This window comes from Schistocerca cancellata, chromosome 5, assembly GCF_023864275.1.
Source record: "Schistocerca cancellata isolate TAMUIC-IGC-003103 chromosome 5, iqSchCanc2.1, whole genome shotgun sequence".
NCBI lineage: Eukaryota > Metazoa > Arthropoda > Insecta > Orthoptera > Acrididae > Schistocerca > Schistocerca cancellata.
Genome location: NC_064630.1, coordinates 81725142 through 82013499, shown reverse-complemented (window position 1 = coordinate 82013499; position 288358 = coordinate 81725142). Strand labels below are relative to the sequence as shown.

At 40.4% G+C, this 288358-nt stretch overlaps 1 protein-coding gene across 1 annotated transcript; it reads right to left on the bottom strand.

The window, feature by feature from the left end:
- Window positions 1-88780: 88780 nt before the first annotated feature.
- Window positions 88781-268912, bottom strand: LOC126188371 (putative leucine-rich repeat-containing protein DDB_G0290503). The gene is made up of 11 exons (XM_049929970.1): window positions 268400-268912; window positions 266778-266891; window positions 244306-244647; window positions 227179-228108; window positions 214192-214283; window positions 214023-214109; window positions 141280-141526; window positions 117203-117412; window positions 95483-95629; window positions 89442-89552; window positions 88781-88801 (listed from the first exon to the last, which is right to left on the bottom strand). The coding sequence occupies exons 1-11, from the start codon at window positions 268910-268912 to the stop codon at window positions 88781-88783; spliced, it is 2814 nt and encodes a 937-aa protein (XP_049785927.1).
- Window positions 268913-288358: the final 19446 nt, after the last annotated feature.

Sequence of the window (288358 nt, the reverse complement as noted above, 5' to 3'; positions counted from 1 at the left end):
CCGTTGTTGCTGTACATCTGCAAGGACAAGGCAAGGAAGGTAATGGTTGTTGAGCATCTAGAATCAGGTGTGATGTTCTTGAGAAATTTGTTACTAGTCATAAATTGATGCTAAAAACAATAATGGAAATCTGGGAGATTAGGAATGAGGTGAATAGGTTGGAGGATGCCTTTCCACAATTATATAAGGAGGCACAGGGAATAATTTATTTAGGGAGATAAAGGGAGAGCATCAGGAGCCCCATTTCACTTACAATAAGGTAAGGGCACAGTCATCACAGTTGGTAGATGTAGTTCATTAAGCTAAGAGTCAGCAGAAGAGGGGCTGGATAATGCTGAAGAAAAATTGTTAACGACAATATGCAGAACAGCAGACAAAAAGGACGTGCAGGAGCTAAATAGCACAGCTGCTCAGGTTCAGCAGATGGCAAGTCCTATGAAGGATACTGTAGAGTGGTACACAATGCTGTTATCAAATTTAGAACAAGGGGCATGGAATAACACAAGACTGAATGGGAATTAACACCAGAGCTAACCCAGTGTGCTAGTGAAATTAGGGAGGCACTGAACAGTGATGTGGAGAAAATACAGAAGCAACTGAGTGTGTTGGACAACAAATTGAATGTAACGAGGTTGTTGCATGGACTACTGGACCAACTTGGGGAGGCTAGGAGTGATGTGGCAATATTGCAGGAGGCTATGTTTCGCGCACTGAATGGGTAACTTAATCCTGTATTGTTTACACCGAGGAAATACATCATGGAATTGTGGTGGGCAGAGAGGCAGTTTCCTGCAGAGTTACAACACATGGCCAAAGTGTCACAGGAGAATCTGTCACTACTCTTCCATATAGATAAGTGGAACCAGGGTGCAATAGGGATCCAAGAACCTGTAGTGCAGAGAAATTTGAAGTTTTACTGCTACAGCATTCATCCTAAACCAGTGAAATGGGTGATAATGGGAAAGTGGATGTATGTGAGACCATAGGAAGTATTGCTAATTTCAAAGGACAGGCAGGCTCAGTGGTTAAGTCACAGATAGAGTTGGATAAGTGTGTGCAGGGGAAGGTTGTGATCTGTCCGGGTGGCCGAGTACAGACTGATATGCAGACATGTGAAGCTTGTTTGTTTCTGGGGGAAGTAAATGAGATGAATTGTGGAAAGGAGCATCTGCCAGCCCAAATGTGCTTCCAGAGGATGGGAACACATTGGTTATACTCTGTATTCACAGCAGAAACTATGTAGCTGAATTGCTATGGAGGAGGCAGACCAGTTGGGATGAAAAAACTTGAGCTTCAGGAAAGCAGAAAGATCACTGATGGCATGACTTGTGAGATAGTCAGGACAAATTTTTGTCTTCTGTTTACAGGCTCAACTGTTATGATATTGTCACAGAATATGTTGTATTGGCCAGAAGGTTCTCTGAAAGTAACACCCATTCAAAATTTAATGTATTTAAATGACACACTCAATCCAAGTCTTTTGCAGTCCTTGAACAGATTAAGAGAGTCCCAGCAAGGGGGAATTTTGATGGAACAAATGTGTCAGCATGTACCCCATTTTTGGAAAGAACAGGAGCATGAATTATTAGTGGTGAGCATAAATGGGCACCAGATGTGGTGTGTTTCTAGCAGACATCTGTGTACTGTATTTCTGGGTAAGACACAAGAGGACACAGACTGCAGATGTGCCAACACACCAATTACCAGTAGAATGGCTGACCAGCATGGGTCGGGGAAGAAATTAGTTTTAAGTTCTTAATTAATGTATAAGGGTGTGATAAGGGGTACATGGTAGTAGTAAAATGTGAGGATAAGTCCTGTATGGTGCATTTGGGAGTTTGTCCTTAATATGTAAATCATTAGAGTTAAGGTTGGAACATGATTGTAAATATTCAGGATGAATCTTCTCAGAAGGGAGGAGGTATGCTGCCACGAATAAGTATAGGGTTGGATCTAGGGACTTCTCAAAAATTTCCCACAGCTATGGCTGGAAGGTAGTAGTCAAGGGACCAATTGGCACATCGGATGGCAGGTGCAGGCAATGTTGATATTTTGCAAACAATTCTGTGAGGCAGGGTTTATGACACCACTCACAGGTGGGAAGCCACAGCCCAGCAGGCACTTATACAAGTATGAAGTAATCATGGCAGCACAGGGAACTGACAATCCATGAGGAACCCATTTATTGCAGTTACAACAGTGTCTTGTGACCTTTGTACAGGGGCCAAAGTGAGCTGAGAAAAGCTGATCTTATAATTATTAAAGAACACTCCACTTGTTCTCTCCAGAGGAACTATGTCAGAGGCATAGGGAGAAGATTTATAAATAAGCAAGCCCAGAGGCTCAAATGAGGGCAGTTGTGTCACAATTCCGTCCACTTCTTGAACTGAAGAGAATGATGATTGTCTAAGTTGCAGGCAAACCATTATGATCTTCTGTTGATGAATATTGGTGGCCAACCAGCCCACTGAAACTACCAAGCTCTGTTGCACAGACGTCTCATAGTTGTGGTATGGAAAGCCACCCCTTGGAGCTGCACCAGCTCAAGGAGTGAGAGGGCTGCTAGTCTCTGCTCTCTGGGTAACATTGTCCAGCAGACTGCATGCTGCCATCTGCAGGGGTGGGTCTGGAGTGCAACCTCACAGCCTCCTGGGTGCAGAGTTGTCTACGGTCACCTCCGAGCTGCGCTGGGTAGATCATCAGAGCTGCTACGGCTCACTGCTATGATGGCAGTCAGCTGTTTCCCTACAGCACTCTATATCGCATTCACGAGTTGCACTTGAGGAAGCAGCCAGCTGTGTACCAGTCTACACATGCAGGAGTCACTTAGATGTAGCATGAGTAGGAGTGCGCTGTCTGCAAGGCTGGGTGGCCTGATGCTGACACAGCAGATTCTGGCATGCCATGCATGCCATGTGGTGCCATCCATGGAATCAGCAGAAGGCCCACTGTGTACCTTTGATGCAATAAAGTCAACAACATACTTGCTGGTGTTTCTCTGCATGCTTTGGTGTGTGTCACTGCTCTCTTCCCAAATCATACCTCTTGGCTGTTCTGATATACTGTAACCCCTGAGCTCGAGGGGTTGTAATAATTGTTTTTACACTTATCTTTTCTGCTAGCTTGAGAATCATGTGGATGATATTTTTTTGGAAGTCTGATGATATGTCACCAGTCTCATAGATTCTGCACACCAGATTGAATAGTTGTCTGGTTTCCACTTCCCCAATGATTTTTGAAGTTCCAATGAAATTTGATCTTAAGTCTCCCAAAGCTCTTTTAAATGCTGACTCTTATACTGAATCCCCTAGGCCTCTGATACTGACTCCAGTTCCTTCTGTCACATCATCAGACAGTATGTCCCACTAGTAAAGGACTTCAGTGAAATCTTTCCACCTCTCTGCTCTCTTCTTTGCATATAACAGTGGAATTCCAATTGCAGTCTTAATTTTTCACATCTCTCCTCTCTCCTCTGCATATAACAATGGACTTCCAATCACAGTCTTAATGTTTCCTCCCCTTCTTTTGACTTCACCAAAGGTAGCTTTTACTTTTTTATGTGTTGAGTCAGTCCTTCTGACAATCATTTATTTTTCCATTTCTTCATATTTTTCCTGTAGCCATTTCACCTTGGCTTCTGTGCACTTCCTACAACTAGGGTCAGACTGAATGCCTAAAAATGGTAACTCTCATGTAACACTACGCGATGTAACCAGGGCACCATGCCAACTGTCTGTCAGAACAGATGACTAAATCATCCCACACAATATAACAATATGGACAGCCTAAGAGATTGAGCTAATATTTTTTTAGGGATGAAGAATATGATCATTTAATGTTAAACTGTCTCTGTCACTTTTTGCTCATGTAGAAATGAATGAACGTGTTTTATTTGCTTTTAGAGAGAGTTCATGTGAATCAAAGAACTTTAGAACTTCAGTAACAGCAATATTTGCAGTTTCCTCACCTTTATTGTTGGCTACTTTGTCATTTCTGTCATCAGATGGATGAATTTTTGCATGTGGGGGAAGAAAAAGAAATACTAAATGAGATATTTTACTTTCCCTATTAATCTTTCTTTTTATGACATAAAAGTAAACAATACAAACAAACTGCCTTTAGTCATGTCAGTCAAGTAGTTAAAACTGCATCAGGGATAGGATTTCCTTAGTCAGGCTATAATATGTAGCTTTGCCTGTATAGAATCCTTTATCAAAAATAAACTGAAAGTTAGTTAACAAGTTCTGCTCAAAAATTTAAGTACAATTGCACTGTAGATGGCAAAGCATAATGATACCTCAAAATATAGCAACATATTATTCCTTATCCATGATCAAATTAATATACAAGGCGAGTCAGGAGAAATACATGCTTTGAGTGGTGATAGTATTAGCGATACTGAACAAAAGACTTCATATGGACATATGCACTATTCTGAATGGTTTCCGAGACAGAACACATTGAGTACGTTTTTCTTGAATAACTCGAAAACCACACCCTCCAGTGAAAGCTTGTCACAATACAAAATTAAACTATATTAAATTTCCTACAAAAAAGGTCATATTCATTTTTTTCTCTAGAGCTAATGGTTGTGCGAAGAGAGCACGAGAATGTTGAAAAACTCACTCGACGTGCATGAGCTGTAACTTAAGTAGTTTTTTAAGGCCAATTTGAGGTAGCATATTGAGATAGCAAGCTGAGATGAACAGTTTGATATGGGACATAAGCTACAGCACATCCGTGTTGAGCGAGTTTTTCAACATTCTCGCGCCCTCTTCGCACAAATCATTAGTTCTAGAGAAAAAAATGAATAGGACCTTTTTTGTAATAAATTTAATATAGTTTAATTTTGTACTGTGACAAGTTTTTGATGACGGTGTAGTGCCCCCAGAATCTTACGAAAGTCTGGAGACACTTGTGTTCCAGCCATTTCGAACACGCATTATTTTAAATCAGGGCATAAGGATGGGCACAGGATACTGCACCTATTTATTGATTGTGCAGGCGAAACTGGAAGGGAGATAATTCGTTGGCACTGGCAAGTGTTCAGCAAGACCTGCCAAGAATAAGCAAATATAGCCCGGAAGCTCCGTGGCCGGCTGCAAAGAGTAATGTAGCATTGTATTGTTAAAAAACAAATGGAGAGACTCAAAATAGTGACTGTTTATTAGATGTTGCACTGCTGTTGAGAGTACAAGGACTGGACATGGATAGTCAGCCATGATAAAAGCTTATGTATTAATTGTGTTCAAAAATGTGGGATTAACTGATTATGGGTGCCCGGTAATGTGTGGGCTTACATCATAAAGTTTAGTTGTTTTTTTGTACAAAGTGGAAATAAATATGTTCTGGTGCATTGAATGATTTTCCAAGAGTAACATATTTTTTAAATAAGAAGAGAGAGAGAGAGCGCGAGAGAGTGAAAATTTCCCCTTACTAGCAGTGAAATCTTCAGAGAAGCGTCCAGTGCTAGCAGAAGACATTGACACTGCAAGAAAGCAGAACCAGCATTCTTCAACAAGTAAGTCCATGAAAACGCTTAAGCTGTATAGAGAGAGCTTAACATTACACCGGGCCACCGCAGCGGGTGTGGTTTTCAAGTTATTCAAGAAAAACGTACAAAAGTGATATTAAATGTGTTCTATCTCAGAAACCATCCAGAATAGGACGTATGTCCATATGATGTTTTCTGTTCAGAATCACTAAACTGTCATCCCTCAAAGCGGGATGACTGACTCACCCTGACTCACTCTGTATAATTATGACATGTCAACAACAAAACAATAAGCGATTGACACATGACATTTGCAGTCTTCAGTTAGCATACCAGAATACACCAATTTCATCTTTGAGCTCACTATTTCTTCTAGTCACATCTTTCAGTAATTCTTTCAAACTTTCTTTATGTCTTTCATTTTGTTGGAGATTATTCTTTTGTAAATCTAGCTCCTTAGCAGAGTGGCATATCTGGAAACAAAATTACTTTATCATAAAACTTATATTCATTTGTTTTTGAAATATTTATTAATTCAATAGCTGCAATACAAATACTTCTGCTTCTGAAAAGGCCTAATTAGAATATACCATACAATTCATCAAGTGGTCAGTAATTTGGTTTCACATTTTAAAGTTTTAATTTTTTTTTTACTAAGAATTTGCTCTATCAGTTATACATAAACTTGCAGCTAACAATGGAACTGCAACTGTTATAGCAAGGTGAACCTACATTATTGTAATGCTATAGATGGTGCAACACTACTAAAATTATAGATGGTGTAACATCACTAAAAGTATGAGTTGCAAAGATTGGAATGAAGAAAACATAAACATAAAATAATTCTAACTAAACACTCCCATAGCAGCTGAAGCACAAATTACTGGATAAGTACTGAACACTGAGCATAACTATGGATTTTCCCATTACTGTTACGTCATCTGTCTTTGACAGAGCCTGAACCATTTCTTCCAGTCATGCAGAACAGCTTTACTAGATACAGGTCTTCTCAAAGAGATCTCTAAATACTCTCATAATCTTTGCTATTGTTGGTCCTGTCTGTGGATGTTCATGAACCCCCTTCCCACACCAAAACACACACACACACACACACACACACGCACACACACACACACACACACACACACACACACACACACACACACACATACAGCCGGCCGGTGTGGCCATGCGGTTCTAGAACTGGTCTGGAACCGCATGACCGCTACGGTCACAGATTCTAATCCTGCCTCGGGCAGGGATGTGTGTGATGTCCTTAGGTTAGTTAGGTTTAAGTAGTTCTAAGTTCTAGGGGACTGATGACCACAGATGTTAAGTCCCATAGTGCTCAGAGCCATTTGAACCATTTTGAACACACACACACACACACACACACACACACACACACACACTTACACACTACTATCGCTCCTCACCCATGAAACTTTGCTCACATCAGAAATGGCTTCACAACTGAAACCATACAATTCTGAAACAAAAGAAATTACAATACTGACAATAACAATTTTCAAAAGCTTCAAAGCAGGGAGGTCAATAAAATAACTGCGTATATCCGTAACTGTACAAAGTCATGAGGCCTGTGGGAACTTCTCAGATATCCTGTACACAAGTAGGCAATGAAAACATAAAACATGTTTTGCCAAAAAGCTCTATAAGAAGGATATAATAGCAATGGAGGAAAATGATAGACTACAGTATCAGCTCTCCCACATAATAAACATTGGAGTCTGACAGAAACATCTTGAAGTAATGCTAAAAAAAATGCTGACCATCCATAGCAGATAAAAAAACTGCCCTCTCAAAGTTGCTTTGGCTATTCTTCAGGATTTTTTCACTGTGAACCTCATTAGCTCACCAAAACACTTTCATTATGAGTGCTACAGGAAACCAAATACATCCCACAAATGATAAATCTGTTATTGGGCCACCTGGGTGCAGTCCTCAATTCTCACAAACTGGGTACATGATCTGAGAAGTTCCCCTCATTTGAAAGTTACTATTTTGTAAGAAATAAAGTCATACAATCTCCAGTGAAATTAAAAGCACAGTGTCATCTTTAAGAGTGCAACAGTAATTCCACTGTTAAACACAGAGAATAGAATGGATATGTGGGAAGAGTACATTGAAGGCTTGTACAAAGACAAGGACTTGTCTGAAGACACGACAGAAGTAGCAATGGAAGTTAGTATGGAAGGTGTATGGGATCCAAGGTTAAAGTCTGAGTTTAACCAAGCTCTGGAAGACATGTGATCAAATAATGCATAATGGATAGATAACATTGCTTTGGAATTTATAAAATCAGCGAGGGAAGTGGCATCCAAATGATTATTGAAGTTGGAATGTACACTCAATGAGACTGGAGATGTACAATGAGACTATTGCAAAAATATGATCCGTTTAATTCTGAAGATAACAAGGACAGATAAGGATGAGAACTAATGCAGAATCAGCTCAGCAACTCACGCATTCAACTCTGTGACATAAATAATATACAGAAAGATGGAAAATAAAACTGAGGATCAGGTAAATGATATTTGGCTTTTGGAAAGGTAAAGTCACCAGAGAAGCAGCTCTCACATTTCACTTCATAACTGAAGAAAGACTTCAGAAAAATCAAGTCATGTTCATACAATTTATCAACCTAGAGAAAGTGTCCAGCAATGTAAAATGCCACACGATGCTCAAAATTCAGAGAAAAACAAGAGTCAACTACTAGTAAAGACAGCTAATATATAACATTTATACAAACCAAGATGGAGCAAGAAGAATGGCAAGCAAGAACGAAGCATCCCAATTAAAAAGACAAGCCTGTAAGACAGGGATGCAGTCCTTTGTTCTTATTGTTAAACTGACACATCAAAGAAGCAATAATGAAAATAAAAGAAAGGTTCAAGTGGGGGTGTTACAATTCAGGGTGAAAGGATATCAATTATCAGATTGGCTGATGACACTGCCATCCTCAGTGAGAGTGTAGAATAATTATGGGGGCTGATTAATGGAACCTGATTTAACAATGATAAAATTATAGTAAAAAGTGCAATTGCTACAATGATCACATACGAATGTTTGTGACAGTGGCAACTGATAATGTAAGTTACATTGTAACATGATAAAAGAAGCAAAAGAATTTTCCAGTAATGCAGGGTAATCCCCTACTGAATAAGGTCTTAAATTTAGTGTTTATGCACTTCTAGTTGTGTAGAGAGGTGAGGACGTAGACTGTCGTAGTGGCCCCTTATCAGTTAGAAGGGCCATGCAATAGACAAGCAAGGTGGGCTGCCAACCTCCCTTCTAGAGCTCAGATCAAAACATTGCCAATGGATATAAACATCAACAGACTTTCCGCATAAACATGACACTACTTCATGAAAATCCATGTGACACAGATCCACCAATTGGAACTAATGGGACTACATGTAGCACTTCACCAAATCAGTGTTGTAAGCATGCCAGCAAAGTCAGACTGGCAGAGTGTACCTACAGCTAGGACAGTTCTGGCCAATACCTATGCCAACTTTAGCCTAGTGGACACTCGCTGTAGTCTTTCTGTAGAAATTTGTATCTTGTTGGGCATAATGCCACCTTGTAATTGTGTAGCGTAGTATTTTGCTTATTAATTCTTTTCATTGTACTCTTATCTGGCTTTTGCCACCACAAGAATCATTGTGTTTCTTGTTGTTCCTGTATTTGGAAAATAGTGCTCGCCAAGAAGGCATTTTAGTTAAATAAAGTGTATTCAAACTTGACTGTTAGTTCTTTCCTGCTTACCGCAGGACACCACAGTTATTGGTAATGAGGATAAAACTTTCATTTTCGAACAAAATTGCCTCCTTAGAGGAATTTATTCAGTCCTTGACAGAAACTATACGGGAGATTCAGGCAGCACCTACAAGGTCAGAATATTGCACTCACTCCCCAGCAGTGCAAGAGGTAGCTTGTAGAGTTAATTCCATCATGGGTAAATTGAACACTTTGCATGTGGCTCCACCAACGTTTTTGGCTTTCAATAGGTCTGCCAAACCATCGCCAAACTATGTCAAGTAGTTGGAACAACATTTACTGGCACATGGGATCCATGACAAAAATCGAAGTCAGGCTTTTTTTTAGCAACAGTCAGTTCACAGGTACATTATTTGAATAAACAGTTGAACCCTGAGCATTCCCATCGAGATCTTTCATTTACCCTTATTAAGGGCTGCTTTTTTGAGTACTCTGACACACAAATACATGTCATCTCCATCCATCAGACTTCCTTTTCTTGTCTAAAGTCCCCAGGTCATACATATCGGGAAAGGATTACGATGCTCCAGGGTCTCTTCAGTGATTGCAAATTCTCGTGTGCCAATGTTGCTTGCAAGCAGTCTTATGCTTCTTCAGTGATTCGCAATATGGTGGTGTTTCACACACCAGATGAGGATCTTCAGGTTGATATTTTGATGTTACAGGACCCGTCCCTCAATGCCTTTCTGCTGATCAATCGTGCATTTGAACAGCCTCACGGGGTACAACCACCGCATCTTGATCTGGTTGTTTTGTGGCTTGCCAGTTGCCTAGCGCTGAGTGGGAGTCTTGTCGGTCCACTGGTACATCTTGTGACAGGAAGCCTTTTACCTGTTTTCCTTCATGTCTGGACTGTTCCAGACTCACCAACGGTTGGAGTGCCACCACCAGTGAGCAAGGTGCGTGGCTTGCAGCCAAACAGGCCATATGGCCATTGTGTGTCAGGCTTCGCAGAAACATCATGTCAATGCCACGTTTCCCATGGACACACAAGCTCATCACGAATCATCAGTGCCAGACCTGGAAGCCTCGCATTCCATTGACAGACAAGTATTCTCCATCATTCCCCAGTTGGGAGCTCGTTTCCTCCTTACCTTGGAGGTTGCTCATATTCCTGTGGCCTTCCAAACTGACACAGCATCCTCCATTTCTATTGTAGATGGTGCCACATACCAAGGCTTGGGCTCACCAGCTTTGTCTCTGTATACTCATACCTCGCAAAGTTTCAGTGATCACCATGTACCAGTCAAAGGTGTTTTTTCAACACAAATCCTGTACGACAGTCATTCCTTTACCACTCAGCTTTTGGCGGTCGGCTCCCCTGGCGCAACTAACCTTCTGGGTGAGGACATTTTTGGTCGTCTGGGTTTGCCAGTGCAGGACAAGTTACAGGTGGTTTCGATCTCCTCCTCAGATACCCTCCTTGTCATGTTGCTCAGCAAACACGAAACGTTGTTCTCATCCTCCACACCAGGGGTGAAGGGTTTCACCGCACATGTACAGCTTCTTCCGTCTGCTGTCCCTCAAGGCCTGCCCGGTCCCCTTTGCTCTCCAAGACAGGCTCCAGGTGGAACTTTTGAACTTCAGCATTTACAAGATGAAGGCATCCTTTCTCCTGTCACACACAGTCACTTGGCAATGCCTACCATTTTAGTCACGAAGCCAAATGGTGCTTCATGCATCTGTGGCAGTTTTAAGGTCACAGTAAAGTCTCAGTCCGTCATCAATGCATATCCTGTCCCATCAGTGGATGACATACTCACACATCTTGTAGGCTCCACTGTTTTCGCCAAAATTGATTTGTGTGATGCTTATTTGCAGCTGCCCCATGGTATGAGGAATCATCAATACACCGTGTGGCCTTTTCTGGTACAACCGCCTCCCGTTTGACATTGCCAGAGCCCCCGTCATTTTCCAACATTATTTATAACAATTCACAAGTCAGCTGCCCGGTGCAGAAAATTATCTGGATGATGTCATTGTTGGTGGCTCATCCACGATGGACCTAACGGACAACTGGATAGGCTGTTTCAGGTTTTTTCTGAGGATAACCTGCATTGGCGGAAAGAAAAATGTGACTTTTTTGTGCACAAGGTCAGTTATCTCGGGTTCACGATTGATGCCTGTGGCCTACATGCCTCTAAGGAGTGTGTTGAAGTGATTCAGAACCTCCATTCTCCCACCAACATAAAGCACTGCAATCTGTCCTTGGTCAAATTAACTATTATTGGCATTTTATACTCCACACCATCGAGATTTCAGCGCCCCTGACCAGGTTGTTGTACAAGTGTGTGTATTGGGTTTGGGACGTGCCATGTTAGCATGCTTTCTCAAGTCTCAAGTCAGCTCTCTCCTGCCTTCCTTGACTGGCCACTTACGACCCTTCCCTGCACCTCATCGTCACTGCCAATACATCGGACTATGGCCTGGGTGTGGTTCTCTTGCAAGTGGTCTACAGTGTTGAGAGGCCAGTGGCTTTCACATCCAAAAAATTGACTGATGCTCAAATCAAATTTAGTCAAATTGAAAAGGAAGCTTTGGTGATGGTTCTCGCCCTGACGAAATTCTACAATTTTGTGTATGGTCGTCATTTCACTCTGCAGACCGACCACAAACCTATGTTTTCCTTGTTTCACCCAGGTGCCACAGTGCTCACCTGGACAGCATGCTGCCTCCAGCGTTGGGCACTCTTCCTGGTGATGTTTAACTTTGATACTGTCCATTGCACCTCTGAATGGCACACAAACACTGATTTCCTTTGCTGGCTGCCTGCTAGAGAGGACCATGTGTTTGACACCTCCCCGTTGGTTTGTTTCCATGTGGAACTGAATGTGGACACAGCACTGGATGCGCTCCTGTTGGATGGTGATGCGGTTTGTCGGGCCACCTCTCAGGATCAGACACTGCAAACTCTCCACTGCCAAATCGCTGTGGGTTGGTTGCTCAGCCATCATTGCAATGCGGAAGTCCAGCATTTTTGGGATAATTAGCACAGTTTCTTTTTCCACAGTAGCATCATCCTTTTGCATAGTGATTCAGATGTTCCTCAGGTCGGCATACTGCATGCGTTGTGCTGTCATATCCTTGACCTCCTCCACTGGCCATTGGGGAATCATCCTTATCAACAGCTGGCTGGCCATCACCTTTATTGGCACGGATGGGATAAAGACATTGCCTCCCTTGTGTTGGCCTGCACCGAATGCCAAACTCGTCAGGCAGCACCCTGCACCAGTATTTTTTGTGGCCAGCTGCAGCTGCTCCGTGGGACATCTCCACTTGGATTTCACAGTGCCATTTCGTGGTTCCCAGTGGCTCATCCTGATCGACTTCAGGTCAGGATACCCTTACATATCCCGCATGATGAACACTACTTCTGCTGAGACTATCTAAAATCTTGGTGCCTCTTTGCTGTTGAGGGACTCCCCAAAACGATTTTTACGGATAATGGTGCACAGTTTACTTTGACCGAGTTTAACCAATTCTGTGCTGCCAATGGGATTTCCCTCATCCACACCACCCCATTTCACCCTGCGTCAAATGGCCAGGCAGAACGTTTTATATGGACTTTCAAGACCCAGCTCGATAAACTGCTGAGGCATCACCCACTGGAGGAGGCCATGCTTCATTTTTGGCTACATACCGCACCATCCTGCATGTCAATAAAAGTCCAGCAGAGATACTTCACAGTTGACCATTCTGCTCTCCCTTATCTGTCCTTGTTCCTGAGACTTCTTACCCTCCCACCCAAACTTCAGCGCACTCCTTCTGTCTCACAGGAGGTCTGGGTGTGGATCTTCTCTCATCCATAGGCGCAATGCGTGCCTGCCATCATCACCAACCTATGCGGCCAGGCGATGGTGTCTCTCTGGTGGGCTGACAGTTCTGCCATCCATCAGCACCTCAACCAGCTCCACCCCATCTGGCGGACCAGGATACCTCAGGGGAGCTGCCAGTGCCTGTCACTGTCCGCCCTGTGATGGAATCTCCACTTCCGCCTCCACCTCAGTTGTTGCCTCCACTGCCAGCTACCTCTGCCGCATCGCCACCTCCGGCTCCTGCCGGCCTAGAACCTATGGACATTGACCAGAACGCCCCTGCTCCTATCGATGTTTGTGGCGCTGTGCATTCTTTTTTCCAGAGGGAGAAACATCATAGCGGCCTCTTATCAGTTAGAGGGCCTGCACAACAGACAAGCAAGATCAGCTGCTGACCTCCCTTCAAGAGCTCATATCAAAACATTGCCAGTGGACGTTAACATCAACAGACTTTCCGTATAAACAAGGCACTACTTCTTGAAAAGCCATGTGACAGGGATCTGAACTAATGTGACTACGTGTAGCACTCCACCAAATTGGTGTTGTAAGCATGCCAACAGAGTGAGACTGGTAGTGTGTACCTACAGATAGGACAGCTCCAGCCAATACCTACACCAGCTCTAGCCAAGTAGACAATCTCCAAAGTCTTTCTGTAGAAATTTGTATCTTGTTGGGTGTAATGCCACTTTGTAATCCTGTAGCATAGTATTTTGGTTATTATTTCTTTTCATTGTCTTGTACTCTTATCTGGCTTTTGCCACCATAATAATTGTTGTGTTTCTTGTTGTTCTTGTGTTTGAAAATTAGTGTACGCCAAGAAGGCATTTTAGTTAAATAAAGAGTGATCAGACTTGATTGTTAGTTCTTTCCTGCCGACTGCAGTACACTACACAGATGATATAATGACTGTAAGCACATATACAGTGTGTGTACACTTTATTGCTTGGTAGCAATGCATAAAAATGCAAATACAACTGAATCTCAGAATGAACTGGCTGTAACAACAGTCCTGCAGTGGAGCTGCACCGCTAACCAGACAGTTTCTTATACCAGGTGATGTAAACCTTCCTTGGTCACCACAGAGCACAGATGATATAATGACTGTAAGCACATATACAGTGTGTGTACACTTTATTGCTTGGTAGCAATGCATAAAAATGCAAATACAACTGAATCTCAGAATGAACTGGCTGTAACAACAGTCCTGCAGTGGAGCTGCACCGCTAACCAGACAGTTTCTTATACCAGGTGATGTAAACCTTCCTTGGTCACCAGAGAGCACAGATGATATAATGATTGTAAGCACATATACAGTGTGTGTATACTTTATTGCTTGGTAGCAATGCATAAAAATGCAAATACAACTGAATCTCAGAATGAACTGGCTGTAACAACAGTCCTGCAGTGGAGCTGCACCGCTAACCAGACAGTTTCTTATACCAGGTGATGTAAACCTTCCTTGGTCACCACAGAGCCCCACCTGGTAATGTGGAGCACTGGGTATGATGGACAAAGCTGCTGTTGACCTCCTATTCATGCAGGCATGCATGACCAGCTGTGCTGTGACTGGCTTCCCAAGCAGATGACAGCTGGACCATTTCTTGGCACACTGAATGGATGGACTGACACACGATTGCTGCTGGTCGAAGAGAAAATATTGTGTTACGTGAGGGGGAAGGCAATGTATCATCCATAGTGAAACTGATGATCAGCATTGAAGGGAGGTGGAACCTTAAATGGTGGAGGCAGCAAAGTCACACTGTAGAAGTTTCTTTGTGTCAGTGAGCATTCCTTCCACAGAGAACCAAGAAAAGACAGTCTCTGGGTCAGTGTCCTGCAAAAGTCTGTAGTGGCGAGAGAACATTCTAAGTGATGTCCCTTCATTGCCTTGCTGTTTCCCATTCTGTCCTCCTATAATGAGTAGGTCATCAATGAAGTTAACTGAGATCTCTTCAAGTTGAAATTGTTGCATCTCTACTCACACTACAGCTACGCTGTCATCCAGATTGATGTAAGTACTGTCGTCCATGTGGTTGGTGCTATTTATAGGGGCACCAGAGGTATCATGTAGTATCAACACAGGCTTGAGTCTATTGGCTACCAGTTGTCAGTTTCCCATTTAGTAAGATCTCACACTAATAACCTCACTGTTGAATGCACGTAAGCTCCAGTAAGATGTCAAACATGTTATTATCACTCCATGTCAGCCTCAGTATGGCAGTTGCAATACCAGATGGACAGTGTCATCTCTCAGCATTTCATAATCGCAGTCCTTTAGAGCTTGATGAATGAAGATTTTGTGTAAACCACGTGCTTACAGGGGATGTATTTTGAGATGAGCATTGTGCTGCTTCTCCATGTCGATGAGCAGAAAGAGCTCTTTCTCTGTTGGTGGTTGAGATGGCTCTACTAGGTCCAGTGGAAGAGTTAGTGAGTCTCTGTAAAGGATTTCCACCAGAAACACGTGAAGGTCTTCGTTATATGCAGAATGTAAACCTAAAAGAACCCAGGCAGCACATGCTTGCATCCAAGTTTTACAGTCTCTTTTGACACTTAACTACACAAAGGTCTGTGACAAGTTTTGTTGTTGGACAAATCCCTACATGGGACAGCTGGTGTAGTTTATTGAAGATGATTCTCCTCATGCTAAGAGGTACCAGTGGTTGAAGATGATTCTGTGAATCATCACACCATGTTTGGGTTGAAAAGCCATGAACAGTGTGGCGTTCTACACACATACTGGCTGTAGTGTTGTGGGGCGGCGAGTGAGTTGTAAAAATATTTAAATTTGCTGTATAAATGCTTGCAATTCAAAATGTTTGAATCAGTTTCAGGCTTTTAAAATGTTGTTAATGCTGTCTTTCGCCGTTCTCAACACTTCTCTCTATTTACCTTTTAGCACCCAGAAAGTGATTTAATAAAACGTGGAGCCTGTAAAAAGAGTTCCTAGTGCCCACTTCATCTGAGAATACCATTATAGCTGCAGCTTATAGCTCTGAGGAATTAGGAGATTGTTCGGGATTTCTAATCAAAACGATTTTCCAAAATAGTTGAGTATATTCTGAAATTCACTGATAACAAACACAAGTATCCCTACAACCTAACTAACAGAGCAGTTCAGAGTCTAATGCGCTGATGCAACTATAAATGTTCGAATTAAATGTTAAAAGAATGCTCGCCAAGATTTGATGAGAATATTTCATCAAACGCCACGCTATAATAATTGGTAGAATGTCTGTCCCGCGACGGCACGTGAAAATACGACAATACGCAAACTGAAGCTAGATAATGCAAATCATCTCAGAATTAATCCTTTACTTGAAATGCTTTCACGGTTCCGCGTATCTCTAGTAACTTAATACGGCACCCGAGGCTGTTTGTAGCAGTGCTTCCGAGCGAAGCGACTCCCGACACAGCTGACGTGCTATTCAGCGTCTGGAGAGAACTGGGGCCTGCCTTCCTCGCGCAGCGCTCTTATATATATAGCCGCGGTGCGGACGGCTAAGAGAACGCCTGCTCAAATCGGCTCTCCCGACTAGCCGCTGGGCTAGTTACGCACCACTTCAAGTTACATAATAATTTATAGCTTCTTTTGCTGATGGCCGATGAAGCTCTTTTTTTAAACGCAGGTAAGTATTGATAATAAAATTTTGACTTGGCTAAGTTAAATATTTTGGGCGAGAGAATTAATTAAATTACGCTGCACGCAGCAGATGAGCTCTGAACTGGCCCTTTTGAGATCCGCTATCGCTATAATTTTATAGGTATTCAAAAGAAACTTTTCACATCTTCACAGTCATAGCGGACCTCCAACCTATTTAAATCTAAACATCCTAGCCTTATTTATTAGCCTACTTAATCTATCTTGCTTCCTTCAGTTTTGAGACGAAAACCAGAAAATCATGAATTTCCACTAAATTCTTAATTTGTGAAATCCAAAGTACTGTTTTTATTAAATCATTATGAAAGATGAATCGAAATATAAATTTTGAAGTCTCTAGCTCTTTTCTGTTGCGCCAATGATTTTTTCAGAAAAACGTCCAAATTTCAAAAATGGCTGAAGTTATCGAACTGATATTTAACACACATTAATTTAGTATTATTCCTCACATGCTAGAAAAGTTTTAAGTCATTTGCTTGATTTTTAAGGTATTGCGCAACATTTATGACGTCAGAGCTAGTTACAGCAGACTAGCTGGCACACAATGGAAACTGATGTGAATTTATTACAGCGTGAGTAGGCTGCTTCCCTACATCACCCTCTACTTAAATTTCTTGTTTATGAATGTTAATGAATGAAAAAAATATGTAATTACAAAAAGGGAAGCAAGAGTACAGTTTAACTCCCTATAAAAAAAATCAAAATTGAAATATAAGCATGTAGAAACATTAAAGAAAACTGATTACCTACATTAATTATTTAAATTGTGGGCATGTTCACTGCCTTTTAAACAATGTCATTACTCAAAATTTTAAGCAAAGTCAATGAAATATTTTGGCATACATATTGCCTTAGACAAACAAACACATACGAATTGAAAAATTATAAAATCTTAGATCCATTAAATACATTTTTACATACACAAATTCAAAGACAATAACATGATGCATAAACAGATGATTATCTCTTAGCAGTCTTTTCTAAACCTGAAAGAAAAGTTCACAAATAATTTTTACACACGTGGTTGTAGCCGCTTCGGCTGGCGTCCTACACTTCCATTCACAAGGGTAGAGGAGGGGAAGTTGCTATGGTGTGCGTCCTTCACGTTCTCTCTAAATTACATGGGGGAAAGGGGAGGGGTCACTGTGAGTTGTGTCCAAGTCACTCCACGCTTTCACGCAGCTACCAGGCTGCCATTATCTGGTTTGTCCTGTAGAACAAACAAAAAGAGTGCCTCAGACTCTGTTCACTTAACATCTAAGGGTGGGTCACAATGAAATGGGGATATATACATTTTATCCTTCAGTATTTTGCTGGAACAAAGTTAGCAGAACTTTTTCAATTTTACTCTCGTGGTTACTTAGTTGTCATAAAATCAGTAAACAAATGGCTCAAAACGCCGTTAGTCATGTACTAGAGAAAATCTATGCTCAAGGCATACAATCATGAATCCTCTTTAACATCAATTTATTATTTCTGGGCCGGAACACTGAACCAATGCTCGGTACATTCCTGACACATTTGTATATTAAGCACTTAACTGACTCATCTTTGATTACCTTATTCTTAGAGATAGTATGAGTATATTTGATTAGTGGTTGTTTTCTCAGCTTCTTTGTACATGTGAGTAACTTTTGGTAATAGTACAGTTCTGAGTGTTCAAAACACACTACGTTTAGTTGACTACAAGATCCACTTATTGGTCCTCTGCTGTTTTGTTAGTTCCACATCTGCAATTAGGTACTTACTTTGAAGTGTATTTATGTTGAGCTAAAATTAATGTTTCATGTCTGTCAGTATGTTACTTACTTATTTTGCTAGTGTATGTACTTATTTAACACTCACTCTATTAATATTTAAAGCATAGGATAGCACATTTATTTCATATTCATAGTGTATTGCAGCTGATTAGTTTGCTCACGTGGCAATCCATTTCCACTCGATCGGACGCTGAAACCTCAGGTAGTCTCTCTCAGACCTACCACTAAAGTGCATCAAGTAATTATGGACGAGCGTAATGCTAAATTCCTTAAACCTATAGGACACCATGAGCTGCTCTGTCTCATCTAACATAAGGGTACCTATGGTCGCATTCACGCCTCCAACTCATAACCTCAATACGTGTAGGTGTATCCTGTCACACACTACACTAAAATAATGGCCAGCTCCAACCTTATAAATACTTCAGGGACGTGTCCTTCACGTCTCAACCACAAACACTGCTCAATTCTATTACACTGCCTTTCCTTGCTACACCAGGTGAGTTTAATATTAAAACTTATCTGCATATTTTTCCTAACACTAAGCAATTTCTTTTACTATTTCTTAGTTAGCTCTAATGCATACATTACGTTTCACTACCACTTCAGATCCTGCTTGTATATGAATTCATATATCATTTTAAATTACTGTTGGTGGACCATTTCCAATAAAACAACACTTTGTACTTACCATATTACCAGGGTTCTATACATACTTGTTACTCAAATACATCGTATCTTAATTACATCATACTTCTCTATTGTTTGTCACTATTATGTTTGTCACATTAGGTATTTTTCTTCACTAATCGGTGGATAGAATGGTTACAGAACTCATGGCCTGATAGCCATGACAGAAAAATTTCATGTCTGGAAAGAAGAGGTCGAAATTTTTGTGGATAGGAAAGATGAAGAATGAGTGAGACCTGAAAGGGAAAGAAGATCTCACACAGCTGGGACTGCACAGCTGCCACACTGTGTAGAGGTTACAGAACAACCTCCTCCCTACAGCATTCATTGGCTTAATGCTGTATTGATAACCATACCGGAAAATTTAATGTATGAAAGAAGAGGTGGAAATTGTTGAGGACAGGAAAGAGGAAGAATGAGTGAGACCTGAAAGGGAAAGAAGATCTCACACAGCTGGGACTGCACAGCTGCCACACTGTGTAGAGGTTACAGAACAACCTCCTCCCTACAGCATTCATTGGTTTAATGCTGTACGATAGTCATGACAGAAAATTTTAGTATTTGGAAAGAAAAGGTCGAAATTTTTGTGGATAGGAAAGATGAAGAATGAGTGAGACCTGAAATGGAAAGAAGATCTCACACAGCTGGGACTGCACAGCTGCCACACTGTGTAGAGGTTACGAACATGAATTTCTTTGTTTCTGCATTTACTTTCTTTGATTTTTCTTTGGTTTTAACAAGGACTAATTGACCTATTTCAAAGCTAGTAGGTACAGCTTTTGCGTCATGACGCTTCTTCCTTTCCAACGCTCTTTTTCTCATATTAGCCCTAGCCTTTAGTTTCTTCTCGTCTGTGGATATTTGCGTTAGAATAGGGAATTCTACCATATCTGCAATCACATTGTGCGGTTCTTGGCCAAACATCAATTCGCAAGGTGCAAAACCAGTTGCATCATGTCTTAAGTTGTTAATTACATTCTCAAAATACTTAATGTGCTCAGCCCAACTTGAATGTCTCCGAGCACAGTAAGTTCTGCAGAGCCGATTCAATTCCCTCATAATACGTTCACTCATATTTCCTTGGGGAAAATACGCAGATATTTTCAGATGTTTCACGCCGGCCTTATCTAGACATTTCTTAAATCTATCAGAAGTAAATTGAGGCCCATTGTCTGACAGCAAATTCTTCGGAACGCCAACGTTCATGAAGAAATCTTTTTCCAACTTTTCAACCAATGTTTTTGCATTTGCTCTTTTAATTGGGTATAGTTTAACATATTTACTGAATCCATCCACAACAACAAAAACATGGGTACAACCACCTCTTGAAACAGGAAGAGGGCCAAACAAATCACAAGCCAGTAATTCTAGGGTTTCAGTTGGCTCTACTGAATGCATATCTCCTTGTATTCTGGTGTTAGCAGCACGGACTTTCTGGCACACTACGCAAGATGCTAGACGCTTGGCCACACGGCGGTACATGTTGTCAAACACCACCTTCTCTTTCAATTTTGCAATGCACTTCTTTGCACCGTAGTGCCCATACCTCAGGTGTACATAGTCGATTAGTAAGTCTACATGTTGTGAGGCAAAGCACAGCTTCCACTCAGAAACACCTATCTTTTTCCTCCTAAACAGAATACCTTTATGCAAACAATAGTATTGTGAAACCTTAGGATAGTTCGCATTTCCTAAATAGCTCTTCACTAATTTCAGTTGGTCATCTTCATTCTGCTCACGTCTCAAGTTCTTAATCACTCTCTTTAATGCACTTTCTTCCTTTACTTCGTGCAATGCAAACATTCGAACTTCATTTAGGTCTGTTGCTGTAATTCCCTCGTCATCACAGAGCTCCGCACTTCTAGATAACCCATCAGCTACCAGATTGTCTTTCCCTTGAATATATCTAACCTCAAGGTCAAACTGCTGGAGATACAATGACCATCTTACCAAACGAGAATTCCTCAACTTACAGGTCTTTAAAAAGGTCAACGCCTTATGGTCACTGTAAACAATTATCTTGTGACCTAATAAATACTGCTCAAACTTCTGTACCCCAAATACAATTGCTAATGCTTCCAGTTCTGAGATGCCATAATTTCTCTCTGCTGCCTGTAAAGATCGACTTGCGAAAGCTATAGTCTTGTGCACCTCTTGTTCGTTCTCTATTTCTACCTGGAATATTTCCACAGCTATACCATAGCCACTAGCATCAACAGACATACAGAATGGTTTTTCAAAATCAGGATGATGTAAAATTGGACTATTAATTAAAGATTGTTTAAGCACCTCAAACGCCTGTTGACATTCTGCTGTCCAAACCCAAGGGGTATTCTTTTTCAGCAGGAGGTGAAGACAGGGAGCATTAAAAGCCTGGTCACTAACAAAACGCCTATAGAAGCCGAACAGACCGAACATTGATCACAACTGCTTCCTGTTTCTGGGAGCCTCAAATTTTTCAATGACTGCTAGCTTGCCTGGGTCAGGCAGAATATCTTTTCCACTTATCCTATATCCCAAGAAACCTATTTCCTCTTTAACGCACTCTGTCTTTTCAATCTTTAGTTTCATGCCACCTCTCTCAATAGCCTCTAACACTTCCTCTAATAAAGCTATGTGTTCTTCCCAGGTAGGAGTTGCTATTAACAGATCATCTATGTAGACTGTTATTTTATTACTTAAAGCTGGTCCTAAAACATGGCACATCACACGTACGAAGGCACAAACAGAGATATTAAGTCCGAAAGGTACCACACGGTATTGGTAACAAACTCCTTCGTACAAGAAAGCTGTGTACTTCCTCGAACTTTCCGCCAGTGGCAAATTCCAATATCCACACGTGATGTCCATAGAAGTTAAGAATTTTACTCCCCGGAATTTTTGCAATAACTCGTTCATATTCTGTGGTCTATCACTTTCCCTAACCACTATTTCATTTAACCAACGAGCGTCCAAGACCAATCTGACACTCCCGTCTCTTTTTGGTACAACAACAAGAGGATTATTGTACTCACTGACCGCTTTCTCAATCACACCCCACTCCAGCATTCTCTGTATTTCCTTTCGAACCGCCTCCTTCCTAGCTACATGTATTTGGTATGGCTTCCTGAAGAACACTTGGCCGGGTTTCACCTCTAATTGACATTCATAACCTTTGACTATGCCAGGTCGATCTGAAAATACCTTATGATGCCTTTTTAGAACCTGTCTCAGTTCTTCCTTTTGATTGGCGGAAATTTTATCGATTTCCTGCAATTTAGTTTCTATTTTGTCTAAAATAATTGCTTCTTCTTTTTCTTCTTCTTCTGTGTTCAGCTTACTGTTACTAAGATTAACACCTTCGTCCCAATACCTCCTATTTTTCGTATAGGCAGCTCCCAAGTTTCATCCTCAGTTACTACATGTTTATCATTAAAAGGTACTATAATTACTCCGGTTATTGGCAAGACCATTTTTAACTGGCTTCTTTCAAAGTCAACAACACTCTGATATTTTGACAAGAAATCTATGGCAATTAAAACCTCAATACTGAGATTGTTTACAATTAAACATGGATGATCAATTAAATTACCATTAATGTTGAAGGGTAGTAAAGCTTCTTGCTTTACCGTTTTTGATACCTTGCCAGTAGCACCAATTATTCTTAGTCCTGATACCCTCATTACTGTGAGCTTGTCTTTACCAGGTAATGCATCAAAGAAGGACTGAGATATTGCACTCACCTCACTTCCACTGTCTAAGAGACAACGTACATTGATACCCAACATATTCACTATTATTATAGGGTGGCTTATTCTAGGTAGTACAGGTGGTTTCTCAAATTCATCTAGTAGTTCCTTTTGGATTTGTCTCCAACTAAAGTGATTGACATCTGTCTTCATTACATTTAGGTCACAGTGTGTAGGGGTTTCCTGAATTACATTTTCAGCTGCCTTTTCCAGTCAGTCTATTAATTTTAAATCGAAACACCGCACGACTTCATTACATTTCGTTTGCTGAACATAACCCAAATTACTGTAGTCTGAGCGATTCTGCGTCTCCAGACCGGGCATAACACTAGTTACAGCTAAACCACTTTCACCATTATCGTCGGTTTCCTTCTCAAGTGACAACTGGTCACAGCTACTGGGTTCATCGACCCTCAACAGCCTACCCTCTACATTCTCACTTATCTCCTGTCCTAAATTTTTTAGTACATTATCAACATCCTGCACAGGCACTTTAGATAAGAGCACATCATCTTCATCGTAAATATAAGCATGAATTTCTTCTGCTTCTTCACCTGCCAATTCAGTATTTTGTAGCTCTTCCCTATCGTTACACTGCTGCGCTTTCTCTTTTTCTTCCCACTTAGAAAGCGTCTCTAACACGGTATCTATCAAATACTGTGAGTGATCTAGTATTTCTGTTGTATCCTTAGATGCTACCGACTCTTCATCCACATGTTCAGTTTGAGTATTCTGATCTGTCTTACCAATCCCCGTAACTACTGGCTTAGGAAAAGTAACCGCCTGGTGAGCGCCAGTGTCCTCATAGACGGGAACTAGTTTTCCTGCCTCGGCCTACTACTGTTTCCTTTAGTTTCATTATAGTTAGCTGGCATAGCATTGCTTTCCGTACTGTTGATTACATGCATATTTCTGTTTGGAACAAAATTATTATCCCTTGGACTCCATTGTTGGTTCTGATAATTATTTCCCCAATTCCTACCTCTCTTAGGATGGCGAATACCTACTGTTCTGATGTTTACATTGCCATTTTGCTCGTTCCTAAAATTACTATTATTGTTATTGGCATTTCTGTTATTACGTGCCTGCTCCTCATTGGCAGCAACAAGTTCTACACGTTCCAGATACTCAATGAAACGATCCAGATTGTCTCTAGGGGCAGATATAATTCTAGTTTGCCAATACCATGGCAGTTTGGCTTCAAGACCCAGTATTATCATTTCTGGCTTTAGCTTTTCCGGAAAATGTGACAAACGTGAAATCCATGACCTAGCAAACTCTTTAATAGATTCCTTGCCTGCATTGAAGCGTTTTCCACTCCAAAATTCTCTCAACACTTCATTTTGCTTATTGCTAGACCAATACTCATTAATAAAAGCTGTTTTAAACTCCGCTAATGTTTTACACTTCAACATAACATCAGCTGACCAACGCATGGCGTCACCTGCTAAATGGCTTCTAATAAATGAGATTTTCTCTTGTTCAGACCACGTTGGTGGAATCACATCTTCAAAATCGTTCCAGAAATCGAGCGGGTGGATATTTTTATCTGGATCGAACTGCAAGAACTGCCGACACCTGATAAAAGCGGCGTTTGCAGCTACAACTTGTTGTATACTACCATTACCAGAAGTTACTGAAGCTACTTTACTCTCAATGTTAGCAATGTTAGTACTGATATTTTCTACTCTCAATTCAACATTATCTACTCTTTGTACAATATGAGTAGTATCAGTTTTAATTGCATCTACGTCTGCTTGACATATGTTTACTTTAATATTAACATCTTTAAATCTATCTGAGCACAGTTCAGATTCCGCCTCGATCTTTTCTGTTAACTTATGCTCCAGCTTCGCATCTTCCATTTGGAAGTCTTTGCGAACCTCAGCAACTTCGGATTTAACTGTTTTATACATTTCAGAAAACTGTTGAGCAACCTTTTTCTTAATATCCTCATGATTGTAATCAATTTTACAATTCAAACTGTCTAGATCCTCTTTCAACTTATTGCAACCAGCCTTGAAGGTATCGTCCATTACCTCCAATCGTTTATTAAAATTAGTTTGACTGGCCACAATCCTGTTATTTACCTCAATTATATCATATTTTAATTCAGCATTACTGTTTTTGACCTTTTCACTTATTTCAGATTTTAATTCAGCGTTACTGTTTTTGACCTGTTCACTTATTTCAGACTTTAACTCAGCATTATTAGATTCTAATTTATTGTCCATTGCCTCAAACCGCATATTAAAATTTGTTTGACTGGCAGCTATTGCTTGTAATATAACATTTAAATCAACAGCCCCAGCATCTTTGGGTTGCTCACTAGCTGGCTTTTTATCACACTCAGGTGACGAAAAACTAGCTCCAACACCAGACTCATCAAAACTAAATGAAACTTCTGATTGATTAGTCATATCTAACTTCTCCTTCTTAAACTCTACCCTCCCTGATGACTGTTTCATTTTTAATTCATCAGAGAAACTATCATCCAATAAATTTACAATTTCTACTTTCTGCTTTACTACAGGGGTCTCTATTATTGAATCATTGCCCCTTCCCACACTACTGTCAGGAGACAATACTTCATATTTCACATTAACATTACTACTTTCATGCATATTTACACTTGAACCGTTGTCTGGATTTACAGTTCCTTCAACAGACATAGGTTCTGATTTAAGTTTAACCTTAGTTTCTTTTGGCGGTTCCATCGCAGACAGTCTTTTAGTGCAGGTTAGTAAGATTTTTAACAGCTTTTCACTTAACTTAGTTCCTTCTGCATGACGTATGGTGTTGCCGGCGCGGCGTACCAGGATTACTGCTGCGACGCAGCTCGCTGCATTGCAGACGGCACTCCGACGGCTGTTGTGTGTTTGCGTGGCCCGCAACTGCAGGCGCGGCTCCGGCTGCTGCGGCGGACGACTGCGGTACGGCGAAACTGGCTTCTCGCGATGCCGGCAGCACCGCTAGACTCAGTGCCAGCTCTGTCAATCCAGATGCGTTGTTAATCCAACTGTGTTGTCCACATGCCCACATAACACTTTCACTGTTCTATTACTCAGCTGCGTGTCGCATTCCACTCGCGAATCCGAATAGTTAAAAATCACTTTCACTTAGTTAGTTTCCCGGCCGATGCACCATATGTGGGGCGGCGAGTGAGTTGTAAAAATATTTAAATTTGCTGTATAAATGCTTGCAATTCAAAATGTTTGAATCAGTTTCAGGCTTTTAAAATGTTGTTAATGCTGTCTTTCGCCGTTCTCAACACTTCTCTCTATTTACCTTTTAGCACCCAGAAAGTGATTTAATAAAACGTGGAGCCTGTAAAAAGAGTTCCTAGTGCCCACTTCATCTGAGAATACCATTATAGCTGCAGCTTATAGCTCTGAGGAATTAGGAGATTGTTCGGGATTTCTAATCAAAACGATTTTCCAAAATAGTTGAGTATATTCTGAAATTCACTGATAACAAACACAAGTATCCCTACAACCTAACTAACAGAGCAGTTCAGAGTCTAATGTGCTGATGCAACTATAAATGTCCGAATTAAATGTTAAAAGAATGCTCGCCAAGATTTGATGAGAATATTTCATCAAACGCCACGCTATAATAATTGGTAGAATGTCTGTCCCGCGACAGCACGTGAAAATACGACAATACGCAAACTGAAGCTAGATAATGCAAATCATCTCAGAATTAATCCTTTACTTGAAATGCTTTCACGGTTCCGCGTATCTCTAGTAACTTAATACGGCACCCGAGGCTGTTTGTAGCAGTGCTTCCGAGCGAAGCGACTCCCGACACAGCTGACGTGCTATTCAGCGTCTGGAGAGAACTGGGGCCTGCCTTCCTCGCGCAGCGCTCTTATATATATAGCCGCGGTGCAGACGGCTAAGAGAACGCCTGCTCAAATCGGCTCTCCCGACTAGCCGCTGGGCTAGTTACGCACCACTTCAAGTTACATAATAATTTATAGCTTCTTTTGCTGATGGCCGATGAAGCTCTTTTTTTAAACGCAGGTAAGTATTGATAATAAAATTTTGACTTGGCTAAGTTAAATATTTTGGGCGAGAGAATTAATTAAATTACGCTGCACGCAGCAGATGAGCTCTGAACTGGCCCTTTTGAGATCCGCTATCGCTATAATTTTATAGGTATTCAAAAGAAACTTTTCACATCTTCACAGTCATAGCGGACCTCCAACCTATTTAAATCTAAACATCCTAGCCTTATTTATTAGCCTACTTAATCTATCTTGCTTCCTTCAGTTTTGAGACGAAAACCAGAAAATCATGAATTTCCACTAAATTCTTAATTTGTGAAATCCAAAGTACTGTTTTTATTAAATCATTATGAAAGATGAATCTAAATATAAATTTTGAAGTCTCTAGCTCTTTTCTGTTGCGCCAATGATTTTTTCAGAAAAACGTCCAAATTTCAAAAATGGCTGAAGTTATCGAACTGATATTTAACACACATTAATTTAGTATTATTCCTCACATGCTAGAAAAGTTTTAAGTCATTTGCTTGATTTTTAAGGTATTGCGCAACATTTATGACGTCAGAGCTAGTTACAGCAGACTAGCTGGCACACAATGGAAACTGATGTGAATTTATTACAGCGTGAGTAGGCTGCTTCCCTACAGTGTCATGTGGGAGTTCAAGTAATTGTGTGTCATTAAGTCATGCTTCTGTTAACTTCTCATAATCAGTATCCACTGGGAGTGTATTGATTCTAGAGAGATAATTTGCCATGACATTGTCTGCATCATGAAGATGTCAAATATCTGTAGTGAAATATAGAATATAATCTAAATTGTGAAAATGTTGTGGGTAATAATCTTTGATGGACTCAAAAAGGAATCTGCCAGAAGCTAATGATTAGAGCAAATGGTCAAATGTCTGCCCTCCCCATTGTCATTAAAGTGTCATACTGCTTCATGCACTGCCAACAATTCTCTGCTGGGACTCGGTCAGGTTTTTTGAAAGGAAGCATAGCGGTTATTTTATTTCTGATACAAACTGCTGGAGAATCACTCCAACTGCAGAATGTGACAGACAGGTAGTGGGTGTGTCAACTTTGTATCTTGAGAAAGTCAGTCTTTAACTTGCTAAAATGTTTGCTGGATCTGTGGCAGCCACTGCATATTTCTTTTGCCCATCAAGTATCTGCCTGATACTGTATTTGTCAGTTGTGTCTGGATGGCAGGTGTGTGAGGTAGGTGTCTACGATAAAAATTTACCATGCCAAGCAATCAGCATAATTCTCTAAAGTCCCATGACTAATGAGCACAGTATGTTGTGTAGCAGACCACATCCCATCACAGCTAACTGAATGTTCAATCAACCTCTGGTTGTTGCAGTTGGCATTTATTACCACTGACTACGACGCTGAGCTATGTGTAAGGCATCAAAAACTTCATATTGTGATGAAGCAAGCTGGGATATTTTTACTTCCCCCTCTTGTTTTCCCATTTGCCTCCTTAAAGTTAATTTTTTCATGTCTGACTAATTACCATTAACATACATGAGTATAGTCTGCATTTTCATAAAAGAGAAAGGTTGGCCCTCAGTTTTAAAGAATGTAAAATCAGATCTAATTTTGTGCTAAATTTTATGTATGTAATTGATTTTCTAATTTGTTTTGACTAATCCTAGTTAATATCTTTCATTATAGGGTGAAATTGGCAATTGTTTTGTGACTTGAATTCTGGTGTTGACTTACAAATAAATATAAATTCTGTACTAATTATAAACATTTGGAGGAACAACTAATAGTAATCTTAAAGTATTTATTTGGCTCTATTCAAAAACATGTTAATTAACATCTGAATTAGTTCCAAAGTAATTACCAGTTCTGTCAAAAGTATTATTTGTATAACTATGTCTGTTAATTTCATGATTTAAACAAATAATACAGCTTTGCCCTTTTAGTAGAAGCAACTGTTAAAAAGATGGAATTTTTCTACATTTTCAGTTCATTGAATGAAGTATGTTTCAATTGTAATTTCTGTAACTTAAAACATCAAACAATGTATAGTTTCACTGCCTATTATTGTGATGATACATAAAAGAAAGACCCAATTTTTGGTCCTGAGACAGTCAGTCCATGGTCGAGTTTCAGACGAGGAACCCATATTGATTAGATCAACAACAATGCATCCACTAAACTGTGAAATAAGTGTAATAGGCCATGTGCTAAAACAATGACAGTGTCTGTTCAATGCATACTGTATTATGTGGCAAGAACCATATGGTTAGGTTTTTACTGCCATTAGATGTTCAGCAGTAAACTATTGTAGTAGTATGTTGATGTTTGCCTGCAAACTATTAATGAGGGTTATCAAAAGTTAAACAATATTGCACTGGCCATATAATTGTGTAATATTGGGTGGGGGGTGGGAGGGGGGGGGGGGGGGGTGCGAACAGTGAAAGTAAAGAACTGTGAAAAGCAAATGTGCACCTGGACTCGCGGACTTCGAACAGTGCCCTCAAGAACAGTTTGCAGTATAGTGATGCAACAGCCAATCAGTGCTTGGGTTTCCTGGCCACAGTAGGACAGCAGCCAATCAGTGAGTGGGTTCTATGGAAGCAGCAATTGAGTACAGGAGCAGCCAATCAGCAGGCAGGTAGACACAGCTGACCGGGATAAAAAAGACACATTGCCGAGAGAATTACAACTTGCATCAGCCGTGCAGATGACAAATGGAGAAGAGAACTGCAGCAGCAGAGCAGCAGTACATGAGTGAACAAGGTTAAGGTAATTTCATGGCAAAAGCCATTTTATATTAAATGATACATAAAGAGTGGCCTTAATGAACATGACAGCGAGATGGAGGAGACTGGACAACAGGGAAGTGATGTGAAAATTGATAACGAAGCTGCAGAGGTTAAGTTTTTAAATGAGCAAAAAGACTTAATGAGGACTGGTTCTGTAGATGATAGTGGCTATCAATCAGGCATGAATGTAACTTTGAATGATGGGGACGCAAGTCCTACTGTAGATGGAATGATAAAAGCTCATATATATTGTATGGTGATGTGAGCGAAATGGATGAAAACAGTAGTGAAGTGGATGAGATCATTAAGGAGAAGGAATCTAGTAGCAAAAATCAGCAAGGGCAAAAGTTTATGACAGACGGAAAAGTGGAAATTATGAGAAGTATGTGTCAGAAAGAAGACATTAGTAATCTGGAAAATAGTATGAAACAAGACATTAGTAGTATTAAAACTGTCATGCCTAGCTTAAAAGATGAACTGAAGAGAGACATTAAAAAGGAAATTAAGGTAGTTAGCTCTAGTCTTCCAGAATTAAATAAGAAGGTTGAGGCAGTAGGGAAACATTGTGATGAAACGATAAAGAAAGTAGTACAGAATACTAATGAGAAATTAACATTAATCAATAGTAAAAGAGTAGAAGAGAGAAAGAAACTTTGTGATGACTATAGTAGGAGGGTGGAGGCTTCCAAAAAACAGTGTAAAGTTGAAGTCAAAGCTGCCAGGAAATTTTGTGCTGAAAACAAGTTTAAACTTGAGAACCAAATCAATCAGATTAAAAATGATTTAGAAACGGAGGTAGAAACAAAGTGCGCTGTAGTGGTATAAGAAAAACTTGTAAAAATAAATAAAAATGTAGATTATAAATTGGCTGAAATGGAGAAAAAGATGGAAGGGATAAAAAATCTAAAGCATAGAGTATGTAGTGTCCCAAACAGTCCTTCATTTGTTAGTTGTAATAAATTTAATAATTTTGAACCATATGAGGAAGTGCATCCACTGGATTTCATTAGGGCATTTAATGATTTGCCTGAAACAAGGAATGACAAATAGAAAATCTCATTTGTTCAAAAAATGGCTCTAAGCACTGTGGGACTTAGCCTCTGAGGCCTTCAGTCCCCTAGACTTAGAACTACTTAAACGTAACAAACCTCAGGACATCACACACATCCATGCCTGAGGCAGATTTCAAACCTGCGACCGTATCAGCCGCGTGGTTCCAGACTTAAGTGCCTAGAACCAACCATTTGTGAGAGGTTTTTTTTTTTTAAAGGGGATGATTATGGATGGGTAGCTCAGGTAGCTGATAGTTGTACTTCATGGAATAGCTTTGAGAAAGAATTTGTAGCAGAAAATTTTGAGTGAATTTTGGGGAGGAGAGAGATTTGACTCTAGGACAGGTACTGTGAAAGGTTTCTGTCAGCTTTGGATAAACAAACTGAAATATTTGGACAAAGAGCTAATTATGGGTTTAGAAACTAAGTTGCCTAAGAAAGTTAGACAATTGCTTGTACCTGCCCCTAGGGTAATATTGGTGATTTCTTGGATAGGTTGACAAAGTGGGGAGGGTGAAGCCCTCAATGAAAGACTATGGGAGGAATTTTGATGACAATAATCAGTCAGGGAGAGAATTTCAGGTAAATAGGATGAACAGGACTAATTAGAGCAGAATTCAAGGAATGGTTGGGTGGGAGATAGCCAGAATGGGCATGGAAATGGTAAGAGAAATTCAAATAAAGCAAATGGAGGAGATGACTTTAATTCTGGATCAAACCATTTAAACTAGATATGCTCCAGTTTTGGCTTGCACTCCATTAGGTAGTGATGAAGAGCCTCGTGTAAATAAATGTGCTGTAATCACAGGTAAGGGCAATGTAAATGATAGTAGTAAGACAAGTGAAAGTTCTAATTCTAGAGAGATGTTGAGTGATGGTGTGGGTAACAATGTTTATCCCATAAAAGGAGAGGTGGAACTTACTATTATGTGCATTGAACTGGAAATAAGACCTATAAACAAGTAGGGGGCTCAACCTTGATTTACTCCATAGATGTACATCATAAGCTGCCAAATAAAGAAAGAAATAAATAAACATTCTGTGTTGGATTCATTATGTGGCGATAATGCTTACCCAACCTATCTGTTTCATTTTTTGCATTTACTGAGGCAGTTAAACTCTTCTTCTATCCTATCTGTAGCTTATAAGTGAATCAGAGACATTCTGTCTTTGATTTTCATGTGATTTTGTACAATAGAATACTTTAGTACAGAAATATTTTAGAAAAGGCTTCTCCAATGTATCTATGTATGTATTATGTTGTGTTAGTCATAAATAATGAAATCACAAGAGGATGGAAGAAAGTAAATTGGTACCATGGTTAAAGAATTTCTGTCAAATAAAGAGACAACAGACGACGAAAGGTGGCAGCATATGTGGACTATAATTAACATCTGAAGTAATCACTTCATTGGTGCTGCAGCAGAGGCAATATGCAGTATAAACCATCTTGAATACTAGATATTAAAACATTAATTGTGGTACAACAGGAGTGTTTGTGTTGAATGCCATCAGTATATGGAGAAAACTATGTACCTACAGAAGTGTGTCATGGTACAGCCTTTTCTAACATTAAGTAATTACAACTTTAAATATAGCTGCCTGGAGTAACGTGTATGGAAAAAAAAAGCCAGATTAATATGAACATCACCCTTCAGGCTAGAATCTCAAGCAATTTGATGGAATACAGTGAAATAATAGTTTTTCTAAGTGATAGTTTTGTCTGGTTGGTAATGAGAGTTAAGTTTGCCTTAGCATAAGGATCTGTTACTGTGGAGTATTTTTCAGTAGAATCAATTTTGCATTAGATAAGCAGAGCAGGTGCTTATTTATTAGATAATGAAGCAATAATGAAATAATAAAATAATGAATAGTGTTAGGATCTTAATAGTTAGGGAACCTGTCTCTGCAGTAGGGATATTTTTTGAGAATGCACTCCAGTAGCTAACAAGATAAGAAAGATGGAGCTGTCAGACATGATTGAGTTAATGAAAAAGATAACTGTATACAAACAAATGTGGTGTAACTCTACTGATGATCTATTTTTGAACTAGGCAATATTGGGTACTGTTTATGTTATAACTTCAAGTTGAACAAATATATTTCAAGGACGACGCAATACATGAAAGTCACAGATCAAGTAAACAGAGTAAGATGTGTGTCACTTTAACAGTCAAATCATAGCTGAGTCCAAGTCTAGCGGCCGCTGGCTGGCTGGCCGCTTAGGTGGCACTGCTGTGGCATGGCTGGCAGACAGCGCTGCATGTAGAGGACACACATAACTGCGCAGCGGCACTTTGAAAGATCGGCGAGTCACAACACTTTTCCTCCCTTTGAAGTTTTTCACAGGTCTTGATGGAGGTGGCCTGTAGATTGCTAACGTCCATAGGTATTGTTTGACTGGTTGTAAACTCTCGAGGAGGAGGCTTCCCGTATGGACGGAAGTGTCCCCGATAATAACGAGTCAAGATGACAGGAGACGTGGGGGTCAAATCTGCTGGGGCCCCGTGCACCAACCTGCCTGTTGCAGCAAGTCTGGTTGTTATAACAGGAGACATGGGCAATGTTTCTGTGTCCGTAGGAGAAGGAGGCGAGTAGAGTTGCTCCGACAGATGATGGTCATCTGGTTCCTGCATGGGCACGTCTCCTGTTGGCGTCAGTTCTTGTGCTGGCACCAACATGATGGTGAGAGGACTGCACTGTGAGTAAGGAGAGATTCCAGGATCCTGAGTGTCAGGTAGAGCTGAAGGTGGTGTAGCGGCATCCGGAACAGGCGTTGCCGGCACACGAGGCCGAAGCTGGTCCAAATGATGCACTGCAACACCCGTGTCCATCTCAATTTCATACAGGCGTTGGCCACAGTGTCGTAAGATGTGGCCAGGACTTCATTATGGCTGCCTGCCATATCTCCGTACCCATACAAAGTCTGCAAAATCGGAAGAGGCAAATTGCGGACGATTATCAGTAACAAGAGTAGAGGGAAGGCCTTCCAAAGAGAAAATGCGAGCTAGAGCATTGGTGGCTGCCGCGGTGGTAGGCGACGTGCAACGGATGATGAAAGGAAAGTTAGAGTAGGAGTCAATAATGAGAAGCCAATAAGTACCTAAAAAAGGTCCCGCAGAGTTAGCATTAATACGCTCACAGGGCTTCTCAGGCGAAGGCCACGGTGACAAAGATGACTTCGGGGTGGTGGCCTGTGACACACAAGGGCCGCAGGCAGCGACCATGTGTGCGATTTCAGAGTTGATGCCGGGCCAGTACACATGACGGCGCGTCAGAGATTTTGTGCGAGAGACACCCCAGTGCCCTTGGTGAAGGAGGTGCAAGACCAAAGCACACAAAGATGCAGGTACCACAACACACGGCGAAGCATTTTTGGTGGAAAGGAGGATAACACCATCCCTAGCCGTGAGGCGGTAACGCAAAGCGTAGTAGTTCCGCAATGGATCAGAAGTCTTAGCAGATGGACGATCTGGCCAACCCTTCTGAATACAGCGTAAAACCCAGGAGAGGGTAGGGTCAGAACCCGTAGCAGCCGCCAGCCTGTCCCCAGTGATGGGGAACCCGTCCACAACCCGCTGCTCACCAACATCCAGGTGGAAACACAAAAGTTCGTCCCTATTGAATGCCAGATCAGGACCCATGGGAAGGCGAGACAGTGCATCAGCATTCTCATGTTGAGCCGTTGGCCGAAAATGAATCTCATAATTGAAATGAAACAAGTAAAGAGCCCAAAGCTGGAGGCAGTGTGCAGCCTTGTCGGGAAGTGACGTTGATGGATGAAACAAGGAAACAAGTGGTTTGTGATCCGTAACAAGATGAAATTTGGATCCAGAGGGAAAAACACCAAACTAATGAAGAGCATAAATAATGGCCAAAGCATCTTTTTCAATTTGAGAATACTTGTGTTGGGCATCCGTGAGCGTTTTGGAGACATGAGCAATGGGTTGTTCAGAACCGTCAGAAAAATGGTGCGCAAGGACTGCACCGACCCCATATTGAGAGGCATCCGTGGCAAGAACAAGATGTTGGATAGGTCGATAAGTAGCCAGGCATGGGGCCTGTTTCAGCATAGTCTTCAATTTCTGGAAAGCCACATCGCATGATGCAGACCAGTGAAAAGGCATGTTTTTATGCAACAAACGATGCAACATCTGAGCCACCGAAGCAGCAGACGACAAAAACTTGTAATAGTATGCTATTTTCCCCAAGAAGGCCTGCAGTTCCTTAACAGATGCAGGGCGAGGAAGGGCATTGATCACAGCGACAGTTTACTGAAGTGGACGAATACCATCCCAAGAGAGTTGAAACCCCAAATACGTGATAAATGCCTGAAAAAATTTTGATTTCTGAAGATTACACTTAAGACCAGCAGTCTGTAAGACATGAAAAAGTGTGCGGAGATTTTGGAGATGTTCTTCAGTGGTGGAGCCAGTGACAACAATGTCGTCCATGTAATTAATACACCCAGGGACAGTGAGCAATAATTGTTCTAAGAATCGCTGAAAGAGAGCAAGGGCGCTGGCAACCCCGAATGGCAATCGTTGGTATTGATAGAGGCCAAAAGGCATGTTAAGGACCAGAAACTGCCAGGAAGCAGCGTCGAGAGGAAGTTGATGATAAGCTTCTGACAGGCCAAGTTTAGAAAAATACTAGCCTCCAGCAAGTTTAGTGAACAATTCTTCAGGTCAAGGCATAGGGTAAGTGTCGATAAGGCATTGAGCATTTACAGTGGCTTTTAAATCGCCACAGAGATGAATATCACCATTTGGCTTAGCAACAACAATGACAGGAGAGGACCACTCACTGGAAGTGACGGGAAGCAAGATCCCCGAAGCAGTGAGACAATCCAGCTCCCATTTGATCTGATCACGAAGGGCCACAGGAATGGGCCGAGCCCGAAAAAACTTAAGCCGAGCAGTAGGTTTGAGCGTGATATGAGCTTCAAAGTTGTTTGCATGGCCTAACCCAGGAGAAAAAAGGGACGAAAATGTCATCAACAAGGAATCCCATTGAGCATAAGCAATAGCATCAGGGACGATATTGACAGAGTCATCTATGGAGAACCCAAAAACGCAAAAGGCATCGAAATGAAAAAGATTCTCTGCGTTACTATGGTCGACCACAAATATGGGAACAGTGTGAACGACAGATCTGTAAGGTACCTCAGCATCAAATTGTTCCAAGACAGAAATCTTCTGTTTATTGTAAGTCCATAATTGCCTAGTGTCAGGTGACAGGATTGGAGAACCCAACTGAAGATATGTCTGATAGTGACAGCAGAACCAGTATCCACCTGCACGTGAACATCTCGACGAAGTATTTGGACAGTGAGGAATAACGTCCCGGAAAGGGAAGAAGTAGAATTGACAGACGACACAGAATCAGAATCAGCGCCATGTTCATGAACATCATGTATGCGGTCGGATTTGCAAACGGATGACACATGACTATTTCTTTTGCATTTGTGACACATGGCCCAACATTGTGGACAATCCTCTCATGAATGTTTCGTAAACCACTGCGGACATGAAGGAAGTTGCCGTATGTTTTGCCGCAGTTTCTTAGAGGGTTGTTTTCGGTTAGGCTGAGGCTGCGCTTCGGAGCGCACTGCGGCCATGTTGGCTGGCGGGGACACGCCACACAGTTCGTCAACAGTGCACAGAGGTTGTATTTTCCTGATGTCACCCCATGCCTCTATTTGCGCTCCAGTGGCGCGAGAAATTTCAGAAGACTAAGCAATGGATAGGACTTCATCTAGAGTCGGATTTTCCAACTGAAGGGCATGTTACCTAACTTCTTTGTTGGGCGCCGACCAGATAATAGCATCCCATACCATGGAAAAGGTGTAGGATTCTTTGTGAACTTCAGTAACAAATTCACACTTTTGACTGAGGCCGTGAAGTTCAGCAGCCCAAGCGTGATAGGATTGATTCAGTTGTTTTTGACAACGATAAAAGGCAACACGAGAGGCTACCACATGCGTAAGCTTTTGAAAATAGACGGACAGAAGTGAGCACATTTCAGCAAAGGACAAAGATGCAGGATCTTTCAAAGGATCCAATTGCGACAACAACCGATACATTTGAGGTGAAATCCATGAAAGGAACAGAGACTTACATGTTTGGTCGTCCGCGACATGAAATGCCAAGAATTGCTGTCAAAGACGTTTTTTGTAATCAGACCAGTCTTCCGTCGTCTCGTTGTAAGGAGGAAAAGGAGGTAGAGACAATGACGAGAATTTGATGCCGCGACGAAATCATGAATCGCATTTGTGAGAAGCGTTTGCTGTTCTATGAGACCTTGCAATAGTTGCTCTAAAGCAGCCGTGGAAACATGTGGGTCAACGATGAAAAAGAAAAATTCACTACCTCATTGCCAATTGTTATAACTTCAAGTTGAACAAATATATTTCAAGGATGACGCAATACATGAAAGTCACAGATCAAGTAAACAGAGTAAGAAGTGTGTCACTTTAACAGTCAAATCATAACTAAGTCCGAGTCTAGCGGCCACTGGCTGGCTGGCCACTTAGGTGGCACTGCTGCGGCATGGCTGGCAGACAGCGCCGCATCTAGAGGACGTGCGTAACTGCGCGGCGGCACTTTGAAAGATCGGTGAGTCACAACAGTTTATATTGTGCAATTCATGACACTACAGCTTGGAATGAGAGTTTAACAGAAAGAGCAAACTTTTAGTGTGGTACAAGTCATGTAATGCTGTATCACTGGATCTATAGGTTATCTGAAAACTTCGATTTGTGTTCTGAGGAATTATGAGCTTAAAGTGCTAATACTGGAAAAAGGGAGAGTAATTTTGCTGATTAACTGATAACTGTGCTGCTAGACTGATGTATTTCTGACAGGTCAACTATTTGGTAACATTTTGTGATTTTGTGAGAATAATTTTCTGGTTGAATGAGAGTAGTGCTCAGAGTTGAGTAGAGAATTAGAACAATGATTTTGTACAACTTCCATCCCCTTAATTTGGATTTGTGTAGTAATTAAAGGGAGTTAGAACAGAATTTTTCTCACATTTCCGGATTTTTATCTCATTATAAAATTTGCAATTTTCTGAGTTATGTGATGGTGACACTATTCTTTTTTCATAATGTAATGATTAGTAAATCTATGCTACTGCACATCTTGAGTTTTTGCAAGTGGTAATGTACACATATTAGACACTAAGGTGATGTTTTGCAAATGGGAAAGAGATCCAAATCTTTCAAGTTTAACTTGTTTCAGGCAGTTATAACTTAGAGTAATGTTCTATAGTGTAATGTGCACTTGATTTTAAATTTTTGCGTCAACACCTTTTGTACTATAGTCAGTTTTAGTGCTAATTATTGTGATGTTATGAGAACTGTGTAATGTATCTATTTATGAAGTAATGACTATATTGTTTAGTGTGAAACTTTTTTCCTTATACTAAGTTAGAAATAAAAGTAAGTGTACTAAAGTAGGTTTTGTTTGTAATTTTTTCATGTACTGTGGTGGAGGAGAACCACCTCCAAGGAAACTGATAACAGTGCATTTCCTTACTAACTGACATTTGGACCTGTTGGAGGCATGGGAAACTTGGTGAGAAAATGTGCAAAAGCTCATTAAAAGTGTGAAAGTGCTTGTGAAAAATACTAAACATTCTAAACATTGAGCGAGTGAAATTTTCTGTCCAAAAATTGAACTGCAATGGACATCGTATTTTAACTTTTTGCAACCCACGAGGATTTATTATTTTTTTAAGCAAGACAGGACTTGTATAAAGTGATATGTATCTTAAAACATAATCTTTGCTTACCCAAAAAGAACATCACTTATGACGAAGATGCCCAAGTTTTATTAAAAGTATAACTTGTGGATATTTTGTGCAATTGTACTATACACTGTGTGTAAATATTTTGTGTGGGGATTTTCATATGGCCAATTCATACAAATTTGAAAAAGCATATGTACTGTAGTTTTGATAAGATGTTGTATGTAATATTTTTTGTGTGTAGATTGCTAAACGCAATTTCTGGAGTCACTTGTGGTCACTGAAATGCCCTACCTATTTGCAATATCTATCTGGTCAATCCAATGAGGGGGTGATGTGGCAAAGCAAGGTGGGATATTTTTACTTCCCCCTCTTGTTTTGCCATCTGCCTCCTTAAAATTCATTTTTTCATGTCTGACTAATTACCATTAACATACCTGAGTAAACTTGCATTTTCATGAAAGAGAAAGGTTGGGCCTCAATTTTAAAGAACATAACACCAGATCTAATTTTGTGCATACCTTTATGCATTTAATTGATTTTCTAATTTGTTCTGACTAATCCTAGTTAATATCTTTCATTGCAGGACAGAATCGGTAAATGTTTCGGGACTTGAATTCTATTGTTGACTTACAAAAAAATATAAATTCTGTACTAATTATAAACATTTGGAGGAACAACTAATAGTGATCTTAAAGTGTTTATTGGGTATACAACTTTGCTTACACCGTCCGGGTTATCTGGATACTTCCCACTAACACCAACCTATCCGAACTCCGGTGATGGGAACTTGCTCTTCAATATATCCTCTCTTCCCGTTATCCACCAGGCCTCAATCTCCGCTAATTTCAAGTTGCCGCCACTCATACCTCACCTACATTCAACAACATCTTTGCCTCTGCACTTCTGCCTCGACTGACATCTCTGCCCAAACTCTTTGTCTTTAAATATGTCTGCTTGTGTCTGTATATGTGTGGATGGATATGTGTGTGTGTGCGAGTGTATACCCATCCCTTTTTCCCCCTAAGGTAAGTCTTTCCGCTCCCGGGACTGGAATGACTCCTTACCCTCTCCCTTAAAACCCACATCCTTTGGTCTTTCCCTCTCCTACCCTCTTTCCTGATGAGGCAACAGTTTGTTGTGAAAGCTTGAATTTTGTGTGTATGTTTGTGTTCGTTTGTGTGTCTGTCGACCTGCCAGCACTTTCATTTGGTAAGTCACATCATCTTTGTTTTTAGGTATATTTTTCCTACGTGGAATGTTTCCTTATATTATTCTATTATAACAATAACAAAATTAATATTTAAACTGTAATGAATATTGATGGCCAAGTGGACCTGGTTTGCATGATTGGATATTTGAAAACAATTAATTAATTAGTCTCAACACTTAGAGAACATCAGAGGATAGCCAAAATGCATTGAAGAATCCATATCACTGCAAGACATTCTGGTGAAATCTATATGTTGCTGATGATTTGTACAGGATAATAACTACTATTTTATCATTTAGATATTGCATAAGTCATGGTCCTTCATGAAATCATATCAAATTACATTGTATTTATTTAGGGCAGTGAGCAAGACAAAAGTTACTGACAAAGCATTGGCATGAGTTAAGAAGAGTGGAAACGAATGTGCATTATATGGGGTGTGGTAGTAGCTGAAAAAAAAAATGTTGAAACCAAAGAAATTAATGTAGGTTAAAGCCAGGTGGGCAGCGAGAAACTGGTGTCACCTGGGTGGAGAGGGGGGGGGGGGGGAGTACAGATGGCACATGTCATGAACCAGGTGCTGACTGAGGTCAAAGTGTCTTACTGTAGGGTGAGCTCCGCAACAGGATACTGTGTGTTGCCAGCATACACCCTCTGTCTATGCCCATTCAATCTAACTAATAACTTGCTGGCAGCCACACTAATGTAGAAGATCAAACAGAATTACATAACAGGTGGTACACAACATGTGTCATTTCGCAGCTGGCTCTCCCTTTAATAGTATATGTTTTGTCAGTTGGTGCCAGTAAGAGGGTGCATAGGGCAAGACTTACAATGGGATGGTCACAGGGCCAAGAGCCCCAGAGTAGTGAAATGAGTGCAAATGGAATATTTTTGTTGTTGTTGTTGTTGTGGTCTTCAGTCCTGAGACTGGTTTGATGCAGCTCTCCATGTTACTCTATCCTGTGCAAGCTTCTTCATCCCCCAGTACCTACTGCAGCCTACATCCTTCTGAATCTGCTTAGTGTATTCATCTCTTGGTCTCCCTCTACGATTTTTACCCTCCACGCTGCCCTCCAGTACTAAATTGGTGATCCCTTGATGCCTCAGAACATGTCCTACCAACCGATCCCTTCTTCTAGTCAAGTTGTGTCACAAACCCCTCTTTTCCCCAATTCTGTTCAATACCTCCTCATTAGTTATGTGATCTACCCATCTAATCTTCAGCATTCTTCTGTAGCACCACATTTCGAAAGCTTCTATTCTCTTCTTGTCTAAACTATTTATTGTCCATGTTTCACTTCCATACATGGCTACACTCTATACAAATACTTTCAGAAATGACTTCCTGACACTTAAATCTATACTCGATGTTAACAAATTTCTCTTCTTCAGAAACGCTTTTGTTGCCATTGCCAGTCTACATTTTATATCCTCTCTACTTCGACCATCATCAGTTATTCTGCTCCCCAAATAGCAAAACTCCTTTACTACTTTAAGTGTCTCATTCCCTAATCTAATTCCCTCAGCATCAACCAACTTAATTCAACTACATTCCATTATCCTCGTTTTGCTTTTGATGATATTCATCTTATATCCTCCTTTCAAGACACTGTCCATTCTGTTCAACTGCTCTTGCAAGTCCTTTGCTGTCTCTGATAGAATTACAATGTCATCGGCGAACCTCAAAGTTTTTATTTCTACTCCATGGATTTTAATATCTACTCTGAATTTTTCTTTTGTTTCCTTTACTGCTTGCTCAATATACAGATTGAATAACATCGGGGATAGGCTACAACCCTGTCTCACTCCCTTCCCAACCACTGCTTCCCTTCATGCCCCTCGACTCTTATAACTGCTATCTGGTTCTGGTTTCTGTACGAATTGTAAATAGCCTTTCGCTCCCTGTATTTTACCCCTGCCACCTTCAGAATTTGAAAGAGAGTATTCCAGTCAACATTGTCAAAAGCTTTCTCTAAGTCTACCAGGGTGTCTACGTGGACAAGGAAAAAAAATTCCCGGATTTTTCCCGGATTTCCCGGTTAAAAACACACTTTCTCCCAGATGACAGTATATTTTCCCCTATCACTCCTTTGAATGGTTATGGTTTTGTACACGGGCGTACAATTTCCCGGCACTTTAGAAAACGAAACTCAGAGAAAAAGACACATTTTGGAAATATCTTTGATGTGCAGCAACATGTACGCTGAATATTTTCGTATTACGAAAACATACATTGGAAATCCACCGAACACTGCATGTTACTTTCCGAACCATTGAAACCGAGATTTCGATGCGCTTTTGTAAGCCGTTCGTAACTTATGTCACGTGATCTCGCCAGCCGATGACAGAGGATATTCAGAGCATAGGACACGTGATGTAGTCAGCCAATAGCAACATCAGTGTTAAGTAGCACGCCAAACAGGGAAAGTTAATAGTTTAAATTAATATACATAGTGTTGTTACAAGAAAAGAAAAGCTTTCACATAAAATATTGGTCTCAAGCTGCAAGAGAAGCTAAGCTTTCGCATATACTGTTGATCCTTTTTGCGCGTGTTACACTTTAAGAGATATCATACAAATGTGCCTGTAAAATTTTTAATAATGACATAAATGTCTGACCTTCAGGGTTCGAGGGTTCGAAATGCTTCTAAATGGCTCATCATCAGACACCTGATTTTTAAATGAGAGTCAAACGCTTTGTGATTTAATAAATTCACGGTCCATTCTTGTACGTAGTTCAGCTTATGTAAAAGGATATTTACTTTGAAAGTAACGCTTTTCAAACCACCAATCGTAATATTTTCCCGCGACCTGTTACAAATAGGTTCGTTTCAGCAGTTGCCAGAGAGCTCAGGTAACAGGCGACTCCGCGCTTGGGTAGATATCATGACGTAGGAAGCCCGTACGTACATACGTGTAAAAGATCATTAATGAAAGATGATACTGCAAGAGCATCGGAATTTCGTGAACCATATTAAAATGTGCACATTTAAAGTGCATACTTAAAGGCACACTCGTATGTCCAGATTCTCAATGAAGTACCGTAGACCCCGACCTGATATTAAGCTTTTAAGTGTGGTTTTCAGGATCTAAATTTTCTTGGAGCACCAGTACTGTGTGTGGTGCCACCGCCAGACACCACACTTGCTAGGTGGTAGCTTTAAATCGGCCGCGGTCCATTAGTACATGTCGGATCCGCGTGTCGCCACTGTCAGTACTTGCAGACCTAGCGCCACCACATGGCAGGTCTAGAAAGACGGACTAGCACTCGCCCCAGTTGTACGACGACTTTGCTAGCGACTACACTGACGAAGCCTTTCTCTCATTTGCCGAGAGACAGTTAGAATAGCCTTCAGCTCAGTCCATGACTACGACCTGGCAAGGCGCCATTAACCATATCTGGAGAGAGTCTAATTTGTATAGTCAAGAGCGATGTACCAGAAGGATGCATTAAAGTTGAGTATTAACCGACGAAACGTACTTTTCTTTAGTGCCTTCTAAAGTATCCTGTTCCAGACTTCACGCCAGCCGGCGTGTGTGTACACGTGCCCTTCGGTAACCTCACCCTGTGTGTAGACTGTCTTGTCTAGACACAACACTGTGTTATATCATGTTTGGTTCTTTATTATGGCATAATGCCATACGTACTAGAAAATGAAAATGTGCACTTGAAATGCAGCGAACAGTTGAAACTACCCAGTACTGTGGAATTAAACATTTCGTTTCAGATACATTGACTGCCTCTGCCGAAAAGATTAGCAAAAGTCAAATTTCTTTAGCAAACAGACAAAAATAACTTCATTGTTCCGCAAGGCGATTAATGCTTGACTGTCAGAAAGGTGGAAATAAAATAAAATCTGAAACTAATGACATATTTCAGCCTTTAGTAATTATGTGAATGTGTTTTAATTCACTTGATAGCTCCCGGCCACGGATATCCGTTTTGCTTTCATTTGACGTGAGAGTAAACGAAGGGGAAACAGCAAAATCACTGAACGTAAACACGGGTCACGTGGCGACTACCCACTATAGCTCAGATTGCTCTGCGCATCAGCCCCGGATCTATGACATTTGCGAACCGGGTCAATACTAAAAAAAAAATCGAATTTTCAAAATATGTTCATCTTGTAGTGCACATCTTTCTGAAAAGTCTGAAACATAAAACGTATGTATTCGAGGAAATGTAAGACATATTATTTGGCCTTAAGTACGCCCAAGTGCAGTTCCATGCCTCTTCATAAAGCATTTTTCTACTGCACGTCCAAACTATATTCAGGAGAGTGGAAATTGAAATGTCCTGTAGTGCCTCTCCTGCTCCCAGTCGGCAGGTTTGACAGCCTGCCCCTCTTAAAAAAAATATCGCAATTAATAGCAGATGGGATTATTTGTAATCGAGAGAACAAGAACTCTTCGGAAAATCTGAACTCTTCATTGCCCATTAGTTAATAACTTGCTGTTTTGTGTGACATAAAATTAAATATAGGATATATAAAACCAGTACTGACAAGAGATAAGCAAGAAATTACACATTTCTTCAAACCTTAGCTCCTAGCATTTTTTTTCTCTCTAATCTTGCTACAGCTTTACATGGCGTGTTTTCCTTTCTGTGAAAGAATCTTTTACCTCAAAGTTTTTTCAAACGTTTTGCTATATGGAAAATCTAAATGTACTTATCTAATACTGAAAAAGCTGTTAATACAAATAATACCCAAGACTGGTGTGGTTTCTCGATCTGATTACATCTATTTTGTCACTGTATGCTAGATAAAACAAAACAGCCTTTCTAATATGGCAGCAATTTTACAACACACCAAAGAAACGAGACTGTTTTGGCACAAATGGTCATTTTTATAACACGACAGAATATAATCCAATAAGTATCAATATTAAATGCCTATTAGGCCTACTAAAAGCAAAAAGCTTTATGTTAGGAAATAGTTTCACGTTTCATTCATATGCACCAGCTTCTCTAGCATGAGATCGAAAACTAGTATTACGAAATTTTTATATAAATTTGGAATCGTCTTATTCTTCTATAATTTGTGTGATGTCCTCATTTCTTCTCCGTCCTCGTTCTAACAAACAATCCTGTCATCACCAATTCTGTAGCTATTGCTGCCATTGTCAAAATTTGTTTGCCGATTAACTTCACTAACCCTGCCAGAATCACTGGTTTAGTTGTCCCGTAATTATTCTCCGGTTAGGCGTTGTTACGTGTTCGTACAACACGTTTTCCGCGTTACTTCCATAATAGAACTTAAGCGGCTGGTAGCCGGGGACTGTACTACTGGTCCTTACTAGTGTAGCCATCTGGCCAAACATTTTCTATCAAAACTTCATTTTCTTGGAAACACCGAGAAGATAATACATAATCTTTCTCACCTGTTATTCCTGTCAGTTGTTTATTTCCATTCTGATATAGTATGAATCTATGGATTTCGCTAGTAATTATAACAACGCGATCATTCGCACACCCAATCAGCCACATAATCAGACAGCGATTGCCATTCATCCATTCGGCTTTACTCCACTCAGCTCGTATAGCCCCGTCCCCTTTTGTCTGTGGAAAGTTTATTTCTAGATGCGACGAGGATTCTCCTGACAGAGACATCATGTACACTATGCTTGCATTCAAAAGTCAGCTTATGATTCATTCAGAAATCAACTTAAAATGTGTTCAAAAACCAACAGAGAAGCATTTCAAAATCATATGACTAATTGATAGGCAAACGTGCGCTGGATGCTAGGTGCTTTGTGAAATAAAGTTTTTTTTCCCCTCAAGAATACGAATTAGGCGCCCCCTTTTCCCGGAAGTATCTAGCTCCTTGCTGCGACTGCTTGCACAGCCAACAGCCACATTCCTGTTGACAGAAGCGGGAGAATCTATTACTCAAACGTGACTCTACTGAGCATGCGCATTAGTCCGCACGTTAACTGCTACAACAAATCGAATGTAAACAGTTGCGACTTCACGCTCATTGGAGGCAATTTGTTGTTATGCATAGTCTTCCTAAAGCCTTTGACACATTTTCAATCGGCAGACGCTTGCATGAGCACTTGTGTCGTCGTTGTATATGGCGCATTTCCTTTGCAATTTAAGTTATTTTCGTTTTTTTCTCTCGTTTATGTTTTATTGTTGAAGTATTATTCTGCAGTAGCGGGATACAGTAATATCCTTTGTTAGTGTGTCGGTTCTTACTAGTCAAAATTACAAAACTTTAACTGAAAACTAAAACAATGAAAAATTCCCGGAATTCTAAAAATATCCCGGGTTTTTCCCGGTTTTCTCCCGGATGAAAAAAATCCCGGGTTTTTCCCGGATCTCCCGGTTGTCCCGGGTCATAGACATCCTGTCTTCAAATGCTAGAAATGTAGGTTTGCCTTTCCTTAACCTTTCTTCTAAGATAAGTCGTAGGGTCAGTATTACCTCACGTGTTCCAACATTTCTACGAAATCCAAAATGATCTTCCCCGAGGTTGGCTTCTACCAGTTTTTCCATTCATCAGTAAAGAATTCGCATTAGTATTTTGCAGCTGTGACTTATTAAACTGATAGTTTGGTAATTTTCACATCTGTCAACACCTGCTTTCTTTGGGATTGGAATTATTATATTCTTCTTGAAGTCTGAGGAAATTTTGCCTGTCTCATACATCTTGCTCACCAGATGGTAGAGTTTTGTGGGGACTGGCTCTCCCAAGGCTGTCAGTAGTTCTAATGGAATGTTGTCTACTCCCGAGGCCTTGTTTCGGCTCAGGTCTTTCAGTGCTCTGTCAAACTCTTCACGCAGTATCATATCTCCCATTTCATCTTCATCTACCTCCTCTTCCATTTCCATAATATTGTCCTCAAGAACATCGCCCCTGTATAGACGCTCTATATACTCCTTCCACCTTTCTGCTTTCCCTTCTTTGCTTAGAACTGGGTTTCCATCTGAGCTCTTGATATTGATGCAAGTGGTTCTCTTTTCTCCAAAGGTCTCTTTAATTTTCCTGTAGGCATTATCTATCTTACCCCTCATGAGATAAGCCTCTACATCCTTACATTTGTCCTCTAGCCATCCCTGCTTAGCCATTTTGCACTTCCTGTTGATCCCATTTTTGAGATGTTTGTATTCTTTTTTGCCTGCTTAACTTACTACATTTTTGTATTTTCTCCTTTCATCAATTAAATTCAGTATCTCTTCTGTTACCCAAGGATTTCTACTAGCCCTCGTCTTTTTACCTACTTCATCCTCTGCTGCCTTCATTATTTCATTCCTCAAAGCTACCCATTCTTTTTCTACTGTATTTTTTCCCCCCATTCCTGTCAATTGTTCCATTATGCTCTCCCTGAAACTTTGTACAACCTCTGGTTCTTTCAGTTTATCCAGGTCCCATCTCCTTAAATTCCCACCTTTTTGCAGTTTCTTCAGTTTTAATCTACAGTTCATAACCAATAGATTGTGGTCAGAGTCCACATCTGCCCCTGGAAATGTCTTACAATTTAAAATCTGGTTCCTAAATCTCTGTCTTACCATTATATAATCTATCTGAAACTTTATAGTATCTCCAGGGTTCTTCCATGTATACAACCTTCTTTCATGATTCTTGAACCAAGGGTTAGCTATGTTTAAGTTATGCTCTGTGCAAAATTCTACCAGGCGGCTTCCTCTTTCATTTCTTTGCGACAATCCATATTCACCTACTATGTTTCCTTCTCTCCCTTTTCCTACTCTCGAATTCCAGTCACCCATGACTATTAAATTTTCGTCTCCCTTCACTACCTGAATAATTTCTTTTATCTCATCATACATTTCATCAATTTCTTCATCATCTGCAGAGCTAGTTGGCATATAAACTTGTACTACTGTAGTAGGCATGGGCTTCATGTCTATCTTGGCCACAATAATGCGTTCACTATGCTGTTTGTAGTAGCTTACCTGCACTCCAATTTTTTATTCATTATTAAACCTACTCCTGCATTACCCCTATTTGATTTTGTATTTATAACCCTGTATTCACCTGACCAAAAGTCTTGTTCCTCCTGCCACCGAACTTCACTAATTGCCACTATATCTAACTTTAACCTATCCATTTCCCTTTTTAAATTTTGTAACCTACCTGCCCGATCAAGGGATGTGACATTCCATGCTCCGATCCGTAGAACGCCAGTTTTCTTTCTCCTGATAACGACGTCCTCCTGAGTAGTCCCAGCCCAGAGATCCGAATGGGGTACTATTTTACCTCCGGAATATTTTACCCAAAGAAGATGCTATCATCATTTAATCACACAGTAAAGCTGCATGCCCTCGGGAAAAATTACGGCTGTAGTTCCCCCTTGCTTTCAGCCGTTCGCAGTACCACAACAGCAAGTACCACAACAACGAGATGGAATATAGGTTCTGACAAAGATATTGCAGAGATTGGGAGAGGGATGGAGAGAGGGAGGGGTAGGAGGGGGGGGGGGAGATATGGTGCAGGTGGCAGGGTGTGTTTGGGAAGGAGGTGCCAAATAGTTAAAAAAATGGGCCAAATGTCAGAACAGGCCTCATGCCCTAAAATTATGCCCTGGAACAAAGGCCATTCTGTCTGACATTTTGCCCACAGAATCTAGAACAGCTTTCCATCATCATCTCACTCTCTGCAGTATCTTGCTGAGACGCTAAGCTATGACCTTCTGCACCCATTTCCCTACCATGTGGCTCCTTCCCCTGTGACAGTCCTTATTATAAGACAAGCCCTATGCTCCCTCCTACCACCACCACCTATACGAGCCCTGCAACTGACAAAACTACTAAAGGGAGCACCACTTGTGAAATGAAACATCATGTACCAGCTGTTTTGTAAACACTGTACAGCCTTCTACATTGGTATGACAACCACCAATTATAAGTTAGGATGAATGGGCATAGATAGAGGGTTATACTGGCAACACACAATATCCTGTAGAAGAGTATGCTCTACTGCAGCATGTCTTTGGTTCTTGCCACCCACCTAGTCTTATTTTACATTAATTTCTTTGGTCTTGGCATTTTTTAATAAGTGTTCCTTTCTTTGTTCTATTTTAGTTTTCTATATTTTTTATTTTCTGAGCTGTCTATTTTTCTCTGACTCCGACCTCCACCTGTGCAATGCACTTAGCTTCCTGCTCTTATTAACTCTTGCAAGATGTTTCATCAGTAATCTCTGCCTTATTACCCTATTTTCACGTTTAAGCTCTCACGTTTTCAAATCTCATCCAGTGGAGCCCCCAACAACAAATTTTTTCGTCTCATCATGTCTAGTACATCTCTCCTGTCCTGGGTTTCTGGGTGACTCTTCTGAAATTCTCTTCATTTCCTAAACCCTGACAGTCCTTTTCCTTCATCCCTCTTCCTTCCCTTTCAACCCTTTTGCCTGATAAAGAAGTTTCTGCTTCCAAAAGCTCGTACATTTCGTTTACTTTTATGAGTTTTCTCCTGCCATTCTTGGTGAGTAGATTTTTTAAAAATATATTGTGCAGGCAGAAATGTACATAGCTGACCCATCCTTTATACAGTAGAAATAAAATGACTTTAATATGTTAAGTCCTGTACTTAAAACAAAGATGATGTAACTTACCAGACGAAAGTGTTGGTAGGTTGATAGAGATACTAACAAACACAAACACACACACACAAAATTCAAGCTTTCACAACCCACGGTTGCTTCATCAGGAAAGAGGGAAGGAGAGGGAAAGATGAAAGGACAGGTATACACTCGCACACACACACATATCCATCCACACATATACAGACACAAGCAGTCATATGTAAAGGCAAAGAGTTTGGGGCTGTCTGCTTGTGTCTGTATATGTGCGGATGGATATGTGTGTGTGTGTGTGTGTGTGTGTGTGTGTGTGTGTGTGTGTGTGTGTGTGTGTGTGCGCGCGCGCGCGAGTGTATACCTGTCCCTTTTTCCCCCCTAAGGTAAGTCTTTCCGCTCCCGGGATTGGAATGACTCCTTACCCTCTCCCGTAAAACCCACATCCTTTCGTCTTTCCCTCTCCTTCCCTCTTTCCTGATGAAGCAACCGTAGGTTGCGAAAGCCTGAATTTTGTGTGTGTGTTTGTGGTTGTTAGTGTCTCTATCAACCTACCAACGCTTTCATCTGGTAAGTTACATCATCTTTGTTTTTAGATATATTTTTCCCACGTGGAATGTTTCCCTCTATTATATTCCAGTCCTCTACTTACATTGACACATGTTCATTATGATACAGACACTCTATTAAAGACTGCACTACAAAAAAGTACAGCTTGCAGAGATTTGGTCACATTATGTAATATGATGGAGGTAACCAGTAACTTGTCAAATCTGATGCTAAACCACAGTCCTTCATAACTTATGTTTTTTCTGAAGCCCCTAAAAAGTCAAAAGACAAACAGGAGTATGCAAGGAAGCAATGAAGATTGTAAATAGAAGGTGTGTCATTGACTGTGTTACACTAAACTTGAGAAGTACAAAGTTCCTGGTCCCACCAATCTAAATTGTCACATAAGGTATATAAAAATTTATAATCCATTATTTAATCATTACATAATAAAATAAATATGAACAATCAAATCTAGTTCTTCAGAGCATTGAAATAGGTGTCATAACAGATAGTAATTACTGCAAAGATTTGTAACTATTTCACTAAATTTTGATACCTCCTCATTAATCTCCTGAACTTGTTTCAGAAGTTCTTCACATTGCTGCTCTGTCAAATAACGTTTTTGAGATTCTTCTTGTAATTTAGTCTGTGCTTCTTCCATTTCTTCTGTTAAGGAATTCAGATTCTGAAGCTCTTCTTGAATCTTGTCCTGAAGAAAGTACACACATTATGTAACATATTGTTGTCATATTTTCTCACATTTAGATTCTCAGCATAATCCATTACCAAAAAGGAAATGCAATAAGATGAATGTAACAATTCTTATAAGATGAAATAATGAAGGCAGCAGAGGTTCACATATGTAAAAGACAAGGCCCAATATTAATCACAGTACAAAGCACATGATATTGAGTTTAATTGTTGGAAGGAGAAAATATAAAAATCCAATGAAAGAAGCAGATGAAAGGGAATAGAAACATCTAAAAAAGTGTGACTGATGGGAAGTTCAAAACTGCTAATTGTCAATGACTGGACGAAAGTGCGAGGCTGTAGGAGCTTGCATGACTAGGTAAAAGGTAAGTGCCACCTATAGAAAAATTAAAGAGAACCTCGGAAAAAAAGAAAAGCAGCTGCATGAGAGTCAAAAGTTCAGCTGGCAAGCCAGTACTAAGTAAAGAAGGGAAGGGTGAAAGGCGGGAGGAATAAATAGATGGTCTATATAAGGAAAACAAATTTGAGGACAATATTATGAAAGAGAAGAGGAAGCACGTGAAGATGAGATGGGAGATATGATAATGGAAGAAGAATTTGATAGAGTACTGGAAAACCTATGTGTAGTAGACGACATTCCCTCGGAACTGTTGACATCCACAGGAGAGACAACCCTGACTAAACTACTCCACATGGTGTGCAAGATATGTGAGACAGGAGACATACCCTCAGAGTTTAAGAACAATGTAATAATTCCAACTCCAAAGAAAGCAGATGCTGACTGGTATTAACAGTACCAAACCATCAGTTCAATGAATCATGATTGCAAAATGACATGAGTTATTTACAGAAGAGTGAAAACAACTATTAGAAGCCAAACTCAAGAAAGATCACTTTGGGTTTCAAAGAAATGCAGGAACAACTGAGGCCACACTATCCATATAAGTTATCCTACAGGACAGGCTGAAGATATGCAAACCTATGTTTATAGTATTTGTAGATTTGAATAAAGATTTTGACAGTGTTGACTATGTTGCACTCTTTGATACTGTAGCAGGACTACCGTTTGGGACAGGAAAAGCCAGTTTTGGTGCAATATTTCTGAGTGTGCAAGTTACAGCCAGGCGTGGGCCTGTTTACAGATGAGTTACGCTCACCAGAAGTTGCAAAGCAAAATAGAGGCCACAGGGGCGTAGAACCGCTGGAAAAAGTACATGCAGTAGTTTGAATGGTGCAAGTCACAGGTAGAAGGGGCCCACTGGCAAACCTAAGTCTTATGAGTATGTGACATGGAATGTTGCGTTTAGCAAAACAGAGGTGCACAGCTGCATATAAATAGGTGCCGGTTCACTAACAAAGCATTCAAGTGTGACAGCTCTCCTAGACAGCGAGCCGTGTCACACCTCCGGCTACACACAGCAGCAGATGGGGCACCAGTGTTCCAGTCCACAGCAGGTTACTGGTTCAACCCTCTGAGGCTAACGCAGGGTCCACAGCCAGCCAGCAGCGGGCCACACCATGGCTCACTACTGTGGGCAGTCTTGTTGGCTCCCAACACATGCCGGAGCTGAGGGCTGCAGATTTGGATGCCGGATCGTGGGCGCTTGATGTCGCCATGATCTTAACCACGACGGCAAAGAAGCACGCAACGGGCCCCAGCGAGCGGCATTGAGAAGGCAGGAGTGAAGACCACTGAGTCAGCTGCTGGCGCAGTCCTGACATCACCACAACTCTGCAGCTGTACAAGGCTGACACACAGCTGTGTGTTACACGGGTTGCTGAGGCAGCCATTCCGCGCCAAACCATTTCGCCGACAGCGAATAGATGTCCTCAACATTGTGGGACCCAGTGATGCAGACTGAGGGGAATGCGGCACTGTAGTTGGAAACAATAAATCACTTGGCAAGCTCGGACGAGTCTTAATATGGTGCCTTCTACCTCTTCCCACTACATTTGTTGTTCCTTTTACATTCTGTGTCAGATGTTCCCACTACATTTGGTGTCAGAATAGCGGACGTCGTCTGTACAGTATGACATTTGAGCCAACCGCCTGCATTACAGTCACAAAATGTGGTGAGTTTTTACCAGTTTGCTTTTGAGTATTGGACGTTTTCTTTCTTTTTTGTGTTTTTGAGTATGGCTCCTGGCAGGTCATTTTAGATGTTTTGCGTAGGTATATATTTTTTTTTTTGGTCAGAATAAGTGTTAGTGTGTTTCGGGCAGTAAGATGTTGTTTTTCGTGGCATTTGGTTACTTTTGTATTGCTGTATGATGTTACTGAGTATGATGATACTAAGGTGTATGGAGTTGGGTTATTTTTGTACATAATTGTTTTGTTTTGGGATTAACGGGGAACGAAAGCAACACAATGGCAAAGTCAGGAACGTGAGATGTGTCGGAACCAGAAGCGGTACGGAATTTTGTTGGAAAAGGTGGCACAGTGACAGTGGACAATATGCAGTTGAGGAGTGAATTAACGTCTAGAAGCGAGCAGGAAGCCACATCGGATCAGTCGTTATTGCCTAGGATGCCCCAGCAGGAGATGGATCCAGCTGCTACAAGTTTGATTATTCCATTTTCTGGCAAGGCATATGAGGATGTGCATTCATTTGTGGAGGACTTGGAAACTTCAGCTGTGATGAATGGTTGGTCTGATGAACAGTTGTTACATGTAGCCAAGATTAGATTAACAGGTGAAGTGAAGACATATGTAAGGTGTTCTGAGGCCTTAAGGAAGGCAGGACAGTTTAAGCAGTTGAAGAATGAACTTTTGCGAAGGTACAAGAAACAGACTAGCGCTCAGTACTTCAGGGAGAGGTTGAGTACAATGACGAAGAGGCAGGGGAGACATAGAGAAACTTGTGGACAGAATAAGAGAAATTAACAAGTACACTTACGAGTTGGATCAGAGTGCTGAAGCAAATGGTGTTGTGTTGCAGAAGGCTGAGAAAAGGGCACATGATGTATTTTTGAGGGGGTTACCAGTGCATATATCATGGAAAGTGCGTGAAGGGACTCCGAAAGATTTGTATTTGGCCATTCAGCAGGCAATCCAATGTGAGGAAATAGACATGGCAATGGGGGTACGTGATAGACAAACAGTGTTTACAGTGGATGTAAAATGTTATAAGTGTGGTCATATGGGACATGTGCAGAGGCAATGTACTCAGTCACTGAGGAATAGAGGAAGGGGTGGAAATCAGCAGCGCGGACGATGGTGAAGTGGAGTTAGTAGATGTAGACAATTGTTTAACAGTAGAGGGTCCCTAGACCCACCTAAGGGGGCTCCTGTTTAATTTCAATGCTACAAATATGTATGCAGAGGTGGAATGTTCAGTGGTAGGATCCATAGGAACTAAAACATTTAAGATTTTGTTGGACACAGGGGAGCAAATGTCAGTAGGTACTAAGAGTTAAATAGGACGAAGGAAGTTAGACCATGTTATAGGTTGCGTGGAGTGGGGGATAAGGAGGTCACACCTTTGGGGTCAGTGACAGTTGACTTTCGCATAGGGAAAGTCCAATTTGATGCATGCATGGAGGTAGTAACATGGGTAAGCGAGAGCTATGACATGATCCTAGGAGTAGATTTCTTGCATCAACATCATGCCAGAATTCACCTTGGACAATGAACTGTGGAACTTGGTGGAATGTTATTTCAGCTAGGGGAAACTGTTGTCAATGCAGATCTGTCACAAGGGGCATTCAACGTAATGAACAAACCAACTGAACCGCGTACATCAGCATTAAGACTTAATTCGCATGAGTGTGTGTGTGGTCGCACCAGGAAGTCGCTTTGGGTAAGTGTGGAGTCAAATCTACCTGTGGGTACAGTATGTGTTCTTGAACCTTTGGGGGATAATGAAGTTTTGGGTCCACATTGGGGAATAATGAAGTTTTGGGTCCATTGGGTTGTTTTGCAAAACGTAGTATTGTACGTATACAGGAGGGGAACGAAGGCCGAGTAGTTCCTGTGAACATGGATAATTTTAGCACTGTAGTCGCAAAGTTGAAAAAAGGAGTTATAGTAGCAAATCTGGATGTGCCAGATGACAAAAGACTGGTGTTCGAGAGGTAGGTGAAGCGTTCAACCACTAACTGCCAACAGAACTGCATTGCATGACAAAATTAAGTATTTGCAAGGAGGAGAAAGAGAGCATATGGAAGAATTATTGTGGGAATTTAAGGATTTGTTTTTCCCACAAGGGCCATTGCCAGCAACTCTATTAGTCCAACGTAGGATACCAACAGGGAATAAAGCACCTGTTTACACAAACCATACAGAATAACGAGGTAATTATAGCCAATTGTGGAACATTTCATTGATCAACATCTTGCGAATGGTATTATAGAGCATAGTAATAGTTGCTGGGGAGCAGGCATTGTTGTTGTGCCTAAAAAATCTATGGATGGAACTAAGAAATACGGGTTCTGCTGTGACTACTGATACCTCAGTAATAATAGAGTAATGGACGCATACCCCATTCCAAACATATCAGAGACTTTGGATCACTTAGGACAGTGCCAGTACTTTTTTACAATGGATTTGACAAGTGGTTATCATCAGTTACAGGTGGCGCCAGAGGATCATCCAAAAACTGCATTCTCTACTCCTGGAGGCCATTACCAGTACATCATAATGCCATTCGGTTTGAAAAACGCTCTGGCAACATTTCAGAGGTTGCTAGACAGTGTCTTGAGGGGTTTGAAACCACGGCAGTGTCTTGTCTATTTGGATGACATTATAGTGTTCTCAAGTAGTGTGGAGTAACATAGATAATGGTCAAGGGAAGTCTTTATGAGGTTAAGGGCAGCTTGTTTGATGTTGAGCCTGGAGAAGTGTCATTTTGCATTAGAAGAAGTAAAATATTTGGGCCATATTATCAGTAAGGACGGAATGCGAACAGATCCAAGGGTGGTACACACTGTAGGGGATTTTTGAGAACTGAAAACAGGTAAGGAAGTGCAGTCATTCATCAGAATTTGAAATTTCTATTGAAAGTTCATGAAGGATTTTGCACATTTAGCACAGCCATTGACATGATTGTTACGGAACGGTGCGAAATTTTAGTGGACACAAGAGTGTCAGGAAGCGTTTGACAAACTGATAAAAGTGTTAACATCAAGTTTCCATATTTTGAAAAGGAGTTTATACTAGCATGCAATGCATCAAATCAAGCATTAGAGTGTGTTTTTAGTCTGGAAATTGATGGGAAAGAACATCCTGTAGCCTAAGCATTTATGCAGCTGAATGCAGCAGAGAGGAATTACTCAACAACAGAGGGGGAGATGCTTAGTATAATCTATGGAATCACATATTTTAAATGCTATTTATATGGGAGAAGATTTCAGGTAGTGACAGATCATGCTGCGTTGAAGTGGTTGTTGGGGCTGAAGGATCCATCCACTAGACTTGCTAGATGGGCTTTGAGGCTTAGTGAATTCAACTACGAGGTGGTGCAGCGCATGCACTAAGTAGGATGGTAGCAGTATGGAAATAATTACAGGACACAGACAACGATTGTAAATTGTATCAGGCACAGCCACAATTTAATTATGTACGACAGTCTTCTGTGCAGGGAAACAAAGTTAGGGCCAAGGTTAGTAGTGCCAGCGAAGCTGGGGGATGAGGTTTTAAAGGAGGCACATGATCACGTGTTATCTGGTCATGGAGGGTGTAGAGCAACGAATAGGAGAGTGGTGGAGAGGTAGGAAAGTAGATGTGAATCAGAATGTCAAGAATTGTATACAATGTGTGCAGAGAGCAGATTTGAGTCGAAAACAGATACAGCTTCAACGATTGCAGGAAGTGACATGTCCATTCTCTATGTTGGGGATTGATGTCTTAGGACATTTCAGGTGAACACCATCAGGGAACAGATTTGTTCTGACAATAATAGACCATTTTTTGAGGTATATGGAGATGGTGGCTATGCCAAATCGACAGGCAGCAATGGTCGTACAAGCGTTAGTAAACAATTAGATTTTTAAGTTTGGTGTACTGGACAATAATAACTGACCAAGGGACCAACTTCATGTCAGATTTAATGAAGGAACTGTGTAAACTGTTGAACGTAAAGAAGTTGAGGACAAGTGTGTTGCATCCACAGGAAACAGGAGGACAGAATGGGTACACAGAACAATTGGGAAGATGCTGAGTTTTTGTGTACTATCAGAGGGACGAGTATTTGAAGCATATTGTACACACATACAATGCAAAAATCCATACCTTTACTGGTTTGTCTCCGTATGAGGTAGTGTATGGGTGAAAAATGCCGTCACTGTTTGATTTAGTGAAGCTATAGAAAGGAAGGACCAATGAATCTGTACGTCAATTTGTGGGAACAATTTGGGATGTTTGGAAAAAGATACAAAAAGTGAATATGAAGGCTTTGGAAAGGCGGGAAGATGCAGTGAAGTGGAAAGGAAGTTTACCACAGTATAGAGTGGGGCAATGGGTAATGCTGTCCAGACCCTATATGCAAAAATGGAAAAATGAAGAAGTTCCTCACGAGGTATCAAGGGCCATACCGAGTTGTTGAAACCACATCCCCCATTAATGTTAAGCTTCAGCTGCCAAATAGAACAATGATAGTACACATTTGATGGTTACGGCCATTTAACGGTTGCCTGGATGTGATGCCAAGCATGTCACTGGAAGGAAAGAGGAAGAAAGAGAGAGTGAAGAGAGGTGCTAAGCACAGAGAACACCAGGAAGATAAGAGTACAGCATGAAGTACCGTATGCTTTGCGATCCAGAAAGTAGTAGAGTATTTGTAGTTTTTTTTGTTTTCTTGTTATGTGTCATTGGGTTTGCGTAGATTAATCAGGCATTGTATTTTCATATATGTATTTTCGAGTATAGCCTACTAGGGACAGCAGTCTTTTTGAAGAGGGAGAAAGGGTGATGGTGATCTCTGTCCTCAGGTCACTGGAAAGGGGAGCATTGAGCAAGTTGGTAGAAGTAAGAAACTAAGGAGATATTGCTGATTTCAGCAGCTAGCAACCAGTATGCCGAGATGACAAGGGAGGAATTACGGAGCTTGTAACGCTTCCGCCCTTTCGGACGTACGTTAACTCTATAAAGCCTGTACTGTAATAAGTTCACGGGCTTCACCTTGTAAAAAAGGATTTTAGTACATAAATTGACCGCGTGTAACTAATGGAAGCAAGATCGGACCTATACTCAGTCAGTAACTACAGTGATGCGTCAAGCAAACGTAAAGTATAATTACTCGTTCGCATGGACAAGAAATACACACAGTAGATACTACCAATGATTAATAATTCGGTCGCCAGCCTAATTAGGCATTGAGTGAGTTTTTCCTTGTACAAGTGTGTGCATGTACAAGTATAATAATACGTAGTAATGTTGCGTTTTATGGCAAAATTTGGAACCAGAAAGAATCTACTGAACTAAAGTTTTCTTCTTTTGTACTAATTTGGACGAGCTAAAATTACACAACACCACACAGCAATGATTACTACGAACTGCATTATGTATATTGATCAGACTGAAATCGGGCATAGATTACCCTAGAATTAGCAATTCTGAAAGCACACATACAATGTCACTATTAAAATTGTTAATAACACTAATACACTTAGGTTTGATCTAGAAATTAACTTTGCTGTTCAAATCTGATCAGTACACTTCAAGATGTGAAAGAATGGGCAAGAGAAGGGGGGGGAGGGGGGGGACTGAAACTGTTATGGTCGTTATACTGAAACTATTAAGTCCTGAAGGTAAATTAACACTCAAAATTATCAATCTATGGATAACTACTCTTTTCTCTTATTTCTGAATTATTTGACTGTCTCACAGTAATTAAATAACATTGCTAACTCATTTCAAAAAAACTCTCTTTCAGTATAGTCATACTTTTGTTCTTTATCAACATTTACAATAACACACATAAATTTAAACTTCTTTATAGCATAGCTTTGTCTACTGATAATTCTCGTTAATACTATCTTTAAACTTTCAGTTCGGGATACTCGGGTTGCACAATACGTGGTAAGGACCCTGTCTAGGTCAGTGATAAGGATGAGTAACGGCTAAGGCAATTCTGGTAAAAGTCACGTTATTATTGAACAGTTAGAAACAGTTTCGACACTGGTCCACACAGATACACTTCTAAAGATGAAATAAATGTTTGACCTGTGCAAGTCGGTGCAGCGGTTGGCGGGCAGCGAGATAGCGGGCAGCACAGCACACATTCAAGCACGGCTAAGGCTCTCACTGCATCGGCACTTTCCTTCTTCTTAGCATCGTAATCTTTCCAATTTTGTGCCTAAGAATATAGCCATGCCATGTAGTCGTCGGAATCAGCACATCCGAGGCTCAATGGAAATCACTTTTCCTGAATAGCCTCCTCGGTACAGTACATGTTCCTCTGACCGATGCCCAACTCCGACTGACTTACTGAGTCCGTTGTGCCGAACCGCGCCAGTGTGCGTTTTCCCGCGCTCGCCTATCTCCACCTTTTCCCGCTCCCCTACAGGTAGGGTATTCACCACAGGTTTTCTACTACACATATCCTAATGCATTACCTACGTATGGACCAAGTGTATAAATTACAATTTTCACATCATACAATAGTTTTAACATTAAATACACTTCTCTTTGATTACCACATGACTTAAAATCTAACATAAATAATAATATTCATTTCAAAAGTTGCTCACAGTTTCTTTAACATGACACGAAAAGAAAAGAGAATCCAAAACATTGCTTACATTAATTTATCTAAATTCACAAAGAAAAAAATTATTATATGTACAGTTGTCGTTACACATGCCCCTGTTTCCAGAAAATTTTCTTAAGGCCAAATTTTATGGGAACACTAAATTTTACAATTATACAGTGGTTCTGAATCTCTACGTAAATGTTCAAACAGATTTACACTACATATTTCCTTTCACTCACTGTATATAGGTTTACACTATTTTAACATACCAAGACCAATTTCTCGTTATTTACTTAAGTGCCTTTTGCACAGTCCAACTTCCCATCATAACATTATTAAAATAGCAATTTAATCATTTTTTCTAAATTTCTCAGAGAAATAATTTAAAATTCGGGAATGCAAACATTTAACTACAAAAACAATTGCATATTTTGTATACACTATAAGATAACTTGTAGCTGCTTGCTTTGAATATCAGTCCATTTCCTTACTTACTAAACAAAACACACACACATATATTCAGAAAATTAACTACACATATTTGCTGCCTATTATGCGGATTTGGGCAGTCCTTTTCACTTCATATGGTCACATCCCCTGGATTACATTTACAATTTTTCATCGACTATTTATCTGCCCTCATTGGTATTTTGCAGTCCTTCATATTATGGTTCATACACTGCCCATTTTCATTTTTTGACAGTTCCATCTTTTATCTGGCTGATAGCATTTATCCTTTCTTTTCAGTCCTTTTCTCCATACATTTTTATAGTTACAGTACAATTGGTAATCTGAAACTCACATAACTACATTAGTACACTTTCAAGGGTATACAGACATTTACAAAGATTAGTTACATTTAGAATAACTTGGGTTCAGCATAAGATACAGCACAATTACTCATTCCGAGGAACATACAGTTTCAGGTTCACAATATTTCTTACACCTAAAGGTCTTTTGGATTTTGGGTAGATCAGGTAGTAAGCATTATCGTGTGGAATATTCTGTATTATATATGGTCCATTATAGATATATTTAAATTTGGAAATTTCATGGTTTAGTTCACTAGATTTTTCGTGGGTTTTTAAAAGAACATAATCTCCAATTTTAAATTTTGAAACTTTTAGATTTTTATTGTGTCTTTTAGATCTAGATTCAGCTTTTTGCTTTGCCCTTTTTATTACCAATTCCTTCTTTTGATTCAATCCCAAACTTGTACAAGGTGGAAACTCTAATTTTTCTTCAATTAAACTTTTACTACTTCTGCCTAACAAAATTTCTTCCGGTGGGAATCCTGTAGTTTCGTGATGTAATGTGTTCATGACATTCTCAAAATCCAATATAAATCTGCCCCAGGCTCTAATTCAACAAAACAATAATTCACTTTCAACTAACACTGAGTTACAGTAACAATAAAGTCATGCATAATAATAATAATATATACAAATACAGCATCCTGCCCCCAGTCTCTTTATTGACAAGGCAGTCTTTTATAGTTCATAAAACAGTCACTTAAGTCTGGTGGCTTCTTAGGCCTCTGGAGTTCAAAGTCTTTGCTTACTTGAACTCTTCGCAAAATAAACACTGAGTCGTCAGGTGGCTCTTTCTTTCTTTGTTCAGTCACAACATCTGGATTTTGTTTTGATACGTCGTCATCGTTAAGTACGATTTCGCAATTAACTACATCCCCTTTATTTTCATTGATTTTCTCATACCCTCTTTCAGTAAAAGTATATTCACTTTCTTTTACACCTGAAAATTCATCTACCCTAGAGTCATCACTACTTTCTTCCTCAGCACCAGATTCATTTACGTACTCTACTTTTGCACAATAGGGAAAGTTAGTATATTCATTTTCGTCTGTATTTGCATACCTTTCATCATGTGAACTCTCATCGGAATCCGACCATTCGGGATCGCTTTCAGGTTCTAACATAAAAGCTTTTCTGAGACAGGCACTAAGTTCTTCCTCTGTATTGTCGTCAGGCTTGGATTTTAATTCAATCTCCTCTTTTGGCAAAACGGCCTCATTATCAGCTTTATTTACATCTACTGTGACTTCATATTCAGTGTAATCCTCGTGGACTTTAATTACTTTCAGGTAATCATCTGCCCCTTCTCCATGGTGCCTCTCGGTAGCAGCTTGTACTATTGGCGGATTGTTAGCAGAAGTTATTTCTTCGCCAATGCTGAGGATTTCATTCTCCAAATCCTTCCTATCATTAACCTTCCTCCTATCGGCAGCACGCGTACTTTGCGCGGCGCTATTTATTCTCCCCTCTTCAAATTTGGGCCACGTCACTTTATTGACGTCCCTACTATCTCTCTTTCCACCAACTAATTTCCTTGCCTCATACTCCTTCTTAAAATCCTCCCACTCACATTGCTTCAGGCCCTTGTACAGATCATCAATCTGCACACGCCAATCAGTTACTTCTGCTAATTCATCCTTTCCGCCTTTTACTTCATTGCAAACACTGCTGACCGCACCTCTCTGTGTACTCACAGTCTCATTTATTGTTTCCTTTGCCACGGAATTATCACTCGTAAAATTTTCATTATCTCTTACGGCTACGTTCGTACCTACTGCTGCCGTATTGCTAGCGGCTTCTCTCTGAACAGATGTTCTGCTAGGCTGGGTCGTTGCCCTCTGATGCTCCACTCGCCTGTTAACATGTGGCGCTCTGTGCGGCCAAGATGACTCATGCTGGCTCGCACCTGACGCTTGTCTTGCCATAACACGTTGCGTCGTTTCACGCCTGTCTCTAACCTGTCTCATTATATTACAGTCGGTCCGGTATCTTTTCTTAAATCGGGGCCGGTATGTATTGCCCGCTTCCGTTTGGCCCGCAACGTTCGCGGAAATTAGTTTCCCGCGTCGTTATTATTTTGCGCGGTGTACTCTCGATCGTGATTTGGATAATTTCCTCTGCCGCTTCCTCTACCTCTTCCACTCTGTATTATATTGACGCGAAATCCATCGCCGTCATTTCTTTTGTCATTGTGTCGGTTATTATGGTTACCAAAATTTTGATAATTGGCACGACTTTCGCGCCAATGATCTTCGTCTTCGACTCTTTCGAGAAATGCTTGGAAGCTACGATGGTTGCTTCCTACATACCTCTTAGAATCTTCTGGAAGTTTTTTATATAGCTCCCAGATAATTTCTGAATCTGACCTCCAGCCTCTTAAATGCGTCAATTTCTGGTACCAATACTCACAGAAATCTTTCAAAGAATTCCTGCCCCTATTATCATGCTGTTTGGCCATGATAAATTCGCGCCATAAATGGTCCTGCTTTTGTTCAGACCAATATTCTTCCGTAAATCTTTGCCTGAATTCTTCGAACGTCATTCGTTCGGTATTTAAATTTATTCCCCAGTGCTTAGCATCACCTGCTAAAGCGCTAATTACTACATTTATCTTTTCTTGATCAGATAAGTGCTCAGGAAATACTCTCTCGCAATTTTTGATAAAATCTAACGGATGCCACCCGTTATGTTTCTTGGCAGGATCGAAGCGTTACTCGCCTTCTAATAGCTTCGTAATCGGTGCGCCATTACAGACAACACCAGGTCTATCTTTAATTTTGCTCTCCAGATCGAAAATTTTGCCTTGAATTTTTGTACAATTTTGAACACATCCGGTTACTTTTTCACCTAAATCTCTTTCAGTGTCTAAAACTACCTTTTTCAATTGTGATATTCCGTGTTGACATTCGTTTACGATCTCAGTTTTAAGACAGAAAACTTTTTCGTCTACCTTAGTTTCAACCAGAGGTTCTACTTTTTCTTGGATGTTGAGAATTTCAACATCTAATCTACTGTTAATGTTGCCAATTTCCTCCTGCATAGTATCCATATTTTTGTTAATGGTATCAATTTCAAATTTCAGAGTATTTACCACAGAACTTAAATTACCTACTTTTTGTTCTACTTGTTCTATTTGTTTACTAATTTTAATTCCCTGTCCTTCGACCTGTGCTTTAATCTGATCACTTTGGGTTTTGAGCTGCTCGTCAACGTGTGTTTTAAGCTGATTAACCTGATTACCGACTTGTTTTTGAAGCTGCTCAACCTGATTACCGACTTGTCTTTGAAGCTGATTACTCTGTGTTTTTAGTTGCTCGTCAACGTGTGTTTTAAGCTGTTCATTCTGTCCTGCAATTTGTTTGGTTAATTGTTCAAACAAGTCGTTCATGCTTAAAATTTTTACACTGTTTTGTTCTACGAAATCGGTGTGTTCCGATTCTACTTCAGAAATTTCTTTCGGTTCTTTCTTTATCTGTGGTGAATCAAATATGTCAGTGGATTCGTTCACGTACCCACTATCATCTACAAAGTCACCCTCTACTTCCTGGTTTGTCCCTTGCTGTGTTCGAGACGATCTCAACATTTCAATCTGTTCGTTGACGCGTTCATGGTATTGTATATACGCCAATTGTCTTCCGCTAACGCCATCTGTTATCTGGCTGCGTAAACTCCGGCTACTGCCAGCCGCATTCTCCATTTCGCTCGGCACGTCTACCGTGTCCATGTTCCTGTCCATATTGAATGCCAACTTTGCCTCTGTACTTCCGCCTCGACTGACATCTCTGCCCAAACTCTTTGCCTTTACAAATGTCTGCTTGTGTCTGTGTATGTGTGAGGAGGACACACATACAGAGGTATTTGAATCTGCAAGCTTTCAGAGTCAGTGGCTCTTTCTTCTGGCAGAAAGGGGGGGTGGGGGGCAGAAGGTCGGCCTTACCAGTTAAACTGGTAAGGAAAGACTGATTGTTGGGGACTATACTGGATGAGATTTGAAAACCTGGGAACTGGAAGATGGAAGATAGAATAACATTAAATTCAGAGACTACTGACAAAACATTGTGCAAGAGGTAACAAGCTATGTGCATTGTATGTGGTAGAGCTGGGGGATGGGGGCAGGGGGGATGGGTGCAGGGAAAAATAGGCAGGTCAGAAAATGAAAGAAAACTAAAAGGGAGTGAAGAAAGGAATAGTCACTATAAAGAAGTACTGAGACCAATGAAATTAATGTAAATTAAGACCAGGTGAGTAGCGAGAACTGAGGACATGTTGTGATGCCAGTTCCCACCTGCAGAGTTCTGAGAAACTAGTGTCTGGGAGTAAAATCCAAATGGGACATGCGGTGAAAAAGGCACTGAGGTAATGGCTGTCATGCTGTAGAGCATGTTCCTAATAGGATATTGTGTGTTGCCAGTATATACCCGGTGCTTATGCCCATTCATTCTCATTGATAACTTGGTGGTAGTCATGCCGATGTAAAAGGCTGCACAGTGTTTAATTAACAGCTGGTATATGATGCGTTGCTTCACAGGTGGCTCTCCCTTTGGTAGTATATGGTTTGCCAGTTACGGGGCTGGTATAGATGGTGGTGGGAGGGTGCATAGGTAAGGAAATGGATGCATAAGGAGCGTAGGATCTGATCAGGATATTGCAGTGATTGGGAGGGGGTGGGAAGGGGGAGGGCATGTAAAGCAGTTCTAGGTTTGGTGGGCAAAAATAAGACCGAATGGACCTCATTTCAAGGAATTATTTTAGGAAACCATAGCCTGTTGAAGTATCTGATTGATGCAAATGAGACCAAGATAGTACTGTGTGACAAGAGGTGTAATCATAAATTGTTTTGTGGCAGGATAAATGGTAACAGAATTAGGTGTGACGGCCCATGAAATCAGCTTTTGAACTAGGCTGGTGGGTAATTATGTCCAGCGAAGGCAGAGGTGAGAATGGTCGTTAGCTACTGTAAAGAGTCTGCATCTGAACAAATACGTTTGCCTCAGACGCCAAGGCTGTATGGGAGGGAACATTTGCTGTGGAAAGAATGGCGACTGTCAAAATGTAAGTATTGTTGTTTGTTGATAGGTTTATTGTGAACAGAAAGGTGTAGCTGACCTTGAGTGTGGATGAGGTCAACATCAAGGAAAGTGGCAAGGGATTCAGAATCGAACCATGTATAATTTATTGCAAGAATATATTTAGAGATTCATAGAATTTTAATTGTTCAGCCTCACCGTGAGTCCAAATAGCAAAGATGTCATCAAACAATGGAAAATCCAGGGTGGAATGTAACAATATTAGAGAAAGAAAGTTGCTACTCACCACATAGCAGAAATGCTGAGTCACGATAGGCACAACAAAAAGATTCACACAATTATAGCTTTCAGCCATTAAGGCCTTTGTCAACAATAGACACACATACAAACATGCACACACTTCGTCTCTCTTTACTAAGTAAGGCTGTGTCCGAAATCTACATGTGACTGTCTTTTAATCATGCCCATCTGCAACTTGACATGTCTTCTTTATGTTAAGTAGCAATCTATCTTTCTTAATTGCTAATATTATGTTTGCCATTTTTGAAAAATCACACTAATTGTAATATTAAACACAAAAAGAATGAACTGTCACACTTTGTATCCTTGTAAGCATGTCAGAGATGGATCAGTTCAGTAAGAAATAAATATATACACATTTTGTAGCATTTGTGAAGTATATTCAATTTAGTAAATTTTTAATCATTTATTGAAACAAATAGAATAAATCATTGTACCGTGTGGTGTGCGAGTGCCGAGTCATATTATTTTTGCCACCAGGACAAATAAATCCCCCCTAAATGGTTTCTTCTTCTTTTCTTGCAACTTTGTATTATTACTTGAACTTCATCTTCTTGATTGTATATTGTCTCTTCATGATATATCTTGTTTGTTCCATACATATCCTTTCTCTTCAAATGTTTCTTCCTTTCCAAATAAGTGCATTATTCTACAATTTTTTCCCACAATTTTTGTCCTAGCACAGTTCCCACATTGTAGTGGTATGATCCTCCTGCTCATAAAGTTTGCATATAACTATGTGCTACATGTGTATTATACATGCCTTTCTAGCCATTTTGTGTTACTATCTACGTTCGGATGCACCTAACTGATTTTGCTATAATGTAATTCAAATTTTGTGTTTTCGGTGAAAATTACCATTGTCCTTGCTAAGTCTTATACTTTTTCAGTTTTCAGCATTAGTGGACCTCCTCCATTAGAACGAGTAGCCATTAACTAATTGTAAGAAACTTTTGTCCTGATATATGGTATTTACAGATATTGTTTATCTTGCAGTTTACAGAATGATTGGTAACTAATCACTTCTATTATAAACATCTACAATAGCACAATATCAATAAGTGCTTGATATTTTATCTACTTTCATACAGGTAGATACTAATACCAAAAATACTTTTCTCCATTAATGAATTCACACTGATTTACTCTTCAGAGATTGGAATGTTGGTAACTTATTGCAAAGCTTAAAATCAATTATGTGTGGGAACTGAACTGTGACTATACAGCTGACCTGATACAAGTCTCAATAGAAACTTAAGCATCTTTTTACAACACAAAATATTTTCATTTTTATAATAGTAAGCAATGGCATCTGGATGCAGTTTGAAGCATCATCTCTAGTGCATAGTTGTCCAATTGGCTGCAAGTTTGCCCGGCACTTAAACATTACTAAAAAGTACTAGAAAACCTCTCCACTGATGTCAAGGCCCCATGTAGTATGTGAAAAAATCATGAAGACTAACATATTTTGTACCGCTTGCAAAATGTAGTTAATTTAATAAATTGTTCCTCATTCACTGAATTAAATATAATACCCTACCATATCGTGTATTGTGGGAATGGTGAAATTTGTAGTGAACCGGCAGTTGAATCACTACATATGACATTATTAGAACATTATTTTAATCTTTCTGTGTTTAGAAAGAATATCTTTAAGCTTCAGATGCTATGTATGAGGAGAAGTCAAAAAGTAAATGGACTTTTGCAATTTCTCACCCTAGGGCTTGGTAACACTGCTAGTATCCAGGCCTGAAGCACTGTTGTCTGCAACAGTTCTATACAATGTGTCACTCTTATTCTGGCATAAGTCACTGTATTGCAGCAGACTGTGAAGTATGGCAGCTCCATTGTTGATGGCAGCTCCATTGTTGATCTCCACCAAGGAGGAAACATGGGCAGTGATTCACTTATTGTTTGCAGGTGTTATACCTGTGGAAATTATTCACTGAATTCAAGTGCATTATGGTGACAGCTGTTTATCATGAAGCAAGATCTACAAATGGATAGAGCACTCAAGTTCTACAAATGAATAGAGCACTTAAAAGAGGGAAGAACATCTCTATGTGACAAGGACAGACTGGGCAGGCCACCAACGTCAACAGCTGAGGACAATTTGGAAGTTATTGAGGGTATGGGTATCACCAATACTTTACATCTATTCTGGGACATATAAGGTGTGATATCTGAAACTATGAACTAGATGAAACTATGAACAGTGAGAACTATTGTGATGTGTTGAAATAAACTGAAACCTGCAGTTAGATCCAAACATCACAGAAAACTGCAAAAAAGTGTCATCCTGCATCAAGATAATGCTCGGCCACATTCTGCCAAATGGATGGCTGAAACAGTAAAGGAGTTGGGATTCGAAATGCTGGAACATCTGCCATAGAGTCATGACCTGGCCCCAAGTGATTTTGGTATGTTTGGACCACAGAAGGGTGTGCTCAGGGGAAGATGATTTACAAACAATTCAGAAGTCATTGATGCAGTGCAAAGTTGGTTACAGTTTCACCCGGAAAATGTTTTTCCAGTGGAATCAAAACACTTCTGAACCACTGAACAAAGTGCATTAAAGTGCAGGGACATTATGTAGAAAAATAATGTATGTTTCAGTTTTCTATCACTAGAATAAATATTCCTTTTCTCAGAAGTTCCTTTACTTTTTGATTTCCCCTCATAGTTTAATTTTAGACTCAAGTCTACTTATCTACATCTGTACCTATACTTCACAAGCTACCATACAGCACATGACAGAGGGTACAGGTACAACTACTAGTCATTTCCTTTCCCGTTCCACTCGAAAAGTATTGTGTATGTCTCTGTATAAGACCTAATTTCTCACATCTTACCGAGCGAGGTGGCGCAGTGGTTAGCACACTGGACTCGCATTCGGGAGGACGACGGTTCAATCCCGTCTCCGGCCATCCTGATTTAGGTTTTCCGTGATTTCCCTAAAATCGCTTCAGGCAAATGCCGGGATGGTTCCTTTGAAAGGGCACGGCCGATTTCCTTCCCCATCCTTCCCCCACCCGAGCTTGTGCTCCGTCTCTAATGACCTCGTTGTCGACGGGACGTTAAACATTAATCTCCTCCTCCTCCTCCTCACATCTTATCTTAGTGGTCTTTACATGCAACGTATGTTAGTGACAGTAGTATTGCTCAGCAGTCAGCTTCAAATGCTGGTTCTCTAAATTTTCTTAGTAGTGTTCCTTGAAAAGAACATCACCTTCCCTCTAGAGACTCCCATCGAAGTTCCCAGAGCATCTCCATAACATTTAGGTGTAGTTCGACCCTAAAAATAACAAATTTAGCTGCCCATTTCTGAATTGCTCCAATATCTTCCTTTAATCTGACCTGGAGCAGATCCCAAACACTCTAACAGTATTCAAGAATAGTATCCTATATGCAGTCTCCCTTGCAGATGAACCACACTTTCCCAAAATTCAGCAAATAAACTGAAGTTGACCATTCACTTTCACTATCACAGTCCTCACAAGCCCGTTCCATTTCATATCACTTTGCAACATTATACCCAGATTTTTAAATGATGTGACTGTGTCAGGCTGAACACTATTCATGTTTTATCTGAATATTATGGGTTTGTTTTTTCTACTCATCCACATCAAGTTACATTTTTTTACATTTAGAGCTAGCTGACATTCATCATATCCAACTAGAAATTTTGTCTAAGCCATCTTGTGTCCTCCTAAGATCACTCAACTTCGACATCATAATGTACACTACAACATCATCAGCAAACAGCCACAGACTGTTGCTCATCCTGTCCACCAAAGCATTTACATATGTTGTTGTTGTTGTTGTTGTTGTTGTTGTTGTTGTGGTCTTCAGTCCTGAGACTGGTTTGATGCAGCTCTCCATGCTACTCTATCCTGTGCAAGCTTCTTCATCTCCCAGTACCTACTGCAACCTACATCCTTCTGAATCTGCTTGGTATATTCTTCTCTTGGTCTCCCTCTACGATTTTTACCCTCCACGCTGCCCTCCAATACTAAATTGGTGATCCCTCGATGCCTCAGAACATGTCCTACCAACCAATCCCTTCTTCTAGTCAAGTTGTGCCACAAACTTCTCTTCTCCCCAATCCTATTCGACACCTCCTCATTAGTTATGTTATCATTTACATATACACTCCTGGAAATTGAAATAAGAACACCGTGAATTCATTGTCCCAGGAAGGGGAAACTTTATTGACACATTCCTGGGGTCAGATACATCACATGATCACACTGACAGAACCACAGGCACATAGACACAGGCAACAGAGCATGCACAATGTCGGCACTAGTACAGTGTATATCCACCTTTCGCAGCAATGCAGGCTGCTATTCTCCCATGGAGACGATCGTAGAGATGCTGGATGTAGTCCTGTGGAACGGCTTGCCATGCCATTTCCACCTGGCGCCTCAGTTGGACCAGCGTTCGTGCTGGACGTGCAGACCGCGTGAGACGACGCTTCATCCAGTCCCAAACATGCTCAATGGGGGACAGATCCGGAGATCTTGCTGGCCAGGGTAGTTGACTTACACCTTCTAGAGAATGTTGGGTGGCACGGGATACATGCGGACGTGCATTGTCCTGTTGGAACAGCAAGTTCCCTTGCTGGTCTAGGAATGGTAGAACGCTGGGTTCGATGACGGTTTGGATGTACCGTGCACTATTCAGTGTCCCCTCGACGATCACCAGTGGTGTACGGCCAGTGTAGGAGATCGCTCCCCACACCATGATGCCGGGTGTTGGCCCTGTGTGCCTCGGTCGTATGCAGTCCTGATTGTGACGCTCACCTGCACGGCGCCAAACACGCATACGACCATCATTGGCACCAAGGCAGAAGCGACTCTCATCGCTGAAGACAACACGTCTCCATTCGTCCCTCCATTCACGCCTGTCGCGACACCACTGGAGGCGGGCTGCACGATGTTGGGGCGTGAGCGGAAGACGGCCTAACGGTGTGCGGGACCGTAGCCCAGCTTCATGGAGACGGTTGCGAATGGTCCTCGCCGATACCCCAGGAGCAACAGTGTCCCTAATTTGCTGGGAAGTGGCGGTGCGGTCCCCTACGGCACTGCATAGGATCCTACAGTCTTGGCGTGCATCCGTGCGTCGCTGCGGACCGGTCCCAGGTCGATGGGCACGTGCACCTTCCGCCGACCACTGGTGACAACATCGACGTACTGTGGAGACCCCACGCCCCACGTGTTGAGCAATTCGGCGGTACGTCCACTCGGCCTCCCACATGCCCACTATACGCCCTCGCTCAAAGTCCGTCAACTGCACATACGGTTCACGTCCACGCTGTCGCGGCATGCTACCAGTGTTAAAGACTGCGATGGAGCTCCGTATGCCACAGCAAACTGGCTGACACTGACGGCGGCGGTGCACAAATGCTGCGCAGCTAGCGCCATTCGACGGCCAACACCGCGGTTCCTGGTGTGTCCGCTGTGCCGTGCATGTGATCATTGCTTGTACAGCCCTCTCGCAGTGTCCGGAGCAAGTATGGTGGGTCTGACACACCAGTGTCAATGTGTTCTGTTTTCCATTTCCAGGAGTGTATATTTACATATATAAAAACCAATGTCAGTGCTATTACACTTCCCTGCGGCACTCCTGACAATAACCATGCCTCTGATGAACTCTTGCCATCCAGGACAACTTATTGGGTTCAATAACTTAAAAACTCTTTGAGCTACTCCGACATTGGTGAACATATTCCATATGGTTCTACCTTAATTAATGGTCTGCAATGGAGCACCATGTCAAATGCTTTTAAAAATCTAGAAATTCGGAATCTGCCTGTTGCCATTCATCCAAGTTCACAGTATATCAAGGGAGAAAAGAGCAAGCAAGTTTTTCATGAGCAATTCTTTGTAAAACTGTGCTGATTCATGGACATAAGTTTCTCAGTCTCAAGAAAATTTATTACATTTGAACTGAGAATAAGTTTGAGGAGTCACAGCAAACTGAAGTTAGGAATATTGGTCTGTAATCTTCATGGTCCATTTTTTTATACAGGAGTCACCTATCCTTTTTCCCAGTCACTTGGGACTTCATGCTGGGCAAGGGAATCATGAAAAATGCCAGCTAGGTAAGGGGCCAATGCCATAGAGTAATCTTTGTGAAACTGAATTGGGATTCCATCCAGACCTGGTGACCTATTTGCTTTCAAAATTTTCAGTTGTTTCTCTAAACCACAGATGCTTACTACTGTTCCATCCCTACAGGAATCTGTCCAGTGGTCAAATGGTGGTATGTTTGTGTGATTCTCCTGCATGAACGGGTTATTGAACACAAAGTTAAAAACTTCGCCTTTGTTTTCTATCTTCAGCTATCTCACCAGACTTGTCAAAGGGACTGGATGGAAGTCTTAGAACTGCTTAGTGACTTTACATTGGACCAGAATTTTCTCAGGTTCTCTGCCAGATCTGTCTAGTGTGACAGTGGTAGCTGTCATTGTATACTTTGCACATAGATCTCTACTAACCTTTTCTTGTCATCATTTGTGTTTTCTTTTTTGAACCAAAAGTCCAACAGCCTCTGCTTCTTCAGCATCTTCTGAATTTCATTACTGATCGATGGTAAGTCCTTTCGAACCTTAATCCACTTACTAGGCAAATAATTCTCCAGACCACTATTTACAGTCTGCTTAAACATTGCCAGCAACTCTTCGTGGTCCATCGTATTGGAACTGTGTGATGTTAGTTCACTGTCTAAGTGAGATGCTAACAACTGTTTATCTGCTCTTTCTAGCAGAAACAGTCTCCTAGCCTTCTAGAGTGCTTTATTAAGTTTCATAACCACAGCTTCTATAATGACACCATGACTGTTAATCCCTGTTTCTATACCGACATTGTCAATAAGGTCTGGCCTATTTGCGGCTACAAGGTCTAAGACATTTCCATTGTGTGTGGACTGCTGAACTAGCTGCTCAAGACAGTTTTCAGAAAAAGTGTTCAAAAGTACTTCGCACCATGGTCTTTATATACCCCACAACACTGAATCCATAGAAATCCTAGTCTATACTTGTAGGCTAAAGTCACCCGCAACTAGTATTGGATGATCTGGGAGGCTTTTTTTTTTTTTTTTTTTTTTTTTTTTTTTACTGATTATAGACTTTATTTGAATGACTCTAGAACTGTCACAGTGGAATCGGGTGGCCAGTAAAAACATCCAGCAATTAAATTGGTTTCACATACACCTGTTATATGTGACGAGATAACTTCATTGTCACGCTCAAATTTTAACTCAATAGAGACCACATTTTTGTCAACTGAAATTAGCACTCTCCCTCCCAGGGCCTCTAACCTGTCTTTCTCATATATATTTTCCATGACTCACTACATAACTCAGAGCTTTCCACTTTGGGTTTCAGCTAGCTTTTGATCCTAAGAATAATCTGAGTGCACGAACTTTGCCTAAGGGCAGTAAATTTGGGAACTTTTGAATACTTCAACAGTTTACTGATAAAATTTTCACAGTCAAAGTGTCATTACTCTGAATGTGGCCTGATTTCCCTTGCTACAAACCAAATGGAAAGTGTTCACAAGAGTACCTCAAACTACCGCCTAGCCTAAGAAAAACCTCATGTGCAATCTGCAAGTGCTCTGCTACCTGAGTAGCTGCTTCTTTTGCGTAGTGCACCTGTAACCTATCATAACGTTACAAGTAATCTGAAAAAGTTTGTTGAGATTATATAAATTATATTTTATTGTAAAGTAATTAAATGAACTCGTAATTGATTATAAATCTCTATGAAAATTGTAGTATGTAACTTGGATGGTGTTCAGAAGTAAGGCAGCTACATTGACTCCAGTGGTGGTCATGTGACCAAGTTTATAAGTAAGTGGTCTTTTGGTCACGGGTCCTTGTCTTGGTAAGCTGTTGTTTGGGCGGCATGTGTGTTGCAAATTCATCAAATCTCAGACTGTGATTTTGTGAACTGAAAGATATGCTTAACAAGAGGACTTGTGTAGATTTTCAGACTTTTGATATTTATGTGATATGATTAATTCAATGATATTGTGCCACAAATAATTGTAATTTCAGTGAATATTACTACTAAGAAATCAGAAGTGCTGCTAAAAACTGTTAATGTGTATGAGGCCACCACTCAGAAATTTGTGCTGGGAGGAATGTACACTCCTGGAAATTGAAATAAGAACACCGTGAATTCATTGTCCCAGGAAGGGGAAACTTTATTGACACATTCCTGGGGTCAGATACATCACATGATCACACTGACAGAACCACAGGCACATAGACACAGGCAACAGAGCATGCACAATGTCGGCACTAGTACAGTGTATATCCACCTTTCGCAGCAATGCAGGCTGCTATTCTCCCATGGAGACGATCGTAGAGATGCTGGATGTAGTCCTGTGGAACGGCTTGCCGTGCCATTTCCACCTGGTGCCTCAGTTGGACCAGCGTTCGTGCTGGACGTGCAGACCGCGTGAGATGACGCTTCATCCAGTCCCAAACATGCTCAATGGGGGACAGATCCGGAGATCTTGCTGGCCAGGGTAGTTGACTTACACCTTCTAGAGCAAGTTGGGTGGCACTGATACATGCAGACGTGCATTGTCCTGTTGGAACAGCAAGTTCCCTTGCTGGTCTAGGAATGGTAGAACGATGGGTTCGATGATGGTTTGGATGTACCGTGCACTATTCAGTGTCCCCTCGACGATCACCAGTGGTGTACGGCCAGTGTAGGAGATTGCTCCCCACACCATGATGCCGGGTGTTGGCCCTGTGTGCCTCGGTCGTATGCAGTCCTGATTGTGGCGCTCACCTGCACGGCGCCAAACATGCATACGACCATCATTGGCACCAAGGCAGAAGCGACTCTCATCGCTGAAGACGACACGTCTCCATTCGTCCCTCCATTCACGGCTGTCGCGACACCACTGGAGGCGGGCTGCACGATGTTGGGGCGTGAGCAGAAGACGGCCTAACGGTGTGCGGGAGCGTAGCCCAGCTTCATGGAGACGGTTGCGAATGGTCCTCGCCGACACCCCAGGAGCAACAGTGTCCCTAATTTGCTGGGAAGTGGCGGTGCGGTCCCCTACGGCACTGCGTAGGATCCTACGGTCTTGGCGTGCATCCATGCGTCGCTGCGGTCCGGTCCCAGGTCGACGGGCACGTGCACCTTCCGCCGACCACTGGCAACAACATCGATGTACTGTGGAGACCTCATGCCCCATGTGTTGAGCAATTCGGCGGTACGTCCCCCCGGCCTCCCGCATGCCCACTATACGCCCTCGCTCAAAGTCCGTCAACTGCACATACGGTTCACGACCACGCTGTCGTGGCATGCTACCAGTGTTAAAGACTGCGATGGAGCTCCGTATGCCACGGCAAACTGGCTGACACTGACGGCGGCGGTGCACAAATGCTGCGCAGCTAGCGCCATTCGACGGCCAACACCGCGGTTCCTGGTGTGTCCGCTGTGCCGTACGTGTGAGCATTGCTTGTACAGCCCTCTCGCAGTTCCGGAGCAAGTATGGTGGGTCTGACACACCGGTGTCAATGTGTTCTTTTTTCCATTTCCAGGAGTGTATATAAAGTTGTTATAATTCAGTTGACATTTTATCATTTGGTAATTGCATATTGTGGAATAATTAGGGCTTTAGAGCATCGGTGTGTAGCCAATCCCTTTTGATTGAGCCACGTGATCTATTAACAGGTGCACATTGCCCTTACTCACTGAGATGTGCTACATTTAAACTCGACTGTACCAAGTATCAAGCACCAATGAGTAATGTTGTACTATCAAAGGGAGTCCTACAAATCTCCTCCCGATAATGCAGGTCTAGAAATCTGTAGCCAATACTGTCACACAGTTGATGATACCTTTGGCTGAGACCCTCCACTCATCACAAAACCAAAGGACCCTGACCAGCTCTAGGAACAATTCTGCAAATTGTGAGCTATGCTTGAACTGCACCTGCAAGGCCAGCAGCCTTCACCACTTTCCAGCCACCTTTATGAATGGAGGATGGCCTCAGAACCTGTGTTACAGACGTAGTTGGTGCTGATGTGAGTCACAACTACAAGCCAACTGCACTCTGAATGCTCAATAGCCACATGCAGGGCCACCTCCACATCTCAGATGAGGCCCACAGGATGATCTACTGAGTGCACATTGGCTCTCTTTGCAGCCCTGAACACTACCTGTGTAAGGGGCTCCATAACGTGCCTAACATCAGAGCTCCTGATAACTAGTAAACCCCTCCCCATGTGCCTGCTAGGATCCTGCTGCAGCTGTGGCATGTGTCCACTCACAGGGCGAATGGGCAAGGCCATATTGGCCCTCCACCTAGAGTGACGTGAATGTGTTACCGCCCACCACTCACCCCACTGTGAAGGCAGATCCACTGCATTGGGTACAATAGGAGGTGCCTTGGCAGAAGAGGCTGTGGATGTAACAAGTGACACCTGAGGTGTTCCATGCAACAAGCCATATTCTCTCCCACCACTACACCTCAAGGCAGCAGACTGAAGGTGACTGACCGCAGTCAGAAATGCATTCAGCTGTTCATTAACTGCAGCCAGCTCCTCCTGCATACACACATACGGCACACACACATCTTACCCACCCTAGCAAGTTTAACTAAAGAAGTAAATCCATGATCTGCAACTTGTTACCCTCCTGATGTGTCACCAATTGGATGCTGATGCATTTTTGAGCTATGTAGTTGGCTGTTCAGAATAAATGGAAACTGTACTACAGACTGAATGACTTTACACTAACAAAAACATAATATTAAAGCTCTTAAACAGAAAAAATATGCATAAAATTTGAGAAATATAGTATGAGGAAAGACAGGAAAAGATAAACACTTAACTTGTTGCTCTGTATATATGTATTGACCGAGAGCTGGGGCCTGACTGACTAGTTCATTAAACGAACTAGCGCTTGTCTTAAAAACAAAAGAAATGAGCCACTACCGCACTACAGACTGAATGAATCTACACTTACAAGAACAAAGGATTAAACTTCTACAACAGAAAAGCATTGAAAATTAAGAAATGTACTATGAGGGAAACCCAGGTGTGTATCAGCCAAGAGCTGGCACCTGACTGACTGACTTATTAAATGAATGGACACTAATTGTGGATGAAATTACTCCCAAAAACTTTTACAATTTTTTATAACATTATTTAAGAGTTTAATGAAAACACAGCCCAAATGTTTTAACGCCACTGTTGAAGGAATACATTAAAAAAAAAGCACCATAAATGAACTATCTGAATGAGAGTGAAATCAATACATGTGATGTACATGTACTAATAACCAAATAACTACATGATTACAGTTTCATAATAATTGGATGAATTATTCAAGAGAAAGAGCTTCATAAATTGCACAAGTAAATAACACATTGGTCCAGCTCCAGCCTTTATGTAAGCAGTTATTGGGCTTGGCACTGATTGATAAGAATTGTTGAATATCATTCTGTGCCAAGTTCTGTACAACTGGCATGTTAGATCATCAAATTCCTGAGCTGTTTGGTGTGCCCTGCCCACAATGCTCCAAATGCTCTCAATCTGGGAGGGATGCAACAGCCTTGCTGTCCAAGGCAGAGGTTGGAGGTTGGCACACATGAAGACAAGCAGTAGAGACCCTCACCATATGCAGGTGGGCATTATCTTGCTGAAATGTAATCCCAGGATGCCTTCCCATGAAAGACCACAAAATAGGGCATAGAGTATTGTCGATGTACAACTGTGCTGTAAGCACACCATCAATGACAACTAAAGGGGTCCAGCTATATGGGTGACAGTCAGTTTGATATCTCAGCACTGTCCAGGGAATTTGCAGGCATGTCTTCAGGGCCTAGAATCTTATTAACTGGAGCAGAACTGTCTTCAGTGATGAGTCATGCTCTGACTGAGCCCCAATGACCAGTGAAGATGTGTCTGGAGGTGCCCATTACAGTAGTGGGATACCAACCTGCCTGTCACCCACCATACAGACTGACAACCTGGAGTGATTGTCCGTGGTACCATTTCATTTCATAACAGGACCCCTTGGCTCGTCATTTGCTGCACCCTTACGGCACATTGGTGCAAGCATTGACAATATTCTATGCCCCATTTTGTTGCCCTTCATGGCAAGCCATCATGGGCTTAAATTTCTGCAAGAAAATGCCCTTCAACACACAGCAAAATTTTCTATGCTCGTCTTCATGCTCGCCAAACCCTACATTGGCCAGCAAGATCACCAGATCTCTCCCCAGTTGAGAATGTTTTGAGCATTATATTCAGGCCCCTCTAACCAGCTTGAAGTTTTTGTGATCTAGCATGCCAGTTGTAGAGAATTTGGCACAATATTCCTCAGCAGGACATCCAACAACTCTATCAATCGATGCCAAGCCAAATAACTGCTTGTATAAGGGCGATAGCGGACCAATGCATTACTGACTTCAACTTGTGAAGCTCTTTATGTTGAATAAATCATTCAATTTTCTGAAATTGTTTTGTTAGTCTCCATGTGTATGTCAAATTGTGAGTTTCTCTCTGGTGTTGATCTTGTGCTTAGGTTGCTCTTTGGAAGTTTTGTGGCTGAATTAATTTGTGTTCTATATATTTTTTGAAACAAACCAAGAAGTGGCTGATCGTTGTTTCTTTTTGTCATTGAGAGAGCACTGAGTGTCATAACTTTTTATCTTTTTGCTATCATAAAACTCATCTTAAGCGAGTGAAATAAATGTAATAATTGGGAATGGAGCTTTCAAAACTTAGATCTGGACAAGACTTTTCTGGAGAATTGTTCACAGCATAATCCTCTGCTGACAACAAAATTTCAGTTTCTGCAAAATAGCCTTCTGCAATTCACTTTGGAAAAATAAACATAAAACTGACATTTTTCACAATGACAAGTTGAAACATCTTTTTGTTGTGCCTGTCTGTGACTCAGCATCTCCACTATATGGTGAATAGCAACTTTCCTTCTCATAATATTGTTATATTCCATTCTGGATTTTCCAGTTCCAATATTTGGTTCTATTAAAGCCTCTGCAAACAGGCATGAGCTGCCAGTCCTTCAAATGTTCCTCTCATTCCATCACAAGGAGGTTTTCCCTGTCAGGTTCTAAGGAAATTCCAACTCAGCAGAATAAAGTCCTCTTAATGCAGACATAAACTGACAAAATTCATCAAATTCTTGTAATTGGCTGCATATCCATTACTAAAGTAGTGAATGTGCTTGATTTCTCCTGTTGTTTTCCTCATGATGAAGGCAACCACAAATAACACAGACACTGATATTCTACAGTTCTTTACCACCAAGGTAAACTGCAAGCACCTTGGGCTGTAATGTGGCTTGGCTTTTCTCCCAACGAAACCCTTAAACAGTCTCTCAAATGACATAAGTGTAGTTCACAGCAAAATCCATCAAAATGATCACTTCATTATCTTCAAGATTTTCTTTCAGCTGCCTTGGGTATGAATTTTGGTGTTTTGAAACAAAATGGTGGCTTGCCAGACCACAAATGTTTAGAGCCATTTCCTCTATAAACAATTCTAGATTTGTGTGATTTGTGTCTTGTGTATCCCTGTCAGCATAAGCCCACTGTTTCTATTCTGTCATTTCTTCTGGATAATATTCTTTAAAAACAAGTTTTAAATAAGCTTATGGCTCAAGTTTTCCAGGACATTATTCTTAGCATTGCAGCATGCAGTCCTACGATTCTAAACAGCACGCAGATTTTTTAATTAGTTCCTTATAGTCATCATCAATGAAAGGTGCTGGAGCCACCAGTTTGGCATTCTGTGGTATTACACATACACAAACTGTATGTGTACCAGCAGCACCACTTTGGCCTGAGTTCACATATTTCAACCAACGGCCTTTGACAACATTAGACACACATACGCACACACACTCATGCAAACGCAACTCACACACATGACTGCAGTCTCAGTTAATTAAAACCACACTGTGAGCAGCAGCATCAGTGCATGATGAGAGTGGCTGATGGGTGGGGGAAAGGAGGAGGCTGGGCGGGGAGGGGGAGGGATAGTATAGCAGGGATGGCGGACAGTGAAGTGCTGCAGGCTGGGTGGCGGGCAGTGGAGTGGTGGGGAGGGGAGGGGATGGGGAGTAATGGAAAAGGAGAGTGATAGAGGGAAAAAAATAAAAAATAAAATAAAATAAATAAATAAAGTCTGGGTGTGGTGGAGGAATGACAGCTGTGTAGTGCTGGAATGGGAGCAGGGAAGGGGCTGGATGGGTGATGACAGTGACTAATGAAGGTTGAGGCCAGGAGGCTTAGGAGAACAAAGGATGTATTGCAGGGAAAGTTCCCACCTGTGCAATTCAGAAAAAAACTGGTGTTCGTGGGAAGGATCCATATGGTATAGGCTGTGAAGCAGTCTTTGAAATGAAGGGTGTCATGTTTGCCAACATGTTCAGCAACGGGGTGGACCACTTGTTTCTTGGCCACAGTTTGACGGTGGCTATTCATATGGACAGACAGCTTGTTGGTTGCCATGCCTGCATAAAATGCAGCACAGTAGTTGCAGCTTAGCTTGTAGACCACATGACTGGTTTCACAAGTAGCCCTGCCTTTGATGGGATAGGTGATGTTAGTGACCAGACTGGAGTAAGTGGCGGTGGGAGGATATATGGGATAAGTCTTGCATCTAGGTCTATTACAGGGGTATGAGCCATGAGGTAAGGGATTGGGAGCAGTTGTGTGAGGATGGATGGTGGAATACCACTGTGGGAGGTATGGGAAGGATAGTGGGCAGGACATTTCTCATTTCAGGGCGTGACGAGAGGTAATCGAAACCCTGGCATCTGCAGTGATGAGCAGTCCCTATCAAAATATACTGAGAGCCTCACTGAAGCCTTCACTGACCGTAATTATCCTCCAAACTTTGTACAAAAACAAATCTTCCATCTCCTATCTTTCCAATCTCCCACCACCTCCCAGAGCCTCACCGTGCGGCCACAGAGGAACATTCCCCTTGTAACTCAGTACCACCCAGGACTGGAGCAACTGAATTACATTCCCTGCCAGGGTTTCAATTGCCTCTTGTCATGCCCTGAAATGAGAAATGTCCTGCCCACTATCATTCCCACTCCTCCCACAGTGGTATTCTGCCATCCACCAAACCTACACAATATACTCGTCAATCCTCACATAACCCTTGCTCCCAATCCCTTACCTCAGGCTCGTACCCCTGTAATAGACCTAGATGCAAGACTTGTCCCATACATTCTCCAGTCTGATCACTAACATCACCTATCCCATCAAAGGCAGGGCTACCAGTGAAACCAGTCATGTAATCTACAAGCTAAGCTGCAACCACTGTGCTGCATTCTATGTAGGCATGACAACCAACAAACTGTCTGCCCACATGAATAGACACTGACAAACTGTGGCCAAGAAACAAGTGGACCACCCTGTTGCTGAACATTCTGCCAAACATGACATCCTTCATTTCAATGACTGCTTCACAGCCTATGCCATATGGATCCTTCCCACCAACACCAGCTTTTCTGAATTGTGCAGGTGGGAACTTTCCCTGCAATACATCCTATGTTCCCATAACCCTCCTGGCCTCAACCTTCGTTAGTCCCTGTTGTCACCCATTTAGCTCCTTCCCCACTCCTGTTCCAGCACTACATAGCCATCATTCCACCACTACACCCAGACTTTTTTAATTTATTATATTTTATTATTTATTTCCCTCTATTTCTCTCCTTTTCTGCTACTCTCCCCCCCCCCCCCCCCCCCACCCCATCTCTCCCCGGCCTGCCGCCCAACCTGCAACACTTCACTGCCCGCCATCCCTACCATAGTGTCCCTCCCCCTCCCTGCCCATCCTCCTCCTTTCCCCCACCCAGTCGCCACTCCCATCATACACTGGTGCTGCTGCTTGCAGTGTGGTTTTAGTTGCCTGAGACTGCAGTCATGTGTGTGAGTTGCATTTGCATGAGTGTGTGTGTGTGCATATGTATATCTATTGTTGACAAAAGCCATTGCCCGAAAGCTTTAAGTGTGAATTTTTTGTTGTTGTTCCTTTCTCGACTCAGCATCTCCGCTATATAGTGAGTAGCAACTTTCCTTCCCATAATATTATTACATTCCATCCTGAATTTTACATTGTTTGATTTTTGCCTCATGGCTTTTCTTCGATCCTAACCCAGTGCAGTTCTCCTCTGTTATTATTTTCTTTTGCATCACTATACTCAATGTTCATTCTCTTTCTCTTCTTTCCTGTGTTTCTCTTCTTGCCTTACAAACCGCACTGCATGCTCTACTTATGAGCCACACTGTATCAACCATCTCGGCAATGCACAACAGACGGCCACAAGACCATGATAATTAATCCTGCCCCCCAACCATCTCCTGTTAACTTTCCAAAATTTCCGATACTTTCCACTCTCCCTATGTCATTTCACATATTTTTGTGTGTTTACTCCTACATCTTTCCAGTGCCACATGATATTGTATCTCATCCTACGATCCTCTCCCCACCTCCGACACTTTCTCCATTCTATCCCATTTCGTACCCACTAATTCCACCATCCAGTCACATCTGCCTTCCTCGTTCTTCACACTTATCCATCCTCAGACCTGCTAACCACAACCACAGTAATAAATATATTTTTATCAGTTATTCTTTACTTTGATTCTTGTGACTTCTCGCCAATCTTAGCGAGTTTTCACATTTTGCTATTGTCGACCCCCTCAGATTTAATCTTGTTTACCCCTTTATCATCCAATTCATGCTTCTCATACGTATTTGTGTGTTTTTTTTTTTTTGAAAATTTTTGGATGTTATTCTACATTATTTACGTGATTTTTCGCATTTTTCCACCACCATGGATCCTTGCTCCTTCCATCTGTGTCAATACAGAAAAGTCTCCTTATCCCTAGCCAGATCCCAGTCCTGCAAAACCATATCAACCAAGTCCAAACCTCCTTGCAGTACCTTCTCTACATCAGCAAGATTCTCTTGCTATGCAATCCCAAATTCCTGGAACCCATAACAGACACTGAAACTCGTGCCGTGCAGGAACTTGAACAAAATGCGCAGCGCCACCTCAAAAAGCTCTCCATCCTGCTCACTTCCTACTCCAGACTTGCGAGTGCCACTGTCCACCATATCTACAGCAACCTCCAAACCTCCTCCATGTCGTCTCATAGCTGACAAACCCTGTCTCGCAGACCTACTACACTTACCCCACTCTCCAAAGCCCCTCCCACCACCACACAGAATCCAGAACCTAAACAGGCCCACAACACAGCCATGAACCTTCCCTAAAGAAGCCTTAGCCCACAGAAATATGAGTCCTTTCCAAAGGCCTCCACACCTTTTGCCCCATTCCCAAATTCAATCATGCAGGACTTGATAAAGACCTTCTCTCCTTTTCCCGGTCCCTACAGTGGAAACACTTTTTCGCCACCAATCCTACCAATCAGACTCATCTAAAGACCAATACTGAACCTTGCCTAACTCAGTTCACTCCTCCATCCTACCATGATCCATCCCCACTGCCCCCCAACCATCTCCTGTTAACTTTCCAAAATTTCTTAACTTCAAACCTTGCCACACAATCATTTCCCAAATCCCTCAACATGCAAACTAACCTTACATCTGCAGAAAGAACTACAGTCTGCCATCTAAAACTGATCCTGACATTATAATCCTACCTGCAGACAAAGGCTCCACCACTGTTGTTTTGAATCACAAGGATTACCTGGCGGAAGGAGTCCACCAGTTGTCAGATACTTCCACCTACAAACCTTGCCACAGTGATCCCATTCCAGAAATCCAACAGCAGGATCTCCAGTCACTACTCAAATCCTTAGGCCCATCCCAGAATCTCTCCCTGGAGTTCATCTCTCTACTCACCCCTACTACTCCCAGCCCTCCTACCCTCTACATGCTTCCTAAAGTCCATAAACCTAACCACCCAGGACACCCCATTGTGGCTGGTTACTGTGCCCCCACTGAGAGAATCTCTGTTCTTGTAGACCAAAACCTTGAACTTATTACCCAGAACCTACCCTCCTATAAAAAAGATACCAACTATTTCCTCCACTGGCTCTCCAAAGTTTCTCTCCCTTTACCACACAATGCATTACTCATCACTATTGATGCTATCTCCCTGTACACTAACATTCCTAATTCCCATGGCCTTACCCCTATTGAACACTTCCTTTCCCAATGCCCAACAGATTCGAAACCAACCTCCTCCTTCCTAGTCATCATGACCAACTATATCCTCACCCACAATTACTTCCCCTTTGAAGGCATTACCTACAAACAAATCCAGCGTACGGCTATGGGCACCCACATGGCACCATCCTATGCCAACCTATTCATGGGCCATCTAGAGGAATTCTTCCTAAACACCCAGAATCCTAAACCCCTCACCTGGTTCAGATTCATTGATGACATCTTTGCTATCCAGATCAAAGGTGAGGACACCCTATCCGCATTCCTCCAGAACCTCAACAACTTCCACATTTGCTTCACCTGTTTCTACTCAACCCAGCAAGCCACCTTCCTAGATGTTGACCTTCACCTCGAAGGTGGCTGCATCAGTACCTCCATCCATATCAAACCTACTAACCACCAGCAATACCTCCACTTCAACAACTGCCACAACTGCCCATACCAAGAAGTCCCCTCCATACGGCCTAGCCACCCATGGTCATCACATCTGCAGTGATGAGCAGTCCTTCTTGAAATATACCGAGGGTCTCACTGAAGCCTTCACTGACAAAAACAAATCTTCTGTGCCTTATCTTTCCAGTCTCCCACCACCTCCCAAGGCTCTACTGTCTGGCCACAGAGGCGCATTCCCCTCATAACTCAGTACCACCCAGGACTGGAGCAACTGAATTACATTCTTTTGTCATGCCCTGAAATGAGAAATGCCGTGTTCACTATCTTTCCCACCCCTCCCACAGGGGTATTCTGCCATCCACTAAATCTACACAATATACTCGTCCATCCTCACACAAATCCTGCTCTGAATCCCTTACCTCATCGATCATACCCCTGAAATAGACCTATATGCAAGACCTATCCCATATATCCTCCCACCATCACCTACTCCAGTCTGGTCACTAACATCACCTATCCAATCAAAGGCAGGGCTACCAGTGAAACCAGTCATGTAATCTACAAGCTAAGCTGCAACCACTGTGCCGCATTCTACGTAGGCATGACAACCAACAAGCTGTCTGTCTGCATTAATGGCCACCGACAAACTGTGGCCAAGAAACAAGTGGACCACCCTGTTGCTGAACATGCTGGCAAACATGACATCCTTCATTTCAATGACTGCTTCACAGCCTATGCCATATGGATCCTTCCCACCACCACCAGTTTTTCTGAATTGTGCAGGTGGGAACTTTCCCTGTAATGCATCCTACATTCCCATAACCCTCCTGACCTCAACCTTTGTTAGTCACTGTCCTCACCCATCCAACCCTTTCCATGCTCCCGTTCCAGCACTACACAGCTGTCATTCCACCACCACACCCGGACTTTTTTAAATTTAATTTTATTATTTATTTCTCTCCATTTCCCTCCTTTTCTGCTACTCTCCCCCACCCCCTCCCCACCTCTCCTGTGCCCACCACCTAACCTGCAGCACTTCACTGTCCGCAATCCCCACCCTACTTTCCCTCCCCCTCCCTGCCACAGCCTCTTCCTTTCTCCCACCCAGTCGGCACTGTCATCGTGCACTGGTGCTGCTGCTCGCAGTGTATTTTCAGTTTCCTGAGACTGCAGTCATGTGTGTGAGTTGTGTTTGCATGAGTGTGTGTGTGCATATGTGTACCTCTTGTTAACAAAGGCCATTGGCTAAAAGCTTTAAGTGATGCCAGTCAGAAACTGGAGAGGAAGAGGTCAACATCAATGAAAGTGGCATGGAATGCAGAGTAGCGCCATGTGAAATTTAATTGGGAGAATGTATTTAACAGATTCCTAAAATTTTAGCTGGTGAGCCTCACCATGAATGCCTATGGCAAAGATATCATCAGTGTATCTAAACCAAACCAGGTCCTGAATGCTAATAGAACCCAGGAAAGTCAGCTCAAAGTGACCCATGAAATGGTTGTCATAGGGAGGGGCCTTCCTGATCACCATAACCATACCCCTGATCTGTTTGCATGTATGCCCCTCAAATGTATAGTAGCTGTTTATAAGTATAAAGTTGATTAAGGTGAGCATGAAGGACATCATAGATTTGGAACCAGATGGGTTCTGGTTGAGGGATTGTTCAGCAGCAGACAAACCCTATTCATGGATAATGATGGATGGTGGTATAGAGGCAGGAGTTACCAACGGAAACAAACAAGGTGTCTGGTGTGAGTGGTTCACACACGGATTTCAGACAATCTACGAGATGGCTGGTGTCTTTAATTCTTTGTACTATAAGTTGCAGATGTTGATCAGCTAAGACAGATATACATCCAGTGGGTGCTTTGAAGCCAGGGTGATTGGATGTGTGGATCCTTGGAAGATGCTAAAAGGTGGGAGAGTGTAGTTTGGGTGGTAGAAAGATTTTGAGATTGGGTTGCAAAGTGACATTTCTAGTTGACATTACGTGTGAAAGAAAGTAGATCCTTAAACAATGCAGCATGATTAAAAGTATGTTTAGGTCTCAACGTGAGACTCTTGGATAATACAGATAATTAAGAAAGGGAGAAGATCTTAGACGAGAGGCTGAGAACACTGTACTGTTGTGAATTGTTCTTGTGATCGTGAGTCACCACTGCTCTGGGAGGCAGTGGTGAAGGCAGGGAGGTGTTAAGGAGGTTGGCCAAGCTCATTTTGTAGGAGACAATTGGTTGTTGATGGTGTGATTGTTTAGGAAGCTGGAGGGGGACAGGTAGTTTAGGAGAAGATAGGATAGCCTTTTGAGGTGAAGTCTAACCTGTTGTTGCAGTCTGAAGTTAGCTTGGCAGGTGTCACCATTCAACGAAACATGAAGGGTAGGTTAACTGCAGAATTTTCTAGAAAGAGAGAAGTCTGGTGGAATGGAAACTGGCAGATTAGATATACAAAGTATAGTCACCGATTAGCCAGGTAAAAGTGCAAGAGATTGCTGCATTTCAAACAGTAAAAGGGGCTGGTGTAGAGTGGGATTAAATCAAGAAACAGAGACTTTCAATGTTACCCTCTTATGGGTAACTTCTAGGGACAAGTAAGTTTCAAGAAACAGAATATGGAATCTCAGTATAGATAGTGCAAAAGTAAGTTTCCAAAAGGGCTGAATATAATACCACTGTGGTACCTGACTGACAGGACTATGTAAGTGAGCATCTATGTCAGCTTTCTGAAATGTCTACAAACAACATCTACCATCAAGAACTAATTTCTATGATACAAACTGAACTACAGACCCTCCTCAAAACCTCAGCCCTCTCACAAGAACTAACATCTCAATCCATAGAACTTATTACCACACCCAGATCACGCATTCCCTCGTTTTAGCTTCTTCCTAAGATCCACAATCCCAATCCTGCCCTCCCCAAGTTGCTGGCTTCAGAACAGTCACTGAACACATATCTGCCTTAGTTGTTCAATGAATGCAACCTACAGTACAAAGACTCTCATCCTATCTTAAAGATACTACCCAACTCCAAGATCATGCAAAATCTGTGCCTGTGCCTGTCCCACTCCCACCACTCATATTGCTTGTCACCATTGATACCATCTCCCACTATACAAATATTCACCATGTACATGGTCTGTCTGCCATTGAACATTACCTCGACCAACCCTCACTTGATTTCAAACTTACGACATCCTTCCTGCTCCCTCTAATCAACATTACACTTATGAACAACTACTTTACCTTTGAGGGGCAAATATGCAAAGAGACCGGAGGCATGGTCTTTGCAATCACAATGGCCCCCTTCTTATCCCAAACTTTTCATGGCCCACTTTGAGAGGGCTTTACTGGGATCCATTAGCCTTTGCCCCAGGTTTGATTTAGACGCACTGATGACATCTCACCCATGGTGAGGCTGACCTGTTAAAATTTTAGGAATATCTAAATAAGTTCTTCCAATTACATTTCAAATGGTCCTTTTCCAGATCCCATGCCACTTTGCTTGATGTTGACCTTATCCTCACAAGGATCATCTACACACTTCTTTTCATGTTCAGTCTACTAACAAATAACAGTACTTAGATTCTGATAGTTGCCATTCATTCTATGTCAAACATTATGTTCCATACAGCCTTGGCATTTGAGGAAAATGTGTTTGTTCAGATGCAGACTCTTTAGAGAAATACCATTTTAATTGGAAAGCAGATTTCCTGGGCCATCACATCTAATCCTGGTACTACCGATCCCTCTAAAAAGCACTTTAGAATTCAACTTCATCTCACTCAGTATTATCCTGGACTTGAATGCATCAATCAGGTACTTCAGCAATGGTATGACATCCTAAAATCATGCCCTGAAATAAGGTCCACACCTAGAAAAGCTTTTTGTCCCACTCCCTCACACCCACCCCTAATCTCCACAGTATCATGGTCAGATTTTATGCTCTGTCTGCACTCATTTTCCTGCCGCTTGGCTCCTACTACTGTGACCATCCCTGCTGTAGGACTTGCCCTATGCACCCCTGTAACTGGCAAAATATATACTTTTGAAGGGAGAGCCACCTGTGAAACAACGCACATTGTGTACCAGCTTTTATGCAAACACTGTTCAGCCCTCTACATCGTTCCGACAACCACCAGCTTATCAATTAGGATGAATGGGCAGAGGCAAATCAGGAAATATTATTTTAACAGAATGGGAATTTTTATAAATGAAATGTTATATTACAATAATCTCACAATAGATATAGTATAATCAACTATGATTTTTCAGGCATTCAGTTTTTAAAATACTGATAGATAATGAGTAATAAATTGGAAAGGAATAAAGAGAAACATAAATATACAATAATATAATAAAAGATACCACATGCTAAGTAATTCACTGAAGGTATTATATCATCTACTTCTATAGAAAATCTAAGGCTACTACTTTACATTATGTAGGGCTAGGTCTGTTAATTATGTACACACTCAGTTGGTGCATCAGGTCCATTAATTCAGTGTTTTGTTGATTTGTCTTCTTATTTTACCACAGTATGAATCTTCCACTAGTGTCCCTTTACTAAATGTGTGCCTGGAGGTAATTCCACAAACTTACCATTTTTGTAATTTTTTTTGAATGCATACTACATAGAAGTCCTGCTTTTTCATGTGTCCTGTCAATGCTGTTTCATGTCACATTTATTTGCACCACCTTTATTGATTTACCCTCAGTCATTGCTACTTAAGGCATACATAAAATTTATGGAAAATCATTTCATCTTAGCATAATTATTACTATTAAAATGCTTTTATGACAATCTGTAAAGTAGAATTAAAAGTGATACTCTTCCTGGCTTTCAGAAGTAACAGTGCCTTCCCTGGGGAGGAGAGAAGGTATGTTGGGAGGATTAAAAAGGAAGGGCAGGCCGGTCAGTCTCCCCCCATCCTCACTACAGGTGGATCTCCCTCATCTTAGGGTCTGGATGACCTGCTCTTTCTTTTTTAATCTTCCCCAATCTGTCTCTCTGCTTCCCCACAATAGCTACAGTTAGTTCCAAGAGCTAGGAAGCATATAGTTTTTACTTTTATATCTTTCTGTTGGTAGTGCTACACACTTTGCTTTCTGAAGGTAAGCACTGGCAATCAATTCTGTGTCATAATTTATTAGTTTTCTTGGCGGAATTTTCCTTAAATGTATTTACTTTATAACATAAAAAGACAACTATGTATATTGACTTGATCCACAAATGTACATCTCAAGGTGCTAAATGAACTACTGGACAAGGTATCTAAGCAGGAATGGACCTGTGTTAATATTAAATACGTGAGAGACAGAATTTGATTTTAGGAAGTCCCAAAGAACATGAATTCTGGCTTAAAAGTTTGCAGCATCATTATATCAACAACACAAGAGGAATGTAAATCATAGAGAATCCAGATAGGAAAAATAAATGTTTACCTTTACTCTTTGTACTTCAGATTCAGCACTATTTATCATAAACTTATTTTGTGCATCTGTAGTTTCAAGTTTGTGTTTCAGTTCTTTAAGTTCTTGTTCAGCCTGATGATACTGAGAATGAAGAAAGTTTCATTATAGATTTTAATATTAAAGTCATCTATTTTAAAAAAAAATATCATTGCATAACTGAGAATTCTAAATTTTTACAGTATTATTTTTAATATAATTAGGGATAATGACTGTGGATATCATTCATCTTTACAAACATGCGAAGCATTTTAGACTGCATTCATTTATTCTGTCACCATGTTCCATACATCCACTCCAGAAGGAGAATATTCAGGGATACCGAAGGAGCCAGGGTAACATCACCAAAAGATAAGAAAGTAAATCTGTATTAACAACAGAATAGCACTACACTGCTGACTGCTATTCATGCTTATGCTAGCTAAATTTAAGTGTGTAAATAAAAAAGATAGCTGTTACTCTGAATAAAGCTGCTGCCTTCTCAATAATAGCTGCTGTTTATATGCTATTGATAGCTTAATACTTACTTCATTAGCACAGTGTTTTTCAAGGAAAGCAGTAACCTACATATGTAAATGTTTTGTGCAATTTACACTGCATTACTATTTACCATGCAGCGTTACAATGAACACAACTGCTTGCCATATTGCTAACAGAACTTCTCAGTCCTTGAACCTAGATATTTAAGGTCATTTGTAGAAAGAGTGGTTAAAACGTTTCTTTTGAATTTATGGAGATAACCAATTTCTTGATTTATGTTAAATGAGAGGTTGATCAATATCTTCATGCCAGAGTGTAGAACTCCACTCTGTACCCTAGACAAGGAGGCAGTGGGTACATGAAAATGATTTTTTTCTTTTATTGTGATTGTGTAAAATTCACTGGTGTGAATACCAAAGAAAAAAGCACTTTACAAGACATGGTATGCGCAGATATTGCTTACTTGTAAACATAAAATTAGCAGAAATGTAATTAATGTTTAAGAACACATACTCCCACTAGCACTAAATGAAGCTGCTCAAAGTGAAAATGCATTAGTAATAAGAAAAGCAAAAGCAGCAGTGTCAAATCACAATAAAAATGACAAAACGGAAAATGACAGCACCAGAAGATGCATACATCCGCTTAATTTTGCTATAACTGCTGCTTTTGGTTTACACCATTAGAACAGTAACGGTACACATAAAAAGCATGAAACTTCAAAAAATGCATGTAGGTGATATAAACTGATAATTAAAGAAGGTCCAAATGTTAGTCACACGTTATGGCACATTACATCAATAAAATTACTGATCCATCTGGACTGCTGAGCACCTGCAGAACAGGTATCATTACAAAAGAGATGGTGTATCTAATTTGAAATAATAGTTGTAATTTATCAGCAGATAATGTAAACGTATCATCAACATCCAGCCATAGATATTTATTATGAAGAACAAAACAAAGCAAAGATGTAACTAATGCCTTAAACCATTTACAAAATGTAAACATCATCCATTTGAGTGTAGCTACAACATAAGATTAAATTCCTGCATCATGAGTAAACAAAGAAATTTAGAATACTATTAGGAAACTACAAAAAATATATGAAGTACTTCCAAATATGTTTTTTCTTGAATGTCATTTCCTTGAAAAAGCTCATTATACCAGGCATGACAAGCAACACATGAAAGTTATTTATACATCAGCAAATTAGAAAACACATTACCAATATAAATAAGAGTAACAATTCACAAATTGTCATGAAGATGTAAATACAAGGACAACCAAAAATACTCGCGTATGGTGAGAGTGTGAAGCTGAAATATGATTCACCAAGTCATGAAATGAGGCCCTTTGCACTTCCTGAGGGGACTGGTGATCCTTGTATCAGGTTATAATCTAATCTGATTTATCAACTGGTCTACAAGTGGAGAAACAAGCTTAAAGAAAATGCTCTTCTGTTTGGAAGCTGTTGTCTCAACATCAAGCATAACATCACCTGCAGAAGAAAAAGAAGAAGAAGAGACAATAGATTTTTTTAAATTGGGTCTCCATCAGGAGTTGCATGCACCATGATCACCACACCACAACTCGTTGAATTTGTGCCTTCAGTCTGGCAAGTACTGCTCAGTGATATGTGCAGATATTGCAACATTACTGATTGTATTTAGAAGTCCATAGGGATTTAACACCAGCACTGATGATGGGCACACAGTGATTGAAATCGATTTGCAACAGAAATAAAGATTTCTACTTCAGTGACCAATGCTGACCCACTTTGTGTTATTAACTGAAAAAAAAACCACAATAGCCACACAGGGAGTACATGGAACAATAGGTAGATGGATAGTAGTGCACACCTCCCATCTGAAGGACTTTTTAATTGGAAGCACGATGAAGAAGCAACCTCAAAAATAAATGACACCACAATAAATAAGCAAAAACTGTACATCTTTTGTCAAAACATAAGAGGACTTCTAAGCAAAGCAGATCAGTTAGCAGTAAATATAAAAGAAAGAAACTGCACAAACAATGCTTAAATAAAATTTTCAGAACACTATATTACAAATGGAACTGACTTGTTACATTTATATAATGACAACATTGCTAGCCAGTACTCTAGAGACAGCAGGGCAAGAGTTGGTGCAGCTATCTTCATTAAAAATAATATTATTTAGAGCTACATATGTAAAGAAATACTGTTTACAGCAATAGTGCAGTAGATGTAACAACAGACTGTTCAACAGTAATAGTAGTGACAAGTTACAGGGAAGCTGGAGCTAACTTCAGGGTCTTTCTGGTTCACACACAAATACAGTGATCTGCTTTATTTTCTAAATGTAATGAAATTATTATACTTGAGGATTTTAATGTAAACTTTCCAAATAAAGGCAGCAACAATGTAAAGATTTAACATCTGATGAATTTATGCAATCTTACACTAGTAGCTGACTTTTTCAATAGGATCACATCTGAGAGACATTGATAGCCAATTTACTTATAGATGTAAATATGTGCCATGCCTTCACCATCATGTGAGTCTTGAACAGGCTTTCTGGCCATAATGGATAGCTTTCACTATGTGTGCCAGAACACCTCTCAAGAAAGCAATAACCACATGGAAGTCAATAAGGTTAATGACTATAGTCACACCACTGGAAAAACATTCCCAACATTTTAATCACATCGAGCAGATTGTGTTGTGGGGACACAGTAGCACTAATCTGAGCTCTGTAATTTGTAAACGTTGCAACCTGCTGCAACTCAAGGCCATGCATGGTTGACTAACAATGTGGAATAACAAACACTCATTTAGTACCACTTGCAACCAAGCTGCTGGCTGTCATGGGTGTTCTTCCAGCAGGAACTATATAAACAGTCCCTGGAAATCCTTAAACATAAACTGTAACAAAAGGTTGGAGCCCTGTATACAATGTGTATGAGGTCAACATTAAATTTTATATATTCATAAATGAATTCTCATCTTCCTTTGAAGAGATTTCTTAAAAAAACATTAGTTAGACACAACATTTCCACATCCCTGAATCACCAATGAAATTAAATATTTAGACACAATATTTCCACATCCTCGAACAAACCCTGAATCACAAATGGAATTAAACAATCATGCAAAACAAAGACAGATCTTTATTACATTTAGAATGTAGTGACACAGAAAAATTGGTCACTATAAAATTTACTGTAAGATCCTAAAGAAGTTGATACAAAATTAAAAGCATTATATTATAACCAAGAAATTACAACTCCAATAACAAAATGATGGCTATTTAGCAAATTGTTAGCAGGTAGGTAGGTAAGAACAAAAGAACTTTGGTAGATTTCAAAATCAAACATGAAGGAAATCCAATATGCAATTCTGGAAACACAGTCAATATTTTCAACAAACATTTCTTGTCAGTGCCAGAACAAACAGCCTGCAAGGGCTCTGTTAATGAAACCTTGAGTCTCATGCAGAATACTATCCTTAGAAACATTGCAGGCTTTCTCAGCATATTCCAATAATGAAATCTTCTCCAGTGACCAGCCAAGTGGTGGTGTCTTCTTTCACATTTTTGTGAGTTTTGTGTATCGTATTCATGTGAAGTTTCAGGATACTGAGTTCCACCTATCTATAAGGTCATTTAACCACTGTCCACTTCTGCAGGGTAGGCCAATCACATGCCCCCAGGAGGGGTGCTGAATCAGTGGTGGGGGAGCATGACTTGACCAGTGATAGGGTATCACACAGTACTGGCACAGGTGTGAAGTCCCACTTGCTGTCCAATCTGTCTTCTACCATCACCACCTTCAGAACGAAGCATTCCTGATGTATTTTCTCAATTGAGGAAACCCACACTGCGCTAAGCTGAAATCCGCTATCACAGTTTACTAGATTGTTGTGCAAGTGTATTTCCACTACCTCTTTGACACCCAAATCCTAGAAAGCACTGGTCCTGCCTAGATTATCCATTTTTTTTCAAATTCAAAGATGTGTCTGTCACTGATGCTATGCTCCTATGCTGGCCACGGGTGGCCGACACATCTGTAGTAACAAGCAGTCCCTCTCAAGACATACTAAGACTCTCATCGAGGCCTTCACAGACCATAATTACCCTGCCAACCTTGTACAGAAACATACCTGCCATTCCTTAGCTCTCCAGTCACCCCCCACCTCCTGAAGTCCCACCATCTGGTCTTAGAGGAGCATTCTCCTTGTGACTCAGAATCACCCTGGATTGGAGTATTAAAATTATATTCTCTACAGGGTTTTGCCAACCTCTCATCATCCCCTAAAATGAGGACCATCCTACCCACTATCCTTCCCAACCTCGGCATTCTGCCGCCCACCAAACGTACACTATGTCCTTGTACATCTCTATATAATCCTTTCTCCCAACCTCCTGCCTCATGGCTCATATTCCTAGATGCAAGACCTGTCCCATATGTCATCCTCCTAGCACCTACTTCAGTCCGGTCACAAGCATCACCTATCCCATCAAAGGCAGGGCTACCTATGAAACCAGTCACGTGATCCACAAGCAAAGTTGCAACCACTGTGCTGTGTTCTACACGGGGAATGGCAATCAACAAGCTGTCTCTCCACATGAATGGCCACCAACAAACTGTGGCCACGAAACAGCTGGACAGCCCAGTTGCTAAGGACACAGCCCAACACAATGTTGGGCATTTGGATCCTTCCCACCAACACCAGCTTTTCTGAATTGAGCAAGTGGGAGCTCTCCTTGCAATATATCCTACATTCCTGTAACCCTCCTGGCCTCAACCTTTGTTAGTCATTGTCCTACACCCACTTGTCCCTTTCTCTGTCTTTTTACTGCTCTCCTTTTCTGCTGCCCCCCCCCCCCCCCCCCCCCCCCCCCCGGCCGCCCATTGTCTAACCTGCTGACTGCACCTAGCTACCCTACCCTCCCTCCACCTCTTCCATGTACGCTCCCACTATCAGCATTTTACTTTCCACCACACCTACCCTGCTATTCCTCCCCCTCCCCTCCCCAGCCTCATCCTTACCCCCACTACTCAGACTGCTTTTCTCATGTGCTGCTGCTTGCAGTCTGGCCTTGATAGCCAGAGACTGTGGTCATGTGTGTGTGGGTTTCGTTTGCACAATTGTATGTTGTATAATTTGGCTGAAGGCCCTTTGGCTGAAAGCTTGCTTATTTGACAGTCTTTTTGTTGTGCCTATCTGTGACTCAATGTCTTCGCTATATGGTGAGTAGCAGTGTATCCTTTTCATAATGCTGAAGGTAACAGCGAGATGAGGACATAAAGAGATCCATTGTTGGCACAGGTATGTTTTCCATCAGTTTAGGTGAGTAAGTGTTTGATGTGTAATGGGCAACTACCACTATATTGTAGATACTACTACTTACAGCCAATTTTCAGGTTATGTATGATTAGTATGTAGCTTGTATTCATGAGTATGTCTCTGAATAAATGTGACCACTGCTAGTACTCATGTTTGACACAATTGTAATTTGTATTCTATAATGAAAAATGACTCTATACAATACCTTATTCTTATAGCTCTCAGCTTGAGATGCTTGTTCTTGCACCATAGTCTTCAATTCTTCTAAATCATTTTGGGCTTCATTTAAACGTTGTTCATATAAAATTATTTGCTGCTCCTTCTCAGCATATTCTTCTTTTACTAAATTTGCCTGATAAAGAGAAATGTATTTCTTTTACACTTAGTAATTATTACAATATACAGCAGCATATACAAGTCTAAACATAAACTATCTAATACTGGAAACATAATTAATTGTACTGAATTCCAATTGTAAACACTGTGACCATCATGTATACATCTATCTTATTCTAAAATAAATAAAATATTCAACATGGAATACAAACAACAGTATGGGAAAAAGATAGTCACTTATATATAAAAGAATCATTGGGTAGTAGGAAGGGCATACAAGTTAAATTCTCCCATCACACTGGCCTAACTGTGGGGTCAATGTGCTCACAGTGGTTACAGAAAGTGACTGTTTTTTAATTCTTCTATTCACATTCAAACTATAAAAGGTAACATAACTGAACTACATGTTAATTTGAAAAGTTCTTTATAGTTCTGAATTATAGGCAAAGGTTATGAGCAGAGAACTGTCTGTTAATATACTTTAATTAACAATTAATAAAAACATTTTTGTAAGAACTTACACCAAATACAGTAGATACATTTGTTATGACATTGGCTGTAAGAACAATGATCACTTAGCCCAGCAAAAATGTATTTATTTAGGTCCAAAATTTATGATCAAATGGATCATCAAACAATGAAGTCTCTGAAGATAGATACCAGTTAAAATTTGAGAAGAGACACAAAGGAAGTTGTAAATGTAGATGTAAGAATTTGTGAAGTACATATGTAAGTAGATTTCATGGTATGTGCATTTACTTATCAGCCAAATCCGGCATAGTGAAACTGACTGTGGTGTCAACCTATTCGTCTCAGACTAGCAGTTGTAACACACAGTCAATTATTTGCTTTATGTATTCCAATCTCTGTTTTCGCCTACAGTTTTTACCCTATTCAGCTCCCTCTAGTACCATGGAAGTTATTCCATGATGTCTTACCAGATGTCCTATCATCCTGTCCCTTCTTCTTGTCAGTGACTTCCATATACTCCTTTCCTCACCAATTCTCTGGACAACTTCCTCATTCCATGCCTTATCAGTCCACCTAATTTTCAACAGAGGACGTGAGACTAAACACCTTTCAGCCGTCAATTTTGAACCTTATTTTATTAGGCAACCAGTTTCAGCATTTTAAATCTCAGATGCTTTGCATATATTCTGTTCTGGTCTTCCCATAGTCCATGTTTCACTACCATACAATGCTGTGCTCCAAACGTATGTTCTCAGAAATTTCTTCCTCAAATTAAGGGCTACATTTGTTACTAGTAGACTTCTCCTGGCCAGGAACGCCATTTTTCCCAGGGCTGGTCTGCTTATTATGTCCTCCCCTGCTCCATCTATCATGAGTTATTTTGCATCCTAGGTAACAGAATTCCTTAACTTCACTTACTTCATTATCACCAATTCTGATATTAGGGTTTCTCACTGATCTCATTTCTGCTACTTCTTATTTCTTTTGTCTTTCTTTGATGAATACCCTCAGTCCAAATTCTGCACCCTCATTAGACTGTTCATTCCATTCAACAGATTCTGTAATTCTTTTTCACTTTCACTGAGTATAGCAATGTCATCAGAAAATTTTATCATTGCTATCCTTCCATCTTGAATTTTAATTCCAACTGAACAGTGGAGGCCAGAGATTGCATCCCTGTCTTACACCCTTTTCAATCCAAGCACTTTATTCTTGATCTTCTATTCTTATTGTTCCCTCTTGGCTCTTGTACCTATTGTAGGTTAACTGTTTTTCCTTATAGCTAACCTACACTCCTGGAAATTGAAATAAGAACACCGTGAATTCATTGTCCCAGGAAGGGGAAACTTTATTGACACATTCCTGGGGTCAGATACATCACATGATCACACTGACAGAACCACAGGCACATAGACACAGGCAACAGAGCATGCACAATTTCGGCACTAGTACAGTGTATATCCACCTTTTGCAGCAATGCAGGCTGCTATTCTCCCATGGAGACGATCGTAGATATGCTGGATGTAGTCCTGTGGAACGGCTTGCCATGCCATTTCCACCTGGCACCTCAGTTGGACCAGCGTTTGTGCTGGACGTGCAGACCGCGTGAGACGACGCTTCATCCAGTCCCAAACATGCTCAATGGGGGACAGATCCGGAGATCTTGCTGGCCAGGGTAGTTGACTTACACCTTCTAGAGCACGTTGGGTGGCACGGGATACATGCGGACGTGCATTGTCCTGTTGGAACAGCAAGTTCCCTTGCCGGTCTAGGAATGGTAGAACGATGGGTTCGATGACGGTTTGGATGTACCGTGCACTATTCAGTGTCCCCTCGACGATCACCAGTGGTGTACGGCCAGTGTAGGAGATCGCTCCCCACACCATGATGCCGGGTGTTGGCCCTGTGTGCCTCGGTCGTATGCCGTCCTGATTGTGGCGCTCACCTGCACGGCGCCAAACACGCATACGACCATCATTGGCACCAAGGCAGAAGTGACTCTCATCGCTGAAGATGACACGTCTCCATTCGTCCCTCCATTCACGCCTGTCGCGACACCACTGGAGGCGGGCTGCACGATGCTGGGGCATGAGCGGAAGACGGCCTAACGGTGTGCGGGACCGTAGCCCAGCTTCATGGAGATGGTTGCGAATGGTCCTCGCCGATACCCCAGGAGCAACAGTGTCCCTAATTTGCTGGGAAGTGGCGGTGTGGTCCCCTACGGCACTGCGTAGGATCCTACGGTCATGGCGTGCATCCGTGCGTCGCTGCAGTCCGGTCCCAGGTCGACGGGCACGTGCACCTTCCGCCGACCACTGGCGACAACATCGATGTACTGTGGAGACCTCACGCCCCACGTGTTGAGCAATTCGGCGGTACGTCCACCCGGCCTCCCGCATGCCCACTATACGCCCTCGCTCAAAGTCCGTCAACTGCACATACGGTTCACGTCCACGCTGTCGCGGCATGCTACCAGTGTTAAAGACTGCGATGGAGCTCCGTATGCCACGGCAAACTGGCTGACACTGACGGCGGTGGTGCACAAATGCTGCGCAGCTAGCGCCATTCGACGGCCAACACCGCGGTTCCTGGTGTGTCCGCTGTGCCGTGCGTGTGATCATTGCTTGTACAGCCCTCTCGCAGTGTCCGGAGCAAGTATGGTGGGTCTGACACACCGGTGTCAATGTGTTCTTTTTTCCATTTCCAGGAGTGTATATTTTTCTCAGGATTTTGAACATCTTGCACCATTTGACATTTTCAAATTCTTTTTCCAGAGTGATAAATCCTATGAATATGTCTTGATTTTTCTTCAGTCTTGCTTCATTATCAACTGCAACATCAGAACTGCATCTTTGGTGACTATTCCTTTCCTAAACCTGAACTGATCATCAAATAACACATTCTCAGTTTTCTTTCCCATTCCTCTGTATAGTATTTTCGTCAGCAACTTGGATGCATGAGCTGTTGAGCTACTTGTGTGATAATTCTGGCACCTGTTGGCTCTTGCAGTCTTCAAACGTGTGTGGATGATGTTTCACAGAAAGTCAGATGGTTACAAAAATGTAGCTGACGACTAAAACAATGAAAAATTTCCAGAATTCTAAAGAATTTCCAGGTTTTTCCTGGTTTTATCCCAGATAAAAAAATTTCTGGGTTTTTCCCAGATTTCCTGGTTGTCCCAGAGTTTATACTACCTGGTCTGCTTCTCCACCCTCTTGACAAGGCTGTTGGTAGAGTGAAGGAGGGATCTTATGCCGAAAGTCTTTGGCCGCCATTGCTGATGATTTTTATTCAAAATTTAAGCAGTGGTGGGTTTTGAACACAGGACTGAGGGCATTTTGATTATGAATGAGAGGCACTACCCCCCCACCCCCTTTTTTTTCTCTCCACTGTTGATTGTTATGTTTGGGCGTTGCGGACATCACATGACATCCGTTCAAGTTCATTTGTTGATCCTTCCACTCAGTTTTTTATTACAGAGGCCAACCGGCTCTCTGACTGAACACGCTGAGCTACCGTGCTGGCTGTGATTAAAGAACAGTTATGTGCACATCTAGACGTCAAGTTTTTTTATTTTTTTATTTTTTTTAAACACTAGTTTTATACTGTCTATTCCTTTGGACGTGGATACATGTCTGAAAGAACAGACACTGGTGAAAATCTGCAGCTGTATTAAGATTGTGAAATTTATTTTCCAATTGTGAATTCTTCAATACCACAGAAGCAACATCTAGTCTAATGTCATTATCTTTTGTTAGTTTCTTTGAGTTAAACTAGGAACAATTTCTATTTCTCTGACATGGACATTTGTGCATTTTTGTCACGTACCTGGAAAGCTGAGTGTTAACAGACCATGTACAGTAAAACCATTGTGGTGATGTTTTCTTATCAGATTTTGTATGTGAAAGATCACTGTGATTACTGTGCCACTGTCACACTGTTTCATGGGTTTATGAAAGTGTATCCTGTGATAAGAATTTGAATCTGAGCCTGGTCATCATATTGATATTAGTGACAATAAATGTAAAAAGCATTCAGGTCTATTTAAATCTCTGTTTTGTTCATTATTGGAGGATTTACCATAAAACCAGTTTTCTGCAATATGTTGATCTGCTGACAAAGACACATTGAGAGCAAACAAGAAATTTCAGGTATGCAATCTTTTCAAAATGAAAATTAAAGTGATAAATAAATAGAAAGAAAAATCTGTAGTTACTGTAAAAATATTGGCAACATGGGAAGCAATAATAAGAAGAAAGGATATATCCTGTTTTTGCAATGGAAGTCTAATTTATGGAATAATCAAAGAGATGAGGGACAGTTTCATATTCAGTAGAATTGTCAGTATAAGTTATATAATTACAGAAAGGAATAAATTTTATGACTCACCATACAGTTGCAGATGAAGCAGTGCAGGTGTGTGTGTGTGTGTGTGTGTGTGTGTGTGTGTGTGTAGTAGCTATAATTAAGTATTCATCCAAGTGGTAGCAATGTTCTCAGTTTCATTTATTTGTCTGTTGGTGACTCAGTGTCCTAACTACGCAATGAGTTGTCAGCTTTACTCCCTACAAAGACTTTTCATTGTCATAAGTAATTTAAATGAGACTCAAATTCAGTATAAAAAAATTAATCTTAATTTACAATTATCAGTATGCACTGATTACATTGACAAGTGTGGGAATACAGGTTCAATGAGAATAAAATGTGAAATTTTCTTTACTCTAGTATCAAAAATATGTTGAAAGTGGTTTCCTATGAATAGCTTAATCCTGAATAATGTAAATAGTTCATAAAGATGAATATACACAATTGTTAGAACAGTTCTGAAATACAGTGCAGCATGAATAAGTAGGCTTAATGTTACATATATGGGTATTTAAACACTACACTCAGTGGAGAGTAGAATGAATCCACACTTGTGACTGAAGTACACTTTTATTACATGTAACTCGGACAGAATAACAGAAGGCACATACAAGTAAGCAATATGGCCACCAACTGAGTCACAGTCAAAGAAGCTAATTCAAAGAATAGTCAGTTATTGACAGTGTAGCTGTCAGTAGTCACCACAGAGACACCCACCCCCCTCCCTGCCAGTGTGGAGCATGGGAGAGGATGAGAAGCATAAACACTAAGCGATGGCAGTTGGTTGGAAGTCATGTCATGGCTAGCGCCAACAGGAGGTATGGCTGGCCATTCTCCATTTCTTGGAGAGCAATGGCTTGTTGCTGATGGAGAAGAAGTTATATTCTTGTAGCTGTGTGGAGGGTGAAGTGGGTGACCAACACGAGACAAGAGAATCAGCTGATACCAAGCCAGGCAGGGTTGCTGGTTGGGAGGAATGGAGACTCTAAGGCAGCCATTGGTGCTGATGGACACAGAGGTGTTGTCATCATTGGCACCAGTGGGAAGATGGTAAGAATGGAGTAGGTGAAATCACAGTTCGTTGGGTCAAAAGGGAGTATGGGGCACATGAAACACAGAGAGTGTGTGTCATTGTACAGCTGGAGGGAGATGTCCTTGATACATTAAGATGAAACATTGACATAGAAAGTGATGAGGCTGGAAAGGGTGGTGGGTGGTGATGTAACTAAAGGCACCAAAGAGGAAGCACTTCACTCATTGCACTTGTAGTAAAGGGTGCATATAAACCTTGACACTTGGAGGTGAAATTAAGGAGCAATGGGAGCAGGAGAGATCGCACACAGAACTTGAGTTTGAGGAAGCACTATGTTAATTGCACTTGGGAGGTTGCAGACTGAGGCACTTGGAGGAGGAGTTGGCACTTGGGGGAAGCCCATCTAGGGCAGGGGTCAAGAGAGGATCATCGTAGAGTGTCCACGACAGTTTAATACTGTTGAGTGAAGTGGTTTGGTATTTGCCATATAGATGAATGTCCACGGTATTGTCAGACCGGCTGAGCACTCTGTGGGGTCCCGAGTATGGGGTCTGCAAGGCCACATGAATGGGCTGATCATGGAGCATAAAAAAATCATACTGATCAAGGTCTTTGTGTTACGAATATGTGAAGCATTGAGTGAGTATGAAGGATTGGGGGGGGGGGGGGGGGAGGAGGACAGCTGCACAGCTGAGTGATGTGAAAGCAGACACACTCAGTGAGAACAGGGAACTCCAATGGACCAAGAGGAGTGGCATCCTCAACAAATTTTGCCAGGAAGTGTGTGACAATGCAAGCTGGGATAATTTTAATTCCCCTCTTGTTTTGCCATCTGCCTCCTTAAATTCGATTTTTTTTTTTTCAATTTTAACTAATGACCATTAACATACATGAATATAATCTACATTTTCATAACAGAGAAAGGTTGACCCTCAGTTTTAAAGATTATAACAACAGATCTAATTTTGTGCCTTGTTTTATGTATGTAATTGATTTTCTAATTTATTTGGACTATTCCTAGTTACACTCCTGGAAATTGAAATAAGAACACCATGAATTCATTGTCCCAGGAAGGGGAAACTTTATTGACACATTCCTGGGGTCAGATACATTACATGATCACACTGACAGAACCACAGGCACATAGACACAGGCAACAGAGCATGCACAATGTCGGCACTAGTACAGTGTATATCCACCTTTTGCAGCAATGCAGGCTGCTATTCTCCCATGGAGACGATCGTAGAGATGCTGGATGTAGTCCTGTGGAACGGCTTGCCATGCCATTTCCACCTGGCGCCTCAGCTGGACCAGCGTTCGTGCTGGACGTGCAGACCGCGTGAGACGACGCTTCATCCAGTCCCAAACATGCTCAATGGGGGACAGATCCGGAGATCTTGCTGGCCAGGGTAGTTGACTTACACCTTCTAGAGCACGTTGGGTGGCACGGGATACATGCGGACGTGCATTGTCCTGTTGGAACAGCAAGATCCCTTGCCGGTCTAGGAATGGTAGAACGATGGGTTCGATGACGGTTTGGATGTACCGTGCACTATTCAGTGTCCCCTCGATGATCACCAGTGGTGTACGGCCAGTGTAGGAGATCGCTCCCCACACCATGATGCCGGGTGTTGGCCCTGTGTGTCTCGGTCGTATGCAGTCCTGATTGTGGCGCTCACCTGCACGGCGCCAAACACGCATACGACCATCATTGGCACCAAGGCAGATGTGACTCTCATCGCTGAAGACGACACGTCTCCATTCGTCCCTCCATTCACGCCTGTCGTGACACCACTGGAGGCGGGCTGCACGATGTTGGGGCGTGAGCGGAAGACGGCCTAACGGTGTGCGGGACAGTAGCCCAGCTTCATGGAGACGGTTGCAAATGGTCCTTGCCGATACCCCAGGAGCAACAGTGTCCCTAATTTGCTGGGAAGTGGCGGTGCAGTCCCCTACGGCACTGCGTAGGATCCTACGGTCTTGGCGTGCATCCGTGCGTCGCTGCGGTCCGGTCCCAGGTCGACGGGCACGTGCACCTTCCGCCGACCACTGGCGACAACATCGATGTACTGTGGAGACCTCACGCCCCACGTGTTGAGCAATTCGGCGGTACGTCCACCCGGCCTCCCGCATGCCCACTATACGCCCTCGCTCAAAGTCCGTCAACTGCACATACGGTTCACGTCCACGCTGTCGCGGCATGCTACCAGTGTTAAAGACTGCGATGGAGCTCCGTATGCCACGGCAAACTGGCTGACACTGACGGCGGTGGTGCACAAATGCTGCGCAGCTAGCGCCATTCGACGGCCAACACCGCGGTTCCTGGTGTGTCCGCTGTGCCGTGCGTGTGATCATTGCTTGTACAGCCCTCTCGCAGTGTCCGGAGCAAGTATGGTGGATCTGACACACCGGTGTCAATGTGTTCTATTTTCCATTTCCAGGAGTGTAGTATCTTTCATTACAGGATGAAATCAGAGATTGTTTTGTAACTTAAATTCTATTTTTGACATATAAACAAGTATAAATTCTGTGATAATTGTAAACATTTGGAAGACGAAATACTAGTAATCTTAAAGTATCTATTTGGCTCTATTCGAAAACATGTTAGCAAAACCAGCCCTGAATTAATTCCAAAGTAATTAACAGTTTTGTCAAAGGTATTGTTTGCATAACAATATAAGTTAATTTCATGATTTAAACAAATAAATTGGCTTAAACGTCATAGTAGAAGAAACTGTTAAAAAGATGCAGTTTTTTGATGTATTCAGTTAATTGAGTGAGTTAAGTTTTAATTGTAATTTCTGTAAATTTAACTTTAAACAATGTGTAGTTTCAGCACCTATTATTGTGATTTTTGGTCACAAGACAGTCAGTCCATGACTAAGTTCCTGACGAGTAACTTGTGCTGCTTAGAACAACAACAATGCTGCAAATTAACTGTGGAATAAGTGTTAAACAATTACGCCATGTGTAAAAACAGTGACAGTGTCTGCTCCATACGTACCTGATTATTTTTCAAGAACTGTGAACTTTGTTGTTAGGTTTTACTACTCGTAGATGTTCAACAGTAAACTATTGTAGCAGTATGTGGAGTTGCACCTGCAAACTATTAATGAGGCTTATCGAAAGTTAAACAATAGTGCACTGGCCATATAACTGTGTATTATTGGGGGGATGTGGGGGAGGGGGGAGCTTAGAAAAGTGAAATTAAAGACTGCGAAAAGCAACTGTGCATCTGTCGGCTACATTATTTACCATAGTCAGTGTCCAAATTACAAACCCCAATTTCCAACCAGTGTAGCAACGCAGTATGTCGACACCAAGGACATCAAACAAATGAAGAAAATAAAAAGCAGGTGGAACCGCCACAAGTGTACCAGTGGCTCACATTAAAGGAGCTCAGCCAACAAGGAAATGAGGCCAGTTTTGAGGACAGTGTGGAAGCTAGGTAGCAACCGAGGTATTGCATTGGCCAAGGACCTGGCATGTCACATGAGGGCAGCTTCCAGGATGCGGTGCAAACACTCGATTAACCCATTACATTGAGGGTGTTGTGCCATGATGTGGAACTTGTTGGTATGGCATAAAGTGCACAGCTTAGAAAAAAATAGATACTCAATCTGTCTCCCTGTTCACTTGTGATGGAGGAGGGAGAGCTGAAATGAGAGACCCAATATTTACGAAGGCTTGCGCAACTGCATCAGACACTATGTCCAAGGAACAAATTCCACCCATTTGATGGCACAGTCAATCATGGAGAGGATGTACTTAAATCCATCAGGTGTGGCGAGGGGGGGGGGGGGGGGCAGAGAACTGACAAGCTTCAGATGAGGTGGCAAAACCTGCACTAGAAGAGATTGGATATGACAGTTAACAAAATGCTCAGTTACCAGGTGAGTGGCAGCCTTGATGATGGGATGTGCAAGCTCATGTAAGATCATAAAAACTTGAAGTCAAAGAGATGCAGGGACTACTGGATCGGGTTACTTGTAGACATGTCACACAAAACCAATAACGTAGAACCAGGGAGATGATGTGGTTCAATGGTCAAAGCGGAAGAGGTATCATGCAATATGTCTTGGATGTCAAGGTCCTGTGCTTGCAGGCAAGCCAGTTGATTTAGGTTGATTGGGGAGGAAACAGAGCACACACACAACAGATAGTCAGCCACAGCATTCATATTGCGATGTTTCGATGAGTGACATACTTGTCATCTTCTTGCGAAGTGCCGAGACTTTGTGGATGCTGGTCCCTTTATACCTGTGGCATGTCCCCCACCACCTGGCTGCGGGGGCTGGATTCAGAGGAGCCGGTGGGCGGGGTGGAGGGGGAACCGGGTGCGCCGTTCCTGTCTCCATCAGGGCATTCTAGTCACGTCTCGTGAGCTGGACGGTTCTTGGTGCGTTCCTGGCGTATTGCAGCTAATGCTGGATTCCAGGCCACGCTCAGTTGATAACCTTCATCCCTGTTCCCAAGATTCTTGTAGACCCATATTTCTATTGATTCTTTAATGACGCTGTCCCAATAGCTCCCGGCTTGGCACAGCACCCTGGTGTTCTCAAAATCAAAGGTGTGGTTTTCTTTGATGCTATGTTCCGCTATAGCAGATTTCTCTATCTGTCCAAGTCGGACATGCCTGGTGTGTTCCTCGCACCTTTTTGAGATGCAGCGCTGCATTGTCCAATGTACTGTACACCACATTCACAGGCAATGCTGTATATATCAGGTGTGTTGAGTTTGAGTGGGTCTTTAGCTGAGCCCAGCAGCTCTTTCGTCTTTGGCGGTGGTCAGAAGATGGTATTTATGTTTGATTTTCTCAGTAGCCTCCCGATTTTTGCTGATATGGGCCCCAAATATGGAAGATAGGCGAGTCCTCTTCTTCCTCTTCCTGAAATTTGTCAGCCTGTCTCCTCTTGAAGGCCCTACCAATCTGTGTTTCACTGTACCCGTTTTTCTGAAATACCTCTCTTAGGTGGTGTAAGTCGTCTGAGAGGCTTTCTTTATCACAAATGACATGCACCCTATGTACTAAGGTGGTCAGTACTGACTGGCGTTGCGCCGGATGGTGGCAGCTGGTTGCATGGAGGTACAGGTCTGTGTGCGTCTTTTTTCTATATACTGAATGGCCCAGCGTGCCATCTGCTTTCTTCCTGATCAGTATGTCCAGAAATGGAATACAGCCATTCTCTTTGGCTTCCATCGTGAAGATGATATTCTCATGTATGCCATTTAGGTGGTCCATAAACTCCTCCAGTGCCTGCCTGCCATGCTGCCAAATCAAGAAAGTGTCGTCCACATAGTAGAAGAAGTGCCTGGGTTTATGGTGAGCAGTTTGTAGTGCCACCTCCTTAAAGTGTTCCATATAAAGATTCGCAATCCCTGGAGCAAGGGGAAATCCCATGCCCACTCCATCCACTTGTTCATAATGCTCTCCATTGCACTTGAAGTAGGTGGTCGTAAGTGTATATTCAAAGAGCTTCACTGTTTCAGGCTCGAAGTGCTGATTAAGGAGTGCCAAGGTGTCTTGTAGAGGTACTTTCATGAACAAGAAGGTGACGTCAAAGCTCACGAGTAGGTCATCTCTCTGTATTTGGATGTCCTTCAGTATTCTTCATCATGATTTTTTATGTCTGTCAGAGGAGCCACCAGCAGTTGGCCATATGTTCATCCTGAAGATGGCCCCTGCGATGAGCTGAAACTGGTCGGCACTAAATAAATAAAAAAAATCATGATTAAGACTGTTTTCTTAATACTGAGTTAATTTATAGCAATCGCTGTTTCTCCACAACCATGTTGTCCACACATCTAAGCCACAGCATTGTCAGTGCCTCTAATGTAGCGAACATTGGTAATATACTGGCACATAGGATCCATGTGCTGGAAATGGCAGGAGGGGGGAGGCGGGGGAGGAATGATGTTGGCCACAGAGTTATGGAGGGCATCTACGAGCAGCTGGTGGTCAGTAAAAACTGTAACCTCTTGCTCCTCTATGTCCTCACAGAAGTAATACACAACTTCATATATCGCTAACAGTTCTCTATCGAAGGTCATCCATGTGGGTTGAGAGGAAGAAAGTTTTTTGGAAAATAAATGGAGCAGTTGTGAGGTGTCACCAACATGTTGGAGAACAGCACCGATTGAAGTTTCACTCGTGTCCATAGTGATGCAGATGTAAACATCCATGACTGAGTGCATGAGAGTGATGGCATTAGTATGAGCTGTCTTGATGTCATTGAATGCATGCATCTTGCTCTCAGACAACTGTACTTTGCTTGTGCTGGAGGTGTTTTTACCTGCCGGCATGTCTGTCAGAGGAGCCTGAGAAATGCAGCACGAGAGATATGGTGCTAGAAAAAGTTCACCGTGCTGACAAATCATCTGAGAACACAATAAGTTTCATGCAGAGGCAGTTCATTAATGAAAGCCATAAGGACTAATATTGCGTGGACTCCACCGGGAGTAATGGTCTGGCTGAGGAAGGTAATGCTATGGCATTAGTCGAGGAAGGTGACACAACAGCATCGAAGTTGTGACTTGTCATGGTTGATCCCTACACCATTGTCAAAGAGAACTTTGAACACCTGGAGTAGGTGTCACTCATACTCCTCAGCAGAGATGGAGGAGATGAGGATATCATCTAAATAAGTAAAGCAAAACTGTAATGAAAATAATATGGAGTCGATAAACTGTTGCCATGTATGGGCCACATTTTTCAGGCCATTTGGCATAAAGCAATATTCAAACAGGCTGCATGATGTGAAAATGGCAGTCTTTGGAATATTATCTTTGTGCTTCAGAATCTGATGGTAAACCATTCGGTAGTCAATAACATTGAAGAACTGCAAGTCTTGGTTCTGTTGCATAAAGTCTTGAGTGTGCCATAATGCATAGTTGTCCATAACAGTACATATGTTGAGTTTATGATAGTCTCTACATAACTGAAAGATACTCTCTTTCATAGGCACCAGGTGAATTGGGGATGACCTATTGCTATCATGCAGGCATACAGTACCAGCAACTAAAAGTTATTGCATAGCTGACTTTGGATGACATAGTTTCTTAGCAATAAGGCATCTAGGTTTGTAGGTAGTGGTGTTCCATGGTAGTTAACCGGTAGCAGGTACCAGTACACATCATATCAATGTGTTGTTCAGAGGTTCTGGGTGGGGGTGGGGTGCATTGTTTCCCACAAGGGGAAATGTTTGCAGCATGAGTAGCAACAAAGAAGTGGGAGGTGAGTTGGCAGGACCCTCAGTACAAGGTGGCTGTGAAGTGGTGAGGTCACCGACCATGTGGAGAGCACGGGCCAAGTTGGCTGACACATTAGTGAGCAGCTGACAAAGGATGTTGTTTTTGGTACGAAATGCAACTGTGTTGGCTCTGAATCAAGATCTTGGTGAGGAAGCTGACAAGAGAAACTCAGAGGAAGTACAGATGAGAAGGTCACAATAGCTACAGGTGAGGTAGGGGTGGAGGTAAAGAAGCTGAGAATACGCTTACCCAAAGCGTGGTGAAGCAAGAAAGCTGCATGAAGGTCCAGTGAGAGACCAAAATGTGTAAGTAAATTGATCACAAAGACCAGGCTGTCCATGGCAGTGACATGGAAGGTCCAAGAGAATTGAAGTTCAGGCGTAAGTTGGAGCCAAAGATTGGTGGCACCATGAACAGTGATATCAGATCTGTTGACTGCTCATAAAACTGTTGATGATGACAGAAGGCTCAGAGGGGTAATGGAGGGAGGGGTGACATTTGAATCAACAGCCATGTCAAAAAGGAACAGCAGATTAGCAGCTCAATCGAGCACATAAAGTCTGCCGGATGATGAAGACACAGAGGATGATGACTGATCTTGGAGGTAGCATCCTGTTGCAGTGAAGCAGGACAAGGCACTCAGACTGGCTCTTGCAGCATATTTGTGTGCCATGCACAACAAGGTTGACAGTTCCTCATGGCATTTCCAGATGTCATGTGGAACCCGCATAGGGGGTAGACAGGTTGTGAAGTGTGATGGGAGTTGCTTGCATGATCTGCAACATTATGCTGGCTACTACCAATGCACATCTCGCCAGAGGAGAGAGCAGGGTGGGGGGTCAAGAGCCAGTAGGGCTACTGCCAAGTGGCAGTATGATGCTGCCTTGTATCATGCACGATATGGTGCACCTCCTGCCATATGTGGAAGGGGAGAGGGAGGGGGAGGGGAAGGGGGAGTTGATGCACTGTTACCAACTACGGCCAACTCAGGGTGGCTTGCTGAGGAAAGGAGATGGCAATGATATTTTATGGGTACATTTAGTCAGTGAGGTGAAGTCAGGGATCCAAAGGCTCAGTGACATGTGACAGTTGTTGTAATTACAGTTCTGGGGGCAGCTTCGCTACCCACAATGTTCATAGGGCCACATCCAGAAGCATTCCAGGGTTGATGAGGGTGTGCAATTTGTGCTAGAGCTGTGATGGTGATTTTTCATCCAGCTGTTCTTCATGTATGATATGACAAAGTGTATCCTCTGGTGAGCGAGACAGGTACTTGATAAAAATGTGATGCATGCTGGCCTATTTAGGTGAGGCAGGTGGCAACAATATTAGGTTGCTAATCAGGTCAGTGTGTTCATGCAAATAGTTGAGCACATGAATTTAGCATCATCACTGTGGATGCTATGGATGTCCAAAATACTGTTGACCACAGCAGATGAAGTCTTTGGGCTGTCCTTGAGTAGCTGCAATAACTTCAGGAATCATCCAACATGCTCGTGTTGCACCATGTGAGCATCTAGGAGAGGCACAGAAACAGTGTGTTGTGGTGAAGTGCAGTTAGCAGAGTGCAATGGCAGTGTCCCAGGCACTCTGTCACATGAAGTCTTTGTAACGGCATGGGAGAGGGGTTGTCCGCATGTCACACACAGCACGAAAGGTGCAGAAGGGGCAACCAGCATGCATGCAACAGTCATAGCCATTTGGAAACACAACTGTGAGAGGTCTGAGCCCTCAATAGAGCAATGTGTTTCTTGCATGAAATGAAAATCACATGCTGGATGGAATGTCAGTAGCGAGTAATATTAATGAGAATGTAAATCCATAGTTGCCCGAGAGAGTGACATCTGGAGTCAGCAGCATGGCATGGCATTCCTGCTATGTTGCTGTTGTCTAACAGGAATTAATTTGATGCACGAGCATGTTGGGTAACAAGACAAGACGATTTTATGGCTGCACCAAAATCAAGGGAGAAACGGAGATACTTTTTTTTTTTATTCGTTTGCCAAGTGGTTTGTGTGTGCATACAATGATAATTTTTTTTCCCAGTACTATCCCAGGGAGTATGATAGAATATTGTTGTTGTTGTTGTGGTCTTAAATCCAAAGACAGGTTTGATGCAGCTCTCCATGTTACTCTATCCTGTGCATGCCTCTTCATCTCTGAATAACTACCGCAACCTACATCCTTCTCCATACTTCCCTCCAGTACTAAATTGGTGATCCCTTGATGCCTCAGATCATGTCTTACCAACCTAACCCTTCTTCTAGTTAAGTTGTGCCATAAATTCCTCTTCTCCCCAATTCTATTCAGTACCTCCTCATCAGTTATGTGATCTACCCATCTACTCTTCAGCAATCTGCTGTAGCACCACATTCCAAAAGCTTCTATTCTCTCCTTGTCCAAACTTTTATTGTCCATGTTTCATATCCATGAATGGCTACACTCCATACAAATACTTTCAAAAAAGACTTCTTGACACATAAATCTATGTTCAATATTAACAGATTTCTCTTCTTCAGAAACTCTTTCCTTGCCGTCACCAGTCAACACAATTTATATCCTCTCTAACTCAACTATCCTCAGTTATTTCGCTGCCCAAGTAGCAAACCTCATATACTACTTCAAGTGTCTCGTTTCCTAATCTAATTCCCTCAGCATCAACTGATTTAATTTGACTACATTCCATTATCCTCATTTTGCTTTTGTTGATGTTCACCTTCTACCCTCATTTCAAGACACTGTCTATTCCGTTCAACTGTTCTTCCAAGTCCTTTGCTGTCTTTGACAAAAGTACAACATCATCAGCAAACCTCAAGGTTTTTATTTCTTCTCCCCAGATATTAATTCCTACTCCAAATTTTTCTCTGATTCCCTTTACTGCTTGGTCAATGTACAGATTGAATAACATTGGGGGTAGGATACAACCCTATCTCATTCCCCTCTCAGCTATTGCTTCCCTTTTGTGCCCCTCGACTCTTATAACTGCCATCTGGATTTGGTACAAATTGTAAATAGCTTTTTGCCCCCTGTATTTTACCCCTGCCACCTTCAGAATTTGAAAGATAGCATTCCGGTCAACATTGTCAAAAGCTTTCTCTAATTCCACAAATGTTATAAATGTAGGTTTGCTTTTCCTTAACCTAGCTTTAAGAGAAGGCATAGGGTCAGTATTGCCTTGTGTGTTCCTACATTTCTAAGGAATCCAAACTGATCTGCCCTGAGGTTAGCTTCTATCAGTTTTTCCATTCATCTGTAAAGCATTCATTTTAGTATTTTGCAACCATGATTTATTAAACTGATAGTTTGGTAATTTTCACAACTGTCAGCACCTGCTTTCTTTGAAATAGGAATTATTGTATTCTTCTTGAAATCTGAGGGTGTTTAGATGGAAGAGTTTGTTCATGGCTGGCTCTCCCAAGGCTGTGAGTAGTTCTAACAGAATGTTATACGCTCCTGGGGCTTTGTTTCTCCTTCAGTCTCTCAGTGGGTTGTCAAATTCTTCACACAGTATCGCATCTCACATCTCATCTTACTCTATGTCCTCTTCCATTTCAATAACATTGACCTCAAGTACACTGCTCTTATATAGACACTCTGTATACTCCATCAACCTTTCAACTTTCCCTTCTTTGCTTAGGACTGGGTTACCATCTGAGCTCTTGTTGTTCATACACGTGGTTCTCTTTTCTCCAAAGGTTTATTTAATTTTCCTGTAGGCAGTATCTATCTTACCCCTTGTGAGATAAGCCTCTACATCCTCACATTTGTCCTCTAGCCATGTCTGCTTAGCCATTTTGCACTTCCTGTCGATCTAATTTTTGAGACGTTTGTATTCCTTTTCACCTGCTTCATCTACTGAATTTTTATATTTACTCCTTTCATCAGTTAAATTCAATATATCTTGTGTCACCCAATGATTTCTACTAGCACTCATGTTTTTACCTACTTGATCCTCTGCTGCCTTCACTATTTCATATCTCAAAGCTATCCATTCTTCTTCTTCTTTAATCCTTTCCTTGGTTCTTGTCAGTTGTTTCCTAATGCTCCCACTGAAACTCTCTACAACCTCCAGTTTTTTCAGTTTGTCCAGGTGCCATATCCTTAAATTCCTAGCTTTCTACAGTTTCTTCAGTTTTAATCTGTGGCAAAAATGAGGTCGACACCAGCATCGATATGCGTTCGTCTTTGGAATCTGAGCATTGTCTTTGGACTCTGAGCATTGTCTTTGGGCTGTTCTGCCATGTGCAGTTCTTTGTGAGCCTTGCATGTGTTTAGGTGAATAAATGAACTACTGCTAAATGGGTGTTGTTCGGTGTAACCAGCCCGAACAAACTGCTCAAATCTATAGTTCATAACCAACAAATTGTGGTCAGAGTCCTGCAAATGTCTTACAGTTTAAAACATGGTTCCTAAATCTCTGTCTTACCATTTTATAATCTATCTGAAACCTGTGCCTTCGGCCTCTTCCATGTATACTATCTTCTTTCATGTTTCTTAAACCACGTGTTAGCAATGATTAAGTTATGCTCTGTGCAAAATTCTACCAGGCAGCTTCCTCTTTCATTCCTTACCACCCCCCCCCCCCCCTCCCCCAAGTCCATATTCACCTACTACTTTTCCTTCTCTTCCTTTTCCTACTATCAAATTCCAGTCCCCCATGACTATTGAATTTTCATCTCCCTTAACTATCTGAATAATTTCTTTTACCTCATCACACATTTCTTCAATATCTTCATCATCTGCAGAGCAAGTTGGCATATAGACTTGTACTACTGTGGCAGGTGTGGGCTTTGTGTCTATCTTGGCTACAATAATGTGTTCACTATGCTTATTCGTGTTCCTATTTTTTTGTTCATTATTAAACCTACTCCTGCATTACCCCCTTTGATTCTGTATTTGTAACCCTTTATTCACCTGACCAGAAATCTTGTTCCTCCTGCAACCGAACTCACTAGTTCCTATTATATCTAACCTTAACCTATCCATGCTCCTTTTTAAATTTTCTAGCCTACCTATTTGATTAAGGGATCTGACATTCCACACTCCAATCTGTACAATGCCAGTTCTGTATCTCCTGATAATGATGTCCTCCTGAGTAGCCCCGCCCAGAGATCTGAATGGGGGATGACTATTTTACCTCCGGAATATTTTAATCAAGAGGACGCCATCCTCATTTGACCATATAGTAAATCTTCATGCCCTCGGGAAAAATTATGGTTGTAGTTTCCCCTTGCTTTCAACCACTCACAGTACCAGCTCAACAATGCTGTTTTGGTTGATTTTACAAGGCTAGTTCAGTCGATCATCCAGAGTGTTGCCCCTGAAACTACTGTTACAGTATAGCTATCTGCATTGCTGAGGAATGCAAGTTTCCCCACCATCATGCCGTGGTTCATGGGGAGGTATAACAGAATGGTCTTGCCTAACCTTCTGGTTTTTATGGGTAATATGGAAGCTTCAGAACTATAACTGCACAAGTTATTGATAGAATATAATCCAGTAACTTATGTGTTAGTGTTATGAATTTATTTATGCAGAACGAATAACTATTTAACCAATGAGGTTTCTTACTGGTATAGTTGAATGCAGTGAACTGATGCAGGACAAGAACTGCTGTGCATAAGAAGACAGAGGCATGTGAAACATAATGTAATTTCAAAAATAAAAGAAGTTTTCTATTTCAAGAAAGAAGAGAACAGAGGAAGTACTTGAGATTAAGATCAACACTGTAAAAAACTGAAATGGTGTTGAGATAAGAAGTTGTTGTTGTTGTTATGGTCTTCAGTCCTGAGACTGGTTTGATGCAGCTCTCCATGCCACTCTATCCTGTGCAAGCTTCTTCATCTCCCAGTACCTACTGCAACCTACATCCTTCTGAATCTGCTTAGTGTATTCATCCCTTGGTCTCCCCCTACGATTTTTACCCTCCACGCTGCCCTCCAATACTAAATTGGTGATCCCTTGATGCCTCAGAACATGTCCTACCAACCAATCCCTTCTTCTGGTCAGGTTGTGCCACAAACTTCTCTTCTCCCCAATCCTATTCAATACTTCCTCATTAGTTATGTGATCTACCCATCTAATCTTCAGCATTCTTCTGTAGCACCACATTTCGAAAGCTTCTATTCTCTTCTTGTCCAAACTATTTACCGTCCATGTTTCACTTCCATACATGGCTACACTCCATACAAATACTTTCAGAAATGACTTCCTGACACTTAAATCTATACTCGATGTTAACAAATTTCTCTTCTTCAGAAACGCTTTCCTTGCCATTGCCAGTCTACATTTTATATCCTCTCTACTTTGACCATCATCAGTTATTTTGCTCCCCAAATAGCAAAACTCCTTTACTACTTTAAGTGTCTCATTTCCTAATCTAATACCCTCAACATCACCCGACTTAATTCGACTACATTCCATTATCCTCGTTTTGCTTTTGTTGATGTTCATCTTATATCCTCCCTTCAAGACACCATCCATTCCATTCAACTGCTCTTCCAAGTCCTTTGCTGTCTCTGACAGAATTACAATGTCATCGGCGAACCTCAACGTTTTTAATTCTTCTCCGTGGATTTTAATACCTACTACAAATTTTTCTTTTGTTTCCTTTACTGCTTGCTCAATATACAGATTGAATAACATCGGGGAGAGGCTACAACCCTGTCTTACTCCCTTCTTAACCACTGCTTCCCTTTCATGTCCCTCGACTCTTATAACTGCCATCTGGTTTCTGTACAAATTGTAAATAGCCTTTCGCTCCCTGTATTTTACCCCTGCCACCTTTAGAATTTGAAAGAGAGTATTCCAATCAACATTGTCAAAAGCTTTCTGTAAGTCTACAAATGCTAGAAACATAGGTTTGCCTTTCCTCAATCTTTCTTCTAAGATAAGTCGTAAGGTCAGTATTGCCTCACGTGTTCCAACATTTCTACGGAATCCAAACTGATCTTCCCCGAGGTCGGCTTCTACCAGTTTTTCCATTCGTCTGTAAAGAATTCGTGTTAGTATTTTGCAGCTGTGGCTTATTAAACTGATTGTTCGGTAATTTTCACATCTGTCAACACCTGCTTTCTTTGGGATTGGAATTATTATATTCTTCTTGAAGTCTGAGGGTATTTCGCCTGTTTCATACATCTTGTTCACCAGATGGTAGAGTTTTGTCAGGACTGGCTCTCCCAAGGCCGTCAGTAGTTCCAATGGAATGTTGTCTACTCCGGGGGCCTTGTTTCGACTCAGGTCTTTCAGTGCTCTGCCAAACTCTTCACGCAGTATCGTATCTCCCATTTCATCTTCATCTACATCCTCTTCCATTTCCATAATATTGTCCTCAAGTTCATCGCCCTTGTATAGACCCTCTATATACTCCTTCCACCTTTCTGCTTTCCCTTCTTTGCTTAGAACTGGGTTTCCATCTGATCTCTTGATGTTCATACAAGTGGTTCTCTTATCTCCAAAGGTCTCTTTAATTTTCCTGTAGGCAGTATCTATCTTACCCCTAGTGAGATAAGCCTCTACATCCTTACGTTTGTAGATAAGAAGTAATTACACCAAAAAAGTATGCAAACATATTCAGTGGCAGTGAAGATGTTTCTTTAAATTTCAATACTGTACCCAACTATCTAACTAGAACATCTATAAGTATAAGAACAAATTGCTTGCCCGTGAATAAAACCATTTATAGTTGACAACTTTTAAGTAACAATGGAACATCCAGGTTAGAATATCAACAATATTATGATAAGGATAGATTTCTACTCACCATAAAGATGACACATTGATTTGCAGACAGGGGAGTGGGGCAGAGAATGAGGAGGGATAGCAGAGTATGGGTGCGGAGAGAGGAGTCAGTGCTGCTTGACAGGTCATGGTAGCCAGACAAGGCTGCCTGGTATGGCGCAGGGAGGCTTTGAGGAAGGGGGGAGAGGGGGATGTGGGAGGAGACAGTCGAAGCTATGGTGAGCAGCCTTGTCTAGCCACCATTTAGCCCCTGCGCATTCCATCAGGCAGCAATGACTTCTCTTCCCCAACCTGCACCCTTCTATCCCTCCCTCTTCCCCGTCCCACTCCAGATTGCTGTTTTCATTCGACATGGCACCACTGCATTCTAGCCACAGTGGCTGAGAAGAATGGTCATGTACATGTGAGATCTGCTTACTTGTAGGAATGTGCATAATTTCTTTTCTTTTCTGAAAAGGCTTTGGTCAAAAGCTCAGTGTTTAACAGTCTTTTTGTTGTGCCTGTCTGCAACTAAACATGTCATTTTTATGATGAGTAGCAATTTATCATTTTCATAACATAGTCAGCTTTTATATAGTTTATTTATGCATTCCACATTTCTTAGACAAATATTCAATTGAAAACTGCTGAATGGTTTCTGTGACTGTAGAGTCAATTACTGAAACATAAGGTAATCCCTGCATCAGATCAAATTTTACAATCCACAAAAGCGCTTAAAGATAAACTTGCCTTTCTGCATTCTTGTTCTGCTGTCAAGATCTTTTCCTTCAGAAAACTAATTCTCTCTGCAGCTTGTTTCTGTGCCATTACTGCACATTCATACTCATGTCTGTGTTTGTCAGTTACATTTTTCAGTGATGTTATTTCAGTAACTATTTTCTGAATTTTCTCTCTTAGTTCAGCACACTTTTCCTTGAGAAAAATTTCCTCAGCAGACATCTGCAACCAGTTTGAACAATAAACAAACAGCAACACACCTAATAATGATGGTAATACATTATTTTCACAAAACATATTAAAAAATAGGAAATATATAAACTGCAAGCTGACACTCATTCATTTCTTTTATGAATCGAGAACTTTCTATTAAGTATGTTTAAATACAAACCTCTGCCACACAGAGTATCTAATTCAGTAATAGTTGAGGAACCAACCATTCATTTTGGGGAAAATTAATCTGAGAAAATTGCTAATATTTCAGACACAGGAAACGTATTCACACCGACTTGTACTTACAAGCTAATAGTTGTCACCATTCGGCTCAGCGTGAAGGGGTACTTCGTACCTTGGTACACAGGGCACATGTAGTTTCTGATGCTGAGACTTTGCCAGCTGAGCTGTCCCATCTTGAAGTTACATTTCGTCAAAATGGTTACAGTGATAAACAGATTGAACGTGTGTTGCAGTATCGACCAACTGTACATCAGGTGATTGATGATAATTCTGAGTCAACACCTAAGTCTACTGCCTTCTTGCCTTACGTAGGAAACACGTCCAATAAGATCGGTCGTATTTTACGGAAATACGATGTGAAATGTGTTTTCCGACCTCCATCTAAAATTAGAGCACTTTTAAGTTCCGTTAAGGATGATCTTGGACTGCGTAAGGCGGGTGTATATCGTGTCCCTTGTAGCTGCGGCATGGCATATATTGGTCAAACTATCAGGACCGTGGAGGACAGATGTATTGAGCATAAATGGCACACACGATTACAGCAGCCAAATAGATCTGCTATTGCCGAACATTGCTTGGATACTGGTCACCCCATGTTATATAATAACACCGAGATACTGGCATGCACGTCCAGCTATTGGGACAGTGTGATTCGGGAGGCAGTTGAGATTAAATTAGCGAGCAACCTCGTTAACAGGGATGGAGGTTTCTGTTTAAACTCTGTTTGGAATCCGGCTCTCTCCCTTGTCAAAAAACAGAGAAACAGAGTCAATGCTGCCTCACCTGCGAATTCATAGTCTCACTATCGATAGCTCTGACTTTGGTCATCTTTGGTGGCACTAGTGTTCAGTGTGTGTGTGTGTGTGTGTGTGTGTGTGTGTGTGTGTGTGTGTGTGTGTGTGTGTTATCTTTCCTGCTTCGGTCCGAGAACTGAGGTATTAAATTTGCATGTACGCCGCCTGTCCATTGCAGTTTGCCTTGAAAATGGCGGGGTGTTCTCCCGCCGAAATATCGGCGGTCGCTGAAAGTATTACCTGGCTGAATTCCCGGAAGTTATTTGAAACAGAAAGGCTTGTTAGTATTTACCTTCAGGCTGTGTAAATCCCAGCACTACTGATAGAAATGTTTAAAGAAGAAAGCTGTAGTAAGACCACCAGATGTGCAAATGGAAGATACGGGTAACTAATATGTGTGACATCATACATGCCTGGTGAGAACCTGCAGTGAGAGCACTGTCAATGTCATTGGCTAGTCACATGGATTTCTGTAGTGGGCAAATATAAGGCTGCTCAGTTGATATTATACGAGGGTTGGAACTTCAATAGGGGCAACTATTTATTCACAACTGATACAAAAGAGTTACATGTTTGCACCTGTTACTGTCCTTCAAAGTAGTCACCAATGTTGTGTAGAACATGTTGCCAGCAATGTGGAAGGTGCAGTATACTGTTAGCAGAGCCTGTACTGTTGATGGTGCGAATGGAGTGGTCTACTGCCTGTCGAATCTTTGGAACAGTTCTGAAGCGAATACCATGAAGTGGTTCCTTCATCTTCAGAATCAAATCAAAGTCATAAGGACTTAAAGTTTGGGGAGTATGGTGGATGGTACAGTACTTCGTAGTCCCATTGACTGAACAGAGGAGCCACGGCTTGTGCTGTATATGCCTGCACATTGTCAAGCAAAATGATGGGTGAGTCGCGCAGGAAGTGTTGCCGCTTCTTTCACCAAGCTGATTGCAGGTGATGCTCCAAAAATGAACAGTAATACTGTGCATTGATGGTCTGCCATGGAGAAATGTAATGCATTAGGATAACACCATCACAGTCGTACACAAGAATCATCATAACTTTAGACCGCTCCATTCACACCATCAACAGAACAGGCTCTACTAATGGTATAATACACCTTCCACATCACTGGCAATGGGTTCCACACAATGCTGGTGACTACTTTGAAAGACAGTAACAAGTGCAAACACGTAACTCTTTTCTACCAGTTGTGAATAAATAGTTGCCACTATTTAAGTTCCAACCCTCATATATTCACTTCTACCATTCTAGTCTGACCACTATGACTGGTTATTGTGTGCACAGTGCTAGGAATAATGACTGTAAGGTTTCCATCACTGCGTAATGGAACTTCATTTAATGTCATACTTACTAAATGTGTGGCATACTGGAATTTATCACGAACTATCTCATATTAAATCTATTTTGGCTTATTTTAAGTTCCAGCAGGAAATATTATTATCTGGTTTTGTGGACTAATAGACAAATTTATTTCGTTGTCACTCAACTTTATTTGTCTTGAATAAATATTGATGGTCCTGAAGTGAGGGTTACAATATTGGTGCTGATGATGTCACAGTTTTGATTCACCAAGAACTGCTATAGATTTTAAATATCTTGAGCTGTGGCAGCAGCAGCTAAACCAGCATCAGGTTTCTATGTAAGTGACATCACATGCCCAGATTGTCAGTGGGTCTATTTGCTGTCTACAAATCCAAAGTTAAATTCACTTGGCCCCAGATAAGGCTATCTGCACAAAAGCCTTAAGATAATCTGACCCCTCCCTGCATGAAGTCCTACAAATTGCATGTACATTTCCCATGTGGCCCAGAGTCATGGTGATACAATGCAACACAATACCATATCAGAGTTTTGCCAGCAGTCCACCAGAATGAACAGCCACTGCCAAACTGTGGCCAAGAGCAGAGTAGAACACCCTGTGGAACAACATGCAGCTGAACATAAAATGCTTACTTTCAATGGCTACTTCACTATTCAAGCTATCTAGATCCTTCCCTCCATCACTAGCTTTTCTTAACTGTGCAGATGGGTGTTATCGTTACAACACATTCTCCAGTCCCACAATTATTAAAAAGTAACCTACTGTCCCCACACCCTCCAACCAACAGTTTTCACCCCCTCTGATCTATCACCTCCTCCCCATTTTCGTCTACCACACTCTGTTTGCACCCCTCTCCCAATGTACATGCCCATCTTTCCCCTCTCCTCTCCTTTTCTGCTCCTTTTTCCCCACCTCCCAGCCCAACACACTCCTGATGCTGTGCCTGTTGATATCCTAGTCCCTACCGACTCTGCCAGACACCATTCGACTCTATCCTCACCTGTACACTACTATCCATGCCCCTTTCACACCCCCTCCTTATTGCTGCTTGCATCCCAAGATGCTGGAGTTAGCGGTCATGTGTGCATGAAGTGTTCTTGCTTGTGTGTGTGAATGGCGTATGTTTCTCTTTTACTGATGAAGGCTGTGGCTGAAAGCTTTATGTAAGTGTTTTTAATTATGATTGTCTGCAATTTAAGGTATCTTCTTTATGGGAAATAGCAATCTGAAAGCTTTATGTAAGTGTTTTTAATTGTGACTGTCTGCAATTTAAGGTATCTTCTTTGTGGGAAGCAGAAATCTATCTTTTCCCAGATTGTTGATAATCCTATTTGGAATTTCTATTCTTAGATTCTGCTAAACGGCTTTCTTCCATCCTCCAACCCCACGATGTTTTGCATTGTTACTCTCTGCTATAGCATTACTCTTCTCAGTGTCCATTCTGTCTCTTCTTTCCTGTGTTTATTCACTGCCTTCCAAATCACATCTACTTCCGAGCCACAATATATCAATGATCATTCATGCACAACACAGACTTCGTGACCACATGGCCTGTTGATGCAGTATCTGATTCCCTAGATTCTTTCCTCCAATAGTTAGAATTATGTTTATTCCTACTGATGCTAATTCATGCCTCATCCTGACATACTTTAGTGTTTTACTTTCCACACCTGCCAATGCCACACGAACTTTTAATCCTCGACCTAACCCATCCCCCTTCACCCTCTCTTCCCTTATTGCAACACACACACAGTCCCATAGCTCATCATTCCTTATCTTCCATCTTTCTTTACGTTTTTAACATGTTTTTGTGTATTTTTATGTTTCATGTGGTTTCATGCATTTTTGCACATTTTTATGTATTTGTGCGTATTGTTAGGTACCTGTGTGTTTATTTTTTATGCAGTTTTACACGTCTTTTCGCTTATCCTGCGCCTTTCACAACCACCAACACCTATTTTGCCCATTTCTGCATCCTTCCTGTTTCCTTTGCACCACTCCTGCCACAATGGATGCCTGCCCCATCTTTCTGCACCAGTTTAGAAAAGTACCTCTTTCCGAGGTCAAAACACAGTATCACATCCTATTTCTCAAGTGCTGCCTAAACCATGGAATGCCCCCAAAATGCCTAACTATAAAGATTCCTTTCTCTGTATCCCACTCCTACATTCACAATAAACTGCATCTTTTCAGATTCCACCAATCCCTGGTCTTCACATAACTGGTACTGCAAAAACACATCTCCAGGGCACAGGCATCCCAGAACCACCTCTGATCCCTCTGCAGAATACTACTAAAGTGTAATCCCTACTCCATACATCACACATCTGAAATTGAATTCCCTGCTCTCCAGCACCTGGAGAAGCATTTGTGAGTCACCCAGCCTGCTTATATCATGCTGCTGTCTCAGGGCACCACTATCCAACCGCATATCCTACCCACAGTGTTCCTCGTCACAGTGCCAGTTCTAAGATATTCCCAAACCAGGGCAAAAACTTGGTAATAGTGACCCCCCTTGAGCATTTGAGATAGGACATCAAAAACTTTTAAAAAATAATTGTTCCAAAATGTGTCAGTTTTATGAAGCACATCTTTCTGAAGGGTTTGATATAAGAAACACACATTCGAGGAAATGTAAGACATGTTATTCGGTCTTAGGTGTGCCAAAGTGCAGTGCCAGGCCACTTCACACAGCATTTTCTATTGTATTTCACTCTGTGGAATTCAAACGTGCATACTTTGTAATGGAAGCCAACAAACTTATATTCAGGACAGTGGAAATTAAAATGTCCTATGGTGCCTCTCCTGCTCCCAGTCAGCCAGTTTGGCATCCAACCCCCCTTAAAAAACTCACAATTAATAATGGGTAGGGTCATTTGTGACCAAGAGAATATGAACTCTTCAGAAAATATGCACTTTTCATTGCCCATTAGCTAATAAATTTCTCTTGTGTGTGACATAAAATTAAACACAGGAAACATACAACCAGTAAAGACAAGAGACAAGCAAGCCAGTACACATTTCTTCAATCCTGAAGTCCCAGAACTTTTTTCTAATCTTTCAGCTTTACACAGCATGCTTTCCTTTCTGCAAAAAGATCTATTACCTCATCAAATTTTTTCAAATATTTTGTTACATGAAAAACCAAAATTTCATTGTCTAATAGTGAAAAAGCTGTTAATACACATATTATCTCTGGAGGTAGGCAGACGTGCGTACACAAATTTATTCCTAAGTTAAGTAATTAATATTGAAATAAGAGCTAATTTAGTTAATATTACATTTTAGACTAGGGTATATATTTCTTCTCTAGGCTATCTATTGAAGGTCTTGCTTTTCTGCCTGTATTTATATCGAAAAGGAAGTAATTCATAAAAGGGCAGTAGTCACTAGGTTTGTTTACATTTTTTAGGCGTAAATTTCATGTGAGTGTAGATTTTCATTTTTGACTAGAGTTATCGCTTCAAAGTCAAATTAATTTGTATCGGTCATACAGAGTTAAGGTAGTTAAAACTTTTGGGAGTAAGCTTAAGAGTTTGCTTACATTATTGTTTATTTACAAGTTAGTAGGCTGCAGGTTAGGGAACTACTGTGGTCTTGTGTCAACTTATTCTCTGAATCTGTGTTAAGTTTGTCTATCAAACCATGTGTGACAAATGTGGTGGTTGCCGTAGAAATTTGAAAGAGGGGGTGTTCTGTGTAGACTGTAAGCTATGGTTTCATTGGGGCGAATGTAGTGGCAAGCAAACAAGGGTAGAAAATGAGGCTCTTCCATGGCAGTGTAGGTTATGTACAAAGGACAGAAAAATCGTAGAACAGGAGGCAAAAATTTGTGCCCTTAAGGCTGAATTAGAAAATGCGAACTTGAAATTATGTAGGTTAAGGGAGGAAAAAGAGACTGGGAACTGGAAAAAGGTAGCAAGCAAAGGGCGAAAAAGGGAAACACTTGAAAAAACTCCAGAAATTCAATTAGTAAATCAGTTTGGCTTGCTATCTGAAGTGGAGGAAGGGCCTCATCCAGATGTAGTTGAAAGTAGGTTGAAGCAGAATATTAGCTTAAAGAAAAAAGACAGGTCGGGATCAAACCAGAATAGGAAAAGAAGAATTCTGCTTATAGGCAGCAGTCATGGGAGGGGTGTGGGCCAACAGCTTCAGGAGAAATTAGGTGCAGGGTACCAGGTCACAAGTTTTGTGAAACCAAGTCCTAGCCTTAGCCAGGTGACAGAAAACTTAGGTCAGCTATGCAGGGACTTTGAGAAGGAGGATCAGGTAATTATAGTTGGGGGAGCAGGAAACAGCCTGGCTATGAATCCAAGATACAGTATTAGGACTGACCTGGATAAAATAGGAGCAGAAACTGAGCACTCAGATGTGGGGTTTGTGGAGGTCTTTCAGGGTCATGACCATCCTTGGGTAAACACTGCTGTAAGGCATGTTAACACTGAGCTGAACAGGATGCTCCAGACACTAGCAAAATACTACACATGGCCTGCACCTGGATACGAGGGGGAAAAATAAGTTAGCTTCTCTACTATCAGAAACTGTAAGGGGGTGCACAGTCACACAAGGAGTGATCCCTGTGGTTAATGGGTCCAGGCAGACAGGTTTTTTTGGGTTAAAGCCAAAGTCCAGACAGATGACAATCAAGATAAATAGAATAAAATAAACTTCGCATACAGTAAATAGGGGTAAAGCTAGGGGCAGTATCAGCTTACTTCATCAAAAAATCAGGGGAATAAAAAATACAGTAGATGAGCTATTAGTGTGTTTAGATGATCTCAAAAATAAGAATGAGACATATACTCTGTCTGTCTGAACACCATGTAACTGTGGGCATGGGCAGTGTCAGTATAAGTGAGTATAATTTAGCATCTTACATTTGTAGGTCTAGGATGGATAAAGGAGGAGTTGCCATTTTCATAAAACAAGGGTATAAATGCAAAACTGTAGAAGTAGGCAAATTTTGTGTTGATCAGCACTTTGAGGTTTGTGCATGTGAACTTCAGCTAGCTAATGTAGTACTGATATTAACAATAGTATACAGGTCCCCATTAGGAGACTGGGAGCTGTTCATAAAAAAAGTTTGACTCCCTATTATGCTGTCTGTCAGAGAAAAAGAAAAAGTTATTAATCTGTAGTGATTTCAATGTAAACTTTCTAAGTAATTCTGATACAAAAAGTGAACTAGAAGTGTTATTAATAACATATAACTTAGAATCAGTGATCAATTTCCCTACATGTATAGCTCAAGACAGTAGCATCTTAAAAGATAATGTATTTGTACAGAAAGAGGACATAAAATATACACATGCTTTTCCTGTGGGAAATGGATTGTCAGACTATGATGCACAACTGATTAACTTACAAAACCCAACAGGGTGTACAGTTCAGAAACCATTAAGTAAAAGAGTGAGGTCGCTCAACCTGGTATCTGTAGAACGCTTCAGAGAAAGCTTAAGAAATGTTAATTGGGGAGATGTATACAATGAGCCAAATACTAATGATAAATGCAACATATTTCTTGATAAATTTATATTCCTTTTTGAACATTGTTTCCCAAAGAAAATTACTAAATGTAACACCACACACTTTCCTAAGAAACCCTGGTTTACTACAGGAATTAAAGTGTCTTCAGAAAGAAAAAGAAAACTGTATGAGACAGCAAGAACTAGTAGTTTTATACTATAAAAATTATTGTAAAATACTGAGAAAAGTTGTAAGAAATCAAGAACTATGTATGTTAGAGAAGAAATTAACAACTCTGGCAATAAAATCAAATCAATATGGAATGTTGTTAGAAGGGAGACGGGAAAAGTAACCACTGGGGTAGGTAGTATTACTATTAAAGAGAACAAGACCACCATAACCAACAGTACACAAGTAGCTAATGTATTTAACAACCATTTATTAAGTGTAGGAGAAAAAATTGGTGAGAACAGTTCAAAAGAAAAAGCCAGGCAGTACATGGAAGAGACTGTTTTGAAAAAATTTAGTCAGATTATACTTCACCTAACAACCTCTTGTGAAATAAGTAAAATTATTAAATCTTTGAGAAATAAATGTTCTGTTGGAGTAGATGACATCTCTAATAAGATATTAAAACAATGTGGAGCAATTACAGCTGATGTTCAGAGTCACATATGTAATGTATCACCAACTCAAGGTATTTTCCCAAGCAGCTTAAAATATGCCATTGTCAGGCAGCTCTACAAAAATGGGGCCACCACAGATGTCAATAATTATTGGCCAGTATCCCTGCTTACAGCATTTTCAAAAATCTTTGAGAAAACAATGTACTCAAGACTGATTAGCCATCTCAACAGTAATGGGATACTTAGTGAATCACAGTTCGGATTTCAAAAATGCTGTTCCAATGAGACAGCAACACACAATTTCACTGTCCACATAATAGAGCCTTTAAATAGTAAAATGTCACCAATAGGAATTTTCTGTGACTTGTCCAAAGCATTTGATTGTCTGAACCATGGCATTATGTTACATAAATTGCAATTCAATGGTATAAATGGAATAGCATATCAGTGACTTAAGTCATACCTACAGAAAAGGAAGCAAAAAGTTTCCTTATATGGATCAAGTGATTTCAATAAGTTTGCGACTTCATGTAACTGGGGTGAAATTACATTAGGTGTTCCACAGGGTTCAATCATTGGTCCCCTCCTGTTCTTGATATATGTAAACGACCTCACTTCCTATTTGAAACAGGAAGCTGAACTGACACTGTTTGCTGATGATAAAAGCATCATTATTAATCCAGTAAAAGAAACTCCAATTGAAAATGATGCAAATAAGGTCTTTGGAAAAGTCATAAATTGGTTTTCTGCAAATGGGCTTGCTCTAAACTTTGAAAAAACACAGTACATCCAATTTTCGGCTGCAAAAAGTACAGTTCCTTCAATAAATATAACACATCAACAGAAGTCAGTAGACAGGGTAGAGCATACTAAGTTTTTGGGTGTACATATAGATGAGAATCTTCGTTGGAAAATTCATATTTTGGATCTTCTAAAGCGACTAGGTTCAGCAACTTTTGCAATGAGAATAATTGCCAATTTTGAGTATATAGAAATTAGTAAGCTAACAAGCTTGTGTCTGTATATGTGTGGATGGATATGTGTGTGTGTGCGAGTGTATACCTGTCCCTTTTTCCCCCAAGGTAAGTCTGTCCGCTCCCGGGATTGGAATGACTCCTTACCCTCTCCCTTAAAACCCACATCATTTCATCTTTCCCTCTCCTTCCCTCTTTCCTGATGAAGCAACCGTGGGTTGCAAAAGCTTGAAATTTGTGTGTGTGTTTGTTATTGTCTCTATCAATGTACCAATGCTTTCGTTTGGTAATATAGAGGGAAACAATCCACGTGGGAAAAATATATCTAAAAACAAAGATGATGTGACTTACCAAACGAAAGCACTGGCAGGTCGATAGACACACAAACACAAACATACACACAAAATTCAAGCTTTTGCAACCAATGGTTGCTTCATCAGGAAAGAGGGAAGGAGAGGGAAAGACAAAAGGATGTGGGTTTTAAGGGAGAGGGTAAGGAGTCATTCCAATCCCGGGAGCGGAAAGACTTACCTTAGGGGGAAAAAAGGACAGGTATACACTCGCACACACACCCATATCCAACCGCACATACACAGACACAAGCAGACATTTGTAAAGGCAAAGAGTTTCGGCAGAGATGTCAGTCGAGGCAGAAGTGCAGAGGAAAAGATGTTGAAAGACAGGTGAGGTATGAGTGGCGGCAACTTGAAATTAGCGGAGATTGAGACCTGGTGGATAAGGAGAAGAGAGGATATACTGAAGGGCAAGTTCCCATCTCCAGAGTTCTGACAGGTTGGTGTTAGTGGGAAGTATCCAGATAACCCGGACGGTGTAACACAGTGCCAAGATGTGCTGGCCGTGCACCAAGGCACGTTTAGCCACAGGGTGATCCTCATCACCAACAAACACAGTCTGCCTGTGTCCATTCATGCGAATGGACAGTTTGTTGCTGGTCATTCCCACATAGAAAGCTTCACAGTGTAGGCAGGTCAGTTGGTAAATCACGTGGGCGCTTTCACACGTGGCTCTGCCTTTGATCGTGTACACCTTCCGGGTTACAGGACTGGAGTAGGTGGTGGTGGGAGGGTGCATGGGACAGGTTTTACACCGGGGGCGATTACAAGGGTAGGAGCCAGAGGGTAGGGAAGGTGGTTTGGGGATTTCATAGGGATGAACTAAGAGGTTACGAAGGTTAGGTGGATGGCAGAAAGACACTCTTGGTGGAGTGGGGAGGATTTCATGAAGGATGGATCTCATATATATCCATTACACGAGTGTACAGTGAACTATCAGGAATCCAGTAAAACATCAAATCTTTGACATTGCTGTGGCCAGAAAAATATCCTGTAAGTATGGGACCAATGTGTGATAGAAGTGCAACTCTTGAGCCAATTGCTGCAGATTTCAATGCTGGGCCATCAACAAGGGTCAGTGAGCAAACCATTCAGTGAAATGTTGTCTGTATTGGCTTTTGGAGCTGAAGGTCCACATGTGTACCCTTGATGACTGGCCAATGCAAAACTTTACACCTTGCCTGGGTCCATCAACACTGACATTGGACTGTTGATGACTGGAAACATGTTGCCTGGATGGACAAGTCTTGTTTCAAATTGTATCGGGTGGATAGATGTGTACGGGTGTGGAGACAGCCTCATGAATCTGTGGGCCCTAAATGTCAGCAGGGGACTATTGAAGCTGGTGGAGGCTTTGTAATGGTGTGGGGAATGTGCAGTTGGAGTGATATGTGTCTCCTGATACATCTAGATATGACTCTGATAGATGACATGTATGTAAACATCCTATCTGATCATCTGCATCCATTCATGTTCATTGTGCATTCTAAAGTACTTGGGCAATTCCAGGGGGACAATGCAACACTTCACATGTACTGAATTGCTACAGAGTGGCTCCAGGAACACTCTTCTGAGTTTAAACACTTCCACTGACCACCAAACTCCCCGGATACGAACATTATTGAGCATATCTGAGATGCCTTGCAAAGTGCTGTTCAGAAGAGATCTCTAACCCCTCGTAATCTTACAGATTTATGGGTAGACCTGCATGATTCATGGTGTCAATTCCCTCTAGCATTACTTCAGATATTAGTCAAGTCCATGCCGTCTTGTGTTGTGGCACTTCTGTGTGCTTGCAGGGCCCTATACGATATCAGGCAGGTGTACCAGTTTCTTTGGCTCCACTAAGGTAGTCTGAATCTATTTTGCTTATAGTTATGACAATGCTGATTATTCACATACCAAACGAACCACATAAACAAACAGCCATTGGCATTCAAGTGTTCAAGTTTATTCGAATCGGCTCGTATAGCCCTATCCCATTTTGTCCATGGGAAAGTTTTGTATTTCTAGATGCGACAGGAATTACCCTGGGCAACACATCATGTACACTATGCACGCACTCAAAAATCAACTTAAGACTTGTTCAGAAATCAACTTATAATGTGTTCAAAAACTTTCAAAAACCAACTGGGATGTATTCCAAAATCATATGAATAATTGGTAGACAAACGTGCACTTGATGCTAGGCACTTTGTGAAACAATGTTTCTTTCTTCAAGAATACGGGTTTGAAGCCCCCTTTAATTGCTGCCCAGTGCAGATACCTCAGTTTGCCCCCTCTTAGATTTGGGCCTGCCTCCTCATCCAACCCTCATATCACTTAAACTGTGTCTAGCTGATCTTTTCAACTTGCCCCCCCCCCTCCCCCCCCCCCCTCCCCCCCACAGCTCCACCAAACCCAAAGCCAAAACATTCTCATAACACAGTCATTAACCTTTCCACCAACACCCTCAGCTTCACAGAAATTTCAGTTCTATCCAAAAGCCTCACCCTTAGCCCTACACCCAAATTTAATTGTGCTGGACTTTTCAAAGATATACTCTCCTTCTGCCAATCCCTGCAATGGAAACACTTCTTTGCTGCCTAACCTTCCAACCACAACCACCCTATTTCCAATGTTGAACCCTGCCTTTTCCAGTTCATATCACTAACATCACCATCCAACTGTGATCCTCCCTTCCTCCCGATCCGCTGGTCACTTTCCAGGAATTTCTTGCCTCCAACTTGGCCTCACCATCCTTCCCCAGGTCCCTTCCTTGAAACCCCAACCTTTCAGTACAAGAACGAATAGCCATACACAACCTCAAAATAAATCCTGACCTAATCATCCTATGTGCAGACAAATGTTCCATCATTGTTGTTATGAATTGCAGTGACTCCTAGCAGAAGGCCTCTGCCAATTATCTGACTCCTACACCTATAAATTCTGCCAGAGTGTTCCCATCCCAGAAGTCCAGCACAACCTCCAATCCCTGCTTAAAGCCTCAGGCCCATCCCAGAACCTCTCCCCTTAATTCATTTCCCTCCTCACCCATATGACACCCTGCACACCCACCTTCTACATGCTTCCCAAAATCCACAAACCCAACAATCTTGGATGCCCCATTGTGGGTGGGTATTGAGCCCCACTGAAAGAATTTCAATTCTCATTGACCAACACCACCAATTAGTTGCCTGTAATCTAGCCTACCATGTCAAAGACACCAACCTCTACCTTCACCAACTCTCCACCATCCCCACCCCTTTACCTCCTGCGTTCATACTCATCACTGTTGATTCCACTTCCCTTACACCAACAACTCTCATGCCCATGGTCTTACCACTATTGAACACTATCTTTCCCAATGTCCTTCAGACTCCAGACCCTCTACATCATTCTTCATACACCCTACCAGTTTTATCCTAGCCCACAGCTCCTTTTTCTTTGAAGGGAAGATATACAAACAAATATGTGACACAGCCATGGGTACCTGAATGGCACCCTCCTATGCCAACTTATTTATGGGCCATGAAGAGGACACATTCATAGCCTCCAAAAATGATGAACCCCTGGTCTGGTTCAGGTTTATTGATGATATCTTCATGATCTGGATCCAGGGTCAAGACACCCTATCTTCATTCCTTCACAGCTCCAACGCCTTGTCTCCCATCCAATTCTTGTGGTCCTTCTCAAACCAGAGTGCTGCCTTCTTTGATGTTGACCTCCTCTTCCAGATGGATCCATCCGCACCTCTGTCGACATTAAGCCAACAAACCACCAACAGTACCAGTATTTCAACAGCTGTCATGCCTTTCACACCAAAAAATCCCTCTGATACAACCTGGCCACCCGGGAGACTGTATCTGCAGTGACAAGAACTCCCTTGCACAGTATACTGAGGGTCTCACCAAGGCCTTTACAGACAGGCACTATTCCCCAGACCTAGTCCGCAAACAGATCTCCCATGCCATTTCCCCTCACAACCCCTATCCTCTTACAATCCCCGAGAACCACCCACAAGTATCTCCTTCACCACCCAGTACCACCTCCGACTGAAACATCTGCACCACATCCTTCAACAGGGATTTAATTATCTATCCTCACACCCTGAAATGAGGGACATCCTAATCAAGATATTTATCACCCCTCCTAAAGTGGTGTTCCATTGCTCACACAACCTGTAGTCCATTCCTATACCACTCCCAATCCCAACCCCTTGCCAGAAGAATCATATCCCTGTGGAAGACCCAGGTGCAAGACCTGCCCAATGCACCCACCTAGCACTTCCTATTCCTGTCCTGTCACAGGCTTATCCTACCCTATCAAGGGCTGGGTCACCTGTGAAAGCAGACATGTAATTTAGCAGCTCTGCTGCAATCACTGCACAGCTTTTCCTGTTGGTATGACTACTAACCAGCTGTTTATGAGGATGAACAGCCACTGCCAAAGTGTGACCAAGAGCAAAGTAGACAACACTGTGGTGCATCAAGCAGCTGAACATAAAATGCTTGATTTCAATGGCTGCTTCATTACCCAAGCCATCTAGGTGCTCCCCTCCACCACTAGCTTTTCTGAACTGTGCAGATGGGAATTATTCTTATGACACATTCTCTGCTCCCGTAATTATCCCGGCTTCAGCATACAGTAACATACTGTCCCCACACCCTCCACCCAACTGTTTCACCCCCTCTGTGCTATCATCTCCCCATTCTCATCTCTCACCCTCTGTTTGTCACCCTCAGCCAGTGCACTTGCCCATCTTTCCATGCTTCACTTCTTTTTCCCCCCTCCCTGCCCCATAATCTCCTGCAGTGAAGTGCTGCAGGTTATTAAACAGTGGGCAGGGGAGAGATAAGGAAGGGGGGGGGGGGAGGAGTAGTGTAAAAGGAGAGAAATAAAAAGACAGGATGTGTAGTGATGGAATGAGAACAGGGAAGGGGCTGGATGGGTGAGGACAGTGACTAACGAAGGTTGAGGCCAGGAGGGTTACGGGAACGTAGGATGTATTGCAGGGAAAGTCCCCACCTGCGCAATTCAGAAAAGCTGGAGTTGGTGGGAAGGATCCATATGGCACAGGCTGTGAAGCAGTCATTGAAATGAAGGATATCATGTTTGGCAGTGTGTTCAGCACCAGGGTGGTCCACTTGTTTATTGGCCACAGTCTATTGGTTGCCATTCATGCAGACAGATAGCTTGTTGGTTGTCATGCCTACATAGAATGCTGCACAGTGGTTGCAGCTTAGCTTGTAGATTACATGACTGGTTTCAACATTTAAAGGCTAGGTTGCCATGTTGCAAGGTCTCACTAATGATTGTAAATTCAAGTGTGCATATCAGGATTATGATCTTTCTTATGCCTGTACAGTCGTTAGGAATATGCTTGTCATTCCTCCTCGAGATGCAGGACAGTGTAATGATCTTATTCACTTGAATAGGGCCGGCCGCAGTGGCCGAGCGGTTCTAGGCGCTTCAGTCTGGAACCGCGTGACCACTATGGTCGCAGGTTCGAATCCTGCCTCGGGCATGGATGTGTGTGATGTCTTTAGGTTAGTTAGGTTTAAGTAGTTCTAAGTTCTACGGGACTGATGACCTCAGAAGTTAAGTCCCATAGTGCTCAGAGCCATTTGAGCCATCACTTGAATAATCTCACATTGGTAGTGTATTTATCACTTCAAGCCTTTGAACAGACTAAGCAAACAGAGCAAGCTCTCTAACACAGAAGAACTGTAAAAACCACCACAGGGCTAACAACATGTCCACCCCTTAAAATGAAGACAAATCAAAATCTGTTGGACTTCAGTCTTCTAAATTTAAATCTTGTGCTCAGTGCTTCATGACTCATGACAGACAGTTGTGCTTTTACAAAAAGCATTAAGTGCTTATACTATTGGAAACCAGATCATTAGACGTAGGTATGCTTACAGAAACAATGCTGCATCGTCAAGTACTCTACATGTGCTCTACATGTACCAGTGATGCTGGATATATTGTATATAAGTTTGAATCTGCTATCCACAATTTCGAAAATAATGTTTACAGTGTTCTTTCTCAAGGTGATAAAGCAATATTAGTAGATTTTGAGATAAATGGCTGCAACATTAAATTTCAACTTGACACTGGGTCATTATATGGTGACTGTCAAGCACAAGAAAAGTATAGGCTCTGTTTCTAGTAATAAACTCACATATGGTGGTTAACCTCTTGAGATTGTATCGTTTCCAGACACTGAGATTCACACTTCAAGTTTCTGACAAGCAAATCCAGGTCATGTATGAGAATGTGGACTATGTACTGCTGTGCACTTCTTTGATCTGACCTGAGCACTGGTGTCGACTCCACCTCCATTACACAAGACCCTAATTGGGGCAAAACTAGCTCATTCTCATGGATGCCTACACCAGCTACGCCTATGTTGTCAGATGAACAGTACAGAAACACCTAAAATGGTCCGTGGTCTGGAACATATTTTCACACTGGAGGGTTTCCCTACAGCCACAGTTACTAGTAATGGCACCCAGTTCTGAACAGCCCATAAGTTCTGCATTCCACCAGCTCAACCAGAGCCAACTGGAGTACTGAATGCTTCAATCAGACATTCAAGGAGGAAACGGAAATGCTCATGGCTGACTAATCATTAGAGGATACTTTACTAATGTTTCTTTCTTCTTACACAAGCTTGTCGCACAAAGATGCAACTCCAGAGGAGATGTTGCATGCTCAGGAGATGAGCACACGTCTGCTCCTCATGGTGCCCTGTGAATGGGGCAACACCATTACCAAAGCATTCTGCAATAGAAAATGGCACATTGAGGTCAATGCAAGGTCTAAGATCCAGAGGTGTAGTGTGGGAAAAAAGGAATGATATCTAGGGATGGTGGCTTGTCTACTGGGTAATCCCATGTGCTTCATATTGACAGCAGGTGGAGACATACAATGGAAAGATCTCAGTCAGCTCCAATCATATCTTGATAAGTGTCCCCCCTTCTGGGAGTACAGCCATGATTTAGTTCCAGGTGCTGACAATGCATCTGCTCGATTACTGCCATGATTTAGTTCCAGATATCGACAATGCATCTGCCCCAGAACACTAACAGGGAACTTCAGCAACCCAGCAGCCTACCAATGTGAGCACCCTCCCACCACGTGAGAAGATGGATGCAAAGTGCAGAATAGTCGGCACAGGGGCCAAGATGGAGGTTACTTCATCCACATCACAGTAGCAGCTGCAGGAGAAAAGGCTACCTGCCAGGTTGTCCACCCTTCTCACTTAGTAGCCTGTCAGTGTGCCTTCATCAAGGTGAGCCTGAGAGCAGGAAGGGCTTCAGCAGTTGTCCCCCACATGCCACTAGTGGCAAAGTGCTTTTTTGCTCTGCCTCATCATATACACCAAACGTGCACAATTATGACATCATCCTGCTTGTGGATCCAATGAGCAAGGTGCACTTTATCACTGGCAGAATTAGCCCATCACACAGATTCAGTTTAGTAATCCATGTGGCTTTATAAATCATTACCTAGTGAGTCATCAGCAGTTCATCAGTAGAGTTCATTATCAGTGGGGCAAAGAACCATTGGGAGTTCAGCAGAGTTCATTATTGGTTGAACCAAGTATTCAGGATTCTTTGGCAACCAGCAGCTTATCATTGGCAGCCAGGAGCCTGTCTTCATGAGTTCTTGGGCAGAAGACGTCAGCTATGCAGGCTGGAGCTGATGTTCGCAACAGTCAGAAGAGAGCCACCACAGGCTGGAATCTGCTGCTCAAAAGTAAACTGCCCAAAATTACAGGGACTGCCACAGCCTAGGCACTGATGTGGTAGGACTTAACAGACTTTGTCCCTTGATAATTGTTTTCTTCTGGAATTGATTGTTCATTTATGGAACTTAGTTCTCATCCTACACAGATTCATGTGTGTTTAACTCTTTCAGGCCACTGCCTACAATTGTGTACATTAAATTTTACTGTCTCTTACTTGTAACAGAAATATTTCTCCCCAGTGTAAACCTCATGTACTTATTTGTTAGTTAGTTAGTTGGTTACATTCACTTTCCAAGGATCATGTTGCATGATAAGTCATCATGATGTGGAACGAGTCATTTTACATTCATACTGGAAATTAATTTGTACATCTATTTGTACTCTTAACATCCCCACCTATTTTTTTTAATTTTTTATCAATAAGTAAATGAATCAGTGCACAACAACTAGTGACTGCTACAACATACAGAAGTGGTCTGTTAATTACATTCCATTGTACAACTGCATATTATTATTGTTATTTTGCATGGTAGTTATTGAGTAAACAGTTGTTTAATTACAACAGTGAATATTTATAAATTAGTTATTTTAGTCCATAAAAAGAAGCAAGGTGTGCAAAGTATATTTTGAAAATGGGTACTTATTTTTGTATAAATCTTGCCTCTAATGTGCAGTTGGATTTGTCTACCAAGCATTCAGATGCAGCACCATCTGGCCTTCACTGTTTTTATCCCATTGGCAGCACCAACATCAGGTTTGATAAAGTGATGAGCTCCTTAAGCAAAATGACAAATGGTGCCATATGATGGTGCTGTCTCTCCTGCAAAGCTGGGTGCTCCAACTCTTGCATCAATCCCACAGAGGGATTTACAGAACAAAGCAGCTGGCATGATACTACATCTACTGGCCTTTTATAAATGACAGCATTGCATGGGTGGTTCAACAGCATGCCAATTGATAGGCACAACAAACAGACTCAGCCCAGTTGTTCTCTCTATGGTCAGTATTGATGTAGTAGCTGTGGGACTGAGTTCATGTCACCTTCACAGTTCCTTTCTTGGAAATTCCTCACATTTCCCGTATGTTGTCCACCTTCAGCAGACAACAGTGGCAACCGTGGTGAGAGTCTTGGTGAGGATCTTCACAACAGAGGTTGCACCTGGCACTCAGATTACTAACAATGGTCCCAAATTCACAGCGACTGATTTCAAACGCATTTGCACCCAAAATGGAATTAAGCATCTTGCTACAAACCCTGTCCATACAGCCACAAACATGACAGGAGAATGACTTTTATACACTTATGAACAGCAAATGTTAAAAACCTTAGGATCTGTGAAGCAGGATTCAGCACTAAACTCCTTCTTAGCTAGTTACAGGTTTATGCTTGTCAATGGTTGAAGCCTGGTAGAACTCCATTGTGGGTACCTTCAAAGTGCCCTCCTGGATCTTCTGTGTCCATCCCCAGAACAAGAAGCTAGTACACCCATGACATTTCCTGCGGGTGCTTCAGAAGCAGGCATGTACATTTGACAGAATCTTGGGTCGATATGAGGGTCTGTGGCGAAACAATAGGGGTGCGACATGGTGTTGGTTGCTACAACATATAGGATGATGCACTGACACTACAACAAACTCCAGTTGCAGCAGCCTTGTCAGTGGCCTCCCTCATTGGGGAGTCTGCTGTCACCACGACCACAGCTAAACTGTAGTGCTCTCTGCTCAGGAGTCACAGTGGCTGGCCACCTGATCCTTCCTTCCCGCAAGCTAACAAAACATCTTCACTTCCAGAAGCCTCCGTGTATACTCAAGATGCTCCACAGCTGGCACCAGCATCTTCAGTGGCATCTGACACCCTCCAGGAGAAGAGCCTTCCATAATAAGATCATCCAGCTGACGGCTGCATCCACTGCATCATCATCCCCTGTACTGCCGGCAGATTCCAGCACAAAGTGTTAGTTCAAGGAGGCGAGGAATTTAGTAATCCCACCAGACTTGTAAATGGAAAATATAAGCACAATGATATGTGTAACATCACCCAAAACTGGTGAAGGTGGCTGCCACCAGAGCACTGTTGGTAACTTCATCCAGTTGTATGAATTTCCATAGTGGGCAAATACGAGGCTGACTAGTCGTGGTCTCTTCCTCAGTTTCTCTTATCCAACTTACCTCTACCGCAAATGTTTATTGTGTGCACAGTGCTACGAATTATAGACATATGGCTTCCACTGCTGCTAGGCTTTATGGAATTTCGGTTAATATCAGACTTTCTGAATTACAGACTCACAGTTCATAGGATATGTTAGAAATTACAAGAAGGCATATCAAAAAGCAATTGCAAAGGCAAAATTTATAAGTAATGATAGATTAATATGACAGTCAAAAATAACTCAAAGGCTATACTGTAAAGGCTGAAATAGGAAAGAGATATGAAGACCTGGACATCAAACTCAAAAATGCAGAAAATGTCAGTACTAAAAACAAGATTTGCCAAATTTTATAAATAATTATTTCATAAATGCAACAACTTTATTATGTTCTAAATTTACAAATCAAGTAAAACCAGATATTTCAAAATCTGCTTGTAGCATGAGGGTAGAGCCAACAAATGACCATGAAGTGTTAAAAGTGATCAAAAGCTTGAAACCTAAAATGTTGGTAGGAACAGATGAGGTGCCAGTGTTTACCATAACAAGGACAGCTCCAAAGATTGCAAGGCCCTTGGCCTTCATAGCCAACTTATCATTTAGTGGTTATCATTTAGCGGAAGAGTGTTTCCAGAAAGGCTGAAATCTCAGAAGTGAAGTATTATTTAAAAATGATGACCTGTATGAGGTAGAAAACTGTCAGCTAGTATCACTCCTTCCAGTATTTTCCTAAATATTAGAAAAATTGATGAAACACAGAATCAAAAAATATCTAAACAACAATAAATTGCTAAACAGTAATAAGCATAGCCTCCAGGCAGGTAAAAATATAGAAATAGCAGTTATGTGCTACACTGAACAAATAATCAAAAATCTAGAAAAAGACAGTAGAGTAGCAGGAGTAAATTTACATCTCTCCAAAGCCTTTCATACTGTCAATAATGGATTGTATTAGAAAAATTGAATGGATTAATTATTCAAGGGACAGAGAAAAAGAAGTTTGAATCATACCTACAAAACAGGTCACACATTGTAGGACTGATGTCAGCTTGCTCCAACCACAAAATAAATTAGTAACAGATGAAAAAAAAATTGGAAGTAGGAGTACCACAACGCAGAATTCTAGATCCCATATTGATTCTTGTCTATATAAATGACACTCACAGATCAGAGGGTGCATCAAATACAATATTATTTGCAGATGATACTAGTGTGATAACAAGTGCACCAAAGCAGCTACTTAAAAAAACTACTGATCAAGTCCTAAGAATGTACACTCTTGGTTCAATACAAACAGGTTGATACCAAATGCAAATAAAACAAATTACATGCAGTTTGTAAAAATAAACCAAAATGTAAATCTTGATTTGGTGTTGAGCAACAAAGCCATAGACAGAGAGGCATCTACAAAATTGCTGGGAATACATGTTAATGAAAAGTTAAATTTTAATGACCATGTAATGAAACTTTCACATAAACTTAATACAGCATGTTTTGCTTTTAGAATTACTACAAATGTTTGTACCTCAGAGGGTGCCAGGATGATATATTTCAGCTACTTTCAGTCTCTTGCAACATATGGAATAGTATTTTGGGATTCCAGCACTTGCCACTTAAAACAATTTTCTTTTGTTACAGAAGAGTGCTACATGAATAATAATGCTCAGCCACCCACAGGCTCACTGGAAACCCATATTCAAAAAGCTAAAAATAGTAACAATACCTTAACACAGCACTCTATACTCAGCAAACAAAATGAATAAAGACTCACAGGCATTTTAATAATTTTGGTACAAAACTTTACAACAGACTGTCAGTCAACATCAGAAAGTTCAAAGATGAAAACAAATTTACAGCAGAATTTAAAAAACTTCTACTCGAACAATGTTTCTCCTTGATAAATGACTATTTAGGCCAATAAACATTTTACGGGAGTGTTTATATTAAGGCAATTATATCTGCATTGTAGTGGAGCAGCTGCTTCAAAAAACTACTGATCAATTCCTAAGAATGTACACTCTTGGTTCAATACAAACAGGTTGACACTAAATGCGAATAAAACAAATTATATGCAGTTTGTGTGATGAAAAATCTCTACTTAATTTTTGTCTAGGGAGAACAAAAGTAAAGCACTAGGGAAAACAGACTATGCAGCTATAATACCACAAGCATGTATGTATATAGAGTTGTTTTACTATACATTTTATGATTCTGTACAACTGTATGTATATATTTGCATGTATATATTTTTGACTGTATACATACCTGTATGTTCCATTTCCTTTAAAACGGTTTCCCATAAATTTACATGTCCAACTGGACAATATCCATACAATATTTATTGTCTATGGATGGAAAAATGAAATAAAATAAAATAAAAAATAAATAAAGTGTCTGCTTAGCATGCTGGTAGTAGCATCTCATATTACATCTATTTTGGCTTAGCTTAAGTTCTGTCAAAATTATTTCTGTTTGGCTTCATGAATTAATAACAATTTTAGTTCGTTACAGAACTTATTTTTCTTGAATAAATGTTGTTCTCCCTAAAGTGTGGATTACAATAAAAATAATGTTCCTAGTTTTGAGAATGATACAAATATCGCACCGATTATTCCGTGACTTGACACTGCATGCCACACAGTCACGCATTGTGGGTGAAGAGACTTCTCGATCTCAGTTCCCTAACTGCACCAATTTCACTTACTGACTAACCCATCCAAATGAAAGTGGGCTTCATCGCTAAACCAAACCACTTTTTCTTCATAGCAAAACCAGGGATTGGACTGGGAAGTTCAGAAAGTGCCATCCTCTCAACAGGTCATGCTGCAAACTGAGTGACCAGCCCCTCCTTTCTAACCTTCTATCCTTTTTTCCTCACTGAGGAGCAAACTAAGGACTCTAACAGTAGTACTTTAATTTTGTCTCCTGGTGAAGTACTGGCCAGCCATTTTGTTTCTTTGTGTTAAAAACATAAATAATCTGTAAATAGTAACTACATTCAGTGCTCTACCACATCTTGTTTAAATGTAAATAATTACAATTTTTTAAACGTTAATCATCATTTGTGTTTTTAAATTCATGTAATGACAAGAAAGTGAGACAGATAGAGTAAATTAAGTGAAAATACCTACTTGAAGAGTTTATTAAATATATGGTGAAATTGCATCACATGGTATTAGCATTATTAGTACCATTTTGTTCTGTTACCTACAGATTGTGGGACCAGCAAGCAACTGGACACACAGACAGATGTTATTCAAAAGTGAGCAATGATCTCTTTGTAGCCTCTCCCGAGGAATTTAGAACTTACAGTTTATGGTTATCCATATCCTGGAGATCAAAACATGAAACCAGAAGAAATTTTCAGATGTCGCAATATAAGGATGCTAAGGTGAGCTATCCCAACTCCATAGCCTTTCCAAACCCAATGTGGTCTTTCATGGCAATAAGGCACCAAGATTAATTACTGAAAATGACAAAAACCATTGGGCAACAGCCTATGCCTATGAGTTACAAATGTTCACAAAATCATCAATTTTAAATGACTTAATTTTCTCAATTATTCACACCTCAAATGCAGCAACGTTTGCTGGCAGTCTATGAAAGGCTTGTGGTCTTAAAACCTAGCTACTGCTAGTTCCTGAAAATTGTTGTTCATTCACTCTCTTAAACATTATGTCCCATCAGTGCAAAGTACAGCCTTCTGAGAGATGAACTAAATCATCAAAGAGCACCATCGGAGTAAAGCAGTTATGAGAAATTGTATCTGTGCATATTTACTTCTGTGATCAAATGTACACCCATACAAATAGCAGTACCAAAATGCAGCCAAGGACAAGCTTGATTACACAGCAGAAAAACAAAACATGGTTAACATCAACAACTCTTTCATTATATGTGCCTTTAAGATTTTTCCCATTACACAGGCATCTCTTAGCTATGAAGACAAGAATCACTTTTTCAGCTCATCCTTTAGCAACCCAGTTTCCACACTCAATTCTCTCTCTACCAAAACTACCACTTTCAAGCAATTCAACAATGGAAAATCCAGGATGGAATGTAACAATATAATGAAAAGGGTAGTTGCTACTCAAAATATAGAGGAGATGCTGAGTCACAGATAGGCACCACAAAAAGACTATCAGAAAATGAGCTTCCGGCCAACAAGGCCTTCATTGGAGAATAGAAACACACTGACCTCAGCAACCAGATCACCTTCATTCAGACCTTCAAGAAAAGTAGACCTACCTGGACTGAATTTCAGCTTTTTCTGAGTCCTCTGTGAATTTTTTCTTACTATTCCATATTCCTTGGACACTTTTCTTTGAGATTTCATAACTGGATGCACAAAACATTGTGCGACAACATTAAGATTCTCTTTCGTAGCAGCAGACTGTGGCCTGTCTGCATGAGAAAGGTCTGCTACCAACTCTGTCTTTTCAAATCTTAAATTTAATTTCCAAATAATGTTCCACAAATAAATCTCAAACATCACTGTAACTATGTTCATGTTTCCATCATGTTTGCAACATAAATATGTACTGTTCTGTAGTTAACTTTCCATTAATTGTTTCTCACAAAACAACATAACCTCAAACTGCTGGTGTCAACTGAGCACTAGTTAAGTTAACAACTGACTACCACAAAGCTAGGCAAAACAAAATCTAAAGATTGCTAGTGACAACTGACTTAAGGGTCACTCTGTTATTTAGTAGTGGGCATTCATGTGGACAGACAGCTCATTGGTGGTAATGTCTACATAGAATGCCACACAATGGTTGCAGCTGAGTTAATAGATCACATGCCTGATTTTATAAGGTGCATTGCCTTTGATGGGGTACGAAATGCCTGAGCTGGGACTGGAGTAGATTGTAGTGGGATAATGTATGGAACTGGCCTGGTATCTATGCTTCTACAGTGATATGAGCCATGGGTCAATGAGTTTAGGAACAGGGATAGAATAGGGATAGACAAGTATATTTCCTAGATTGGGTGGGTGACAGAATACCACCATGGAAGAGGTGATGTGGACAATGGGGAGGATATTTCTCATTTCAGGGCATGGAGATAGGTAGCCAAAACCTCATGGAGTATTGAATATATCTATACAGTGATGTAACTTCGTAGGTTAAGATCCCAGGTGTCACACCCTGCAGCCATTCACATTGAGTGTGAGCAATTGAAAAAAATTGGATTTTGAATGAATTAAATAAGGAAGATCATATTGACTGATTGTGTGGTGTAATAGATAGAGTAAGGCAGTTGTGTGCAGAAGGTCATGGCATTAAACCTACTCATGTACTTTTTATTTGTTTCATTTTTAAACTTTTACCAAAATTTTTTATTTCTGTTCCTTTGTCACATCATTTTTAACCATCATATCAACTTCTTCATTTGCTCTCATTTTTTCCTATCATCTTTTTCCAATTTAAATCTTTGTTCACATGAATTTAATTAATTTTATGTACTAATTTTGATTTAATTTCCTTCTTTTTATCATCCTATTTTTTCCTCCGTGTTACTGCGTTCATTATTTCTAGTCCTCATTTTGCTTGAATTTTATTTTATTTATAATCCCTTCTTTTGTTTTATCTGCATTATTTTGTCCATAAGGCTATAGGAATTTATGCAATGTTTTAAAGGTTTGTATGATGATTACCATCCAAAAAAGTGCTCATCTTGTAATGAAAACTACATTTTTGACACCACTATGCAGTCAATGTAAATAGATTATTTCGTCCTTTGTTTTTTAACTGATAGATTGACATTTTCAGAAATTTAAATATTATAATAGATAAATATAATTAAATTCACATTCACAAAAATTCTGAGTGGGAGAAGAATGATAGAAAGAAAAAAATGAGAACAAACAAAAAAATTCATATGATGATTAAAATGTTCCTTTGGGAATAGAAGTAAAAAGTTGTATTTAAACCAATTAACTGAATAAAAATAATAATCAAAAGCATTTCAATAAGCTTTTAGAAATAAAAACATGTAAAGGACCCAACAATATTCAAATCCATGGCCTTCTGCACATGAAGGCCTTGCTCTATCTGTTACAAAATGCAACCAGTCAGTAAACCATACTTTGTTAATGCTACTGAGCTTCATGTAAACTTAAGAATTTTTTTTTCTTCTTTTTTCACCAACAAGGGCCCATCAGGCTGAATGGCTGCAGGGTGTAATTCTGGGATTTTAACCTACAACACTGTTTAGATAGAATGAAATTTTCACTCTACAGCAGAGTGTGTGCTGATATGAAACTTCCTGGCAGAGTAAAACTGTGTGCGGAACCGAGACTAGGCAAAGGTCCCAAGTTCGAGTCTTGGTCCGGCACACAGTTTTAATCTGCCAGGAAGTTTCACTGTTTAGGTAGTTTCAAAAATTCAGTACCACAGCTGGGGACCTCCCCTTGTAATTTCACAAAGGGCACTCCTTTATGGCCTGGCAATGGGTATGTGATGGATGGTAGGCAACTGAGGAGACAAAGCATGGAAGATCTGTTTTTGGACAAGGTAAGGAGTGTAATTTTGGTCTTTGAAAGCCTCAGTCAGACCCTCATGGAGAGTGACTGCTTGCCACTCCAGATGCTAATCTGCATGGAAGGGACATCTTGATGTGGAATGGGCGGCAACTGCCAAAATGGAGATATTATTGGTGGTTGGTAAGTGTGATGTGGATGGAGGTATTGATGGAGCTATCTGTGAGGCATAGGTTGACACTGAAGAAAGTGGCTGTTGAGCTGAGGAGGACCAGGTGAAGCAAAATGAGGACGTGTTGTGGTCCTGAAGGAATACATATAAGGTGTTTTCATCTTCAGTCCAGACTGTGAAGACATCATCAGTGAATGTGAACCAGGCAAGGGGTTCAGGATTCTGAGCAGGTGGGGAGGGTTCCTTTAGTTGACCCAGGAATAGCTTGGCATAGGATGGTGCCATTTGACTGCTCATGGACACTGTGGATTTGTGATATGTTCAAAGTATAAACAATTGTGGGTGAGGACATAGTCGGTCCTGATGCCCAAAAAGGAAATTGTAGGTTTGGAGTGAGTGAAGTGTTGGAAGAGATAGTGTTCACTGATGGAAAGGCACTGGGCATATTTTAGTACAGAGTAAGAATACACAGATATCAATCCAAGGGCTGCATGTGCCCCTCTACTGGTCTGATGATAACAGCCCGTGCCTCACCACTTCTTTTTGTAATTCTTTTTTTACTTGTCTTTCATTCCCTCCTGGAATGGAGAAGGCAGGCCCTTGTAGAATCTTTTCAGGTAAGTCACTCTAGCTGGAATTGGAGCATTACGATCCCAATACAGATAGTAACTTGTTTCACGGCACATTATTTTTCAACTTGTAGAATTGTGGAACAATGCAGTCATGAGAAAATGAACAGCTGAATGGCCTGCTGGGAATGACATTTTTAGTCATCAGTGATTTGTGTATTTTACAGCACATAACTTGTGACAGTGAACTTCATCAGCTTACATTTTAATGCATTAAACTCTATGGTTTACTGTGTTGAACTTTTTGTGATGAAGTAAACAACAATTTTATGTATGTGTGGGATCCTGTAAACATTTACTTCATGATCATCAATCAATAATAATGTAAAAATGGATAAATTATAAATAAAATGAATCTGTAAGCATTTACTTCATGATCATTGGTCAATAATAACACTGAGTGGTTATAATTACATTGCAGCTACTGACAGAAGTTTAGTGGGGGCTGTTGTTATCAAGTGGCAGTGAAACTTAGTAGATGTTCTAATGCATTAATGCATAATGAATTTACACTGAAAAAAGACAATTTACAATTTTGGCCACCAGGTGAAAATCTGGTGCTGTGAATACAAGAAAGATGCACGAAAGTGTTCCCATATATAATGAATTAGGAACCAGGCATGGGCAGAAAAGGTGAAACAAGTGAGAAAGGCATAATGTTGATTTTATTATCAACCACCACTTACACAGTTTGTTCAATATGGTCACTGAAGATATAATTTATCCATAAAATGACATAGTCAACAGTTGCTCACAGCAGTGCCGGTGGAATCTGAGCAACACGTTCCTGTAAACTGGCCTCCAGATCAGGTAGAGACTGAATGTGTCCCTTGGGAATGCATTCTTTCAAGATATGCCCAGAGCCAAAAGCCATACAGATTCATACCAAATTATCTTGCAGGAAAACTTCTGGAGATAACACGTTTGTGGAAGGTTGCATTAAGCAGACCTCTCACTGGGTGAGCCACGTGAAGTATTGTTCCACCATGCATAAAGATAGTGGTTTCCTCACAGATGCACTCTTCCAAAATAGGAATCACATGTTGTACAAGGAGGTCTTGATAATGTGCAGATGTCATGATACACTTAACAGGCCCTCTGGCCATACTCTCTTCACCGAAGAATGGACTGCGAATAAAGGTACTTTTGAATCTGCACCAAACAGTCACGTACGGTGAGTAAAATGGCTCTTTGTGCAGAACAAGTGGTTTAACAGTACCCCAAATTTGGCAGTGCTGTGTAAGCATTGTACCATATAGTGTAAAATGCGCCTTGTCACTCCACTGAATATTTCCCAGCCTCATGTCATCAGCTTTGATTTGTGCCAGAAACCAAAGAAAATTCAGAACATTGTTGCGGATCATGAGGTTTCAATTGCTATACCATCTGGATCTTGTACAGGTAACAGTGCAAAATAGACCACAAAACTTCCTGTACTGTTGACCGTGGGATGGACAATTCCTATGCTGCACAAGCACTACCACTATCAGAGGCATTTGCTACATGGTCAGTTACAGCAACAGCAACCTCATCACTAACTTCCACAGCCTTCCTTTCCAAGTTCACCCCGGTTTTTGAATTCAATTACCATCTTCTTTAAACCATTTAATGACATCAGCCTCTCCTCAGACCTCTCAGTCAGTGGTATTATCTCAATGCAGCACTTTAATTTCTGCCATTCACATAAAACAGTTTCACTAACACTGCACAGATTTGTACCTGGTGTCCACAACTGGAACTAATTTGCTATCCGGTGCAAATTAGTTTCACATTAACATATCTACCAAGTTTCACTGTCATATGATAACTACAGCCCGCATTGGACCTCAGTAAGTAGCTGCACTTTAATTATAACCAACAGGTATAAAGAAAGGATCACATTTACATAAACTGAATATTTGTGAAATGGTGTGAATCCTTTTACCCCCCTTCCCCCCTCCCTCTATTGTGGCCCTTACTTAACCACAGCGAGGGGTTTGCAACCCATGGTATGAGTGAGTCTGTAAACCCCTAGTGTAGAGGAGATGGCATTGATAGTGCCAAGTAGAGTGGTGGCTGGGAAAGGTATAGGAACTGCAGAGAATTGGTAAAGGTAATGCTAGTGCAGGAGGGTAGTTTATCGGTAATAGGCTGAAAGTATCCAGGCACAATGGAGCTCTTGGGTGGTTGGAATTATGTATTTTAAGAAGCTTGTAAAATGTAAGAGTGCAAAGAGTAGCGAGGGACAGGAGTGAGATACGCTCAGGGGAGAGGTTGTGGGACAGACCTAGCGATGTGAAGAGGGACTGGACATTACATCCACATTCCTCACACTCCTACATTCTACATGGTTTCTCAAATACATACACTTAACCAGTCAGGATGCCCCATCGTAGCTGGATACTACCCCCTCCCCCCCTCCCCCCACCGCACACACACACACACACACACACACACACACACACACACACACACACACACAGAGGATCTCTGCCCTCATGGATCAACACCTTCAGTCTATTGCCTGTAACCTATTCTCCTGCATAAAAGACACTGATCATTTTCTGTACCTAATCTCCAGAGTTCCTGTACCTTTATCAGTTAGCACTTTGTTTGCCACTGTCATTACAATCTCCCTCTACACTAGTGTCCACAATGCTCATGGCCATTCCACTAATGACCCTATCTTTCCCAATCCAATATTTGACTACCTCCAACCCTACAACTTCCTTCCTAACTCCAACCCAAAATTACTTCTTCTTTAAATGAATCACCCACAAACTAATCCATGGCACTGCCATGGACAGTCGCATGGCACTATGCTAAACCAACCAACTCATGGTACATCTAGAGGAATTCTTTGTAGCCATCCAGAATCCCAAACCCCTCACCTGGTTTGGATTCATTGGTGACACCTACATGATCTGAATGAGGGTGAGCACACCCTATCTACATTCCTCCAGGAGCTCAATACCTTCTCCCCCATTTGCTTCACCTGATCCAACTCATCTCAACAAACAACATTTGTCAATGTCAAACTACACCTCACTGATGGCAGCATCCGTACCTCCAGCCACATACAAGTTACCAACCACCAACAATACCTCTACTTCAATAGCTGCCACCCACGCCACACCAAGAAGCCACTTCCATATAGACTAGCCACCCATGATTGCCACATCTACAGCAATAAGAAGTCCTCTCCAAATATGCTGATGGTCTCTTTGAGGTCTTTACTGACCAAATTAGACTCCTCGCCTAGTCCAAATAACTGGCTGCAAAGTAGCACTCCACCATGATTCAGTACCACCCAGGACTGGAGCAACTAGGTTATATTCTTCATTAGGATTTTGTCTGCCTGTCACTGTGACCTGAAATCAGCAAGCTAAATTAGTCCCTTAAAAATTATACAAAGAACCCATGTGTCACCAAAATCATTGCCGTTAGTATACACATGATTGACATGTGTCATTCAGAGCAGTCAAATAAAAATCAAACCTCAGCCAAGACCAATACATGACTGACAGCTGTTACTCAAAGCAATCAAATAAAAATTAAACCTCAGACAAGATTAACACCAATAAATTTTTTCCTGTGTGTGCACCTGAGTGATACTGTACCAGGATAGGAAAACGCAGCAAGGGATAAATACACATAAAAAAGCTTTAGGCACACTCAGGCTAATTGGACATGGATAGTGATGAGAACAATAGGAAAACTATATCTCCTCAACATCCAAATAGTTTTTTAGATGAGGTCAAGAAAACGAGAAATCTCCAAGGTAAGCAGTGTGCAGTGTTTTTCAATCCTTCACCAAAATAACCAGCCCTTAAGAAATAATGTGTAACAGCTCAAAGTGGAACAGTAGACTATTGATAGCTCACTTGTTTGTGTAACAGAACATTGCTGTAGGAGGTCTGAAATACACATGTAACTCTAAATTCATATAATGTAGCTTGCTATTATAACAGAACACTATGAGATGTGCTGAATCATGCTTATATGTAAGGAAAGGGATTGTATATAAAGTTATAAATAACATTATTTCATTAACAAAAGAAAAACATGTAGAAGTATATTCTATAGATATAAGAAAGCCATATTTATTACAAAAACTAACTATATTATGTATTTACTATCCTTCCAGTGGTGACATGGATATTTTCACAGCAAAATTAATCAAAGTACTGTACATGGTTTCTAATTCTAAGGAAAAAATTCTCATTTTTGGAGACTTAAACTTCAACACAATGGACTCATATGGGTTCTCCAATGCATTCTTGAACATTATGTGCAGCTACAGAATATCACCGTTGATTAACACTGTCACAAGAGTAATGAAGCATTCAGCATCAATCACTGACCATATACTAACTGACATATAGAAAGGAAGTTGTGATGCTGCTGATAATCTTTCATATCAGTACAGTCAGACATTAAAATTAAACATAGCTGTAGAAAATAAAACAAAAATACTTACATACAGAAGGGTTTTTCTCTGAGCCAAAAGGGGAAACGTGGGAAGAACTATATCCAGAGACTAGTACAGATAGTAAGTTTCCAACATTTCTGGTGGTATTTAAATACGCATTTGAAGAAGAGTTCCCAAAAGTAATAAGAGTCATTAAATCAAGAAACAAAAATAACTGGATGACCAATGAAGCAAGGAAATCATCTGTAATCATCAAGCACCTCAGAAGCATAAGAAACAAGCAAAATGATCCTGCAGCTCTAATCTACTACCACACATACAAAAAGATATGTAGAAAAGTGTTACTGGCAGCAAATAATGCCTAAAATGATAATTTTATAGAAAACAAAATACAAGTTGCCTGGAATGTCACCAGACAGAAGACAAACAGAAAAAAAGACAAAATAAGTACATGCACAATTTCAGCACAATGATACCACACCAAAAAAGCTATCTTAGCAAATCAATACTTCAGCAACAAAGCTATTAAGCTGCAACAGAAATCTGAAAAAATACAACCTGTAAAAACAACGCTGAACTATGTTCCAAACATAATTGTGCTGCGAATCACCACTGTGGAAGAACTAAGAAATATTGAGTGTAATCTAAAAAATAAATCCTCATCAGTTATAGATGAAGTGCCTTTGTACTTGCTGAAGGACTGTACATACAATAGCACATGTCCTATAATGCCCATCAGAAATGAATCTGTTACCACAGGTTGCTTCACAGAGATACTAAAACAGGCAAAGGTCCTGCCTCCATATAAGCAAGATGACCCAGAAAATACACATAATTAGAGGCCCATCTCTTTACTGTCATCATTTTCAAAAGTAATAGAAAGCATAATGAAAATCAGACCTGTGAGGTCCTTAACAATGTAGAATCTGCTGTGCAAAAAAACAGTTTGGTTTCAGGCATGCTGCTCAAAAATAATTGGCATGATTAGTGGGAGTGACACAGCAAGCCATTTAGAAATGTCTCAAGGCTATGGGCATGATTCAGAAAGAAGGAACTTGAGTCCCGTGTGAGCTGAAACCAAGAGGTGTTGAACGGTGTTTGTGTGTTTGTGAACAGTTGTTTCGGAGGCAAAAACAGAACGGATTTCTGCATCGCATTGTGACCGGGGATGAAAACTGGGTTCATTACGATAACCCTAAACGCAAAAAATTATGGAGATATCCCGGATGTTTCCACGTTGATGGCAAAACTGAATACTCATGGCTCCAAGATCATGCTCTGCGTTTGGTGGGACCAGCTTGGCGTCTTGTACTATGAGGTGTTAAAACCAAGTGAAACAATCACAGGTGCTCATTATCAAATGCAGTTAATACATCTGAGCAGAGCAATAAAAGACAAATGGTCGCAATACAGCGAGAGGCACAATAAAGTGATTTTGCAGCATGACAACGCTCGAACCCACATTGCAAAAGAGGTCAAAACTTACTTGGAAATATTAAAATGGGAACTCCCACCCTACCCGTGGTATTCTCCAGACATTGCTCCCTCTAACTATCATCTGTTTAGATCAATGGTGCATGGCCTGGCTGACCAACACTTCCAATCTCATGAAGACATCACAAATTGGATCGATTCATGGATCACTTCAAAAGACGAACAATTTTTTCGACACAGGATTCGTACACTGCCCAAAAGATGAAAGAAAGTAGTGGACAGCAATTGAAAATATTTTGAATGATACCTGTGTAACCAATTCGTTTCATTAAAGCCTCAAGTGTTGGGGAGAAAATGGCAGAAGCAAAGTTGTACACCTTGTATGAAAAACAGAATGCAATGGATTGAGATTTTTCAAACAAACTCCAGTCCTACCATATAACACTATTCCAACCAAGAATACATTAATATTGGAGGCTCTGAAGATAATAAGCTCAGTCCAATATTCTTCTTGATATATATCAATTACTTTCCCAGAGCACCAGTCACGGTGAAACAGTACAGTTTGCTAATGACAGTAATGTACTAATCAGCGATGTGACACCAACTGTACTGAATGACAAAGCAGCAAAGCTGAAGAAACATTCATGCATTGTGCAAGTGGGTAGAATACAACCAATTAACCATAAATGAAAAAAAAAAAATACTTTCCACACAAGCAGGAAAACCAATAGTAACTCTTTAGAAGTGAAAAATGAACTCATACAACACGTATCAAGAATAAAATTTCTAAGGATACATGTTGATGCACAATTAAAGTGGAGTGAGCATAGTACTGCCCTTGGAAAGCAAATAGCTTCAATATACTATGTTCTTAGATTAATAAATTCAGTGTGTAGTAGCTCATGCACCACAAAACTATCTTCATCCTAAAATTAGTTATGGGATAATGTTCTGGGAAACATATAAGATGTTTGTACAAACAATGTTCAAGCTACAAAAAACGGCCATATGAATTATGACAAAAAACTCACTGCACTGAGTGGTTTAAATCTATGAGAATCTTGACTGTTCCATGTGAACACATTTTGCAAACAGTGATCCACATAAAGAAAGAAATTGGCCAGCACCCAATGAACAGGTCTCTGTATAAAGTCAAAATGATATGCAGCCAACAGTTACATGTTGATAGGAAAAAAAAATCCAAATAGTGTGTTACATAATGGAATTAAATGATGAAACAAACTTCCACAGGACATTAAAGGCAAAAGTGAAATACATACGCTCAAGAATACTTGAAAAAATTATCTTACTGGATAGGTAAGAAATCTACTCACCAAGTGGCGGCAGAATACACACACATAAAAGACTGTTGTGACTGACAAGCTTTCGGAGCCAGTGGCTCCTTCTTCAGGCACAAGGGTTGGAGGGGAAGGAAGAGGGATGAAGGAAAAGGACTGGAGAGGTCTAGGAAAAGGGGTAGATTTTGGGAAAGTCACCCAGAACCATGGATCAGGGGAGACTTATCATAGGGGATGAGAAGGAAAGACTGATTGTTGGGGACTGCATCAGATAGGATTTGAAAACCTGAAATCTTAAAGGTGAAAGACATGGTAATATGCAAGACAGAGATTACTACTAAAACATCATGTGCAAGTTAATAAGAGTGAGAAGCTAAGAGCATTGTACAGTGTAAAACAGACGGGAAAGACAACGAAAGAAGTAGGAAATTAAAATGGAGTGAAGCAAAGGGTAGTTACAATGAAGAAAAGTTGAGATGGAAGAGATTAATATAAATTAAGGCCAGGTGGGTGATGAGAACCAAGGACATGTTGTAGTGCTAGTTCCATCTGAGGAATTCTGAGAAACTGGTGCCTGGGGGGAGAATCCATATGGCACGTGTGGTGAAACAAGTGCCAAGATTATGAATGTCATGTTGTAGAGCATGCTCTGCAACAGGATATTGCAAGTTGCCAGTATATACCCTCTACCTACGTCCATTCATCATAACTGATAATTTGGTGGTAGTCATGCTGATGTAGAAGGCTGAAGTGTTTTCACAGGTTGACAGTATATATTTTGCCAGTCACAGGGCTGTTGTAGGTGGTGGTAGGAGGGTACACATGGCAAATCTTGCAGCAACCTGTCCTCTACAGAACTCCAGGAACTACATTCCCTAAAAGCTGATGACTCCATAATTATGCTCCCAGCAGAAAAAAGGATCTACCTCTAATACTTGACCAAAAGAAATATGTTAGTGGAGGTCTATGCCAGCTGTCAGACACCTCAACATATAGTGTCTGCCATCAAGATCCCATACCCGTGATTCAAACTGACCTGCAGTCCCTCCTTAAAACCTCAGGCCCCTCAGAAGGACCAACACCTCAATCCATAGAACTTCTCACCCCACCCAAACCATGCACCCCCCCCCCCCCCCCCCCACTTTTACCTTCTAACCTAAGATACACAGACCCAGTCATCCTGGCCATCCTATAGTTGCTGGCTTCAATGCACCCCCGAACATATATCTGCCTTAGTTTACCAACACCTGCAACCCATGGTGCCAAAACTCCCCTCCTACATAAAGGATACCAACCATTTCCTAGATCATCTGAAATCTGTGCCTGTCCGTCTCCCACCACACACCTTGCTTGTCACCATTGATGCCACCTCCCTCTATACCAACGTCCGCCATGTACATGGTCTGTCTGGTGCTGAACATTTCCTGTCAGTGACCACCTGATTCCAAATCTATGACATCCTTCCTACTCACCTTAATCAACTTTACCTTACCACAACTACTTCTTCTTTGAGGGGCAGACATACAAACAGATCAGGGGTACGGCCATTGGAAGCAGGATGGCTCCTTCCTATGCCAAATTTTTCATGGGTCACTTGGAAAGGGCTTTCCTGTGATCCATAAGTCTGCAGCCCCTGTTTTGGTTTGGATACATTGATGGCATCTTTACCATATGGACTCATGGTGAGGCTGACCTGCTAAAATTCCTGGAATCTCTAAATACACAATTAAATTTCACATGGACCTATTCTGAATCCCATGCCACTTTCCTTGATGTTGATCTCGTCCTCAATGAAGGCCAGCTACACACTTCTGCTGACATTAAACATACCAACAAACAACAGTACTTACATTTTGACAGTTGCCATGCTTTCCACGTCAAATGTTGCCTCCCATACAGCCATGGCATCCGAGGCAAATGTATTTGTTCAGATGCAGACTCTTTACAGCAATACACCACCATTCTCACATCAGCCTTCACTGCACATAATTACCCCACCAGCCTGGTTGAAAAGCAGATTTCCTGGGCCATCATATCCAATCCTGGTACTGCTGATCCCTCCACAAAACAGCTTCAGAGGACACCTTGGTGACTCAGTATTATCTGGAATGTGTTAATCAGCTACTTTCACAGGGCCATGAGTTCCTGAAATCATGCCCTGAAATGAGAGATCCATTCTGTCTGAAATTTTGCCCACAACACCTCCAATAGCTTTCCGTTGTCCTCCCAATCTCTGCAACATTCCCGTCAGACCCTATGCTCCTTCTGCACCCGTCTCCCTGCCCTGTTGCTCCTACCCCTGTGACCATCCTTGCTGCAAGACTTGCCTTATGCACCCTCCAACCACCACCTATAATATTAAGTCCTGTAACTGGCAAAACATATACTACCAAAGAGAGAGCCACCTGTGAAATGACACATGTCTTATACCAGCTATTATGTAAACCCTCTCCAGCCTTCTACATCAGCATGACTACCACCAAATTATCAATTATGATGAATGGACATTGGCAGTGGGCATATATGGCAACTTTCAATATCCTATTGCAGAGCATGCTCTACAACGTGACATTCATAATCTCGGCACCTGTTCCACCACACGTGCCATTTGGATTCTTCCCCCAGACAACAGTTTCTCAGAATCTGCAGGTGGGAAGTAGCACTACAACATGTCCTTGGTTCTCATCACCCGCCTGGCCTTAATTTACGTTAATTTCATCCATCTCAGATTTTCTTCACTGTAACTACTCTTTGCTTCACTCCATTTTAATTTCCTACCTCTTTCATTGTCTTTCCCATCTATTTTTCACTGTACAATGCACATAGCTTCTAACTCTTATTAACTCATGCACAACGTTTTAGTAGTAATCTCTGTCTAGCGTATTACCATGCCTTCCACCTTTAAGCGCTCAGGTTTACAAATCTTGTCTGATGAAGTCCCCAGCAATCAGTCTTTCCTTCTCATCCCATATGGTAAGTCTCCCTTGCACCCACAGTTCTGGGTGACTTTTCCAAAATCTACCCCTTTACCCAGACCTCTCCAGTCCTTTTCCTTCATCCTTTTTCCTTCTAATTCAACCCTTCTGCCTGAAGAAGGAGCCACTGGCTCCAAAAGCTTGCCAATCGCAACAGTCTTTTATGTGTGTGTGTACTCTGCCGTAGCTTGGTGAGTAGATTTTTTATCTATCCAATTAAATAATATTATCAGTAATTGATTGTTTTTGCTGCTAAATAATTATCTGCTAGAAAAATGATTTTATACTGACAATAACTGCTTGAAATAATATGTAAATTTTGTTGACAATTATGCTAATGGGTAACTGCTGTGATTAAGAGGAATTTTACAGTATGTTCAATAGAATAGCGAAATATGATGCACAAACATGTAACACACAGAGGCAAATAATATATGTATCTGTTTATGTGTTCTAATTCTCTACATTTATGTGTCTGTACTGTATGTATTCATATGTTGATAACATCTATGCTATTTATATTCTCTACAGATTTATAAGTAAATAAAAATTTTATTAACTTGTTAAATTAAATAGTGTTAATTCTTCTCTAATCCTTTCACAAGTATAGCAAAATCTCCACCGTCTACATCTACCCCTACCCATTATTCCATAACTCACTTTATGGTGTGTGTTCAAGGATACTTTGTGTACAAGTACCATTCTCCCTTTTCTTGTTCTAGGCACATATGGTTCACTGTAAAAATGAATGCTGGTAAGCCTCCATGCGAGCTCACATTTCTTTAATTTTATCTTGATGGCATTTTTTGCAAGATATGTATAGAAGGAAGCAATTTACTGGTTGATTCTTCTAGGAACATACACTCTTAGAATTTTAACAGTAGACCGTACCATAACGCAGAATGCCTGTCTCACAGTGTCTCCCACTGGAGTTGGTTGAGAATCTCCATGGCTCTTTCATGCTTACTAAATGAACCTGTAAGAAAGGTTCTTTCTTGGATTTTTCTCTATTTTCCAGTTGGATCCTTCCCTCCAGCACCAGCTTATATGAACTATGCAGATGGGAGTTATCCTTAAAATAAATCCCCTAGTGCTATAATCATCGTAGCTTCAATCTCCACTGTCCCTGCACCCTCCATCCAACAATTTCCCTTTCCTCTGTCCTGTCACCCTCTCCCAATTCATGTGTGCACATTGTCTTCAGTGTGTGCTGCTTCCCACCGGCCTCTGCAATCATGCCAGCCCTTATACCTGCCATCTCTCCCTCCCATATTCTTGGTTGGCAAACCAGTTGTCTCCCTTCGAGCCACTAGCCACCCAACTCCAGTCACTCTCCCTATCACTCATCTGCCTCTCCCTCTATGCATCCCAACCAGCATTACCCCCACCAACACTACCCCCACCACCTCCAGTCCACCTGCTGCAAAAAAGCACTGGCACTATCAGCCTAGCCAGCACCATGCAGGGGCATAGGTGTGTGTGTGTGTGTGTGTGTGTGTGTGTGTGTGTGTTACATTCTCATTGTACAAGAACATTCCTACAACATTTGAATATACTTACATCATACACTTTATGTTAATACTATTTAGAAAAGAACAAGACAATTATATTTTCTAGCACGTCTCAGAAATTTGTATGTCTCTTTAAATAAGTCTTGACTAAATCCTACTTTTTAGCAGTGGAATTTAAGTAGTATTCATTATTGTACTTTTAAATAAGCAATTAAATCTTCCAAATAAAATAACTTCAATTTTTTTCATATTATGTAAAATCAAACACAGTTCTACACAGATAATCCTGAAAGTAGCTTTCATTTTCACTAGCAGCAAGCATGGGCAGAGCTAGTGTGGCCATACTGTTGTCTGAACATATGTCTATTCAGTCAGCATCCAATCATGTCAACATGAGGTTCATGTCATTTCCTGTTACTTCAAAATGCGTGCTACAGTTGAAAATTCCATGAGTTATGAAGTGTGACTGGTATTAAGGCTTTTGATGGAAAATAAGTCTAAACTGATTGAAATTTATTGGAAACTGTGTGAAGTGTACAGAAACAACATAATCACTAAAGGTAGAGTGGGCCAGTGGTGCATCAGGTTTAAAAGTGACCAAACTACTGTTCACAACAATGAGTGAAGGTGACATCCAAGTGTTGAGACTGCTGAACTGGTTGCAAAAGTCAATGAGAAGATTCAAGAAAACTGTCAATTCACAATGACAGAGCTCTCATTTAGTTTTCCACAAATTTAATGAAGTTTGTTATATGAAACCATTGCACAGAAGCCATGCTATCACAAATTTGGTGCAAGATGGGTGCAAAAAATCTTGACAGAATGCCACAAGAACCAGTGTATGGTTGCATCACAGACATTTCTGGATTATTTCCTCATCCACTGTACAGTCGGGATCTTGTGCCCAGTGATTATCACCTGTTTCCAACAATGAATACCTGGCTTGCAATGCAGCATTTTGACAATGACATAGATGTGGAACTGTGGTAGGGCATTGAGAACTAGTTGAATTCCTTTTTTTCTATACTTCTTTTACAAACGAAAAAAAACAAAACACAATCTACTTTCTGGATAACCTTGAGAATAAAGAAACATGGTATTTGAAAACAGTTTAGAGCATATTAATTTTTAAACAGAAAATTCTCTTTAAAGTAATAAATCTGTCAGAAAAACTAACTACACTATACAAATCATCAAAACATAAGATCTTTCTGGAAGAAAAGAATTTAGAAAACATAGCCTGTGAAGGTAATTTGATATTTACTAGATGACTGTAGTCTGAAAGTGAATAAGGGTAATGAGAGGAGAGCCTGACCTGTTCATTGTGAAGACAAGACAAAATAGATGAAAGGGATAGTAGCAGAGAAAGTAAGTCGTCAAAGGCAGTACAATGGTAAGCACTTGTGCTAGCTGTAGTCTGGCATCGGTATAAGGACAGAATGAGAAAAAAATGATAGATAGTGCAACAGAAATGAGAAATCAAATGAAAAGTGCAATTAAAAACTAAAACTGAGACTGGAGAAAAAACATAGAGAGAGAGGGAGAGTGAGAAAAGGGGGGGGGGGGGGGGGGGAGAGGGGTAATCTAGATAAAAAAAGGAATGAAGAAAATAACTGAGTAAATACATAACAAAAGTGGGGTGTGGGGGTAGAACTTAGACAAAATCATTGTTCCAAGGTTTGCCACTAACAACCATGTTTCTAAGTGAAAGCAAGGAGAGCCAATTTAAAACAGCAAAACAATCAATTATCTCTCCTTAGAATAAAAATAATGTTGTAAAATACTGGTATTGTTTAAATCTACAAGGAAGTTACCAGATAGTGCTCAGTCTAGTGCAGAGTGAAGAATTATTTCTGGTAGATTACTGTGTTCACCGCTGTTATAACATACTCTATATCTCAGAGAGAGGGGTGAAATTATCAGTTGTGCTCATGTGGTCAGTTAACATTACTGGAAATTGTTTTAATGATTAAGACATAATTAAATAATGTCTTGCAGAAAAACTATTGTGCCACTTAAACAAAAATGTATTCATGCATTTATGTTAAAACATAATGAGATCTTTTACCTCCAAATGTTGTTCTTCACGTCTGAATTTTTGACAGATTTTCTCCTTCTTTTGGTTTTCTTTATTTTTCTGGATTTCTTGTTCCATGATGTCCAAATCACTTTCCTTTAAAAAATTATGAAATTAAAAGCTATAATCATTTTGTGAGCTGTAGAAGTAATTTATTTTTGACAAGTGAAATCATTATATTTGAAATCACTACCAATATAAACAAAAATAAAAATAAACAAACATGCTTTAACTCATGTGTGCTTTCTTACTTTTTATTTAATGTAAATTATAAAGTCATTCTCGATTAATGAAATACATCACCTGTGTAATACTCATTCACATTTAGACTATAAAAAATACTTGTGCATTTCATACAAGCTACTAACTTTCCAAACTAGTTTAGTTAATATATAACAGTGACATAAAATGAGAATACTGTTTGAATTAATGAACAAGTATTTAAGTTACTGGCCTAAGGAGAAAGTTTCAGAAAACGTGAGTCTCTTTTTATCTTTGTAGACAACAACGTTAGTGTCAGAGGTAACTTATAAGCACATTTGAGTTGTGCAAATACTGACATTTTTCCCTCCAAATAGTTATAACTTCAATCATTGTTCATAGTTCTGTGCAATGTTCCTAGTTCTTTTGCAGTATTAAATTACAATAAAATCTAAAGCTCCTGATGATAGGCTACATTCTCTCAGTCAGAAGCAAATAGCTGTTATAATACATTTGAGCTATCCTTTTATGCTGTCTTGGCTACTTACAATTGATTTAATAATGTCATAATGACATAACAAAGATAATTAATAATTTATATAAAGTGGATGCCCCTAATATGGCCACGCTAAGATTTGACAATTCTTTTGTCACCATTTCAAAAAAAGTCATAACAATTCCTTTCCTAAATCATTCCCAGACTGATGGACTTTCACAAAATAAATTACGCATTCCCCATGAAAGTAGTTTTAATGGTCCAAAAACCAAAAATCCAAAAGTCTAACTGGTGGCCATATCAAGGGGATGTCCACATGGTAGGGCCACTCTTGTTCCATGTTCTAAAATTGTGATTTTTTTTAAAGTTTCATAGTGCAGTTTTACTAAAATTAAATAATATTGATGTAAAATGAATAAACTCAACACCAAACAACCCTTTACTTTATTCAAAAGCGGTTTAAAAATTAAGTTGTTCACTAACTTGACACTAAAGTTTATTTTAAGAAACAAAAACATGAAATTATTTAATAAAATAGCACAAGACATTGAGCAAAATTACTCATCACAACTGCACAATTGGGACAAACAAAAATATCTTTGACAGCAGCAGTAAGGCCAACACATTCTTCATGGTAGAAATTCCAATAGACTATGTAGTGTCACATGCCCTTGATTGTGTCCTCCTGACAAAGACTGCAGTACCAACTTTCAGCTTCTGTAGATTTCTATGTCTTGTTCTTGTTTGGTTGCTGCTGTTTGCCCTTGGGTTTGCTGGTCAACGTCTGTTTAACAATTGGTCTCTTTTTAGGTTTAGGCAACTGAGTTTCTGTTAGCTGGAAAATACTTTTTTTCACCACAGTTCTATGCAAATTTATGGGCGGTCTTATGTCCCCCATTGCTTTTCTCTTCTATTTTGGCAGTTGAAGAAATGTACCAAAGTTGGAAGACGGTATGTTGCTGCATGATGTAATTCCTGATGGACAGTCATCTCTATCAATACACAGAGCTTCAATGTCAAGAGTATCCATTGGGTTAGACAATGATGATGAATAATCGACATTTTGAGTTTGGTTAGCATGTTCAGTTTTTTTCTGGTGTAGTGTGAACAGATGATGCCAGAGGACTAGTGAACTGGTCCAATGAGCTGCTAGAAGTAATTGGATCACTTACCTGATTGTTACCAGGCAAGCCTCAGCTTTGTTCATTCTTCAATTCAGGAAGTTAGAGTTCAGGCACAGTATAAGGAGAAAACATCTCTTCTGAGATCTCATTTGGATTGAAAGGGTAAATTCCCACAGCTCTTTAGCTGCTAGTCATATTGGATTGTGTGACTGATTTGCCCTATGCTGGGGAGAAAACATCTGGAAAGTTCAACCAATTTATATCATTTTCATCCCGGTGTGAAGCAAAAAAGTCTCAGAACATCTCAATATAAAGAACTTTCAAAGCTCCTGTACCAACTTTTGTCTGGTGGTTGCAATTCAGGGTCCGCCGCTCGTGGTCTCGCGGTAGCGTTCTCGCCTCCCGAGCACGGGGTCCCGGGTTCGATTCCCGGCGGGGTCAGGGATTTTCACCTGCCTCGAGATGACTGGGTGTTTGTGTTGTCCTCATCATTTCATCATCATCGAGGAAAGTGGCGAAATTGGACTGAGCGAAGATTGGATAATTGTACGGGCGCTGATAACCACGCAGTTGAGCGCCCCACAAACCAAACATCATCATCATCATTTTGCAATTCAGGTGTTGTGTTGGATGGCAAGCAACAGAGGATAATGTCAAGCTTTTCCACTTTGACAAAAAATTTTGTAATCCAGGTGTGCCATGGCTCCATCAAAAATCAGAAAGCATGTTCAGGTGGTTTTAAATCTGGAAAAATGTTGCAAAAAAGTAACAAAGGTGTTAGCTGCCATGCTCCCTTTTGGAGTCATTTCAGTTATTGATCTAGCAGGCAGGCCTTTCTCCAGCCTTTATTTTTTCACTCCTCTGCATACAAAATTATTGGGGGGTTCATCAAATGCACAGTGTTCCCACATGCCACAACTCTAACACTTTCTCCATGGTTTTTGAGCACAACATGAACTCATGAAGCCCCCCTTTTGGGCTAAAGCTCTTGGATCCTTATGAAGGTGGAGGCAACATCCTTTTCCATCCATACTGAACACTCATTCTGGAAAAGTGAAGAAATTGTATTTCTTGAAGATTTGGGTCTGCATAATGACCAGCAGCTATGAATTTGTTTAATTTTTGAGCCCAGACCAGGTTCAGTCTTTGAGCTTCCTATTGCACAGCTTCAGGGTTCCTCTTCAAAAAATTGTCAAACCATTTACAACCAGCAGTCTCTTTAAAATAATTTGGGATGTTTTTTTCTTTACTGAAACAAAAACAGTTTTTCTTGTTCAGGTGTCAAGACAGGTTTCTCACCCAACTTTGACTTCTTTAGTGAGCCATCTTTCTCCAAACAGTGGCGTAAAATACATCTAGGTTGCCCCTTTCTCCTTGCACTGAGACATAACAGGCAACATGTTAACTTGCATCATCTTGTTGAAAGATAACATTATGGAAATTCTGAAGAAATGACACAGCCACCAGCATTAATGTGACATTAATGTAGGACTGCTGTCCAAACTATGAGCTGTGTGAAAAACAGCTGATACTGTTGTGTACACAATGGCAACCCATACTCTAATATCAGCTGCCTGGCCCATGTGATAATGACAAATGAAATCTTGCAACATTTATTCAACTTGATGCCTTTATATACAGGTACATACATCATCATGAATCTGTCACAGAATATGACATAGAGTCTGTCCAGTATAATTACTGGGCACACAACTGTTGGCACAATTCTCACTGCTGCCGCATTGAGGGATGTCTCGACAACAGTCACTGTGCTTACTGTCCATGCTGCTCCAGACATTGTCACATTCTCCGTGTGGATACTTTTTTTGGTGGAAACAAGCCCATGTACTACCTCAAGGTAAGGTGGATATATGATACTGCACAGCTGAGCAAACAAAGTGAGTGTCCTTCCAGACAGTGCTCAAGTGGTACCACTGAGGTCCTGTGTGGTGCTGATTATGGCCCTCCTGAGCCCATTAATTCCATCTTTGCATGATAGTCATGGGATTCCAGTTAACATCAGCAGCAATATCACTGAATGATAAACCACCACCTCAGTAGGCGACAATCCCGCAGCTGTTGAATTCTGACATGAGTTGGTACATGTTCCTCCTCCTAACAAGAGGTGTAACATGATTTCCTCATGAATATACAACATTTAACTTTAATTTTTGAATGGGAGATCCACAGCGTAATCTTTCCATATGTGCAAAATGTAAATGGAGTTACTCTGACAATTTTGTGTGGTTGTAATGATATGATAATAATTTAAATATCCAAGCAAGTCATCTCAATGTGAATTCTGTTGCATGGAAACTTTGTGATTTTGCTATTTTAATGGTCAGCAGTGTACAGGACTCTCAGCATTAACCTACTCATCATTAATTCTAGATTTTTCCTTATTAGATTCCCCTCTCCCCTGCCCCTACCGCCCCCCCCCCCCATTTTTATGCTTAGCCTGCCTTCCCTTTTCTTTTTATGGTCTGTATTCTTCTTCTGACCACCCATCTACATTTGTTTCCCTTTCAGTTATTTTACTTTTGCAGCTTATGCCTTATATTTAGCCCCCTATCCCTTTCTCTTGATCTGCTCCAACTCTTCTTTTACATTTCCATTGCACCCTGTGTTTTATTTGAACTCAGCCCACTTATTTAACTTCATCATTTTACTTTCGAATTTTAATACAAGTTATTGATTCATTATTACTTCCGAATCTCTCATAACTGAACATTGACTCAAATTTTCATTAACTCCAGGACCTCTCTCTTTTACCCTCTTTTCCTGCTTGCCTTATTCTCCTTTCTGCTGGTGAAATACAGTGGTGTACAACATTAAAGTAACAAACCACTATATACCCATCCTGAGTCTAATTCATGATATAATCATACAAACTGTCAACTGATGTCTGTACAATCACGTTCTGCATGGAAAATGGCATTCCGGACAACAGACAACCACGCCACTGATGCCATCAGGGCGTCTATCAAATGGAGTAGTGTTTGCCAGGTAGTCCCACATCACTGTGACACCATTACAGACACTGCAGTATGGCACAGAGCAAACTGTGCCAAAGTGCTGTCCACGACTCTTCAAACAGCATTCTTCTATCACATGTCACGGTACTTTGCTCTATGGAATTCAAACTCATATATTTTGTAATAGAACTCACGAAACCTATATTCAGGACAGTGGAAATTAAAATGTCCTGTGGTGCCTCTCCAGTCGGCACTACCAGACTCTCTGGGGTGGAGAGCCATAAGAAGAATGGAAGCAGGACAGTCGCAAATTGGCCCGATGCTTAATGTGAATCATTCTGTTGTTTCTCAAATGTGGTGACAGTTAATAGAGACGAAAACTATATCCCAAGGACCAGAGCAAGTTCTATCACATGTAACAGCAGAAAAAGATGACTGTTACTTAACTGTAAGGGCATGCTGTACTGCCATGGTACTGCATGGCAACTGGCATCTGAACTTGCAGCACCTGCTGGACATGTTGTATCGAGGCAAACGGTGCACAGAAGGCTTCGGCAGAGGGTCCTTTATTGTTGGAGAACTCCTGTAAGTGTATCTCTGATACATCTTCACAGAAGGGAAAGTATAGAGTGGGTAGTGCTTCAGAATTTCGGAGGAACACCCAGTATTTTAGATATGAGTAGGAGAAACGTATCAGCCAACCTTGCATAGTTTATTTGTATGTGGAGGTCAAAAAAGAACAGTCACAAGGAAAAAGATGGACATGGGGGCTGAACGGCTGCAGACAAATACTTGCTGTACGGTCCACAGAGTTTCGTGTATGGGCAAAGAAAAACAAGAAAAGTTTATGTAGTATTCTGCATTATTTAATGTCTGTGATGATTGTAAAAAGACTAGTAGACACTCGAAAGTAGGTTTCCTAAGGACACTCATGTGTTGGACTTGAATGAGAATTTTGTTGTTGTGTTGTTGTGGTCTTCAGTCCTGAGACTGGTTTGATGCAGCTCTCCATGCTACTCTATCCTGTGCAAGCTTCTTCATCTCCCAGTACTTACTGCAACCTATATCCTTCTGAATCTGCTTAGTGTATTCTTCTCTTGGTCTCCCTCTATGACTTTTAACCTCCACGCTGCCCTCCAATGCTAAATTTGTGATCCCTTGATGCCTCAGAACATGTCCTACCAACCAGTCCCTTCTCCTTGTCAAGTTGTGCCACAAACTCCTCTTCTCCCCAATTCTATTCAATACCTCCTCATTAGTCATGTGATCTACCCATCTAATCTTCAGCATTCTTCTGTAGCACCACATTTCAAAAGCTTCTATTCTCTTCTTGTCCAAACTATTTATCATCCATGTTTCACTTCCATACATGGCTACACTCCATACAAATACTTTCAGAAACGACTTCTTGACACTTAAATCTATACTCGATGTTAACAAATTTCTCTTCTTCAGAAACGGTTTCCTTGCCATTGCCAGTCTACATTTTATATCTTCTCTACTTCAACCATCATCAGCTATTTTGCACCCCAAATGAGCAAAACTCCTTTACTACTTTAAGTGTCTCATTTTCTAGTCTAATTCCCTCAGCATCACCCGACTTAATTTGACTACATTCCATTATCCTCATTTTGCTTTTGTTGATGTTCATTTTATATCCTCCTTTCAAGACACTGTCCATTCTGTTCAACTGCTCCTCCAAGTCCTTTGCTGTCTCTGACAGAATTACAATGGCATCGGCGAACCTCAAAGTTTTTATTTCTTCTCCATAGATTTTAATACCTACTCTGAATTTTTCTTTTGTTTCCTTTACTGCTTGCTCAGTATACAGACTGAATAACATAGGGGAGAGGCTACAACCCTGTCTCACTCCCTTCCCAACCACTGCTTCCCTTTCATGCCCCTTGACTCTTATAACTGCCATCTGGTTTCTGTACAAATTGTAAATAGCCTTTCGCTTCCTGTATTTTACCCCTGCCACCTTTAGAATTTGAAAGAGATTATTCCAGTCAACATTGTCAAACGCTTTCTATATGTCTCCAAATGCTAGAAATGTAGGTTTGCCTTTCCTTAATCTTTCTTCTAAGGTAAGTCATAAGGTCAGTATTGTCTCATGTGTTCCAACATTTCTACGGAATCCAAACCGATCTTCCCCGAGGTCGGCTTCTACCAGTTTTTCCATTCATCTGTAAAGAATTTGAGTGAGTATTTTGCAGCTGTGACTTATTAAACTGATAGTTCGGTAATTTTCACATCTGTCAACACCTGCTTTCTTTGGGATTGGAATTATTATATTCTTCTTGAAGTCTGAGGATATTTCACCTGTCTCATACATCTTGCTCACAGATGGTAGAGTTTTGTCAGGACTGGCTCTCCCAAGGCCATCAGCAGTTCTAATGGAATGTTGTCTACTCCCGGGGCCTTGCGTTGACTCAGGTCTTTCAGTGCTCTGTCAAACTCTTCACACAGTATCGTATCTCCCATTTCATCTGCATCTACAGCCTCTTCCATTTCCATAATATTGTCCTAAAGACCATCGCCCTTGTATAGACCCTCTATATACTCCTGCCACCTTTCTGCATTCCCTTCTTTGCTTAGAACTGGGATTCCATCAGAGCCCTTGATATTCATACAAGTGGCTCTCATTTCTCCAAAGGTCTCTTTAATTTTCCTGCAGGCAGTGTCTGTCTTACCCCCTAGTGAGATAAGCCTCTACATCCTTACATTTGTCCTCTAGTCATCCCTGCTTAGCCATTTTGCACTTCCTGTTGATCTCAGTTTTGAGATGTTTGTATTCGCTTTTGCCTGCTTCATTTACTGCATTTTTATATTTTTTCCTTTCATCAATTAAATTCAATATTTCTTCTGTTACCCAAGGATTTCTACTAGCCCTCATCTTTTTACCTACTTGATCCTCTGCTGCCTTGACTACTTCATCCCTCAGAGCTACCCATTCTTCTTCTACTGTATTTCTTTCCCCAATTCCTGTCAATTGTTCCCTTATGCTCTTCCTGAAACTCTGTACAACCTCTGGTTTAGTCAGTTTATCCATGTGCCATCTCCTTAAATTCCCACCTTTTTGCAGTTTCTTCTGTTTAAATCTACAGTTCATAACCAATAGATTGTGGTCAGAGTCCACATCTTCCCCTGAAAATATCATACAATTTAAAACCTGGTTCCTAAATCTCTGTCTTATCATTATATAATCTATCTAATACCTTCTAGTATCTCCAGGATTCTTCCATGTATACAACCTTCTTTTATGATTATTGAACCAAGTGTTAGCTATGATTAAGTTATGCTCTGTGCAAAATTCTACCAGACGGCTTCCTCTTTCATTTCTTACCCCCAATCCATATTCACCTACTACGTTTCCTTCTCTCCCTTTTCCTACTCTCAAATTCCAGTCACCTATGACTATTAAATTTTCATCTCCCTTCACTACCTGAATAATTTCTTTTATCTCATCATGAATTTCGTCAATTTCTTCATCATCTGCAGAGCTAGTTGGCATATAAACTTGTACTACTGTAGCAGACATGGGCTTTGTGTCTATCTTGTGGGGGTGAGAATACAGACTTTTAAATTTTTTCATGTCTCAGTTATGATTGAAGCGAGACCCATGTAAGCTATTTAGAAGACGTCTAAATGATTCTAATGTTCGAAGAATGAGTTAGCTTGCTAAAGTTATTGTTTATGAACATTGAAAATTATTGTGATTTAATTGAGAAGTATTCTACAAGTACACAAATTATTTCCAGGATAGAAAAGTAGTTAATAAATTCCCCTTAACCAGGAACATATCTTCAGAGAAGAAGCTGTCAAGAGATCGATGTAGTGGATTAACCAGAGAAGAGGATCTGCTACACATAACAGGCAAGTTAACTTAATTGAGAGATGTGTGAGTCTTACACCCCAGCACCATGTTGTCTCTTGATGTCGTCCAGAGAATGTTAGAATGTGGCGACCTAAGTGACAGGACCCGAAGAAAATGGGAATTTTACAACAGAAACGGGAAGAAGATATTATGAGTTGCCATAGAAACCAGACATAAGAAGATACGACAACTGTTTCCAATAGTTGGGATGAGTCCAATAAACCAGTGGAAGGAAGTTGCGAGTGCAATGCAGTAAAAGACTTGAGAAAGTAATAGTGAAGAAAACTGGAGAAAAGACCTCAATTTTTTGACTAAGAAGGTCAGGTGTGGAGAGTAAGCAGTCTTCACACATGTACATCACACCAACACTGATGCAGTAACCAGCCACCAACACCGACTGCGCCAGTTGCTGTTCACAATGCTGAAACCAACATTCACCGACACTGGCGCCACTGCTGTCCACCAGCATTGATTACACATTCGCTCACCTACACAGTAAGAATTCTACACTAGTTGAGCTTCTAATAAAAACTTTATTACTCTAGTAGAAGTGTTACAAAATACTGTGGGGCGAACGTTTACTGTGTAGTTGGTATAATTGAAATTAGTATTAGATGCTCACAAGAGCTAAAGTCTATAGAAGCATGGACAGTATACAACCAGTTGGAGAGATGAAACTTCCTAGCAGATTAAAACTGTGTGCCAAACCGAGACTCAAACCTGGGACCTCTGCCTTTTGCGGGCAAGTGCTAAGCCATGTGTCCACAATATCCTTTCTTTCAGAAGTGTTAGTTCTGCAAGGTTCGCAGAAGAGCTTCTGTAAAGTTTGGAGGGTAAGAGATGAGGTACTGGCAGAAGTAAAGCTGTGAGCACAGGGTGTGAGCCGTGCTTGGGTAGCTCAGATGGTAGAGCACTTGCCTGCAGAAGGCAAAGGTCCCGAGTTCGAGTCTCGGTCTGGCACACAGTTTTAATCTGCCAGGAAGTTTCATATCAGTGCACACTCCGCTGCAGAGTGAAAATCTTATTCCAGTTGGAGAGATGTCAGAACCAGCCATGGCTATGAGAATTGCTAAAGAAGGGCCTGACTTGTCTGAATTAGTAAATTTATTTATAGCTCAGAGTAAAGCTCTAACTAGATTAGATGCTAAATTGGAAGCACAGGGTGTAACTTCAACTGCTGAAAATTGCCTCTTTGAGGAATGAAATAAGTACTACTTTAAGTGAAAAGCTAGAAGCACTGGGTGAAGCTTTAGATTCTAAGCTTGATGTATTAAATGATAAAGTGGAGAATTTGTGATTAGATTTAAAGAATGAATTAAGTAATTCCTTAACTGTCCACATGAATCAAATGTTTACTGACCTAAGCCAAAAGCAGGATGACCAATTTCAGAAGTTGACCCAGAAATTAGAATTTGACATTGAAGAAAAGGGTAACAATATAGAGTCTGAATTTAGGGAAAAATTTGGATCATTTCAGAGTGTGTGCAATGTTACATTTGACACAGTAAAACAAAGGCTGCATACTTTGAAAGATAGTGTGGAAAGACAGGATAAGCTGATCCCTATTGTCCAGTCACAAATTGCAGGTGTCAAAACTCCAAGCTGATGATACGGAAAGAAATTTTAAGGAAAAATCAGCCAACTTTGACATGATAAACGTAAGTAGTCTGGTGGAACCTTTTGAGATTTTATAGATCGAGAAATTACTGAGAGTATAATCTCTTTTTCCAAATTTAATGATAATAGCAATGTTAGAGACAACTCATGGGAAGAATTCAAACTTGTCCAGGACAGATTAGAACATAGAATAACTTTACTTTTCCTGCACCAAATTCCCTTCAAATCTCGAACTATACTTGCAATCTTATACTATCCTGTGATCCTATTGCTTCTCCATCCTTATTTTTACTTACCTGACAAGCAATGGCTGCTGCAAATCACTAATATCGAGGCCATACTGGTTCTTGTAGTAATAGCAATAAGTGATTGTATCACTATTCGTGGTCTCAAAGTGGTTATGTATGCTTCTGGTCCATGTTATGTAATCAACTGAATAAACTGTGTTGCTAAATTGAGTCAAGAGTGGAAAATCTATTTGTGGTCTCATAGTATGCTCTCTAAATGCAATTGGATTCCGATGTAATATATCCGCAGTTACATCCATAACAATTAGTGCCCGATGTAGATGTAAGTCGACTGCACTCTTCGCTATAGTTAGCTTTAAATCCTGACATCAACATAGAGTCAGAAGAAGTTCTTGAGTATGTAGGTTAATCATGCACTCCGCTCTAGCTAGCATTAAATCCCGACATCAGCGAAGAGCTAGAAGAATTTCTTGAGTATTTAAGTCACCCATTCGCTCCATTCTAGTCAGCAGGCATCTTGAATCACAGTATCAGAGTATAATTAGGTCTTAGTTTCGCCTAAGCTTTTCTTTGAGAGTTACCAAGAAATATTAGATTAATAGAAAATGGAAATTTTGATGAAACATTACACAACACATAATTTATTCACTCTTCGTAAGATTTAATATAAATGCGATTCACCAGCCAGTCTCTTCTGCCATCCATGTACAAAGGGAGTGGACAGTATAATATCAGGTACTATTCAAACAAAGTAATATCTAGACGTCAAAAACTGAATGGAGTACTTTATGTGTGTATGAAATATAGTGTAAAGTGAATGACTAAACAACTATATTATTGTAGTGTATAATTTTCTATTTTTATAGATATTTTATACCTTTTGTGAGATGTAATGTAAAGGGGAGGGTTTGTATCACTTTTGGAAGGGGTGGGTAGTGTAAGTACAAGCATGATTAACACTAACCACACACCCCACCTTTCAGACAACCCTCGCATGCAAGTGTAATTGATTCTTCACCATTTGCCGTTCAATAGGTGTTGCTAAGATTTTTATTCAGGGGCTTCAAAGGTGAAGGTGAGAATGTCCGTTTTGTAGGAGATGTTTAACATCATATCTCCTCCAGCTTCTCACTCAAGCACTGGCTAAGTAGAAATCCTGGGGAAGGGGGATGGGAAGGGTTTCCTGTCTTTGGAGCTAACTTCTTTCACTTCTTCAATCTTAGCAACCAGTTCTACTTTTTCCTTTCTTACTTCTTATTTGAGTACCGGTCTATCTTTCCCTCTTTCCATACACACATACTTCTATTGCTGAAGTCCTTCTCAATTTCTGTGGCTCATTACAACCTTCAACTTATTTCACATAAGTTGGCTGAAGAATCAGTATACACAAACACACCTAAGCATATACACAACATAACACGAAGACACAAACAGTGAAAGTACAGACTGAAATGTTGTGAGAACCGTCAAGTGCTGTAGGAGGAAAGTATGTGCACACAGAAAAATATGCACACATTATATGCACACGTTTATGGTGACGGTTCTACATTACATATATGTCGAAAAATATTTAGATCTGTAATAACTATTATGATTATTGTTCTTGTTGGTGATGGTTCTACATTGCCTATTTTAGAGATATACATATATAGGTAGAGGACTAATAATGACTCCATAACTCATATGTACATAAGTATCAAAAAGCTAGGATAATTCTACATAAATTATGCATCAAAAGGATATGTGAGTAAAGAAAGAGGACATAAGCCAGAGGAGAAATTATTAAGGAGGGTCAGTCTATTAAATTTCTGATGACGTGTAGGATAGTGAGACTCTTATAACCCAAGTAAGCATAAAATATATTGAATAATGGATGTAGGCATGATGTACACTGGAAGCATAGAAGTTGTTGTGTAAAGCAGGACTCTAGGATATGAAGTGAGGTATTAAAGAGTGAGTATGAAGTGTGATATAGATTTTAATTTTACCAGATAATATTTCATTATGGTGTACATAAAGATGTATACTGGGACAATGAACTATGAAGCCTACTCAGGAAGGAGAAGGAGGGCACACCCAGCATTTATAGGATGAAACAGGCAGATAGGCAGACCCAAGAGAGGCTGACCTATACTGTGTGGACAGGGGCACCAAGAAGGGGATTGACCTGTACCAAAACGGAAGGAGGAAGAGCATTCATAGAGTCAACCCATAGGTAAGGTATAGGTATTGTGCCTAAGAGGAAAAGGGCAGTATGGTGACAGTGTGGTGACACTTTGCAGAAATTGTTCTGGTAAGTTTGAATTCTCTATTCTACTAGCAGTGTCAGGTTGTATGTTTAAGAGTGTCTGAAAGAACACTTTTATTTGCCAATAGTTCCTCCAGACTATGAGAAACTTTAAATAATGAAATTGATAAGTACTAAAGAAAGAAAAATAAAAACAGTACAGAATGGTAGTGTAAAAAGCAACCATAATTAAGGGTCTGTGACACTTGGAATTAACAATTGGAAATTGAAACAGAGTCCTAAAGAATCCTAAATATTACAAAAACTTATCAGAGTACCATCAAATATTTGAGTTTGATGTCAACTTTGTGTAAGAGTAGAATGAAGGAAAAGTCAGTTAAAGTTTACTCTAAATAAGTACAAAGAGCTTGCAATGTATACTGTTAGAATTGTATGTGATATAAGTTTACATAATGATTTTATAAAATATCATGTGTTCGTTTTAGGGGGGAGGGGGAATATGAGGTGCTTCGAGAATGTCATCAGAAATTCTAGAATCACTCGGCCTTCCATTATGTCGAACACCCGCTATTTTAGATATGAATAGGAGCTACGAATCAGCCAACTGTGCATAGTTTATTTGTATGTGCATTTCAAAAAAGAGCAGCCATGAGGAAAAAGATGGACACTGGGGCCGAATGGCTGCAGACATGTACTTGCTGTATGGTCCACAGAGTTTCGTGTATGGGCAAAAAAGAACAAGAAAAGTTTATGTAGTATTCTGTGTTCTTTAATGTCTGTGATGTTTGTAAAAAGACTAGTGGACAGTTGAAAGTAGTTTCCTAAGGGCACTCATGTGCTGGACTCAAATGAGAATAGAGACTTTTAAATTTTTTCATGTCTCGGTTATAATCGAAGCGAGACACATGCAAGCTATTTTGAAGAAGTGTAAATGATTCTAATGTTCGAGGAAAGAGTTAGCTTGCCAAAGTTAATTTTTTGTGAACGTTGAAAATATATTGCAATTGAATTGAAAAGTATTCTACAAGTACACAAATTATTTCAAGAATAGAAAAGTAGTTAGTAAATTCCCTTAACCAGCAACATATCTTTGGAGATGAAGCTGTCAGGAGAACAACATAGTGGATTAACCAGAGAAGATGATCTGCTACACATAATGGGCAAGTTAACTGAATTGAGAGACATGTGAATCTTGCATCCCAGCACCACACTTTCCCTTGATGTAGCCCGGAGAATGTTAGAAGTGGAGTCATCAACATGCCACCTTGACGGCTGAACAATGGGCCAATGTTCTTTTCACAGATTAGTCCCAATTTGGTCTGGAGAGTGATTCTCAATTGATTTGCAAGTGGATGGAACATGAAACATGATTTGGGGACCCATAAATTGTGAAAATAGGCCAAAAGGAGCATTCCTAATAGTGTGAGCAGGGATTATTTAACCACTCAAACACCTCTTCATAGAAATGAACAGCTGAATCAGGAAGGTTTAACTGCTGTCAGGAATTGTGACAAGATCTTGGGGCTGCATGTGCATTTTGGCCAACATTACGCATGTTGCGGTTGTTTATGTTCTATATTTTTTACATTATTTCTTGTTTGCTATCACCTTTTTATACTTTTTTGTGGCAAAATAAACGCATCCTTGCAAAATTTTCGTTTTTTGCTTTAATTTTGGACACCAGACCAATTACTACAGCCACCATACGTTTGGCACATAATGTGGTATAAACAATATTACTCTAGAAGCTAAGTTATCAGACAGTCTTCTTTCTGGGAGCTAACAGATTAACTAAATTACACACATATGGATGGCTACAATGTCCCAGCACTACAGCCTGACTGGGATGAGGATGACTCATTCCCAAGTCAGGCAATAGTGCTGACAAGATCAGTATCTGCTTCTATCTGTGTGTATTTGCTAACTTTTTCAATTGAGTTTTTTCAGGAAAAGTAAGTTCCTACCTTCTTCTTCTTCTTCTTCTTCTTCTTCTGCCTGTCCATCAATATATGTTAGAGATCGCATGATGCATTTTTATTCTGATTCTATTGTAGTGATTGATCACACACTTTGTAATCATTTCCACTGTGCTATGCTATCTAACCAAGATATTCTTCTTTTACCCTCAGTCTTTCCTTCTGCTGTTAACTGTAGAAGTACCTACCTCAAAAAAAGTTTTGCGCACCTTGGTTTCAAGAGTTCTGAAACCTGTACAGAAAACTGGAATAGAGCTCAACATAAACATCATTTCGCCCTTTTTATTGCTCATGAAACCCACATGTTGCATGTTGTACCACCATACAGCGAGACCACCTCCTAAGGTCGTGGTCCAGATTGCTGTACACACTGGTACTTCTAATACCCAGTAGCATGTCCTCTTGCATTGATGCATGCCTGTATTCGTCATAGCATACTATCCACAAGTTCATCAAGGTACCGTTGGTCCAGATTGTCCCACTCCTCAACGGCAATTCGGCGTAGATCACTCGGAGTGGTTGGTGGGTCACATTGTCCATAAAAACTGCTTTTCAATCTACCGCCGCATGTTCCACAGGATTCATGTCTGGAGAACACGCTGGCCACTCTGGTCGAGCGATGTAGATATTGTGAAGGAAATCATTCACAAGATGTGCATGATGGGGATGCAAATTGTCATCCATGAACACGAATGTCTCACCAATATGCTGCCGATATGGTTGCATTATCGGTCGAACGATGGCATTCACGTATCGTACAGCCCTTATGGCGCCTTCCATGACCACCAACGGCATACATTGGTCACACATAATGCCACCCCAAAACAGCAGGGAACCCCTTGCTGCACTCGTGGGACAGTGTGTTTAAGGCATTCAGCGTGACTGGGTTGCTTCCAAACACGTCTCCGATGATTGTCTAGTTGAAGGCATATGCGACACTCATCGGTGAAGAGAACATGATGCCAATCCTGAGCGGTTCTCTCGGCATGTTTTTGGGCCTACTTGTACCACACTGCAGGGTGTCGTGGTTGCAAATATGGACCTCACCATGGATGTTGGGAGCGAAGTTGCACATCATGCAGCCTATTGCGCACAGTTGGAGTCATAACAAGATGTTCTGTTGCTACACGAAAAGCATTATTCAACATGGTGGCATGTTGCTGTCAGGGTTCCTCTGAGCCATAATCCATAGGTAGTGGTCATCCACTGCAGTAATAGCCCTTGGGCAGCCTGAGTGAGGCATGTCATTGACAGTTCCTGTCTCTCTGTTTCTCCTCCATGTCTGAACAACATTGCTTTGGTTCACTCCAATACGCCTGGACACTTCCCTTGTTGAGAGCCCTTCCTGCCGCAAAGTAACAATGGGGACACCATCGAACTGCAGTATTGACTATCCAGACATGGTTGAACTCCAGTCAACACGAGCCATGTACCTCCTTCCTGGTGGAATGACTGGAACTGATGGGCTGTCAGACCTCTGCCGTCTAATATATGCTGCTCATGCATGGTTGCTTACATCTTTGGGCGGGCTTAGTGACATCTCTGGACAGTCAAAGGGACTGTCAACATCTATCTTCAGGAGGTCTGGAACTGGAGTGATGCAAAACTTTTTTGTAATGTGTGTATATATTTTGTGTTCTGTAAGATGTATCCTAGATAAGCAAGCTTTCCTTCTTTTATTAACATTTTTCACTGTCTGTGTATTCCTCACAATATTTTGGTGTTAGACATTCCTGCTGTCCAGTATTTCAAGCATTCTGTGGGAAGCCCACATTTCAAAGGCCTTGATTTTGATCTTCTTTGCTATGGTCATATTTAGTGTCAATCCTTCAGAACTGTATAAAGTACTGATCAGAACATCATTGCACAAATCAAACTCTCAGGTTTAGATCTAGGTCTAGGACAAGGTCCAGATTCTACCTAGCAAATAAAATCCTTGATGATGGCATTTTCCCCTGATTATCTTAAAATCACATAACATATGTAGCTCATGTAACTAAGGAGGAGGTACTGAATAGAACTGGAGAGAAGAGGAATTTGTGGCACAACTTGACTAGAAGAAGAGATCAGCTGGTAGGACATTTTCTGAGGCATCAAGGGATCACCAATTTAGTATTGGAAGGCAGCATGGAGGGTAAAAATCATAGAGGGAGACCATTACACTAAGCAGATTCAGAAGGCTGCAGGTTCTTTAGTTACTTGGTGGTGCAGAAGCTTGCGCAGGATAGAGTAGCATGGAGGGCTGCATCAAACCAGTCTCTGGACTGCAGACCACAACAACAACAACCTTAAAATTATGGTTATACTCCCCATATACAAAAAGGGTGACAGAGAAATACCAGAGAACTATAGACCAATATCATTTGTCCCTATACTGGCCAAAATCATAGAGAGCTGTTCACACACAAAGATTTACATGTTTTTCAAGAGCAGTAAGTTACTTAATGAGAGCCAGTTTGGAGTTAGAACTACGGTAATCAATCAACTGTAAAAACAATTGAAAACCTGATAACTGAAATCCACAATGCTTTTGGAAATAAACTGACCACCTGTGCAACACCCATAGATTTGATTCAATATCACATGAGATAATTGTTAAAAATTAGAATATTATTATATTGCAGACAAACCACTTAATTTGATTAAATCATACTTAAATAACTGGCAACAGTTATCATATGTGAACAATGAAACATCAGAACAAATGATAATTAAGTGAGGAATTCCACAGGGCGCTGTTCTTGGACCTTTTCTCTATATTGTCTAAAAATGTAGGGAGTGGTGTCTTGCTAACCAGTTATGTATAAACAACACAAAATGGAGGAAATTTATTTTAATCTGAAGTAAGGAAAGAAGAGAATCACAGTGTCAAACTATTGGGACTAAAAATAGACCAAAGGCTCTCATGGGATGACCATATAAACTATCTGACAGGTAAACTTGCACATGTGATGTTCCTGCTGTACAGATTAAGATATTCTGTTAGTAAAAGGTTATTGATTCTTTGCAATATGCATTTCTTCAGTCACAGCTCTAATATGGGATTCTGTTATGGGGTAATTCAACAGGCACAAACTGTGTAGTCAAATGGCAAAACAAGGCAATTAGATGTATACAAGGACTGGGTCCAAGAGAAACCTTGTCAGGAGCACTTCAGCCTATTAAACATAAGGACCCTCCCAAATCTCTATATGTATAACTGCTTAAAATACATAAAACAAAACATACAACAATGATATGAATATAATAAAGGGAAACATTCCACATGGGAAAAATATACCTAAAAACAAAGATGATGTAACTTACCAAATGAAAGCACATATATATGTGCGAATGGATATGTGTTTGTGTGCAAGTGTATACCTGTCCTTTTTTCCCCCTGAGGTAAGTCTTTCCGCTCCCGGGATTGGAATGACTCCTTAACCTTTCCCTTAAAACCCACATCCTTTCGTCTTTCCCTCTCCTTCCCTCTTTCCTGATGAAGCAACCGTTGGTTGCAAAAGCTTGAATTTTGTGTGTGTGTTTGTGTTTGTTCGTGTGTCTATCAACATGCCAATGCTTTCATTTGGTAAGTTACATCATCTTTGTTTTTAGATATAAAACATACAACAATTTACACAGAGAATAAATTTACATTTACACAGCACTAGAAACAACTGCATGCTTGATATACTGTATTCTAGGCTGTTACTGAGCACAACAGTCACAAACACCTACGCCTATGGTTATACAGGGTGAGTCACCTAACGTTACCTCTGGATGTATTCCATAAACCACATCAAATACTGATGAACTAATTCCACAGACTGAATGTGGGGAGAGGGGGTAGTGTAATTGTTTAATACAAACCATACAAAAATGCACGGAAATAAGTTTTTTAACACAAACCTATGTTTTTTAAATGGAACCACATTAGTTTTGTTAGCACATCTGAACATATAAACAAATACGTAATCAGTGCCGTTTGTTGCATCGTAAAATGTTAACTGCATCCGGAGATATTGTAACCTAAATTTGACACTTGAAACCTCCGACGTTCAGTTGCGTGTTGTAACAAACACGGGCCACGGTCGGCGAGCAGCATCTGCAGGGACATGTTTACGATGATGACCGTGTTTACGAGTGTGGCTGTAGTGCACTGTTGTGGTTTGGTCTAGCTGTCGCAGTGTCCGCATGTAGCGCTTGCTGCTATTGTTATTCTGCATTCGTCTCCGCACGCAGTCCAACTGTAGTACACCATGTTACCAGATGTCTGTGATAGTGTAGTGTTGTAAGAACTGTTACCATGGTGTATTCGAACTCTGAAAAGGCGGAGATGATACTCATCTATGGCGAGTGTCGACAAAATGCAGCTGAAGCCTGCAGGGTGTATGCAGAATGATATCCGGACAGAGAGCATCCAACGTGCCACACATTGCAACACATCTACCGCCAACTGTATGCAACAGGTAGCACGCAAACGGGTCCGTAACAGGCCCGTCACAGGAGAAGCGGGTGCAGTTGGTGTGTTAGCTGCTGTTGCCATGAACCCACACATGAGTACACGGGACATTGCGAGAGCCGGTGGACTGAGTCAAAGTAGTGTCATGCGCATACTGAATGCGCATACTGAATCGTCACCGCTTTCACCCGTTTCATGTGTTGCTACATCAGCAATTACATGGTGATGACTTTAATCATTGAGTGCAATTCTGTCAATGGGCATTAACAGAGAATGCGTTGCAGTTCTACCTGTTTACCGATGAAGCGGGTTTCACAAACCATGGGGCAGTGAATCTACAAAACATGCATTACTGGTCCGTGGACAAGCCTTGCTGGCTCAGACAGGTAGAGCGACAGCGACCGTGGACTGTAAATGTATGGTGCGGAATCATTGGCGACCACCTCATTGGTCCTCACTTCATTGCAGGGGCCCAAACAGCTGCAACATACATCGCGTTTCTACAGAATGATGTGCCAACGTTGCTCAAAAATGTCCCACTGGAAACGCGTCGATGCATGTGGTATCAGCATGGTGGTGCACCTGCACATTCTGCAATTAACACTAGGCTGACCCGTGACAGGATGTTCGACGGGCGTTTCATAGGACGTGGAGGACGCATAAATTGGCCAGCCCGTTCTCCTGATCTTACACCTCTGGACTTCTTTCTGTGGGGTACATTAAAGGAGAATGTGTATCGTGATGTGCCTACAACCCCAGAGGATATGAAAAAACGTATTGTGGCAGCCTGCGGCGACATTACACCAGATGTACAGCGGCGTGTACGACATTCATTACGCCAGAGATTGCAATTGTGTGCAGCAAATGATGGCCACCACATTGAACATGTATTTGCCTGACGTGTCGGGACACACTCTATTCCACTCCATAATTGAAAATGGAAACCACGTGTGTATGTGTACCTCACCCCTCATGGTAATGTACATGTGCGTCAGTGAAAAAGGCCAATAAAAAGGTGTTAGCATGTGGACGTAATGTGCTGTTCCAGTCTCTTCTGTACCTAAGGTCCATCACCGTTCCCATTGGATCCCTACGTAATTTGGTGCCCTCCAATACACACGATTGAACAGCAGAGGAGTGGTACTCAAGCGTCAACTTTAGGTTACAATATCTCCGGATGTAAGTAACATTTTACAATGCAACAAGCAGCACTGATTACGTATTTGTTTATATGTTCAGATGTGCTAACAAAACTAATGGGGTTCCATTTAAAAAAAACGTAGGTTTGTGTTAAAAAACATACTTTGGTGCATTTTTTTATGGTTTGTATTAACCAATTACACTAGCCCCTCTCCTCACGTTCGGTCTGTGGAATCGATTCGTCAGTATTTGATGTGGTTTACGAAATATATCCAGCGGTAGTGTTAGGTGACTTACGCTGTATAATAAAATGCCACAGTCAGTCAAAACCCTCACCCTCTTTAAATTTAAGGAGGTATTAGACACATGGCTTAAAAATGGAGCACACTACTCAGTTGAGGAATATCTTGGAAGTAATTTGGAAGGAACATATAAACAGTGAAAGACTGTAACTATCATTAACTAAATGTGTAAAACTGTATAATTAATTCGCGACTGAAATAAACAATGAAATAATATAACTATCACTAACTAAATGTGTAAAACTGTATAATTAATTCTTGAACATAAACCATATAATGATTATTACTGAAATCTTCTGATTAGCAAGAAGTTTATGTATTTATGTGTATATGTAAAATGATATGTGTAAAATGTAAAAATTACTAACTACTAAAAAGATGTGTATTAATGTGTAATTCATAATGCATAATGTAAAATATAGGAACAACTATACTTTTATGAATATGTAAAAGGTATTTTGATGAAAACAATTGCATGGCAAACATGCTGAATGGCTAATAAATAAACATATAAAAAGACATATAGGAAGGGAAGATTAGATCCCTTACAGCTAAACTAGATCTGATGATGTTAAGGGGGGAGAAGGGTGAAGACAGGTGGGAAGTGGTAGCAAGGAACAGGGACCAAAAAAGAGAACACTATCTTACAGTTTCATCACTGGCATGAACAACAGATTTGCCTTGCTACTTCAGTTAACTAAGGAAGAGGCTCAAGTAGATGAAAATGTAGTTAACACTGAACAGACCTTCACCAGGAAACCAACTATTTCAAAAAAAGTAGGAAGTAGCAGGTAAGTTCTGTTGTTAGGTAGTAGCCATGGAAGAGGTGTGGGCCAGATCTTGCAGGAAAAATTAGATGACACGCACCAGGTCACAAGTTTTTTCAAACCCAGTGTAAGTCTTAGTCAAGCGATAGAGGATGTAGGATCATTGAGCAAGGGTTTTACAAAGCAGGATTATGTTGTGATAGTGGATGGAATGGAAACAGTATTGAGAGGGATCAGGACTACAATAATGACTGTGGCCTGGTAAAAATAGCTCCTTCAATGAAGTGTACAAATGTTGGCTTGGTTCCTGCTTTCATGTGTTACCATCATCTCAATTGAACAACTCTGTAAGGAGGGTCAATATGAACTTAGATCAGCTGCTTTGGGCAACTACTTTGTCAGAAATCAGTTTTGGTCCTGTTGATGCTATTGGTAGATGGGACTGCACTAGGCATGGCCTGTATCTCAGTAGTAAAGGGAAGGGTAAATTGGCTGGAATGATAGCAAAATCTTCAAAGGGGGCAGGGGGGGGGGGGGGGGGGCACTGAAACATCATGGAAATAACTTCTTTTTAGATCGGAGTCCAATGATTCAACATTGAATGAAATTAAGCTTCATGAGAAGGGCAGATATGCAGGTACTAGAAATGTTAAAATATCACAAGATTCTCATAAAAGTACAGTGAAAAATAATGTTAGTATGTCACAACATTCTCATAAAAGCAAAGTGAAAAAATAATGTTAGTATATTGCATCAGGATATTTGGGGATTAAAAACAAAGTAGATGAGCTTTTTGTTTCTTTAGAAGGTTTAGAAACTGAGGATGCAATAGATGTACTATGCCAGTCTGAACACAGTAGTCACAGATATGGAAAAGGTAAATGCAGGTGGATACAAGCTTTCAGCACAAATAAGCAGATACAGTATGGAGAGAGGAGGAATTGCCATATATGTTAAAATTTACCACAGTGTGAAAAATTTAGAAACTAAAAAATGTTATGTAGAGCAACATATAGAATCATGGTGCGTGAGCATAACCTCAATATTGATACTTTTATAATTATAGCTGTGTATTGGTCCACACTGGGAAATTTTCATCTATTTTTAAAAACTTGGATTCTTTGTTGTGCTATCTGTCAGAAAGAGGGAAACAAATTATTGTTTGTGGGGTTTCAATGTAGATTTCCTGAAAGAGTCCGATAGAAAGCTTGACCATGAAGTATTACTTGGTTCTTTCAATTGGTGCCAGTAATTGATTTTCCTAATTAGGTGGTACATGAATGCAGCACACTCTTAGATAATGTTTTTATGGACCAAGATAAATCTAATGACATAAAAAGTTTCCTGTTAAGGTTGGTCTGTGATCATGATGCACAGCTAGTTACAGTATATGCCATAATTCCATGCAGTAATGCAAAACAGTCCTCCAAAATAGTGCATTCAATTAATGATTTAACAATTGCAAATTTTAGGGAAAGCTTGCAACAGTTAGACTAGGATGAGATGTACAGATAACTTGATGCTAATTTAACATTAAACCTATTTCATGATACCTTTGGCAGTATATTTGAAAACAGTTTCCCTAAGAAAGAAGTGCAACATAAATGTAAGAAACAAACTGAAAAGCCATGGATTACTAAAGGGACAAAAAGACCTTGTAAACAGCAAAGGGAAATGTGTCTTATAGTTAGAAGGAGAAATGATCAAGAAACAGGCAAACATTATAAAAACTACTGTATTGCATTAATAAAAGTCATTAAAAAGTCCAGAAATACATGCCTTATGTCTGACATTAGCACCTCTGATAATAAAATTAAAACAATTTGGAATATTGTTAAAAGGGAAACAGGGCAACTGAGAGCACAGGAAGACTGTAATTCTATTAGATTCAATGAAACGTTTGTTAACAAAAAGACAGAGGTAGAAAATATTTCTAACAATCATTTTTTCAGTGTTGTAGAGAAAATACGATCCAGGTATTCATTAGAAAATGTAAGGCTGTATGTGGAAGAGGCAATATCTATGCAATTTGATGAAAGTTATTGGGATATTTTGTGATCTCTCAAGGGTTTTGACTGTGTGAATAATGATGTTCTTCTAAATAAGCTCAAGTATTGTGCTATGAGTGGGACAGTACACCATTGGTTTTATTCATATTTAACTGGAAGAATGAAGAAGGCTGAAATTAACGGTACAGATATTATGCAAAAATCAACAAAGTCCTCTATTAATGTATCAGGAATGGTGTCCCACAGGGTTCAGTCTTGGGTCTCTTTTTGTTCTTAATATGTAATAATGACTTGCCACTCTATATTCATAAAGATGCAAAGCTACAAACAAGAATTAGCTGAAGTAATTGTAAAAATTAATGTATTCAAAAGCAGCTTCAATATTTGTATACTGTAACTGAAGTACTAACAAAATATCAACTTGGTTTCCAGAAAGGCTTTCCAACAGAAAATGCTATATATGCTTCCACTGATCAAAAATTAAATGCTTTGAATAACTAAATATCACACATTGGGATATTTTGTGATCTCTCAATCAAGCCAAACCAAAAATAATATCAAATTGCATAGCCACAACACTAGAAGAAAGGATGATCTTCACTATTCTATGTTTTGTGAATTATGCTGCCATAAAAATCTTTGGTCATTTGCCAAAACTCTGACAGATAACCAATCAATATTTAAAAACAAACTAAAAGAATTTCTGAATGACAACTCCTTCTGCTCAATGTAATTGTAAACAATGTCTTTTAGAAAATTATTCAGTGGTTCTCTGCAAATGGACTCTCACTAAATTTTGAGGAAACACAGGATACACAATTCTGTACAGTAAATGGCATAATTGATAAATATAGACTTTGAACAGACATCTGTTGTTAAGGCAGAATATTCAAAATTTCTGGATGTGTGCACTGACAAGACATTGAATTGTAAGAAACACATTGATGATAAGCTGAAACGGATACGTTCAGCTACTTATGCTATTACGGTTACTGCAAATTTTGGAGATACACATATCAGAAAATTAGTCTCCTATACCTGTTTTCATTCACTGCTTTCGTAAGGCATCACATTTTGGGGTAACTGATCCTTGAGAGAAAAAGCATTCATTGCACAAAAGCGTGCAATCAAAATAATAGCTAGAGCCCACCCAAGATCACCTTGCAGACATTTATTTAAGAAACTCAGGATATTTATTGGTATGTTCACAATGCATATATTCACTTATGAAATTTGTTATTAATAACTCATGCCAATTCAAAAATAATAGCAAATTGCATAGCCACAACACTAGAAGAAAGGATGATCTTCACTATTCTATGTTAAATCTGACTTTGGCACAGAATAGAGTGAATTATGCTGCCATAAAAATCTTTGGTCTTTTGCCAAAACTCTGACAGATAACCAATCAATATTTAAAAACAAACTAAAAGAATTTCTGAATGACACCTCCTTCTGCTCAATAGATGAATTTTTTGATATGAAGTAGTAACTGGAAAAAAGATATTGTGTAAGGAAAACTTATATTAAACTGACGCATTCCACATCACTAGAAGATGCTGTATTCATGATCTGTGGAAGAAGTATTAATATAATATAATGTAGGTCTTTACTTGTGAGAACTATCTTAAATTTTATGAAAGCATTACCAGCATACTTTATGTGACAGTTTACATCCCTGTCTGATCTACAATCTTTACACACCGAAGGCCCAAGGAACTTTAGCTTGTTTACTCCCTTGTACTAAGGAGCAAGTCAATCACAGACATGCATTTGTAAAGAGGTCGGGCTAATGTGTGACAATCATAAAAAGCATCTTTTTGATGTTAATATTCATACATAGATTATTGCTGTAATCTCCTACTATGATGATGAGTAGTTGTAGATTATCTACCTTATCAGCAATCTATACTTATATAATCAGCAGAGCAAATGTTGTTGATGAAGAGTCCATTAACTTTCATTCCTTTTTTTAATCATCAATGCTTCTTCAAAAATACTCTCTAACTACAAATTGAATAACATAGGTGACAGAACACATTCTTGTCAGATTCCTTTATAGATATTAACCAAATCTGACATACTTGTCAGATTCCTTTATAGATATTAACCAAATCAGTGTCGTTATTATCAAACTTAACTTTTGGTGTCTGTTTGCCTGTTCAGCATATGTCTTTCTGATTTATATTGATTGTTTTGAGAATTTTTGTAAATGTACAATAATATTAACTGTATTAATTCTATCAGCTGTGAGGAACTGGTTGACTATTTGATTCTGGAATATTGTAAGGCTGTTCTATTTGATCATCTAAGAAGAAATTTGGTATGCACTATAAATGCTGAAGTACTGGATGAAGGGAACTGCAGAGCAGTTGAATGTTGTTACCGATAAAACTGAAAATAAACTAATGTAAAATGTTATGTTATTATGAAAAGGATAGTTGCTGCACACCCTATAGCAGAGATGCCGAGTTGTTGTTATTTATTTATTTATCTCTTGTTCCGGTGATCCATGCTGTGACACTATCACAGGATATGGAACATGTCAATTTTACAAGCTTTTGTCCAGAACTTATGGTAATACATAAAACAAAACAAAAACAGTAACTTAGGTCCCAGTACAAAAAATACATTTTAGAGATAGATAAAGATTACAAAATAATAAGTGTTACAGAGAAATAAATATTGCAAAATATATGTTTACAATAAATATATTCATTATTACAAATACAAATTTGGGCATGTATTTGCAATTTACAATACAAGAAATGTTAAACACTGTAGTTCAGGAACTCTTCTATTGTATAAAATGATCCTTGCAATAGGAACTGCCTTAAGGTTTTTTTTTAAACAAGGGATCAGCATCTACCAAACACTTAATTCTTGAAAGGAGGGCATTAAAAATCTTACAACTACTGAAATGGACTCCTTTCTGCACCATACGTAGATTTGGCTGTTCATAGTGGATATCATGTTTCCTTCTAGTATTGTGACTGTGATATGCACTATTCAGCTTGAAGATGGATTTTTCTTTCCTTATGCAGCACATCAAAGAGAATATATATTACACAGTGGATGTAAGTATTTCAAGCTTCTTAAAAAGATGCCTGCATGTGGCTCTAGGATGGACTCCACACATGATCCTTATGGCTCTTTTTTGTACACACAGTACTTTTTTAGCCAGTGGCTGATTTCCCCAAAATATAATTCCAAATGCCATAATTGCATGAAAGTACCCATAATACCCTGACTTCATGGTTTCCATATTTCTATAAGAAGAAACAATGCTCAATGCGTATGTTACTGAACTTAGTCTTTTGCATAGATCCACGATGTGGTTTGACCAATTCAGTTTGCTATCAATATGCAAGCCTAGGTATTTTGAGGAATCTACCTTGGTTATTGTCTGCTCACCTATTTTTATTACTATTTCCTCATCTTTGGATGTTTTGTGGAACTGAATGTAGTTTGTTTTACAGTAATTTAAAGAAGGACCATTAATGTTGAACCAGTTCACTGTTTCATTTAAAACCTTATTTGCTGTTACTTCAAGTTTATCTACTGAATTATCAATAAGTAGTGTAGTGTCATGAGCAAAAATGGTGAATCTACAATATTCCATACAGAGAGGGAGATCATTTATAAACATAATAAAAAGTAGGGGGTCCAGAACTGAGCCTTGCGGTACTCCACAACAAAAAGACTGTCACAAAACGAGCTATCAGTCAACAAGGCCTTCATTGAAAATAGACAACAGGCATGCACATGACCACAGTCTCCGGCTTCAGCTGCCAGATACTGTGATCATGTGTGTATGAGCTGCATTTGTGATCATGTGTGTGTGTGTGTGTGTGTGTGTGTGTGTGTGTATGTGTGTTTGTCTATTTTTGGGAAAGGCCTTTTTGGTTGAAAGGTCATTTTGTGAGTCTTTTTATTGCACCTATCTGAAACTCAGCATCTCCACTATATGGTGAGTAGCAACTATACTTTCATAATATTGTTACATTCCATCCTGAATTTTCCAATGTCTACTACAAAATGTGATATATAATTATGAAACACAAAAGGAAATTTGCCTCTTGAGAGAAATTGATGGCCTGCTGTAACAATATACAATCATGTAAGTGACTCCCATATTGCAACAATTCTGGTCTTTCAGCTACGGTACTTACCTCAATTTCGATTTGTGTTTCTGAAGGACATTACTCTTCTATTCATTATTTTTGTCTCATATATCAACTTTCTGTTATGTATGCTGTAAAACATACTGATACCTCATGCCACCAACACCTGTTTCTCAGCTGTATGTACTTTATTATGTCTCTATAAGAATCACTTTGATTATGTGCCTCTAAAGATAAACATTTGCCCTTCTTTTGCTCATTAAACTTTGTGTACAAAATTGAAATCCTTTCTCTATTTACTGTCACAACAATCATGTCATCATCAAAAACTTATTTTGATTACTCTTTTCTCTTCTTTTTTTCTTTTTCAGCTAGTAATTATATCTCTACACTTCCCTGACCAGTCTCATTTTGAATCCTTGTTCATTCTTCCTTCATCAATTAAGAAAATTTGCCTCTGCCCTAGCTGAAATCGAGGCTGATTGCCATTATAATGGATTTACCATAATAATAATTATCTCTAGCTGCTACCCAACCTCTACTAAAGACCTTCACTTTTCTGCTTCAGTCAGGATTCAACCCTCACAAATCTGCCCATCAAAGTTACACCATCCAAGCAAAGCATTTATTAAATCACGTCTATCTATTTCACAATAGCCTTTATCCTTGTGAAAATGATTTCCTGTGCCCCATATCTAACATTAACGTTCATCGTCCAGCACCTGGAACAGCATTCTCATTACCATATGACGAAATGAGCTGTTTAACTGCGTAATCACTATTGAGTTTTGGTGAACCTTAATCTGAATCACTTGGTTGATGAAATTTTGTGCATTGACTGCATCAGGCACTGAAATACCTGAGCTATTTGTATTTTTCCAACACCAGATCCTCTGAATTGCACAGGTGAGAACACCCACTATTACATTATCATCCATTCACACAATTCCTGTGGTCTGAGCTTCTGCCACTGTACTGATGTTATTGAAACTATGGGCATTTACATGTTCATGATGTATTTTTTACTTCTGAATACAACTGAGATGGCTGTGTGCTGGTGCTGGAAACGGTGATTGTGTTGGGAAGAGTTATGTATGAACACAAAAGAATTTAGTTTTTCTGTTTCTTATAAGTAATTCATAATGAACCTTCTGGGCAAAACTTAGTTTCCACTATGATCAATATCAGCTATTAAATTACTCTTTACATAAATAATTCAGTTTTTGTCTTCATTAAATTATGATACAACGGATTGTGTGATGTAATTGATATGTTAAGGAGTAATTACGTATTCAATACCAATCTGCCACTTACATATCCGATACACATGTAAACATAAATAAAACTCATTGAATAAATATTGTACGAACATGGGCAAGTGTTGAAGCCCAACACTAGTGGAAAAAGTATGAAAAATATTAGAAATTAGATGAATGTAAATGTCTCAATTTGCAACAAATGAACATAAAGGAAAAAAATTATGTAAAATTTCTGAGATTTATTGAAGTTAACTGTGATTGGTACTATAGTATTGAAATGCACTGATTGTTAAGGTAAGGGTAAAGCTGTCATCAACCTGAAGGTTGGTTTGCGTACTACAGTACTTTACTAGGTGTCGTCCTATTAGAGGTAGTATGCTATTGTCTTCCTTCAATCTATGATCTGATCTACCTAACCATTTATTGGAGGGCCTACAGGTTAATGTGTGTTCAAAACCATTATTGGTCGAACAATGCCAGAGGTGGAAGAGGTGAAAGGTAATAGATAAAGTCCTAGGACAAACTGGTGGTCAAACCTTTAGATTCATAGCATGGTACTTCCCCACTCAGCCAATCAGATTGTTATAAGAAGTTACATAATAGATTCCGCAGAGAACTGTATTTTGAGACAGTTTTGAGAACTAATTTGTAGACTTTATTTGTGTCTGTTTTGCATATTTCTTGAATAAATGAAAGTTGGAAAATGTGTCAAGTGTTTTGTATTGAAAGGATCTGGACATACTACACTATAAAGACAAGTATATACACTTATAAAAGTATTGTGATTTGATTAATTTATTGTTCTCCCATTGTTAGTGGGAGGATGCACGGGACTGGTCTTTTATCTAGGTCTGTTGCAAGGATGTGAGCCATATGGCAAGGGGTCGGGGGCATGGGTAGAATAGGAATGGACGAGGATATTGTATAGGTTCAGTGGGCAGCAGAATACCATGTAGGAGGGGTGGGGAGGATATTCTTGATTTCAGGGCATGATGAAAGCTAGTTGAAACACTGGCAGAGTTGCTCCAGTCCTGGATGGTTCCGGCGCATGAGAGGAGTGCTCCTTTGTGGGAGTTGGTAGGTGACAGAAGACAAGGCATGGGACATCTGTTTCTGATCAAGGTCAAGATGATTATTTTGATCTGTAAGGAACTCAGTGAGATCTTTGGCATATTTGGAGAGAGAATGCTTGTCTCTACAGACATGATGGTCATGGTCTGCTAGGCTGTATGCAAGGGACTTTTTGTTATGGAACAGATGGCAGCTGTCGAAGTTGATTTATCGTTGGCAGTTGGTACGTTTGATGTGGATGGAGGTACTGATGTAGCCATTCTTGAGGTGGAGGTGACATTGAGGAAGGTGGATTGTTGGGTTGAGGAGGACAGGGTGAAGCAAGTGGATCATAAGGGATTGAGGTTGTGGAGGAATATGGATAGAGTGTCGTTACCCTCAATCCAGATCATAAAGATGTCATCAATGAATCTGGACTATGTGAGGGGTTTTGAATTCTGGGTGTTTAGGAAGGGTTCCTCCAGATAGGACATGAATAGGTTGCCATGAAGATTTCCACTGCTGTACCACAGACTTATTTGTAGGTGCTGCCTTCAAAAGAAAAGTAACTGTAGATGAGGATACAGTTGGTCATGGTGACCAGGAAGGAGTTAGTTGGGCATTGGGAAAGGTAGTGTTTAATAGCAGTATGGTCATGGGCACTGTGAATATTAGTGTAGAGGGAAGTTGCACAACAGTGACAAACATACTGTCGAGTGGTAAAGGAACAGGAGCTCTAGAGAGTCGGTGGAGGAAATGGCTGGTGTCTTTTGCAGAGGGGGTATATTATGGGTAATAGGCTGAAGGTGTTGGTCCACAAGACCAGAGATTCTATTTGTGGAGAACTGTAACCAGCCACAATGGCGTGTCCTGGATGGTGGGTTTATGGACTTTAGGAAGCATGTGGAAGGTAGGAGTGCAGGGAGTAGTTTGGGGTGATGGTGATGGGTGAGGTAGACTCAGTGAGAGGTTCTGGTGTAGACCTAAGTATTTGAGGAGGGATGGAGATTGATTCTAGAATGGGGTCGCTATCGAGAATTTGTAAGTGGATGTATCTGACAGCTGGCAGAGTCCCTCCATCAGGTAATGCCTACAGTTCATAACCACAGTGATGGAGCCTTTGCTGACAGGTAGGATTATAAGGTCAGGATAGTTTTTTGCTGGTGGATTGTGGTTCTTTCTGCAGATGTAAAGTTGGTTTCCATGTTGAGAGATTTGGTTAATGATGGTGAGGCAAAGTTCAAGGTTAGAAAATTCTATAATGTTAACAGGATGTGATTTGGGAGGTGTGGGGAAGGATCACAGATGGATGGAGGAGTGAACTGAGTCAGGTACGGCTCAATATTGATTTTTAGTTGGGTCTAATTGGTAGGTTTGGTGGTGAAGAAGTGTTTCCACTGTAGGGTCTGGGAAAAAGAGAGGAGATCTTCCACAAGCTCAACATGACTGAATTTGGGATTAGGGCAAAATATAAGGTAGATACTTCCATGGGACTGAGGCTTTTGGAAAACAGGTTCATAACTGTGTTTTAGATCTGTTTAGGTTCTGGTCTTTGAATGGTGGTGGGAGGGTGTGGTGACTGTAGAAGATTTGTGAGTCACAGTTTTGTAGTTATGAGGGGATGTGAGGACAGTTTGATGTAGGCTCTTGCAGAGATAGTTGTGAGTCATAATCCAAGGTAGCAGTACGAGGTAAACAGGTTGGGAAGTGTATTGAGGTGGTGGTGTGCATGCTGCTCTAGTTCTCGGAGAGCAAGAGCTTCAATCTGGAAAATGGGGTGCAGGAATTTTGGGTTGCAGAGTAGGAGAACTTTATGGATGGAGAAGATTGTGCAGGACTAGGTTAGTGAGGGCTATGTACTGATATGTAGAAGTTGCTGTGGAAGGATGGGTTGCAGCTGCCAATGGATAATTTGATGGGCCGGCCATTTGGTGCGATTCCATGAATTAGGCAACAATGCAGAATCTATCCACATTTCTCCAGAACCTCAAAAATCTTCTCCCTCATTCACTTCACCTACTCCTCCTCAACACAATAAGCCACCTTCCTTGATATTGACCTCCACTTCAAGGATAGCTGTATCAATATCTCTGTCCACATCAAACCTACAGCCAGCAACAATACCTCCAGGTTGGCAGCTGCCATCAAATCCATACCAAGAAGTCCCTTCCATACTGCTTAGCCACCTGTGGTCATATCCATAGTGATGAGCAATCCCACTCCAAATATGACACGGGTCTCAAAGAGGGCTTCAGATGCCAAAATTACCCTCTCAACCTTGTCTGGAAACATATCTCTCAAGCCTTGTCTCTTCAGTCACCACCCATCTCCCATATTCTAAACCAAAGTTTCAAAACCTCTCATTGTATGCTGAAATGAAGAATCTATTTGTCCCTGCTCACAACCCCTTGTCTCACGGCTCATATCTGAGTAATAGACCCAGATGCAAGACCTGCCCCATACATAGTCTCACCACCACATATTCCAGTCCTGCCACAGGCATCTGCTTCCTTGTGAGGGCAGCATTGCCAAACTTGTGGCTCATCTGCGTGCAGGTCTGGACAGCGTCTTGGTGATTAGTACCAACTGCATTGGGGAGGTAGGTGTTGCACTAGCTTGCTGTGCTGTGGTTCTGATGACCTTGTATCAGAATGTAGAGTACTTAGAATGTAATCAGTCCACTTGTAAGCAAATATATAGAATTCAGGCACAATTGATCCATTCAGTTACCTGTTGTGGGACATTCAGGAATGTAATCTTGATTCTGAGCAAGCTGATTGGCCCTGCAGTCACAAGGGCAGGTGTATGACTTGCAAAGTGGTGTGAGCCACCTAGATTTAGACAAATTAGGAGAAACAGGTGGTGACCAAGATTCTCCCTCTGAACAGACAACTGCCAGAAGTAGGAGCAAAGCTGTAGATGCATTTAAAGGACCAGAGGGAAATTAATTTGTGAAATTGCTTCAAGGTATAAAGGAACTTTCAACTGATAATTTAAGCTAGGTGGAATCCATTTTGTGGATGGTTGTCAAATTTTAGGTGTCACACCAACACTTTCACATTTTTCCATAATGTTGTTCTTCAGGCATTGTATCCCTTTACAAGAGGTGTGTTAAGCTGTGTTTTCTTTCAAATTTTACATGAACATGGAACATTGAGGGATTTGTGGAAATCAATTATTAGGCTGAAATTGTCACCCCTTATGAAGAATGTGCTCAAGTGTCAACATTTTTGGTGAGCGCAGCTTCCTCATGGACCTTTTGCTAGGTACATAGTTGGAATGCATAGCCTCAGAGCTGCAAGTTACCGAGATATGAATAGTCTATATATATTAGAGGGAATGAGGCCAGAGGACCATTCACAGATAACCTTTGCTAATAAACCCACATCTTTCACTGAATGGGAAGCTTTGGTATCTGCTATTACAGGCCTGATTTTCACAGACCAGCGGCAAGGGAGGTTTGAGGATAGAGATACCAGACAAATTAAAAGGGGATTTCCCATAAGGAACAAGTGTAGGACATGTCTCCGGTGTAACAAAGAGGGGCACATTGTATAGCAATGTCCAGTTCCATGGAAGGAGAGACCGAATAGCTGATGCCACAAGGAATGGAAGAGGCATGGTGGTGGTCTATGGCTAAAGCGCTATCTCCATGTCACGCCCATGGTAGGGGAGCCCCTGCCTTACCTTTATGTACAACTTAAGGGTGAACCAGTGTGTGCTCTCCTTGATTCTGCTTGTTCAGTTTCTCTTTTAGATTATCAGTGGTATTTGGAGTTCCTCATATATGTAAATTGCCTCATTTGTGCTTGTCCTCCTGGAGATGTTGAACTGTCAATGCACAGATGTTGCATCTGGTAGGTGAGTTGCAGGCACAACTGAGTAATGGAAAACTTCCTTGGCCTGTGAAGTAGATAGTAATTAAAAATCTTTCAGTCAACTTAATTTTGGGATGTGATTCTATAAGTGGTACTGGGCTGATGTTAGATTGTCAAGACAGGGTATAAGGATGTCCAGAGGTTGGTGGGGCAGTGTGAGAGTTGTAAGGGAGCTAAGCCCAACCTGAATTCCTGCAAGGGGCTTTTAGAGTCTTCCCACAAGGAATGCCCAATGCATAAGACTTTTATTGCTTATATACACCTGTTAGTGATAATGCTTCTGCTTTTGTTTCCCAACTATTCATGACATTCTGCTTTGACAATGGAATTAAGCATGTGACCACAACTCTTTATTACCCACAACCTTCTTTTGCTGAGTGGGTGAACTGCAACTTGAAGGCTGCACTTATCATCTTTCACAATAAGGCTCAGAGGAAGTGAGACATGTCAGTGCCATTCTCAATTTTGCCTTTATAACTGAACAACACGAGCCCCTGAAGGCTGCTCTGGTGTCCCTTATGCTAGCTTATCTGGTGAATTCTCCACTTGCCAACCTGTGGTCAGACAATGATTTGCTTCTAGAACAAGCCACCTGGACATGATACAGCAGAATTGGAGCTGGCCTAGGTGTGATAGCAAAATTGCCATGACATGCTAGCCATCCACCACAATCAGAGGTGTAAACAGTTCAAGGGGAAGGTTGAGGACAGGGTTCTTGTTTAAAACCATAGTACTGTTTGAAAAGATTAGTTAGGATTTGCCAGCAATATAGTTCCTCAGTTACTAGAGGCCTATGAGATTGTCAGGGTGGTGAGTCCAGTGAACCTTCTGGTTCAGGTTTTACACATGGGTAAAACCTTACGTGTGCACATTAGCCAAGTCAAGGAAAGTCAGATGTAAAAGTCTCCTTAATGGGTGGAGGAGATTTTGGTTCAGTGGAGCAGGTTGAGCCACGATGGTCTCCCTCTATGAATTCCTGCCCCATGTGCCTGGTGTATGTCACTTCTCATGGCTCAGAGCTTGTGGCACCAGGGGGCATGATGGAGCCAAGCTGGGTGGTGAGGAGCGGCAGTGGTTCGGACTCACAGTTGGAGTTATGAAGCCAGACTGGAGGGTAAGCTGCACAGGGCCCATGGGCAGTAAGTGCCATTCAGCCAGGCTTGAAATGTGCTACAGTGAGATTAGTAGCCTTTTAAACATTAGGTATATTTAACAGTTCTGGTGATGGGTGTTCTCTAAAGACAGAACATTTGTGTGGTCTTGGCTATTTGAGTTTGCTGTGGTCCTTCTCGGGGAAGTCATGTTATGCAAGGAGTTTTCTGATCTGATAAATTGCCTGATTTGAATCATGTTGTGTGACTTAATACCTTGTGGCATTCTCTGGGAAGGGGTTAGCGTAATGTGTAGACACTTGTTATTGCAATTCAATTTCGCACATTCAGCAGTGGGTTTGATGATTTGGTAATGCTATACATTGTTTTATGTGGTATCATGGTTAGCCCCCGATGAACCATGGACCTTGCCGTTGGTGGGGAGGCTTGCGTGCCTCAGCGATACAGATGGCCATACCGTAGGTGCAATCACAATGGAGAGGCATCTGTTGAGAGGCCAGACAAACATGTGGTTCCTGAAGAGGGGCAGCAGCCGTTTCAGTAATTGCAGGGGCAACAGTCTGGATGATTGACTGATCTGGCCTTGTAACACTAACCAAAACGGCCTTGCTGTGCTGGTACTGTGAACGGCTGAAAGCAAGGGGAAACTACAGACGTAATTTTTCCCGAGGGCATGCAGCTATACTGTATGGTTAAATGATGATAGCGTCCTCTTGGTTAAAATATTCTGGAGGTAAAATAGTCCCCCATTCGGATCTCCGGGGGGGGGGGGGGGGGGGTATGGGGGGGGGGGGGGACTACTCAAGAGGACATCGTTATCAGGAGAAAGAAAACTGGCATTCTGTGGATCGGAGCGTGGAATGTAAGATCCCTTAATCAGGCAGGTAGGTTAGAAAATTTAAAAAGGGAAATGGATAGGTTAAAGTTAGATATAGTGGGAATTAGTGAAGTTCGGTGGCAGGAGGAACAAGACTTTTGGTCAGGTGAATACAGGGTTATAAATACAAAAACATATAGGGGTAATGCAGGAGTAGGTTTAATAATAAATAAAAAAATAGGAGTGTGGGTAAGCTACTACAAACAGCATAGTGAACGCATTATTGTGGCTACGATAGACATGAAGCCCACACCTACTACAGTAGTTCAAGTTTATATGCCAACTAGCTCTGCAGATGATGAAGAAATTGATTAAATGTATGATGAGATAAAAGAAATTATTCAGGTAGTGAAGGGAGACGAAAATTTAATAGTGATGGGTGATTGGAATTCGAGAGTAGGAAAAGGGAGAGAAGGGAACATAGTAGGTGAATATGGATTGGGGGAAAGAAATGAAAGAGGAAGCCGTCTGGTAGAATTTTGCGCAGAGCATAACTTAATCATAGCTAACACTTGGCTCAAGAATCATGAAAGGAGGTTGTACACATGGAAGAATCCTGGAAATACTAGAAGGTATCAGATAGATACAGATAGATAATGGTAAGACAGAGATTTAGGAACCAGGTATTAAATTGTAAGACATTTCCAGGGGCAGATGTGGACTCTGACCACAATCTATTGGTTATGAACTGTAGATTAAAACTGAAGAAACTGCAAAAAGGTGGGAATTTACGGAGATGGGACCTGGACAAACTGATTAAACCAGAGGTTGTACAAAGTTTCAGGGAGAGCATAAGGGAACAATTGACAAGAATGGGGGAAAGAAATACAGTAGAAGAAGAATGGGTAGGCTGAGGGATGAAGTAGTGAAGGCAGCAGAGAATCAAGTAGGTAAAAAGATGAGGGCTAGTAGAAATCCTTGGGTAACAGAAGAAATATTGAATTTAATTGATGAAAGGAGAAAATATAAAAATGCAGTAAGTGAAACAGGCAAGAATGAATACAAACGTCTCAAAAATGAGATTGACAGGAAGTGCAAAATGGCTAAGCAGGCTAGAGGACAAATGTAAGGATGTAGAGGGTTATCTCACTAGGGGTAAGATAGATACTGCCTACAGGAAAATTAAAGAGACCTTTGGAGAAAAGAGAACCACTTGTATGAATATCAAGAGTTCAGATGGAAACCTAGTTCTAAGCAAAGAAGGGAAAGCAGAAAGGTGGAAGGAGTATATAGAAGGTCTATACAAGGGCGACGTACTTGAGGACAATATTCTGGAAATAGAAGAGAATGTAGATGAAGACGAAATGGGAGGTAGGATACTACGTGAAGAGTTTGACAGAGCACTCAAAGACCTAAGTCGAAATATGGCCCCGGGAGTAGACAACATTCCATTAGAACTGCTGATGGCCTTGGGAGAGCCAGTCCTGACAAAACTCTACCATCTGGGGAGCAAGATCTATGAGACAGGCAAAATACCCTCAGACTTCAAGAAGAATATAATAATTCCAATCCCAAAGAAAGCAGGTGTTGACAGATGTGAAAATTACCAAACTATCAGTTTAATAAGCCATGGCTGCAAAATAGTAACGCGAATTCTTTACAGACAAATGGAAAAACTAGTAGAAGCCGACCATGGGGAAGATCAGTTTGGATTCCGTAGAAATATTGGAACATGTGAGGCAATACTGACCTTATGACTTATCTTAGAAGAAAGATTAAGGAAAGGCAAACCTACATTTCTAGCATTTGTAGACTTAGAGAAAGCTTTTGACAATGTTGACTGGAATACTCACTTTCAAATTCTGAAGGTGGCAGGGGTAAAATACAGGGAACAAAAGGCTATTTACAATTTGTATGGAAACCAGATGGCAGGTACAAGAGTCAAGGGCTGTGAAAGGGAAGCAGTGGTTGGGAAGGGAATGAGACAGCGTTGTAGCCTTTCCCCAATGTAATTCAATCTGTATATTGAGCAAGCAATGAAGGAAACAAAAGAAAAATTCGGAGTAGGTCTTAAAATCCATGGAGAAGAAATAAAAACTTTGAGGTTCACCGATGACATTGTAATTCTGTCTGAGACAGCAAAGGACTTAGAAGAGCAGTTGAACGGAATGGACAGTTTCTTGAAAGGAGGATATAAGATGAACATCAACAAAAGCAAAACGAGGATAATGGAATGTAGTCAAATTAAGTCGGGTGATGCTGAGGGAATTAGATTAGGAAATGAGACACTTAAAGTAGTAAAGGAGTTTTGCTATTTGGGGAGCAAAATAACTGATGATGGTCGAAGTAGAGAGGATATAAAATGTAAACTGGCAATGGCAAGGAAAGCGTTTCTGAAGAAGAGAAATTTGTTAACATCGAGTATTGATTTAAGTGTCAGGAAGTCATCCTGGAAGTATTTGTATGGAGTGTAGCCATGTATGGAAGTGAAACATGGACGATAAATAGTTTAGACAAGAAGAGAATAGAAGCTACAGAAGAATGCTGAAGATTAGATGGGTAGATCACATAACTAATGAGGAGGTATTGAATAGAATTGGGGAGGAGCTTGTGGCACAACTTGACAAGAAGAAGGGACCGGTTGGTAGGACGTGTTCTGAGGCATCAAGGGATCACAAATTTAGCATTGGAGGGCAGCGTGGCGGGTAAAAATTGTAGAGGGAGGCCAAGAGATGAATACACTAAGCAGATTCAGAAAGATGTAGGTTGCAGTAAGTACTGGGAGATGAAGAAGCTTGCACAGGATAGAGTAGCATGGAGAGCTGCATCAAACCAGTCTCAGGACTGAAGACCACAACAACAACAATGTTTAGCCTTAGACCTGGTTTTTGAAGAGGCATGCCTGATGTATCCATTGATCTGCACAAGTAATGTGGTCACAGGTATTAAATGAGAATGACAGTGGAATTTAGACACTCCCTTAGTCTGTTCCACTGTAGTGGTAAACTTTGATTGTCTCGGACCTGGAACCAGTGTGTGTTCATCATTTTACGGCTGTTAACATCACCTCTGTACATCGGCTTCATGGAATGCACCACTGCTGGCTACCCTTGGTCTGTCTTTACTTAATTTATGTAAATCACTACTTGAAATTTGGTATTAAAATTGTGTACATTTTGATGTTTGGAGCTTTGCTGAGCCAAGTGCAGTGTTGAGCCCCATCAGGATGGCCACATGTTGGTTGGTTGTATATGAATAGCTCGTGACATAATCAGATGTTGTCTGGGCTTATGAAAAACTAGCCCACTGATAATAACTTGCACACTTGAGGTTCACGGGGTGTAAAAACCAAAAGGGTGTAAAACTGTTAAGTGTTACTATACTGTGAAAGTTACTTATGTGTTTGTTCGCTAGTCATTTGTGAGCTGAAGAGTAAAAGAAATTTATTCCCCATCTCAAGGCTCGTTACCGCTTACTGTATCTAATTGTTCAACTGTTTGCTATTTAAATGTTTTTGTGGGTTGACCTTGTTCTGAGCACTAACTATTGGTTCTCTTCCTTTTTAAACAGTGTTCTTGAGTCACTATGCATGCATGTTCACTTACTGAATCACCTAATTGTTTTCTAGGGTATAGCTTAGGAGAATTTTCACTACTTGTCTGAAGGCAGTTATATCTTTATCTGTGCACACTCATTCTCTTATTAATTATGTAACTGCTCATGGGGATGAGGTTTAAAGAAACTAGCTGTGTCAATTTCCTCCCCCCTCCCCCCCACCTCTGCCCACCCTTGTTGTTTCCAGCAGCATAGCTAGTAAATTTATAACCTTTTGATGTGAGTTATGATTCTATGCTGTCTTAAAGAGCCATCTGTTTCCAAACATTAATTATTGTTTATTTATTGAAGCATTTTCTGAGTTGTCATTTGTAAAGGTAGAAATTTTGATTCTGAGAGCTGAGAACCACTGTCAATCATAGATTTTGTCTTTGACTGTTAGCTTATTTAAATTGTCACTAAACTAAGGTATGTAATTTCTGGAATATGAAAAGTTCAGAGTTTTGTTTATAATCCTGTTAATTGGCTCTATCTGTTTTAGCTATTTTTCTTAAATAAATATGTTTTAATAAACGTTGGTGAATGATGTGAACCTCAATCTGTCCAGTCCTTCCACTTAATTTCCTGTTTGCCTGCTTGAGGTTTGAGTTTGATTTTGCCTAACGGCTTTCCTTCCATCCCCCAATCCATTTAAGGCCATGAACTCCCATGTTCAGCTGCTTAGCATATTATTCTGTCATTATTCTTACACATAACTTTCCAGTGGCGCAATTACATAAATACAGGGTGTTTCAAAAAGGACTTTACAACTTTAAAAATTCATATAAATTTATTGAAAGAAGATATAGAGCTGGGTTTAGTGTTATTCTGTAAGGAAACACATCACTTTTTTACCTTAAACTAAAGATGTTGTATGTGACTTTCGTTGGTTATCCTGCACACATTCTGTCTGAAGTCAATTTCTTCCCAAATCTGCTGTAACACTGCAGGTGTAGCTTGTTCTTGCTCTAAGTTCAGATAGAGAAGCCAGCACAGGAGTTACAAACATGATATCCTTGATGAATCCCCATACAACAAAATTGGGTGGTGTCAGGTCTGTGGAACATTGAGGCCATGCTATTGGTGCATCACGGCCAATCCATTGACCTGGAAAGCGGTCACTGAGAAAATCCCAAACATCAGCCAAGTAGTGGGGTGCTGCACCATCTTGCATGAAATAAACATTTCATTCTTGGTCATCCTCATCATTCTGTGGTATCAATAATTGTTGTAACATATCCAGATACACTATCCCATTGATGGTTCTCTCACAGAAATAAGAGGGGCCATACACTTTGTTCTTGCTCAATGCACAAAAAACGTTCAATTTAATGCTATCACAAACATGTTGCAATATTTGATGTGGAATTTCACTGCCCCAAATCCTACAGTTATGTGTGTTAACCTTGTCACTTAAGTGAAAAGTCAACTTGTCAGAAAAGATGATTTTGTCCAAGAAATGTTAATCCTCATGTAATTGATTTAAGATATCCATACAGAAGTTCTTGCAAAAAATTTTATCAGTGTCTTTTATTACTTGTACGATTGTCAATCTGCATGGTTTCAAATGCAAACAGTTTCTCAACACAGGCCAAACAGTCGTATGTAGGATCTGCAGTTTGTGAAATGCACGACGGGTCAATTTCACAGGGCTGTTCACAAAAGGTTGTCTCACTCGCTGAACAACATAGTCAGATGTGCTTGGATGACCTTATGATTTCCCATGTCTTACTGATCACCCTGTTTCTACAAAACATTTATGCTACTCATAAACTGTAGACCTACTAGGCGGATTTTTTGTGTACTAAGTACGGAAATTACGCTGAACTGTTGTCACTGACTTCAACTCTTCAAACCAAACCACATAGTTAGCAAGCTTGGGTCCAGTGAAGGCAGCCATCTTTAACGCAACTGCCACTAGCGCTCCTTATGGCATGATTTGGCATTAGTGAACTACGCAAGACAAACCTTGATGTATTTCCCTACAAATTGACACTACAATCACTTCTGTAGGTACTAGGAATTAATTTACATGAATTGTCATAAGTTTTGAAGGCCTTTTGAAATACCCTGTACACTTTAGTCTAATGATAGAGCAAATGTGACTACAATAAAACAATTATGACATATATCTCATTTATTCTGTCAGCAGTTCTGCAAACCTGTAGTACATCATGGCTGTAATGTGATCTATTCATTCCTAAATACTGTCTCAGTATCCAAACATTTGGTTGTATAGCTTTCAATTTGCTGTGCATAGCATGCCATTACATGGCTTCCTTTCAAGTACAGCTCAAAATGCTAGATGCATGAAGGTCAATAGCATCAGTGGTATCTAGAGAGTAAATCCTCATTCACTGCTCACTAAGCAATGGCTGTGAGGTCAGAAGAGTATTTTGAGTAACTGATTATTGAGAGCAACAGAGTAGCAATATTTATCTACATCTACATCTACATCCATACTCCGCAAGCCACCTGACGGTGCATGGCGGAGGGTACCTTGAGTACCTCTATCGGTTCTCCCTTCTAGTCCAGTCTCGTATTGTTCATGGAAAGAAGGATTGTCGGTATGCTTCTGTGTGGGCTCTAATCTCTCTGATTTTATCCTCATGGTCTCTTTGCGAGATATACATAGGAGGGAGCAATATACTCATTGACTCTTCGGTGAAGGTATGTTCTCGAAACTTTAACAAAATCCCGTACCGAGCTGCTGAGCATCTCTCCTGCAGAGTCTTCCACTGGAGAGTATCTATCATCTCTGTAATGCTTTCGCGATTACTAAATGATCCTGTAATGAAGCGCGCTGCTCTTTGTTGGATCTTCTCTATCTCTTCTATCAACCCTATCCGGTATGGATCCCACACTGCTGAGCAGTATTCAAGCAGTGGGTGAACAAGTGTACTGTAACCTACTTCCTTTGTTTTCGGATTGCATTTCCTTAGGATTCATCCAATGAATCTCAGTTTGGCATCTGCTTTACCGACGACCAACTTTATATGATCATTCCATTTTAAATCACTCCTAATTAGAACTCCTAGATAATTTATGGAATTAACTGCTTCCAGTTGCTGACCTGCTATTTTTTAGCTAAATGATAAGGGATCTATCTTTCTATGTATTCGCAGCACATTACACTTGTCTACATTGAGATTCAATTGCCATTCCCTGCACCATGCGTCAATTCTCTGCAGATCCTCCTGCATTTCAGTACAATTTTCCATTGTTACAACCTCTCGATACACCACAGCATCATCTGCAAAAAGCTTCAGTGAACTTCCGATGTCATCCACAAGGTCATTTATGCATATTGTGAATAGCAACGGTCCTATGACACTCCCCTGCGGAACATCTGAAATCACTCTTACTTCGGAAGACTTCTCTCCATTGAGAATGACATGCTGTGTTCTGTTATGTAGGAACTTTTCAATCCAATCACACAATTGGTCTGATAGTCCATATGCCCTTACTTTGTTCATTGGACGACTGTGGGGAACCATATCGAACGCATTGCGGAAGTCAAGAAACACGGCATCTACCTGTGAACCCGTGTCTATGGCCCCCTGAGTCTCGTGGATGAATAGCGTGAGCTGGGTTTCACATGACCGTGTTTTTTGAAACCCCTGCTGATTCCTACAGAGTAGATTTCTAGTCTCCAGAAAAGTCATTATACTCGAACATGCTCATCTGTTCGATGTCCCTTCTTGAAAACGGGGATGACCTGTGCCCTTTTCCAATCCTTTGGAATGCTACGCTCTTCTAGAGACCTACGGTACACCGCTGCAAGAAGGGGGGCAAGTTCCTTCGCGTACTCTGTGTAAAATCAAACTGGTATCCCATCAGGTCCAGCGGCCTTTCCTCTTTTGAGTGATTTTAATTGTTTCTCTATCTCTGCCGTCTATTTCGATATCTACCATTTTGTCATCTGTGCGACAATCTAGAGAAGGAAGGTGCAAAACTTTCAAGGGAAAAGTCTCTCAACAGTGTGAATCCTATAGAAATTGCATAAAATAGCACATCATGTGATAAAGTACTGAAAAAGAAGGGAAAGACAGGTAAGCTGTGCAATTGGGTCAGCATGAGTCTCTAGGTTTAAATTTTTGTTAGGCGCAAGTACGAGAAACATAAAATAAAATCTTTCTTGGCTACCAGACACCTGAAGTCACTCTGCATTCATGGGCTTTTGACCTAGTGCCACTTCTAACATACTGCTATGTGGTTTCTGCCACCATCTTTATATAGCCTGAGTACTGGTTGTTATATTACTAGCACTCATACCACAGCTGCTGTGCCCACATTAACTTCACAATAGCCAGGTTCCACAGTGCACTCAGTTGCAAATTGCCACTGTTGATGATGAGGTCTGCCAAATAAAAGTTGCTAAAGAACGTACCCAAGGAAAAATTCCTGTAGTAGTTGGTGTTAGAGCTGCACCTTTTTTTAGATTGAAGTCAGCTGATAGGTATACCTGCTTAAAGGAAGTCTCCCTAACTAAGAAATCACCTTCAGAGGACATCATGTTTCCAAGTAGAGAAGGAATTAGAATATTCCATCAAAATATAGGAGGTATTAGAGATAAAGTTAGCAAACTGCTCATAGATTTTGACTCTGAAATTATTGGTACATCAAAGCACCTCTTAAATAATTTGACAATTCAGAGGTTTCCTTTACCAGACTACAGATAAGCTGGCTGTTTTTCAAGGAGTTCCTTGCGGGGTCGGGGAGTGGCCATGCACGTAAAACACAGTATTGACATATCACGGCACTGCACTGAATGGCTATTTGAATGCTGTGCAGGGGCAGTTCAATTTAGCGAAACTAAACTTCTATTTGTTGTTGTTTATAGGTCCTCTAACTCTGACTTCAGAGCATTTCTGCTCAAGCTAGAGAGGGTTCTTGATTCACTTTATAGGAAGTACCAGGAATTAGTTATATGTGGTGACTTCAATATAAATTTTGTATATGATGGTGCAAGTAAAAGGATGTTGGTAGATCTAAATTCATATGATCTGATGTAGATTGTGTTTTTTTCCAACTAGGGTGTAGGGGAACAGTAGCACACCATAGACAATATTTTTATTCATTCTTCGTTACTAGTAGACATTCTGTTAGTAAAAGGGTGAATGGTCTTTCAGACTATGATGCACAAATTTTAACACTAAAAGGCTTTTGTACTCAAACAAATGTCACATATAATTACAAGCTATGTAGGAAAGTTAATCCAACAGTAATAAAGAGTTTTTTAAAGCTCCTCAAGGAACAAGAGTGGCAGGATGTTTATAGTGCCGATAACATAGATGCCAAATATGATGCTTTCCTTAACATGTTTTTCATGCTCTTTCAGAGTTTCCATTAGAATGTTCTAAATGGGGTACTAGCAGTAAAAAGCAGCCTGGGTAACTGACTAGTGGGATAAGGATATCATGTAGAACAAAGTGGGAATTATACCAAAATGTTAGAAGTAGTCACAACCAAGCTACAGTAGCCCATTACAAGCAGTACTGTAAGATGCTCAAAAATGTTATTAGGAGGGCAAAGAGTATGTGGTATGCAAATAGAATAGCTAATTCACAGGATAAAATTAAAACCATATGGTCAATTGTGAAGGAAGTGTCTGGTCAGCAAGACAAGGTTGATGATATAAAGTCAGTTTGTAGTAAAAATATTTCTGCTACTGATACATCAGATATATGTACAGTATTTAACAATCATTTTCTGGGCATTGCTAGTGAATTAAATAAAAATTTGGCTTCTACAGGGAATTATATAACTCTCTTGGCAAATACCTTTCCGATTGATGTCTGAAATACTCCTCTGTGATACAAACAAGGGGGGGATTGAGTCAACAATTAAATCACTGAAGACTAACGATTCTCATGTGTATGATGGAGTGCCTAGAAGAATATTAAAGTACTGTGCTGCACATGTTAGCCCTGTATTTAGCCACATTTGAAATGTTTCCTTTAGGAATGGTCAGCTTCCTGAAAAATTAAAGTACTCAGTAGTAAAGCCACTTTTCAAAAAGGGAGGAAGGGATAATATTGACAATTTTAGACATATTTCTATGCCATCAGCGTTCGCTAAACTTATTGAAAAGACTATGTATGTAAGAATTAGTGATCTTTTATATCACATGATTTGCTGTCAAATGTACAGTTCAGCTTTAGAAGTCATTTAACAACTGAAAATGCTATATTCTCTATTCTCTGTGATGTACTGGGTGGGTTAAACAAAAGTTTTCAAATTCTAGGCACATTTTTTGAAGTTAACTAAGGCATTTGGTTGTGTTGATCACAAGATATTGCTACAGAAGTTGGACCATTACTGAAGGCAGGGAGTAGCTCACAAATGGCTCACCTCTTACTGTAGTAACAGACAGCAAAAGGTTATTATTCACAGTGTTGAGAATGGCTGTGATGTGGGATCTGAGTAGGGTACAGTCAAGTGGGGGGTAATTTCACAGAATGGCCATATGCTTAATGAAACTGAACAGTTAAAATTTCTAGGTGTTCAGATAGGTAGTAAGATGTCTTGGAAAGCCCACATTCAGAATCTTGTTCAAAGACTTAATGCTACCATTTTTACAATTCGAACGGTATTGGAAATGAGTGATCATTCGACATAAAAATTAGTCTGTTTTGCTTATTTTCATTCACTTATGTCATATGGTATTATATTTTAGAGTAACTCTCCCCATTCTAAAAGGATACTTTTGGCTTAGAAATGGGTGGTTCGGGCAATAAACGGTGTAAGTTCATGAACCTCTCAGCAACCCCCATTCACGAGTCTGGGTATTTTGACATTGGCCTCTCAATATACATATTCCTTACATCATTTCTTGTTAACAATATTTGCTTATTCCCAAGGATAAGCACTCAGCTTAATACTCAGCAGAAATCAAACCTGCATTTGGATTGGACTTCCTTAACTCTTGTGCAGAAAGGTGTGCAGTATACTGCTGCATCCATATTTCAATACCACTAGAATTCAATAATCTTATCAGTAATCCAAGTGCTTTCAAATTGAAACTGAAGAGTTTCCTCATGGGTCACTCCTTTTATTCTGTTGAGGAGTTTCTTGGAATATTAAGCTGATTCTTGTTCTATTGTTGTTTGCTTTTACTTAAACTTAAGGCTTGACTTTTTTTGGGTTCATAAACATGTTATTTTTGTCTATTATTACTTTTATGTTGTAATTTCATGTACTGACACATTCTATGAGCTTGGAGATTTGCTCCTCAATTTGGTCCTATGGAACTTGATGTGTAAATAAATAAATAAATAAGTATATCATGAGCCTTCTCAAAGTTCTATGAGTGTAAACATCTATGCATGAAATCGAATGAGATTACTTTCAAAAGAAATGGAAGTAAGTTTTCTATGAAGCAATAATTTTCATTATTCTCTGAAGGACTCACAATCTTTGTCACATTTTGGTCTGTATAAATATATTACCACTTTTGGCTTAACAGCCTCAATCAGAAATTGTTGTTGTTGTTGTGGTCTTCAGTCCAGACAATGGTTTGATGCAGATCTCCATGCTATTCTACCCTGTGCAAGCTTCTTCATATCCAAGTAACTACTGCACCCTACAGCCTTCTGAATCTGCTTAGCATATTCATTTCTTTGTCTCCCTCTATGATTTTACCCTCCACACTGCCCTCCAATACTAAATTGGTGATCCCTTGATGCCTCAGAACATGTCCTACCAACAGATCCCTTCTTCTAGTTAATTTGAGCCACATACTATCTCCTCCCCAATTCTATTCAGTACCTCCTCATTAGTTACATGATCTACCCATCTAATCTTCAGCATTCTTCTGTAGCACCTCATTTTGAAAGCTTCTATTCTCTTCTTGTCTAAACTACTTATCGTCCATGTTTCACTTCCATACATGGCTACACTCCATACAAATACTTTCAGAAATGACTTCCTGACACTTAAATCTATACTCAATGTTAACAAATTTCTCTTCTTCAGAAACGCTTTCCTTGCCATTGCCAGTCTACATTTTATATCCTCTCTACTGCAACCATCATCACTTATTTTGCTCCCCAAATAGCAAAAATCACCTACTACTTTAAGTGTCCCATTTCCTAATCTAATTCCCTCAACATCACCTAATTAGACTACATTCCATTATTCTGTTTTTGCTTTTGCTGATGTTCATCTTATATCCTCCTTTGAAAAACTGTCCACTCTGTTCAACTGCTCTTCCTGGTCCTTTGCTGTCTCTGACAGAATTACAATGTCATCAGCAAACCTCAAAGTTTTTTTTTCTTCTTCTGCTTGTTCAATATCCAGATTGAATAACATCGAGGATAGGCTACATCCTTGTTTCACTCTCCTTCCCAAACACAGCTTCCCTCTCATGCCCCTCGACTCTCATAACTGAAATCTGGTTTCTGTACAAATTGTAAATAGCCTTTCGCTCCAGTATTTTACACCTGACACCTTCGGAATTTGAAAGAGCATATTCCAGTTAACATTGTCAAAAGCTTTCTCTAAGTCTTCAAATGCTAGAAAGGTAGGTTTGCCTTTCCTGAACCTATCATCTAAGATAAGTCATAGGGTCAGTATTGCCTCACGTGTTCCAACATTTCTATGGAATCCAAACTTGTCTTCCCCAAGTTGGCTTCTACCAGTTTTTCCATCCTTCTGTAAAGAATTTGCGTCAGTATTTTGCAGCCGTGACTTATCAATGTGATAGTTTGGTCAATTTCACACCTGTCAGCACCTGCTTTCTTTGGGATTGGAATTATTATATACATACAAGTGCATTAGCAGGAAGAAAAATTTCTACACCAAGAAGAAATGCAGATGATAAACGGGTATTCATTAGACAAATATATTATACTAGAACTGACATGTGATTACATTTTCACGCAATTTAGGTGCATAGATGCTGAGAAATCAGTACCCAGAACAACCACCTCTGGCCATAATAACGGCCTTAATACGCCTGGGCATGGAGTCAAACAGAGCTTGGATGGCGTATACAGGTACAGTTGCCCATGCAGCTTCAACAAGATACCACAGTTCATCAAGAGCAGTGACTGGTGTATTGTGACAAGTCAGTTGCTCAGCCACCATTGACCAGATGTTTTCAATTGGTGAGAGATCTGGAGAATGTGCTGGCCACGGCAGCAGTCGAACATTTTCTGTATCCAGAAAGGCCCGTACAGGACCCACAACAAGCAGTCATGCATTATCATGCTGAAATGTAAGGTTTTGCAGGGATCAAATGAAGGGTACGCCACGGGTTGTAACACATCTGAAATGTAATGTCCACTGTTCAAAGTGCTGTCAATGCGAACAAGAGGTGACCGAAATGTGTAACCAATGGCACCCCATACCATCATTCCGGATAATACGCCAGTATGGCAATGACGAATACACGCTTCCAATGTGGGTTCACCACGATGTCGCCAAACACGGATGCAACCATCATGATGCTGTAAACAGAACCTGGATTCATCTGAAAAAAATGACGTTTTGCCATTCGTGCACCCAGGTTTGTCATTGAGTACACCATCGCAGGCGCTCCTGTCTGTGATGCAGCATCAAGGGTAACTGCAGGCAAATTCTCTGAGCTGATAGTCCATGCTGCTGCAAACATCGTCGAACTTTTCGTGCAGATGTTTGTTGTCTTGCAAACGTCCCCATCTGTTGATTCAGGGATCGAGACATGGCTGCATGATCCGTTACAGCCATGCGGATAAGATGCCTGTCATCTCGGCTGCTAGTGATACGAGGCTGTTGGGATCCAGCATGGCATTCCATATTACCTTCCTGAATTCACCGATTCCATATTCTGCTAACAGTCATTGGATCTCGACCAATGTGAGCAGCAATGTCACGATACGATAAACCGCAATCGCGATAGGCTACAATCAGACTGTTATCAAAGTTGGAAATGTGATGGTATGCATTTCTCCTCCTTACACGAGGCATCACAACAACATTTCACCAGGCAACGCCGGTCAACTGCTGTTTGTGTATGAGAAATCGGTTGGAAACTTTCCTCATCTCAGCACATTGTAAGTGTTGCCACCAGCTCCAACCTTGTGTGAATGTTCTGAAAAGCTAATCATTTGCGTACCACAGCATCTTCTTCCTGTCAGTAAAATTTCACGTCTGTAGCATGTCATCTTTGTGGTGTAGCAATTTTAATGGCCAGTAGTGTACTTTTCTACACTTGAATCAGTCTATCAATTTATGTGACAGAGTTATTTATGTTTAATGCAGATCACCAGGTGAATGTTACCTTATAAATTGAATTTATAAATTGGTTCATTATAAAGTACTCAACTGGTGACTTTTTCTCCAGTGCCTTTGTTTCTTCCATAAATACAAGGCGATCACATCTAAATGTTTTATGACTACTAGAGCAATTGATGCAGCCCTGTGGAGACATGTAGGGGCCTTCTGCTTTATGCAATACTTGGTTGCTAAGTTGTCTGGCCCTTAGATCCCATACCATTGGCATGAAGACACTTGAATGAGCCAAGTCTTGTGATGGTTGCTGAAGCACGTCTATAACTTGTGCTACTAAAGGACATGTGACAAGACCAAACAATAAAAAGACTAGGATGAAATAACAACATTAAGGAAATGATAGATTGCTACTCACTACATAGAGGTATCGGTCAATGCTTTCTCTGTGTGGTTAGTAGCAGTCTACCTTTTCCATAAACGACATGTCGCATTGGCAGCCCCCAGCTTCTAGTTCCCAAGCTCAACATGCCTGTGTATTAAGTGCCAAGCCCCCTAATGGAAAATGTGGGGTGTGACTGGAAGCTTTGGTTGATATTTTATATTTATTTATATACATATTCCATGGATACTTTTATGTGTTTGAGATTTCAGAATGAGGGACAAGTTAAAGAATACATAAACATAGATCACACAGAAAATAGTGCAGTTGATTTACAAAAAATTGCTGCAGAGAAAATAAAAACATAAAACTAGGACAAAATAGAAGCAAAGTGAAAAAAAAGACATCATAAAAGGATTATTGCATGTTGTACAATACATAATAAACAGTAAAAATATATGCATAAAAAGTTGTCTGTCTCTGTTCAAAAAATTCATCTGATGAATAAAAAGTTTCATCAAGTAACTGTTTAATTTATTTTTAAATAATGCACTATTACTTTGCAGATCTTTGATGTCATTTGGCAATGAATTAAATGTTTTAATACTGGTATAGTGTACACTCTTCTCTGCTAGTGTTAGATTTTTGAGGACACAATGGAGGTCAGCCCTCCTCCTTGTAGCATGATCATAGTACATTTCACTGAATTCGTAGTGTAAGGGACTGACAAGCATGAAGCGCATAACTGAGTAAATATGTTGGGAAGGTGTAGTAAGTATCCCACATTTCTGAAAGAGCTCACAACAGGTGGTTCTCAGGAGCACTCTGCAAATCATTCGGTCAGTCTTTTTCTGCAGGAAGAAAATTTTCATTGATGTGGGTCAACTGCCCCAGAAGAAGCTGACAGTTTAGTTACACCATAGTTCTTTGCAGTCAGTGTAGTCAGATAAAGTGGAACTACTTAGTAGACATAAGTTTGTAGGCACTTGTGGCCATTGTCAATGAAGCTAAGAACTTCTAGGTTGTTAGGCCATGTGATATTCCTCTTCAAATATCTTCTTCACAATCAATATTTCTACCACTCTGCTGATATCTTCTTCAGGATCTTATAATGTCTGTAGTTAGCGTTCAGCTCTCTGGGGACACTAGAAGGTCCTGAACGAGATCTCAATAGAGTGGTCGAAATTGATTGTGAAGAAAACACCTGATAAGGAATATGACACGGTCTAACAACCTAGAAGATTTTTCTTTGTTTAGTAGATGTCTTATGATGATGGATTTCTATTCCAAATAGAAGGGCCATCAGTTACAGCTGTCCTTGGCAAACAAATTTTTGACATGAGCTCTGCTTCCAGTTATTTTATGATGACAAGGTGAGTGCTGCATCAATTTTAAAATTTTCTGTTAACTACTTTAATATTATGTTAATGTGGGAGTTTTAATGTGTCTTACAACGTATGGTTTGTCACTTCCTGCTTTGTGGTAATTACGGCAATTGGACTGATGCATTATTTCAAGTATTTCTCCTGAATCTGTATTTTCTGTTACTTTGCTGCAAATTTTAAAACTAGCTTTTAAGCTTCAGAATTGCCATAAAACTAACAAATTTGATCAAGCATGATGTATGTTGGTCTAACAGCAAGGCAATGACTTATCTGCTGCTTCAGTTCAGTTGTTGTCTTTGTGAAACTTACAGGTAAATTTAAAATGCCGAAGACCACTGTCATAAAAAACCTGGATGAGATAGGTGACAGCTGACAAATCAGTACACTTCTGGTCTTACGATCAGTATCTTTGCTCAGTACAGCATATTGGTGCTGAAGAGAATAATTACAGCAAGGATTGAAGGGTCTATTAATAATCTGATGATCTGTAAATAAAAACATATTCATATTCATAGATCTGACATTGCAATATGGCCCACTGTGCCGATAAATTTCAATTGGAAATTCATCGTGATAGCTGGTGGTATGATCAGCAATATGCTTTATAAATTAATGTTTCAGATATTTCTAGGGGAAAAGCAATCAGGGCTCACTCCAATGTTCCAGTCTTCATCAGCCTTCATGTACAGGCCATAAACAGATTTTCATAGGATCAAATTCATGACCTTTTCATTACTTTCTTATTACATCTTTAGTTATATTCATGACCTCTCGAAAATATGTGTGGTACAGTGACAAAAACAGTTTTTTATGAACCTGAAAACTGGTTTAAATGAAAGCTAAATGTAACAGTTCTTGAACTGTATGTCAGCATAAATAGTGTAACTATGTATGATTTGTAATACACCACTTATCAAATGCTTTAAAAACATTTAACTCTCACATAGGGTGAGATATGATAATTTTCAGCTATATTTATGGTTACATCAATTAAAATACAAATTGTTTTAACAGTGTAATGTAGTGATAATGATTGTACTTAAGATAATATAACAATTTTTCAAGATACAAAATTTATCTCAAATGTTAAATGTCACAGTAAAAGATTCAGTGTTTTAGTTTCTTATGTAAACTTGAAATTTCAACATCTAAAATTTCAGATTCTTCTTTTGCCTTATCTAAAGTATCTTTTTTTTTATTTTTGAGCTCTTTTAACTTCTTGAACTGTTCTTCTTTTAAGATTTGCCACTTCATTTTTGACAGATTTCTCCTTTTTAAAGGTTTCTACCTTTTTATAAAGCATCACTGGTTTTGTAATGTCCACATTCAGTTGTTTCTCACTTTTAATAAATTGTTGAACAACTGCATTGCACTGTAAACATTTCATTCTGCAACAATTGTACCTTCTTCCGACAAGAAATCCTATGAGAGCAAGGTTGTAAAAGGTCAATGATGTTTATGGGATTCAACACCCCACAGACTGTCTACCATGCAACCACAATATTGGCTGTTAATGGCAACAAGGGGGCAGGGCTGAAGGAATCCAATGGTGATTATACCATGAGGCTATGGAGTGTAGCTGAACTGCTTAGTTTATGAGTAATTCACAACAGCACTACAGTGCTGTTGATAAGAAGCACAGTGATGGTAATGATAAACAATGCAAACAGTGTATTATATCTACAACAACAGTTGCCAAAGTTGACATACCATCAGAAAGGAACCCAAGGAATTTCACATAGTAAGACAGAAGTGGCAGATGAAATATTAGCATTTCTGTAAAATGAGTCTGTGGAATGCTTGGTGTCATATACGCTCGACTGTGCAGACAATGTGAATGAGGAGTATAATGATGACAATACATGCTTAAAAAGTGAAAGTGACACTGAAATAGGTGTTGCGCCATATAGTTCATCATCCTTGTTGGACAGTGAGTCACAAACCCATCTCCAGTAAAACATAGTAAAGGACAATCATTGTCCAAGGAGTGGATACTGAACGTAATTATATACATGGAATATAATCTGCAGCATAGTAAAAATCAATTACAAACACATTTCGAATAAGTCTGGAGTAATGTGACTGTGTAGTCCACAAGGAAAACCACATATATTCAAGGGACGAGAAGAGTACTTGTTGCAAAAACTGGTGTTTGCTCATTTCAAGGATGCTCAATACAATTATAGGATGTGCGTGATAGTGACCCACTATGTTACACACATCAAATGGCACCTGACATACACTACAGTGGTATTGGGACCTGCTGCTGCTGCTGCTGCTAAGGCACCTACTGGCCTCTGTCTGTGAGGGCACCAACCAGTCGACCTGTGTGCTGATTGTTGCTACACGGGTGCAGCCATGTCCTGAACTAGGTGAGGCAGGTTGGTGCCCATGCTGGTGGCTGTGGGAGATGCATGCTGCCACGAAGTTAAATTTGCTGGTGTGGCTACAGCATGGCAGCAGTATTGGGTGCTGTAGCCAATGCATCATGCACCTGATCAACCAAGTCCACAACAGCGTCCAGCTGCATTTCTATTTGTATGACAATGACTGCTTGCATTTGTGCTGGAAGGCTGTGCATCCAGATAGCACATGACAGTGAGTCCAGGACAATGTTGGACTGAGTGAGAGTCTGCAGATGGCACAGGAACTGAAATGGCCTCCTGTCACTGCACTCCTCTTGGCACAGCAAGTGACGCATCTGTTGTTTCTGCAACTATGAAATTCGCGGGATTCGTTCCTTATATAAAGACTGCATTGGTGGCATGGTGATTATGTCCCACACTTCAGTCACTTAGTCTTGATCTAGCTGGCTCAAGATGCGTCCAAATTTGGAGATGTTGCAGGCAATGTCATTGCTCAGGAAAACTGCCTCCATTTGGTTGAACCAGATGACTGGGTCAGAGGACCAAAAGGGCAGCAGCCTAACCAACACGTGGCCTGTGCTTGTTGCCACTCCCATAACAGTGGGAGGTGTAGGTGGGGCTGTGCCTTGTGTGCTGAAGTTTTCCTCAGTTGGTTCCAGGTGAGCAGAGACCGTGCCTGTGGAAGAGTGCCTATAGCTTGCTCTCCAGTCTCTGGTTACCTACTAGTGGCTCATCTACTGTCATTTGTCTACTGTCTATTGTCTTTTGCAGTTCTTCCAAAGTCATCGTCTTGATTAAGCAGCTAGTTCATAATGGTTTGTTCACAAACTCACTCTTCATATGCAAGAACATTAGTGTTAGATCACTTGTGTTTCCATGTCACTCACACCGATGAAAGTTCACCACCACAGAGACACCAGTGAAGCAGGAATGTGTGGTTATCACTGCTTACATTCCAGTCATGCAGTGAGCTGACTTTACTGTTGCAACCACACACCTTGTTCAGAACATAGGCTATGGTGATGATGTGGTAACAGATATTGATAAATACACTTGCAAAAAATGTACTTATTCTGCCAAATGAGTAAATGAACAAGTGACAGAAATGACATCAGATTAAAATGTCCAGTAACTGGTGATCATGATTACTGTGTTTGCATAACAGTTCCACTTGAACACTGATCCTGGAGGATGAGCACTCCTCTGTGATGAGCACATCGTCTGATCGCATGTCAGTATGGGAGAATTGTGGATGTGTGTCTGGAACAAAATGAACCTTTTTCTGGCAATCACTTGGGTGCTGTGTGTTTTGTGGACATGGTAAAGTGCAGGTGGAAATGAATGGATAGCACCAAAGAAACTTTCGTATACATCTGTGGGGAACTCACGTTAAGCTCAACCCACATGGTACTCAGATTGAAGTTACAGACTCTTGAAATATGGATCGCTACTGTACAGCAGCTGAATTTGCACTTCTGTTGCTTTTCCTGCTGATCCATGTCTGTGTGCACCACATGTTACTACAGTTTTGCCTATTGTCTGGTATGCATACCGACAGACGTCTGATGCAGCAAACTGGGGCTGACAATGAGTGGCAGTGGTCTGTTTGCACATTTTTGCAGCATGGCTTCCACAACCTCTATTGTAGCATACTACCTAGCACTATCCTCTTCAAAGAAGAAATGTGCTTTAGGCTGTGCAACTGACCTACCAACATTTCAAGTTTAAGAGGATATGGATTTAAAATCATTGTTACGGCTAATGTGCAGCCCAGATGTCAAAGTTCATTCTGAAGAACTGATAGAATAGGAAGTTCTCAGCTTGGCTACAGAAGATGCATGAAGATCTGTGTTATGATATTATTGAAATAATTTCCTCCATTTTTCTCTAGAATTAAATACTAAATTTTTCCCTTCTGATCATATAATTTATAATAAGAACTATCAGCAAAAACTAATTCATACAAAACATCAATAAAATATTATCGCAAAGCAACTAATGTAAATATAAAAAACAATGTAAAAAAAGATAGATTGCTACTTACTGTAACAAAGACACTAAGTTACTGACAGGCACAATTAAAGGACACTTACATAAAGCTTTTGGCCACAGCCTTCAATGGCAAAAGAGAAACAAACACAATTCATACACACAAACAAGTACACCTCATGCGCACAAGAATACCAACTCTGGCAGCTCGGGCCAGAATACCAATGTTTATATTAAGCATACTATATTGATAATGTTATTCCAACATTTAGTCCTATATAATTATTAATAGAAACATACCCGTTTGTTGCAGTTCGCTAGGATATTCGTTAATACTGTGTTTTCTCTGTTGATGTACCTTATTTCACTTTCTAGCACATCAATTTTTTTCTTTAATTGATCCATTTTGTCATCTTTCTTTAGGATATCTTGCATTAGTTTACACCTAACAAAGGCAAACAAAATTAGAGCAAAAGGCATTTGGTACCTCTTATCAGTAATCTTCCAAGAGTTTATTACTTTTGTACCTGGTACTGTCGAGCTCATCAAAATAATTGGCAAGTTGTTCTTGGGTGGAATATTTGTCAGATAAGAATGTTGTCAGGGAGTTCACATTATCCTGAAAGTAAGAGCAAGGCATATTCATTTTAGATACATGGGTAAAAACTTTCATATGGAACACACAGTTCAAAGCCTGCTGAAGACAACATTTATATTAATACTCTAAGACACATCTAGAAATGAAACAATGAGATTCTAATCACAAATTATCTATAAATAATGAGGTAGTGGGTGCGGAAAGGAGGTAATGGCAATAACAACTCAGATTAAATACTAAAGGAGTAAAACTAATAACTTACTGTATAGTTAAGGTATTCAGCAATCTCTAGTCACATACATATGACTGAAAATACATATGTGTGTGTGTGTGTGTGTGTGTGTGTGTGTGTGTGTTGTACTCATTATCTTTGAGTAGAACAGTGTCTGAAACTTAACAATGTTGTCGGTCTTCTTCAGATGCCTATAAACAAGTCAGTGCCTTAACTACCTAGTGAGTCATTACCATCACGTCTTCAGTTACATAAATTCTGTCCAGGAATTCCCATTATCATCTTCAGAATAAATACAGTGAATACAGAAATTCTAGACTGGAGAAAGAGGTCAAACAATTAAAAACCAGAACAAATCATTAAAAATTTCTGATGACCACTATTTCTGAAACTTGTTATCCTAATTTCCATGTTAATATGCACAGAATCAAAACTCCAGGTAGGAATATCAAGAATGTAGGAAAAGATAGATTGTTACTTACCATAAAGATAACACACTAAGTTGCAGACTGCACAATTAACATACTGCCCCCACACCCTCCACCCAATGGTTTCCATCCCCTCTGTCCTAACACCTTTTTCCCATCCTCATCTCCCACTCTCTTTGTTTGCCATCCTCTGCCAATGTACCCACCTATCTTTCCTCATTCCTCTCTTTTTCGCTCTGTTTTTCCCACCTCCCTGCTCCACAGCCTCCTGACACAGCACCTGTTGGCATTCTATTCCCTGCACACTCCACCAGACAGTACTCCTCTCTTCTCCCACGTGTATATTGCTATCCCTTCCCCCTTCTCTGCTCCCTCCAGATTGCTGCTTCCCACCCAAGTGATTGTTGCATTCTGGCAAGAGCTGCAGAGTTGGCACTCGTGTGTGTGAGGTGTGCTTGCTTGTGTGAATGAATGGTGTCTATTTCTTTTTTCTGACAAAGATGTGGCCAGAAGCTTATGTGTAAGTGTCTTAATTGTGGCTGTCTGCAAATTAGTGTGGTGTCTTTATGATAAGTAGCAATCTAGCTTTTTCTACATTGTTAATACGCACACAGAGAGACAAACAGATAAGCTCATCAAAGAATGTAGCCAGAATATGGATAATTGAGGGGAGGGGGGCACAACTGATGTTAAGTTATGTGGAATTGGAAGGGCCACAATAAATGTAGCACAATTTCTTTTTAAATCAAAGTCAAAATTGTGTTTATTAATCAACAAACATACTGATGCTATTACTTCATAATAGAAAGCCAATATCTGCAATGCACTTAACTGAGGAAATATAATTTGTATGAGATTTATTGATATTATTTTGCTGTCAGGAAGGTAAAGTTCAAACACATGGAAATACTTTATTTACTCTCATTTTTAATAGTTATAACACTGGCTGATAACACAAGAGGAGAAACATTGCGAACTGAAGGTACAATTTAACTAGAAACTTTTATGTAGAACCTACAGCCATCTATCATTTTCATATGCAATGAAAATAGTGGCTAATGCAAAACAGTTTTGAAGCTGAATGACAAATGGCTCTAGGTACACTTGTAATTTGTATGCAACCACTAAGTGACATAGCATTCCTCAAATTGATATTGGATGGATATGCCTGTCTCTGTGACAGGGCAGGATATGAGTTTGGTTTGTGAAGATTGTAATTGGTTTCCCATAAGTGAATGAAGTGGGGAGGGGAGGGAGGTGGCAGCGGCTGTCATCTCTTGCCCACTTCTGTATATGTCCTTCAGCTCATCTTCATGCCTGCATCAACTTTAACTTTCGATAAGTAATTGTTATGGGAAATGGGTAGGAGAGAGAACAAAAGTGTAGTGTTAGAAAGAGCAGGTGAGAACAAGAAGAGAAGATCAAAGAAGGGGTAGAGTAGTACTGGGATATAGGAGATGGGGAGACACTGTTTTTAGAAGCAATGGTAAGACTGTAGATTATTCATGAGACAAAGAGAAAGGGAAGGAGAGAGAAGTGTGGAAAATAACAAAATGAACAGTGAGAACATGAGAGTGGGAAGACTAACTGAATATAGGAACAAGTGAAGATTTAGACTAGGAGAACTGTAGTAACAAAGGATACATTGGAGGGAAGATTATCATACAGCAATACAGACAAACTAGTGTTCTACAGTTGGGTCCAAATGGCACTGATATTTAATAAGCATGAGTAGGACTTGAACCCTATTAGAATTGTGGTGTCAAAGGCAATTCACATGTGTAGACATTTGTGTAGTCATCATTTAGCGTGGAGATTGTCAACATGTTTCTTTTTTTTTCATATTGAATGCTGAAACGATATAAAAAAAAAAGTGACTAGAACTTGGAGACTTTGTTGCTATGTTTGTCACAATCTGGCTGTGGAGAAAGAGCAGCTGATCTTAAAACTCAAATCTGATCTGATAGCAGCAAAAGCAAGATTAAAGCACTTGAGAGCTATACTTTCCAACAGCAAAATTATGAGCAGGGCAAATTTTAGGATTGTGGTCAAGTCCAGTTTATATTTATTCCCCACATAACATTCCAAACAATAATAGCAGTTTTCCATAATTTTTTCTAAATCTAATCGTATTTCATGAAACAGACATTTAGACCTATTATAAATGGCTTATCTGGTCAACATCAAAGCAATTCAGAGGTGGTGTACTAGATTGGTTAGTGGTGGGTTTGAACAACATGCAACTGATACAGAGATGCTTCAGGAACTCAATGGGAAGCCCCAGAGGGAAGGTGACATTCTTTTTGAACAATACCATTGAGAACATCTAAAGAACTGGCATTTGAAGCTGCCAATGTACAGTCCATTTAAGTACCATGAAGATAAGATACAAGAAATAAGGGCTCATATGGAGGCATAGAAACAATTTTTTCCCTCACTTTATATGTGAGTGGAACAGGAAAGGACAGAACTTGAAATGGTACATGGTATCTTCTGCCACACACTGTACTGTGGCTTGCACAGTATGAATGTATATGTAGATGTAGATGGTCAGATGGTTGCAATAAAACAACACTAGAGCCACTTTTCCTTTCTAATGTGTGAGAGACAATTGTGGTGGAGTCCAGAGAATGAGTGGCTAATATCTGGGATCAAAGTCTTTTGTGATGGGAAGAGAGAGCTTTATTTGATGCAAAGGACTGCTCTAATGAAGATTTATAAACACTTTACAATCAAAATTGCAAAATTCTTTACTATGTCATCCCAAGGGGAAAAACAGTGTATTATCCACAAAACTCCAAGAACAAAGAAAAGACAATTTGATGCATCATTAGCCATGAAAGAAACATACTGGGTATGGCAAATTATCTTAAACTCCTTGATGACAGTAGCAGTGAAGCACATGATGTTTCATAGGATTCACAGTCTTTGTCACATTTTGTTTTATTGAACAGAAAATTAGTTTCAGCTTTACAGGATCCATGGCTAGATTTCATAAGGCAGTGACATATAGATGATATTTACACTAACTAATTGATTATAAAATTCAATGATTTTTTCCAAACATTAGCTGAAAACACAGGGATAAAAACTGATCATCAAAGCCAGATTCACTACTTTTGTGATGGGAATTGCATGCACCACCACCGGACATCAATTGTGCCACATAATCTGTTACAGAAATCACAAAACTCATTAGGTCACTCTAAATCAGTAACTCTTCCTGACAGTATTTCAACAAAAGTATTAAAATCCTGTGCTAACTTGGTTGTGCTACCCTTGAGTTACCTTCACAATCATTCGATGAGCTAAGACATTCATAAGTAAGAGCCCACTTCACTTTTACTGAGAATTTATTTATTTAACTGCACAACTGGTTTTAGAGCACTAGAGCTAACAATTAGTGTTAACAATTAATTAGGAACCATCATAAATCCATGGAGCTTTGGCCAGTTAGTATGGAAAATCAAGCTTATGTCTTCCCTATGCTGTGAGTCCCTAGTGGAGCATATCACTAAGACCAACAAGGAACCGTGCAGTTCGACCTCTAGAGGGGCTAGGAGGACATGGTGGCAAATACGCAAAATGTTTACCTATACATTCAGCACATGCACTGTGATGCACTCCTTGCTCCTTGAGAGGCTTAACACTACAAAGTTCCTTTTTGGCCTTTGCTACATGCTCTGCAGTCTGCTTCTTGATTTTCTATGCTGACTGGCCTGACCACCACACAAGTATGACTGTTTTTAATTAATTATTGGCAACTGAGAATGGGTGTCTAATGTTCTGTAACCAATCATGTAGTTAAATAAATAAATTCTCAGTACAACTGAAGTGGATTCTTGTTCATGAATATGTTACTCAGCTGCGGATGTCTTCTGAATCAAATCCTTTGGAGTCAAAGTGTATATATGCAAATAATTTTTCCACAAGCATGTAGTTCAACTGCCATTGGCATGGCTAAATTAATTTCAAGAAGTAATAGTAGTAGTAGTAATAGTAGTAGTAGAAGTAGTAATAAAACCTATACATCCCTTCTTCCCATGTTCTCAATTTTTGTTCAGAAGTTAGTTTATAACAAAATGTTGAACCATTTCTCCACAACAGTTTAGTTTGCTTTCCATAAAGGTTTCTTCACTGAGAAAGTAATAAGTGATCTCATAAACTGAATTCTAAAAAAATTAAGCAAAAATAACAACTTTGTTACAATTTTCTGCCATACTGCCTAGCCCTTCACTTGTGTGGGTCATAAAAGTTTACTGAGCAAACTAAAATCATATGCTGTTAAAAGCATCTACTTGCTTAAATGGGGTCAGATCATAACAATTGAAAACTGAGTATCACACAATATATACAAAAAATACATTAATAAATTAGGAGTGGGGAATCTTTAAATACCTTCTCCTGTCAAGGATCAATGCTTGGCTCACTACTGTTCTTGATCTAGATAAATTATTTACTTGGGACATTGGGGGACTCTTCAAAAACTGTCATGTTTGCTGATGACACAAATATAACAACAAAAGGCCCAAACACATCCATACAATACACAATCAGGATATTAATGTTTCATATTATGTAATTCCAAACAAATGAACTGACTTATAGGTACAAGAGTAGAGACTGATAGGCAGATGGTGGATGAGGTTCCAAGTGCGTAGTTCCTTCAATGAAATGTATAATAAACTGAGGTAATTTAAGCAAAAAGTTTAGTTCTACTTGCTTTGAGCTTAGAAATATCTCTCACTATGTTGACCAGCTGATAGATTTGATAGTGCCCTTTTCATCTTTTTACTCAATATAAACCTTCGGCGTAATCTTCTGGGTCAGTGCAGCTCAAGTCATAAAAATATTTGCTACAGAGGTGTGCAGTAAGAATATTGTGCAAAGTTGATAATTGAACATCTTGCAGCAGGTTCTTCAGAAACATAGGAATTCATGCCAATGTATGCACGCTGTTAACTAATATGTGGGGAAACTTCTAGGAAGGGGACAGAGGACTTAAAAAGAAACAAAGAGTATCATATATATGTATGATCAATTTTTTTTAATTTTTTTAGTTACAGACACTTTTTTATTGTTATGTGCTTCCTTCTTTCCTGTCTTTTTGTTTTCAAATTTTGAACTTAAATCTGTAGGCATTTTTTCTTTTTACATGTTTGTTTTGGGAGGAGTATTGGTAAATAAACAAATACTTTTAGTATAGAGAAGACAACCAATAGTGGAAGATTATGCTGCAGTTCTTATTGGACTAGTGTTTAGGGTGTACTGAACATTCTTCCCCCACCACTGGGTATTTCCGAACAAGCATGCATTAGTAACCCTAGCTAGAGAGAGACATGTTGTGTCAGACTTTCAGTTATGGGCAATACACCTGCTTGGTTGTATTCTTACTCAAACTAGTGTGTACTGCCCATTTCTGGCTAAAATGTATTCTAATCAGCACATGGCAGGCATGGATTTGCAAACTGCAAATACATCTGAAGCCAGATGTTTGTATACTGAAAAATTTTCTAATAAAAAGCAAAAAGAGCATTCAAAGAATACATAAACATCTTGTGGAGACAGGGTCTTTTGAGATAAGGTCATTTCATTGTCGAAGACCAAATAGTGTTAGAACACCTGGTCTACAAGATCAAGTATTTCACCATACTGAGGAAAATAATGGCAGCAATACCAGAGAAATAGCAGAAACTGAGGTTGCAAGTCAGCCGACAGTGTGGAAAGTGTCACGAGAGCGAATGATTTATCCATACCATCTTCAGAGAATGCACGTTCTTACTGAAACAGATTTTGAATCCAGAAAAGCTTTTTGTGTTTGATTACTGGGAATGTGTGCTCAGAACCAACACTTTCTGCCTACCACAGTGTTCACAGATGAAGCAAAGTTTATCAGGAATGGAATGCAGAATTTTCACAACATTCATGTATATGCAGATGAGAATCCTTCTGCAGTTTTGGGAAGAAGACATCAACTACAATTTACCATTAATATATAGGATGTTGCAACTGGAGACAGACTAACTGAATGGGCTTATTTTCCATGGAACATTGACTGGAGTGCCATTCAGTGAAATTTAAATTTTTTGATGGAGGAAGTCAAAACAAGTGGTTCAGGCACAATAGGGCACCACCTCATTTTGCTCTGCAAGCAAGAACAGTTTTAAATCAGCATTTCCCAAATACAGTAAACAGATAGGTCACAGGGCAGCAACAGCTCAACCTGCCTGCATCCTGATCTCAGTCCACTGCATTTTTCTTTTTGGAGACATTTCAAGGACACATTGTATTTTAGACCTACTGAAAATGTTGACTTTCTTCATCAGTGTGTTCCAGAAGATTTAGAAGCTTGTGTTAGAGGTAATAGCAGATATTTTGAACATTACATTTAGTCATCAAAGACAGTATTTGAAAAGAAAAAATTCCCTTAGAACCAAGTCGTAAGTTTGAAAACAAAAAGACAGAAAAGAAGAAACACGTAACAACAAAAAAGTGTCTGTAACTGAGAAAATAAAAAAAGTCACACACACAGTGATCAAAATAAATGTTGATTATTGCTGAATTGTCAATAGAGGACATAACAGGATATAAAACTGATTTTGTTCTGCTAGGTACAGTCATATAGAGCCAAAAATAAGGAAGATAAACACACTTCCACTTGATTAAGTTGTCCAGATAAGCCTGTGGGATATTGTCCCATTCCTGCACAGCAGCTTCTATGATGCTCTGTAAGAACAATTGTGGGACAGGATGAATGCAAGCTGCTCGGTTTAATGTGCCTTGTGCATTCTCAAAGCAGTTAACACCTAGAATATATAGATGCCATTCCATCTGACTGATTCTGTGTTCCACTAGGATGGTGATCACAAGAGTGTGGTGATGGCGGCATGCATTGTCATCCATCAACATGTATCCTGCTCCAGTATGTTCACCATATGGAGACACAATGCATATAAGGATGTTGTCCTGATACTTCACACCATCACTATCCCATGTATTGGCACAAGAGGTGTACTGCAGGCATACATGATTCCTCCTCAAAATGTGACTAAACAACCTTGATAACAGTCTAGAACACAGTTAGACTCAAACATTGCCCTTGTCACCTCCACACATGAATACCAGTATTGTCAGAGTGGAGACTTATGTGTCTCATAAGGAAAGAGTGTTCTGTCCCTTGAAATCTAAGAGAACCGACTCGTGGCGATAACATATTAGACCTTCTGGTGACAAACAGACCCGAACTATTTGAAACAGTTAATGCAGAACAGGGAATCAGCGATCATAAAGCGGTTACTGCATAGATGATTTCAGCCATCAATAGAAATATTAAAAAATGTAGGAAGATTTTTCTGTTTAGCAAAAGTGACAAAAAGCAGATTTCAGAGTACTTGACGGCTCAACACAAAAGTTTTATTTCAAGTACAGACAGTGTTGAGGATCAGTGGACAAAGTTCAAAACCATCATACAATATGCATTAGATGAGCATGTGCCAAGCAAGATTGTAAGAGATGGAAAAGAGCCACTGTGGTACAACAACCAAGTTAGAAAACTGCTGCGAAAGCAAAGGGAACTTCATAGCAAACTTAAACATAGCCAACACCTTGCAGACAAACAAAAATTACGTGAAGTGAAATGTAATGTGAGGAGGGCCATGCAGGAGGCGTTCAGTGAATTTGAAAGTAAAGTTCTGTGTACTGACTTGGCAGAAAATCCTAAGAAATTTTGGTCTTATGTCGAAGCGGTAGGTGGATCAAAACAAAATGTCCAGACACTCTGTGACCAAAATGGTACTGAAACAGAGGATGACAGACTAAAGGCCGAAATACTAAATGTCTTTTTCCAAAGCTGTTTCACAGAGGAAAACTGCACTGTAGTTCTTTCTTTAGATTGTCGCACAGATGACAAAATGGTAGATATCTAAATAGACGACAGAGGGATAGAAAAACAATTAAAATCGCTCAAAAGAGGAAAGGCCGCTGGACCTGATGGGATACCAGTTCGATTTTACACAGAGTACGAGAAGGAACTTGCCCCCCTTCTTGCAGCGGTGTACCGTAGGTCTCTAGAAGAGCGTAGCATTCCAAAGGATTGGAAAAGGGCACAGGTCATCCCCGTTTTCAAGAAGGGACGTCAAACAGATGTGCAGAACTATAGACCTCTATCTCTAACGTCGATCAGTTGTAGAATTTTGGAACTTGTATTATGTTAGAGTATAATGACTTTTCTGGAAACTAGAAATCTACTCTGTAGAAATCAGCATGGGTTTCGAAAAAGACGATCATGTGAAACCCAGCTCGCGCTATTCGTCCATGAGACTCAAGAGGGCCATAGACACGGGTTCCCAGGTAGATGCCATGTTTCTTGACTTCCACAAGGCATTCGATACAGTTCCCCACAGTCGTTTAATGAACAAAGTAAGAGCATATGGACTATCAGACCAATTGTGTGATTGGATTGAAAAGTTCCTAGATAACAGAATGCAGCATGTCATTCTCAATGGAGAGAAGTCTTCCGAAGTAAGAGTGATTTCAGATGTGCCACAGGGGAGTGTCGTAGGACCGTTGCTATTCACAATATACATAAATGACCTTGTGGATGACATCGGAAGTTCACTGAGGCTTTTTGAGGATGATGCTATGGTATATCGAGAGGTTGTAACAATGGAAAATTGTACTGAAATGCAGGAGGATCTGCAGCGAATTGACGCATGGTGTAGGGAATGGCAATTGAATCTCAATGTAGACAAGTGTAATGTGCTGCGAATACATAGAAAGAAAGATCCCATATCATTTAGCTACAATATAGCAGGTCAGCAACTGGAAGCAGTTAATTCCATAAATTATCTGGGAGTACGCATTAGGAGTGATTTAAAATGGAATGATCCCTAAAGTTGATCGTCGGTAAAGTAGATGCCAGACTGAGATTCATTGGAAGAATCCTAAGGAAAAGCAATCCAAAAACAAAAGAAGTAGGTTACAGTACACTTGTTTGCCCACTGCTTGAATACTGCTCAGCAGTGTGGGATCTGTTCCAGATAGGGTTGATAGAAGAGATAGAGAAGACCCAACAGAGAGCAGCGCGCTTCATTACAGGACCATTTAGTAATCATGAAAGTGTTACAGAAATGATAGATAAACTCCAGTGGAAGACTCTGCAGGAGAGACGCTCAGTAGCTCGGTATGGGCTTTTGTTGAAGTTTCGAGAACATACCTTCACCGAGGAGTCAAGCAGTATATTGCTCCCTCCTACGTATATCTCTCAAAGAGACCATGAAGATAAAATCAGAGAGATAAGGGCCCACACAGAGGCATACCGACAATCCTTCTTTCCACGAACAATACGAGACTGGAATAGAAGGGAGAACCGATAGAGATACTCAAGGTACCCTCCGCCACACACTGTCAGGTGGCTTGCGGAGTATGGATGTAGATGTAGATGTAGATTCCCAAAGAGTGGTTTCATGCTTAATCAACACAGGCCTCTCTCCAAACCTGATTTACAGGAGGAGCCCTGAGAGGTCTTCTGGCATGTAATTGCTACTCATGGAGCCTATTTAGTATCATCTGTGTTTGACACCTGCACCCCTATAGCTGTTTGGAACTCCCACCATGGACATGTAGTATTGCATTGGGGGTTTCTGTTTGGTGTTAGATGCAGATATTGGTCTGCAAACTTATTGTTTTTCTTTCACGATTATCTCTGTGGTGATCCTGAACTGATACTGTTGCTAGAACCTTTTCCAGTTTCTAGAGATATCACTTTGTCTCACAGTGACTGTGATATCCACCTGTCTCATTCACTGCTCCATTAGAGTGACTATGTGGGGCCTCTGGTCATATGTTATTGTTATCCACACCACCCTGAAGCAATACAAGTCTTTTAATGACACACAGCACAAGTACTAATGACACAGTTGACACAGACTGCACATATTACCCCCTCACAGTAGAAACATGGACTGTTTCTGCTGGCATCACATTACAAATGACTCAGTGCATTGATATCAGTGTGTATTTCTGAATCACAAAATTAAGTATTCTTTTTAAGTCCTGTATCCACTCCCCAAAGGTTTCCGCATATTAGTTAATACCCTGTATGTACTCCAGAATGGCATTTGAGGTTAACAGCAAAGAGTTAATTTAGCATGAACAGTTCATTTTGCCACCATAATATTAGAAATAAAAATAATTTCCATAGTGCCTATGCGTCACTATCTAAGAACCATAACAGAGTTCTCTACTCTGGTGCAAAAGTCTATAATAGGTTGCCAGTAGACATTACACTGAAATTCACAGGTATACAAAACAAAGTAGGAGAATATTCCATAAGCCACTCCTTTTACAATTAATCTGAACACCTGGACTCAAGGATGAAAATAACACCTTACTCTAATGTTTTTATTAAACAGATCTTCACTTTTCCAGTTCACAGACATCTGACAGTCTGTGTAGTGGCACATAAATGTTTTATTTGATGCACCACATAAATGCATAAGTAGCATAAGAAAAGGACCACTGCCCCTTTAAAAGTATAGCTTCTCTTAATGTATGTAAATATTTATCAGTAATCTAGAAATAGTTTCCATTATTATCTGTCTGAGTAGATTAGCTATGGTCATAATCTGTGATGTTGTTTTATCAATGATGTATCTTATGAACTCCATAGCCATTAATGACTGTTGGAGAAAAACACAAACAGTCACAAAAACTTTCAAAATGCTTTATTTCAGTGCCGAAACTAGTTTCAGGCATCCCTAATCTAATTGGAAATGTTAGCCATCTAAAGATGGGCACAAATGGCTAAAACTAGCAATGGCATTTAGATAAAGCATTTTAAAAGTATGTGTAGCTAGTTGCTTAATCACCAAAAATAACATGCTGTTATTGTACATTAAACAAATACAGTGTCTGCTTTCACCTGTCAACGTATTACTTGACTTGTTGGACATCCTATCATCCATTACAGAATTTACAGAACATGGCATGTGGGTGAATAAATGGAAATCACCCACACCAAAATAGGGTGTGTGCATTAACAGTTGTTCTCATATGTCCTCCTACCTCAGATGAGATAGGAACTAATAGAGATATGACTGCAATTGGAGGTGTTGGGTGGGTGTGCAAGACAGCTCTCTCATTGATATCATCCACTAGGTAAGGACTTATGGAATGTGAGGTTGGGAATGATAGTGCCATAGCAAAAAGACTAAGTAATATTATATGTTTCATGGGGAAGAACATATCAACTTGTAGTGTGAGGACAAGATTGGGTAGAATAGCTGTCATCCCAGGGCAGAATCAGAGGTAATCAAAGTGCTGTCAAAGCATGTGGTAGAGTTTTTACAGCCTGGAGGAACTGGGTGATAAACAGAGTACTGATCAAAAGTCATTTAAAGTAATATCAGGTCTGTTGGGGTTCCAGTACAAAATGATATATGAATAAGGTCATAGACTAATTAAAAAATAATTTTTAAGGCTTTGGCAAGTTTATTAACATGTTTTGGATAACCTGTCATGGTGCACTCATGGAGCACACACATCTGAGGTCCTTGTCTGCAGCAGCTGCTGAAGACTCTTGGAGCAGTCATTTAAATATAATGTGAAAAGCGACAGAAGTAAACATGTTGGCCATTGTGAAATTTGTCACTCACATTTAAAAATTTCATAAATCAGATATATTTTCATAACCATAAATAAATTCTGGATTATTGAGTTATTGACAGAAGAAAAGAATTTACAAATTTCAAAAACTTCAGCTGCAGCAGTGTTATATGCCAGCAAAAACAAAAAAAATTCTGCAGAAGTGTATGTTGGTAAAACTGTAAAAGTCAGATAATAAGAAACCAGTGAACCAAAATTAGGATTATTTAGTGTAACTACTGAACTGGATTCTAGATTCTACAATAATGCTTGCACAACTGTAGAGGAAATTTAACTGGTTTGGTAGTCATATAAAAACTTTTTTGTTGCCCTAGTTCATCAAAAATCTTTGCATGAGAACAAAATAGCTTAAATGACCAATATGAGAACACAAACAAGCTGTAACAATCAAGTAATAGTTAGCTTGAGGTCTCTTCTAAAATTATCCTTCAGTTTCAAAAGTTCTTTCCATATGGCTCACTCTGGTATATTTATTTCTAATACTTTAATGATACATCAAGTGCAATTTTCTTTATGTCAAACAACGAAAATTCATTTACATTTCTCATATTTTAAGTATGTAATAGATTACTAAAATCCAAAATTTACATACCTGATCAGTAATTTTTCCACTCTTCAAGTATCCTAGTTGATCATTCTTTGGGAAGAAAATTTGATTGTGTATCACTTTCTTTAAAGCATCCTTACTAGAGCCATAGACAACCAACTTAGGAGAACTTTCAGCAAGTGATACATTATCAGAGTTCTCATAGAAGGACTCATTCTCTGTTATGTCAGTCATGTTTTCATGAGCTAGAGTCCAGTCATTATGCCGGTGCTGTAATAAATGTTTAGCTGATATGTTCAGATCTTCATATTCATGGTAGTGACTTTGTGGTAGTACTATCTGCTTGCTGTTCTCACTGAGATTCTCTTTACACTCAGTAATATGAAGATCATCCTTATTTATATCAGATTTAATAATCTTTGGACTTCCATCCTCATCCTCAAGTAATAAACTCTGTGAACACTCACCAAATAAAGATTTGTTTGTTGCTAAGTGAGTAGTATCATGAAGATCAGATACCCATTCATCTTGAAGTTCTGATAAATCTGAAATTTGGTCAGGTTGTTGATAGTTTACAACACTGGTGTCATCACTTTTTGTGTTATCATATTCAGCACCATCAGTAATGCTACTTTGGTCATCATAACTTTTTACATCCTCTTCAGACTTTTGAACTTGTGTTTCCTTGATTTTTTCATATGTTAAATCCTCTGGTGCTGAAGAGTGTTCAAAAATCTGCAATGTTATTGCTTTTTGTGGACTTTCTTCTAAGTTATCCATTTGCATTGTAGGAATACTCTCAACTGTTTTGCATATATCATTACAGGGGGTTAAGATTTCTGTGTTTACTTTTTGTGACAATTCAGTCAGAATGTTATCTGTTCTGCTGCTTGTTTCAGTTTCTTTCACTTTAAGCTTGAGTTGAATGTTTATTTCCTGTTTTATCATTTTCTCTTCTTCAGGCACTTTCTCCCTCTGAAACAAAATGCAACAATGTTATTATTATCATCTTCAAATTAAAATGGCAAGCTGTAAACATGTATCAACACCAGAAAAATATTCTCGGTAATGTGTCTATTCTGCTGGGAGGCAATTTCTTTTAACTGAGGTAATATAGAAACACCAGCAGACAAAAAACTGAGAGTATGTGCTAATGCTAATATTGGGAACTTATCAGAAGAAAAGGAAATGAAAGACAACCAGGAGATAAGGGACAATGAAGTAAAAGAATCTTATAGAGAAAATAAAGATTAGTAATACATTGAATAACCAGGAAAAGAACAAGTTGCAACAACTCTTAGTAAGATGTAAGGTGGAATTCTCAGATAATCCAGGAATTATAAAATTGTATGAAAGTAAATTAAAAATTGGAACTTAACTACCTTTCTTTAAGAAATTGTATCCTTATTCTACGCCATTCGCTTTAAAAAAGGCTGCTGGCAGAGAAATTAGGAAGATGCTTCAGCAAGGGATCATGGAGAGGTCATCCAGTGGGTACAATAACCCACAATTAGTAGTAAATAAGCCCTGTGGTAATGTTCATTTAGTACTTGATGCTCATACCAAGACAAATACAATCTCTTCCTGAACTATAGAGCTTTAAAAAGTCTTTGACAGCCTACAATCTGAAAAACTGCCATTATTCAATCTCACAGTATCTTATGCAAGAAAAAATGTAATTTACCAAACGAAAGTGCTGGCAGGTCGATAGACACACAAACAAACACAAACATACACACAAAATTCAAGCTTTCGCAACCAACGGTTGCTTCATCAGGAGAGAGGGAAGGAGAGGGAAAGACGAAAGGATGTGGGTTTTAAGGGAGAGGGTAAGGAGTCATTCCAATCCCGGGAGCAGAAAGACTTACCTTAGGGGGAAAAAAGGACAAGTATACACTCGCACACACACACACACACACATATCAATCCGCACATACACAGACACAAGCAGACATTTGTAAAGGCAAAGAGTTTGGGCAGAGATGTAAGGTGAGGCTGAAGTACAGAGGCAAAGATGTTGTTGAATGACAGTTGAGGTATGAGCGGCGGCAACTTCCAATTAGCGGAGGTTGAGGCCTGGTGGGTAACGGGAAGAGAGGATATATTGAAGGGCAAGTTCCCATCTCCGGAGTTCTGATAGGTTGGTGTTAGTGGGAAGTATCCAGATAACCTGGACGGTGTAACACTGTGCCAGAATGTGTTGGCCGTGCACCAAGGTATGTTTAGCCACAAGGTGATCCTCATTACCAACAAACACTGTCTGCCTGTGTCCATTCATGCGAATGGACAGTTTGTTGCTGATGATTCCCACATAGAAAGCTTCACAGTGTAGGCAGGTCAGTTGGTAAATCACGTGGGTGATTTCACACGTGGCTCTGTCTTTGATTGTGTACACCTTCCGGGTTACAGGACTGGAGTAGGTGGTGGTGGGAGGGTGCATGGGACAGGTTTTACACCGGGGGTGGTTACAAGGGTAGGAGCCAGAGGGTAGGGAAGATGGTTTGGGGATTTAATAGGGATGAACTAAGAGGTTACGAAGGTTAGGTGGATGGCGGAAAGACACTCTTGGTGGAGTGGGGAGGATTTCATGAAGGATGGATCTCATTTCAGGGCGGGATTTGAGGAAGTCGTATCCCTGCTGGAGAGCCACATTCAAAGTCTGATCCAGTCCCAGAAAGTATCCTGTCACAAGTGGGGCACTTTTGAGGTTCTTCTGTGGGAGGTTCTGGGTTTGAGGGGATGAGGAAGTGGCTCTGGTAATTTGCTTCTGTACCAGGTCGGGAGGGTAGTTGCGGAATGCGAAAGCTGTTTTCAGGTTATTGGTGTAATGGTTCAGGGATTCTGGACTGGAGCAGATTCGTTTGCCACGAAGACCTAGGCTGTAGGGAAGGGACTGTTTGATGTGGAATCGGTGGCAGCTGTCATAATGGAGGTACTGTTGCTTGTTGGTGGGTTTGATGTGGACGGACGTGTGAAGCTGGCCATTGGACAGATGGAGGTCAACGTCAAGGAAAGTGGCATGGGATTTGGAGTAGGACCAGGTGAATCTGGTGGAACCAAAGGAGTTGAGGTTCAACCCCCGTCCAGCTATCCATATTTATCTTTTTTGTGATTTCCCTAAATCACTCGAGGCAAAAGTCGGTATGATTCCTTTGAAACGGCATAGCCAATTTACTGCCCTGTCCTTGATACACTCTGATTTTGTGCTCCATATCTAATGATCTCAATGTTGACGGCATATTAAACCCAACCTGCCTTCTTTTTTCCTTGTGCCTCTACATCCTACTTCAAAACCTCTAATGGCATAACTTTTTGAAGCGAGATCATACCAGCTTAAAAGTTGTTCTCGTTCATCTAAATGTTTCTGTTAAGTGTTTTTATGAGATCACTGGATCAAGTTCTATGCCTGAAATTGTTGCAGAAGATAATTTTACACGGAGGTGATGTAATATCAGAAACTAAGACTTGGATGAAACAAAGAGCAAAGTTACAAGAGGTATTACAAAAGTGTCTTGGAAATGAGATAACAGAAAAACTTAGCAAATCAATGGTTTATTTTTATTTATTTATTTATTTATTTATCCATCTGTAGACAATAAATATTGTATGGATGTTGCCTGAAAGTACATGTAAATTTATGGGAAACAATTTGATCAAAAGGAACATACAACAGTTTACATTAAGTAGTACAAAGAATAATATATGTACAAAGAATGTACAAAGAATGTACAAAGAATAATACTTGGTCATACAAGATACAGTAATACACCATCACACTAGTGTCATTTGTAAATCTGGCCTTTGCTGCTCCATCTGAGGTGTGAAAGTCATTTATGTAGACAAGGAACAATAAGGGATCTAGAAATACTGCATTGTGGCAATCCTATTTTCACTTCTTTTCAATCTGATACTAAATTTATTTTTTGGTTGGAGTAATCTGACACCAGTCCTACAATCTGTGTTCTGTTTTGTAGCTATGATTCAAATCACTTTTTCCCTCTCCCATGGATACCAAATGCTTCCAGTTTTTCTAAAAGAATACCACAATTGACAGTGTCAAATACTTTGGAGAGATCTCAATTTATTCCTACTATGCTGTTGTCTTTCTCCAGATTTTTGATTATTTGTTCAATGTAGCACATTACTGCTGTTTCTGTATTTTGACCTGCCTGGAAGCCATGCTGATTTCTATTTAGTAACTTATGGTCATTGAGATATTTGTTGATTCTGTGCTTCACTAATTTTTCTATTTTTTTCGAAAATGCTGGAAGGAGGAATATTGGCTGATAGTTCTATACCTTATGCTTGTCATCGTTTTTGAATAATGGCTTCACTTTTGACATTTTCATCCTTTCTGCAAACATCCCTTCAGTAAATGATAAGTTGGCTGTACCTCATCTACCCCTGCTGACATTTTAGGTTTTAAGTTTTTTATTATATTCAACACTTCATGTTCATCTGTTGGATCTATCCTCATGCTATAAGCAGCTTTTGGAAATTCAGGTTTTTCTTGGTTTGTAAATTTTGAGCTTAATGAAGTTGTTGCATTTATGAAATAATTGTTGATGTTATTTGGCAAATCTTGTTTTTTAATATTGACATTTTCTATGTTTTTGAGAATGATATCCTGGTCTTCACATCTCTTTCCTGTTTCAGTCTTCACAATACCCCATATGGCTTTTGTATTGTTATTAGACTACTTATTAAGTTGTCATTAGACATAAATTTTACCTTGTCAATTACTTTTTGATATACCCTCTTGTCATTCTTAACATATTGAACTGTGGATCTGTAGATGTCTTCAATTTTGAATTTAGTCTCTTTAGAGTTCCACAAGAAGTTTTCATGCCAACTGTGATCCACAAACTTGGCTTTGTATTGTGATGTGATGTGATGTGACGTGATTCTTGACAGCTTCTTTGGAAAGCACATTTGGAAATATCCCATGAAAATTGAAGAAAAAGTGTTATATGCATCATTCATACTTGTTAGGGGCAGCACTTCTGCTCAGGACTACCAGTTAGGATAATTGTGAATTCTACAGTTTTCAGTGGAAAATTTTCTCTTTTACGTGAAGTACACTTTTTTTTCTTACAGTGACACTGAAGTAATTTTGAGGACAAGAGCATTATGGTCTGATAATCCCAAATCAGTATTTGTTACTTCTACTTCTGTGGGTTGTACATTTGAAAATATATTATCTATAAGACTATTTGTATTACATGTTAGTCTTGTGGGTTCATGTATGTGTGGAAACAGGTTGAAACTACATAATAGATGTAGGAGTTAATTTTTTAGCCTACTTTCATTCATAAGATTTATGTTGAAATCTCCACAGAAAACTACAGTGGCTCTTTCAGTAAAAAGAATGTTAAGCAGTGTTTATAATTGATTAATGAATATGGCTGTATCCCCAGTAGGTGGTCTGTATATTGCTATGACTATGACTTTTCCCTGTATTTCATACAACTGTATAGCTGCTGCTTCAAAAATGATTTTCTACTCTCAATGATTCAGCTTCACACCTTCTTTTGTACTTGATACTTGATTTAGTAAAGATACATACACCTTGTTTTTGGCATTGTTTCTGCAATACAGACTTGCCACCATATATGGATGAGTTTTAATGATGCGTCATTCAAAACTTCTGCACCAATGTTCCATGATGCACATTCAGTCAATGTTTGCACCATTCATTGCTACCTCAAGTTCTAATGATTTATTTCTAAGGCACAGAATATTTAGGCTTGAAATCTGTAGGTGTCTAGGGTGGGAACTGGTTACAGTTTTGTTTATATTTTGTGCTATCATATTCATTCCTGTGTCCTGGTGAGATAGCAAAAATCCTTGAGAAGGACAGGTTTCCTGCTCCTCTCAGAGCATACCTGTACATTGGGCTGCAGCGAGTTGCTTGTTGCTGCTATTGGTGCTGCTGCTAATGTACTTAATATTGCCATTTCTGTTGTTGTTGTTGACACTGATGATGTTTCTGACACATGGTACAAGCTATGTAGGTAAAATATTTAGAGCAGTCAATGCTAAAGAAATACTTGACTGTAACAAGACAGAAGCTGTTGTGAAGTGTTCATAACCCTGCGAAAGAAAACAGCTTACATCATTCCTTCGAATGATAGGGTTCCATCAGAGACATTTACAAGGACCAAATATTGTACATCCACATATTATATAACTTTTGAAGCAGAATACTAAATGGAAATTGGGTTTACAAGAATGTGAAAGAATGATGAAATAGAAAAGAAGTTGCGAGATGCAGGTTTTTACACCACCCTAGAATAAAGGAAGTATTCAAAACGTCTACTAATGTCTCATCTTATGATGTCAAGTGTGAAATTTTCCAATGCAAGTTTGAAAATGAGTTGGTGATCCAAGAAGTACTGCTTTTGCTAGTGGAATGTTAGATAAAAAGGAATTAAATTTTTGTCACAGAGAAAGAGGCTTTGGCTGTGGTATATTATGAAACGAGTCGATGGAGACCTAGTCAAATCCGACTCGTTTATTCTCACGTTCAGTTGCCCGAGACTCCCAGAGCATGTTAAAGCGGGGTTCTTACGTTTGCCAGTAAGGCCATATTTCCCCAACCCAATGCGCTGTTTCAAATGTCAGCGCTTTGGGCATACTACGTTGGGGTGCAATGGGATAGCCACTTGTGGTCAGCCTGCCCATGAAGGAGCCGATTGTTCATCGCCTGTGAAGTGCGTGAATTGCTCTGGGAGTCACCCTGTCTGGAGCCGTGTCTGCCCCATCTATCTCGAAGAACGAAAGATACAGGAGATTAAAACATCTAAGCGCATCCCCTATGGTGAGGCCAAGAAGCTCTTTAAGGCCATGCAACCTCCTGTGTTTACAACATCTTTCGCTTCCGCTCTGAAGAAACCGGTACAAATGGCCACTGTTGCTACGCAAACGGAGGTTGCTAGTGTTAGCACTAATACCTGCGTTTGCCAGTGCACTTGCGCTGCTGCGGTTGTTTTGCAACCTGCGGCTCTCCCTGCAACGTCGGACAAGGCTGTGGTTGCTGACATTGGGGTACTTCCTGCCTCTCCCCCTATGGCGCCTTCTGCCCAGGCGAATAAAGCTCCACCTGTTGACAAGGCTCTGCATTCTAAGCCCTCCAAGACAAAGATGCCGAAGGTGAAGGTTTTGCCACCTGAGGAGACTAGTCAGGGTCGGTCCGATGACGAGGCCATCGTATTGTCTGACATCTCCCGTGGGTCGTCATCGGAGCTGATGGACATTGATGTCGACCAGGGGTGATCTTCTCGCCCCAGGAATAAATCTCCGGCGAGTACGGGCTCTCCTCCGAAGCACAGAGGAAGGGTGAAAGTTCAGCCACCCTAATAACTGGCTCCCATATTACAGTGGAACCTGAATGGGTTCAGGACGCATGTGGCCGAATTACAACACCTTGTACGAGAGTGCCCTTTGTGCTTATGTCTCCAAGAGACACATTTTTGGGCCACTGATGCTCCTTCTTTACGGGGCTATACTGTATATCGAAAAGATGATCTGATGGGGCAAAGGGCAAAGGGTGGTGTTGCGGTTTTTGTCCATGACATGCACCCCTCATCTGAGCTCCCTCTCGTTACAGACTTGCAAGCAGTTGCAGTTGACCTTCTTGTGGGTCGGAGGCTCACAGTCTGTTCAGTTTACTTACCACCTCAGGATGTGATAGACTCTGAGGCTCTCACAGACCTTATTAGCCAACTCCCCCGCCCCTTTCTTCTTTTGGGGGACTTCAATGCTCATAATGTCTTATGGGGCTCTCCGACTACTTGCCCCAGGGGTCGCATGCTGGAAAGCCTCATGATGTCTGAAGAACTGTGCATCCTCAACTCTGGTGCTCCCACTCATTTCTGTACTGCTTCCGGGTCATCATCGGCTATTGACCTTTCCTTTTGCTCTCCAGCACTCGCGGATGCTGCTCTGTGGGAGGTTGTTGCTGACCTCCATTCTAGTGACCACTTCCCCCTTTGGATTCGCCTCCTGGATGAGGCTGTGGCATTATCAGTGCCGCCTCAGTGGCACCTCTGCCGAGCTGACTGGACACTTTTCAGCCAACTGGCTGTTTTGGAACACAGTGCCAGCGTCCACGAATGGGTAGACCATGTTCAAGCCATGATCTCCCATGCTGCTAAATTGTCCATTCCACGGTCATACGGTAATCCCAAGAGGCGTCCTGTCCCTTGGTGGACCACTGAGTGCTGCTCCGCCATTTGAGCCCGCCGTGCAGCTCTGCGCTGCTTCAAGTGCCGTCCCTCAGCTGACAATCTTGCGGCCTTTTGGGTGTCCAGGGCCAAAGCGCGGCGAGTGATTAAAGAGAGCAAACGACGGTCATGGCAATTGTTCTTGAACTCCATCTCCCGCTCCACTAATTCTACGAAAGTATGGGAAGCCATCAGGAGGATTTCCGGGAAACGCAGCCAACTACCTGTCACGGCATTACTGCATCAGGGATGTCTCCTCACGGCGCCGAGAGACATTGCCCAGACACTGGCCATGCATTTTGCGGAATCTACCGCCACTATTAACTGTGATCCGGATTTCTGCCGCTACCGAACTGCCATCGAGCGGGGTCACTTGGACTTCCGGTCTCCAAATTCTGAATCCTACAACTGCCCCTTCACAATGTGTGAACTGGATTCGGCGCTGTCTGTGGCTCATGATACTGCGCCTGGTCATGATCAACTCTGGTACAGCATGCTGCAGCACTTGTTGCTGCCATCCAAGGAAGTTCTCCTGAGTTGTTTTAATATGATATGGTTATCCGGCACATACCCTGACTCGTGGAGGGAGGCGGTTTTGATTCCTCTCCTCAAACCGGGGAAGGACCGAACGCATCCCAGCAGTTATCGAAGTATTGCTTTGATGAGCTGTGTCAGGAAGACGTTGGAACGCATGGTCAACCGTCGCCTGGTTTGGCTGCTCGAGACCAGGCAGCTCCTTAGCCCCTCTCCATGTGGCTTTCGGAGATGTCGTTCAACTATCGACAACTTGACCCTGCTTGAGGCGGCCATCCAGCAGGCCTTCCTACGTAACCAGCATTGTCTTGGTGTCTTCTTTGACATTCATAAGGCGTATGACACTACTTGGCGCCGCCATATCCTCAATCAACTCCATGAGTGGGGCTTTCGTGGCCGTCTCCCCATCTTCATTCGGTCCTTTCTTTCCCACCGCCTCTTTCGTTATAGGGTTGGTACTGTGATATCTGATTTGTATGTGCAGGAGAATGGTGTTCCTCAGGGGAGCGTTTTAAGAGTCACCCTCTTTGCCGTCGCCATTAACAGTATCACGTCCACTATCCGGAGTCCTGTCCAATGCTCCTTGTTTGTGGACGATTTTGCTGTTTTCTGTTCTTCCTCCAGTCTTGTCACTGCTAGTCGGCAGTTGCAGCTTATGATACAGCGATTAGAGGCATGGACTGCGCAGACGAGTTTTACCTTTTCTGCAGACAAATGTGTGCGTGTTCATTTTAATCATTCTCGACGTCTTTTTACCTCCCCTGAATTGCGTCTGAGGGACACCATTCTTCCTTTTAGCGACACTGTGCGGTTCCTGGGCCTCACTTTTGATTCCAAGTTGTCGTGGTTGCCTCACCTTAAAGACCTCAAGGTGTGGACCCTGAAGGCACTGAATATTTTGAAGTGTCTGAGCCATTGGTCCTGGGGAGCAGATCGGGCGCGTCTGCTGCAGTTCTATAGGGCTTTCGTCCGATCGCGTCTTGCCTATGGTTGCACCGTGTATGGGTCAGCAAGGCCTTCGTATCTGAAGATTCTTGATGCAGCACACCATGAGAGTATCAGGCTGGCCACTGGTGCCTTCCGTACCAGTCCCATCCCCAGCCTGTGTGCTGAGGCACGGGAACCGCCACTTGCCATCCGGCAGAAACTCCTCATGGTGCAACGGGTGTGTCAATTCCTTGCCTGTCCTACCTCCCCTGCGTATCCTACCGTTGCCCGACCGCCTATGGAACGTCTCTTTTCCAGTCGTCCCAGGGCAACGAGACCATTTGGGATTCGTCCCAAGCATTTGCTTGAGTCCCTTGGTGTGGAGCGTGTGGTCCCCCAACGACAAGGTTTTACTCGCCTGCCTCCCTGGTTGCTCCAGGGGCCCAGCGTCCTTTTAGACTTGTCAGAGTACCGGAGGAGCTGCACTCCTGCGTTTGTTTTTATCTCCTTATTTTATGATATTTTAAACCAGCATCCCGACCATGTACCAGTATTTACGGATGGCTCTAAACAGGGGGACTCTGTTGGTTGTGCTGTTGTTTTCCCTGATCGAGTCGTCAAGTTACGGCTTCCTGCGGCGTTTACCATCTTTGATGCCGAATTGTTTGCGATCTTGCAGGCATTGGAGCAGATGAGGTGTGTTCCCAGTCTTCAGTTCCTCATCTGTTCTGACTCCCTGAGTGCCCTTCAGACCATGCAACACTTGTACCCAGCGGATACGGTCGTCCAGAACATCCATGATGCCCTCCTCCACCTGCAACGGCAAGGGAAGAAGGTGTCCTTCTGCTGGGTGCCGGGGCATGTGGGTATTAGGGGAAACGAACTGGCGGATGCGGCTGCCAAAGATGCATGTTCCCTCCCTCACGTTGTTGAATGTGCCGTCCCCCTCCATGCTGTTACCTCACTCCTGCGTTTTCGTGTTATGCGTCAATGGGAAGAGGAGTGGCTGGCAGTTGGTGAAAATAAGCTGCGTCTGGTCAAGGCTACCACGCGGCCATGGCATACGTCCTACCAGTCATGCAGGCGGGATGAGGTTCTCCTCACTCGCCTCCGCATCGGGCACAGTCCCTTAACGCATGGTTTTTTACTCCGGCAGGAGGACCCCCCAATCTGCAGTTCTTGTGGCGTCCAGATTACTGTCCGCCACATTTTACTTGACTGTCTTTTATTCTCTGACCAGAGGGCAGTGGTTTCTTTGCCACCAGATTTGCCCTCTATTTTACAAGATGACGCAACAACTGTAGTTAAGGTCTTACAGTTTTGTGTCCTGTCCAATTTGTTGCCTCGGATTTTAGGGAGGGGGTTTTAATGTGCTGCTGGGTGACTGGCTCACCCAGGTTTTAGGTAAGAGGTCAGCCAGTCACGATTACCTCCTTGTTTCCCTTCGGTTTCTCCTTTCCTTGTGTTTCCTTTCCTTTTTAGTGTGTCCTTTCTCCTCTTGTTTTGCCTCTGTGTGTGAGGATTTGGAACTGCGTCAGGTCTGTGTCTTTTAGCCATTCTCCTTGTTCGCTGTTTGTCTTAGTCCCTTCACTGCATGTGTTCCTGTTTTTATGCATTTGGGCGCTGATGACCATGCTGTTTAGCGCCCGTAAACCTCAAACACACACACACACACACACTTTAATGTTTGCGCCCACAGTGGTAGTTGAAATGCGGCATAAATCTGCAATAAGAGTAGCCAACTATTTTGAACATTCACTTCTATACTCAGGTAAAAGATAGAACAATATTTACATTTTTATGCAAACAGCATGTATACATCCAACAAATGGTGATTATAAGATGCATCTGAAAAGTTCAGTGAAGAGTCACAGAAAATGAAGGAAACAAAATACCTTTACTTGCCTTCAAAATAATCACTGTTGCCTACAATGTGTTTGTGACATCAGTTTTGAAGTTATTTGGAAACTGTCAGCAAATGCTTCTTATGGAATCGCTCAAAGCACCATGAACATGTTTTGTTGAATTTCCGCATCATTACAGGGGATAAGACCTGGAGCTAACAATATATTCTGGAGACCAAGTGACTGTCAATAGCAGTGTGTCACTGTCTTCCTCACCGTTCTCAGCTAGAAGCTCATGATGAGTTAAGCTCTTGTTGTCAATAAAGGTGACCAACATCGTCTTAACCTTGGGTTTTAACAGCTGATTTTTTTCTGGGAGGCAGGGAAGATGATGAAGAGCATGTCATTGACTGTTCCTTTATCTCTGAATAATATTGGTAGCACCAGGTCTCACATCCTGTAACAATGCAGTTATCCACCAATGTGTGACCACAATGCTTCAATCGACTCCACAAGAAGCATTTTTCTGACAGTTTCTAACAGCTTTAGACTAATGTCGGAAGTTTTTGTAGCTAATGGTGACCACTATGAACACCAGTAAAGGTATATTGTTTGTAATGCTTGTTTCTGTTATTTTCTGACAAATTTCACCAAACTTTTCAGATGCACATTGTATAATGTGCACTGAAAAACTTCTGAGTCACGTTAACCTTAAGAAGTGAGTCAGACTATCCATTTCAACTATTTTGCTTGTGCAAGACTTTGAAATATAACTTCACATTTGCCCTTTAATCTGAATTTTGTGTAACACTTGTATTAAAAAAAATTTCATGAAGACAACAACTAAATAATACTCTATTATGAAGTTACTGAAAGAATATTCTAAAACTAATATACAAAATCATTTATCTTTTTAATTTCATCAGTAACTATAATGCAAAATTAAAATTGCAGCCTTAGGGCACCCTTACTTATCACAAAAAATCTTTTTTACTAATACAATTCACCAAAACTACAACTCTTTCTTCTGAATGGTATCAAGTGACATATGTAACTTTCGTGAATAATAGATCCAGCAATCAACAGTAGTGTGTGTTACTATTGGTACAAAATTTACCTCTTATGTTATGCTGAGTGTCAAGTTATCTCATGTCTCTTACAAATTTGTATTTTTGTAGTTAAAAATAAAGAGAAATTTTGTATCATTTAGTGCTGTGTACATTATTTTAGATGTGTATAAGCTTTAATCGCAGAATGTTTGAATATATAACCTACCTCAAAAGTCCTTTTGAAGACTCTCACAGACCAAAAAAATTCTATGGTGCTTTTTTCATTGCTTTGAGGTTCCATTTGTCATATGGAGCTAAAATCTAAAAATATATTTTTCATCCACACTACATTTATTCCTCAACCTATAAAATCTTGCTGCACAACTTTCAGTTTTTTTTCCTGACTGAATGTAATTGAATACACAAATGAGCCCATGCATGACCCCTTTTTTTTTTTTTTAATTAATGGCCACAGCTTCGGTGCAGCTATTAGCTGTGGTGACAGTTTGGTTACTGGCTGATGGAGGAGGGCAGTAACTACAGGTGAGCTCTGCCAGAGTGTCTCTGGGGATGGTGAGGCTCACTGCACTAGTACAATGTCTGGTAAGGATGAAGGCAGTAACCATTCTGTCTTGGCTTGCTCAATAGACACCTCTGTGGTTTTGCTAGATCTTCTGGTGTGGTCTCCTTGTCACAACACCAGGAAGGGGGCAGTGTACAGTGGTTGGAGCAATGATCTGATGAGATATGTGCAGAGCATGGTGTGAGCACAGTTGTCCATTGTTTGTGGATGAAAATGGGGTGTTTACTGTGGTACAAAACAGGAATATGTCAGATCGCGGTTACGTGGTCTCGAAGTTATTGCACCAATGGTGGCAGTTCTGCTGTGAATCATGGCAGTGCTTGTGTGAGATTGTCTGCCAGAATGCATAACATCTCCCCACACACTGTTTCTGCTAATGATGCACAGATGTTCAATGTGTATGCTGAGTGAAGGCCTAAAAGGATGATGGGAAAGCTCCCATTCATTTCTCACTATGGCACATGAGAGCTACTTTTTAACAGTAGGTTCAGTCAACACGCAAGGATTACTGAGGTGCTTCGTGAACTCACACAGGATTCCTTGGTGGGAAAGCTATATTATTTTCATGAACCACTATGGAGAAAATTCAGAAAAGTTGCATTTGAAGCTGATTGCAGAATAGTACTACTGTTGCCAGAATACATTTCATATAAGGACCATGAAGATAAGAGAAATAAAGGCTCATATAGAGGCATGTAGACAGTCATTTTTCCTCAGTCTACCAGCAAATGGAACAAGAAAGGAAATGACTAATAACAACTGTAACAGATAACCTCTGCCATGCCCCTTACAATGGCTTGCAGAGTATGTATGTACATGTAAAGTTTTCTTTAGGGTTTGATTGCTAGCAGGATGGCAGCTTGTCATGTGATGAAGCTCTAAGCCACATAACTTTAACAATGTTTGGAACAAAACAGATTTGAGTTGCCAGCCCTGACCTGTTGTGTTGTGGAGAGGCAACCAAATCATGCTATCCAGGTTGCGATCAAGGTAATTTGCTGTAGTCTTGCCAGAAAAGTCCAGGCTGAGTGCAGCTTCTCCCATTGAGTATATCTGTGCACCACAGTGGGAAGGTATGTGCAGCTGTCTGAACATGGGGGGGCTACGAGACTGATATGGACAAGGATGAAACTCATTGGACAGCTTTAAAACTGCCCTATGCCAGCATGTATGTCATTCCACTTTGAATTTTTGGCACTGAATAAATGAAGAAGCCCATGCAGGTGCATTCTTTCAATCAATAGCCACACAAAATGATTTGTCCATAAACCTGATAGTCTTGTTTGCTTCTGGGTTTGACAGACTGCAAACAATATGAAAAGCAGATTTGCAGAGTTTTGGTGAAATGGAGGACCATCATTTCTGCCAGATGATGTCACATCATAGTGTCAACTTAGTGCCTTGCACTAGGATATTGGTGAACTACATATCTGTGGAATGATCTGCCAGTAGACGTTGTAGCTGTGGAGCTGCAGTCTGAGCAGCGGCGAGTTCTTTGTAGTCCATGGCATTTGCTGAGCCACAGATACACAAAAAGTAATCAGCAATGACGTTTTCTGCTCATTTTATGTAATGCACATCCAATGCAAAGTGGCTTACAAACTCTATTTGTCAGAACTGTCAGAGGAAACACTTGTGATTGTGGTCTGGAAATTCGAGGCTGTTGGCTTGTGGTCAGTGTAAATAGACACAGGCCAAACTTTAATTTGTGGGTAGAAATATTTAAAAGCTTCATAAATTGCAAGCAGTTTTCTGTAATACATGCTCCAATGGCGCTGCTTTTAGGAAGAAAAATTTAACAGTTGCCAATATTGATCAGTCTATTGCTTATAGGGCTCCACATATTGCTGTTTGGCTAGTGTCAATAACTACAGCCAGGGGTGCAGATTGTACTGGATGAGCAATGAGCACTGCATTACATAGGCTTACCTGAAGACTGCATAAAGCCTTTTCCGTCTTTGGAGTTCACAGTTTTGCCATGCAACTGTGTCTGTGAGCAGTGTTTGAGTAGCCGCTGTTGCCGGGAGATGGCAGCCATAAAAATTGACAATTCCCAGGAAATGTCATAATTGCTTACAATCTGTCAGCTTCAGAGGGCTTGTAGAGCTGCTGTCTGCTCTGTAACAGACAGTGCCATCTACTGACTCTGTATGTCCTAGGAAGTACCCTTCATTCAGTACTGCGCTGTGGTAATGCAGCCAGCGGGGACTTCCTACACACGTAGTTCATGTATCCAAGCATTTCGTGAAAACCTTAGAATTTCATCAAGGAATGTCAAGTAAAACAGAAGCTTCTTTAACACTTCAACCACAAAATGTTGCCATGTTTGTGCTAAATTTTTGAGACCAAAGGACAAAAATAAAAACTCAAATATACCAAAGGGTGTAATTACCATGCTCCTCTGGATGTCACCAGGTACCACAGGTATTTGGAGGTACACTGCAACAGTCTATGACGCTGTAAACTTTTATGCTAGCTAAAGCACATATAAAACCTTGAATGTTTGGTATATAGTACCTGTCTATGAGTGTCCTGGTATTTTAAGTGTGATAATCACCACAGAGGCACCATGAGCCATCTTTCTTGCAAACAAGGTGCAAAGCTGAAGACAACAGGCTGCAGAGATGATAGATCATCCCAGCCCAGAGCATTTCTTTGAATATGGCCTACATTCCATTAGGTACTCTTGGGAAATTCTGGGGCTACACTGTGAAATGGATGGGCCAAGTTTGGTATGGATATGATGCACAGTGTTGTGATTGATGCCCCTATATTCATAAATCAAAGATTTCACTTTGCAATCTGCAAACAATTTTTGGGTATAAGCACATCCCTTGACAATTTGGATTTTAATTCTTGTATTCAGAGGTTTAGAATATGAGCTATATTTCAAAGCATGGCAATCATTCTTTAACAGAAGAATTCTTCTAGATTACATTCTGGTGCTTTATACTTTATCTCAAGTGTTTTTAGCTCCTCTGAACTTGTACATAACATTTTGGATGATGTGGCAATGTCTCCTTTGTTCTTGCTCATAACTGATATTTGTGGTAGGTAGTTGTATGTGTTGGTATTGTCTATTCTCTGTACCATGGTATAAGTGGAGCATCCCGAATACTGGTTACTGTGCAGCCATAGACTGTGTTCTGTAGTTGTGCTTTCCTTAAAATTTGCCATTAATATGCATTGAGCAAAAAAATTAGTGCCTCATATAGGGTCAGCAAATATTAATGTCCATGTGAAAAGGCTGCTGAGACTTCCATTGATAGTCAGTACTTTGTGTCTGCAGGAAGAGTTCGACAAGTTGCCGAGATGCTTACTGCATTCAGGGACAAATGTTCATCTGGCTTACTGTCAGCTGAGCACTGGACTGGGTGCTTCCTGACATCTGAGCTGGTGTCAATTAGGAAGGCGATGCCCATACACCTGTCTTACACGTACAACGATTGCGACACAAAGGGATGTGCCAGTGCCAGTAGTGTTTGTGGAGACTGTGTAGACATTGTACTGCTATTGCTGATGTCCCAACTGTTGTAGTATGGTTTGTTTACTACTGCATCATGGCATTTCCCAAAACACATTGTGTAGACAATAAATAAAGAAAAAATTCAGCTGGCAGCAAACAAAACCATGTGATTCCATGCTAGCAGATGATTAGTATCACTCTAAATGAAGTTCAAAACATGGCAGGTAAATTTCCAATTGGCTTCAAATATGGTAGTGCTTGATCAGTCTGTGATGTTCATATAAGTTGTTGGTTCAGCCTAATGGCATACCACAAGTACAATCAATCATACATAAAAGTTCTCTTTTATGGTTAATAAATTACTGTTTCATAGAGCTATTTCTCATTTCAAGCACTGACTGAATAACAAAAAAAGGGAAGTATTCTGGATACATTCACACAAGAAACTAAAATCCTTACTGTGTTCATCTGTTTATGACTGACAGTGATAAAACAGAGATGCTAAGACTAACTAGTTAAAATAAATATTTTATTGATCACAAACCTCTTTATGACCTTCCTGGTTAATACTGAAATTATTGTCTCTATTTGCAGTTTCAGTCGAATGGTCCTCTTCTTTTTCAAGCATTGAAAGAATATCAGAGGTAGATGTCCGACTTAAATCTTCCTGATTTTGCTGTGTGTTATCTTCACTACAGACGCCATCAGATGGAGGAAACAGAAGGAGACTTGAGACTGAATCATCAGGCAAAACGAAATTTTCCCTATTTACACATATCTGAGCATCCTCTTCTTCAATTGGCTTGCATTTATCTTCTGGCACAATCCTACAATAATCACCTGCTTCCAAGCCATGTTCTTCTTGCTTTCCCAATTGAGCATGTGCCTGAAAGTAGTTGGGAAAAAAATTAATTTTAGCATTTAAGTGACAATTAGAGTGTTAATTAAGATGCACAAATGTAATCAAAGCAAAATTTGAATGCCACTACTGCTGCTACATACTACTACTATTATAACCACCACCACTACCACTACTACTACTGCTTCTACTTCTACTATTACTGCTACTGTCGATGGTTGGTAGTAACAAGTAACTTCAGTAGTATTAGTCTAGCAGTGACTCTGATCTGTTTATATTAACATAATGCCACAGAATCATTTAGTACCAGTATGTAAGAAAATTCAAAATAAATTCATGAAATTTCCAGCTTCCAACTACAACCAGGGCTTTCACACTGACCACTGCAAGTAATTTCTTAAAATTATGTTCATTAAACCTCTGTCACTTCCTGAAAAACATCTGTCCAGTTGCTTTCTCAACTCTCTTCTCATAATTGAAGGCTATTTTGTTCAAAGAATATTGCTACCATTACAGCATAAAAGATGTGACAGAAAAATCTCAGAAAGAACAGAAACTTCATCCATTGTTTGATAATGTACTAAATGTAGCATTTGAATGATTGCAGAAGCCTCATTCAAAAGCTCAGTAATGAGTCATGAATACTGTAGAAAGAAAAAAGTTTTTATAAACTGTTTGTACAACACAATCAACTAATTAACCTTAACATTTGTCTGATTATGCCTTCAGTTACATATGACTAAGGAGTTAAGAGGCAAAAAAACAAATTCCTAAACATTATAAATGTAACTACTGTACATATTTTGGATGAGATTCATACAGTGTAAATTGACGATGAATGAATAAATAAAATGAAGGGTTAATGGAGTTTGAAGAGGAGTTAAAAAAGATCAATGGAATATAGCAGAACTATCAGAAGTGTGCCAGAAAAAGGAAGAATCACAGGGAATTAATATCAGGTCATGTGTTTTACTGCAGACGAGCAGAGCAGGAAAGAAATGGAGATGCAAGCTTTAGTGTAAACTAGAAAATTAAAAACATTATTACAGACCTGGTTGCAAAAATAAGCAAAAGACATTCAACAGAAATCATCCACATCTATGCGCCACCTTGTTTTCATTCCGATGATGAGGTAGAAGACCTCTACAAAGAGTTACATAAGCTGGTGAATGAAAGCAAATCCCACTACAACATGACAATGGTAGATTTTAATGCAAAACTAGACAAACTTTACTTGTATCTATTAGTTCCTGACTCATTATGTTTCAAAATACCTCATATCATGCATTCTTTTCTTTCCATACACGTGTGTATATGTGCAGTTATGTTTGTGATACCTCTTTACATCCCACTTCAGTAATTAAGCAAATGATGAAAAGTAATAAAGTTTTGATAGGACCAGGCAAAGTGCAATGAAGAATAAATGTAAAATGATGGATTATATACAAGGATCATTACTGTAGATGTTAATTTCAGTGATCCAATTTGTGCAAAATCATAAATACTAAATTTGTCATATCACAAATTCAGAATTTGATATGAGCATGACCACCAACCAGCTGTCCACCTGAATGAAAGGCCACCACCAAAATATGGTCAAGAGCAGCACTACCACTCAGTGGCAGAACAAATCACTGAGCACAAAAGGTTTGAGTTCAACGGCTGTTTCACAATCAGTGACATTTAGATCCTTCTCCTCAATATAAACTTTTTTGTATTATACAGAGTGAGTCAAAAAGGACTTTGGAATGATATGAGACTGGTTGTTCACTGTGATATGATATAAAACACCAGGTCATCTGCATGTTGATGATTATGTTGAACAGATTAGGGAGCATTTTGTCTGCAGTCCACAAAAATCAACACACCATGCATCTTGTGAGACCGGCATTCCACAAAAGACAGTTTGGCGAGAATTGTGTAGATGTTTACACTTCAAACCACATAGATTCATTTTGGCACAGCACATTAGTGATGCATATAAGCTTGCTTATAGGGAATGCAGAAATGTTGCATTGGGTAGAGGATGATGAGAGATGCATGAAAACAGTCTTCAGCAATGAGTCAACATTTCATATCAGTGGCATGGTGAACCACCCATAACTGCAGAATATGGGCAGCAAAAATCCTCATGCAACTCGGGAATATGTTTGTGAAAGCTCCAAAGCTAACGTGTTTGTGCCTTTAGAAAACTGAAAATGTACAGTCCTTTCTTCTTCGTGGAGAAAATATGTCACTGGTATTGTGTATCTGGATGTGCTTGAAAACTTCTAAATTCCACAGATTGATGAAGCTGACTGATGAGAAGGGATAGTTTGCTACCAGCAAGATCATGCACCACCTCATTTCCTCACAGAAATTCAAGGTTTCCTTGATAATCGCTTCCCAAGTTGTTGGATTGGCCATGAAGGGCCAATATTATGGCCACTTGCTCTCCCAGACTTGACTGTATTTCTTTCTCTGTGGTTTCATTAAAGATCATGTGCATATTCCTGCCTTACCAAACAATTTAGCTGACCTGAAAACTCGAATCTACACTGCCACTGCACATATTACACCCAATGTGCTGCAACAAGTGTGGGAAGAAATTGATTACCAACAGAATGTTTGCCACATCACAACTGGTAGTCACACTGAAGCAAAATGACACATCTCAATTCTATGTGAAACTTGAGGTTGTTTGCAACAAAATGACACATATATCAATTCTGTAAGTTCTCAATAAATTTACATATTATTCCAAAGTTACAAAGTCCTTTTTGACTCATCCTGTATGCAGTAGATGGGAGTTGTCTTTTTAACACATTCTTTGATTCTGTAATCCTCCTGGCCCTTAATCTTCACTAGCCTCTGCCACACATCCATCTCTACCTCTGTCCCAGGGCCCTATCTTCAATCATCCTACAATCGTACCTCTTCCCTACAGTCTACCCTTCCACTGTTCTACCTTCTCCTCAATGTCCACTCTTCCATGTTACTGTGTACTACACACAACTAGGGACCAATGACCTTTGCAGTTTGGTCCCTTTAATCTTTAAACCAACCAACTACACACAACTGCCCTGCCTTGTGCCATGCTGCTACACCAGGCACCTGTCACTTCACCTACTCAGTCATCAGCCATACTTCCCCAACCATCCCTCCTGCTACCACCTTCTTTCTCCTCTCCCCCACTTCACCTGACACAATCCCTCAAGCTTAGTCGAGATGTAGTGCTGGCACAATGTAGTCTGCAGGGATGCTTCTGAATCAAGAACAACTGCCAACATGAGAAACTTATAAGGAGATATCCTTGGTGCAGCAAAGCAGTTTAAATCACTTAATGAAGGCAAGCTCTCTGGTTCAGGTTGTATACCAGTCAGATTCCTTTTAGAGTATGCTCATACAACAGCCCAATACTTAGCTATCATATACAACTGTTCACTCATTGAAAGATATGTACCTAAAGACTGGAGAGTCTGACAAGTCACACCAATACTGAAGAAATGAAATAGAAGTAATCTGCTGAATTACAGACACATATCACTGAAGTCAATTTGCAGTAGGATTTTGGAACAAGTTCACAAATTATGGGTTATCTCGAAGAGAATGATTTATTGAAGAGCAGCCAAAATGGATTCAGAAACTATTGTTCTTGTGAAATTCAACTAGCTTTTTATTCTCAGAGAGTAATGAGTGTTACTGACAGGGAATGTCAAATTGATTCCATATTTTCAGATTTCCAGAATGCTTTTGACACCATTCCTCACAAGTGACTTCTAATCAAATTGTGTCCCTATGGAGTATTGTCTCAGTTGTGTGACTGGATTCATGATTTCCTGTCAGGAAGTTCACAGTTCATAGTAACTGATAGAAAGTCACTGAGTAAAACAGCAGCAATATCTGGCATTCCCCAAGGAAGTGTTACAGGCCCTCTGTTGTTTCTGATCTCCATAAACGGTTTACGAGACAACCTGAGCAGGCCTCCTAAGAGAATTTGCAGATAATGCTGTCATTTACTGTCTTATAATATCATCAGATGATCAAAGCAAATTGCAAAATGATTTAGACAAGATATCTGTATGTTGCAAGAAGTGGCAATTGACGCTAAATAACGAAAAGTGTGAAGTCATCCACATGAGTACTAAATGAAGTTGCTACATTTTGGTTGCAGGATAAAACACACAAATCTACAAATGCTGTAAATTCAGCTATGTACTTAGGGATTATAATTACAAATAACTTAAAATGGAATGATCACGCAGATGACGTTGTGGGGAAAGCAAACCAAAGACTGTGATTTATTGGCAGAACACTTAAGATATGCAACAGGTCTTCTAAAGAGGCTGCTTACACTATGCTTATCTGCCCCTTGCTGGAGTATGGCTGTGTGGCTTGGGATCGGCATCAGATGATGATGGCATACACTGAAAAAGTTCAAAGAAGAGCAGCTCATTTTGTATTATTCTGAAATAGAGGAGAGAGTGCCTTGGATATGAATCAGGAATTTGGGTGGCAATCATTACAGCAAAGGTGATTTTCATTGCAGCAGTATCTTCTCATGAAATTTCAGTCACCAACTTTGTTGTCAAAAATGATTCAAATGGCTCTGAGTACTATTGGACTTAGCATCTGAGGTCATCAGTCCCCTAGAACTTGTAACTACTTAAGTCTAACTAACCTAAGGACATCACATACATCCATGACCGAGGCATGGTTCCAGACTGAAGCGCCTAGGACCACTTGGTCACACTGGCCGGCTTTGTTGTCAGAGTGTGAAAATATTTTGTTGGTGCCCATCTACAAAGGGAAGAATGAAGATCATAATAAGAGAATCAGAGCCCGCACAGAAAGATTTGAGCGTTCATTTTGCCTGTGAACTTTTTGAGAGTGGAACAACAGAGAAATAACTTGAAGGTGGTTCAATGAACCCTCTGCCAGGCACTTAACTGTGAATTGCAGAGTAATCATGGAGATGTAGATGTTGCAGCCAAGTTCTCAGTATTGATTATATGCCTTGAGATGGCTCAACACCTCCACTATTTAATTCTGACTAATGGCAGTGATGGACCTAGAATGCATGTTGTGCATTACTAGGGGAGGTTGGAAAACAGTCAAATTGGTCAGGGAACTGACTGGTATGGAAAACATAATTACAACTATAGCAAAAATGAAAAGGGGATAAGCAGTAGCAGATGCCAGATGAATGGATGGTAGATGTAAGAAGTCAATTTCTTTGGTGAATTCCAATACTAACTAAAACCCATGTCACTGAAGTGGTCAACAAAGTCGACAGCAAGTCTTTATGTCAAATGGCTGTTAATGACTAATAATGTTAAAAAGTTTTGTTCTAAATGTGTGTGTTTCTATAAGGAAGGACAGGAATTCACCAATGAGTCACAATCTCATTGTTTTCTTATTCTTCTTGGATATCCAGATTTCAGCTGTCAATGGCCATCTTCAGTGCATTTGAATGAGTTATAATCCAACAGACTCTCAGCATTACATATCACCAATAAAGTCAAATGGTTACAATCCAACAAACTCCCAGCAGTATATGTCACCATATGACTTTATTGGTGACATGTACTGCTGGGAGTTGTTGGATTATAACTCTCTCAAATGCACTGAAGATACCTATTAATATCTGAAATCTGGATACGCAAGAATAATAAAAAACCCAATGGGATTGTTACTGATTGCTGTGTTCCTATCCTTCTTTATAATAATATAGTTGGATAAATAAAAACATTTACTCACCAAGTAGCAGCAGAACACACACATAAAAGACCGATGTGATTAGCAAGCTTTTGGAGCCAGTGGCTCCTTCTTCAGGTAGAAGCATTGAAGGGGAAGGAAAAGGACTGGAGAGGTCTAGGAAAAGGGGTAAATTTTGGGAAAGTGACGCAGAACCATGGGTCATAGGAGACTTACCATACGGGATGAGAAGGAAAGCCCGATTTGGGGACTGCATTGGACGACACTTGAAAAGCTGAGAGCTTAAAGGTGGAAGAAGACAGGGTAATATGCGAGACAGAGATTACTGCTAAAACATCATGCATGAGTTAATAAGAGTGAGATGCTAAGTGCATTGTAACAGAGGTGAGAGGGGGTCGTGAAAAATAGACAGGAAAGACAATGAAAGATGTAGAAAACTAAAACGGACTGAAGCAAAGAGTAGTTACAGCAAAGAAAAGCTGAGACGGAAGAAATTAATGTAAATTAAGGCCAGGTGGGGGACGAGAACCAAGGACATGTTGTAGTGCTAGTTCCCACCTGCGGAGTTTTGAGAAACTGGTGTCTGGGGGAAGAATCCAGTGTGGTGAAACAGGTGCCGAGGTCACAAATGTCATATTTTGGAGCATGCTCTAAGGGAAAGGAAAAGGACTGTTCTATTTTAGAGCATGCTCTGCAACAGGATATTGCAAGTTGCCAGTATATACCCTCTGATTACGCCCATTCATCCTAATTGATAATATGGTGGTAGTCATGCTGATGTAGAAGGCTGAATAGTGTTTACATAAACATGTGTCATTTTTCAGGTGGCTCTCCCTTTGACAGTATAAGTTTTGCCAGTTACATAGCTATTATAGGTTGTGGTAGGAGGGTGCATTGGGCAAGCCTTGCAGTGAGGATGGTCACAAGGGTAGGAGCCATAGGGTAGGGAGATGGGTGCAGAAGGTTCATAGGGCATAACAAGAATATTGCAGAGATCGGGCGGGCAATGGGAAGCTATTCTAGGTGCGGTGGGAAAAAGTTTTGACAGAATGGCTTTCATTTCAGGACATGATTTTAGGAAGTCACAGCCCTGTCGAAGTAGCTGATTAACACATTCCAGGCCAGAATAGTACTGAGTCACCAATGGTGTGCTGCAAAGCTATTTTGTGGAGGGATCAGTAGTACCAGGATTGGAAGTGATGGCCCAGGAAATCTGCTTTTTAACTAGGCTGGTTGGGTAATTATGTGCAGCGAAGGCTGAGGTGAGAATGGTAGTGTATTGCTGTAAAGAGTTTGGATCCGAACAAATATGTTTGCCTCAGATGCAAAACTGTTTGGGAGGGAATGTTTGACATGGAAAGAATGGCAACTGTCAAAATGCAAGTAGTGTTGTTTGTTGGTAGGTTTAATGTGGACTGAAGTGTGTAGTGGCCTTCAGTGAGGACGAGATCAACATCAAGGAAAGTGGCATGGGATTCAGGAAAGGACTACGCGAAATTTAACTGGGAGAAGGTATTTAGAAACTCCAGGAATTGTAGCAGGTCAGCCTCACCATGAGTCCATAGGGTAAAGATGTCATCAATGTATCTAATCCAAGTGACCCATGAAAAGGTTGGCATAGGAAGGAGCCATCCTAGTTCCCAAGGCCATATCCCTGATCTGTTTGTATGCCTGGCCCTCAAAGGTGAAGTAGTTGTTGGTAAGCACAAAGCTGTTTAAGGTAAGTAGGAGGGATGTCATGGGTTTGGAATCACGTGGGCACTGACTGAGGAAATGTCAGCAGCAGACAGACCACGCAGGGATGCTGGTATAGAGGGAAATAGCATCAATGGTGACAAGAAAAGTGTGTGGTGGAAGTGGAACGGGCACAGATTTCAGACGATCTAGGAAATGGTTGGTATCTTTGATACATCAGGGAAGTTTTTGTACTATGGGTTGCAGGTGTTGATCATCCATACGTTTGGTGGCTGCTTTGAAGCCAGCAACTTCAGGATGGCCAGGAGCACACCATTGGTGACTCAGTAATATTCTGGTCTGGAATATATTAATCAGCTACTTCAACAGGGCAATGACTTCTTAAAATCATGTCCTGAAATAAGATCCATTCTGTCAAAAATATTGCACACCACACCTAGAATAGCTTTCCATCGACCTCCCAATCTCTGAAATATTCTTGTCAGACTCTATGCTCCTTCTGCACCCATCTCCCTACCCTGTGGCTCCTATCCCTGTAACCATCCCCACTTGCTCTATGGACCTTCCTACCACCACCTATAATAGCCCTGTAATTGGCAAAACATATACTATCAAAAGGAGTGCCACCTGCAAAATGACGCATGATTATGTAAATACTGTTCAGCCTTCTACATCAGCATGACTACCACCACATTATCTATTAGGATGAATGGGCATAGACAGAGGGTATATACTGGCAACTTGCAATATCATTTTGCAGAGCATGCTCTACAACGTGACATTTGCGACCTTGGCGCCTGTTTCACCACATGCGCCATCTAGATTCTTCCCCCAAAACACCAGTTTCTCAGAACTCTGCAGGTGGGAACTAGACCTACAGCATGTCCTTGGTTCTATCCACTGACCTGGCCTTAATTTACATTAACTTCTTCCATCTCAGCTTTTCTTCACTGTTACTACTCTTTGCTTCAGTCTGTTTTAGTTTTCTACATCTTTCATTATCTTTCCTGTCTATTTTTCACCACCCCCTCCAACCTCTGCTATGTAGAATGCACTTAGCTTCTCACTCTTATTAACTCATGTATGATACTTTAGTAGTAATATCTGTCTTCCACCTTTAAGCTCTCAGATTTTCAAATCTCATCTGATGCAGTCCCCAACAATCAATCTTTCCTTCTCATCCTGTATGATAAGTCTCCCTTGATCTGCGATTCTGGGGTGACTTTCCCAAAATTTAGACCTTTTCCTAGGCCTCTCTGGTCCTTTTCCTTCATCCTTTTCCTTCATCCTTCTTCCTTCCCCTTCAACCCTTCTGCCTGGAGAAGGAGCCACTGGCTCCGAAAGCTTGCCAAACAAAACAGTCTTTTACGTGTGTGTTCTGCCGCCACTTGGTGAGTAGATTTTTTATCTATCCAATTAAATAATTTTATCGATAATTGACTGTTTTCTTCCTTATAATAATATACTCTCACTGTGCACAAGGGTTCCAAATGGAATCAAAGTATATGTGTGCTTCTGTTGTACACTGTAAACCACTACAGTCTACTCTTTTGTAAATTCCAACATTAAAAGGACATCATTACAAATTAAAATAAATCCTCATAGTCCAGTTGGGTAATAAGTTAAAATGGAACCAACACAAAGGTAAGCCATTCAAGAAGCTGAGTTCCAGGAAGTATCTCTCACTGTGTCGACCCAAAGACAAGGCTGATGTTCTATTTTGTGTATTTCACTCCCTGTTGCCTTACTGAATTATGTTCTGGAGCAAATAACCTAAAGTACATAAAGTATTTATTCAGCAAGAGCAAACAGTAAGACTACCATTTGAGGCAGATAATCACATGTCTTGTAAGGGTTGCTTAAGGGTGTTTGGATTCTTACACTCATTTGTTAGTTACATTTACTCTTCAGTGGTATTTGTTGCTTAAAATAAAAATCAGTTTCTTGTGATTCCACAAACGCAATAAAAGACACAAATATAATTTTCATGTAAGTATTGACTCCTTGCTTAGGATTCAGAGTAGAGGTATATAACTGCTGCAGATGTTTTCAACTAAGTTTCATCCAATATCAAACAAGATATTGGGCATCCCAATTCAAAAACAACTTAAATGTATACTTCATTAGCCACTCTTTCTACAAATTATCTGATTTTCTGGAATCAAGGATTAAAAATTCCAGTTGGGTGAATGGTAATTAATAATACTCATTTTTAAGTTGCATGGAAAGTAGTAGAGTATTGTAAACAGGCATGTTCTGTTAAGTATGTAGAAAATTATTTTTTTAATAGCAGTGTATCCATATACATATTGAATTATCAGTAGGATGTAATTGCTATTGTGCTTTATTTGTCTGTAAAGCGGTAGAACAGTGATTAGTGTTGCTGGCTGGCTTTTTGGCAGCAAGAACTGTCAGGCCGAGTATACAAGCGATAGCAGCTATGAACATCAACTACATATGTCAGATTGTAATAGGGAATGTTAAAGGAGAGGGTATCAACCTTTGCCACCAATCTCCACTGCCAGCCTAATGCACTATAAAGAATGAACCTGACAAACTTGGAATTATGCTGCCACTGTCTAAAGACAAATCAGCATTTGACCAACACAGATACAACCAACTCCTCCACAAAGAAAATCATAATGCAGAAGAACAGACATTCAGAGGACAGAGGACAAGATGCCATTCTACTATCATTGTGGATGCTCTGGACACATCGTGTGTCCCATCTTCTCCATATTCTAGCACTGTATGACAAGAACACTGAGACAACTTCACGTCAGTTCAACCAGTTGTGGAGAAAGGACATTTCTATACAGATTAAGGAAGGTGCTGAAAAGGTGACAGCTTATATTTCCAGAGTACTCTCCAAGTCCAAAAGAACTACTTTCCAACCGAGAAATAGGGTCTCGCAGCTGTTTGGGCCAGTAACAAGTTCTGGCTTAATTTGCTTGGCAAACTATTCACTGTTGAGATGGATCACCATTCTCTATTCTGGCTGACTAGCTTGGGTCAACTAGCATGGACACTGAGGCTTCAGGAGTATGATGTCACAATGGTATACAAAAATGAATGAAAACACAAGGATGCTGACTCCATTTCAAGGAATCCTTTGGTGGACACAGCAGCGTGTATGAAGTCTCAGTCAATGGTGCATTAAATGAGTCTGGTGTTGACCAGAGAGAAGACCCAGCATTGTTGAAAACCACAGAAGACTTGAAGAATGAGGAAGTGACCAAAGAAGGATTCCAATTAATAAATGGAATATTGCATAAGAGGAAATGGCAGCTCTCATCCCAGCTCATCTGTGGCCAGTGATACTGAAGCGTTTCCATGGCATTCCCACATCTGGTCAGCTGTGATTTGTGAAAACTCTAGACCAAATTAGATGCAGATATCATTGACCAGTTCTCTACAATCCATTAGAAACTATGTGACCCAGTGTAAGGAATGCCAATGACAGAAGTAAGTGCCAAAATTACCTGCAGCAGCGCCAGACCACTGAATTGGAATTTATCTCCCAGGAAGTTTCCCCAAAGTTAACAAACAAGAATTAATGGATAATAGTCTGTACTGACTACCTCACCAGTTACCAGTATGCTGTCACCATAGCTGTGCCAACTGCCAAAAGTCTAGAAACTGCAATGTTCCTCTGGAAGACATCATTCAGAAGCAGGGAACAGCTTATGTGATGATCTCTGATTATGGAAAAGTTTTCCTCAGAACTAGTATCAGAGATAATTTCATGTTGCGACATCACCCACAGGATAAAAACTGCCTTCTATCCACAGATGAATAGCCTCAGGGGGCAGAACACTTTTATATGGTGAAGGCAGATACACTCTCAATGTACAATGAAGTTCAACAGAGAAACTGGAATACAATATTGCTCATAGCGACATTCGCATACAGCAAGTGAACAAAGATACCACAAGCTACATATCATTCTTTCTGCTCCACAGTCATGAGGGCTAAAGGACAATGGATATTCCGAAGACACAAAGCAGCTGGCTTGCATGCGGACCCTGCCACCCAAGAGAAAGGCTGAGAGCCCCATAATGCCAAGCACAGACAAGTGAGATACAACCTTGGAGACTTGGTATGAATTTTTACACCTGGGTGGAAGTTGGGGTTATCAGAAAAGTTACTGAAGAGCTACTTTGGACCATATTGTATCCTTCGTTGCATGCTGGATGGAACATGTGAAACTGAGGATTATGAACCTTCACCACAAAGACAAAAGTGCAAAGACTTAATCCATGACCAAGCAAGGTGGCGCAGTGGTTAGCACACGGGCCTCACATTCGGGAGGATGATGGTTCAATCCCGCATCCGGCCATCCTGGATTAGGTTTTCTGTGATTTCCCTAAATTGCTCCAGGCAAATGCCCGGATGGTTCCTTTGAAAGGGCATGGCTGACTTCCTTCCCCATCCTTCCCTAATCCCATGAGACCAATGACCTCGCTGTCTGGTCTTCCCCCTCACAACAACCCAACAACAACCCATCTTAATCCATGTCTTCCATATGAAGCCCTTCTACAGTCCAGAGGTGCTAACTGATGAGTGAAACTTCAAGGAAACTGAAGACCCACTCAATTATAATGAAGCTTTGATAAGAGGGGTTACCTTCAGTGCTCAGTATAGGGATGACCAGAATGTGAGAATCTGCCAATGATGCCATACAGAGGACTATTGACAAGGTCTACATCCAGGGTGTTGTAATTGGCTCCAATGAAATGAAATGCAATGGTCATAAGGCACTAACAGCTGGGAATCTGTGCCTGGGGGAGTTCGTAGTGCCAAGTTGCAAGTTTTCTCAGTTGACACCACATTTGGTGACCTGTGTGTCGATGGTGATGAAATGAGACAACATGACCGCTAGGCCCCAAGTGGAAAAAACTCTGACCCAGCCGAGAATTGAGCCTGGTCCTGCCACATGGGAGGCAACCCAACGAACACTCAGCTAAAGAGGCAGATAGCTTCAACGAGAACTTCTGAAACAGCAGGTCATTGTTTCTCCAGGAGAGGGAGAAATGCTCCAAGCTGCAAGCCATGGCACATGGAGTACTGCAGTGGTTAGTTTCATTTGCAGGTATTTGTTATTTAGTATTTCTCATCTCCAGAAGGTTCTTGAAATATTTTACATTTGTAATATACATGCATTCTGGAATATGCAAAGTTTGTATAGTCACACTCTCCATCCAGGTCAATTCTGATCTGGCTGTACATTCATGTTAGGAGCAAATGTGCTTTCAGTTTTAATTGATGGATTTGATTACTGTTTTGAAATGAGAATATAGGGTAAGTCAACATTGATAGTATAGATTATGAGAGATTATGTGGTGATGTGGCATGAATGAATAGATGAAGAAAAAATATATTTATACATATATACTATTCATCATTTTTTTGTTTTCTGTCACTCCTTAGTTGCTTCTATATTCTTGGGATGTGGTTTGTCTAATGTACCTTTCATTTAAAAACAAAGATTCCATGACTTACCAAACAGGAAAGCGCTGGTAGATAGGCACAATAAAAAACACACAAACACAGACACAAAATTTCAAGCTTTCGCAACCAACAGTTGCTTCGTCAGGAAAGAGGGAAGGAGAGGGAAAGATGAAAGGATGTGGGTTTTAAGGGAGAGGGTAAGGAGTCATTCCAATACCGGGAGCGGAAAGACTTACCTTAGGGGGAAAAAGGACAGGTATACACTCGCACACACACACATATCCATCCACACATATACCAAGTGTATAGGAAAAAAGGACAGGTATACACTTGCACACACACACATATCCATCCACACATATACCTATACACTTGGTATATGTGTGGATGGATATGTGTGTGTGTGCGAGTGTATACCTGTCCTTTTTTCACCCTAAGGTAAGTCTTTCCGCTCCCGGGATTGGAATGACTCCTTACCCTCTCCCTTAAAACGCACATCCTTTCATCTTTCCCTCTCCTTCCCTCTTTCCTGACAAAGCAACTGTTGCTTGTGAAAGCTTGAAATTTTGTGTCTGTGTTTGTGTGTTTTTTATTGTGCCTATCTACCAGCGCTTTCCTGTTTGGTAAGTCATGGAATCTTTGTTTTTAATATATTTTTCCCATGTGGAATGTTTCTTTCTATTTTATTTGTGCCTTTCATTTAGTTGCATTAGATGAACCATATCTCAAGAACATATACCACTACTTATAAGCACATATTGTCAAATACTTCTATGGTTTGACAGTACAATTCATAAATTTCACCACACACACACACATGCACACACACGCATGTGCACACACATGCACATACACGCCCACACACGCACACGAACGCACACGCACGCACGCACAGCAAAAGCTCGGTGTAATCCAATCCAGTAAACTGCATATGCAGACATAATTAGTGTAAAACTTTTACTATAAACTTATTACATGTAATGTTTCTGTAATATTGTTTACCCCTGCAACCTTCAAACCCTGAAAAACACTATCTGAAAGTATTAGTGGAATCTAAACTTAACCTCGGACAGTCTTGTTATCATTATACTAGGACTGTCACTGAACCATGTCTCCGCAATATCCTTTCTTTCAGGAGTGATAGTTCTGCAAGGTTCACAGGAGAGCTTCTGTAAAGTTTGGTAGGTAGGAAACAAGGTACTGGCAGAAGTAAAGCTGTGAGGATGGGGCGTGAGTTGTGCTTGGGTAGCTCAGTTGGTAGATCACTTGCCCGCGAAAGGCAAAGTTCCCAATTTTGAGTCTCGGCCCAGCACACAGTTTTAATCTGCCAGTAAGTTTCACAAATGACTACTGTTTCCAGAAACCCACAGTATTCTCTTTTGTTGCGACTACCTGCAGCACAACCCCTCCTATATGTGGGAGTAACAATCTATCATTTCCATATTGTTGTTATTTCATTCTGGACTTTCTGTTCTTTGAAGACATATTCTCTTTACAAGGAAGCACACAAGGGTCTTCAAAAATGTGATGTCAATCATAAAATGAACAAGAAGTAGCAGGGTTGAATTTTCAAGTACATATGGTTTTCATGAATCATTAAAGAAAATATTTCTGCATTAACTATTTTTTCTGTTATCAGTGGCAGTGTGTAAAACATACAATAAATAATAAAGTTTTAAAAAATATAGCTTAGTTATAGATTTGGAGATTTGTACATACAGGGTTATTACAAATGATTGAAGCGATTTCACAGCTCTACAATAACTTTTATTATTTGAGATATTTTCACAATGCTTTGCACACACATACAAAAACTCAAAAAGTTTTTTTAGGCATTCACAAATGTTCGATATGTGCCCCTTTAGTGATTTGGCAGACATCAAGCCGATAATCAAGTTCCTCCCACACTCGGCGCAGCATGTCCCCATCAATGAGTTCGAAAGCACCATTGATGCGAGCTTGCAGTTCTGGCACGTTTTTTGGTAGAGGAGGTTTAAACACTGAATCTTTCACATAACCCCACAGGAAAGAAATCACATGGGGTTAAGTCGGGAGAGCGTGGAGGCCATGACGTGAATTGCTGATCATGATCTCCACCACGACCGATCCATCGGTTTTCCAATCTCCTGTTTAAGAAATGCCGAACATCATGATGGAAGTGCGGTGGAGCACCATCCTGTTGAAAGATGAAGTCGGCGCTGTCGGTCTCCAGTTGTGGCATGAGCCAATTTTCCAGCATGTCCAGATACATGTGTCCTGTAACGTTTTTTTTGCAGAAGAAAAAGGGGCCGTAAACTATAAACCGTGAGATTGCACAAAACATGTTAACTTTTGGTGAATTGCGAATTTGCTGCACGAATGCGTGAGGATTCTCTACCGCCCAGATTTGCACATTGTGTCTGTTCACTTCACCATTAAGAAAAAATGTTGCTTCATCACTGAAAACAAGTTTCGCACTGAACGCATCCTCTTCCATGAGCTGTTGCAACCGCACCGAAAATTCAAAGCGTTTGACTTTGTCATCGGGTGTCAGGGCTTGTAGCAATTGTAAATGGTAAGGCTTCTGCTTTAGCCTTTTCCGTAAGATTTTCCAAACCGTTGGCTGTGGTATGTTTAGCTCCCTGCTTGCTTTATTCGTCGACTTCCGTGGGCTACGCGTGAAACTTGCCCGCACGCGTTCAACCGTTTCTTCGCTCACTGCAGGCCGACCCGTTGATTTCCCCTTACAGAGGCATCCAGAAGCTTTAAATTGTGCATACCATTGCAGAATGGAGTTAGTAGTTGGTGGATCTTTGTCAAACTTCGTCCTGAAGTGTCGTTGCACTGTTATGACTGACTGATGTGAGTGCATTTCAAGCACGACATACGCTTTCTCGGCTCCGGTCGCCATTTTGTCTCACTGCATTCTCGAGCGCTCTGGCGGCAGAAACCTGAAGTGCGGCTTCAGCCGAACAAAACTTTATGAGTTTTTCTACGTATCTGTAGTGTGTCGTGACCATATGTCAATGACTGGAGCTACAGTGAATTTATGAAATCGCTTCAATCATTTGTAATAGCCCTGGGATTACAGCTTGATTGGGATTACAGCTTGATAATAAATTCAACTGGGAGGAGCACACCACAGAACTGCTGAAGCGTCTTAACAAATCTCTGTTTGCAATGCGAATTTTGTCAGACATAGGGGATATAAAAATGAAAAAGCTGGCATACTATGCTTACTTTCATTCCATAATGTCATATGGGATTATTTTTTGGGGTAATTCATCAAGCCAAGCTAAAGTTTTCTGGGCACAAAAACGTGCAGTAAGAATTATATGTGGTGTGAACTCAAGAACATCCTGCAGAAGCCTGTTTAGGGAACTAGGGATACTAACTACAGCTTCCCAATATATTTATTCCTTAATGAAATTTGTCATTAAAAATATATCACTTTTTCAAACCAACAGCTCAATTCATGGAATCAATACTAGAAATAAGAATAATCTTCACAAGGATTTAAAGTCACTTAGTCTTGTACAAAAAGGTGTGCATTATTCAGGAACACACATTTTCAATAACTTGCCAGCAGCCATAAAAAGCTTAACAACCAATGAAATTCAGTTTAAGAGAAGCCTAAAGGATTTATTGGTGGCCAACTCCTTCTACTCCATTGATGAATTTCTTAGTAAAACCAACTGATTTGTATATAAGTACAACATAACTTCTGCACAATTTCAGTGCAGTAATGTGTTCACTGAAAATTTGTGTGTCTGTGTCCGTGTGTGTGTGTGTGTGTGTGTGTGTGTGTGTGTGTGTGTGTGAGTATAATCTAACTTCTGCACCATTTCAGTGCAGTAATGTGTTCATTGTAAATAAGTATTACAGTAGTTGTATTACATGTTTATTACCTTATAAATAAATAAAAAACTTTTTTATTTTAAATTCAGTGCATTAGTATTTGTAAAATGACTCTTAGTGTTCATTAAAAAATGACGATCATTCCACTTGGGACCTGTGGAATGGTACATTAGCTTATTTGTTTTAGTTGTAAATATTTGTCATGTATTATTGTTTTTCTGAAATGTTCCACATCCTGGAGGACCTCCTCACTACGGATCAATTGGAATGAAAGTAAATCTAATCTAATCTAATCTACTATGCATAGAAATGAAAAAAGGTATGTATGTTAAGAGTGGAATTATTACAAGTAGAGCTATTCCACTTAGCAGCATTTCAGTGTGAGTTATGTTTTGCATGTCTGACATTTTTGGAATCTGTGCTGATCTCATGTGGGACATCATTCATACAAGATATTTCATTAACTTTGAGCTCACAGTATCTTCTATGATTCTATAACATATGGATGTCAATTATATTGTGGATCACTTCTGTTACCATTCTTGTTGACAGATGTGGCCTGTGTTCTTTGTACAGTCTGACAGGGACTCCATCAGGTCTTGGGGCATTGTTCATTTGAGTTATTTCATCTGCTTCTCAGCACCATGACACTAATACCCACTTCAAACAACAGAAATTCCAGGATGGAATGCCAACAATATTATGATAAAGATGGACTGCTACACATCACATAAAGAAGGTTTTGAGTCACAGACAGGCACAATGGAAAGAGTGCTAAACACTTAAGCTTTCAGACAAAAAATTCCTATGGAAATAAAAAATGCCCACACACAAGCACAACACACACACACACACACACACACACACACACACACACACACACACACGAGCAATGTCTATGGCTGCTGTGGGCCAATTGCAGACAGTGACTGACTCTAATATGAGAAGCAGTCTGGGTTGAGCGGTGGGGGTAAGAGAGAGGCATGGGGCAAGGAGGGGGAGTGATAGTAGGGTAGGGGTGTGGGAAGAAATTGTGCTACCTGTGAGAGAGTGCACTGAGTACATTTTTATGATCTGGTGTGAGGGTGGGGCCCCCTATGCACATTCCTCCAGAACATCAACAGCTTCGGCCCCTTCTGCTTCATCTGGTCCTTCTCAACCCAACAAGCTGCCTTCCTCGATGTTGATCTCCACTGCAAGAATGGCTACATAAGTGCCTCCATCCACATTAAACCAACCAACCACCAACAATATCTCCACTTCGACAGTTGTCATTCATTCCATACCAAGAAATCCCTCGCACATGGCCTAGCCGCATCTGCTCATCACATCTGTAGTGGCAAGCAGTCCCTCTCCACACAGGCCATGGAGCTCACGTAGACCTTCACAGACTGAAATTATTCTCCTGACAAAACAGATCTCCCTTACCTTGTCTCTCTAGTCACATCCCACCTCCCATATTCCCACTGTCTGGCCACAAAGGTGTATTCCACTCATGACTCAGTACTACCCAGGACTGGAGCAACAGAATCGCATTTTCTGCCAGAGTTCCAACTACTTCTCATCATGCCCTGAAATGAGGTACATCCTGCCAACCATCCTCCCCACCCCTCCCACAGTGGTATTCCAGTGCCCACTGAAACTATACCTTATTCTTGTCCATCCGTACTCCCATGTCCCATATCCCTGGAATAGGCCTTGATGCAAGATCTGTCCCATACATCCTCCCACTACCACTTACTCTAGTCCTGTCACAGGCATCTCCTATCTCATTAAAGACAGGGCTACTGTGAAAGCAGCCATTTGATCTACAAACTAAGCTGCAACCAATGTGCTGCTTTCTACATGGGCATGACATCTGACAAGTTGTCTGTCTGCATGAATGGCCACTGCCAAACTGCGACCAAGGAGTAGCTGGGCCAACCAGTTGCTGAACACGCTGCCCAATACGATGTGCTTCGTCTCAAAGACTGCTCACAGCCTGTGCCATCTGGATCCTTCCTTCCAACACTTGCTTTTCTGAATTGCACAGGTGGGAACTCTGACTGCAACATATCCTTTGTTCCCATAACCACCCCCTGATCACAACCTTCACTACTTCCTGTCTTCCATGTACCTATCACCTTCCATATTCCCACTCCAACACTACACACACTTTCTATCCCACCAGTACATTCACAGTCTTTTCCCCTTCTCTGATTCTCTCCTCTTCCTCTTTCTACTCATCCCCCTCCCCCCCCCCCCATCCCCCACCACAACCCTCTCGACTCTGCACCTAGCAGCACTATGCTGTCCCCACCACATCACTGCATGCTCTCACAGGCAACACAATATCTTCTCACACCCCTACCCTGTTATAGCTCCCCCTCCTCACCCAATGTCTCCTACGTATCCCCACTACTGAACACAGGTTGCTGCTCACATCAGATGCAGTCACAGCTGCAACCCACTGTTGGGCCACAGTGAGCAGAGACAGTGGCCATGTGTGCAGAGTTGTGCCTGTGTGTATGTGTTTTCCATTTCTGAAGAAAGACTTTTTTCTCTAGAAACTTAAAAGTTTAGCAGCCTTTACATTGTGCCTATCTGCAACTCAGCACCTTCTCTGTGTTGTGAGTAGCAATCTATCCTTTTCATAATATTGTTAATATCCATGTCATTCATTTTCACAGTGACACAAAATTAAACTGTGGCAGTAATCCTTGATACTCCCTTGTAAATGATATTTGAAAATGGAGTTCCTAATTTCTACTTTTGCTTTGCTGCCCTCAATTTCAGTGTATCATCCAAGAATGTCCAAACATTATAATTCTTGATACACCCTTGTAAATGATATTTGAAAATGGAGTTCCTAATTTCTACTTTTGCTTTGCTGCCTTCAATTTCAGGGTATCATCCAAGAATGTCCAAACATTATCACTGGTGCCACTGACAGCCTCTTTCTGGGCTCTGTTAAAAGTAATAAGAATCCAGTGTGGTAGTTCTTGAGAGTTCACACATTACCCTTTTGCTAGCAAAACCCATCATTTTGTCATCTCTCTGTCTGTAGACCTATGTTTTGTTTTAAATCTATTATGCAGTACTCACTGTTTCTTTATAAGATTCTATCGAGAGACTGTTATACCATGAGGGTACTTCCCATCAAGAACTGTTGTACCAGGCACACATCTATCCAGTACTTTTCAACTACTTTTCTTAGCTTGAGACACACTTCCCCTATATGCTCACATGAAGAACTAAGTGTTCCAATTCTTCCTTGATATATGACACTAATGCCTGTTTGTCTAGTTTACAGAATATCTACAACTACCTACTTGTTTTAGTTGCCCTTCCTAAAACTGCCTCATGGTCACAAGTACAATGTATCAGTGTGGACATCCTGGAAGAGGTCAGGTATATTCATTGCCATTAGAGCTTATAAGCTGTAAATGTATAAATACATTTCTGTCAAGATGAAATTTCATGCTGTCAGTTGTAAGCATCTCTCAGAAAAAGCATTTAATATTGTTTCATAGGATGTCTTGTCATGTGCACTACTTACAAAACTGCAATTATACCAAATGATTGTTGGGTCACTAAAATATCCTCCAGTGATGCCTATATGACTAGAGAATAGTGAGCTGAGGTTTTCGGTAAAGTTTTCTGTTATGTCTGGGAATGAATCTTGAAGTTAACAGAAGACTGAGTTTATGTCTGTCATTGATGCTGAGCCTAGCCTAAAAAATTCCACTGAAGAAATTTACTTCACCCTGAAACCAATTGAACAGAATACAAAAAATGTCAAGTTACTAGGTTTACATATATATCAAAAACTTACATGGGACAGACACACCAATTATCTATGTGGCAAACTTGCTCGAACTCTCTTTCTATTACACAAGCTGAGACACGTTATCAGTAAAAATCTGCTAATCTCCACATACTTTGCTTTTTTCCATTCACAACTGCAATACGGGGTACTTCTTTGGGGTAACTCAGTGGGTTCAAGTACCATCTTCAAGTGGCAGAAGAAAGCAGTCAGGTGCATTTTAGGACTAGTACCAAGACAAAGTTGCAAAAACCATTTTCAAGAACTATAGATAATGACACTACCTAGTATATACATTTATAATTGTTTAATATATGCTAAAGAGAATGTAAAGAGCTTTAACTTAAGATCTGAAGTGCATGTTCATAATACTCGAAATAATAGTAACATAGACTTACCATACACAAGGCCGACATTGACACAAAAGAGCCATAAACACCTTAGCTTAAAATTTTATAACAAACTCCCAAAAGCTGTGAGCGAACTACCGATGAATAACTTTAAGCAGACAATGGAAGTGTGGCTCAAATGTATGCCATATTACTCACTTGATGAGTTTCTAAACAGTGACACAAAAGAGATATGCTACATGAAACAAAAAACTGCCATGTGAATTATACATATATGTTTGTGACAGTAATGTACCAGCAAAGACTTATAACATGGATACGTAAGATGTACCATAAATATATCTTGATACTATTGTATATTTAACTGTTAGGATGTATTATTATTATTATTATTATTATTATTATTATTATTATTATTACTATTATTATTATTATTACTATTGTGAATGAATAATTGTGGTATTATCAATATCACTTTAGCATGGTATCTGCTTGCCCTGTACAGGTACAATTATGTACAATAATAATTATTGTAATTTTTAAAAAAATGTATTGAACACACTGACAATGTCAACTGTATGGAAAACATATTGAAAGGCAAATAAAGATTCTATTCTATTCTATTCTATTCTATTTCTACCTCTATAACATTTTTGTGTTCAACACTTAGCCCTTGAGCTTAGAGTGTAAGTACAAGAGCATTTGGTACATGTACAGTCTGCTGTACACATTAGGTTTTTATGTTATTTACAACAGTCAGTAATTTGTAGAGGTTCTTACTGTCTCTGTACAAAGTTGTGGTGATGATTAGATGTTACTGTAGAGGTTTGGGAATAATAGAGAACTTAGTTGCAAATTATGAAATATTTTTTATCTGTGTTGTCCTATTATGATTTGAATAGGTAACAATTATGAAATCAAAAGATCTGTGTATTGAGAGTGATACTGATATGCATAGTTCCTAAAGTAGATGAAGGTAAGTGATATGTGTGAGAAATTTGTATGACCCTCAGTTTGGTGGATGAGGAGGTGTCCTTTCAGCCTTTCAGGCCAGCAGAGTAGCTGCTGTATCAGCCAGAGTTGTTAATGATGTCAAAAGCAGTTCCAGTGAGCCCATGAGTGAGGAACTTTACTGCTGAGTCTGTTAGCCAGCCATAGACCAAGGGTTGAAACTCATAAATGTGTGGTGACACGATGCCTCTCATTGCACTATCATCCCATCATTATTGATTTCCTTTCAGTTGTATGTGAAAGAGAGGGGGACCGGGGGGGGGGGGGGGGGAGATGTTGGAGTTTTGGGAACAAATCTACACATTTCTCACCTCAGGAAGTTTCTTAGCCATAGAATATGGACTGCTCTTTAAGAACTGGCAGCAGTTCTCAAAAGCATAAGTGACACGTGGAGTTGGCAGTCCCTTAGGTTTGATATAACCAATCTGAAATTGTATTGCTACAAATTACAAATTATTATTATCCAATGTTATTGCAGTCAGTATGGTTTGCTAAGGTCACCACTGACCAGATAAAAGTGAATAACGTGCAATGTCCGTCATTCTTCTCCTCGTTCTCAGCAGTGAGCAGCACTTTCATAAAAATATCAGGATATGTGATTAGAGATTATTCCTGTTCACAAGCTCTGTTCTTTCCAGCCAAATCTCAGTGAGTTGTGACTAGGGCACAGAGGTTCTCACTTGAGAATATTTAGGAGGGTATTTTCAGTTCCAGCATTTGTCTCCCAACCATAGAAAATCTCCTGGAAACTTTGGTTGGAACTTGGTATTTGAGCTATTTTAATTCATACCTAATACAATGCTTTGTGAGAGTACTGTCATTTACCAGTACTTGCAACTCACCAACATGTGATGTGATGCTAGATTGTATTTTGTGCACCATATGTGGCTGATTAACTGTAGAGAATCTGCACAAGAGTTCTTCTGTAACTGACACAGCAGTCACTAATTGGTGATTGAATGTCATTAATTTGCCTAAATTAATAATAATATTGCAATTTGGATTCATTTAGTGCTACCAGCTACCTTGAAAAAACAATGGTTGTCACGTATCAGTCACCTTGATTTTATGACACAGCTCCAAACTATTTAATTCATTTTTCACGATTATCACTTGCCTCAGTGTTTCAGCACCATGGCATGTGCTGTTAATAAGAAAGAACTATGGATCTACCTTAGAATGAAACCAAATAATGGATTTATGAGGGAAATATCGGTAGTGATATGGGCCTGCAGTAGCATCTGTTGTGCCAATTATTTCTTTGAAATATCAATACAGTAATCACTGCAACAAAATAGGCATAAAAATGCAGCTGCCATTAACCAGCACTAACACGATTTCATTCCCTTACCACTATTAAACTCGAGAAACAATTTCATTAAATATTCAAATGCTCATTATAAGCTCACTTATTTCAATCTAGTCACATGTTTCGTAAGAAACTATAAACATTAATATTTTTTTCTCTGATTGATAGCAATACAAAAGACAGGCTCCCTAGGCACTCACAGATTGCACTGTAGCTTATTTCTTTCATTATTTGCTACTGTACATGTATGATTTACTGGACCAATAAATACAATACAATACAATACAATACAATACCCTATGCTGACAACTGTGAAGGAGTCTTTTTTTTTTATATGTGTCATAAGAACTTTATCCACCACCGCACACTTTTGTCACGTTTGTGCACTATCATCAGAAGAAAAAGTAATCAGTGAGACTCTTTTTGTGGACTTTCATGCACAAACTGAAAGAATAACTGATGACTACATACACAAGTTCTATAAGTAAGATAAATGTATTTGTTTGTAAACTGATTCTCCCACTGTTAGTTTATTTCACAGGTGTAAGGAATAAATTTGATAGTTCACATAAAATGACACATAATGAAATAAAATATAATACTTTCCCCAAGGAAAAGTGTTACCTTTGCATCTGTTTCCTGAAGATGCTTCCCATCTCCATGAGAAGATCCCAATACAAGTGAGGCGTCACTTCCAAACAGATCGTTGGAAGAAGAGCTCGGATGGGGCAGCAAAGTGCTGAGACTGGCATTTGAAATGAAACTGCATTCACTAGGTCTTGTATCACTTTTTGATGAAGTAGTCCTCTGTGGCTCAGGAAGTTCTTTTTGAGGGGCCTTTGGCTGTTTACATTTACATTCAGTCTGAAAGTCGCCACACTCAGGACAAACCTTGTGTTCTTCTACTGAAGTATGGATATCAAACCTGGAGAACTTCACTTCAGCATCAGAAGTGAAGCTCTGCACGGAGGTCTGGTAATTTGATAAACTGAAGTGTGGCAGGTCATCATCTCTGGTCTCATGGGGTTCAAAATAAGCTTTCATGTGTTTCACCTTTCCTCGAGACCTTGGTGAAGCTTCAAGCCGCTCAGAATCACTGTTAATATCACTTCTATCTTCTAGCTGATGTAAATCCATATTACCACTTGCAGCCAACTGGAACAAAATCGAATGCAGACTAACATGACAAATTTTATAGATTAAATCCTCTCATAGAATCAGATGCTCAAATTGTACAGTATAGCCTGCATATTGTATAAAGATGCCAAATAAGAAAATTGTGAAAACACTGCATCAAACCAACACTATTACTATACAGGTAATACCAAGAAGATTTCATCAACATAAATCTGATCAGTTTGCTCAAAATTTGGTCCTATAAAGATGACATTTATGTTTAAAACAATGGAAACTCCAGGAAAGAATATCAGCAGTATAGGAAAAGATAGACTGCTACTTGACATGCCATTTCCCCTCACGCCACCATTCCTCCCACCACCCCAAGAACCAGCACCAAAGAGGTGTCCCCTTTGTCACCCAGTAACACCCCAAACTGGAACAAGCAAACCACATCCTTTGTCAGGGCTTTGATTACCTATCATCATGCACTGAAATGAGGGGCATCCTACCTGAGATACTTCCCACCCTTCCTGCCCCTCCTAAAGTGCTGTTCCATCACCCACCCAACCTCGACAACATCCTAGTCCATGCCTATGTCACTCACAATCTCAACCCCTCGCCACAAGAATCATATCCCTGTGGAAGACCCAGGTGCAAGACTTGCCCACCCAGCACTTCCTATTCCAGTCCTGTCACAGGTTTATCCTACCCCATCAGGGGCTAGGCCACCTGTGAAAGCAGCCATGTCATTTACCAGCTCTGCTGCAATCATTGCACAGTTTTTTTTTATATTCATACGACTACCAAACAGCTGTTCGATAAGATGAATGACCACCTCCAAACTGTGTCCAAGAGCAAAGTAGATCACTCTGTAGCACAAAATGCAGCTGAACATCAAATGCTTGATTTCAGTGGCTGCTTCACTACCTGAGCCATCTAGATCCTCCCCTCCACCTCTAGCTTTTCTGAATTGCACAGATGGGAGTTATCCTTACAACTCATTCCTCGCTCCTGTAATTATCCTGGCCTCAACCTACTGTAACATACAGTCCACACAGCCTCCACCCAATAGTTTCTACTCCCTCTGTCCTACCAACCCCTCCCCATTCTTGTCTCCCATCCTCTGTTTGCCACCTTCTGCCAATGCACCTGCTTATCTTTCTCCACTCCTCTACTTTTTCACTCATTTTTCCCCCACCTCCCTGCCACACAACTCCCTAACACTGCACATGTTGGCATTCTAGTTCCCGCACACTCTGCCAGATGGTGTTTGTCTCTTTCCTGTCTCTTTCCTCACCAGTACACTAGTATACCTTCCACTTCCCTGCCCCCACCAGATTCCTGCTTGCATCCCATGTGATGGTTGCATTTCAGCTCGAAATGCTGGAGATTGTGGTCATGTGTACAAGAGAAGTGCTTGTTAGTGTGTAAGAATGGTGTGTGTTTATTTTTTGCTAAAGAGGGCTATGGCTGAAAGCTCTATGTAAGTATCTTTTAATTGTGCCTGTCTGCAACTTAATGTGTCTACTTTACAGTACGCAGTAATCTGTCTTTTCTTGCATTGTTGATAATAATTTATAAAATATGTTCATGAAGGATCTGTGGTATATGGATCACTTTAATGACGAGTATGGATCCCAGCCACTACCCTAGGAAAGGTTGCTAATGGAAATCTGTGTGATGGTGCTTGTTGCAGAGATGTAGAGTTTTAATTCTCAGTTACATGGGTTTGTCCTGGAAAGGGTTCAAGATCCTGTATTTGGTCAACTCCTGTAGTTTGCCTGAAGACATTTTAACTCTTCAAAAGCTGTGTTATCTGCTAATGATTCAACTATTCTAATAAATGTCCCAAACACATTTATACTAGACACAGCCAGGAAAATAATGAAGAAAGTTTACAACTGGTTCACAACAAACAGCCTAACTCTTATTAAAGTCATGATGACTATTCTATGCAATTACAGACAAATAAAAATGACTTAAAGATACCAAAGGAGATCAATGAGCACACGCTAAATGAAACTATGAATGTGAAGTTCCTACATATCCATTTAGATAAACTGAAGTGACACTAACAAATGAACAAGTTAAAGATAAAGATCAATTTTTCCTGCTTTGTACTTAGAAATATCTCTTACTGTGCCAAACTGCAGTTGATTGCTAGCACATTAGGCATCCTTTCACTCAATACCGTCCTGCAACAATCTTTTTGAAAAGAGCAACTTTGGTCAAAAAAATACTTATTTTACAGAAGTGTAAGATAAGAATATTGTGTAAAGTTGATGAGCTAACGTTTTGTTGAAGTCTCTACAGACACTTGGGGTTATTACAATTAAATGGCAATACATTTACTCCATGATGGTATTTGCAGTTAGTAATAAGAGAGCATTTAGGATGAACTGTGAAATCACCTTCACAATGCTAGATTCAAAACCAGTTCCCATGTAGACTATGTGACCCTGTTTACTAGGATGCTGGCAAACATCAGGAAAGAAACAGAAAATCCAAAGATATTCAAAAACAAAATCAAAGAGAACTTTTCTAGCCACTTATGTAACTTATGGTAGTAGTTGGACTTGGGCGATACTAATTTTAATTGGTATGACTCTTCATATTAAACAGATCTTAACTTTCCCAGTCTTTAGGCAATAGCATTCTCTGTGACCAGGAAATATACAGAACTGCTTATTACTTAGTAGTAGACTAAATTAGCAGTTAATCAGACATCAGGCAGGAAACTGGAAATCCACAGTTATTAAAAAAAATATGGTCAATGAGAACCATATTTGTTTCAAGTATGTGCAAACAGAAAGAGAGTTGTACCTTAGGTATTGCCAAGTGAGGTAAGATTGAAATAGATGAAAAGTAAATAAATAAATTTGTTAGGACACTGGCATCAGATTCAGAAGGTCAAAGGCTCATTCCCTATCCAGTCATCATGAGTAAGGTTTAACTAAATCACTTCAGGCAAATACTGGAATGGTTTCTTCAGTAAGACCTCAGCCAACCACCTCAGTCACCTATTCTGCCTTCTTCTCTCCTCATTAAAAACGTATATATTCATATGTCTATGTAAATGACTTACTGGATTAATACAAGCCCACTGCTGTAAAATGATCATTGGACTAACAAATTACTAATAGTAAAGTGGAAGAATAATAGTGGCTTCTTTCAAAGTAGCTTCTGTCACACTGACATATGTAATGTACATATATGTATACTGGGCACAATGTACTGATTCGTAATACGTTAGAGTAGCATGAGGCTGTTTCTATGATTTCACATTCGATTTTATACATACACAGGGTGATTTTGCTACATGTTGACAAACTTCAGGAAATGATTTCAGAGATGATAAGGAGCACTAAGGTCATACGGACATACATCCAGAAATGTGTTCCAGGTGAGGCAGTACCACTTGAGGGTGGAGAGAAGATCCCTGTGGCAGTTTAAGTTACATGTGAGAACACATCATGCAAATGTGAATGTTCTATTTGAACCACTGTTTTTGTGTGACACTCAAAAGGTGTTGCCAATAATCCCTGCCCACACATTGAGGATGAACCAGTATTATTGTTATTATTATTATTTTACATTTATAGTTCCATAGGGCCAAATTAAGGAGCAAATCTCCATGTTCATGGCACATGTCAATACATGAAATTACAACAGAAAAGTATACAATGTAAATATATAATATTTTATATTGTTTTGTACTTTGACAAGTCCAATATCATGAATGTGATAATATGGACACTAAAGAAATAAATAATTTACTTCTTTGTGTAAATGTGTAACTAACATCACTATTAAAAATTTCCTAATTTAAACCAATACTGTAAAAATGGAAAATTAAATGTGTAACTTGAATCACATAATCTGAGCCACAGCTACATTTTTTTAAGGTTAAAAGAACACGATGCCCTTAACAGCAGCAGAAAGACAGAGAAGGAGGTAGGGAAAGTTAAAGAGTGAAGAAAAATATGAAGAATTTATGAAGAAGACTCTGGAAGAAGCTAGAAAAGTCAACAACAGCAGAAACAAAAGTTTCTGCAGTTGAGCTAAACCTAGGGAGAGAGTTAGAAAACATAGCATAATGTAAGATGCAAGATCAGCAACATAGTAAAGCTGGTTTGTCACTGTGTAAGTCACATAGTGCTCTAGGTAAAGCCACAGCTCGAGCTGGTCATTTCTTGCCATCTTCATTGCAATGTAAAGCTGTAGTCGTTTGTGAGCTATTCAGTGACTTGTGTGGAAATTCATCAGATGGAAAGTCTGAAAGACCCAGTTATGGCAGTAGTCCACAAAATAGAGGTTTAGTTCTGAAACTAGAGACTTGGTAACTGGTTTCTACCATTGTGATGTCAGTTGCCAGTCACCAGGCAGCAAGGACACAATAGCGATTAGAGAAAATAATGGGAAAAAGACAGTTCACATTTGTCACTTAGTCATGTCCTGAAGTGCAAAATGGGAAACATAAGTTTGCAGATTTATGGCCACCACATGTTCAATTAAGCAGCAAACTACTTCATAACATATGTTTGTGTAAATATTACGAAAATTTCACAAATGCTGTCAGTAGCCTTTATAGGAAACATGATAATATTCCAGCTTACAGCAACAAATTTGTATCAGCCATCATATGCCAGCCACCTAGTGAGCTTTGTTGGTGGAATGAATGCAAACTGTCAAAATGGTAGAGATTTCAAGGAATCCTATAAAACTGACAAGCTGAAAATTGTAAATTTATCATGATGCGTTTGGAAGGTGGAAGAAAATGTCTCTAAAATTATTAAAGACAAAGAAGAAGGCTCTGAAGCTGATAAAGTGAAATATAAAATTTCCATAATTCCTCAGTTTCTTGTTCATTGCTGTATAAAGAGAGCTCAGACTGCATCTTATTATCAGCAAAACCAAATGTTTCTGACCCAAGTTTCTAAGGAGCTTGCAGTGTGGCATATTGATTTTGCTGAAAATTACATTTCTGTTTGTCAAGATGAGATGTAAATTGCATATTGAGCACAAGCACAAGTTAGTATTTTCACTGTGTCACTGTGGCATTCAGGTTCTCATCACACAACTGTTGCTGATTCAGACAGCTTAACCTATTCCGAAGTTACTGTGATTGCGTACACTAGTAAGGTACTATCTACTATACCAGAAAATTTGAAGATAGTTTCAATCTGGTCAGATGGGCCTGCCTCACAATTAAAAACAAATACATTACAGCTGCTGTATCTCAATTTCAATCATTCCACAATGGGGAAATGTAATGGAACTTTTTTCTACATCCCACAGTGCAGTTGCGAAAAGACAATTGTGGAATGCAGTAAAAAAGTGAAAATTCATAGTAGGTGAAGCATTAACTTTTGCTCAGGCAGCTGCAAGTACCACAACTGTGCAGATCTTTCATATGACCACTGATGAAATTCAAGGAATCAATGAGAAACTTAATCTGGCTTAGATATTTTCTTCAGCATCATCAACATAAATAGCATTCACTGCTTTTACTACAAGAAAGGACTATTACAAACATATCTGCTGTCTGCAAAGCATTTCCCTGTTGTAGATCATCATATTGAAGAAACTGTAGAAAGTGTGAAAATTGGAGACTGGTACAAAGTAGAATACAATGGTAAATTCTGTGCTGGAGAAGTACAAGCAATTTTTGGAAACTCTTACCTAATCAGTGCAATGGAGCATGCTGATCACTATTGAAAATGGCCTGCAAAATGAGATGAAATTCTGTTCACACAGGACAAAATTATAAAGACAATTAATCCACCTGATGCTACCAGTACAAGTCGATATTTTCTGCTCTCTGACTTCTCATTGACTTTACAATTTATTTTCCCAGATGTCACACTCTTATAATTTTTCAGAGTGCTTAAAAAAATGATATGTTAATGTTAAGTTTATCTTATTTGGTAAGAAACATCATATTTTCATTTCTCTGCTTGCAGAAAAAAGTTTTTCCAGCAATAAGTAGCAAGTAACATGAGTCACATAACACTGAGTTATGTGCTTTTCTCCATATATTACAATATTTTACATGGTACAAATGTTTTTAGAAATCTGTAAATGTGTCTATACGAAGACAGTAACTTGTTCTCGAAAGAACAGTTACTGTTGATGACCGTGCAGCTTTTCCCTGGAATAAATGATGACTAACTGAAAACCTCAGCTGCCGACAGATGTTGTTGATATACCTCGATGTGGACAGCTGAAAATGTGTGCCCCGACCGGGACTCAAACCCGGGATCTCCTGCTTACATGGCAGACGCTCTATCCATCTGAGCAACTGAGGACACAGATGAATGGCGCGACTGCAGGGACTTATCCCTTGCACGCTTCCCATGAGACTCACATTCCCAATTGTCCACAATTCTACATATGTATTGTACCTTATAAACATTTGCCCATTCACTCATTACTCGCGCACGCTTTGGCGATTCCCGTAAGAGTTTGGGCAACCTGTGCGCATTCACACAGATGAAGGTCAATGGCTGGGTAGCCTTTAACTATATATACGAAGACAGTAACTTGCTCTCGAAAGAACAGTTACTGTTGATGACTGTGCAGCTTTTCCCTGGAATAAATGATAACTAACTGAAAACGTCAGCTGCCGACAGGTGTTGTTGGATAGAGGTGTTGATGGATAGAGTGTCTGCCATGTAAGCAGGAGATCCCGGGTTCGAGTCCCGGTCGGGGCACACATTTTCAGCTGTCCACATCGAGGTATATCAACAACACCTTTCGGCAGCTGAGGTTTCCAGTTAGTCATCATGTAAATGTGTCATTTGAATGCCAGCCGAATATGCATTTCCCTTGGTAAAAACCAGATCCACACTCCTAATAGTTTCAGTACACTTTTGACCTAAAATAATAAACATCAGCAATAGGATGTCCCAAATTTACTTTCTTGTTATTTAATTTTAATGCTTTTCTCTGCGTAAATATTAATTCCAGTATCTAATTACATATGCAATATGTAAAGATGATTTACAAAAGAAAATATAGGTTTATAGATTGATAAAAGGTCAACATAATAAATACTGATTTCAAAATGTAACGTGAGTCACCATGGGATCTCCCAGATGGCAGAAGTATTGCGTACACATGTTACAAAAGGACAATGTATTGGTGGAGCTGTCATTTGTCCTCAGGGTGATTCGTGTGAAAAGATTTCCGACATGATAATGACTGCTTGACAGGAATTAGCATACTTTGAGTGGAATTATAGTTGGAGCTAGAACATGGGACATTCCATTTTGGAAATCATTAGGGAATTCAATATCCACAGTATCAAGAGCATGCCAAGAATACCAAATTTCAGGCATTATGCTCTCACTACAGACAGTGCAGTGGCCATCTGCCTTCACTTAATGACTGAGAACTGCACCATTTGCATAATGTGTCAGTGCAAACAGACAAGCAACGCTGCATGAAAAACCGCAGAAATCAATGTGGGATGTATGACGAACATATCTGTTACGATGTGTGACAAAATCTGGTATTAATGAGCTATGGTAGCAGATAACTTATTTGAGTGCCTTTTCTAACTGCACAACATCGCCTGCGGCACCTCTCCTGGATTCGTGACCGCATCAGTTTGACCCTAGACTACTGGAAAACCATGGCCTGGTCAGATGAATGCTGATTTCAGTTGGTAAGAGATGATGGTAGGGTTTGACTGAGATGAAGACCCCACAAAGCCATGGACCCAAGTTGAAAGAAAGGCACTGTGCAACCTGGTGGTGGCTCCCTAATGGTGTGGGCTGTGTTTACATTGACTAGAAGTGTTTATTTTCAGCTACTTGGAGATTACTTTCAACCCGTTTCGGACTTCATGTTACCAAACAACGACTGAATTTTTTTGGATGACAATGCACCGTGTCACCAGACCATAACTGTTCTGGACCATGCAAGCGAATTCTCTGGCCACCAAGATCACCCACCATTAATCCCACTGAACATTTATGGGATCCTGCACTGGCAACTTTTTCACAATTATGGATGGATATAGAGGCAGCTAGGTTCAGTATTTCCGTAGGCTACTTCCAATGACATGTGCAGTCCATACCACATAGAGTTGATGCACTACACCAGACAAGAGGAGGTCCGACACAATATTAGGAAGTATTCCATGACTTTTGTCACCTCGGTGTACAGAACAAGGCCTGGCAACATCCTTTTCATGTCACACTCCAAATTATTCCACTCACTGTGGCAACATTACTTTTGCTGTCTAATAGAAGACTGAGACAAATAAACGAGGCAGTTTTGGGTGACCAGCTAGTAATGGTAAATAAAATAAAAAGCAAATGCATTATTACCTGCTATTCTGTCTCAGTTGTGATCAGGCTTTTGTTTACTTATATATAATGTCAGATGCTATAATCAATGTCAAGGTCTCATTCAAGATGAAGGCAGTTCAAATCGCCATTAGACCATCCAAGTTTAAATTTTCCATGATTTCTCTAACTGTTGGGGTGTTTCTTTCGAAAATAACTTGTAGGCTACAATCTTCTTCTCCCTCCTACCAAACCAAAGCTGACACTCTGGCAGCATCTACATGTACATCTATACTTTACAGCCGGCCGCTGTGGCCGAGCGGTTCTAGGCGCTTCACTCTGGAACCGCGCGACCGCTACAGTCACAGGTTCGAATCCTGCCTCGGGCATGGATGTGTGTGATGTCCTTAAATTAGTTAGGTTTAAGTAGTTCTGAGTTCTTGGGGACTGATGACCTCAGATGTTAAGTCCCATAGTGCTCAAAGCCATTTGGACCATACACTTTACAAACCATCGTGAGGTGCATGGCAGATGGTATGTCCAATTGTAACAATTATTATGGTTTCTTCCCATTCCACTCATATATGGAGTGTGGGAAGAATGATTGTTTGAATACCTCTGTGTGTGCAGTAATTATTCGAATCTCATCCTCACAATCCCTGTGTAAGCGATACGTTGGGTGTTGGCGTACATTCCCGGAGCAATCATTTAAAAGCCAGTTCTTGAAACTTTGTTAATAGACTTTCTCTGGATAGTTTACACCTGTCTTCAAGAGTCTGCCATTTCAGTTCCTTCAGTATCTCTGTGACACTCTCCCATGGCTTAAGCAAACCTGTAACTATTTGTGCTGTCCTTCTCTGTATACATTCAATATGCCCTGTTAGTCCTTTCTGGTACAGGTCCTGCACATTTGAGCAATGTTATTCTAGGATGGGTTGCATGAGTGATTTGTTCTACCAGTTAACTGAAGTCTACCACCTGCTTTACCCATGAGTGAACCTATGTGATGATTCCACATAATCTCCCTACAGCGTATTACACCTAAGGATTTTTATGAGTTGGCCGATTCCAACAGTGACTCATTGACATTACAGTAATGTGACTCACTGACATTATGGTCATAGGACACTACATTTTTTCGTTTTGTGAAATGCAAAATGTTACATTTCTGAACATTTAGAGCAAGTTGGCAATCTCTACACCATGTTTAAATATTATCAAGATCTGACTGAATATCTATAAATCTTCTCATAGATTACTTCATTATATATAACTGCATCATCTGCAAAAAGCCTAATCTTCCTATTAATATTGTCTGCAAGGTCATTACTACACAACACGAACAGCAGTAGACTGAGTGCACTTCACCAGTATCCTACCAATAAACCGAAGTCTACCACTGCTTTACCCACAACTGAACCTACGTGGTCATTCCATTTCATATCCCTTCAGAGTGTTACACCCAGGTATTTGTAATGGTTGGCCGATTCCAACAGTGTCTCATTGATATTATAGTCGTAGGATACTACATTTTTCGTTTTTCAAGTGCGAAATTTTACATTTCTGAACATTCAGAGCAAGTTGGTAATCTCTACACTATGTTGAAATCTTATCAAGATTTGACTGAATATTTATGCAGCTTCTTTCAGATAGTACTTCGTTATAGATAACTGCATCATCTGCAAAACGCCTGATTTTACTATTAATATTGTCTTAAATGTCATTATTATACAACATGTACAGCAAGGTTCCCAACACACTTTCCTGGGGCACACCCGAAGTTACTTCTGTGTCTGATGATGACTCTTCATCCAAGACATCATCCTGTGTCCTCCCTACCAAAAGTCCTCAATCTAGTTACAAATTTCACTTGATATGTTATATGATCATAGTATAGACAATAAGCGTAGGTACAGTACTGAGTCAAATGCTTTTCAGAAATCAAGAAACACTGCATCTACCTGTTTTCCTTGATCCAAAGCTTTCAGTATGTCATGTGAGAAAAGTGAGAGCTGGGTTTCACATGATCGATGTTTTCGAGAACCAATCTGGTTGGCAGTGAGACGGTTATTCTGTTTAAGATACTGCATTATGTTTGAGCTCAGAATATTTTCTAAGGTTCTACAACAAACTGATGTGGAGGATATTGGACGGTAGGTTTGTGGATCAGTTCTACTACCGTTCTTGTAGATGGCTGTAACCTGTGCCTTTCTCCACGAACTGGGCACGGTTTTTTGTTCAAGGGATCTACGATGGATTATAGTGAAAAGAGGGGCTAATTCAGCCGCAAATTCAGTACAGAATCTGACAGGGATTCTATCGGTGCATCGAGCATTGTTCAATTTTAACGATTTCATCTGTTCCTCAACACCGCTGACACTAATACTTATCATTCATCTTTTCACCCACCGATGTCGCTGAGACATTGAACGCTAATCTTCCTTCATTCTTTTGTGTTATTTAATGAGACTGATTACATGGTGCTGAAATGAAGTAGTTCTAAGGATACATCGCTCGAAGCCGCCTATTTGCCGTGGTTCTTCTCCATACTGTATCGTAAATTCCAACAAAGTCCTCTCGAGCCAGTTTGTATCAGCTTTCATTTCCGAGGCGCCTATTGTTAGAAAATTACTTTTTTATAACAGGCTCATTGGTTCTGGTAACTTCTAGGGTACAGTATTTTCCGGGCTATAAGACACTACGGACTTTAAGACGCACCTTAATTTTTTAAAAATAACATTACCAATTTTATTATTACCGTATAACGTAAAGCCAGACTAAAAAAATTCTTTGTTTATAAAATCAAACCTTTAAAATCCTTGAAAATCGTCGACTGAACTTTCTTCATCAACTTCTTCTTCGTTTTCTTCTTCTTCGACGTCATCGTAGTCCCCTTCTTCACCGCCATCGAGAGCGTTACTTACGCCGCACTTCTTGAAAGATTTAACAACGTCTTCTCTCACTCTAGACCACGATTGTTTTATCCACTGATACACTTGTTTGATCGTAAGTCGTTTTAAAGCACCCTTGGGCGTGAATTCATGTCGGGTTTCATCCATCACCCTGTCGTACCATTCCTCTCTCGTATACACTTGAAACTGTTTATTTATCGAGGCAGCAAGAGGCTTCAATTGTGACGAAAGTCCTCCCAGGATAACAGCAAGTTCCGTGTTTCCCTGTCTCAATTTCTCTTTCACAGAATTTTTCAAATGACTAATAAACCGATCTAGCACAAGAAGAGAACTCTTCCTCAATAAAGCGCCTTTCTTCTCTCCCACACTCTGTTAATCCATAATTTCACAGCAATCTCGTCCATCCAGCCCTTTTCATGTAAGTGAACACCGAGAGGTATTCATAAGTTTTTGGCATTGTTTTGCGCTGGATTAAGTTTAGTTCCGGCAGCACAACAGTGTAGTGCATTTTTTCACGTCCATTTGTGTTTATAGTTAACAATTTTAGCACCTTTCATGGCAGCAGTTCTGCTACTCGACACATCAAATGTCAGGGGAGTTTCTTCCATATTCGTTGTTTGGCTTACTTCCGCACTGGTTTTCTTTGAATGTTGAACAACAACGCGATGGAAAAATAATATTTTCTCGTACGCTCTTGTAATATTTTCTGTGATATTTTGGTTTTCGTTCGCACGCAAAGTCCATGACGCTTCATAATCCGTATGTAGCACCTATTTCTTAAGCTCCACTGCAGCGGTAGATTACGAGCGTGTATTTGAATTATTTTTGTATTAATTCCAGCGCCATTTTGACGGTATCCTTGAATCCACTTCAATATGTCATCTTATAGTTTTGGCCATTTTGTATTCACTCCTCAATTTGCACATTTAGTCTTCCTCACTTTTTTTTTCTGTTCTGCTTTACTGGCCGAGCAATCGCGAATCGTTTTTTTTTTCTTTTTCTTTCTTTTTTTTCTGTTGATGGAGTGCCGAAATGCCGCTCGGCTACTGTGTTTCCATGTTCTGGCATTAGTAAATTTACTGTACGCGACTTATGAATACCTTTAATTTTCTTCCATTTCGACTCTACCTGCTAAAAAAATACTGTACTGTTACAGATAACACAAACCACGTTCAGTTCAAGTTCAGCGGCACCGTGGTCTGCAATGATACGTCACAGGTTAGACAGTGTTCTCGGTTTGTGATGGTGAGGCGGGATGGAGACAACTGTTATCAAGCTTGTGAATCCTTGTAACTCATGATCGTCACTTCGGTGCACTGCAGCTGCCAGTTGAATTCAGTGTTGCAAGATAAAGACAGGTTTTCCGGGGCGTCGACTATATGGCCATTTTAAGACTGGCGGGAATTTTAAAACAAATACTGAACATTTTTACATTAATTTCGAGTGTAAAACGCACCTGAATTTTGTAGGTAATTTTCGAAAAAAAGTGCGTTTTATACTCCGTAAAATACGGTAATGTGGAAGGGATCATCTATAGCGCATACTGCACGAACTGCTGCTCCAGTTGTTCTAGTCAAATTGGCAGGTATTGTACATTGTACCTTACAAAAGGTTCGGATTACATGAACTTTCAGAATGTTGTCTGTAAGTAAGCCACAGTGTGTAAGTGTAATGTAACGTCCAATTTTTCCACCGCAAAAACTTGGTGCTAACGTGGGAGATAGCCGAAAAACGGAAAAATTTGGATATTTTTTCATATTTTTCCATTATTTCTTTTAGCCTGACAAAAGACACTCGAGACCTTTCTTGTAGAGCGTAAGATTTTCTATAGTCTGCATTGGTCAAACGTATTTCCACACCAAATGCCGCATTTGCCTTTTTTTAGCCTTGTTTTACAAACTTTATTATTGCTGTGCGACGTAGGTCTCGGGTTATCAACCCATTTTCTAGTGCATAGATGGTCCCGAAGATGAGAGCCAAGCAAATATAAACATTTCAACATTTGGTCTATCCGTTCTTGACTTAAATTGTAATAGTTATCATTGTTGCCAGTTTTGTCAAATTACATAGGGGAGACCGGGAACAAAAGTAACGGTGTGAGAGTAACATCCCTCCCCTACCTTCGCATGTAGCTCCGAAAATCACGTGATTCAAACAATGTATTCCTTTCATGTTTCCCAACTGTCTACCAATTGTTGGCCAGTATTGGAGAGTCTGTGTTGAGTGTGGCACAGTAAAAAGTTTTTCCAGTGTCTCACCTAAGTTTTCTCAATTTTCTTAGTTTTGTGATAACGGTGGCATTACGCTGTAAACGTAAGTCTACTGTAATAATTTAATTATGTGAAACTTTCAATTTTATGCTACCAGTATCAACTTTTTCATTACTTGTATAGATTGTGTCTAAAATATCAATTAAACAGAAAAGCGTGGTCGGGGACAAAAGAAACATTACTGCTAGGGACGAAAGTAACAGTATTTCTTTCGTGCCCGTTAATAAAAAAGTATTAGCTGCAGGTCCCCTGTTTTCTTTTTTTTTCTTTTTTTTTCGTTAGCGAACAGTAAATTAGGTATGATACTGTTAGGAGTAGCAGGGTCTTGCTGAACAAACTCGTTATTACTGAACAGACTCGTTATTTACTTAGTTATTTCTTTACAGGGAATTATGCCACAAACACGGGTTAGGACGACTGCAAGAGGACTAACTCCTGTGTATCAAACTGCGGCAGATGATGTTGCAAATGATAACATAAATATTATTGCATTGGTACACTAAAAAGAGAGACAAACATATGAGTGATAGCAGCACACCAATGTCTCGTGTTGGATATAGAAGTGTAAAGCGGTCCATTCGCAGGAAGTAACTTTTAGATTGGAATTGTTCCAATTAAGCTCCTGTGTTTGTGACAGGTGGTACGTTTGACACTTGTGACCGTGTACTATTCGCCACATTGATGCAAGGCTGATACCAATGACTGCAGCAACTTATCATAAGCTGACACAAGGATCGTATTGTATTGCAGCTAAAACAAACAACCATGTCTTCACTGCTTGCTTGTCTTCGCATATTACTACACGATTTCTCAAACTACTTGTTTCCGGAAGTTGTCGTTCAGCACTATATCTCACAGCATAAGCCATGGCTGCTTTAGTGCCATCGTGTCAGCATTCGCTGAACATCAGCAACATACTAGTGTATTCGTTGGATGTGTGCGCCATATTTATTCCACTTCAGAATTCGTCACATACCGAACCTCGTTTGTGCAGTCCGACCGGTCCTATAAACGATAGATTAAGGACAATTCTACGATATAAACGAACACACTTCAGACAGTGCGCCGAGGAAACTTTTTCCGCGACATCATCATCTTTACCTCGCTTCTGTAGATTGTTTAGAAGCTGCACTAAGTTGTGCATTCAGGAAAATGGGCACTCTTGCCCATCTCATTTAAATGACAACTCAGTCACCAAAACATACATCTGAAAACATCTAATCGTGTACAGTATTTTGCATCCGTCCCCCGAAATTTTGAACGTTTCTAGTTTCTTGACTAAAACTGATGGAAACTTGCTTTAAATTTATTTATACATAGTTTAAATCGTCTCCTACAAGACTAAAAAGTTATGTTCTATTTCAAAAATTTTAAGTTGTTGCTGTAGCTCTCTGGAAAATAAACAAATAGACTACGTTAAATACTCCACAGAAAGGGTAAAGTTTCATACGTTTACCGATCTAAATAAATATTCGCTTCACCTTATCTGAAACACTCTGGGGTTAAGAATGACCTGCTGTGCTCCGTTTACTAGGAACTTTTCAATCGAATCACGAAGATTGCGCCGATATCTTATTACATCCAGATCTCGCGGACGAACAGAGCAAGCTTGCGTTTCACACGATGTTCGCTGTCCAGAAACATCATAACATGCGTGCGTAAAATGTGTTCTAAAATTCTGCAATAGATTGACGTAGGCGATATAGACCTATAATTGAGTGCGTTTGTTCGACGATCTTTCGTGAAAATGAGGAAGACCTGCGCAGTTTTTCTAATCACTGGGAACGCTTTGTTCCTCCAGCCTACGGTAGACTACTACCAGAAGAGAAGAAAATTCTTTTGCATACTCAGTATAGAATCGTATTGGTTTCCCATCAGCTCCAGTCGTCCTTCCTGTTTTAAGCGATATTAGCTGTTTTTCTATATAGCAGTCATTTATTTCGAAATCTGTCATTTTGACGCCCGGGCGACGATTGAAAGGAGATAGTCTTCCCCAGTGAAACGATTTCGGAAAAAGGAATTTGTGTTTCGACCCCTCTGTCATCATCCGTTTTGATGTCATTATGAAAAAAAGGAAGATGAGAGTTTAACGTCCCGTCGACATCGAGGTCATTAGAGACAGAGCATAAGCTCGGTTTAGCGAAGGATCAGGAAGGAAATCGGCCGTGGCCTTTCAGAGTAAACACCCCGGAATTTGTCTGGAACGATTTAGGAAAATCAAGGAAAACCTAAATCTGGAGGGTGATGCGTGTTTCAACAGTCGTCCACCCAAATGCAAGCCTACTTTTCTAACTACTGCGCTACCTCGTTCGGTAAGGTCCTTATTGTCACAGGATGCGGACAGATGGCTTTCATCCGTTTGCTGATTTAATATGAGACCAAAACTTCTTACGATTTTCTGTCAAGTCGGCAGATAGAGTTTCACTTTCGAATTCTTTGAATGCTTCGCACCTGATTCTAGTTACACTAATTTTGTCTGCTCGGTTCTGGCTTCTTTTAAATCTGCCGGGAAGCTCTGTGCTTCCGAAACAGCCTTCTAGCACGGCTGTCGATCCACCGTAGTTCTTTCCCGTCCCTCCTCTGCACATATACATCGACGTTGTATTGGCCACTTCTCTTAAACTTTGTCCATTTATACTCAAAACTTTCATTCGCACATATTTTGACTGATCAGGTAACCTGAAATATATTTCTTGCCACGCTAAGCAGAAACATCTTCCTACATTCTTTACATTTCTATGTACAACTGCAGTCAGTGGGGCTATGTACATCTACATACATGCTCCGCATGCCACTGTGTGGTGAGTGGAGGAGGATACATTGTACCACTACTAGTTACCTCCTTTCTTGTTCTGCTCGCAAATAGAGCGAAGGAAAAACGACCGTCTCCAAACGAGGTCCTTACGCTGAGTGTACTTTGGCGGCAGTAAAATCATTCTGCTCTCAGCTTCAAATTCCTGTTCTCTGGTTTTCTTTCTCAATGGGGTTCCTCGAAAAGAACGTCACCTTCCCTCCAGAATTCCCGCTTGAGTATCCGCAGCACCTCGGTAGTAGAGATGGGCAAACTGAAACACGTAACTGTTTCGAAACAAATGAAACAGTACGATGTAATGTTCCGATTCGCTGTTTCGAAACAGCGAAACAGTTTGTGTTTTGTAATCTAATAATTCTACACATTTTATCACATTGAATGTCTACTGTATAAGTATGTCCACACAAACATAAATGAGGTGCGAGAGCGCTAGTCATATCGTAGAAAGTATGAAACTATCACTTAGGCGTCTTGGCAGTTTCGTATTTCCTGCAGCAAATGCGCTGCTTTCGTGCCGTGTGACTTCCATACTTTTCAATTGGCTGAGGACAGCCATAGCTGAAGACAGAAGAACCGTCACGAACGGAACTGGAGGTGGGAGCAAACTGCAGAAACAACGGATATGCTGCTATGATTCCCACATTCCGTTAATATGGGTAATATACCCATCCTGCTAATTTCCATGTACACAAAGGGAATCATTGTGTATAATAGGCAGTGACTATAGACTCACAAATAATTCGAATAAATAACAAAATATAACAAAAAAATTGTCTTTCAAGGTGTTTCGAACCGTTACTATAAATTCACCATGCTTCCCAGCCCTTCCCGGTCACCATTACACTATCAGTGATATGTCAAACAGATTGCATGCAATTATACCTACATCAAATTTATGTATACGTCTAATAACTGTCAATCTACGCCTTCTTTAATTCAAAATGTTGTAGGCTTACTTGCGTTTCTTAATATGATTACTGTAGATGACCAGAGAAACTTATGTTATGAAAAAAGTGTAATTTAACTGAATGATTTTCACATATTTATTATTTTGAATGTGAATAGTGTACGTTGTTTTATTGTTTGGTTAGTGTTTATAAAGCAGATGTTACGCCATCTCGGAATAGGACAGTCAGATAGAAACGAACCTTTATTTTCGGATATCTTAACCTTCATGCTATTGCTTGTCAAAAAGATTTCGACACTCTTGAAAGTGTTTCACGAAGTGGTATGTTGTGTTTCAGTACCTGTGCCAAGCCCGAATCTCGGCCGACACAGAGCGGAATGAAACATCACTGTTTCGATACAATTAGTCCGTTCCAAGCACAGGTGGACTGAGACAGCCTCATTTTGCAACAACGATACAGTTTCTGTGTCTGGCTCGAGATCGAATCTGGTCCGGTTGTCCGAGACAGGGGCGGAATGAAACACCACTGTTTCGAAACAGTGAACCACAGCCGTTCCGAAACACTGAAACAGTTCCACATATCTATACACTGTATCGAAACATAGAAACAGTGGCCAAGTCTACTCGGTAGTATATGTCTCTTGATCGAACCTAGCAGCCCGATCCTGAACTGCTTCGATGTCTTCCTTATATCCTACCTGGCGCGGATTCCAACACTTAAGCAGTACTCAAGAATGGGTCGCACTGGTGTTCTACACACGGTCTCCTATACAGATGAACCACGCTTTCCTAAAGTTCTCCTAATGAACCGAAGTCCACCATTCCCCTTCCCGACTACAATCCTTACATGCTCGTTCCATTTCATATCGCTTTGCAACGTCGTGCCTAGATACGAGGGTGAGTCAAATGAAAACCTTAAATTTGTAATAACAAATCGAAATTTCGCGCCGTTATCCTGTAAGTTGGTAAGCGTGCTACAAACAGCGTGCAGAATGGCCTGTAAGTGGCAGCACAGCGCAGATGCACACATACCGTCGCAGTATCAGAATAAAGATGGCCGCCCCACTTGGGACTTGCACCAGGGAACAGCGTTCTGTTATTCGGCTTTTGCGTAGTGAAGATGTGAAACCTACTGAAATTCATCGACGAATGAAAGGTTCAGTATAGTGATACATGTTTGTCACAGCAACAAGTCTGCGAATGGAGCAGGAAGTTCGCAAGTGGTGTGACTTCAGTGGAAGATGCTCCTCGTCCAGGTCAGGCACAACGAGTTGTGACTCCACAGAACATTGCAGCAGTTGAAGCCATAGTGAAGGAAAACCGCAGAGTGACACTGAATGACATTGCAGCATGTTTACAGATTAGTCGTTGGCCAGCACACCACATTGTGCATGATGTGCTCCAGTTTCACAAAGTGTCTGCAAGATGGGTGCCACGGCAGCTGACTCCTGAAAGGAGAGAACGACGTGTTGATGCTTGTGAAGAACTTCTTTGGCGCTTTGAACGAAAAGGTGATGGCTTCCTTGCAAGAATCGTTACTGGGGACGAAACCTGGGTTCACTTCCACCAACCGGAGAGCGAGCAAGGAATGGCGCCACTCCTCATCACCAAAACCAAAGAAGTTTCGAACAGAACCATCAGCAGGGAAGGTTATACTGTCTCTCTTTTGGGAAGAAAAAGACGTCATTTTGGAGCATTACATGCCTAGAGGGACCACTGTCACCAGTGCATCATACACAGATCTAAAGAATCATCTGCGGCCTGCAATCAAGTCAAAGCGACGTGGATTGCTGTCAGCAGGTGTCCTTTTGCAACATGACAATGCAAGGCCCCACACTGCCCGTACAAGAGTTCCAACAATCACAGACCTGCATTTTGAGTGTCTACCTCATCCACCATACTCACAAGACCTCGCCCCAAGTGATTTCCGTATGTCTGGACCACTCAAAGACGCAATGGGAGGAAAGAAGTTCCGTTCTGATGAAGAGGTACGCCACGTGGTGCATGAGTGGTTGTGCGGACTACCAAAAGAATTTTTTTCTAAAGGAATTTATGCACTTTGTAAGCGCTGGAGGACTTGCATTGAGCGTGGGGGAAATTATGTTGAAAAGTGATACTGCTTTGTACCACTACTGCACAATAAATACTGTAATATTTAAAAACAATATTTAAGGTTTTCATTTGACTCACCCTCGTATTTAATCGACCTGACTGTGTCAAGCCTCACTCTTACAATGCTATATTAGAATATTATGGAATTTTTCCCTTC

Excerpts from the sequence above, each read along its gene's own strand:
- LOC126188371 (XM_049929970.1), bottom strand. The coding sequence starts at position 268,912 with ATGGATTTACATCAGCTAGAAGATAGAAGTGATATTAACAGTGATTCT. Across the intron at positions 228,109-244,305 it reads ACCAGGAAGGTCATAAAGAG|AGGGAGAAAGTGCCTGAAGA; the intron begins GTTTGTGATCAA and ends ATTTTGTTTCAG. Across the intron at positions 141,527-214,022 it reads GTGCTAGAAAGTGAAATAAG|ATTTGAAAAGACAGAGTTGG; the intron begins GTACATCAACAG and ends ATTAAATTTAAG.